Source organism: Zeus faber (genome assembly GCF_960531495.2).
Source record: "Zeus faber genome assembly, chromosome: 17".
Classification (NCBI taxonomy): domain Eukaryota; kingdom Metazoa; phylum Chordata; class Actinopteri; order Zeiformes; family Zeidae; genus Zeus; species Zeus faber.
The window spans coordinates 14,347,420-14,586,816 of NC_137204.1; the positions used below are offsets into that span (position 1 = coordinate 14,347,420).

General features: G+C 43.6%; 17 protein-coding genes and 1 long non-coding RNA gene across 19 annotated transcripts in view; 9 read left to right on the plus strand and 9 right to left on the minus strand.

Moving 5' to 3' along the window:
- Positions 1-4,642: 4,642 nt before the first annotated feature.
- On the minus strand, positions 4,643-6,464 carry nxnl2 (nucleoredoxin like 2). Its single transcript, XM_080018445.1, has 2 exons — positions 5,966-6,464; positions 4,643-5,374 (listed from the first exon to the last, which is right to left on the minus strand). The coding sequence occupies exons 1-2, from the start codon at positions 6,265-6,267 to the stop codon at positions 5,206-5,208; spliced, it is 471 nt and encodes a 156-aa protein (XP_079874571.1). The 5' UTR covers positions 6,268-6,464; the 3' UTR covers positions 4,643-5,205.
- Positions 6,465-11,331: 4,867 nt separating this feature from the next.
- Positions 11,332-13,967, plus strand: mlana (melan-A). Its single transcript, XM_080018418.1, has 5 exons — positions 11,332-11,476; positions 12,008-12,100; positions 12,228-12,324; positions 12,549-12,656; positions 12,902-13,967. The coding sequence occupies exons 2-5, from the start codon at positions 12,012-12,014 to the stop codon at positions 12,968-12,970; spliced, it is 363 nt and encodes a 120-aa protein (XP_079874544.1). The 5' UTR covers positions 11,332-11,476; positions 12,008-12,011; the 3' UTR covers positions 12,971-13,967.
- A 1,275-nt stretch (positions 13,968-15,242) lies between these two features.
- On the minus strand, positions 15,243-17,587 carry LOC307242967 (putative bromodomain-containing protein 10; the record flags this gene model as incomplete). The annotated part of the gene is made up of 4 exons (XM_080017615.1): positions 16,731-17,587; positions 15,970-15,995; positions 15,471-15,535; positions 15,243-15,372 (listed from the first exon to the last, which is right to left on the minus strand). The coding sequence occupies exons 1-4, from the start codon at positions 17,575-17,577 to the stop codon at positions 15,243-15,245; spliced, it is 1,068 nt and encodes a 355-aa protein (XP_079873741.1). The 5' UTR covers positions 17,578-17,587.
- Positions 17,588-17,716: 129 nt separating this feature from the next.
- Positions 17,717-22,942, minus strand: LOC307242968 (putative bromodomain-containing protein 10; the record flags this gene model as incomplete). Its single annotated transcript, XM_080017616.1, has 9 exons — positions 22,338-22,942; positions 21,490-21,690; positions 19,725-21,349; positions 19,535-19,596; positions 19,306-19,395; positions 19,045-19,160; positions 18,539-18,738; positions 17,783-18,191; positions 17,717-17,735 (listed from the first exon to the last, which is right to left on the minus strand). Exons 1-9 carry the CDS (start codon positions 22,922-22,924, stop codon positions 17,717-17,719), a joined length of 3,309 nt encoding a protein of 1,102 aa, XP_079873742.1. The 5' UTR covers positions 22,925-22,942.
- A 3,752-nt stretch (positions 22,943-26,694) lies between these two features.
- uhrf2 (ubiquitin like with PHD and ring finger domains 2) lies at positions 26,695-59,614 on the plus strand (the record flags this gene model as incomplete). The annotated part of the gene is made up of 16 exons (XM_080018107.1): positions 26,695-26,847; positions 34,192-34,608; positions 36,297-36,658; positions 44,274-44,492; positions 50,604-50,713; positions 53,698-53,884; positions 54,920-55,043; positions 56,310-56,417; positions 56,539-56,643; positions 56,993-57,099; positions 57,331-57,493; positions 57,848-57,985; positions 58,101-58,341; positions 58,806-58,954; positions 59,275-59,373; positions 59,468-59,614. The coding sequence occupies 16 exons, from the start codon at positions 26,695-26,697 to the stop codon at positions 59,612-59,614; spliced, it is 2,829 nt and encodes a 942-aa protein (XP_079874233.1).
- Positions 59,615-64,906: 5,292 nt separating this feature from the next.
- On the minus strand, positions 64,907-72,442 carry oaz1b (ornithine decarboxylase antizyme 1b). The gene is given in 6 exon segments (XM_080018506.1): positions 64,907-65,865; positions 67,120-67,205; positions 67,885-68,057; positions 70,011-70,097; positions 70,099-70,150; positions 72,273-72,442. Coding segments are annotated over 6 exon segments (654 nt in total). The 5' UTR covers positions 72,398-72,442; the 3' UTR covers positions 64,907-65,734.
- Positions 72,443-75,933: 3,491 nt separating this feature from the next.
- On the plus strand, positions 75,934-100,880 carry ermp1 (endoplasmic reticulum metallopeptidase 1; the record flags this gene model as incomplete). The annotated part of the gene is made up of 16 exons (XM_080017618.1): positions 75,934-76,208; positions 80,331-80,635; positions 83,774-83,901; positions 84,257-84,362; positions 85,404-85,550; positions 85,656-85,748; positions 88,498-88,710; positions 89,306-89,526; positions 92,336-92,510; positions 93,455-93,645; positions 94,195-94,347; positions 94,455-94,657; positions 94,826-94,941; positions 95,492-95,655; positions 95,746-95,892; positions 100,809-100,880. 16 exons carry the CDS (start codon positions 75,934-75,936, stop codon positions 100,878-100,880), a joined length of 2,709 nt encoding a protein of 902 aa, XP_079873744.1.
- Positions 100,881-103,526: 2,646 nt separating this feature from the next.
- Positions 103,527-152,834, minus strand: ric1 (RIC1 homolog, RAB6A GEF complex partner 1; the record flags this gene model as incomplete). The annotated part of the gene is made up of 27 exons (XM_080017793.1): positions 103,527-103,879; positions 104,357-104,545; positions 104,641-104,818; positions 104,973-105,185; positions 105,484-105,764; positions 106,012-106,148; positions 106,328-106,486; positions 106,614-106,925; positions 107,230-107,637; positions 107,776-107,892; positions 107,977-108,115; positions 108,816-108,976; positions 109,076-109,165; positions 109,461-109,571; positions 110,166-110,204; positions 110,782-111,003; positions 111,170-111,346; positions 112,083-112,131; positions 112,237-112,381; positions 113,131-113,219; positions 113,746-113,837; positions 115,179-115,315; positions 117,025-117,170; positions 118,576-118,683; positions 119,860-119,939; positions 136,246-136,353; positions 152,694-152,834. 27 exons carry the CDS (start codon positions 152,832-152,834, stop codon positions 103,567-103,569), a joined length of 4,341 nt encoding a protein of 1,446 aa, XP_079873919.1. The 3' UTR covers positions 103,527-103,566.
- Positions 152,835-153,844: 1,010 nt separating this feature from the next.
- On the minus strand, positions 153,845-155,388 carry LOC307242843. Its single transcript, XR_013844603.1, has 3 exons — positions 155,299-155,388; positions 154,439-154,525; positions 153,845-154,347 (listed from the first exon to the last, which is right to left on the minus strand). It is a non-coding gene; the product is annotated as an uncharacterized lncRNA (long non-coding RNA).
- A 513-nt stretch (positions 155,389-155,901) lies between these two features.
- Positions 155,902-163,476, plus strand: fbxw5 (F-box and WD repeat domain containing 5; the record flags this gene model as incomplete). Its single annotated transcript, XM_080017307.1, has 10 exons — positions 155,902-155,959; positions 158,523-158,718; positions 158,933-159,090; positions 159,319-159,502; positions 160,190-160,338; positions 160,887-161,234; positions 161,338-161,521; positions 161,957-162,104; positions 162,405-162,617; positions 163,194-163,476. The coding sequence occupies exons 2-10, from the start codon at positions 158,532-158,534 to the stop codon at positions 163,474-163,476; spliced, it is 1,854 nt and encodes a 617-aa protein (XP_079873433.1). The 5' UTR covers positions 155,902-155,959; positions 158,523-158,531.
- A 3,327-nt stretch (positions 163,477-166,803) lies between these two features.
- Positions 166,804-179,213, minus strand: traf2b (Tnf receptor-associated factor 2b). Its single transcript, XM_080017936.1, has 11 exons — positions 179,058-179,213; positions 175,619-175,823; positions 174,129-174,207; positions 173,716-173,814; positions 171,824-171,985; positions 171,657-171,731; positions 171,464-171,538; positions 170,861-171,085; positions 170,440-170,743; positions 169,165-169,313; positions 166,804-169,027 (listed from the first exon to the last, which is right to left on the minus strand). Exons 2-11 carry the CDS (start codon positions 175,792-175,794, stop codon positions 168,809-168,811), a joined length of 1,563 nt encoding a protein of 520 aa, XP_079874062.1. The 5' UTR covers positions 175,795-175,823; positions 179,058-179,213; the 3' UTR covers positions 166,804-168,808.
- Positions 179,214-179,292: 79 nt separating this feature from the next.
- coq4 (coenzyme Q4 homolog) lies at positions 179,293-184,409 on the plus strand. The gene is made up of 7 exons (XM_080018137.1): positions 179,293-179,606; positions 180,340-180,501; positions 181,470-181,566; positions 181,711-181,813; positions 181,962-182,091; positions 183,108-183,201; positions 184,057-184,409. Exons 1-7 carry the CDS (start codon positions 179,549-179,551, stop codon positions 184,238-184,240), a joined length of 828 nt encoding a protein of 275 aa, XP_079874263.1. The 5' UTR covers positions 179,293-179,548; the 3' UTR covers positions 184,241-184,409.
- Positions 184,410-185,210: 801 nt separating this feature from the next.
- bspry (B-box and SPRY domain containing) lies at positions 185,211-189,074 on the minus strand (the record flags this gene model as incomplete). Its single annotated transcript, XM_080017619.1, has 6 exons — positions 185,211-185,746; positions 186,152-186,276; positions 186,445-186,470; positions 186,607-186,837; positions 187,200-187,298; positions 188,649-189,074. The coding sequence occupies 6 exons, from the start codon at positions 189,072-189,074 to the stop codon at positions 185,211-185,213; spliced, it is 1,443 nt and encodes a 480-aa protein (XP_079873745.1).
- A 5,636-nt stretch (positions 189,075-194,710) lies between these two features.
- On the plus strand, positions 194,711-205,006 carry zmynd19 (zinc finger, MYND-type containing 19; the record flags this gene model as incomplete). Its single annotated transcript, XM_080017449.1, has 6 exons — positions 194,711-194,850; positions 202,663-202,722; positions 202,883-202,989; positions 203,392-203,532; positions 204,271-204,451; positions 204,863-205,006. The coding sequence occupies exons 1-6, from the start codon at positions 194,800-194,802 to the stop codon at positions 205,004-205,006; spliced, it is 684 nt and encodes a 227-aa protein (XP_079873575.1). The 5' UTR covers positions 194,711-194,799.
- A 2,919-nt stretch (positions 205,007-207,925) lies between these two features.
- On the plus strand, positions 207,926-210,641 carry tmem141 (transmembrane protein 141). Of its 2 annotated transcripts, XM_080017446.1 has the most exons (5): positions 207,926-208,105; positions 208,181-208,247; positions 208,455-208,538; positions 209,178-209,288; positions 209,984-210,641. In XM_080017446.1, the coding sequence occupies exons 1-5, from the start codon at positions 208,052-208,054 to the stop codon at positions 210,037-210,039; spliced, it is 372 nt and encodes a 123-aa protein (XP_079873572.1). In that variant the 5' UTR covers positions 207,926-208,051; the 3' UTR covers positions 210,040-210,641. The 2 variants fall into 2 exon arrangements, with proteins under 2 accessions (XP_079873572.1, XP_079873571.1); XM_080017445.1 differs by having other exon boundaries at positions 207,926-208,247.
- A 2,673-nt stretch (positions 210,642-213,314) lies between these two features.
- On the plus strand, positions 213,315-231,198 carry sapcd2 (suppressor APC domain containing 2). Its single transcript, XM_080018017.1, has 6 exons — positions 213,315-214,187; positions 218,443-218,576; positions 227,995-228,141; positions 228,264-228,365; positions 229,094-229,210; positions 229,377-231,198. Exons 1-6 carry the CDS (start codon positions 213,383-213,385, stop codon positions 229,503-229,505), a joined length of 1,434 nt encoding a protein of 477 aa, XP_079874143.1. The 5' UTR covers positions 213,315-213,382; the 3' UTR covers positions 229,506-231,198.
- A 2,747-nt stretch (positions 231,199-233,945) lies between these two features.
- On the plus strand, positions 233,946-234,830 carry hcar2 (hydroxycarboxylic acid receptor 2; the record flags this gene model as incomplete). The annotated part of the gene is made up of 1 exon (XM_080017620.1): positions 233,946-234,830. The coding sequence occupies one exon, from the start codon at positions 233,946-233,948 to the stop codon at positions 234,828-234,830; it is 885 nt and encodes a 294-aa protein (XP_079873746.1).
- Positions 234,831-238,925: 4,095 nt separating this feature from the next.
- LOC307243412 (uncharacterized protein) overlaps positions 238,926-239,397 on the minus strand; it is a 3,095-nt gene continuing 2,623 nt past the window's right edge. The window contains exon 2 of the mRNA XM_080018217.1: positions 238,926-239,397. This exon is cut by the window's right edge and continues 1,830 nt beyond it. The gene's annotated coding sequence lies outside the window, so the exon portion shown is untranslated.

Here is a 239,397-nt window from a genome sequence, read left to right on the forward strand (position 1 = left end):
TCGGGCATGTAATTACGTCACGTTTAAGTTGGGCGCTGACGTCCTGCAAGCCTTTACCCGTACACCCCCCGGAAAACCCCCAACACGAGCCCCGCGGTGCAGCGGACGTCACGTCACATCTGTGAGTGTTTGAAGTTTTACTTTTAAATGTGTCCGATTAAATTATGAGATGCTCACGACATTGCATCCTCTCCAAAATACATATAAAACCTTTTTTTTTTTGCCAAGCACTAAAGTAGACAACGCCTGGCGCTTTTTTTCCCGTCACAATTAATAATAGATTCATGCAGATGAATGGAATCGACAGGTTGGTCGATTTTTATCAACTTGAGCGTTTGGAAATAGAGCAAAGCGTTTCGGAAAATCTGGAATGATCAAACGCGTGTACTGAACGGTCCCTTGTGCATGCGTGAGTTTTCAAAATTATTTTATTTTTATTTTGTGGAGCCTGAAGGCGAGCTAAATAAACGGGGCCCCTGTGACTCCGAGTCCGATTATTGAGGGAAGTGATGGAAACGTCGTCTAACAAATGGCAGTATAGCGCCCCCGCATGGCGTACAATCGCACATGCAATGCAATGTTAACGAAGGGCACGCGAGGAAGTCAGCGGCGGAAGTAAGAAATGACAAGCACTTGCTAAAGTAAAAACTTTCAAAAATTCCGTACCGACCGTATTTGAATATATTTAATTCGGTTAAAGTGGGAAACAAGAAAAAAATCCCACTGCTACATTCCTAACAAAGCTTTAGTTTTAAAAATAAATCAAGATATGCAAGTGTTGTACACGGATCAGCCTCAACATTAAAACCACCGACAGGTGAAGTGAATAACATTGCTCATCTCGTTCCAGTGGCACCTGTCAAGGGGAGGGATGTATTAGACAGCTAGTGAACAGTCAGTTCTTGAAGTTGATGTGTTGGAAGCAGGAAGAATGGTCAAGCGTAAGGATCTGAGCGACTTTGACACAGACCAAATTGTGCTTAATTGCTATTATTTTGTTGTAATGCAAGAGCTCTGTAGTAGGCCTGCCCTGTTCTTAAAATGTTGATCTGAACGTGAAGCGTGACATGCAGACCAAGGCAAGGAGGCGGCTCGGTCTGATGAATGACGTTTTCTTCTACATCATGTGGATGGTCGGGGTTGGGTTCCGATCCGAGCATCAGTGGGGTGTGCTGGAACAACAAGCCTGATCCATCCACCTCACAACTTCCAGGACTTGAAGGATCTGCTGCTAACGTCTTGGTGCCAGATACCACAGGACACCTTCAGAGGTCTGGTGGAGTCCATGCCTCCACGGGTCAGAGCTGTTTTGGTGGCATGAGGGGGAGCTACACAATGTTAGTGGTTATTAGTGGTGGCTTTAATGTTGTTGCTGATCGGTGTATCTATCAAAAGCATGTCCTGTGTGTGTGTGTGTGTGTGTGTGTGTGTGTGTGTGTGTGTGTGTGTGTGTGTGTGTGTGTGTGTGTGTGTGTGTGTGTGTTTGTGTGTGTGTGTGTGTGTGTGTGTGTGCGCATGCGTAGCTGTGTGTGTTATATACCGTATTTCCTCAAATATAAACCGGTAGTCAAATAAAAACTGTGGCTCTAATGAATGGCGGGTTTGTGGTCTACACCTGTGGTTCTCAAACTTTTTTTAGTAGTGTACCCCATCTAAGATCTTTTCAACTGAGTACCCTTTCCCTGGCATTGGGAGAGGGAAAAACATATCATAAATGTTTATATATATATATATATATATATATATATATATATACAGTGGGGCAAAAAAGTATTTAGTCAGCCACCAATTGTGCAAGTTCTCCCACTTAAAAAGATGAGAGAGGCCTGTAATTTTCATCATAGGTACACTTTGACTTTGAGAGACAGAATGGGGGGAAAGAATCCAGGAAATCACATTGCAGGATTTTTAATGAATTAATTGGTAAATTCCTTGGTAAAATAAGTATTTGGTCACCTACAAACAAGCAAGATTTCTGGCTTTCACAGGCCTTTAACTTTTCCTTTAAGAGGCTCCTCTGTCCTCCACTCGTTACCTGTATTAATGGCACCTGTTTGAACTCGTTATCAGTATAAAACACACCTGTCCACAACCTCAAACAGTCACACTCCAAACTCCACTATGGCCAAGACCAAAGAGCTGTCAAAGGACACCAGAAACAAAATTGTAGACCTGCACCAGGCTGGGAAGACTGAATCTGCAATAGGTAAGCAGCTTGTTGTGAAGAAATCAACTGTGGGAGCAATTATTAGAAAATGGAAGACATACAAGACCACTGATAATCTCCCTCGATCTGGGGCTCCATGCAAGATCTCACCCCGTGGGGTCAAAATGATCACAAGAACGGTGAGCAAACAACCCAGAACCACACGGGGGGACCTAGTGAATGACCTGCAAAGAGCTGGGACCAAAGTAACAAAGGCTATCATCAGTAACACACTACGCCGCCAGGGACTCAAATCCTGCAGTGCCAGACGTGTCCCCCTGCTTAAGCCAGTACATGTCCAGGCCCATCTGAAGTTTGCTAGAGAGCATTTGGATGATCCAGAATAGGATTGGGAGAATGTCATATGGTCAGATAAAACCAAAATATAACTTTTTGGTAAAAACTCAACTTGTCGTGTTTGGAGGAGAAAGAAAGCTGAGTTGCATCCAAAGAACACCATACCTGCTGTGAAGCATGGGGGTGGAAACATCATGCTTTGGGGCTGTTTTTCTGCAAAGGGACCAGGACGACTGATCCGTGTAAAGGAAAGAATGAATGGGGCCATGTATCGTGAGATTTTGAGTGAAAACCTCCTTCCATCAGCAAGGGCATTGAAGATGAAACATGGCTGGGTCTTTCAGCATGACAATGATCCTAAACACACCGCCCGGGCAACGAAGGAGTGGCTTCCTAAGAAGCATTTCAAGGTCCTGGAGTGGCCTAGCCAGTCTCCAGATATCAACCCCATAGAAAATCTTTGGAGGGAGTTGAAAGTCCGTGTTGCCCAGCGACAGCCCCAAAACATCACTGCTCCAGAGGAGATCTGCAAGGAGGAATGGACCAAACTACCAGCAACAGTGGGTGAAAATCTTGTGAAGACTTACAGAAAACGTTTGACCTCTGTCATTGCAAACAAAGGGTATATAACAAAGTATTGAGATGAACTTTTGTTATTGACCAAATACTTATTTTCCACCATAATTTGCAAATAAATTCTTTAAAAATCAGACAATGTGATTTTCTGGATTTTTTTTTCTCATTTTGTCTCTCATAGTTGAGGTATACCTCTGGTGAAAATAACAGGCCTCTCTCATCTTTTTAAGTGGGAGAACTTGCACAATTGGTGGCTGACTAAATACTTTTTTTCCCCACTGTATATATATATATATATATATATATATATGTGTGTGTGTGTGTGTGTGTGTGTGTGTGTGTGTGTGTGTGTGTGTGTGTGTGTGTGTGTGTGTGTGTATATGACCAATATTTTTAACTTTTTTTTTTTTTATCCGAGTACTCCCTGTAGTACCCCTAGGGAAACAGAAACACTGATCTACACAACAAATACAAGCCTGCCTCAAATTCAGACCAGGGGGAAAAGTGATCGGATCTACGGCGCTGTTCCGGTGCGGAGCTCTGCTCCCAAATAAAGCAAATACAAAGTGTGTTTTCATTGTAGACTCATTTAATTTACTCCGTTTCCTACTGCTGCGTGACAGATCGCTTCGCTCTGAGTGCCGCCGCCGAGCGCTCCAAGCAGGCAGCGGTGCGTTCAAGGCGAACTCGGAAAACAGTAATTCCCCCGTCGGCTACTTCCACTTTTTGTGTAGCTACGAGCTATCTTTTTTCATCATACATGCGTTTGCACGGCACGGCTCCCAGACGGAAATTGTATTTACAATTAAATCTAAAATATGATCAAATATACTTCTTAAACAGAGTTAATTAGATATTATAGCCTGCCTCTAATATAAGCCTGCTTCCAATAAACGCCTGGTATCCTCTGCAGTTGAGGTAAATAAAAGCCCCAGTTACCAGTTGAGGAAATACTTTATGTATAAAACTTTGAGTACATTAAATAACAAGTAGTTATATACTTTAATCACTTTATTTCATTTTATATCGTTTAACTTTTATTTATATTTTGTGTAATGAAATATTTATGCTTTAGCCAATCTAGAATACCCGGCATGCCTGATCAAACTTAGATTTTAAGAGAACACAGATTTTAAAAAGAAAAAAAAATCATAAAACATACTATTTACAACTTCATAAAGCCTTTGGGCATTCATGGTCTTATAATAAGTCTTGTGCACTTTTTCCATGGTGGCATAAGTGCAAAACATAACCTTACAAAGCAAAAAAAAAATAGAGAGGGTGCACTCTTTGAAATCATAATTGGATGAAGTCTTTCCGGCTTCACTTGTTCAGAAAGTGATTACCCTATAGCATTGTCTTGTAGGAGGCGGGGCAATTAAAAACCTGCTGGAGTGGTGGAAACAACCCTGTGGGGGTTCAACCTCTTAATGAGACAGAAGGGACTTGGTGTGTTTGTATGAAGACTGCGTGAAGTGTATAGTTCCTTGATACCATAACAACAACACAGCACAGTGAGACCAACTGGAAATTTCCACTGAAGCTTAATGAAGGAGCCAAATCGTCAGTTAAGATGTTTAATCTGCCAAATAACAGTTTACGATGTCTTTAATGACATATTTGAAATACTATAAAATTAAATATAAAAAATAGAAGCAGCTCAAAATACATATTTTATGCAACCTTTGAAAACATACCTGTCCAGGTCCTTTGTAAAGTGTACATATAGGTATACACTTGATAGAGGCACAATTAAAAGTTATGTTCAATCAGTGCCAAAAATTATAAAGCATTTCACATTATGGTAGCAGACTAGTAAGAGAACTAAGTATTGCAATGCTATTGACAGGTGTTACTAAAACAAAATTACAAAAAGCTTTTATTTGCACTGAAAAGGTCTGAACCACTGAACTGACCTGAGATCTGTATTTATGCATAGACATGTTTGTAGTAGGGATTAAATATGATGTTAGCATTGAAATGTGACATTAGTATTGCCAATCAAACCAAGGATCACACACACACACAAAAAACCACTAATGCTGTTACAATAGCAATGTAACCCCTGTATAAAAGAGGAGACGAGATCTGCCCTTCCTTCACCGACCATCGCCGATGGCTCCCTCCTAGCCCTTGAAGTTTTGAAAGACCTCAGCAGCCTCCAGCCAGGTCCTGAAACAAGCCAGTCCTCTGTCTCGGATCTGCTTTCTGCCCTTGTCTGTGATTACTTCACCGCTCTCCTTCACTATCACCAGTTTGGGCACTGCAGTGATCTTGTAGCGCTGCTTCAGTTCACTGGGGGAGAGAGATAGAGAGAGAGAGAGAGAGTTTCACATTTATACTGTCTAACCTGAATTCAATCAGAATTTGTTTATTTGACATAAATGATGAATTTGTCTCGGTGAGGATTTTTTTTAAAAGCGTTAAAAATGACCAAAAGATATTCAGTGATTGCTAGCACTGGCTGTGGGTATAAATATGAATGAATATCAATGGGTTATTCTGAACAGGATGAATAAACATGCATACAAGAACAGTGGCATGGATAACAATGTAGGTCTGAATGACTACATGTTGTTACTGAATTCAAGTCAAAGCTTTTATATTTAAAGGCAAGTCAAATGGAATTACAACACACCCAATTTGATTTGGGTGCCCTGGGTCTAAGCACATTGTCTGCGTTAAATCTTGCAGCTAATCCCTGTCAGGGTGACCGGTCTAAGCATATTACATAACCAGCGGCGCGGTGGATCCATGGCAGTCTGTGTTTCTTTTGTATTACAAGACGCGTGGGGCATGTTCCGTGTTATGTGAGCGTCCCTCGGGCCCATAGCAACCCCTGGCAGGTCGCCGGGTCTCATAGCAGTGGTCCTGGAGATCACTCACTGTTTGTAATCGTCCGTCCAGGGCAGCGCCAGCCAGTCTCCGTGCATGTCGTGGTAGTACTCCACCATGTCGTCCGCGGACTTATCGGACGAGACGAAAACTATTTCCAACTGGGCGGGGGGCTCGCCCTCCTCCACGAGCTCCGTGTAGAAGTCGCACAGGACGGGCGTGAAGTCCCGGCACGGCGGGCACCAGCCGGCGGAGAAGTAGATGCCGACCACCTTGTTCTTCAGCGCCTCCTCCGGGTCGACGAGGTCCCCGTCCTTGTTCAGCAGCGTCCGCCCGCAGAACACCTCCACCATGGCGGCCGCCGCGCGGCAGAGTCACCCGGGAGTGTGAACGGAGGCGACTGGGTTTACATTTTATTCGCGTCGCGTACGACGGACCCTCCTCCTCCTCCTGCTGCTGCTGCTGCTCCACCTGCTCCACCACCGCCTCCTCCGCGTTGCCTGGATCAAGCTGCTGACGTCATATTGTTTACCTCTCTGGAAGGGAGATTTTAGGCCGCTCTGGCAGTCACAGGCCGACCAATGGGAAAGCACACGTCAAATGACGTCACATATTAGCCACGTGGGTTCCGACCAGCACGTACACGCTTTAAAAAATATATATTACTATACGATACAGTACTCCAATTTTATATATATATATATATATATATATATATATATATATATATATATATAGTCAAGACTTAATAAATTGGAAATTTAAATAATAAATTATATTGTTATTATTATTATTATTATTATTATTATTATTAGTAGTAGTAGTAGTAGTAGTAGTAGTAGTAGTATTGTAATTGTTGTTATTATTATTATAATTATAATTATTATTCACTTTTCAATTATTATAAGTCTTTATTTTCGTTCGTTATACTTCCTGTATCTCGCCGTATTATGCTGCATTCTAGGTCGACTCGGAAATCTTTTCATTCCGAGGCCGTATCTTCCACTTTCGAGCTTAAAAAAAACGTTGTCCCATTGCCTCTGTTCGGGGAGGCGCCCGCCGCAGATGTGCGTTTGTTCGACAAGCCCGTAACAGCTACACAACGCGTGTTAACATAACATGATAATTACATAATAATGACATGGGTCGCTATGTCTGAGCTGTTGTTCTCTCGGCCAGAGAAATCTTCCCCGAAACTACAGAAATGGTCGTTCATTTGCACTTTCCCAAGTAAGAGGTTGTGTTTTTCCGAGTTTAAGTCCGTTGGAAGGCATCATTACCGGGCGAGCGATATAAAGTATGGAAAGCCAACGGGGACAAACCCCGTTGAACGAAAAAAGCATTTTTTTGGAAATAATTGTTTTATTTTCTTCATATTCGAATTTAAATCCGTGGAACAGCGCATTGATCCTTTTTGTTTTTATTCTTTGGGTTTTTTTTGTCATTGTTTTTTTTAACTTTTATATACGCCATATGTTTTGCTGAATCGTAGGTGGTGGAGTACTGGTTGAACGCTCGCTGTTTGTTAACTATGAAATACACATTATTAGACAAAGAAGATCTGTAAAAGTCGCTTTTTAGCCACTTTAATTTGCGAAACGTTTTAATGTTTGTTTTCTTTAAGGACCGTGTAGTTATAGAGCGACCCCCTGTTGGTATTTTATTGGCAATCACCAAAGTTTAATTGACAGTCACCGTATCAAGGTTTTTTAAATTTTATTTTTAATGACCATGAATAGAGCTGAAGTGTTTCAGCGTTCATTTAAGGTGTTATCCATGATTGTGACCCATCTATATTCCCGATTAATGACTTCCCACAAATGAGACGGTAGCTTTTCAAAGTAAAGTTGGGGGGGGGGGGGACCGTATCCGTTTTACTCAAGCTTTTCCCTGGCCACCGCTGCCTCCATCAAAAAAAAAAAGTGTCTGTTTTTAAATGGTGACCATGGAGGGAGACGGGACAGTGAGTCTGAGGCAAGGTGGCTGCGGGGCTGGCCGGCCATGAGGGAAACCGGCTCGAAGCCGTAGGTTTGGCTTTAGCCTTGGTCTCGTGCAGGCTCCTGTCAGTCACCTGACCTCTGCCCTGCTTTAAATCGTCTGTGGTTCAGTTAAATCCATGCAGACATTTACATGTACTTTGGTGGTCAGCAGTGCACTTTGGCTCGGGATTACGCAAAGACAGTGTTTCTAACTGGATTTTTCAATTTATGTATATTGTCTCTATCCATAATTAAATAATTAGTAATTCCTAATTGTGGCTATTAATAACAAATTTTCAGCTGACTCCTGACTCCTGATGGAAAATTATGCAACTTTAATGTATTTATGTAGGTTTTGTGAATAAAGTGAAGCACACAATATTTTTTTCAGGATTTTGTAGGATTATAATAATAATAATAATAATAATAATAATAATTATTATTATTATTATTATTATTATTACTGTATAATTAGGGGTCCATCCCGTAGAGATGAAACCCTATTGTTATTGTTCGGATTTCTATTATTTTCCTTCACCTTGGCACTTTTCTGTCTAAAAGTGTCCGGAACGGGACAACCGCTGCAGCTACGGACACGGCTGAGGTGTCGTTAGAATGCAGACATCTTGTGGTTCAGGTTTCATCCAAATCCATCCACATACGGAGAAGGTATTGGTGAATAACCGACTAAATTTGACTGGAAGTAGCCAAAGGTTCGTGCTTGGCCGGCAAGCCAACATTCCAAAACCTCTGGTTCGCAAGTAGAGCAAGATGAGTTTGTGGAGTTAGACGCTTTGTGACATCATCATCATCTAATTCCTTATGAATGTGCAGGTCGTGGTTTTGAACATCCGTTCCTGTTGTGCTCGGCGAATCAACTGGTCGAACCTCCATCACTACGTCATTGTTGCCCCACACGACACCAAATGTCAACTTTCCGTCACTGGCTGCAGCTCTCTTTCCAAAGATGACATGTTGAGTTATAATAATGACAAGGTTTGGTTTAGATGCAAAGGTTGCTTTAAAGAAATGTCATGTACATGCAGCTTCCTACAGATAAACGTAGCCCACCAAAAATGAAAAGGGAGATGGCGTTGGGTAGTGACAAGTCCTTCCATAATAAGTCAAAATGAATTTTAATGTCTGATAAATCTCGTCTGTATTACATTACAGGCGATGAATCTATTTAACTGAGTTCTTCAATTGTAGATTGTTAGCACAAGAAGTGCAATAAAGTACAAATTGAAAGTAACGTTTATTTATTACGTTTGCGAAATAACATGTATTTTTTGTGTATGTTATATAAAATAATTACAAAGTTTGTGTTTATTCTTGTTCCAGATGCCGAAAAATAGCCGAAAGTCTAAGGCAATAAAGAGGCAATTGTCCAAACATCCAGCCTGAGAGGTCAGTCACACTCAAAATACTACAACAAACTGAAGACCAAGCCCGTGCAGAAAAACGAAGAGGGGCAGGTGCTAAAAAAAATAAAATAAAAAAAGGCACATGGACCCCCAGCTCCGGTGTTAGGTCTTTTGATTACAAAATGTAGAGGTAATTCTACGATTAAAAAACCTCACAACATGAATGAAAATATGAATGTAAAGCATTGGAGATGGAGACAGGGTGAAGCACGGGAGATGGAGACAGGATGAAGCAGATAAATACACCAAGGACATAATGTGAACTTTGGCAACATCATTTCCAATGTAAGTAAATAACATAAGGACTAACTTGTAGTTGAAAACAAGAACATGAGTTATGTTTTAACAAATACAACTTTTTGGAAAACAGTAAATTCAAATTTATATCAATAACACCTTTCACACTTATAATACCAATACATGTTTAATTAAACACATTAAAAAAGGATTACTGTATTCAATTTGAACTACATCACCGATAGTTGAATCTACTGAAAAAAAACAACATTTCCCTTTGTGATGTCACATTGAGGTAACTTCCATGACGTCATGTTTTGGGAATTTCCAAAAACAAAAAAACCCATTGTCATTAGCTGTACCACGAAAGTGCTTATTACGACTGAACGGCAGACAACATGGCAACACCAGCAAGGAGGTTCTGCATCAGCGGTGATGTCGCAGGCTATTTACACAGCGTCACTGACATCATATATTGCAGGACGAACAACAAACCTTCCTTCAACTTCTGCATCCAGACTTGAATTTCACAACGGCGCCGCCGTCTCAGCAGAGATGCATTGCAGGTTCACCAAAGTTGTGAAAGATAAAGCGGCCAGTACATTTGCGAGAAGTCAACAAGAGCTCTCACGGTACGTACGTCTATATATTACTTGTAATTGCATAAAAAGGTGAGTTTATTACTGTTAATGTTGTATACTGCAATTCATCTTAGCTTAGTTTTTGTAATACATACATCACAAATGTCAAGCTGTCTTTATAAAAAAAAGCTTCCCCCAACATTGTCTTTTTTTGTTAAACAACTACATATAACACAATGTTTATAGACACTGTTTTACTTGACAATTTAATACAAGTTGTAAATTGCTTTTTTCTGTTTTTTTTTTTTCCTCTTTTTGGATTCATAGAAGATTGCCAATTTAGGTAATACACACTTAAATACTGTGATATTTTGTTTATGTTTTGGACTATTTAATAAAACAATTATCTGACTTGTCATCTCCTGCCCCAATTTCCCAATGCACTTGACATGACAAATACTAAGGGTTTTGACTTAGACATCTTCAACTGGTCTCACATTTACAATTGAAGAATTGGAAATTCACTAATTAGTGTCAATATAAAAAGATTTTACAGGTTTTACAGAACCTCGATAACTTTTAAAAGCTGTGACGTCAAAATGATTGTACGCCGATAATGTCACAATACACAGGATAAAGACTATTATTATACCAGGATAATCCAACATGCGTCGGATGCGACAGATTTGGGTGAGAATCTGGCAGAATTCGTGTAGTTTGATGCCCGACTACGGAAAATCTGTAAAATGTAATAGCTACCACAACTAAAATGGCCCCCTTGCATTGCTGCCTGCAGCTATTATTATTATTATTATTATTATTATTATTATTATTATTATTATTATTATTATTATTATTGTTATTATTGTTATTACTTTTGGATTCTCTGGCAAGCCGTTTGAGCATTTTATTCAGCACCTCTATTAATGCATGTTGAGTTGCATGTTGTGGATGAAAGGTGCTTTACAAATGAGGGAAATCCTTTTTTCAAAACAAACCGAAAAAAAAATATCACGAATAACCAACGCGACCAAAATGACATTACAGTCAACAAACCATAATTACTTTCCATAAGTCCATCGCAGCTGTTCGAATATAAGAGCGACTGAGCAGTCAGCAGACCCGGGGTGGATGACGGTTTTCCTTCCAGGGCCGCGGGGCTTCACGCTCATTACTCCGCTTCAATGGATTTAACCATGAGCCCCGAACCCGTGACGATCATGGGAGCACAGGCCCGGCCGCCCCCGCGCTGCGCGGCTATTTGAGCGGACGGAGAGCAGCACAGGAGACGCAGCGGAGACGGACCGGGAACTTTTTCCGCAATCACATTATCCAATTTGGGTAAGATACAGACGCTTTTCACACTTAATGACATTAACCAGCACTTTGCCTGCATTTATCTGATGTGTCAAACGTGTCATATAGGCCTATGTGAACGTTGTTGTAAGCCAAACTGGTTGCAAAGTGGTGTTAATATACTAATATATTTAATGTATACACATATATATATATATATAAAATGGAAAGTTGGAAACTATGTGAAAGTATAAACAAGCATAGTACAGGATACATACATAAATAAAGTATTAAAAAACAAATAATAGGTAAATAAAAATAATTTGAATCATCATATCATATCTCCAGAACATTGACAAAGGTCATTTAGAGCTCAGGGCCAGTTGGAAAACCATAAACATCTGTACTTACTCAACTTTTTGTCTGCATTATTAGAACAGATATTCCGGGGGGCCCCCACAGTGTGGATTATGAGCTTGAATAGTATTTGACTGAGGCTGTGAATGTGTTTGTACGCATGTTTGTGTAAGTTAGTATTGTGGAAGTAATGATGCTTTCATGCTTTCCCGTGTTTAGGTGGATGCTGTGTAATCACACTGGAGGGATGCCTCGCGGGGATTTCAACATTTACTTTGCCAGTAAAAGAGGGGGATATGTCAGAGCAGAGGAGTAAGAGGAGTTCTCACATTTCATCACATGACGGCACCTCTTTCCAAACACACCGTCGCCCGAGTGAGATGAGGTTGTCCGAGCCATCGTTAACGCCGGTTGTTTTTGTTTGAATGCTGTCCCACAGGGCAGTGGGGATATCTCTGCTGGTGATCATCATTGCAGCTCTGCTCATCCTTGGATGCTGGTATTTCAGAAGGAGGGGCGGCTACAAGATAATCAGGGTAAGAGCAAAATGTCCACAAGGCAGCTACATCTACATGAGGCAACCCAAGATTACACAATGGATATATGCATAAATATATGCATACATTGGAGAATGCATCGGTTTTTTTTTTAACTATTCATCCCATATGAAGCTGTTTGCAATCTGCTGTTTTCTTGTTTTGTTTTGTTTCAAACTAACTTGTACTTTTTTCCCTTTCTTCCCCTGCCTCTCTGCGTGCAGAACCCCAGGCCAGGGTCTCCAGGCTTCACAGGAGGTCAATACAGTGATGCAGGACCCGCAGCCGAAAACAAGATGGCTCTTACTGACTTTGGCAGCCTCCGATCTGCGGTGAGGGAAAGATAGGCACCCAACCCAACCCAACCCAAACTTTTATTTGAAAGGTCTATTATATATGCATTTACATGTAAGAGGCACAAATGCTGCTGCAAAAATGCTAATGTCACACAAAGCATGAAAAACCTGGCAATTCTCATAAATTAAAATGTGCCCATAATGTAAAATCACATTAGTTCCAAGAGAAAATCGGTTTTAAATATTCAACGGTTCATTTTCCATTCCCATATGTGTTTCAGGTTCCAAACGCTCCTCCTGCCTATGAAAAGATTTCATCAGGACCACTACCTCCTCCCTACTCTCCCTGAAGGATCCAGGCCTTTCAAAAAAAAATTAATGAAAACAAGCAACATACGGCATATCAAACTAAAATTTAAATGTCGTCTGTAATCAAATGTCATTATCCACCTTTTCTTCCTTGTATAATTAAACATTGACATGGTTGATGAAATTGCTGTTACAAATGATCTATGTCCTAATATATATTAGTCGTGCACAGTGATTAATACGTAGTTCAAGTGCTAATTTATATTGAAATGTTGGTAGAGAAGGTTTCAAGTTTTTGCCGACGTTAGGGTTGTTTATGTCGACAGAACAAGAATATGAAATGAACCGGTCTGAAATGAATGACTCCAAATCCACTTATGAGGACAGTTGCATCGTTTATTTCCATGCAGAAATGTCCACATGTATTCAATGAAAATTTAACCACTAAATATTTATGAAAAATCTATATGGTAAAAATAAATAAATGTAACTCCAAAACATTTTATACTGTATGGGCTTCAACGTGTATAAGAAAGTCATCTATTTGTTTATTTAGAACCATAAAATGCAAAACGCATTTTACAAGCAGTCATTGTTTGAAAAACGAACATTAAAAGAATTTGGACACAGACTTGTGACTGACGGGTAAACTTGTAAATTGTTGTACCAATCAATTCTAATAAATATAAATTCATCAATTCAAGTTTCAGTTGTTTCAATGAAAAGTCTTACACCCAATTTAAACCTTTTGGTTCTACAGTGCCAATCTTTTTTTTTTTCAACAGCCCTTTAATCTGGCCATTGCGAACATAAAACATTGGCAACATTCATCTGAAGGGCAACCTCGAGATTTTAAACTTCAGAAATCGGAAAACAATCACAGTACAGATTTCCAGTCGGTTCTTCTTGCTTGGGCAAATAGCTTATTTACAGTGTCTCCTAACAATATGGTTTAGTTGACAATAATTTATACAGCTGAAGTTTTATTTTTTTTAACATGGACTCCAAGAACAGAGGCAATGAGAACTGTGATCAGGAAGCAGCTGGAAAAGTAGCAGGTACAAGGCTGTCCACACATCAGCTGACTCATGTGGTCAACTCATGGTTTACCCGTGTCTGCCTTGGTAAGCTGTGCCGATGAATTCATCGGATGGTGGGTTGACAGTGCACCGCTAGGCAAAATCACCAGCCTAGACAGCTGTTTGGAGCAAGTCGGCAGACTGGCCTGGTGCACCGGGCCTTGAATTGTGTTCAGTACAGCGCCATCTGGACTTACTAGCAGCTTGGATGCAATGTTCGTATGCCCTGCTGTCGACACGGTTTGAAGGTTGGCCTTTCCCCACTCTGGATTGGTCGGAACAGGTGGGTGGACTGTCTCACTAATTTTCAGTGATATAATTTGTTTCACAGTGCTACTGGATGGGAAATGATTTGCCAGAGGAGATACTTGAAAGCTGCTGATTGCACCTCCAGCGGGTTGAACGGTAGCAACAGGTAGAGATTGCATCCTGGGCAATGTGTTCACAATCCGTGGGGCAGCCACCGCTTGTAGTACTTGCGACTGGGTGCTTCTCTGCTGTGGCTGCATGGCTGTTAGCTGTTGTTTGATTGATGGGTTGATAATGCCCGTCTGTGGTGTTGCCTGTGGTATAGTGCTGGCAAGAGTGCAAGGCGCTGGGTTTCCAAGTGCTATTTGTTGAGGAGGCGAGCCTGGTCCTGATTCACCGGGCTGGGCAAGAGGAGCTGAAGACAAACAGGGTGTGCCAGAAAACACAGCCGTTGACTGGGCTACGACTGAGGTGAGAGGGGATTGAGTGCCTATAATAGAATCAGTCAGGGAAACAGCGGAAGGACTTGCATTTACACGTGAGGATAGAGGTATTGGGAATCTAGGCAAATTAGGAGATGGGGAGAGTGTGGATAGATGAGGTGGGCACCGGGATAGTGTGCCAGGAGATAACCCTGTATTGTGAAGTGCTGAGCTGCAGGTAGACGCTTTGGTTATCACTGCTGAAACCAAGGCTTGTGTGCCACCTAACCGAATTGGTGATGAGGCAAGGCTCTGTCCACCTACAACAGACGATCCTCGATCTTGTGCCCCTTGTAATCTTGGCAGAGATGAGGACATTTTTGTTGTACTAGATGGAAACGATGATTCCATAACATGTGCCCCTGCTAATCTGACTTGTCCTACATTGGGCATAGTTGCTAGCAGGGATGACCCACCCACAGGTTTGTGCACTGCAATAGGTGAGCTTAGGGTGGGCAAGCTATGTAACTTTAGTGGGGACAATCCTGGCAATGCTGTTGGTTTTAGCATTGCAGAGACCTGGCTTGGCCCTGGGGCTTGAGCTGCTGCTGAATAAGGGGGGTTGTTGGCGCTAGGCACTTGTTGTGGTCCATGACTTGAGATGATGAGCACATGGCTCCCTGGGCCCAAACCCTGCGGTGGAACCACAAAGCGTGTGTTGTTGAGAAGTATTTGTGTGCCGGCAGCGAGGCGGCTGGAGGTGTTAATGACTATCCTCTGCTGGATTGTACCAGCAGTAGCCGTGGTAGTTAGGGTCGGGGTTGTTGTTATTAAAGAGTTGGTACTCCTCGCAATACTGTTAGGATTTGCAACAGAGGTAGATGTGTGGGGGGACATGACCACAGGAGACAAAGTGGTAACTGCTGTTAACACATTTTGAGACTGATGAGCCAGGGTGACGGGGGTGGTGTTGGATTGGCTATGCTGTCCCATTGCAGGGATGTGAGCAACACTCTTGTTGGTGGGTAAGCCTTTAGCTAGATCCATGCCTTTTGTAAAGATGCATCTTGATGATGGAGTAACAACAGTAGATGTGCACCTGGGAGTCTCCGTGGAAATGGAAGAGAGGCCCTTATGCTGAGAGCTAGTGGTCAATGTAGAGGCAAGGTGGGCAGGGCTACTAGTAAGCATATCAGAACTTTTGAGGAAGACAAGTCCTGTGGATATTGCTGCTGATGTACTTTTAGAAGAGTGTAGCACAGAGTCAATACTCTGTCCAAGGTTTGTCACCTGCCCTGGAAGGTGGATTTGAACACCTGTGGACAAACAAGAAGAATATATTAATTTGTCTCAATCCTATAGAAAGGCAAACATTACAATTATGGGAATAAAAAAATGTATTTCCTTAAAAAATGAACACACAACAAAACATACACTATTTTTTATCAGAAATAATAATTGGCATAATTGGCCACCAAAAGGACAGATAGTCAGTCATACTAGTAAATGTAAATTCAGAAACAACCCACCTGATGGTGGGGCAAAATTCTTGATCTTCGACAATGCCTCAGATTTGATACTGTCCAGGGGTTGTCCTAGACTGAGGCTCATCTTTAGCACTTCACTTGATAAGGCTGTAGTCAGTGGGGGTTGATTAATCCCTGTCACTGGCACCTGCTTTGGGAGGCTTCCTATGGAAGTGGTTGTTGATGATGCTGCAGCGGACTCATCAATGAACAATACTCTTGAAAGAGGCGTTGGTGCATTTAATGAAGAGGTAACTTTTGGTGCAGCCGCATTGGACAAAGATGACGGAGAGGAGGGTGTGACCAAGATATATTTGGTAAATTGCGACCCCTCATCAGAATTGGCCCGTTTGACACCGCAATTGTTGATTAACTGTGCCTGTGAGGGAATGTGGGTAACACTGCAGGTCAGTGGTGGGACAATCATGCTGCTTTTCAGCGGCGAAGTCTGTGTTTGAGTGGCATCTATAGTCTGTGCGTTTGGGCCGCTCTTAGCTGGGAGAGAAGACACTGGTGAGACATCACCTTTGCTTAATGTAACAGCGGTGCCCGTGGTGTAGCTTGCAGGAACTGAAGTGAGTAGTGGTGCTGTAGCAGCGGAAGGGCACTGCTTCTGAAGCTGGGCTGTTAAGATGCTCGTGGTTGTTGAGGCCGGGCAAGACGTGGTCTGCGTGGAAGTAGACTGAGAAACCAGAAACGCCTTAAACTGAGGCGAGATAGTTATTACCGGGCTGGCAGGTAACGACCCACGTACACTCTGTTCCGAGGAGGTCTGAATTTTGACAATTCCCGTGTTCCCTCCTCTTGTGGTGACGAGAATAGACTGCGAGTCCCGGACACACACAGTCTTCAGCTCCTGTTTGGGGTCTGTAAGTTTAGTAGAATCTGTAAGAACTGCGGTGGTAGAAGGTATGGGCAACTGGTTTTGTATGACACTCTTGGGTGTGATAGCTTGGGAACTGCAGGCTTGTGCCAACTTGAGGTCTTTCATGGAGACAGTGCTTTGCTGAAGACAAGGAGAAAGAGCTGGAGATGGGGTCATTACTGTCCTGGCATCATTTAGAGATGCAACCTGCTGGACCGGGATACTGCCATCTGGAATGGTAAAACCAGGCACGCTGGAAGACATACATAAGGGGCTGGCTACATCAGACTGATGCGGTTGATGTTGGAAACAAATCTCGTTATTCTTTTGAAGGAGAAGGTTTGGGGGAAGAATCACAACTTGCTTCATGATCTTCTCCCCAGTGTTTTGGTCCACAAGGGGCTGAACAGTGATCTTTACCGGGTTGGTGGCATCTTTCTTCAGAAGGTGGTCCAGCCCTACAGGTACCTTATAAACTACTTTGACAGTACTCTTTGGTACAGCCATTGGTGGTGTGAGTTTGGTTTGCAAAGGCTTAGGAGGAGCTGCTGTTGTTGCTGTTGTTGTTATACTTGCTACTGACTTAAGATCTTCTTTTGGCTGATCGGATCCTTCTGTACATGTCTCTTGCAAAGTTTGCTGGGGCTCAGATGGAGTTCTTTGTGCTTGTGAACGTTTTGTGGAAACCACAGCAGACAGAGGGGTGGAGCACATCTGCCCCTTAATCTGCCCATCAAGATGGCTGAGCCCCTGGTAGTCATCAGGCCGTTTCATTAAGGTCACTTTATTTCCCACGCTCTTAGCTAACAAGGTGGGGATGGGTGTATAACCCTTGGGCAGTCCAGTGGTTGGGGAGAGAATAGGAGGTCTGCCTCTCGAAGAGGCATGTGCTGGAGTTACTGCTTCAAATGCCAAGTTTAAATCCCTGGATTGTGCTGTTATAACTGGGTTAGAGCTGGACTCCAGTTCGCAGACAGGAGAGGAAGTCAGACTGCCGCTTACCATCTGTTCTCTCTGAAGAATAACATCCACATTTGTGCTTAACAGGTGTTTTAGATGATAAGAGTTTTTATAGGTAACGTTGCATCCAATAGACTCAGCTACTAACTGCCTGGAACTTCCTGTGAACAAAACATTACAAAAACATTGTCACACATTGATTCTGTGACATAATCTTTAACCTCTGATGAGATAAGATAGTACTGTATCCACCCCAAGGGGAAACACAGTTGTTAAAGTGTAGAGCAATAAATAGAGTGAATGTTAAAAACAACTCGACAATTTGATTCAGCCACCTGAAAACCGCCCTCAATCAACAAAACGATTGCTCGATCACTTCATCCAAACACAGGTTATCTTTAAAAAAACAACACATGAATGATGGGCAAACACTCAAATCAAATTAAAAAAACGTATAAAACGTTATCAGTCATGCATCCCAATAATGACAGTTGGTAAATTACATTACCTCCAGTCCAAAGACCTCTCGGAACGGCATGCTCCAAGTCTTCCTCTTCACACGCTCTGTAGTGATCTGGGGGTGAACACACCCCCCTCCCTAAAAGCCTTCCTTCGTCCTCTGATGATGTTGAAACACACTCGTCCGACACAAAATTATTGCCGTCTGGATGCTTCTTGGAGTCATCAAATTCCTTCTTTAAACGGAGTCTAATGTGTGGAGAACAGAAGAGCACAGAAGAAGGAAGTCATTAGACGATTTTGTTCTTCTCCAATAACAATAAACCCGTTCATACCATTTAGAAAACATTTTTAATTTAATTAAAAAGGTCTGATATTGGTGTAACAAACTATTTATCCGGCATTAATGTGTGAGAAATTTGCTGAGAAATGTGCTGCATCAATTGCTCAGTCGAACCCAACTGAACTTGCCCCTACAAATATACTGATACTATCTATGTTTTAGAAACCAGCTATTTTGATAATTTTGCTTCGTATGCATAGGGTGAGTTGTACCTGTTCCTTTGATAAGCCTTAACTAGTTTGGGCTCCCAGGGTGAGAGCTCATTCAGTAGTCTGATTAGAGTGATGTGGAGATCCTTCACTGCCTCTTTCTTGAAATACCACCGACCCTTTGAATTATATACACAAACAGATGCTCAGTCATGTCACTGATGTAAAAATGGGAAATATATATAAATAATGTCTTAGTTTCTTAGCAGAAAAGATGAGTGAGATAGTGGATTCACGAATTGACAGAGCTGTGATAAATCTAACCGATCTCTTTTTGGTGCTCTCAAGTTCATCAAGCTCATCCTCTGTCTTACTGATTAGCTCCCGCAACTCTTGAAGACTTATACACACCAACTGCAGGAGACATAAATAAAGAAACAGACATGGAAAAAATAGATAAGAAATGTGTGTTTAAGTGCAAAAAAAAAAAAAAAAAAAAGAAGAAAGAGGAAAATGAAGGAAGAATAAATCTGACCGCAAATCGTAGATCTACCTTAAATGCTGGTTTGACTTTGGGCTCTTCTTTAATTTTCTTTGACGAATCAAGTCTCTTTTCTATCGAAAACAAAACAAGAACCATGATTTTTGACGTTATCACAAAACAAAATTGCTTATTTCGAAATTCAAGGTTTAAGGAACACATAAAGAAATAAGAATGGAGAAGGAAGGATAGAACTTCATACCTTTCTCACCCGGCTTAATTTTTTTCCTCTTATTCGTCTTGACTGGAAAGGCAGCTTGCTCTGCGGCAGTCTTGGCTGCTTGGGCTTGGCACTTCCTTGTCCTCTCTAAACGCCTCAGCTGGCTTGGCTCAACCTTCACCCCCAGCAGCTGCTCGGACTCACAGCTCTTCTTCCGTTTTTTCCTTTTAGCCCGAATCCTATTTTTCATCCTCTCTTTACCCAAGTTTTGCATCCTCTCAGGTGAAGACGTGGCTGCGATCCCCGAGGGGTGACAGTGACAGTTGCGCGGCTCAGATTTGACATCGCCCGTGTTGCTCCTAGAACATTCTAAACAGGACGCCCGGCGTACCTCAGTGGGAGCTCCTCCCTCCACTTTGACCTCTGGTACTCCGGCTGGGGAGACCAGGCTCATGGTACAAACCGGGGACCGGCCTGTGTAGCTGTGCTCTCCTACACTAAGACAGGGGTCTTGGGTCTCTGCCTTGATGGTGCGTTCCAGCCCCAATGAGGAGTCCAGCTCCTGTGCAGTCGTCAGTCTGTGAGAGCAGGTCGGCCGGAGCTCTAACTCAAATGGGGTTTTCTTTGAGGTTTTCTCCGCAGTTCTCCCCGCAGCGCTTCCAAGGTTCAATGACGAGGAGTCGGCGTGTACTTTCACATCAGGTTTAGAGTCTTCACTCGTGTCATCTGCATCAGAGGACACAGAATCAGACGACTCCTCTTTTAGAAACATTGAGTTAAATCGTTCACTCTTTGCCTCCTTACCCCAATTTTCCATTTTGAAATGTGTATGTTTTTCCTCCTTTTCATTTCCAGAGTCTTCAGAGTCTCCGGTTACAGAACACCCTTTCTCATTTGTGTCTTTCACATTCTCCGTCGCATCCGATTCGTCATTCCCTGGCTGGATTTCCACCTTTTTTACCCAAACCGGGGGGAAGGGAAAGGCAGGGGGCATGCTGGGACTCTGGCAGTAGATCCTCAAATCTGCCCCGCAGAAATGTGGGAAATGAATATAAGCATTCTCTACACCGTCATAGCCCAAAATGGACTCCCTACATTCATGAATGGGCTGGGCCAACACCGCATCCTGCACATGCTTCTGCGTCTCATACACATTGTCACATAGCCCCTTCAGCAGCCATACTCGCTGGTAGAAGGACAGCAAGTGGAAGGGCGTCTCCTCCAAGGGACTCACTTCACCCACGACAGTGAAGAACTGATGGCAGAGACCGAGCTGTTCAGCCCGACTTGGTTGATCTCGACAGGCCCCAACGGCCTGATACCAGCCCAGGACCCGCCGCCTGAGGTCTTTCTCCCAACAGCGGTAAGGCAGAGCGGGTCGGCGTTGCAAGGTGGTCCTCTTCTGGGACGAACACAGCAGAGAGGACATAATCTTAGAGAGGAAGATGCTGCTGCACGGCATCAACAGACAGCGCTCAAGCTCATAGAAGACTATCTCTGGCAGATTGAGAGCAGTCTGGGCCAGGCAGAGGAAGTGTCCGATGGCAGGAAGCTCCCAGAGTGTGTCCACGGGGTGAGGGGAGGCCTGCAATAACAAGCTCTGCTCCCACTCTTCCACCTCCTTGGCTGACGTCTCCTCTGCCTCTTTCTTTTCTAGCTCACGTTGCCTGGGAAGAGAATAAAGGTCAGTACATATATTCGCTGATTACTTATTTTAATACATTTTCATCAGACTTTATTTCTTGCAATAGGTGAGCATAAAACACACGTTTGCTATTTGAATCTTCTCCCTCACCAACTCACTCACCTCTTCTCCTCTTTGATTCTCTGCTGCTCCTCTAGACGCAGGGCCTGAACCATGATGGACTCATGGCCACCGACAGTGAGTGTAGCTAGGCTGCGAGGTGCCGACCTCCTTCTGGTGGAGGAGCCCCCAGATCCCCGCTCCTCCTCAGCACTAAAACGTCCTTTAGATGTTACCGCCAATGTCGTCTTCTCTCGCAAGGTCCTGGTTGGGAAGATAAAGCAAAAGGAACACAATTATGTTATGACTGACCTGGAACAGCTTTGAAAGATATGAATAAATGTGAGTGTTTGAACGTTGATTTTACAATGAATTGTTTCCCCGTCGATTTTTTACATAAATTGTTTTACAGATCTATCTTAAGCTTTGTGGCACCTATTGGCGTTATTAAATGATGAGGTGTAAGAATTGGAGCAAACCTTAAGGGCCGGGAAGGAGAATTCTCTATTCTCGAGCCCCTCCACTATTTGTAGAAAAGTTAGCTGACCCACAGGTTGAGAATTATATTTACATCACCTCTCTACATGGTGCTTGTTGAGATAACTCTAAAGTTCTGTGTGTGTTCTTGGCTTCCTGCTCTTCTACAGAATACTACTGAAGGAAGGGTGTTAATAAATTGATTACTACACAAGTTGGCTAGCAAGATGACCAGCCCGGTGAAGGTACTCTTATCTGGACAAGGGCATTTCTTATTTAGATTCTTTATAGAGAAGGAATTACACCATTATGCTTTCATCTGCTAACGAACATTAATGTTTCTCTGTAGTGGAATTCTGCTCCAAATTATTTTCGAAGGATGACTTGTTATAGGAGTCAGCTCTATGCTCTGTGGAGACAAAACCATTGTTTACCTTGACAACAGCATAAGTTTTTGCTCTAGCATAATTTCCAGCTTTTGGGCTTGTTTAGAGATCCAGTGGTCCACGCCATGGTAGCGGTAGCAGTTCTCCAACATCAGCCTGAAATCTGCTACAAACTCTGCGATGGTCTCATACTCCTGGTTGGCAAACTTCTCTTCCATCCTCTGCAGGCACATGGACTGCCTCAGTTGAGCTTGGCCTCGACCCCTGACCCCTCCAATGCCATGCTGGGCCTCCAAGTGACCAATGGGCTGGAGAAAGGGACTGGTGATCCCCTTGTGCTTGTCCAGGAGGAACCCAGTGAAGATCCTATAAGCTTGTTGGAGCTCATAGTTCATATCCTCGTCAAAGCTGTTGCTGTTGGTGGAGATACAAATCTCAGGCAGCGACAGGTCACTATTGGATATCTCCGACATGCCGTCACTGCCTAGTGCAAGGTGGTCCCCGCCACCACCGACAGAGTGGTCCTCCATCGCAGTTTCGAGCTCACTGGCGCCATTGCTGAGCGCTTCTTCAGTCATGACAAGACCCCTGCATCCAGCACTGCTGTTGTGCCACTTGGGATCCGATGAGGACATGCTGCGAACGGCGGGGGGCTGCTGGGACCCGGATCCCTGTTCGGCTGTTTAAAGCTCCTGGTTATGGAACAGACGGCGGCTACGGGGTGCAGTGGCGGAGCCCCTCGCATCCCTGCGCTCCATGACGCTGAGGTGGGCAACTGGAGCGGGAAACAGGTGTCATTGATTTTCTACTTCAAGTCTTTCAATCAGCATTCCAACAGACCTTTGTTAGGGGAGGAGGGCTAGTGTAAGGTAAATGGAAAACAACTTTTGTGTGCATAAAAAAAAAAAAAAAAAAGAAACAAAAATCCATATCAAAGCCATTCCGTTTAGCAAGGAAATTTGACCCGCCACTTAATAGGTAAACACAATGACATGCAAGAGCCAACAGGGAAAGTAGAGCTTCGCTGCTAGCAGACCGTTATTCCTCACGTTCCGACAAGATAAAGTCGGATGACAAAGCAGTATAAAGTACATTATGGGTTTAAAACCAATATGTCAAACTTTGTTCCACCATCATATGTGGACCAACTTCTCTCCCGGTAGGTCGCTGGCTGCCTTGATGTACTTCACGTAGCCGGGGGTAGCGAACTGGAGAACAGTCGTTTATTTACACGAAGGACTTAATAAGTTGAAGCATGTTTAAGGGGACATGACGGGCCGGCGTAGCCGTCTACTTCGTGCCAAGACTTGCCCCACTTGGGCTTCTCTGGCGGGGGGGGGGTGGTGGTGGGGGCAATTCGACAGCACAGCGGGACCCAGACGTTATCACGCCGCCACAGAGCGGATAGCCCCGAGTTAGCATGCTAGCCGGGCTTACCTGCCATTGTTTCCAGTCTGCGGCCTGCAGCTGCTTCGTTCCTTGTGCATTTGCGGGTGTTTTTTTTTGTTGTTTTTTTTTCCCCTCAATGTAAGAATTCAAGGGAAACTACGCGCACGTCCCGGCGCGGCGAGCGCCCGGAGCGACGCCGAACGGAGGGCTTTATTATTCAGTTTGCGCTCATCGGCGCTGGCGGTTCCAAACCACAGGCTCCCCTCCCCCCCGAGCGGCTTTGACAGCTACTTTGCGGCTCTGTTTCCCCCACTTTCGGGTTGGAGCGTGTGCGTGTGACGGTGGGTTTCCCGACGCGGCGCTCGGCACCAGGTCCCACTTCCACCCGCGGGGACGACGCTCGGACCGCGGCCAGCCTCCGCTCTCTCGCGTGCCCGACGCAGATCGGCGACGCGAGCCGCGCGGACGAGCCGTTCGCGGCGAGCGGGTGGGTTCCGAAGGGACTCGGGCGTCCGGGGTCGCTCCGGAGAGAACGAGGCGCTCCGCGATTCTTGAGTTTGGATTCGGTGCGTGGGGCGAGCAACCGAGAGAAGCGTCCGGTCGCAAAAAAAAACAACGAAAATAATTGATGTCGGCGGGGGGAGAAGTCATTTAGCGTCATCCATGTTGAGCGCCACTGCTGTACACTTTGTATTCCACCACAATAAACGTCTTTTGTGATTCACACACGAATCATTTTGAGAGAATGGGGATACAATGTGTTTGAGACACACGCTTCGAATGCATCCGCCTAAATCAACAACCTTGGCAGGATTCAAGGGGGTTAAAAAATAATAATAATAATAATAATAAATTTAAAAAAGACCCGCCTACCGACCGAATCAAACGAAGAAGAGAGTCGGAAAAGTCACTCGTCAAGAACCGAATCTGTAAAAAGGAGTCGAACCTCCCGCCGCTGTGGCCCGACTGACGCGCAAATATTTTACTTGGGTTTCGTAACACACACCTCGGGTAATTAATACGATTAGCACCCGACTACGCTGCGTAGTCACTGTGCCCCCGAGTGAAAATAGCAGCCGGATAAGATATTGTTATTTAGAAAGACTGCCCCCCCCCCCCCCCCCCATGTTTAACACTAAGTGATGTGGACGGTTTCAAACGTATTTAACTTGTTGTTGCCTGTAAGGGCACATCCCTTGTTTCGCCACTAGGTGTCGCTGAACAACAACAACGCAGCCAGATCCAGGCTCTGCACTGGCGCACATAGGATCATCATTATATGACGCTTCGGGTCGCGTTGCGCGCGTGGTTGAGTTTGCGTGGCTGTACAATATCGACCGTGTTACATCCATTGTTCTTATTATATTTCATCTATTACTACTATATATCTACTGCTAGCGTTCAACTGGCCCATGCTCGGAAGAGAACAGGAAGAAAGTCGAGTGTGCCGTTATGTCGGTTTGTATCAGTGGCCGATGAAGGCCTACGGAGTGATGGTATCACAATAAACTAGTACAAACATTTGTTGTGTTGTCTCGTTTTATTTTATTTTATTTTTTTTTAATTTGATTGAACTTTTGTTGGACATTGTAGGACGAAATCTTTCAAATGACAAAAAGAAAACACGTGTATTTAAAAAAAAAAAAAAAAAAAAAAAGGTCAGTATGCCTACATGGCAGTGATTGTCATCCCTTTTTAATCAAGGACACCCAATTGGTGTAAGACAACGTCTCACACGATTTGATGAAACAATTAGTATTGTTAAGATATGATTTAGTCCAAACTCCCATCGATATAGATGCATACATACATATCTATCTATCTATCTATCTATCTATCTATATACACACACATATATATATATATATATATATATATATATATATATATATATATATATATATATATATATATATTGAGAGAGAGAGATTCAAGATTCAAGATTTGTATTCGTCACTTACATGTACACACTTTCATACATATATGCAGTGAAATGTAATGCAACGCACCCCGGTGATAACACACAATACGTCCTAGGAAAAATGTCTAATGGCCCAACTAACTGACTCCTAAGACGTAATACGGCGAGTCGAATACTTACAGAGTAAAATAAAAAAATATATAGAATAAAATAAAATAAAGAGAGAGAGAGAGACCACAGTGTCACAGATAACAGTTAAACTACGACAAAAAACACGTTGTCCGATGCAGCTACGGATGAAATAACGGTGAACTCGAACCGCCGATCGTTTTTCTCAGGCTTCTCAGGCGGCTCCCCCTGGAACCTGTTGAAGGCCCCCCCCCCCCCCCCTCGGGGTCCGCGGACCCCAGGTTGAGAAACCCTTGCACTTTTTTTTTTTTTTTTTTGTTTCCCCCTCCTCTCCCCCCCCCCCCCCTTCTCCTCTCCTCCCCAGCTAAGCCCCGCGGGTGTAAATAAAGGCGGGCGTCGGCGCGAAAACGACTCAAAACTATTAAACGCCGCGACGCGCGATCTCGGAGCGAGCGAGCGGAAACCGTAACCGACGGGGCCCGGGGCCGCCGCCGCCGCCGCCGCCGCCCGCCCCGGAAAAAAAAAAGAAAAAAAAGAAAAAGAAAAAAAAGCGGACTGCGCCTTTAACTGCGGCTCGGACGCTTCAATGTTGTTTCGCGAGATTTGCTTGGCGCCGCGAGCCCCATGTGAGACACCTCCCGCACGAGCCCTCGTTCCCCTGCAGAGGAACACGCAATGGAGCTCTGAGTATTTCCCGGAGCCATCTACACCTTCTCCGCCCCCCTCTCCCCGGGCCCCTCCGCTCCTGTGTTTCTCCCCCCCCCCTGTTGTTGTTGTTGTTGTTGTTTTTGTTGTTGTTGTTGGAGGGGGGGTTGTTGTGGGTTTTTTTTTTTTTTTTTTTTTTTTTTGTTTTTGTCCCCCCCCCCCCCCCCCTTCTTCTTCTTCTTCTTCTTCCCCCCCTCTTCCTTCCCAAACAACGTCCCCGTCCCCCGTTATTTACCGGAGTCGCGTTCGGGCGGTGCAGCGATGTGGATCCAGATTCGCACCATTGACGGCAAGGAGACGCGCACCGTGGAGGATCTCTCTCGGCTGACCAAGATCGAGTCGCTGCGCTTGAAAATACAGGAGATCTTCCGCGTGAGCCCCGAGCAGCAGCGACTCTTCTACCGGGGGAAGCAGGTAACCGCGGGTTCGATCCCCGTCCGGAGGGGTGGGGGGGGAAGGGGGGGGCCCGTGTGTGTGTGTGTGTGTGTGTGTGTGTGTGTGTGCGGGGGTAGAAGCGCCCGTCTCGCTGCTCCGCGCGGAGCTTCCTGTTTTCACAGGAATTCAACAATAGTTGTTGCGCAAGAGCTGGGGAGGGAGGGAGGGAGGGAGGGGGGGGAGGCATGTAGGTCTCTCTCTCTCTCTCTCTCTACCCCGAAAAAAAACCCCCTAAACCCCCCCCCCCCCAGCAAGGATTTCCACACGAATGCTCCGCGGTGCGTCGTGGTTCCGGCCGGCTCGCCGTGCAACAATGCCCCAAAAGTCGGAGACATGTTTGTTTACATTGCGGAGGGAAGGGAACGTCGCCCTCTGTGTCACAACGAGTCTGCGCCGCGTTCGACCGTGTTTGAAATAAAATTCAGCCTGAATACACGCGGCGAGTGGGTCACATGTGCGTCGCCCACGGCCTCTATTATTATTATTAATAATTATTATTATGATTATGATTATGGCGACGACTATTGTTTTTTTGGGGGGGTTTTTTTCGGAGCCGCGCGGCTCCCCGGCCCGGGGCGAGCACGCATCCTATTTGTTGTGACGATGTCTGGTGCTGAATTAAGGGAAGGAGGAAGACGCGTGGCTCCACGTGCCTCTCCGTCCACGCAAGTGGAGCTGTGTTTACACCCCGAGCCGCCGCGTTCAGCCCCGGACAACGAACGCACCGGACACTGTCGTCGTTATTATTGTGGGTCCAGATAGAAGGGTGCAATGTCAAATGATGTACTTGACCTACGCCATCATGGGATTATATATATTTTTTTTTTAATTTTTTTTTTAAGATAGGTGGGGTGGAACACAATTCGTTTGACATCCTCCTTGGAACTCTGGACTTTCTGTATTTATTCTTTATTTATTAGTAGATATTCATAAGGGTATGCATTGTTTCCGCTTATATTGTCCACACTCAATGGTCCATGATCTCTACAGTTAAGAGACTTGTGTTCCTTTGCCTCAATGGAACTGCTCCGTTTGAATTGTTGTTCTTACCCATTCACACATTTGGCTTCTGTGAAAGCAAGAGAAAGCCTTGATCATGCCTTGTTGTTTATCTCGCTGTGAGGCAGAAGGTAGTACTTCGAGTCAAGAGGTGTCTCTGTCGTATTGTTTATGTTTCACAATGTCCCCTTTGACATTTGTACTGTTTCTGCTATTTATAACTAAAATGAAGGAGAGTGCCAAAGCAGAAGAAGTCATTGCATGTACCAATTAATTAACAACCCTTTACAGTCCATGCTGTAATAAAGTCGTATACATGTATTATAGACCTAGAGGCTAATCTAGAGCTAATGGACGTGTACAGTATATAATCATAATGAAAGTGATACACATTATACATCCATATACGTGGGTATTAGAATGTATTGCTAATATGTTGATGTCCGTTTGGTTATTGTCACTTTGGGTTTGAATCGTCACGGATAGTATAATGTGGTACATATTTGAAACCGAGCTGGTTAACCACTGACCTGAGCAAAAATGTAACAAGCTCAAAGAAAGGGAATTGAAGCTCATTTTTGCAATTTATCCAGGGATAGTAATTCTTTAAAGAAATGTAAACCAATTATGTTCTTTTAAAAATGAATGGATAGCAACGGCACAATATCTAGACAAGCCACGAGGTGTAATGTATGTTCCTCACACAGTGAAGCCATGGAAACAAATGATATAGTAAATAGAATGAGATACGCCTTTGCATTGATTTTGAAGATAACATCTTGATTCATAACATGAATTCATGCATTGATAAAAAAAAACCAGTACGAATAAAATAGCTAACCCACCACTTTATAAATGAATGTAAATGACCATTTATTCCAAAATTGGACAGCTTCATCGTAACTTAATCACTTAAACAAACCGAGAAATGCACACCATCGTAAGGAATGTTATTTCCTCAGAATGAAAATTGAGAACTCTTCCTCTGGGAACTACGAAATGCCGCCTTTTATCTGTGCCTCTGAGAAAGGTTCTTTCTGCCACGGCTGCATGACCAGCATATAACAGCTACGGTTTTAATATTTTAATATGAGGTGTTATTGTCAGGATGTACGGACACATCCGCGTGCACCGAGGTGACTTGTATCTAACTGGTCTTTGAGCTGCATGGCCGAGGAAACACGTTCTGCTGCCATGCATGTTGCGGCTGCTGGCATTTTCAATTCCATTAGTGGATATTGCTTCCCTGGCAAATGACAAATTATTTCTTTATAATGCGTGATGCTTGATCGAGTGGTGGAACAACAAATAATAATGCATTATAGTTTAACTGTGAGCATTTTCCATGTGGTATCAACTTCTTTCTGAAATAACTTTTAACTGTTGCATAAAAGCAATTTTACTAAGATTTAAAACCGACATAAGTGGACTTGTTAAAGGGGGAAAAAAAAACCTCCCGGTTAAAATTTCTCGAAAAACGAACAATTCTCAAGCTACATTTTCAGATGTTCAAGATTACCGTAGCTTTTTTGTAAATTAAAAACGACAATAAAAAGGCCTTCATAGCCTCTGAGGCTCTTCATATCTAGTATCACTGCAGTAAATCTTGGGTTTCCTCCCATAATAAAGCAATGGGTGGGATTGATTTGGGGGATTCCCATTTGTACACTCGAAACCAGCCCGCTTCCATGCAGTCAGTGATTTTCCCCAAACCTGTTGGAACGGCAGACTTTTATTAGAATAACCTCCGTTTCCTTTCAAAATGGCGTCTTGTTTTCTCCTCCGGCTCGCTCGCCGTGCGTGTAGTAGTCCTGTGTGCCCTTGAGTCCGACGGGCCCCAAGCCAACAGCCACGCAGCTCTTTATTGGGACTTTCTGGTTTTCTTTTTTTTTTTCTACTTCTCCGTGCATTTTCTCATTGTTTTATTTTTTTATTGTTTTTTGTTTTTTTTTCTGTTTTTTTCTTTTCTTTTTCTTTTTTCTCCTCAACGTTTTTTAGAACATCTCACGTTACAGTCACAAATAGGCTCCCACACGTCGCTGTCTGCTTGGGCTCTGAGCTCGGCGCCCGCTCTCCCACGTCAAGGCCTTTTTTTTATTAAATCACTGGTTGGAAGATTTGGTTTTCCTTGTATGCTCGGGCACTAGTGAAAGCGTGCCATTTGTGATTTGTAGCCGCGTTTATACTGCTGTTATTTTACGTTTTCGTCGGTCAGAAGTCTTTAAACTTTCATCGAATGCATAATGCTGTGGTTTCATATCGTGTTTTCAAGTCTTGAGAGGATACTTTTTACGAGATGTTGAACTGCGCGCAGAGATTTAGACGAGTTTGAACCATGCTTGTGCGGGGACACACCCTTCTTATATCAGGCCGGACAAAGCAAAGAGCTGAACCAGTCTGACCGAAGGGGGCCTTGATGTGGAGTCCGATTTCAAGATTTTGTCAATCCCTTACCTGGGCTATTTCCTGCCTTATGTGTGTGTGGCGCAACGTTATTTATTGGTTAGATGTACCACCTTCTTAAAGTGGCGTTTCAGATTTTTTTTATTTTTATGTTTATCCTTGTTTTCTATTTACCCAGGATTGGTTGTCGATGGACAAATAGGATCTTCTTCTAATCCAACCATCACCAGGTTTTCTAGAGTCCGTCTAAATCACACATAATGCCGCTGAAGCCCATCCTGGCAAATTAAAGCCATAATTTAAAACATGTGGTCCACGGAGGATAAGAGTGACCGCAAAATATACAATTTTAGGGACTTTTAGTAATCGTAACCTTGTCATGACTTGAAATGGCTAAGGACGACTGCCCATTGGTAGTCTGCCCATTGGTGGATAGAAAGTATTTTGGAGTCCCTCTATATATTCAAATGTAGTTTTTTTATATTACGTTAGATTTGTCAATAATCAATGTATGTTCCATGACGTAAAGTAGAAAATAACGATAAAGATGGATTTTTTTTTTTTAAACTACCTCTTTTGACGTCTGCTCTCCACCCAAGAAGTCTGCACATGTAGCTTTCCCCCTCCAACAGAAAGATAATTTTCCAGCCCCAGTTTGTTGTCACTGCCAAGACGTTATGTTTTTGCCCCAATTTGGTTGTCAGTCTGTTGGCTTACAAAATGTTCATAACAGTTTGGACATGCTCCCTGTATCATTACATCATGATAGTGGGGGGGAGTTATGGCACTAAAGGATGCTTTGACTCCCAAAACTGCCTTGATGGAAGTCTGTACTGTACTGACTGCTTTCTGGCTCTGTTTTAACCCTTTACCCTGAGTGTTTAAACCAGCTATGTGAAAGTGAAGTGTTGCCAAAATGTACGAGTGATAGGGATGCACCGGTTGTGAAATTATGGCCCAATACCGATGTTTAAAATAACAATTTCGCCGATGCCGATAGCGATGTTTTCCGAGTTCCCCTGAACACAGCATCACCAACAGTTTTCCGAGTTCCCATGAAACGCAGCGTCACTTCCTGCTTGGAGTGCCGCAGAGAGCCCCGTCTGTGTGTTCTAAAATCGATCGCGGGTGGCGTCGTTCTCTCGGCCCGATTAAAAAAATAATAATAATAATAATAATATTAAAAAAGCTCAAATGTGTCACCTAATTTACCTGGGCGGCCCCGCCCGAGTCCCTGTGTGGTGAAACTCTGGATAAACAGCGGCCACAGCCATCAATGAATATCAACTTATTTGCCTATAGTTCGATGGCAAAATCAACTCCAATCTGTTTCTCCAAAAATAACAATGGTCAACGCTAACGCAAAATCTTAATCCAAAAGGCCCCGGATTGCTCACTGCTGTCAGCTGTATGTGTGGATTTGTGGTGGCTCTGGTTTAGGTGCTGTACGTCATGTAGAATTTCTCTGCCACAAGTGGGTCATCCGTCGATGGTAGTAACGAATGTTCCTCTTTTTTTTTTTTTTTTTTCCTGGTATTGGCCAAATCTGATGAAACGCTTGGCAACAGTACTGTCACTACGAGAGGTAGTATGGCTCGTCTTCGTTAACCGATCACTAAGTATCAGCATCTGAAACAAACGTGGGTGCGGTGGTTTTTGTACTCGAGTGTGGAAAAACACCAATTTGTGGACAAGGAGGCGGGAATGCTCACGGTCCTATATCGTTTAAAAACCGCAGTATTTGAATTCTTATTGAGGAAAAATGCTGGTGAGCTACCAGCGGGAATCAGATTGTGAGAACACCCAAAATGGGAAAAACTGCGTGAGCTCCACCTGTACCGCAAAATGGAATTCATTAGAAATTGTGATGAAGGGACACACAGGGCAGACATGGGAGACGGTGGAAAGGCAGGAAAAAAAAACAAAAAAACCCAAAAAACCCATGTTATTGTTTTTTGGAAATGACCTATTTATTCCATCACACTCTCCATCGCTCTCCTCTAAAGCAGCCTGTGGGCAGGGAGGGGGACAGTGGATAATTCCACCACAGATGGAGGAGTGGTGGATGGGCGCTCGAGTTCGGATGAAGGGCCAATTTCAGCACATTCAGGCAGTTTGAGGTTGAATGGTGGTCAGTTGACGTGTATTTGTCGCCGTACCTTTCATGTATCCTGGATTCAATGGAGCCGCAGGTCTTTGAGTGTCCGCCCGGGCACAAAAGGGGACTAGGGCGGGCACAGGCCACCCGAGCGATGCTGTGCCCCCTTTCGGATAAGAGGGACGGACGGCATCATTTATCTCATTATTGAGACGTTGTGTTGATTTTTTTTCACTAAGTTACTTAACCATGAATTTTATTCATGTCCTTCGTCGCCACGTAAAGGCAATCTGCTTGTGATAATGCCAAGGCCAAATTTAAAGATAAGGCTGATATGTAATAGACTTGGATTTCTTTGTGGCATTTTGCTCAAATATTTGACTTCATTATACCAACGGGTCAGTTGCTTTTTTAGTCAAATCCTCCAAAATACCATTGTGGTGATCTACTTTGTGTTGTCGTGCCAATGGCGCGTCTGGTATATTTTCGGCCAAGTGTCTTTTCAAAAATCTCTGAATGGAACTTGAATCTATATTGCATCAGCAATTTAGGCCTATACCAAACTGTTTCTCCTTTTAAGGTCGAGGTAAAAATTATTTTATTTATCGGTTAACGGCCATAGGAAACACCAAATTTGTTCTTTGGTTCTTAGATACAGCATAAGGAATACGTGTTGTCTGCAGGCCTGATTATCTTTGTATTTACCCACTTTCTATGCCTTCTTCTATAAAACCCTGCGCTGGAGTTCCCTCAAACCGCTGTGCACGGCGGTGATATTAGTCGGTTGTCACTTTGTCTGCCGGCTGTTTTTTTTTTTTTTTTTTTTTGCGCCAATGTTCCTCTGATCTAAATTTCATGAGACCATTAAAAACGGGGAGGGATGGGGAAATTGCCCTCGCCCTCGCTCTCCACTGCTACGTATCCATCGCCGCTCCTTGCCTCCTGATAACGAGGAGGCAGAGGGAAGCCGGAGAGCGGCGGCCATGCTCGTCTCCCCGGCACAATGACCGCGTGAGGTCGAGGGAAGAGATGAATCGCTGAATGTCTACGACGGGTCCACATATACGCTTCGACTAGATCCAATAAATAAATAAATGATGTTAAGCGATGGAATCGAACGGTTCAGAATTGATTATTTTTATTTTTTTCTGTTATCCCAAGCAAAGCCATTTTATGCCACCGTGATTAAATGATGGCGCACCATATGAGAGAGAGAGAGAGAGAGAGAGAGAGAGAGAGAGAGAGAGAGAGAGAGAGAGAGAGAGAGAGAGAGAGAGAGAGAGAGAGAGAGAGAGAGAGAGAGAGAGAGAGAGAGAGAGAGAGAGAGAGAGAGAGAGAGAGAGAGAGAGAGAGAGAGAGAGAGAGAGATTCACTGCCGCCTTTCTTTGGTGTGGATGCACAGGGAATTCCATTTGGTATGAAATAAACTAAATTAAGAGGAATTTTTGGATTTACAGCTCGCAGTTAATTTGCCGGCTTCACACAACTGCTTCCCGCTGAGTCAAACACAGGTTGTTGCGGATGGCACACTTGGATATTTACAGGCGTGGAGATAGAGCTTTTCGTTTGCTCGTGGCCTCTGGACGCTTCGGTGCGGTGCGGTTTCAACACATTGGGAAGGAAAATAACCGAGCCGAGCGCGGGAACGGCGTCCCTTCCAGTGTCCTTGACAGGCGGCCGGCGTATTTGGCAGGGGATGTATTAGTCTACATTTGGGTTTGGGTTGATGCGCGCCGATAACTGGGTGAAATTGCATGACGCGCGCACGCAGGTCTTTGCATCTGTTTCCCCACGGCCAACATTGTACATGTGCTCTGTTTCAGATGGAAGATGGCCAAACACTGTTTGACTACAACGTGGGCCTCAACGACATCGTCCAGCTGCTGATCCGCTCTCAGAGCGACCCCCCTGACGGCCCCGTCCCTGACGAGCCCATGGCCGACGCTTGCGGCGCCGCCGCCTCTCCACCCAGTTCCTGCCCTACGAGCCAAAACGCCGCGGCCCCCGTCGCAACCGCAACCGCGGCTATTCCCGCCGACACAAATGACAGTACTGTAGTGAACAATAAAAGCAGCGGCATCTCTACCAGCACCTCTAACCTTTCCGAGCCGGAACCCGCCGCCACCGGTAACTCGACCGGTAAGAAAAACGGGTCCGGGTCGTCCAGCCCGGTACGGGACACGCAGCCATCCACGTCCAGCAGAAGCACACTGGCCGATCCAGGCATCGGAGTGTACAAGGTAAGAAGTGACTTTTCCACATCTCTCTACCTTAATTCCCCCTTCTGTTGTGACGACAGCGTACAAGAGGCAAAGACATATTCTGTGATAATCCTGTTTGGCTGCTGGTCCATCCAGCCTACAGGGGGCCTCCAGCAGCACAGGCCCGACTAGACGTTACAAACTGGGCTTAATCACCCGGACATATGCCAGATCACACACCACACAAACACACACACACACACACACACACACCTAGAAACACAGCCCAAAAAAACAGGACGGCCCCTCTTGAAGGGGTGTGTTGTTTTGTTTTATTGGGGATTTGTGATGCGTGTCTGTCTGTTCGCCTGTGATCCCTTCGAGATCTGGTGTTTTGCACCCGGATATATCAGACCGTGTCTGGGTGAGATTGAGATGCCTCGTGTCTTCTTACGTATAAAGTGTATTAATGCCGGCCCCCGAATTGACCAACGTGACGATTATTACTGACACGGGCATCTTTTCACTGACACCATTGAAAAGGGGCGTTTAAATTAAAGATTTGACACCTGCGTGTTAAATCTCACCTCGTCCGCTGAGCTGTCCCAGTGTCATTATGCAGGATTCTTTATCTCCTCGGTCCGCGCCGCCACTGTCCTTCACTGTTTTGCCACCGACATCCCATCCGGAGCATTTAGTCATTTTTTCGAAGGAGGATGTTCGTTTTTATCATGATGTACCGATTGCATTAGTCACTCAGAATTGCCCGGCTTAATATTTTTTATTGATGGCACTTTGGCCATTTTATGTTTTTTGTTGACCTCATTTGAGTGAATGAAAGCAGCCAAATGTAAGTGCTTGGGATGATTGTGAGATGGGAAAAAAAAAAAAGTGTAACTGAAAGTTACTCAATAAACATTTTCTAGACCTGAGAAATTAAGCAATAGGTCAGAGAATTGTGATTTTCCATTTTGTCCAGATAGTTTAACCCTTTTTAAGGATTTACAGATATGATCAAATGAAGAACCACTTTTACTGTCTGTAAATTTGTGTTTTCCATCCGACCACTCGAGTATCTGAGAAGTACCTTTGAAGATGACAGAGGCGCTTCTTGAATGTGGGTGGTTTGGATGATCGGTTTCGGTATCTGCATCTAATGCCAGGTCTGACCGGGGTCCGTGTCTGTCCTTTGTCCTCCGGAGACTTGATTAGGAAATTGTTAAAATCTCAAAATCAAATGTGTCATCATCAATTTTTTTCAAGTCCCGCTAATGTTCAGCCCTTTGCTGGGTCGAAAAAATAAATACAAGGCTGACTGATGCTGAGAGGTTTATCTGGAGAATTACAGCTACGCTCGCCTCATTTCTCGTGATTGTTCTAACACAGTAAAATCAATCCCGGTATAATGACCCGTAATAATGTGAACGTCTTATATCTTAATGGAACTTCATTCAAAATCAGTTGCGATGAGAGTGACGCTCAGACTTAAATACCCAGTCTTTTTTTAATTTCTCCGTCGGGATTTGTCTTAATGAATAAAAGGACTGAAAATAAAAAGGATTCACTATTGGATTGAGAATCCCCAGAGGCTCCACTGTAAGGAGCCTCTGCCGGTCTTGAGCCACTCGCCTTGCGTCGATTCACCGATAGTCGATTACTCCGCAGTCGTACGGGAGGATCGTACATGACCGGGGACGAAGGCAAACCGTGTGCTTGTGTCTCCCCAGATCAACGAGCTGGTGGACTGCAGGGACGTGAGCATCGGCGCCTGGTTCGAGGCCTCCATCGAGAGCGTCACACGCGCCCCAAAGGGACAGACGCCCCCGACCAAAGGCAAGGTGGGACGGCCGCCCAAAAGGACTAACGGCAAGCTGGAGGCCGAGCCCGGGCAGGCCCAGAACCAGAGCCAAACCAACACAGCCGCAGCCGCAACCGCAACCACGGACACTAATGGGAATAATGTTGTGTCGAACTCGGACAGTAGCGGAGCCTCCACCTCTCAGACGGACTCTATGGTGGCGGCCAAATGCTCGGCAGGAGAGACCAAGGAGCGGGACGAAGATGTGATTTACCATATCAAATACGAAGAGTAAGTGGTGGATCCTTGCGCTCGTGACCTAACCGCACCGGGAGGATCATCCGCGGACGTGGCGGCGTTCGTCCCGGACGAGCCTCTGAGACGACGGGGCAGGCCGCTGGAATTACTCCTGAGTTTCAGGTTGCGGGGCAAAAAAAACCAAAAAACAAAAAAAAAATTCTTACCCGACGGTAACCCCCGGGCCACACTAGAACTGCTTCAGATACGCTGCCACGTTAATCAGTATGTATGTATTATAGTATTTTTTTGCCTCAGCTCTCGGCTGTTTTTCCCGGGCGCAAAGCATGAACCGGAGCGTAGATCCCCGTAGAGGTCCATTCAAAAGATGTATTTAATGAAAATAGTGAGTTTGCAAGCCTGGTATGCATCAACCACATATATAAAAACGCTGATGTGCGTCGCTAGCGCAGATTACTTTTTCACCGCAACAAATTAAACTTCACTTACGTCCATAAAATATTACCTTTCCAGCAGGAAAACAAATCTCACAACCCAGGATTATGAGACGTCAGATTTTACTTCACATCCGGGAGGTTGTTCGGGCTTCCCCGTTCTATTTCAGTTGTGTTCGCGCTTTATCAGTCAGGCACCTGGCGGGGCAGCTCAGGTAGTCTCGGCGGACGCACGCGCGCGCGCACGCATGCACACCCACACACACACACACACACACACACACACACACACACACACACACACACACACAGACAGACTGATAGAGTTGTCGAAACGCAGCTTTGTGGATTTGTGCATTTTCCAAAAAAAAAAGAAAATTGTGACAATATATTAAATCAACAAAGGAATAATCTACAGTTTAAAGGACGCTTTCGTTATAACAAAGAGGCGGCGCCCGATCGCCAAGTTGGCGTCTTTACTCATGCGGTAGCCCGGCCACGCTCGTCAGAACAGTGCGACCAAATGAAATGACGGAAACGGCTGATTAATAATGCAGTGTATCGCTACGAGGTCGATACCTTCATTCCGCTGAGTTAATTCACCGGGGTGAAAATGGACGTCGACAATCGAGACGATATCTCCCCCCCCCCCCCCCGAAAGAAAACAAACCTAGAAATAGCGCCGAGGGGTAAAATATAACGCCGACTTTGTATTTGTGCCACCGGAGAAATGCGTTCCCTGCGACATCTACGGAGCACACATTTTATTTATTTATTTGTTTTCATGGTTTATTATAGGAAATGCTCGCGGAGAGGATTTGCAAGCTGTATTTGCATGCTCCCGCGGTGTGAGTCCGGATGATTCTTTGAGCCCTGCTGCAGAGAAAACATGTTCCAGGTGTTTCCAGAGCGCTCAGCCGTCACAGCCCCACTCGGACGCAAAGCGCCGTGGACGCTGCTCCCTCTAGCGCACGGCCAAAGGCATAATCATTTTTTATTTATTTATTTTTATCTGCAATTTCTTTTTCGCTTTTTTTTTTTTTCGACACAACGGAACGCGGGAAGAATACCCTAGTTAAGAGTAGGCCCGCGATCGTCCACATGTGGGTCTGCGAAGCCCGGGCGTCCTCATTCACGGTATCGACCCACGTCTGTAATTCCTGGCGGTGCCGCTGAAGGACGGCAGACAGCCATGTCGAATGGCTGCCCGGGCCCTCCGGCGGGCTGCGCCTTCCCCCCGCGCAGATCCTGGGATGGAGACAGGGTGTCGTGTGTACGGCGGTGCTACAATTTAGACTCATCTGTGTCACCGCCCCCCACACCCCCACCCCCACCCCCACCCCCACCCCCAACAAATTCATTCAAAAGCACCCGTTTCCATGGTAACCAGCGAGTTCTTGAGAGCGCTACTTTTTTCCTTTCCTCCTTCCTCTTTGTCTGTAATTACTGTGAATACGCCACTGGTGAGGCGGACCCTTGTGTGCGTGAGTTTGTTTGTGCACGTGCAGTAGTGTGTGTGTGTGTGTGTTTGTGTGCGCATGCGCGCGCGTGTGTGTGTGTGTGTGTGTGCGTGCGCACGCGCGCGCGTGTGTATGTACGCGTGGCGATCACAAGACGCCAAACCAGGGAAATAAATTTTAGGCGTGTCAGGCAGCAAAATGCGCCCTGAGAAGGCAGCGTACATCCCCTGTGCCGCCAGTATTATGGTTTTAATTGAAATCCCACTGTCCAGGCTGCGCTGAGGGAAAGCGTCCTGCAGGGGCAGTGGACACAGACGGAGCCTTTGTTCGCCCCAAACCCGCTGCGAAACATCCGCTGTGTTTTTAATGATGGGACAACTGCAAAAATGCCGACTAGCGGTGGCTATCAGCAGGCTCAATTTCACCGTGATATTTTCTTTTTTCGCTCGGCTCCCCTCGCCGTATAAAGCACCGTTCCAATCCACCCATCCCTAAACCCAACCCCCACAAGCGCACCTACAGTCCCAGCCGCGCCTGCATAATCTGAGACGATAAACCAGCCCCGTGAAATAGGACCCCCCCCCCAACCCCCCCACCCCCAAAATACTGGCAGCGTGGCACAGAAAGAATTTGCTTTTCATTATTTTGTCAATAGATTTCAGCTCTGTAGCATCAAAGACATTATTTTGCCTGCAGATCAGCGCTTATTTTTTATTCTTACATTTTTTTTTCCCCTCCGACTATTGGCGTTCAAACTGTCCCACTGGTGTCGGCAGCGTCGTGGAGACGACTATCTCGCTATCCAGCGCCTAATTGGATGACACAATATTTAATTCGTACATGACACTGAAAATCGTGTGATGTCACGGGGCTGTCGGGAAGCGCCGCGCCTTCCAGATTAGGACGATTTCAAAAGACGCTTTTTAAGTCCGGTGGCGCCCACCCGGGTCTCGGTTACACACCGAGGAGAGCTTCGCAGAAATGCTGCAGCCGCTTGTTAAGGCTCAGCCAGACACGGCGTTACTCACTTCCCTCCGCCCGTAAACCGTTCTCTCGGCTCTCTCCCTCATCCGCTCTTTATGGACGCCAGCCCCGCGCGCAGTGATATAAACGCTGGTTTTTAGAAAGATGTTGGAATTCATTGATGCTCTTCTGCTCGGCCGTTCAGGGTGGCAAGCCTCGTTGTTATTGGGAGCAAAGCCCAGTAGTTCTGTGTGTACTAATTGCATTCCACTTCATTTCTAAGCTTTATTCTGGATTGCATCCTATGTACAGTATTAGTATTTAACATAGTATTCGGATTATACCCACAGTCTTAGCAGAAGCTGGTTAATACAGAAATGTGGGATAATAAATACATAATTAGAAGAATAAATGCATAAATAGGACCATTAGGCCTGGATCTGGATTGACTAAAGTCTATTTACTGTGTATGAGGCTTGACAATCAGCGAGGCTTTTTTACTCAAAATATTTGGTAGTCTAATGCATATTGATTGTTTGAAAATGGGATCGCCGGGACGGGGTGCTGTGCAAATGAGAAACCTACCAGATGTTGTTTTTTTTTTGTTGGTTTTTTTCTTTCTTTTATGTGCAAATGCATATGAGGAAACAAAATTTGTGCATTGATAAAAATGATACATTGAGAAATAATGCATTTCTTTTATACCTCTTAGAATTCACCGCTGCTCTCGACACGCCTGTGAAGCATTACCGTGGCATCTATTTCCTGAGCCTCGGTGAATTCGTATTAAAAGGGATATGCTGGTTTTTAAAGGGGCATTACCGAAATACGTAATTACAAATAAATGGCACCCAGGTCAGCAGGCAGTGCCGCAGCTATTTAGAGGCACCGGTACCGTATAAACAAGTTTACCCAGGGCACCATTTCCATTTGCTGACATTTTTTTATGTCGTTTTTTTATGGCTTTTATAGGCAGGTTTAGATGCACTGGATGAAATACCAAGATTTACTGCAGTACATGGGATATTTGATTACCACATGTATACAACTGTGATCACAAAGATCATGTCATATTTGACATTGACAAGTCCTATTTTTGAATGAAAATGGCATTAAAACATACTCTGCCATGTGATGGAACTACATGGGGGGGATGGGAGTGCACCTTTTTCACTAGCAATGGACACTAAATCCATTCAAACAAAACAGCTTTCAGATACTCTGGACAAAAATATTCAACCATGTCCACGTCCGAATCCAGTTCTATGGTCATAAAATATCATTACCTTTCTGGAACCACAACTTTCTTGTCAATGCACATGGTTCGGATGATTTTTTTTTCTGGACCAGCTGTAAATGTTGAGTCTCGGGGCCAAAGCATGTCCAGTTTACAGTAGCACAGTGAGTGAGAGATGTTGGGTGGTCTTATTCCGGGACACTTCCCTTATTCTTATGTTGTTCTCATGGTTTCTTTCTGTTCCCGCTGGGTCCCATTGTTGTGTGTGTGTGTGTGTGTGTGTGTGTGTGTGTGTGTGTGTGTGTGTGTGTGTGTGTGTGTGTGTGTGTGTGTGTGTGTGTGTGTGTGTGTGTGTGTGTGTGTGTGTGTGTGTGTGTGTGTGTGTTGCCATTTTTCCCCTTCAGAGCCCCAGTAATCCCTTGGACCTAAAAAGGAAATCCCTGCCCTGTGGTATGGCCCCTTTTCTTGCGAATACACTGCTTGTGTCGCACAAGTCATACTGCGGCTCCATAGACTCTCCAAATGAGAGTTCATTGACAGTAGCCTGGACTATAGGTTACTCCTCCATATTTGAGCACAGGGTAACTTTGCAGCAATCCACCACGAGGAGAAATCAACCTGAAAATGGGTTCGGCCAATTCATTTGATCCTGTTTCTTTTGATTTGATTTGATTTCAACCAGGGAATTGTTAGGGACGATAAATACACAATAGCTAATGTTAAGTACTGTCTTCTTCTGCCGGAGTTGAACAGCTTGGCCAAGTTCAGAACCAGAGCTCAAATTCAGGGGAAGGACTTGGATTGCACTCAGTAAACAACAAATGCACATACACTGTTGCTCTCTAGTGCTCTCTGAACATCATTATTTTCTCTTGTCTCTTGTGAGTGTGCGGGTTAGGCTTGGGCCGTTATTTTTCGATAATATAGAATATCACAATATATCCCCAATAGAATACCCCCCATCCCCTGTCCGTCCGTGGGACCACAGGGAGCGACCGACGGAGCTCATTCACTTGCACAGGGAGGATGTACAGTATGTGGATGTACGCGTGCAGCTGTGCAACAGCGAGGAAGCAGATAGAGGATTTGGACGTGGTGCGCGTGGCGCGGATGGTGAATAAGTTGCAGCTCCGACGGCACGCCAGCGATGGGCTGCCGATCGGGGTGACGAGACAGTGTTTTTTTTAATCTAAGATTATGTTACGCCTCCTCATCGAAACAAGTGCGGTATGGCGCGGAACCGTGCGTAATGGGGACGCTTCCTCCCTGACTCTCTTCCCGATCACCCCCTCTCCATGCGTCATGCGCAGAAAATAATCGTATCGAGTCTACAAGTCGTGCCCTGGGGAACGGGAGATCCTTTCCGCACGCACGTTACGTGAACGCCCACGCGCAACTTGCGATCTGTTCTCCCCACGATCCGGCATTAGAGGTTCACTGTCTCCAAGGAAAACAAAAACAGTGTTGTTATTGTAGATGTACTTATTATAATTGAATGAAACCAAAGAAAATATAGAGCTTATTGTGCGTAATCACCGGGTGTCATGACATTTCACTGCATATATGTATGACCGTATGTACCATCCCCACGTAGCTCAGGAGGTAGAGCTGGTCGTCTAGTAATCCAAAGGTCGCTGGTTCGATCCCAGGCTCCTCCTGATAGCATGCTGTAGTGTCCTTGAGCAAGACACTTAACCCCCAATTGCTCCTGATGGCTGCGTCCGTCGGTGTTTGAATAATTGTAAGTCGCTTTGGATAAAAGCGTCTGCTAAATGACTAAATGTAAATGTAAATGTAAATGTATGTTTATGTATGTGACAAATAATCTCTTGAACTTGAACTTGAACTTGAACTTGAAAAGGCTGTGCGCAACCGTGCATAATGGGAACACTTTCTCAGTCACTGCCCCCCAAAGAAAATGCTAAAGCCATAATCAACATTAGACTAGGTAAAAACCAGATGAAGAGCTCAGTGGGAAGCAAAGTACTTAAAAATGTATTCTGACTAGTTGTTTTGATTAAGCTATTATGGACTGGTGCGCCCTCTAGTGGTTGAAATTGGCTCATTGTATCTTTAAGTACAGGTAGTGCTCGGCAATATGATAAACCTAAAACCAAATATGGCAATATTTTCTGATAAATGATCATTTAATTTAGTACATTATAAAGGTTAAGGGATGGAGATCATGCAAGTATCACGTCATTATTACTGAAAACTCAGGGTTGGCGATCCAGGCCTTTGGCTATGACAGACTGCTCATTAACAAATAAAACAAACACACACACGCTGAAAAATAACATTGTTAAAGATGGAATGGGAAACACTCGCCTAAGATACATCACATATTTTTTTATTGCGTAAAATTAACATCACTAGTGCATGCCCGTTCAAAGCAGGCCTGTTCAAAATACAGAGACTCCTTCCTTTATGACTGCGGAGCGCGGAGGTAAGTGCCTCAGCCGCTCGAGCCTGAAGCCCCGCCCCGCTGCTGAGCAGAGCCGAGCTGAGCAGCTCGATGTTCGCTTGTTTATCAATATTACACGTGTCACATTTTCAAATCACACCAAATTCGACACGTCCTTGAGATCAGACGAAAGGTCGTCGAGATAATCGAAGGACATACAGACAGACAGACAGAGATTCCTTCCTTTATAGTTGGACAAGTGCATGCCCGTTCAAAATGGAAGACCTTCTAAGACTTGTTAACTAAACGTCAGTAATTCAGTCCTGTGTTCCACAATGGGAGATGCAGCTGCCGGTTAAAGTCATACACCGGGGAAGGACAGTGTTTTTGACTCAGTCGCAGAGCCCCGAAGCCCTGCTGGCTCGCTGTTCATTGTTTATTGAAAGTTTATTAATATTACACGTGTCGCGTGTCCAAATCGCACCAAAGTTGACACTGCACGTCCCTGTGTCCCCAGCAATACACCCACTAAGTGTGAAGTGCATCAGACAGCTGTCAAGATAATTAAAGGACATACAGACGGGCAGGCAGAGATTCATTTATGGTTAGATTAGATTCGATTTAGATACATTATATTATTATACGACGAATGAGACACATTTTGAAATAACCAATTTCCGGTTTAAATTGCCTGCTCCACCATTGCGTCATTGTAAGATGCCTAGGTTGGTGTGTCCCCCCCATTAAAGTAGTGCAAATAGTGCAACTTATTTCACCTCAAAAATGAATATTCTCAGAAAAATACTCCCAAAAAGGCCCAACGTCATTATGGAAACTCCTGGAGTTTTCAAAGGGGAAAACACCAGTCACACCCATTGACTCTGTAATGTTGTAGTAATCTCAGTGCATTTAAAAAAACTCCTTAAAAGTTATTGACATGAATTTAAACTCTTTTAAAAACTTTTTTGTGTGTGTGCTCAACAGTTTTTAGTTTTAGTTTTTTTTCCAAAAATAAAAAAATTTTCATAGTTTTTTAAACAGCCTCAAACTAGACTTTACATCACTGTTTTTTGTGACGTATTTTGACCTTTTTGAAAAATGTGAGACTGAACATGATTCCAGTATTGACACTGAGTTTCCCTCCGTCCAGCTACCCAGAAAATGGCGTGGTGGAGATGCGGCCCGTGGACGTGCGTCCCCGGGCCCGGACGCTGCTGCGGTGGGACCAGCTCAGCGTGGGCCTGCGCGTGATGATCAACTACAACCTGGAGACCCCCGAGGAGAGGGGCTTCTGGTTCGATGCTGAGATCCAGACCCTCAACCAGCCCTCCAGGACCAGCAAGGAGCTGCGTGTGAAGATCCTGCTGGGGTGAGAGATCGCACTTCAGTGTCCCTCAGGGGGAATTTCAGATTTCTGCAGTAGGAATGATGCGGTGGCCAAGAGATGGTGTGTTAAAATGAATAAACAAATATATTAAATAAATAAAAATAAAAATAAAACAATAATAATAACAAAATGAATAAATGTTGCTGCCGGCAGCAATACACTGGGTCCAGATTAGTCATGTTAGGTAAGTATTACAGGTTTTGGAGGTTCCGAGGTTCCTGAATCTGCTCTCTGTGATTATATGAGGGGGTGTTTGGAGCGGACCGAGGGATTCTCTCCTACCACAGATTCTTTCTTTAATCGCTCTCCTTTTGCGGGGATGGGGGCTGTGCCCGGCTCGGGTTGGGAGGAGACTGAGTTCCAGGTTAAATTGGCATTTTAGGAAGACCCGCCGCGTCAGCTCCGGGGGGGCCTCATCCCCGTTGCGTGCTGCCGAGCGAAGGAAGCACCGCCGCTCCTGCTGTACGATTGGCTGTTTGTGTCACATGGTTGTTTCTCTGCCCTGTAGGATTGGCTGTTCATGTCACATGTTTGAGGTGATGCTTACGTAATTTTAGTGGTGACTTTTTTCCTTGAATAACATTTTCAATAAGTAACATTTCCATGAAATACGAAAAAAACAATGTGGTATTTTTGTGAGTAATTACCATATCACGGCTTCTATTTTTCTGATGCCTCGCTAGATCATGAACGCATCACTCAGTCGTACATTCGAGTGGATTCGACTGGACCTGGTCACAAGTTTTTGTGGACTACTTTTTTCATATTTTTCATGAATCCGGCAAAGTAAAGGGGACCAAAGAGATAAAATATCAATCGAACACATCCACAGACAACTACCAGGTAAGAAAGTGCATAAATATATATGTAAACACATAGTTTGTAATGTGAAACCACTACAGAGTGATGGAGTCTACACCACACACTGGACACGGTCCTAATTGACATTCTGAATCAGAACCTGCACATTTATAGTAAATGGTATGATGATGTCATAAAGCATCTTACTGTAAATCTCATTTTCTTTATTTTGCTTACGAATAGTGACATGTCAGACAAGCACGACCAGCTGAATATTTGGGGTCAAAGTTTTTCAGTTTTTCATGAGTGACATACCGGTTCAAACAAGACACAAACCGTTTTTGTAGCTTCTGCCGTTCTTCTGTTTCAAATATTTTTTGATTTAAAAATTCTGCGAATTTTCCCAGAACAATATCAATAGTTAATAGTTAGTTAACTAATAATAACTGATTAAAAACAACAATACTAAAAGTAATAATAAAGACATAAAATAGATAAGAACAATAAGAAAATATAGGTCAAGGCAGCAATATGCGGGGTCCAAGAAAGTCAGCCCTTTATTAAAGTTCAATGGATAAGTGTGCTTTGGCTCTTTGTTCCGGTGTGTTTTGTGACTGCAGAAGTTTGTTTGTTCCGTCCTGGTTACCGTGTAAATCCATGCTCGGGGGTGTTAGCGGCTGTTTGTTGGGTTTCCTATGCCGCCATTATTATTTATCACTATTGTTAATCCATTTGCTTTCCCAATTGGCATGGCTATATTCCGTAATGCAAAATCATAATTTTCAACACCAATACAGCCAGTAACCGATTAAGCAAACATTAATGCAAATGTTGTCTTACAGAGCTTATGCTGCCTAGGCAATTCTGATATCGCAATATAATCTCTTCCTAAAATATTGTTTCTTATTCTACCAGATGTTTTCATGTCCTGATAAAGGTTGGTTCCTTCGATCAAACCATTTAGGTATATTGCTGACCATGTCAAAACATTTTAGAGCTTGCTCTTGAGCACTGCTGTCAAACTGATAGCTGCACACTGCTTGTTCCTGGAGTCTCCAAATCGTGCATCACCCTGATGAAATGAGCCTCTTAACACCGTTCTGAGTTTTTTGCAGGTCTTACTCTATAGTTGTGTCCAGAGTTTTCAAAGATCTGTTTCGAGGTTTCAGAAAGTTTTTGGCTTTCTATCTTCCTGTCTCTCTTTTTTTTTTACCAGGAGAGTGGAAGGCCTCTAAAGCAGTACGTACTGCCCATCGTTTCTTTGCTGCCTTGGAATTTGGGCTTCTTTGAGGCATTTGGAAGGGAACCCAAAAATACAAAAAGAATGAAAATATTTCAAAACAGTTACACAATAAATACATTCCTTGTATTATGTAATTGCTTATGGTTATTGTTACCACTAATTATTATTCAGGAAGTCTGTGTACATTGGTATGTCTATAAATTCTGACAGTGATGCTATTTGGTTTTTATTTTGTAGAACTTACTCCGGCGCGTGTCAGTTGTCCTCAGAAGTATATATTTATGCTGCTTAATACGCTGCGCTTTGTTTAATCTTAATTGTCTTCTGGTAACACTTCAACTTTTTTCAAACATAATAAAGGTCAATAGTAATAAAACAGTACCTGTCACTTTGTATGGTTTAGAGCAGGGGGTATTGCAAGTGGGCCACCAAATCATCGGCAAAACACCTAGATTTTATTGGAAAAAAAAAAATTTAATAATTACAAAAACGGTTGTAAATTTAAAAAAATATATAGAATTTCATGGAGTTGTTTATTTAAAACCTTCAAAAAGGCATCATCACTGATTGATAGGAACTTATATTAGGGCGTACCACGTCCAAGCCGGACCACGATCGACGTGCACCTGTACAGTTTTGAACTTGCGGTGATTATCAGAATGGATCGGACAGGCGGGACAGTCCCGCCTGTCAAACAAAAAAGAAAGGTTCGGAGAAAGTAATGCGCTGAATATTTATCATTGGGATTTTTTGGACAGGCACGGAAGACGAACCGTTACCGCTGTGCGTGGTGTGTTCCGAGATTTTATCAAACAAAGCTCTGAAGCCATGTAAACTGCACCGTCACCTCAAGGCAAAACACCAACAGTACATGTCCAAGCCGCTTGACTGTTTCAATAATAAACTCAAGGAGTATCAGGGCGAGAAGTCATTGAGACGTCATGTATGGGCATTGAGAACGCAGAGGCGGTGGAAGCGTCCCATCGGGTCGCCCGGCTCATAGCCAAGGCTGGTAAGCCGCATACAATCGGGGAGAATTTAATTCTTCCTGCCACAAAAGAGATAGTTGGGGGTGATGTTGGGAGAGAAGGCGTGCCAGCCAATCAACCTCATCTCATTGTCTGATCACTCAGTCAGACGCAGGATTGACGAATTGGCAGAGAATGTGTCAGAACAGCTGATAACGAGTGTACGAGAGAGACGTTTCTATGGAAAATGGAGGCCAGGCGAGTTGACCTTCGACTCGTTTGAGAATCTTTCGGATTTTTTGACAAAGGAAGAAATGCGGCTTCCAGTCACCGTGATCAGTCATGTCAAAGAGCACTTGCATGGTTTGAGGACCAGTCTGCGCGAATACTTCCCCATCCCAGATGTGCAGTGCAGCTGGATCGAAGGCCCCTTCGCCGGCCACGGTGACGAGACCCTCGCGGGCCTGAGCGCAAAAGAGAAGGACAATCTTGTGGATCTCTCCTGCGACAGCGCATTGAAACTGGCTTTCTCACCGAAGTACCTGACAAACCTTTTAGCTTCATGTTGCGTCTGAGTATCCCGATCGGTCCAACAGAGCTGCGCGATTTCTGATGCCTTTCCCCACGACGTAGCTCTGCGAGACTGTCTTTTTTGAAGATGAAATACAGGAATAAACTAAATGTTGAGCCAGATCTGCACCTGAGACTGTCGCCCCTTAAGCCAGACATCAAGCATTTGGTGTCTGCCATGCAACATCCGCCTTCTCATGAGGTGAGTTAATATAATTGTGCTCCTGTTATTGTTAGTTTTATGTAACAAACGTTATGCGAAAGTTCCATAGATATAAGGTTATTTTTAACCCACCTCCTTTTTTGGTTTTACCACGGCTGCAATGTACGTATGAGAATGCATATCATTTTTAAAATATACGTCCTCTGCGAAGGCACTGTTTGGCTCCCATATTACCTCTGGTCGGATGTGGGCCGCGAACACTTTTGAGATTTTCAAGTGGGCCGCGAGTCCGAAAAGGTTGGGAACCGCTGGTTTAGGGTATATTTGTGCGTGGCGTTATCTTGGTGAGGTTTCGATTGTTGACTACTAGACTGCAGTGCTATCATGTGATCTGTGTACTCCGTCAACTTGCGCATGCGTGCAAGGATTTCTTCATTGCAGCATACATCTGTGCATCTTGGTGAGGTTGCGATTGTTGATCACAAACCTTCCAAAATAACGAACCGATTTGGACAAACTTGGACGGCGCCATGTTGGAACTACCTCCATTACACATCTTATAAATTTTGTCTGTGGGTTTGTCAGATCCATGACATACATAAAGTTCTGATGTCAGTTACGGTAGCTTGGTGAAGTCACGATTGTTGACCAATCACTAGACTGCAGCGCTATCATGTGACCTGTGCACGGCCTCATTGGTGCATGCGCGCATGTGGCAGCGATGCTATAAAATAGTTTTTTACTTTGTTATTCCACAATATATGACCGATCTGGATCAAACTCTGATCACGGCATGTCGAAACTGCCCCGAATACACGTTTTATTCATCGTGTCTGTGAGTGCGTTGGATCCATGACATCCATAGACTACTGATGTCAGTTTTTCATTAACAAAAACAATAGGGGCTGGACCACTCGATTGTTATAAGTAAAATCAAATAATATGAAAAATCAAAAATACCAATTTCTCAATTTGACTGTCAGTAAGAAGGGATCCACATTGGTATTTATTTATTTAGTCCTTTTCAAAACGACTGCCACCGTCTGTCATTATTACTGTCCTCGAATCACAGCATTCAACCGCTCACAGGAACGGATCACACTTCAGGTTCCAAATATTAACACTGCATTTTGAAAGTCTGCCCCACATACTTGGAACACATTACTAACAGCCAACTCTTAACTAACACACTAACAAACACACTATGCAATCTTAAAATGAACTCTTTGCTGCCGTTAAAGCAACACTATGTAACTTTTTTACCTTAAAATAACAGCTTCAAAATCATTGTGATGGTACACTGACTTGTAATATGGAGAATGGAAACTCTTTCATTCCCACCCTTCCCCCCGAATTCCTGTTCTCGCGCTATGTAACTTCTGAGTACGGCTACGAAACCGCAGGAAAATTGTGTCACGCTTTACAGCAGTACATCACTTCCTCTACAAAAAAATGATAAACTAGCCGGTCAAAATGTGGGCTAATAATGGTCATATAAAACACAGCCGCTCCACCTCCTGGACGGTGCGGATGAGACGGGCAAGTGGTGACGGGCCCGGCACCCGCACCTCAGGCGGCGTGCGCTGGCCCTCACTTTCATTGCGCCACAGGGTTTGTTTCACCCTCTGACTTGTGCGTGTGTGCGAGCCCATCTGGCAGGCCGAGCCCATCTGGCAGGCCGAGCCCATCTGGCAGGCCGAGCCCATCTGGCAGGCCGAGCCCATCTGGTTACTACATCGGCAGCAGGGGGCCGATCCCCGCACCCTCTCTCCCCGCCACTCTGTGGAGAGGCTCCAGGGGAGACGTGGACTGAGTGCTCGCATTATATCTGCGTTTGTAACGTAGACTGTTATTGAAACGTGACTGATAAGGTTCAAATTTGTCTGGTAAAAAGAAATTGTTTTCAGACACCGGACCCAGTTTAACGACAGTGGCGTAAAAGTACAATTGCACTCAGAAACTGAAGAGGCGCCAAATACCATAAGTTACATAGTGCTGCTTGAAGTCAATTTTAAGGTCAAATTTTTAACCTTGTTGAATTCCAGTGTAATTGTTTGTGTCTCGCTTCCCCCTTTATTCATCATTGCAAATGAGGGATTTTGCCCTCTGTATTTTCTGACGATTTAAATGAAGCTTGAGTGTGTGAATAAATGAAAATTCATGGGAATTTCTAGTTGGAAACTCTTTTCTCTCTGTGTCCCACATAAATAAAGCATTACGTGAATGCTCTTGTCAAACACATCGTGTTCCTCATTTCAACAGCCCCCATTCTCCCCCATACTCTCCTCCTCTATCTACCTCTTCCTTGAACTCTCCCTCTCCGTATCCCCCTTGTTCCATTCATCCAGGGGCCCGGGAGACGGGATCGGAGACTGCAAGGTTCAGTTTCTGGACGAAATCTTCCAACTGGAGAAGCCAGGAGCCCGCCCCCTCTCTGCTTCGGACGGACAGTTCAAAAGTGAGCCTGCACTCGCACACATTATATCCTTTCATGTTAAACAAAATGCTCTTTGGTTTTGGTACAAAGTAGTCTTTGACGTGCACTGAATGTCTGACAGGTGATCAGGTAACTGGCTATCTGAAAAAGAGAACTGCTCAGCTAAGTGGAGGAATACAGCTCGGTGTATTCAAGCTGTATTTTGATTATGTGTCTACAATATTGAATACAATCCACATCCTATACACCTGTGTTTCCTACCAGTTTGTTGTGTCCCTGTAGAACTGGAACCTTCCTCAAGCTGACGGTTAGACTGCATTTCTGCTTTTTTTTGTTTTTTCTAATAACAATGTTTTATAAAAAAACAAGAAACTGGATTTTTGATGGAGTTTTCAGTATTCAAAGATTAAAACGTTTTATTTGTCACACACACATTGCACGGTGTACAGCATGTAGTGTAATGCTAGTTTCCGCCACTTCTCGTCCACTTTCACAATTTTTTCCCCGCGTTCAGCGTCAGTGAACCACTCGCAGACTATTTGTTTGTTGTGAATGAATCAAAATGAACGCTTCATGAATCGGGTCACTCTGTCAGACTGTACAGTGGGCTCAAGGTTTGGTATGTATATCACAGTTTTGGGGTAACGGTATATTTTGGTATCTTTATATTTAAGAAAAAAATTATAATAAATGTAAATGTTAAAAGGTGTAAAAAATGTTTTTATAGTAGTCTGCCACAAATAACTGGTTTAATACTCTGTGGGTATGACTGGGGGGGAGACAGGGGTTAAAGTTCATTGGTGGGTTGTTATAATTTCATAAAAAATAAATAAAACCAGTACTATAGTCAGTTATTTTTGGGAAGAACAGGGTGTAAACGGTATTTTCACACAGAAATAATAATGGAAAAAGAACTCCTTGAACTAAAACCACACCAGGTCCGAACTTGTGAGCCTGACGTGTCAGAGGGTGCGCTCCTTTTTCGGCCGGGGCACCTCCCGGCGAGGGGAGGAGCGGAGGCTATCACTAACATGGAGAGAGAAACATTTGCCGTTGGCAGGAGACGGCAACTTAATAAACACAACATAAGACTCTTAAACTCGACAAAAAAAGAACGGCTCGTCACCCAGCGAGACTCGGTTCCCTTCGATCAAAAGAGCCGTTCGAAAGAATCGTTGAAGTGAAGTTTGTAATAAAGAGGGACGCGGCCGTCCCTGGGGGTTATTTTCCCACTGGACTCCTTGATTGATTGGACTCTTTCCGAAAACATTTCTATGTAGTTTAATCTTCTGTTTCTATGGAGAAGGCTACGTGCAGTTAATAAATATAAAAACCTCAAAGCATTATAAGGGATGCAACGTGTGTGTGTGTGTGTGTGTGTGTGTGTGTGTGTGTGTGTGTGTGTGTGTGTGTGTGTGTGTGTGTGTGTGTGTGTGTGTGTGTGTGTGTGTGTGTGTGTGTGTGTGTGTGTGTGTGTGTAATCTTCGATTCTGTGCCGGTCAAATTTGGACTCCAGGTACTCTGGTCATATACTATACTCGTAAAAAAGCTCCGATACTCAAACCTGATACCAAGGTAAAGTTGCGTAGTTGTGCACCAGCTCAGCTTGTGATGAAAACTTCAACTCTTTTTTTGAGACCCTGTAAAACGAGTGGTTCGATTTGATTCACTTGGTTTGACGCACGGTGAGCGAAGGAGGACTTCCAGTGAACCAGAGTGAGAGGAGTCGGCCATTTATTATTATTATTATTACTTTTTTTTTGCACTGATTGCATTTAATCTTGGAATGGCAAGTACCATATAAATATAATATAAATGTATATTTGCACTTAAAGTTAAAAGGGACTTTGATTTGAAGTTTGAACTGGACATCTCCAGTTAGTTGTATGTTGAGTCCTACTAAAACTCAGTGAGAGTCACAGGTTGAGTTATACTGTAACTAAGTGACAGTCCCATATCCTGTTTTATTGGAACTCAGTGACAGTTCCGTGTTCTATTGTTGTTCCATTAGTGAATAATAAACCGGGTCAAAATCAGCAATCTCACTATTGTGGTCACTAAAAATTGCAGTGTAGTCTGTATGTGCAGCTGTCCTGTCACGTGAGCGTCATCAGATCACATGATGTGTTTGTCGTTGACGCGCAGCAGATATATATACCCAGTGAGACCAAAATGATGAGATGTCATTTCTCCGATCACCGATATCAACTCAAAATGATGGCGCGGCAATTTGAAAAGATATTTAATAGTCAATGTTTTACTATGAACATACAGCTGAACGAAAATCGGCATCGGCCAAAATCGGAATCAGCAGCTCAGAAAAAAATCAGGAATCCGAATCGACCAAGAAAATTGCAGTGGGTGCATCTCTAGTTGGTAAACATGTTCGGTAATTTTACGACATGATGCATTTCAAGGCGTATATCCTAATGAGATAAATTACTATATATATATATATATATATATATATATATAGTTAGCCATCGTAGCTTGCATACGCTGTGATGAGCCTCATTACGAGACGCTACGGTGTGAATAACTGATGGAGGCATTTAGCTGCAGTAACTCAAACGCAACGGAGGCTCTGTTACACTGTTGTGGTGCTAAAAGTATTTTCCCAAGGCGTGTGTGTGTGTGTGTGTGTGGTATACAGTATACACACACACACACACACACACACACACACACACACACACACACACACACACACACACACACACTCTCCATATGTATGGGTACTACCAAAAGTTGATCTGCAATGATGATTTTTAATCTCTCCCTGTAATACTAGAAGTCGTTGCTGAGTCATCTGGCATTGAAATGCGTGGAACCCAGATGTGACGCTGTTTATAATGACATTTCTCCATTTACCAATAACAGTCCCTCAGCCTTTAGTCTTTTTTTTTTTTTTTTTTTGTCAGCAATTTATGCGCCTTTTATTTATTTATTTATGTGTTTATTTATGTATTTATTTATTTTTAACCTTGGTGTGTTTTGGGCTTCAGGGAAAAGCGGCCCCGAGTGCAAGCACTGCAAGGCGGACCCGGACACGGAGTGCCGCTTCTGCTCGTGCTGCGTGTGCGGCGGGAAGCAGGACGCGCACATGCAGCTGCTGTGCGACGAGTGCAACATGGCCTTCCACATCTACTGCCTCAACCCGCCGCTCGCCACCATCCCCGACGACGAGGACTGGTGAGGGGCCGCGTTCCGGCGACGTTGCCGCCGGCTAGCGTCGGCATTAGCGAGTAGGCGGAGAAGCGGTTGCCCGTGACGACGGTCGTCAGTCGGAAATGACTGACCCCTGGCTGTTCATGACCCTGCTTATTACACGGCCACTTGCTAAATGAAAGAATGCGTTCACTCATGAGGCGTTATATGTGCTTTGAAATTATTTTACTTAGCCGTATGCCTTGCGCAGCGGTGCGTTCGCCAATGGCTAAGTCGAAAACTATTCACCTAACCAAAAAAAAAAACCTCACCCTATGCGTGACTAACCTATTTACTGTGATTGATAGGAAGTTGGATGTATCCGCCTTCATCTCCTCAAGCCTTCCATTGTAGTGGCTTGGTAGCATGTAGGCGTGGTGAAACAGAGGACGTGACAGGGTGAGGCGGTTTCCCTCGAGAGCGGTCATTATTAACTGACCGACGTTCATTACTCAGGAATAACTGCCCGCTGATTTGCCACTGATCGACCAATCGGAATTGGGTATTCCACAGAGCCGCGTAATAATAGAATTGAAACACAAAGGTCCAACGTCTAGACTAGCGGAATTCCCATAAACTCGGAATTCCGCCCCCGACCCCGGGGAACTTTGACCCGTTGGGGGGCGCTAGAGGCACGGTCCGATGGTCCGCAATTTCAGATTTCGATGATTGATTTCACTATGAATGTGCCAAACGGCGTAAAAAGCGTCTGGTGGGAACATGGTGAACCAGAAAAAAGTGGCAGAACAATCATAATAACAATAATAACAATAATAATAATAACAGTAATAATAATAATAATAACACGTAGAATAACAATAGGGTGTTTGCACATTTGATGTTTGATACCCTAAAAAAAAAAAACACAGTTTACTTGCTTGTTTTTCGATTTGAGATCGCTCTGGGGGGGAAAAAAGGCACAAGCTGAGGGGGTTTGTTTTGAAATCTTAAAAGGACAAATGAGTTTTGGACGCAGCGGTGGTGACACGCCCGCTCCCCCTCTGGTGTGCTCCCCGGCAGGTACTGTCCCACCTGCAAGAACGACACCAGCGAGGTGATCAAGGCCGGGGAGAAGCTCAAAGCCAGCAAGAAGAAATCCAAGATGCCGTCCGCCACCACCGAGAGCCAGAGGGACTGGGGCAAGGTCAGACGCTCAGACCCCAAATTTATTAGGATTGCAACTGAAGCAGCGAGGACGCCGCTCGGTGCTTCGTTTACTCGGGGAGTTTTTTTCTCGTCCTCGTTTTCTCCCTACTTTTTTTTTTTTTTTTTAATCCGCCCGCGCCAAATTGTATCGATTCCTTTATTTATTTTATTTTGGGTCGAAACATTTGTCGTTTTTCCTGTTTCGCCTCACGTGAAGGTGTAATCGATTTTTTTATTTATTTTGAGAATTCAAGCTCTGCCTTCACCTCACGCTCAAGTTCCTGCAAATATCAATAATGGCGTATATATATTTTTATCCCAGTGCCTGCTGATTAGTATCTGCCGCTCCTTGGGTGTGTTCAGGCGGATTACGTTCACGTTTCGATGGATTCCCCGTCATTGATAATCCGTCGCGTATTCCCATAATATTGATCGATCGATCACCTTCAGTGATAGAAGCTCTCCCTCCGTCCTCCAGGGCGAGAGCCGCAAAAAAAGGGGGGAAATGCAAACGATGATATTAATTCTTTCATGCCTCTGCACGGCGAAAAAAAAAAATAATAATAAGGTGTCTTACGATTTTTTCGAGCCGCCATGGCAACGGGTGGAATAACCAAGAGACGGCGCTTCGGGGGAAGAGCACTTATGTATAGTTCAATCTGACAAGGAGAAATTGTCGGAGAGAGCTCGGGGAAGGTTTTTGCCTCGAAAAAAAAAAAAACAAGGACGAGAGGCGCCTCCTTTTTTCACGGGCCCAGAAAGCTGGAAGACGTTTTGTCTCCGTGTGGTACGACACGGCAGAACGTTGGTGAGGAGGCTGCTTCGCGTGACTTCAGCGTTTTTCCCTGGAACCGCCGACGGAAAAGAACTCCTCCTTTTTACAAGAACGCTCCATTTTTTTTCTTTCTTTTTTTTTTTTGCACTGTGTACTAATTGAAAACAGCCGTGTGTGTGTGTGTGTGTGTGTGTGTGTGTGTTAGTGTATGCGTGCGTGCGTGCGCGCGCGCGCGTGGAAGCGCCATGACTCATACAGCAATTATTCGAGCTTCACATCATCGCGGTCTCATGTCAATTAACCGGCTAAATGTGTTTGTGAGGAACTATCATCGCGTTTTTCGTGAGGAGGATACACCGATCCGGAATCAGTTTAAGTAAAATAAGGGCGATAATGATGGTGACGACAGCGTGTAACCCGGTGAGCTTGAGAGAAAAATCTGACGCCGGCGTCGCGCCGCGGGTTCTCACGGCCGGCTGTGTTTCGCAGGGCATGGCCTGCGTGGGGCGCACCAAGGAATGCACCATCGTCCCCTCGAACCACTACGGGCCCATTCCCGGCGTTCCCGTCGGAACAACGTGGAAATTCCGGGTTCAAGTGAGGCGTTGTATCTAATGCCGTTACATTTCACCGCCACTTAACGATGCCGAATGATGACTCAAATCCCCCCCCCCCCCCTCTCTCCCGCTTTTCCTCGTAACCCTAACCCGCCCTCCAGGTGAGCGAGGCGGGCGTGCACAGGCCGCACGTGGGCGGCATCCACGGGCGCAGCAACGACGGCTCCTACTCGCTGGTGCTGGCCGGCGGCTTCGAGGATGAAGTGGTGGGTTGTTCATACCGTGGTACACCGTTTTTTGTTTTTTTGTTTGGTTGTTTTTCTTCACATCAATAACACTTCATCATTCTTTCACAATTTCCAGTGTAATTACATTGCTGAGTGATCGTTGGCGCGATTGAGTTAAGGATTTGGGACGATCTTCTTTTGATTGGGTTTTCCGCCTCCGAGTTATTCGTGGCGTGTGAACGATTGCTCCGAGGTTTGACGGGCGGCGCATATTGTCAACCCCGAGACCCGTTTTGAAGTAGCGTTTGCGATGCGGTGTGGGAAAACACTCTGCGCGAATCACGGTGAATGACTGTCTGATGTTTTGGCCGCGGACACCCCCCTGAAGGACAGGGGAGATGAGTTCACCTACACGGGGAGCGGGGGTCGTGACCTCTCAGGAAACAAGCGGATCGGAGAGCACTCCTTCGACCAGACCCTCACCCACATGAACAGGTTGGACACAATGTTTTGACGCGCAATATTTTGTGGCTTCACACGAAGCCCTATGGAATCAAGCATGGTTCTTTCGGTCAATATGACTGAAGATACTTATAACAAAGTCATTTTTTTATACAGGGGAGTAAGCATCCCAGGCTACCGAATAACCCAAATAGCCCTGTATATCAATGTCTTGCGCTCCCATAGTCTTATACTTTTTGTCCCTTGCCCTCGTGCCTCTCGCAGAGCGTTGGCCCTGAACTGCGACGCGCCGTTGAACGACAAGGACGGAGCAGAGTCCAAGAACTGGCGAGAGGGGAAGCCGGTGAGGGTCGTACGCAGCTCCAAGGGCCGACGCATCAGCAAGTACGCTCCTGAGGAGGGAAACCGCTATGACGGGATTTACAAGGTACAAACAAATACAGATATATCTATTAATATCTATGTCTATGGCCGTACATGTATGTTATACCATCATGCGACTATACTATACACTATTTATTATGTACCACTACTTATGCAACATACTTCTACTCTTGTGATCTTAACTTATATATCTTAAATACACAAACACTTGTTAAATACTACTACATACAATGTACTTATTACTTATACTTATGGGGGATTTGTTTATTTTCCCAAGTATTTGTTTATTTTCCCATTTCAAGTTGTATCATTATAATTTAGTTAAGTGTTAAAAGTACCTCTTGGCATGATGTCAGATCTGACGCTTTTGTGTGGCGTTTTTTTTTTTGTGACGCAGGTGGTGAAGTACTGGCCGGAGATTGGGAAGTGTGGCTTCCTGGTGTGGAGGTATCTGCTGAGACGGGACGAACAGGAACCAGCGCCGTGGACGCCCGAGGGACTGGAGAGAATCAAGAAACTAGGTCTTTCTGTACAGGTGTGTGTGTGTGTGTGTGTGTGTGTGTCTCAGGCTTTCCTCCAGTTTCCTGATGTTTTGAAAAACAAAGATTCCACCACCTTTTTCCATTTTTCTCCCCGCTGTGTCTCCTCAGTACCCCCCGGGCTACATAGAGGCCATGGCCAATAAGACCAAGAAGGAGGCCTGCGTCAAAAGCGGGAGCTCCACCAGGGGGAAGCGTCACAGTGGGCGGGGCCGGCCGCGGCTGCACCCGAAGGTCAAAGAGGAGGAGGAGGAGGAGGAGGAGGTGGTAGAGGACGAGGAGCAGCTGATGCCCACCGAGGAGGAGGAGGAGCCGCAGAGTAATGGGGGCCAGAAAACACCCAGAGAGACGGGTGGGTGCTTCAACAGCTTTAAAGTTCACGGTGGAATTCTGGAATTTTGGTATGTGTTGAGATGAAGATGAACAGATAAATTAAAGTGGTAATTCGTACGACTACTTATTTAAAAAAAACCTCTTATACATCATGCATTTTTTTGCGTGTTTGTGTTCGGTTTCTATTGTTTGTGTTCGGTTTCTATTGCATTCGCGCCTTTCCTGGCGCGAATGCAAAGTAATGAAAGGCAGTAAACCAATGTAGTCCGTTCTTGTCAGTAAACTGTCGAAATGATTTAAAGGTATTTTTGTCTGTCTGGGTGGAGCTACTCAAGAGTTGGTGTATTGTGTGTGTGTGTGTGTGTGTGTGTGTGTGTGTGTGTGTGTGTGTGTGTGTGTGTGTGTGTGTGTGTGTGTGTGTGTGTGTGTGTGTGTGTGTGTGTGTGTGTGTGTGTGTGTGTGTGTGTGTGTGTGCGTGCGCAGAAGAGCCTGCTGTGGATGAGCCTCCCTCCAAACGGGTCAAAGTGGAGGAATCCTTCCAGCTCTCGGAGCAGCAGCAGCAGCTCATCCAGGAGGACGGGGCCAACAGGAAGCTGTGGGACGAGGCTATGGGACACCTCAAGGAGGGCCCCGTACGTTTGTCCATTTGTCTTCGGAGCTTCTAAGCCCCGAAGTTTTCCCCGCCGGTGTCACTCTGGGCTGCTCGGCTGAGGCCTAAGAAATCCAACCAATCTGACTTTTAGACCAGTTCCGGTTACTGGTGTTGTTCACTGAAACTATAGAAATGGCTACTCGCATGTTTTTGTTTGTTGTTATGTTGCTAAAATAGGATCATGAGTGAGTCCCTCTTAAAACTAAAAAGTGTGAAGTTGTCGCTTATTGTTTGGGATTTTCTTTTCATGGTGTGTGTGTGCGTGTGCGTGTGTCCGTGTGTCCGTGTGCATGCGCGCAGAACTTCCTGTGCAAGGTGGAGCAGCTCTTCATGTGTGTGTGCTGCCAGGAGCTGGCCTTCCAGCCCGTCACCACCGTCTGCTCTCACAACGTTTGCAAGGTAGGAACCCGGACGCGCGGAAACACATGTTCCCTCGACTCCCCTCCCCCTTTCCCCCGTGTTTGACCCGTGGCGTCTCTGCCCCGTCCGCCAGACGTGTCTCCAGCGATCATTCCGCGCAGAGGTCTACACGTGTCCCGCCTGCCGCCACGACCTGGGCAAGGACTACGCCATGGCCCTCAACAAGACGCTGCAGCTGCTGCTCGACCAGTTCTTCCCCGGCTACAGCAAGGGCCGATGAAGCCGCACGACGCGCCTGAATTTAGCGGATCGCGCGCGCACGGCGCGCGCCGCTTTTATTTTCAAGTACCTAAAGCTCCACGTTAAGACCCGTAGCGCGCACACAGAAATCTACCTACAGTCGAATACAAACTGCATATGAAGTCATTTTATGTGTACGATTTACTCAGAAACACAAACGGTTGCGGCAGGAACTGGCCTCACCTGTTGAGCTTGGACCATCACCGGTGGATTCTCCCCCTCCCCCGCCCCCCACGGACTCTCTGTGCGACCCGGCGCAGCCTCTCTACGGGGGTCTCTCTAAACCGCCTGCTCCATCCCTCCGATTATGGACTTCATCTCGGCCCTACAAGACCGCGGCCGCCATCAAAACAGCCGTATTTATATTGCATACTTGCCAACCTAGACGCTTTTTTTTTTTTTGTACCATCTAAGTAATTTGACTTTAAAAAACGCCGCTGAGTCGTTGCACAAAAAAATTTATATTGTACGTTCCGCCGCCAAAAACCTGAGGCAGGGCCAATTTGGAAGTTGAGGCACGTGAAGTGTCGTTAAAACGGCTTTGGACTCTCACTATACACGTCGGCCTCTGCAAATCCAAAAAGCCCTTCAGTTAATTTTTGAATGAACTCCCGACAGAAATGACTTTCCCCCCTGAAATCCATGCCCGGCATATCATCCAAATTTTGGATAACGCACCGACATTTCAGAAATGTGGTGCCCATTCACAAAAGTGTGTGTGTGTTCGTTCCTTTTCCAGAGAGTAGAATAAGCCAGCGCCATTATCCAGAATGCACCGGGCCATGGTTGGCACGTGCTTTGCAGAGGCGGGTGGAGAAGCTGCGATCCGTTGTGATTTAACGGCACCGAAGCAGCCCGTCTGTCTCGCCTCCGAGCGGCTCATTTCCGACTTCCTGTTTTTGTTGAGGGAGTAGCCGTCTCCGTAACCCCGCGTTTTTTTTGAGACTCTCCCAAAGTTTCCGCGGAAGATCGCACTCTTTTCAGCCCACGCCCAAGTCAAAATCGGTGAAAGTTGAATACAAAAAAAACCCAACCTATTTTAAAAACAACGTAAACCGTCTTTTGTCTCCATCGAAGCACTTTATGAACCGCATTTGACTAGACGTGTTCTCCAGCACTTAATGGATACATCCATTCAGCAGTAAATGGGGAGGCCATCTGTTTACAGCGGCGGCATATTTGGTTTTGTATTTTGGATGTTCATGTTCAGGGCGAGTTATCCTCTGATCTTCAGAGCCTCGGCTCAACCCCTCAAAGGGGTTTAGGGCGGCTTAGTAATAACAGCGGAATAGCTAATTATGGCTCACTTTCAAGTCACAAAAGTCCAAAATCCGTATTGATTCTCCGCTACGTCAAGGCTCGTGCGTTGTCTTTGAATGGAGATCCAGGCTCGCTCCAGGCGGCCCGTAGAATCCGCTCCGAGGTCACCGCGCTCGGGGCCCCAAAATTCATCAAACATCCGACAATCTCTCCTAAGAATCTGAAAAAGTTGATCTGTACTCCCGAGGATTAAAGATGTTCCCGCCGCCGGTGTGGGACGTCGAAGGCGGTAGGGAAGCCTCCTCCGGAGCAGGACTCCTGTTTGCGAGAGCGAACGACGTCGCGACTCAAAATGACAGATTGGCGTGTCATTTCTCCGTTAAGGACGTCGATCGAACGCTTTTGCTCTCCCCGATATATGTTTTTGTTATATTCTTGTTTCCCTCCCTGGGACGCTCGATAGATCCAGGCCCGGATGTGGGCGTTTGTCTCCAAAACTAATAATACCAAAGGAAAAATCCCTCCGATTTAAACAAACTTATCCTGGCTGGAGTGGAAGTGCCTTTTCGTTTTGTTTTTTTTCCGATTCATAATTAATTTTCGTTAAAAGTGTATAGTTGGAGGTGGATCACACTCTAGAGGGGTGATATTACATTTTGCGGAAATTGTGTTATATAATTCAGGTCAACATGTTATATCGGCAAAATGTTTCAGTTCGACACTCCAAATGTCCTCAAATTTTATTATTAACGTTGAACAAATTATAAACTTATTATCACATGAGGAAAAAGTGGAAAACCGTTTTCAGTTGTGCTAAAGGAGAGATTATTATTTATTTTTTTTTTGACGTGTTACATTGGTTATTAATTAGCCAAAGAATTAGTCAGACCGCTGAGACGTCATCGGTAGTTTACCGTTCTATTTCACGTTCAGATCTGATTTAAATTGATACTTGGCGTATGGATGACGATAATAATAGATTGTATTTTTTCCTCATTTTATTTTGTGCGCACAAGATTCCCCCCTGATATAGTTTACATTTAGACCGTGAGGTAACTAAATTTAAATGTTATTTTGCATTTTACCAAAAATTTAAAAAGAAATTTGATACTTTTCAATGACTTTGATCCAATGCACAACAATTTGTTGTATCCAGTCGGTTCTCCCTTAACTCAAATAGTCGGACACTGTATATTGTCAAATTTATTTGCAAGATTCAACAGGATAAAACTCCCAACACTCCAAATATGCCCGTGGAAATGTCCATTCTCAGCGTTCGGTCTTAACAAGGAAACATGATGTACTTTTTCCACAGACGTGTGCTTATCTTTTATTTGAATGCTGAAGGACTTTTTTTCTTTCCTTTTTTTTTTTTTTTTGTCGGTCCTCAAGTATTAAGACGGTACTCAAAAAAACGTCTACGGTTGGCAGGTCTACATATATCTACCCCAGAAGTGTCGTCCAGGTTGTGTGCATTTTCCCCTCCGACGACAGCGCACAAACGGAGTTCTTCGGCTGCTGTGGCGGGGTCCATCCAGCACTAGGGCCCCCCCCCCAAAAAAAACAAAAACAAAAAAAACAACATTTTCTCATTTATTTTTATGTGTGCCCCCCCCCCCCCCCCCCCCCCCCCCCCCATAGCCCGACACAAAGATTTACATTTTGTATCGGCTTGAAAATTTAGGGGGATGTTTTTACTGTACCCCACTCTCCGTTGACCCTTGTTGGCCGGCCGTTTGTTCGTGTGTGGTGATGTCCTTGTTCCATCGCTGAGGGCTCAGGATTTTTTATTTTATTTTATTTTATTTTATTGTTTTTTTTTGTTTTTTTTTCCTTTTTTTCGTTTTACTCTTTTCATCGAACGACCCCCGCGAGTGCAAAGCCCGATCTCCAAAGCTTTACTGTGACGTGCGTTACTTTCCGGCCCCGCCGCTACGGGGCGGATTCGAGCGTCCGGCTTCCCTCCCCCCCCCCCCCCCCCGCTGCGAGCTGACGGGCGGCCTCCCTCTCCCTCTCCCTCTCCCTCTCCCTCCCTCCCCCGCTCCCTCCCTCTCCCTCCCTCTCCCTCTCCCTCCCTCCCCCGCTCCCTCCCTCTCGTCCTGACGCCCTCCGTGACCCTCCCTTCAGTACTAACGTTTTTTAGACCGTCTCGTGGACGCGCTTGGCTTTAGTGTTGTGTTCTATGTTTTGTTTTTTTTGGTTTTGGTTTTTTTTTTTTAATTATTGCACTTCTCGGAGAAAAGGAAAACAAAAAAAAAAAAAGCGAAAAAAAAAAACAAACGAAAGCAAAACAAAACAAAACAAAAAAAGATCGAAAAGACGAGTCGCGTTTGATTTCCTCCCCCCCCCCCCCCCCCTCGCAGCGCTTAACGCTTTACTATTATGTACGTACGTATGCACATTTCCCAATCGGTTTAGTTTGCCTCTCTTCTATTTTTAATCATTAGTCATTTATTTTTATTTTTTTTATTTTTTATTTTTTATTTTTTATTTTTTATTTTAATGTGGCGACTTCAGACCATTGCAGTGGCTTGCCAGCCCCAGGACGTTCATCGCTTCATATTGTGGATCTGACATTTTATACATGTGATGATAATAATACTTGATATGTAACTATTAAATATTTTGATTCCAGAAACGACTTCGCCCTTCCTTTAACGCGGCCTGGCGTTGCCGAACGGCCGCGAGGAGCTGATCGCAGTGCGATAACAACGGTGGGGGGGGGGGGGAATATCAGGCTTCACGGGATATAAAATACATTCATGGGGGTGGGTGGGGGGGGGGGGGTAAATACAACGATATGTACAAAATAGAGGTGATCAAATGACCAAGCTTTTTTGATCCGAGGAGGGTTTTTTGGTTTTGTGCTTTTTCCATTAACAAATTTGAATCAGGGAATTTGAACATTGTTTAATATCCATCCAAAACAATTCAACATTGTGATTGTTTTTCCACTGGATTCGTGAATGTAATACTTCTCTAGGCTCTATAGTTTCAGTATATTGTCAACGGCAACTTATTTATTATACTTACGGCTACTAACCCAGTGTAATGAGTAAACAAAAGATAAGATAACTAGTGTTGGAAACCAAACAAAAAACGGAATCGATGCAAAGTGATCCGCGGAGACGACAGGGGCGCAGGTGCGGGCGCGATTCAGCTTCGGCATTTGAAAAGGGGACTTTCAAACAGGAGAAATCTACTTTAGAGCTTGTTTTACAGGGGCCGCAGTTGGGAGCGAAGCCATCCCCTGGGTGTCTGGCGCTCTCTGGCCTCCCCTTGTGGTACGAACGCACGCCCGCCATGCGCGGCTGCAGTCGGCCACACTTGGCTCACGCACACAAGCGACCGAACCATGAGCTTGACACCTTAACGCACTTACATTCGTCCACCCCAATTCATTCGTTTGGGCCTTCTCCCATTTCCCCCCATTTTCAGCCGTGTTTCATCCCTAGTTGAAAATCATTCATACGTTTGTTTTTGTAACCCATTATCATACAATATCGCGTGACGGACATTTTGGAATAGTAGGCAAGTTTATTACGATAAGGCCAGGACTATTCCGTTTTTCCCCCCCGTACCTGTTTTGGAGTTTCCAAAATCGCTCTTAAATATCACGCCCCTTTCACCTGGGATGTGGAGTGTTCATTTTAATAGATCTCATGCTAATGAATGAAGAAAGTATAATCTGTATCCTGGACTCAAGATGTTTTGTCAATAAAGAAGACTTTTTTTTTTTTTTTTTTATTATCACAGAAGCACAACAGGTACCACTATGCAGGTGAACACCAAACTTATAACTATAATGAAAGAAAATAAAAGTTAAAAGGAATGCTAGTCCAAAAGATTCCTACCGGAACATCACAGCAATATTTCGTCCTCCAAAACAAAATGCTACAATAACATCAGTTAAACATGACAAAGCCAAAGCACTTTGGATCGCTCACTTTTCTTCCACTTTGTACCAATACACTCGTCTCGGCTTCTCCCACTTGTAACCCGAAGCAACAAAATCTGTTGCATGCAACAGCATTCAGCTTCACACTCCAACCCATTTTGCTAATCTAAAGGGATTATTATCCAGCTATCAAGTACCAATTATTGGGGTTGCTGCTCAAAAGGCATAACAATTAAAACGAGCCTAAACCGTTTGAAAAGGGTCCTACGTCCCGTAAAAAACGTTCTGCAATCGAAATGGGATGGAAATAAAAAAAAATTAAAAAAAGAGATTGAAGAATTTCGCGTCAAACAAGCCAATTCGATAAAAGCTGAAGCATCCGAGAGTAAACCTGATGACCTTTTTGTTGTTGTTGTTGTTGTTGTTGTTGTTGTACATTCAAGAAATGAACAGTCCTCCTTCTCAGTCTTTTCAAAGCAAAAGCCAACAAAAATAACTACAAATCATGAAAAAGGAATAAAACACTGGAACTAAAAGCTATCTAAATTGCAATGCGCTCGTCCTACGTCAAAAACAAAAACAATGTTTCCCTCTCATTTTAAGCGACGAAGAAGATACCAATTAACCATAAATGATAACAATATAATAAAGATACATAGCAATATGACGGGTGAAAGAGAAGATGCACATTTTAACTATTCCCTGGAACACAAAACGTGGGGGGAAAGTGAGGTTGTGAGCATTTCGGTTACATGAAGAATAAGAGGTTACAAGAATGTTTTTTTTTTTTTTTTTACTGAAATGGCAGTATATACGTAAATTGTTAAGTGAATCGGGAAGGGTGGGGGGGTTGGAAAGGCAACAGATGGAACGACGGGGGTAGGGGTGGAGGATACGGTAAACGCAAGGGGGGGGGGGGGGGCTTCGGGGTTGTCCGGGGAGCTACTCCTCGTCCGAGGAGTCCCTGTCGAAGTTGTAGGCCATGAAGAAAACGTCGGGGCGCGGCGGGACGAGGGCGTGGCCCGGTTTCACCACCTCAAAGCCCAGGAAACTGAACGTACGCACCAGCTTGGCTGCAGGGACAAAATATGGCATTTACATTCTGAGCGGTGCAATGGGTTCAGTCAAAACTGTATTGTCGTGCAAAGGGAAATGCACCCATCAGCCACAACATTAAAACCACCACTAATATTGTGTAGCTCCCCCCGGTGCCACCAAAACAGCTCTGACCCGTCGAGGCATGGACTCCACAGGACCTCTGAAGGTGTCCTGCGTAGTGGCCGACTGGGAGCGGGGCGGCCAATGGCTGATATATAATGCCAGTATCATGGTATGGTTTATTATTTTTTACCATCTGATAAAATACAACAATTTAATAATAATAAACAACACACAAAATTGCTGAACTAAAATGAACATTTATTTAGCACTAACGTTATTGTCCCTGCAGTTAACTTATTAAAAAAATAAAAATAAAAATCATCAAGTAAATAAAAATGTCCACAGGTTATCAAAAAGACATAACTTTGTAAAAAAAATAAAAATACATATATAAAATATGAATGAGCGAGTGAGTGACAGGAGGCGGGGCTGTGTGGGCGCTGCAGCGGTTTGTTTGTCACACACACACACACACGCACGCACGCACGCACGCACGCACGCACGCACGCACGCACGCACGCACGCACGCACGCACGCACGCGCGCGAGCGAGGAAGTGCTGCTGGAACCGGCAATATCCGTAGTGCAGAAAACGAGTATTGAAACCGTTTCAAATATTCAGAATAGATATGTATAGAAAAGTCTATATTTAGTCTGCAGATTTTTTTTGTTTGTCGACCTCATGATCTCAAAATACACAAATATCGGCTGACCAATCAATTGGTCGACTACTAGTTCTGTGGTATCTAGCACCAAGACGTTAGCAGCAGATCCTATAAGTCCTGGAAGTTGCGAGGTGGGGAGATTAGGCTTGTTGTTCCAGCACATCCCACAGATGCTCGACTGGATTGAGATCTGGGGAATTTTGGAGGCCAAGTCAACACCTTGAACTCCTTATCATGTTCAAACTATCCCTGAACCATTGTTGCAGTGTGGTAGGACGCATTATCCTGGTGAAAGAGGCCACTGCCATCAGGGAATACTGTTGCCATGAAGGGGTGCACTTGGTCTGCAACAATGTTTACGTTGGAAGTCAAAGTAACGTCCACATGAATGCCAGGAGCCAAGGTCCTGGCATTGGTGAATGTTATTCACTTCACATGTCAGTGGTTTTAATGTTGTGGCTGTGGTGTACATCTATGTATATTTCCAGTGTTGAGTACATACCACGATCTTCTCTGTTCTTGTAAAAGCAGACAAATACGCTGACAACTTTCAGGTGTTCTTCAGCATACTCCAAGAGAGACGCAAAACTGGAGAGAGAACACAGGTTTTCTTAATTAAAAAAACATTTAAAATGGGGAAGCAGACATTGGACATGAATATGGAAAAGTCGTGCATTTGATCCAGTTTATTATTGTTGATTAGTCTATAAAATATGTTGGTTAAGGTTCTCTTTTCAGGGTTCATTCTGGCATTACAAAATGAAATTCAAGCACGGTGTGTTCATTTTCAAGGACTTCAAGCAAAACAAATCTCAACGTGACATTTATTTAACACACACACACACACACACACACACACACACACACACACACACACACACACACACACACACACACACACACACACACACACACACACACACACACACACACACACACACACACACACACTTTCCCTAGCATCATCTCTGTCATAATAGCATTTCTGGAATTCTTTCCATTAACGCTGCAATGTGAATAACAAAACCAGCAGGAATATCACAGGTTCTCAATGATCGTGTTTTTCCCCCCCCCAAGGACTTCAGCAGAAAAGGAGCTATTTTCAAGGTATTCCAGTAATTAAATTTCTGAGGATGAAATTCAAGCACCTCAAGGAGCTGGTAAGTACCCTGACTTTTACAACAAAAGCCCTATTTTGTGTGTAAAGCCCTTTCTGAAAATGGCTCAAAACACTCCCAGTAAAGAAACTTTATTATTACAGCCTCACCTCTCCTTGCTGCCTTCGGGGAGCGACTCGAGGGGAATCTCCACATAAAGAGCGTTGCTGGCCAGCACAGCATCCCACTGGATCACCTTGGTAACCGTGGGGCGGCTTTGGAAGTGGAGGATCCCGGGGCGACCATTCCCCGCTGGCTCCTCTATCACCGTCAGCTTCCTGTCCTGAGGGGTAGAACACAGGAAGCTTTTTAATATGTACACATGGTATGAGTTATGTCTTTTCTTGTCAAATAAGTAGTGTAATGTATATAATGGGCTTGTGAGACTGAGACGTTATGAAGCCAAACCTCCCCCTTCGTCTGGAGCTCCCCTAGAACCGCCAAAGTTTTTTAAGTCAGGGCTCGACAGCAACGGTTGCCCACGGCAACCAGATTGAGTCAACTGGCAACCATTTTGTGGCCTCTCGTTGCCACCTTTGGCAACCACTTTTTAACATAATAAAAAGGGACAGCAAATAGCAAGACGAGCACCCCAAAATAAAATACATTTGATGCATGCATGAACCAGACCACGGCACGGACGTTGACTCACATTCCAAATTGTGCATGCGCCAGTGTGCACAGGCACCTGTTTTAGACACAACGGCGAAACAAATTAAGTTGTTTGACTGTGGGGTGAAAGGTTCGACAAACCCGTCAACATCACAGTTGAATGTGCAAATTGATTCAACTGACAAAGAACCAGATGAACCTGAAACCATTTTAGCATATTATATTTTTTATCTGTCCGAGAGAATAATGATATCGAGATCGATTCACTATTGGAACTGAATTAGTGAACTTGTTCTGATATTACGTTAGAACTAAAGGCGCGGACATGGTTTTAGTCTCCGGTTGAAAGCACTCCAAGCAGGAAGCGACGCTGCGTTCACAGGGTTGTAAAAATGTAACGCATGTCAGAAGTGATGTGTTCATTGTAACTTGGAAAACCGTCGGCTACCCCCATAAGTATATTTCAGACCTTTTTTCTCTCCAAACATGTGTTTGCAACCCTGCACAGTTAACTAAAACCAAAATAAAACTAGCTGTGAAAAAAACATTTTAGTTGAAATTACACCGAAAAAAAAAGAACTAACTGAAAGGATATTGTGTACTTACAAAACTAACTAAAATAAAAAATATACAAGAAACGTCCTAAGTTTCGGTCTTTTTTCTAGTCAATTTGCTCAAATTTGTCAACATAATAGCAGTTACAATACAATAACGAGTTCTTATCTTATAATAATGAGCATGGCTCAGACCTCATCTGGTGGAGAGCTACTTAAATGGAAAGATGCAAATTAAAATTTACAATTGTTAACAATGAGGGGACAATGAGATTGAGATTGAGATTATTATTGTCTGTGTGGCGAGCACATACATGTGGGTGTAAGAGAGAGACAGAGACACAGGCTAAGTGTGATCAGGCCAAGTGTGACCAGAAGAGTGAGTGTGATCGCAGCTCTTGTCTGTCTTGGAATGTGTTTCTTCCCCTCTGAAAATTCTAATTCTGTAAAGTATCATATTAAACACAAACTACAAAGAATTTTGTTTGGTTACTATAATGAAGCTTTTAAACATTCTTTTATGGCACATTTTCATTATTAGGTTGACTTATAACTGCATAGTATCTTAATTACTGAAAATTTAAGGTGACTAAAATGTCGACCATATTTTCAGTTTCGGCAAACAAAAGCTGATACTCATTGCAATGACATTAGTTGTCCACTAGATGTAAAAGCCCATAAAGAACATTCCCAGAGCACCTGTAGGCACTTTGCTTTCCCTCAAAGCACATTTGTATTTCACAACTGGAAATATTCAAGTAAAGCCACAAAAGGTTTACGCTGGTTTTATGTGTTCTTCGCAGAGTGAACTTTTTCTCGAGGCACAAATCCATTTTTTTTGACGTTTGCGATATAAATACTGTGGTCAGATTGAGTCAAGATGTTTTGCATTAGCTAATATATAATTACTCTTAATCGATTATGGATTTGTTGATCAAAGATCTTCTATCGATATTTTAAATTAAACTGTTCAATCCTTAAAAATGTTGTATAACATGTTAATGACCAAATTATTATTATTAGATATCTATCATTATGCGTTACATATTGGTGGACTGTGTCATACTCACTGAGTAGAGTGACCGAGCAGAAGAAGTGTGATCCCGTGTACCATTCCCTCGCCCACCTGGGATCTTCAGGGGTGGGAGAGGGGCATCAGGAGCACCACAGAGGCCCCGGACCGCGGGTACTACTACAGTGCAGGGACAGGCTGGGGAGAGGGAGAGAGAGTTTAACAGTACTTTTTTACATTCATTCAGTGATAGCACTAACATAAACGGCTAGTTCACAAAAAAATGCACTTCATATTTTGGTTCTTTTATGGTGAACAAATACATTGTGAACAAAGCGGTTCTTCCTTTGGCAAAGCCTTTAGTGTCACAACTACAGATTTTGATCCAAAGTGGCCAGCTGTACTTGACAACAGGCCAATAATAACAGCAGCAGGGCTGGTCATCGAAGTGGGGGAAGGAAGGCAGATAAAAGGAGATCACATTATGGCCAGATTGCTCATGAGATTGGCCCAGTCTTTCCATCGCATAAAAGGGAATTACTTTTACAGTGGTTTCTGCTTTAATAAATTTTTTTTAATAAGTGAATACATTCTGTGTTGTCTGGTCTACGCAAAAACACATTTTACCGTAAATGACTATTAAAATGTACTTCCACATGAAACGCCGTAAAAAAAAAAGGAACCACAAGGGTTAAAAGTGTAACAGCCAAATGTCCCAATCGTTATTAGATTGGCGCGTTGCGCATTTGAACTACATCGCCATCCCTGGAAAATCTGAGTTGACAGACTTTTGTTATTGTTATGTTACTGCTGTGTTACACAATAACGTGCGACACCACCGCCAATGGTGGTTTAGTTTCAAGCTTTAAACAGAAACGTATACAAGATTGTTGATAGATACTGTTTTCACTATGTTCTGGTTTTTAACTCCTTCCAGATTCCTCCTGCCTGCCTGGTGGGGGGAGAGAGAAAAAAAAAGCAGGGGACTCTGCTAGGGTCAGATTTCAATGCATGGCGTGCCAGGCTTAATGCACTGGGAAAAAAGCCGTTGCCATACTCAGGAGGTATGTGTTTGTTTTGTTATTGTCATGAAGTGACAATGATTTACTGCAGTACGAGCAAGAGTTGTATAAGAACCCCGGGAGTGGGAGGACACAAATCCAAGAACGGGAGGGGATGCAGTGAATTTTCTTCAACGGCTATAGCTATATAATATATATATATATACACACACACATTTTTTTCCTATATATACACCCTCATTGAAATTGTTTAACAACAGATAATCCCTTATATGAGCGACTGCCAGAGAAATGATGACAGAGCACATTCTCTCACTCCGACAACCCCTGGCGCTTCCTTGTTATAGTGTCACCATATGTTGCGTCTCTCCATTTGCAGTTCATCTTCACTTCTATTGTGCATGTGTCAAATTGGGCTCGGGTTTCACCGCTTTTCTCGGTGGGCCTCGATACAAACCCGGAAATGACGGTCATCGAATGAAGGACGACTTGGGACTAGAATGACAAAAACCCGAAAAACCAGTAAAAAGGTGGGAATACAACGTGTATTCTCGAGGGAAGGTGCAGAAAAGTCCCCGGAGTTTAAATTTAAACATCCAAAATAATCGACCGGCTTCATCACGTCACTATTCTCTACCGTCCGTGTTTAGAACGACTGTCATGACTTTTGATCGTCAGTTTAGATCTTTTTTTTTTTTTTTTTCCTCTTTGTTATGAATATTTTTGTCCTCAATAATTGTGACCCACTGCCATATTTCAACCAGGGAATCGGCTCGAGATCTTGGGTGGCCTCGGGATAGGCTGCACCAAACAAAACGTACCAAATAATCAAGACGAAAAATATTTGAGATTTTTTTTTTTTTTTTTTTTTAGATTTATCGCTCACCTGAGTTCAGACGGCGACAAAACGTTTAAGCCACACGTCAAGCCGTTGAAAGTGACACGAAAAACATTTTCAAAATCGTCACCACAGCACAATACCCCGGCGGACGACGCGTCCGCTGCGTTTGATGTAAACGTTATGTCACAAGGCAAAAGTTGCCAGGTCGGCGGTGTTTTGTCAGCATAGTCGCAAGAGGAAAAACGCAGACGATAAATGAACCCGCTTTGCCGAAGTTGTCCTTTAAACGGGGCGGACGAAGGGGCCCGACAACTAAAGTGCGAAGTTACGGCGGCTGTTGCGCGGCCGCTAGCCAGTGTTGTCTTAGCCTAGCACACCCATCCCCCACACCGCAGCGACGAGCCGCTAGCCGCGACGCGCTAGCTAGCTTATGTAATTCCCCCATCGTTTCACTTACTTGCCAATCATGTCACATATACTACTACTTAGATCCGCCATGGTAGCAAGGGTCTGCTGTTTTCCTTCCTTTTCGCGAGCAAAGCAATGACTGTTTAGGATCCGCTGGAGGTTGGATTTTACCATCCGGCCTCGGGTAGAGACACGACGGGCTGACTGCTCTCCGCTATGGTCGGCTGGGGAATGACGCTCAGTCGATAAGTCAGCGGCAGCTGGGTAAAACCCGGAAGTGTCAAATTACATGCGCGCACACGCTTCCCGGTTATACATTTTTTTTTTTTCTTCCGTTATTTCCAAAATAAAAGTCCGTCGGCTGACGTTAACAAACCGTGTAAAACACAAACGATTCGGGATCCCAACATTACTATCGCATCATCTGATCACAACGTTATTATCTTTGCAGTGTGAACGGCTGCATCCAACAGAACTATGCTATGTCAAGCATACAACATCGTTGAGCTTTAAAATGCCTGTGGCGGTGTGGGATTGTAGCGCTGCTAAATTATATTATTATTGTATTAATATTATTCTAACCATCAGATTTTTTTTAGAAGCAGATTCACCACAAGTGATATCATTATTATATATATTTTCTGCACAGCATCAGTGTCACCGCCAACACCTTCAACGAATCACGTTCATCCGTTTGTATAAAATGTAATTTGTCATTAGTGTGTTTTATTATTATCATTATCAGCATCAGCATCGTTGCTGGCCTACAATTTTAAAAGGAAAATAAGGAAATTACCATTGAAAACAAATACTGAATTACTATTGTAGCTCCCTTCATGTATATGCCAGCAATTTCTCCTCCAACTTCCTGGAATCACTGACAGTTATCATTTCACAAGTTCAAGAGATTGTCACATACATATACATACAGTCATACATGGCACCATAATAATAATAATAATAATAAATAGCAACAGCCCACAGATCACCGAGTATATCATGCGTAAACAATTTGTTACATGATAAAAGAGCGATCGCTTACGTTAAACAATTGAATTTCATTTTAGTTCTGCAATACTTGCATCCAGTGAGCTGAGAAACCCACTGAGGCTGTTTTGGGCGGCAGCAATAATAACTCCAGGGAATGATCCAGTGGAAAACATGAACGACAGCGTTGAAACTAAGAAACGGAGCTCTGTCTTTATGTGTGTATGTGTCTGTCACTATGCGAATGGATAAAGCAATACGCTTTTATTTGCCAAAGATAGTCATTTTAGAATAGTTTAAAAGGGGGCTATGATGTCAGCCCATAATAAATATCTATGGTCATGCATAAATATAAAAATTAAAGGAATGAGTGTGCAAAATGCTTTTGATGATCAGACTTGAAAGGAACGCTTCCCATATTTACAACAGTACCTCCAGGGATGGCACATCTATACTATATTTAACATTAGTGGGTGGCGAAGAATAACAGGAAGCTTCCAGGGAGGGCAGGGCACGTCTGCTCTGGCCCACAGCGACCGGTTGTGTTTGAATTGTTTGAGCTCTCTCATGCCACTCACAATAGAAACTTCGGACGAGGTCATCCGGTTGATAAGGAAATGTGCATTTGAAGAAACATTTTATTAATCTCATAGGTGCAATGCACTTAACACAGACACACACGCACGGAGGGAGTGGTAGTGACCCAAACACAGGGAGTGGTGACTTGGGAATTTTATCCACCGCTTTTCTCCCACTCCCTCACTTCCACGGCGCCCGGGGACCAATTGCAGAAGTGGATCCATGTTGTGGTCAGGGGCGGGGCAGGGAAGCATACTGCATGTTTTTCAGTTGTGCTCCTTTTCTGTGTGTTGGAGTAAACCCATATGAGCACATGCAAACAAACAGGAAGGCCCCTAATGGGGAGATAAACCGTGAGCACGGTGCCAAGAGCGCCGCGGGCAGGAAACGAACGGCAGCAGTGCAAAGCACCGTTTTGTCTGATTACAAAAAAACTGATACGGCCGATGCTTTTAATGACCAGCATTGAGAGAATAGCTTCCGCCACACCGAGCTGCAAAGTAGTATTATGGGCTGGTCATGCTGGTCCCTAAACTGGTTATGCTAGACCCCCCTGGCAGAACCTGGTGAACACAACAGTGTTTGTTTGAGATGCATATTACTGTAACAACCTGTGCTCCAAAATGCCCCTGCAAAATGAACATGGAAGGTTCTTGTCCCTGCTCCCAAGATATGAACGTCTCACATCATTCCCAATCCATTAGAGCACAAACGAGTCATTAGATTGCATTGGTATTTTTTTATTTCCAGAGGATTGTTTTTAATGTGAGGGCATTACCAGGGATACACATATATGTAGGAGGTGGGCTTAGCCTGTTACAGGGGGCATGATCCTCCTGAAGAAGTAAAAAAATAATAATTGGAATAATTTATTAAAATGTATTATATTATTATTCTCTCATGAGGCAAAGCTTATGAGATCAAACTTAAATTTCGATGAGTCCACTGTATGCACACAAGACAAGAGAAATATCTGCCTTACTATTGTGAAGACAGGTATGGTGTGTGTATAAATACATAAATTGAACACAGTAGGCAAACTGTGATAATAATCTGCAGCGCTATTCTGAGTTTTTATTTTATTCTTCCACCTTACTTTTATTTTTTTATTTTTTATTCTATTTCTGGGGGTCGTAGCCAAGTAAGAATTTAACTGAACGGTGGACATGACGATACATTCAAACGAAACAACACAAATCCGTCCAAACTCCCATCAAGCCCCTCAAGTGCTGAATGAAATGAAAACCAGTTTGCACAACCCGATCACGCCAGATCAGGCACTAACACTGCAATTTATTTTCCATTTTTCATCGTTTTGTTTTTGTCCTTGTCCGTTGCCGCTGTTGCTGTGCGTACCACCTGTCTTTGCTGAGCCTCAGACTAGAAGTAAGGCGTGCATGTGTGACCCCCCGACCCCCGGGACCAGGTCACCATTGGCGATCACCGGTTCCCCGTTCGGGATTCTCGCGCTTCCGCGCCCATCGCGACTGGGCTCCCCGTGGAGTTTGACCGTCGGGATCGCCGTCTGCAGTGCCTCGCCTCGGTCCGCAGGGTGCGGACGCGATATCTTTCCACCACAGGCAGCGACTAGTGACGCGAGACCGGACGATTCGGCCGCAGCGAACGAAGGTTTTTTTTTTTTTGTTTTTTTTTTGAAAGTCGACTCGGCGGTCAGGGGCCACCACGGCAACCGGCGGGCGAGCGAGTTCATCTCCGACTCACCGGCCGAAAAGAATCACTGGGGACTCGATTAAAGTCCGTGGAAGAGACGCCAACGCGTTCGGCATGATTCGTGTCGACCGTGACTACTTTGCTCATTTTTGACGGGACGGAATCATTCCCGTAGGAATTCGACTTTGCAACTCACAGGAAAACCGACTCGTTTGACGTTCGTTGGACGTCTTCCTAGCCCCCCCGCCACCCCACCCCACCCCACCAGCTGAATCACGCGAACAAAAGAGTCGGAAAATCGACCGACTCCTTTGTACCGCGTGACTCGCGAAAAACCGAATCTGCAGCAAACAGTCGAACCTTTCATCCGAGAAAACGAGATTGCCTTTTTCCCCCCGTCGCCGCCCAGAGAGGTTTGTCCCTCGGCGCGCTCCGTCTGCTACGCGCAGCTGATGTAGGCTACCACAGCAAAGATGGAGAGCGACACCACCATCCGGAGAGTGAAAGTGCTGGGGACGCGAAACAGCGTGTCGCAAGCACACGGCGACCCCGCGGCCCCGTGCGGGGGCAACGGCTACAGCGACGGGCAGAAGCGGAAGCCCGAGGTGAACCTCTACCTGCTCCGGGAAGGAGCCGCCGCCTCGCTGGTGTGTGTGTTTATCTTCGTGCTGTGGGGACTCGTTCATCTGTCGCTACAGCAGCTCGTCGTGGGGGAGTCCACCGGGGAGTTCAACGCCGTACGGGCCAGGTGAGTGTGCGGGGCGGGGGTGGGTCCGCGGCACCGCGCTTTGGGTCACGCCGGCAGCTGTAACCTTTCCTCCAGATTGGAAAGCCCAACCGACACATCCGCCTGGAAGCCGTTGGCTTTTCCCCGCCCTCCCCTCCGGCTCAGCCAGGTGTGCACAGGTGTTCACGTAGCGCCGCCATGATTACGACACATAACTGTTTACATCCAACTTCATGTGGGGTTTTGAGGGGACTGGCTGTAACCCCGACTTTCTATGTCAGTACATGTCTCTTCTTCGTAAGGTCGATGTGTATTATTACAGTGTTATGTATTTGTGTTCTTACATTTTAAACATTATAACTGGAATGTCATGAGCGTGACAGCCCGAATCATAAATACATCAACTACACCAAATCAGTCTCCCAAGTTTTCATTCCTTTTAGGGGCCTGCGATAGGGCTGGGCGATATTAACAAAAATGGAATATCACAATATTTTTCGACCAATACCTTGATCGTGATGATTTCTCAATATATTTGCTATGATGACTATTTGTGCTTTCATAAGGTACACACAAGGTGACCCGCCATACTTATTTGAGAAACACCATTAGCAATGTGGGGTCAACATGGGGTCCGGAGAACCCCAGGAGTCCTTCAAGAGGTCCCACGGGTCCCCAGCAAAACTATTAATGGTTACCCTTCAGCCTTAGTTCATCGACAAGATGTTTGCAACATTAGAAAATGTACAATAAGGACTACATAACTGCTGTTAACAACTTGGAGCTTCACAAACACATGAATAGTAATGGCGATCCATGCATTAATTAGTATTTGTTTTGAGGTTTTCTAGGTCACAACACCCATCTTTTTAAATATACACTAAGACGCTCACCTTTACCTTCGCTTCCAATGCACTTCTGGGCCCATGGTATAACTTATGAGATAACATTACACAATAATAACTAAAATAAATATTGCTGCAGGCAGCAATACACAGGGTCCAGGTAGTCGGCCCTTCGTTAAAGTTCAATGGACGAGTGTGCTTTGGCCCTCTGTTCCGGTGTGGTTTGGGACTGCTGAAGTTTGTTTGTTCCAGCCTGGTTACAGTGTAATTCTAGGATCAGGCTGTGTTTCAGCTGTGCGTGGGTTTCCTACGCCGCAGCTAACGCTGGTTATCATTCTGAGATAGGGCTGCACGATTAAGGCTGAAATGATAATCACGATTATTGTTGTCAATATTGTGAGCACGGTTATTTATCACGATTATTAATTGATTTTGGGGAACAGAATTATTTTATGGCACTTTGTAAATCAACAGAAGGATGTACAGGATATATAATGAAAGAAATTATGTGTAGTGGGCTACACATCTTTGTTGTAATTGTAACAAATCTTTAAGGCATCTGGAAGGAAACACAAAAAGAAGGAAAATATCTAAAAATGCATACACAAAAAATACATGTTCCTTGAATTATGTAATTGCTTATGGTTATTGTAACCAGTAATTATAATTCAGGAAGATTGTATACATTGATATCTCTGGAATCTCAAATTCTGACAGTATTGTTATTTAGGTTTTTATTTTGTATAACTTACGTGCTCGTCAGTTGTCCTCAAAAGTATATATGATGTGTAATATGCTGTGCTTTCCAGTTGTCTTCTGGATATACCTTGACTTCATTTGTTTAAACATAACAAGGGTTAATAGTAATAAAATAATACATGTCACTTTGTAAGATCATATTGTTAACAGTTTGTATCTTTATTTTCCTTTAGTTAAAGTCCAATGGTCGCGTGAAAGTCGCGTGATCTGTGTTCTCCATAAAGTTCTGACATCAGTTACATCTGCACATCTATCCGCTATCTTGGTGAGGTTGTAATTATTGACCAATCACTAGACTGCAATGCTATTATGTGACCTGTGCACGCCATCATTTGCGCATGTGCACACATTACGCCGATGATTTAAAAAAACCAAAACGTTTTTTATTAAATTATTCCACGATAATGGATCGAACGCAGGACGGCATGTCAGAACTGCCCAGAATACACATTTTATTTTTCTTGTCTGTGAGTGCGGCGGATCCATGACATCCACACACCACTGATGTTGGTTTTTCATCAACAAAAACAATAGGGCTCCTGCCCTGTCGGGGCCGGACCCCAAATAATATAATCTTATTTTACCGCCAAAAAATATATTAAGTGTAATTTGTAGGAGTGCAGTAGCAACCAAAGGTCTTGTGTGATGTTTCCCGGTTTATATTGCTGCATTAGCGTTGTTGTTAAATGTCCTTAAGCTAAAATCAAATGCGTGAACATTTTATTAAACAAAAAAAAAACGTGTGAAAATAAAGGTAATGGGACATTGTTCCCAAATTTTGACACAATTTATTTTAAAAAGAACATTGGGAAAGAACATTTTCAAGTGTGAATCTGAAACAGAGTGGGCACAGTGTGTGGTTGACTTAATTATACATTCAAATAACTTTCGAGCTATGGCAAACGGCCCATTTCACTTCATGTAAAGCACCAAAAAAAACATGTTAAAGACTAACACAAGCTGGATCTATTTAGACCATGCCATTTAATTAACTTTATATATTAAAGGGGGCCTATTATGCGCCTTTTCAACTAGTTAATATAGGTCTCCGAGGCCCCCAAAACATGTTTTTGATTTTCTTTGCTGAAAATACCACATAGATTATGCCTTCTAGGGATTCTAACATGCCTCTAAACCATCCTGTTCCAGTACTCTCAGTTTCAGTGGGTGGTGCCACCCTCCTGAGGCCCCTAGTTCTGTGAGCCAATGGTGTTTGAGCAGAAGTTCGGGGTTCTGTGAGCCAGTGGGGTTTGAGTTTTATTTCCGGCTTCCGTTGTGTTAAGTCCGTTAACTTTCACTGATTTCACCTCATTAGCCCACCAAAAACTGGTTCTGGACAAATTTGAGGCAAGCAATCCAGTTGCCGAATCGTCACTCTTATTAGATCTACAAGGCATACTTTAAAAGTTTGTTCTGACTTTCATTGCCGACACTACACTGGGACACCGCACGCAGGGATTTTTTTTTTTTTCATGTAAATGTTGGAAAATAAAATAAATGAATAAAACACAATTTTTATTGATTTTGTTTGGGGAAATGCACAGCGGATCCTGCGCCGCAGCCTACAGTCTATCGACCACATACTTTTTTAAACACAGCAGAATAATTTCTTAGATAGTTACATTCACATCATCTGCAGTTTCTCCATGGACAGTTGGTTTGAATGTCTCTTTCTTTTAAAAGAATTGTGCTTGTCTGTAAAACGAACAGAGCATGTTATTCTCCAGCCGTGGATGGAGTTACTCAGATGGAGGGTGGTTCTAATTCTACTGAAGGCCCACTTCAAGTAGGAATGGGCTGCAAATTTGAACGGCTTGTTTCATGAAATGTTTGATGAAATAGACAGCTCGCCAAAAAGACTGAGTTTTCTTATTTCACAGTTTGTGTGTTAGTAGGCTCATCAGAGACCGAAATGCATGTGCACAAGCACTGAAAAAGAGTTTTTCATATCTATATTTCATATCTATCCTTTTAATCTATGAGTACTATCTGACTAAAATATTTTGAGTGATGGCTTAAACCAATTTATGGAGAAAATATTTCCTTATTTAATCATTATAGTTAAATGCCTAATCTGGAAGTAACAACAGAGATATACATTAGGCACAGGGTCTAGTCAATGGCCCATAAATACCATAACCTGTTCTTATACAGTCTAGCACAATGGACTCACGCCTTAGAATGTTGTGTGTACGGTAAGCAGTGGCGTGTCAGCTTACATTTATAGTCTCACTTTACGCGGAGACACCTTTGTTTTAACCTAGCAGAAACAATTCAAGACAAGGCAGAATCATTTTTTTCTATTCTGTGATTAGATGGCTGCCAGTTCTGTGAAAGGTGTACGTGACCGTTGCACCTCATCAGCTGTAGTGCATGAGGAAAATCACAGTGGTTCTGGGAATGTAATCTTTTATTTCCTTCTCTGAACCCTTGAAATGCTAGGAGAAAGATGCTTTTTCACATTGATTATAATGATATTTTTTGTCTCCAATTGTCTGTCCCACTCTCACTTGCATCTCAAACCCGACCCCCGAACAAGGCGGCATCTAGAGCGCATCACTAGTGTGGGTTCACGACCAGTCGGCAGCCGGGAAAACGAAGTGCTAACCGTAGGCTACCTGCTGGAGCAGATTGAACACATCAAGAGAGAGACTACAACGGGACCTCACCAGCTGACAGTGGATGTACAACGACCCACTGGCTCCTTCTCCATTGATTTTCTTGGCGGCTTCACCAGTTTCTATGACGGTATCACCAACATTGCTGTGAAGCTGGAGCCCAAGGCCGGGGCACATCATCTTATGCTGGCCAACTGCCACTTTGACACCGTGGCCAACAGTCCAGGTAGGACTTAACACCGGTTCAGATAGTCTACAAGGTTCATGTAGACTGGAGAGGAATGAAATACCTTTTAGAGAGATTGCACATTCACTTACAGCCTTCATTGGGAAACATCACTAGTATTTGTGCATGACTGCTTTAGCTTAACCAATATGAAATGGCACCGTTTCATTCTTAAATACAGCACGTGCCAATGTGGCGTCTACAACCATATAAATTGTGAGAACTTTTTATTTGGGTTCAAACTGATAAAGGCTGTAATGTTCAAACATGTTGTTAGTCTCAAACTAGATATTATCCCTGAGAACTTTTATTTCCTTCTTTCATTGTATTGTTCATTGAGTTGTGCTCACATGCACCATGAACATGCTGCTTGATGCTTTTGGTTGACAGTATTGCAAATGGATATCTGGAGCTTTTTGTACCACTCTTTTCTACTAGAATAAGAACAGATTTTAATTTGCAATTTAGAGTGAGGCATTTATCCAATCAAAAAGCAAATTTACCACATAGTTTATTGATTGTTGCAAGCACATTGAAAACATTGTGTATAATGAGTGAACACAACAAATGAGGTCTTTTTTTGCTTACATACAACCTTCCATTGACACGCAAGGGGTCCCACCAGCTTTCTGTTCTGAGATGAAAGTGTATTTTAAGAATCACTTAATGAAGTCCACATGGTTTTGTTTAAATGTTGTGGGTTACTACATTAAATTGGTATTTGGAAAGACAGTGATCAGAGACCATTTGGAATTGTTGATTTATAATTTGTTTTCTTGCGCATTGAGTGGTGGTATCAAAGGAAACCAACATTTTTTCTAAAGAGACAACACAGATAGTGGGACGTCAACAGTTCTTGCCACAGAGCACAATGATGAGGGAATTTTAAATCGTAGAAAAGTACATTGAAAGGTTTATTAATCCAAACGACAATGATTCAAGATTACTTTCACCTACGCGATAAGGTGACATTGGTCATTTGACCAGGTTGGCACTTTACAGTAGCCATGACAGTGGTCATTGTAAACATGGAACATATATATTACATTTCCACCTTAAAGACATGTTATACACAGGTCAGCTATTAAGGGTTAAGTTCAAAAGTCAAGCATTTTGGGGAGGGGGAGACCGCTGTCTAATGGTGCGTTCCATTTACCTCGGAAATTGGAGCTGGGAATGAGTTGACAGCGTTCCAGTAGAAAAAGTCGGAAAAACCAAGACAGACGCATCCTTTGTTGTGCTTGCGCTTTTGGAATAGACAACTACCGAACAAATCTGGTTCCTGGAAAGGGAGTTCTCCTCTGGGGGTCAATGATCATGTACATGTTCACGTCCAAATTGACGTAATAAAAAAAAAACATTCTTAACATCACAGCTGTTACTACAATTTTCACTTGTTTATGCGCGGAGCAGCCATCTTGGATTTGGAGGTCGGGTTTGGTGAGGGTCTTCCGATTTTCCGAGCCGGAAATCGAACCTGAACGTTTTTCCAGTTCCATTTGAAATTTCTGACTGGGAACTCGGAAATTCCGAAATCCCATTTCAAACGGAACGCGCCATTAAACCCGAGTGGTTGTGACAGCGTCGCGCATGGTACAGAGGCCTTCACTTGAACAAGCCTCGGTCCCAAACCCCAGCGGTTCCAATCCAAAAAGCCGGAGCACATGATTTTCTCCCTGTCTCTGTGTTTCTCATGACTCCATGTTCTCTTTCTTTGTGTTTCCTTCCCCCGTGCACTGGGTTCCTGACCACTAATCTCACGCTATCACATGCCCTCTCCCTGTTCCTTCATTGGCTTTCATTTCTTTTTTTTTTCTTTATTTCCTTTTTTTTTTTTTTTTTTTAAAGGTTTCTTCAGTCTTTTTCTCTAATCTGTTTCTCCTTCACCCAGCCGGTTATACATAATCAGGGTTTGGTCTCTGTTGCGCTCTGTTGTGGAAAGTCCACTGCGTTGTCGGTGAGATAAACCTTTGATATCGGGAATGAACTCGTTGAGAGACCCTCGTTAAGTTTGCGAGAACGTACTTTATTTTGATAAACAGGAGAGTAATACAGTGATGCACTTTGTAACAGCCATACAGTCGTCTCTCTCCGTGCATGTCCGGAGGGATTTCTTATAGATAGACAGAGTTGTGTGTCGCCCAAGCCCCTACTTTCATGATTTGTCCTTCACATAATAATACGTAATGTGTGTTTATTAGAAATAAGCACTTATAGTTTGGGCGCGTGCACAATCTTTCCATGCACGTGCAAGATAACTATAGCAGAGAAGACACGCACAGCTGCCAGTTGTTTTCCAGTACCATGACTCAGAGGTGTAGATTTCGGGTGGGAAGCAGGGGATACGTTCCCCTCAATTTTTAGAGCATGTGCATTTGTTGCCCCCAATAAAAACATGACATTTCTACCATAAATGAATGCATAAAAGGCGCAAATTGGTGCAAAACAATTCACCAGAATGCAGGAAATGAAGTCTTTGATGCTCATCATTTTCAGGGGGAGGACCCCCTGACCCCCCACTTGATGTGGCCCCCCCAATGTTCAAACAAAACCTACGCCACTCTAATGACTGTCTCTTTGTTACAGAGGGACAGAGAAGCAGTGTCTGGGGGTAGATAAACAGTATCTGGGAACTGAAGGGAGTGAAAAAATGACATTCCAAAACCCTTTTCCTCTTGTCTGCTGGTTGGTGCTGTACTGAGTTACCTCCGTAGCGATGTTGGAGCAAAAACTGGTCAACTCATGGGTTATCAACATGTACTTGAAAGGTAGCAGTGCCCGTACCTGTTTCCTCATTCTTCTCGGCTTCCACGCGCCTCACTGGCAGTTAAGCCAGGGGAATGCTGCGTTCGGTCATCTGTGGACATCATGCTTTACTTTAGTTGGCTATTTGAATGAGGTCTTGCTTAATTCCTAGGCCCATTATCTGCATTTTATTTAGGTGTCCATGTTTGTAAACACCTCTATGCCGATTCACCTCAAAGTGACTGCATGCAGAGAGATTGAGTTTCCTATTTCCTGTTGGTAGTTGTGAGGCATGGTCAAGTGGTCATTCTACAACTGTGATAGGTGGACTGTAACTTCCAGAACAACACATCTTAAGATTCAGTGACACAAGTGCATGTGTTGTGTTCCTAGGTGCCAGTGATGATGCAGTGAGTTGTGCAGTAATGCTGGAGGTTCTCCATTCTCTGGCCAATCTGTCTGCTCCACTGCGCCACGGAGTAGTCTTCCTCTTCAATGGGGCGGAGGAGAATGTACTGCAGGTGAATTAAACAGTGTAAAAGCAGATATACAGTATGCATATACTATATATATTCTATACATTGTTGGTATACATGTAACTTAGGCATCGTTACTGCATTAATACCACATTCCTTGTCTTCTTCCCTTGCCCTTTAACTTTGTTTTGTGAAGTTTTAACAGCAGAGGCACCATCTGTTTCACCTTAGTTTCCCAAGTCGGTTCTTTATTTTACCTTATATGTACTGTACATTTGTATCAATCTCTATTTTTCTCTGTTCATTTTTCTTTGTTCATTTTGTACCACTGAAATTTATTCTTGGGGATCCAGAACGTGTTGCCTTCTATCCCCTCAAACCCCTCACTTCCTCCTTCCAGGCTAGCCATGGTTTCATCACGCAGCATCCCTGGGTCAAACAAGTGCGAGCCTTTATCAACCTAGAGGCTGCTGGTGTCGGGGGCAAGGAAGTTGTCTTCCAGACAGGTACCACTTTGATCGCCTAATTAGTCTAGTTTGTAGGCTTAGTGTTGGGGTAGTTGAGCTAGGGCATGAGCTAGGGTATCTGTTCCGTAAATCAATGTCTATGTTTTATTAGGGCTGTCGCGGTGAACAAATTTCCCCAGCGGTAATATAGGGTGGTTAAACCTGTCGGGCGCATTTCAGGCTCTGGGTCGGCTTGGAAGGGCTCTGTGTGGCCGCCAGCTTTACAGCGCCCCTTCCACCCGGCTTCCCGAGGCGGCGGACTCGGTTACTCGCTGCACCTTCCCCGTCCACCTCGACCCCTCGTTCTCTGCCTTCCTTTACCATATTTGTACATTTTGTATAGTTTAGCTATTTCTCTCCAGAGGTTCCCAGTCACCCGCCCCGTGAGAAGGCGGGGCGGGTATTTTTTTTCATTTTTATTTTTCTATTTTTATTTGCTCTGTTAGGGTAAAAGACAGCTCTGATCAGAGCTACGGAGCTCTGCAATATCTGCAGCCCTACTGACAACATATTTATTATTATAATTTTATTTTACATGAAATACACACAGATTACAATTAGTTGGGGAAAATCCCTATGAAACATTAAAACAAAACAAAAAAGTTAGTGGTTGCAGTTGAGGCGGTTGTCTGCAGAGCCCCGCGGTTGGCTTCACAATACTGTGGAACATTGCGGTAACCGCGACAGCCTTATGTTTTATATACGAATAACAGTAGTTGGATGCAAGTGAAACCACACTGGACTTAGCACCTGGCACTTGGCTTCCGGTAGCGTATGCTGTAAAGTGTAGTGATGGCTGATGTTCCATGATAATGATAATAATGACAATGAACATCAAATATGGCTGTATGGGATGCTAGAAATGTCTGTTCTTCGATCTGTTTAAGTAATATCTATCTTCCCTTGTTCGAACCATTTAGCTTGTGGTTCACTTTTGTTTTACATATTAATAGGTCATAGCCTTATGCCCTGTGCTTTTTCTTGTATTCTTTTGAAAACTGCCCGAGCATCTTATAAGATTTGATAATGTCAACCATCCAGGTCCAGAGAACCCATGGTTGGTTCAGGCCTACGTCCACGCAGCCAAGCACCCGTTTGCCTCTGTAGTAGGCCAAGAGGTCTTCCAGAGTGGGATCATCCCCTCTGACACAGACTTCCGCATCTACAGGGACTTTGGCAACATCCCAGGTACAGACCAATCATTTAAATGGGAGTGTGGTGATACTGCATATTTCTTCTTATTTACTCTCTCTGTGTCCCCTGCCTGGTCTCTGTGTATTTGTATGTGTACAGGTATTGACCTGGCTTTCATTGAGAATGGATTTATCTACCATACCAAGTATGACACAGCTGACAGGATCCTGACAGACTCTATACAGAGAGCTGGTATGTACATAACCTGCTACTCTTTACATTCTAATGGTCACCTCCAGTATTGTTTTGCATTTTTAATCCATTAAATATGTTTGAATGGCGCTTCCTGCTGCAATACATTGATTGCACCGTCACAATCAGATTTTAGTTAGCTAACCGATGTTACCAATATTTCTTTAACTTGAGCTCTTGTTTAGATGCTACTTGGCAAGGAGTTGCATTTCATTAACTGCTGTGAAATTAAAACAAGTGTGAAGGTCTTCGCACTCTTGTTGGGCCTGAGGATCTACCTCCTTTGGACGACACCAGCAACAACCTATTGACAGATTCAACCATGTCAGTTGAAGGCTCTACCACGAAACATTTGCTTAGTGGTTTCTACATTTGCTCTCACCCTCCTTTTTTTGACGCTAGCTAATAGTGTTGGTGAGAATCGGCTTTGTTTATCACTGGCTGCTATGGTGATGGTAATGTGTGACGTTCAATTATCAACCACACTCCCATTTCCCCTTGGAGAAGAATTGAGGGGTCAACACGAAAGGAAAGCTGGCTCCATTACATGTTAATACACATTAATGTGATGTGCTTTACTGCTGACGATGGCAACAGTAAGTTCTGGTTAAGCAGGCGTTTGCTTGGTGGGTGTATATATCCGTCAAGGTGAAAATGGTCGCTGCAACACCATGTTTGTGTGTCAGGGCCATCTGCCAAGTAGTGTAGGGAAGGGCAGCGTTGTCCTGTCATAAAAATCCATGTGAATACACAAACGCTGTAATCACACACCTCCCTACTTCCCTGATTTCAGACTAGTCTGTCAGCATTCGGCTGATACTGTTTTTCTTAGAGCTCAGTGATAAAAACACTCGCAGAAACTCAGACTGCTGCACTTATCTTTATTTACCTTTTTATAGATGCTGATTTGTTTTCTTTCACTTATCCTGCGACCATAGCCTTTTTTTTTTTTATTTGTCCCTCAACAGCTTCCTCATTCCTGACCTGTCCCTACGCTCCCAGCGGAGAAGTAACAAACTAGGAAAGACATGAAATAAGAGGGATGGACAGACAGACAATGTTACTCCATGAAGGGGCTAACAGATGCTTTTGTAAAATGGGGCTTTGGCTACAGCTAAGCTGGCTACATTAGAGTAGTAAACCATTTTTGAGAAGCGTTGAAGCATGATCATTTGCTAGCGTTGGACTGTGTTCATGGGTCAAAATATATTTTTACGCAATATATGACTTTTAAATGAATGTTATTTAGCTATTATCACTATGGCATTACAAAACCCTTGTATTGATTAAGCTATCGTTAACACTTGTCCACATTTACACAGGCTAATCTTCAAATGATAACACAATAGGTGGTTCGGCACTGCAGACTGAAGATGTTCTACGTTGTCAATCAAAATGAAAATAGATTGCTGTGATTTCGCATTTATATACTTTTTTTTAATGTCATTGTGAAACCTAGAAAATAAGGAAATACGGACATCCCCAAAAGTGGGTCCATGTAGCGAAACACTAACCGTTAAATCTCCAAGGCTGGATGTAGTACAATGGCATGTGTCTACGCTCGGGCCGGGGTCAGCCAAACAGACAGAGGAACAATGGATCTCTGTCTTGTTGTGTGTGTGTGCATGTGATTGTGTGGTTGCCGTGCAGTTATGCGGCCCTGTAGAGCCCTGCTGACAACATGCATCTCGGAGGAATGACACAGTGATGAATTGATAGATCTGTAGCCTTGAGCTACACATTCATTCACGGACCCTTTTGACGTGACCTACCTGTCAGCAGCCGGCCTACGTGGTTTTAAAGTGCAACCATGTTATTGTAAAGGCCGTGCTCTGGTTTATTTTCTCTGTTATTAATTTATATCTTTGTGAAGCACTTTGATGTCTTTGTTTTGAAAAGTACTGTATATGTTTATTATTGCGGCAACTTAGAATAACTTGGAAATAGACTGTACAAGTTACAAACATTACAAATTTGATTTAATGCTTCAAGGTTTATTTGCAGCTTCTACAGTAGTTAATCAGTTATTTTCCCTCAAGAAATTCCTGTCTAAATTTAATCTTAAAAGAAAACCCCCAAATTTTGATCATTGGGAGTCATTGGCATCAGAATCTTTTCAACCGATCCAGCATTAAACCAAATGCTGCCCGATTAAAGTTGTCATGTAATGATCAACAGAGGAGGAAGTCTCGTGAGATTGTGTGGTGTAAAGGTGACAAAGGACACTGTCAGATGTAGCTTTTCCTGGTTAATCATGACTATATCCAGTCACGGGTAAAAAATGACTCCCATATTCAAAACGCCATCAGAGGTGAGGGAACAGTTTCCTTGCTGGGTTGCTCAGGAGACAATTCAGTGGGTGAATCATCCACCTGTGGAATCCCACGCCCTACACCGGCATGGGGTTGAATGCTGTTTTGCACCTTAAAAACGTACCAGACGTACAGTCAATGGAGCAAAAACTCCCAGAGATAACCACTTTTCCCCTGGTATGTTATTGTGTAATGCGCTTTGTACATGTGAGCCTTCACCTCTCTTCCTTTCTGTTTTAGTTCCTCAGTCCTAATATGTTTCAAGCCGAACATCCCGTTTCCCCTTTTGCCGTTGCTTCCAAATCAGAGCTGTGACCTTGGAACTATCGGTCTATTTGTAGTTTCTTATTTGCAAAGGTTAATGCGAGCTATGTTATTCTGCACGTCAGTGTTTGCCTTTGATCTTGTAACCCCTGACTTTGCTTTCAACTTTCCAGGTGATAACATTTTGGCAGTGCTAAAGCACCTGGTCATGTCCGAAAAGTTGGCCGATTCCTCTGCGTATCGTCATGGCAACATGGTGTTTTTCGATCTGTTGGGGGTCGTGGTGGTGGCTTATCCAGCCCGCGTTGGCACCATCCTCAACTATGTGGTTGCTACGGCGACCTTCCTCTACCTGGCCAAAAAAGCTTCACGTCCAGGAAACGGGGGTAGGCCACCGTTTTTTTAAACGCTGCTTTTTGAAGGTCTATCTTTTGGCCTCACATCAGTTTCATATTCTAGACGGATAATCATGAAGTTAATTGGATCGTTCTCATGAGATCACCAGGAAACATGTCTGAAATTGAATTGATACACATATTCACAGAGAATGTGTATACTCATCACTACATTCCCTCTCTACTCTTTCTATTGTCATGTATAAAATTAATATTTCTTTGAAAAATATGAGGTACTACGTTGTTACAGTAATGTTGGGGTACATTATTGTAACAATGTATTTTTGCCCGGACGCACTACGGTAATGAATCTTTTGATAAGAAAAGCACTGAAAAAACACTTAACTTTATATCATAGTTAAAAACAACTAAGTAGGCCATATTGTAGGTGTTGTGTACTTTAATATTTTAATGAATTATTTTGCATACTCTGTGAATATGTGTATCAATTTGGGTTTTAACAGTGGCTTCATGGGAATGACCCAGATGTATTTCAGATGTCTATATCCAATATTCTCCTATCTTGAATTCATGTGGTCGTTCCGTCTCGCACATCTCCCTCCATCTCTGCCGTCAACTCCTCCAGGCGGACGCTACGTCCGTGACCTGGCCTTCGCCACTGGAGTGTCGCTTCTCAGCTGGTTTGTGACGCTGCTGTCAGTGCTGATCGTGGCGCTGCTGGTGACTTTGCTGGGGCGCTCCATGTTCTGGTACACCCACTTCTACACCTCCATCTGTCTGTACGGAGCGGCCGCCACCGGCAAGATGGTGCTCATCCACACGCTGGCCAAGAACCTCTACTACGGAGTGAGTGGTGGGGAAAATCCCACACACACATTCAACTTAATTGGGGTCTGTGAAACATATAGATGGTTTATTAACAGTGGGGTGTCGATATGATGTGATTCAGGCTCTGCTTGAAGATTTAAAGGGGGCCTATTATGCTCCTTTTTACACAAGTTAATATAGGTCTTTGAGGTCCCCAAAACACGTCTTTGAAGCATTTTGCTGAAAATACCACTTAGATGATGCATTCTATACCATTTTGCCTCTATACCAATTTTTGTTCCAAAACTGGCTGTTTTTTTTTTTTGTTTTTTTTGTGGGAGGAGCCACCCTCTCACCCACAACTTTCACTGATTTCCCCTTTGCAGTCCACCAAAATCTGTTCCTGAACAAATTCGAGGTGAGAAATAAGCAATCCAGTTGCTGAACTTTCACTCATATTAGATCTACAAGGCCTCATTTTAAAGTTTGTTACAACTTTCGTTGCCGTTCTGAAAGTTTGTGGGAGACGAGGATACCACACCGTGACGCACCGGGATAAAATAATAAAATAAATACATTCACAATAAAAACACTGTTTTTATTATTTAAAAAAAATATATATATATACTACACTACTAAACGCACAACGGATCACGCGCCACAGCCTACCATCTACCTACCACATGCTTTTATTTATTTATTTTTACTTAAGGAGCAAATACGCAGCATAATTATTTTTGAAATATTTACATTTCCATTGTCTGCAGTTTCTTCACAGACAGTTGGTGTTCATTCCTCTTTCTATTAAGAGATTTGTTTGTTAAGTTACTCGGATAGAGGGCGGATCAAATAAGAATGGACTCCCTCAATGATCAGGGCTGCAAAGTTGAACCGCTTGTTTCAGGACAAGTTTTCTGAAACAGACAGCTCACAATAAACCGTCTGCGTTGTCTTATTTCACAGTTTGCGCGTTAGTAGGCCCATCAGCGACCCAGATGTACTGTATGTGCACAAGCACTAAAAAAGCGAATTTTGCATAATAGGTCCCCATCAATGACGCTAAAATACATAAATGATTATTGCACAACAGCGGCTCTTTGTGTGTATATGTGAGATGTTATTGAAGACAATTCAAAGGAAATATTTAGCAGCAAATCATCTGACATGCACACGATGGTACGCTCAGATCAGTGCACATTCAGCATTCATTTGTGTGATTGTTTATTTAATAAGATTTTTTTTTAAAGTGGGCTTCATTAACATTCTCAGAGTTCAGAGATTTAGCTCAGAATCTTGAGGAAAAACTCTCAAAAGTCTAGAAATCTGACATGCCAATCTTATTTATTTTGGGCCTAATCCTCTTCCATAGGAGAGCTCAGGGGTCAGGTGGTAATTATTTAAGCCAATACTGTTGCTTTTCAGCATAAGGGACATTTCACCTGAATGGTAATAGCCGAAAAAGGGATGTTGTAATGAAACCGGTACTTGGATGCGGTAAGGCTTTGTTCAGAACCGGTCTTGGGAGAATTGTTTTATGTTTAAAGTGGAAGTCCATGAGATCATCTGAGAATTCTTTTCAAAACTGCAGGGTTTTATTTTGTTATTTATTATTTTAGTTAATATTATTTAGTTTTTGGTTTTTTTTGTTTGTTTTTTGGCTCAATTTCTCTTCTCAAAAATATGCCAACATCATCAGAACATTGGAAGCAAATGCGACCACAAAATTCCTAATATAATATACAAAGATGATGAGATTCATTCATAAGATTTCATGATAGGCCATAGACTAAAGAGACTAGACATTTGGTTGGGATGGCGTCCAGGCTCTGCTCACATGACGTTGGATCCTATGCCTGCTCCACAGCTGTTACATCATGTACTGTAGTTAGTACTTCTGTTCATTTTCAGTTCTTCTTATACGGCTAATTCTGCAACACACCATGTGATGAGCGTGCATAAACTACATGGTTCAGTGTAACTTCTTTATTTATTTATCTGTCTATCTATCTGTCTTTTTGTTTGTACAATGGGGGGGGGGGGGGGGGGATTTTTTTTTATCGTAGAGAGCAGTGGAGAGAAACAGGAAATGGGGGTTGCAGAGAGGGAGCGCATGCAACAAATGACCGCAGGCTGGATTCAAACCCAGGCTAAAGGCGCTTTGCCTGCGCGCGCTAATCCTGCTGAATGAATCAATTTATTCATTTATTCATTCACTCCAAGTCAGAATTTGGACAAAAATGCTCCAGTGCAACTTCAATTACTTATAATTCCCATTTTATTCTGACTTTTTTTCCCACTCAAGTTAAATATATTTTTTCTCATGGACCATTTCTTCAAATTGCGGGTGGTGAGAGTAATCTCAGAATTCAGAAAAGTTTTTATTTATTATTTTAATTTTATTTTATAATTTTGAGTATGAAGTCTGGATTGTGAGGGGGGAAAAAGGTGTTTGCGTGGTTACAAAGTTATTGTAATTATGCGCTTATAATTTACTAGCTCTGTTATAATTGTTGCATCTCAATGTATATGTGAAAATATCACAAATCTGAAATTTCCATTTTTTTTTTTTTTTGTTTGTTTTTTCAGTTATCAGTTTTACACAATGAGAATCATCTTAATCATAATGCTTAACCATATTTTTGCTTCAATCATCTTTATAATCTAATTTTCACAAGAGAGAAGGGCTATCACTTTGTGTATATATGACCCATATTCGATCACGTCTTCAAATTTACATTCCATGGCTATAACATGAAAAGCTGATATAATAACATTTTGAATCGGGTGTCCCACAATGGCATCCAACAGCCTTTTGTCTGCGACTCAGTCTGGTGGTGCCTTGTTTTAGGGTGTGCGTCTGGTGGAGCTGGGTGAGCTCTACTTTGATGTGAGCCTGTTGCTCTGGTGCTGCAGCTTGGTGTGGCTCACCCAGCAGGGCCTGTGTTCAGCCTACGTGCCCATGCTGATGGTGGCCTTCCCCCTAGCGGCCAAGCTTCTCCTCACCAAGGAATTCAAACACAAAGGTAAACACTTTTTATTTTTATTTTTATTTTATTTATTTTTAGCTTCTCCTAACCCTTCTTTCTAATGTTTAAGTAAAATGCACATGTATTTCATGATAGCATTCAAATATATTAACCCCATGTGAACTTTATTTGCATTATTGTAATGGTTTTGAGGGAGACGGGGAGCACGAGGCTCATTGGGATTGAGTTGCAATGTAATTAATACCAATACAATACTGTAGAGTCTGAATATTTTGCTAACAGTGCGTGGAGGGAAGCCGTCTCAGCTTTCTGACTGGACTTAAAACAAGCAGAATTTAGAAAGGAAAAAGTTTCAATCTCATGAGATTCTATATACCAAACTTCCAAATGACCCACCATTATCCAATTAGAGTCCTTTGCTTTTCCGAGAGCTTCCCGTCTTGCGAAAAGTAGTCCGAAGTGGATTCCAGTTTTAGCTCCTTTGTCTGGCAAAGAGAGCATGGCTTCTCTATTCCTCATGCTCCAGGCGCTTTCTTCCGCTTGTTTTGCAACTTTCACAGGGAAGAGTCGATGGCCAGAGAGAGACACAGAGCCAACAGAGACACAGGAAATATGTTGCATTTCCAACAGACTGACCAATATATGCTGCTGATATTTGAGATTATAAAGTTTAGAGAGATTTCTTATTCAAGACAACCACCACAAGTATAGAATAATATAGCTTTTGATACTTGAAATAGTGATATAATGATCTGCATTCTACAGCAAGTAATAAAATGGAAAAGTATCTTGATATCCAAGATTTATGTGGATTGCTGCATAGAGTGCAAACCAATCTTCTACCTGGGGAAAAAATGCTCCTTTTTAATGATTAAAACATAACCTCCTTGGCAGAGAAAATGATACAATGCGTTGTTTAAGTGTTGGATTTGAAGTGTCTGTAATATAATATTCAAAACTCTATGTTCTTTCCTCTTCAGGCGCTTCGTTGATATACTGTGTGCTGTACCTACTCGGCCTGGCACTGCCCTATGTGCACTTCATGTTCCTGATCTGGGTGGTGTTTGAAATCTTCACTCCCATCCTGGGGCGCAGCGGCACAGAGATCCCACCCGACGTTGTGCTGGCCACCCTGGTCACGCTAGCAACCATCTTCCTCTCCTCTTTCTTTGTGAGTGTCCAGCTCCTGGCGGTGGATTCTGAATGACCTTCTCAACCGCCAAGCTCACAGAGCTTTTTACTGTTTATGACTGTGGCAGTTTCGCCTGCCACACTCCACCCGAGTGGCGTCTTCGGGGCACAGAGACACAGACGATGGGGTTGCCAACACACAGGTTTATTGTAGAGAGGGGGCAAGGTGGAACAAGCCCGAGAGCAGATGGACAACATGTCATGACAAGGGCTCCTCTCGTGTGTGTGTGTGTGTGTGTGTGTGTGTGTGTGTGTGTGTGTGTGTGTGTGTGTGTGTGTGTGTGTGTGTGTGTGTGTGTGTGTGTGTGTGTGTGTGTGTGTGTGTGTGTGTGTGTGTGTGTGTGTGTGTTGCTCATTAGACCAACGAAGCAACAGGTATGCAACTACTCTTATCCTGGCTCCACAATTACCTAGACCCAGGACAGGTGTGGCTGCTCAAACCACACCATCCCCGCATCACAATTACCTTTTTTTTATTCTGATTTCCAAAGCAGGAGATGACATTCCCTTCCTTTTTTCTGTTCACCAGCTCCATTTCATGTACTTGGTGCGCAGCAGCAAGTGGATCCTGGCCGGCCTGGGCTCGGTCTTCGCCGTCACGTTGCTCTTGGTGTCCTGTGGCTTCATCTTCCCCTACTCAGCTAGCCCAGACAGTCCACGGCCCAAACGAGTCTTCCTGCAGGTGGGTGAGGGAGATATGGTGGGTTACACATTTTGAGTATTTACTCAAGTATTGAGTATTTGATTCTCCCTAAAAAAAAACCCCCGTGCCTCACCTGTCTCCTGCAGCACACCACGCGGACCTTCCACAACATCCACGGCCAGGTGGAGAGCCGGGACTCCGGTCTGTGGGTCAACAGCTTCGACTACACCTGCATGCAGTACATCACTCCCCACATCCCCGAGATCAACGACACCATCCGCACCCGTTGCCGCGACGACCGGCCCTTCTGCGGCTACCCCTGGTTTTTGCCGGTCAAGTTCCTCAGCAAGTCAGTGAGACCGTTGACATTGGTCCTTGGGTGTTTAATCTCTTGTCGTGGGATCACTTGTCTTCACCTTATCTCCTCAACGATAATGAATGAGTTTCTGCATCTAGGGATGTCCCTGCTGTCTGGTCATTAATATTATTATTTTTTTTTACTGAATTGTCTTCGCAGGAAGAATTGGTACCTTCCCGCTCCCGAGGTCGCTCCCAGCTTACCAGTGGAGTTCATCTTGTTGTCCAGAGAAGAAACCAGTTGGGGAACAGTCAAGATGACCTTTAGTGTCAAAGGTCAGATCCATCACATGCACCCCGAAATATAGAGATCCAAAATGCGTAATAAGCCGTCTTCCTGGACATTGTACAGGATATCACAGAGAAAGAAAGTGTTTACTTTGCCAGGTTTATTTACATGTACTGTAGGAATCTCTCATGGCGAGGATTGGTGCGTTTTTACAGACGATAAGCATAAAAAAAAAAAAAAGTCTGAAGTTAAGGGGAAAAAAAGGTCAAAATGAAATAAAAATGTCCAAATATACACAAAATAACTGAAAAATACAAAACAGAAATAGCTAAATATATAAAAATGTACATAATATACAACTGTGATTCTATGCACAGGATAAGTATTGGTATGGGTATATATACCCACACCAATAACTTATCCTGTGCATGGAATCACATAACTGTTATTTATACCTATATAATAAAGGTATAAATTATAGTTATAAAAGTTATTACAGTTTGTAATCTGTTAGTAATGTGTAATTGGATTTGAATTGTTTACACGTGGTCGTGCAGAGAGCCTGCGTAGACTTTCATGAACTCCTTGGTCTCGCAGGTCCCAGCCACATGTCTCTGTATCTGATGCCTCACCGGGGGGCCAGTCTCTCCACCTGGTCCTTCGGGGACGGGACCCCCCAGTTCGACCTGAGTGGAGAATATTTTGTCTTCTACTCCCGCGGACTTGACGCTCCTCCTTGGACCTTCTGGTTTGAAATCCAGGTACCATCTGCCACTCTACAGCGTCTTAAAATGTCTTCAATTTGGTCGTTCGCATACAGCAGAGGGCTTTTAAAACTTCTCGTCCCCCAGCCTCCCAGAGACCCGGACCCGTCGGGCCCCGAGGGGATGATCTCCGTGGCCATCTCATCTCACTACTTCTTTGGGGAGAACCAGAGGACTGCTCAGCTGGAGGAGATCCTCCGCAGGTTCCCGCCGTGGGCTTTCCCCTCCTCCTGGGTCAGCACCTACACCATGTACAGATACTAAGGACCACACCTCCGGGAAAGGGGGATATAGGATCCGAGATCGGCTGACGGACCGGCCATCAAGACACACACACACACACACACACACACACACACACACACACACACACACACACACACACACAAAGCGCGCGCACACACACGCTTCAAGCCTGCCTGAGAGACCCTCCCCCCCCCATCACTGTGTCAATAAGACTTAGTAGCTAACCAAGGAGGCGGACGCACCAACACGCAAGAAGTAAGTTTACCTGCGGTGCGCAGACGTGACTTTTTGACTAACGCACACCTCACTCCCGTCCGAGCTCGCTCTCGGGGCGGAGAAAACCACAGGGTTCAGTCGCGCTCTCTCCGGTCCTCGTTTTCTCCTCCTTTCTTCCTCACCTTTCTTCCTGTTTTTTTTTCCTCGTCTACCTCCCTTTATTTTCACCTCATCAGCGGGAGACGTCCGCGGAACCCGTAGGGACGGAGTGCGTCATGCCCATTTGAACCCCGGTAGCGCAACGCCATTTTCTTCAAAAGGCACTTATTCTTTGTTGTTTTTGTTGTTATGATTCATCAATTCACCCTAAGATAGCTAGTTATCTTTCCTCTTTTGAACATTTCTGCAGCAAGCGGTAACCATGGATGTTTGTGAGGAATCGTAGCACATCACTCCCAGGTTAATATCAGGGTGCATTGATGCAAAATACAGGAAAAAGATTCTGAAAATGTAGTACGTGCCTATTGAATAAAAAAGATGCCTGAACTGACTTAGGTATATATAAATACAAATATATATTTTAAGAACATTCAAGAACAGAATATTTAGATTTGAAACTAATTTAAACATTAGGTTTTGGAATAATTATAAACATTCACTCTTACCATTTCTGATTTGAGTGTTTGTTTTTAAGATGTCCAGCACGGGACTTAGAAGGCAACGCAGTCTTGGTTGCACCGGGTTGTAGTTGAACTAAAAAGGCCTGTGATTTAAAAAAAAAATTGCCGGGACGTTCCCCCCTAGCTCTACCTGTCCCAAAACGTTTCGTGTAATGATGTGTCAAGAAGCAAAGCAATGTAAAACAGAAAACTTCCTGTCCAACATCTGTGATCACAGATTAGAGCCCGACGTAACGTTCCCTCTGGCTGCACCAATGGATACATTTTTATTGCAAAATCATTAAAGTAATTCATATCATTTTATATCATTAAAGTAAATTATTTTTCTTTCCCTTTTTTAAAATGATATTATTAGTATTAGGTAGGCTAATGGTGATGGTATACAATTGTATGAATAACATAAGAATACATTATACAAGAAACATTTCCCTATATGTAAGTTTGAGATCTACTGATCTTCTTCAATTTAACTTATGAAAGTTAAATTCATAAAGTTTACTTCTGCGTATTAGTAAATGGCAATTATTTCAAAAAGGACAGTAGAAATATTGAGCATGTTGAACTGAATGCTAGGTAAATAAAACTAGCCATTTTATTTAACTTCAAACCTCACGATGATGCTGTGCATATAGTGCATATAATAATATAAATGTAGGTATTGGTGCTGTCAGATTCTAACAATAGATTTCACTTTTGCTAAACATGTTCTGTTTCCGTTTTTAGGTTTTCAACCACTTTTCTTTTTCGATTTTTTCCGTTTGTGAAAGCAGGGTTAGTTATTTTCTTATTCAGAGGCGATCAAGTCGGAAATGGTCTATTTAAATTTGACCCACTTTAGTTATCCATTTAGAAGGGGGTCGGACGTACACCGTACATCACCGTGTTCCACACCCTGTGACTGCCACTCCTTCATTCACTGGAAAGACTGGCTTTAAAGGTTTGGACCGAAATTAATTCTGGTCGGCATTTCACCAAAGTCATTTTAGATCCGGGTGGAAACAGGACGCATTTAAACTCTTCCTCCAGCAAAGCAATAATGTAAGTGTTGGATCTTTTCAATATTTTTAAGCGTTCGGATTTACTTCCCCGCCATTCGAATGTGACATCTGTTTCTGGAAATGGCGTCCCCCGCCATTTATAGGATTCGGAAGCATGGCGGATCGTCTCTGCTGCGATCTCCGTTTGTTTTTGTCGATCGTAGCTAATCCTCCACATCCTGTCCCATATCTGTATCTACATACCATAATTCATAACCCAAGTTTGAGTATTCATATTGCCTCGCCGGGAATTGGCATTGATCCAAAAAACTACAATGCTGCACGTAATGGAACCATCCGCAAAATGGCGCCCTCCCTGTTTTGGCCCCTGGCTTTCAGGTGGCTGGGATGAATGAAATCTATGCAAAAACAATCGAAACAAGGTGTCCGTCCCGTCGAGTCCTCGTCCTACTCCCGTATTTACTACGAAAAACTCTAAAAAGCAAACAGGTTGTAAAAACATGCAACTGAACAGGAATGTGGGTTTTTAGTGTTGTATTTTGGAACAAGCAGTGACCTAACCTAGCCTTAAATTCTGGACAATGCTCCGGACTAAAGGCCTCATAATCTTAACGAAAGCAGCTTTAAAAAAAAAAAAAAAAAAAAAAAGTCTTTGTGTACGTTATGTTGAATGGTTGAACTTGACTCCAAAGTGTCCGACTTCTCAATATTATAGATGCATTCTGTCTAAGCCCCTAACAAGCAAAAAAAGCAAACAACAACAATGTTCTGTCTGACTCCACCTGTAAATCTACAACTTGCAGCACGATCTAACAGTCAGCCGTTAAGCAAAAAAAAAAGAAAAAAATCATCTTTGCAATCTATATGGGCAAGACATTTCAATTTTTAAAGGGGACCTATTATGAAAAATCCCACTTGTTCAGTGCTTGCGCACGTACGTCTGGGTCTCTGATCGCCTACTAACACACAAACTGTGAAATAAGACGACGCAGTCTGTGTTTTTGTGAGCTGCGTATCAAGAAAAGATGTTTCAACAAGCCGCTCAGATTTGTGTCTCGGCCCTACGTCACATTGAGACTCGATGGAATCAGAGCCGCCGCCCCGCCCCCGTCTGAGTGACTCCACCCACGGCCGGAGCGCCACCGGACCCACTAGCAATCCAAGCAAAGGGCTGAGCACGGCAACTGTTCTGTTGTTGGCTGCAGAGACCAGCACAAATCATTTAATAGAAAGCGGAATCAATACCAACTGTCCGTGACAAAAATGCAGATGACGCAAATGTAAATATTTAAAAAATAATAGTGTATTATTCTTAACCTTTAAATTAGGCCTTGTGGATCTCACATGAGTGAAGATTCAGCAACGGGATTGCTTATTTATCACCTCAAATTTGTTCAGAAATGCATTCAGGTGGACTGCTAAGGTGAAATAAGTGAACGTTTACATACTTCATACAATGGAACAGTACCACTCTAGCTCAAGCCCCATTGGCTCACGGAACTAGGGGACTCCGGAGGGATGTGACACTGAAAGTGTCACGAACAGGAGGGGTTTAGAGGTATGTTACAAGGGCTAGAATGCTCATCTGAGAGGCATTTTCAGGAAAAAAAACAAAAAAAAAACTTAAGACCTGTTTTGGGGATCTCAGAGACCCACATTAACTTGTTGAAAAGGAGCATAATAGGTCTCCTTTAAACGGCCGGCATTTCACCCGAAGGAGATAATGTGCAATGTTCATCTTTTGTCCTTCGATGCCTTTTTTTCTAATTCTTTGCTGCTTCCTCTGTAGCAAATACTGATGCTGTGTTTTCACATCTGAAACGGGGCGCTTTGAACTTTTAATCGGTTCTGATCGACGGCGGATATTCGACGCCGCTGCTCCGGTTCTCCGGCCGCACATTCAACCGGGCGGTCAAATGGAGAGTACGGTCGTCGGGCGTCTCATCCGTTCATTTCGTTCTTCATCTGTCTCGTCCGCGCACACCCTTTTTGAAAGGAGTCCCCTCCATGTTGTTGAGATTCAGTGGAGCCTGTCTGGGATGGTTGGACGGCCTACTCAAAAGAAAACGGAGCGAAAGATCGTCTCGCGGCGACGTTCGTGGGAGACTTAACGGTGCCTCGCGTCGCGTGAACCGGAAGGCACAGTTTACTGAGCTGGAAGGAGCGCCGCCTCACCCCAGACTCATTCACTCTTTAAAAAAAAAAAAAAATAACACCTGAACTTCTCAATGACCAGTTAGCGTCATTCCAAGGAGAGTGTGTGTTTGTGTGTGTGTGTGTGTGTGTGTGTGGTTGTGTGGGGACGCAAGATTAAATTATTTGGCTTCTGTGTCAGGTGTTTAATTTATTTAACGTTTTGTGACTATTTGGGAAAGGTTTCCACCAGACAAACTGCTGTAAAATGGGATGGAACCTGCAGCGGCACGGAGGATGGTAAACGCTCGGTGTTAATACTGTGAAGTAGCTGATCAGACATGCGCTCATTTGTATGAGCCTTCCTTTTTTTTTTAACATGCCGTTAACAGGAAGGTTGCTCGGCGGCGGAAACGGTCCTGGATATCGAATACTCTGATCCTAAAGCGGTCGAGCTTCCACGTGAGCTCAAGCTTGTTTTTATTTTCGTTGTTCCGCACACAACCGGATGGTTTCCCAAAATACGAGCAAGTCAAGTTCTCGCACATCAACTTGACAGTTGAACGCTGGTTCTTCATATTCTGATAAACGTCTTCATCGTTAATGTTGAACAATGTCTCATGTTTCTGTTCTCACTGAACCTTAAGTGTGTCTTTGTCTAATAACGTTCACCTATGCCTTTCTACATCACTTGGATGTTATGGTTTGTCCTTGATGTTAAATTTTCTGTTGATGACAAAGGATCAGTCTATATTACTAAATATTTTTGTTTGATCTGACACTTAAAATGATTAAACTTTAATTTCATAACAAGACTGCTTTTCCTTAATTCATATTTGAATGAGGCTATTTTACATGTGTCTCTTTGCTCCAACAGGGTTTCCATCGACTGCACGGAGGAGATGTTTGCACTTTGACGCTAAATCATTTAATTCCAGTAGCGATGTAAGGTGCGCATCACTCTGTGTTGTATGACCTCTGCAGCACATCGAGGACTTTAATAAAAATATTTCTGTAAATGCATATTCTCGACAAAAAGTAGCGATGTTTTAGCAGCTGTGGGGACAATCTGCATCAGTGCATATACACAGAATTATTAACATTGACATTGTTTTTAAAAATAATTTATTGGTCTATGTACAAGAGAGGAAAAAAAAAAAAAAGTAGAAAACCAAACATGAGTAGAAAAGGCAATTGTACAAGGGAGCATCTTTACACTGCATTGACTTTGCCTTTACTTTAACCGACCCAGAAATGTTTAGTTTGAGTCACAAAATAGGCTGATTTAAAACTGTACAAGGAGGAAAAGAGCTTCCTTAACCTCTGAGACTGGAGACCGTTGTAGTGTGAGTACCACTCATAGCGAGTCAAACCCTCACCTACACAGGAGGGAACAGCTTCTGTAATAGTCATTTCCGTAGGAAATTGTCTTGTATGATGTCAATACTGGGTTTGAGCATCTATGTTTCGGGCGAAGGGAGAATGAGGTTTTATTGTTTGCCCCTGTGACACAAGCGATCCATCTATGCAAGCAGCTGGAACAAGGCCTCTGAACATCTGAAAAGTCTTTGGTTCACCATTTTGTCGGTTCGATTCGCGAAAGCCCCACGGCGATGCCGCGGCGCTTCTGTGACTTGTTTGAGTGGAGAGCAAAGAGCCGCGGCCCAACGAGGCCGGAGAGCGACGGGATCAAATAGTGGAGAACAGTATGAGGAAAACAGCAACATATTCACTTTACCCTCTTAGTATCGGGTGAGGAATTCATAGGAGTCAAACAGGATTTATAGGAGGCGACCGAACCCTTCTTGAACACATCCAAAAGAAAGCCACTCACTGGAGGGGAAAACTTAATTTGGTCTATTGTGTAAAAAAAAAAAAAAAGTGACGGATAAAGAGTTTAGAAATACAAGCAAAGATGCGAATCAAAGATTTAAAAAATCGAACAAAAAATAAAGCTTGAGAGTAACATTTCAAACAATTGCACGATATAATACTGATGTATTTACGACGAGACTTTCACTTCTCGGAAAGCTAGTATAGGGGGAGCGTTACTTTGATTACTCCAAAAATCGACAAACCGAGCATACGTCAAGGATATCAACTCCATATTTATCACTCAGTTATAATACCAATAAATAATACAAATAATGATGCCTTATACGTTAAAATATAGATTTCATGTGAGCCGCGTCACCAAAAAAAAAAAAAAGTTTTCATCCCGTACAATAAACACACACCGAACCGTAAGAACCCTCAGTCATCAGGAGCAATTCAATATATTGATATGTGGAGTAAAGGGAGCTGAACAGGTTTAGAGTCCTTGTTGGAAAAAACAAAGGACGCATTCATGGTCACAAAACGCTGGAACCTAGTTAACACCAGGCGAGTGTGCATGAGGGAGTAATAATGATAATTACACGTTACCAATTGTCTAGGATGGCTTTAGGAATACAATATTAATGCTGGAACGCGTTGAATGCCCGTGATCGTAGATGGAAATGTCAGTGGTGTATGAGCACGACGGCGGGTGAGCTCGATAAAGCGTTGTTTTAGGATTTGGTAATATATATTTTGGGAGGACATTTTCAAAAATGAACAAAAAAAATAAACACCATAAGGCAATCGTGCTTTCATGGGCAAACAAACTTGCCTTGTGTCCATGGGATCCGGGACACACACACACACACACACACACACACACACACACACACACACACACACACACACACACACACACACACACACACACACACACACACACACACACACACACACACACACACACACACACCTGCTGTTTAGATAAACACCAGATCTTTGAAACCTGTTCAGTCTTTGATCTGACATTTTGTGAAATTCCCGGCCTTTTTTTTTTTTTTTTTTTTTTTACATCAGAATTAAGGTTCATAATTTCTCAAAAATAACACGTAACTCGTATGGTCGTCCGTTTTTTCCAATGAGGGCTAAATATATAAAAAGGGGAATAATTGATTAAAAAAAAAAAAGAAAACAAAAAAAAATCAAAACTGCATTATTCTTTACGCGATTGACCAAATGATTCTCGGCATAGTTTCAAATCACAATGAGGTATGCAGCTGTGAAATGCTTGTACACACAAACACAAAGGGTCGGACACACTTCAGTGCATCTTAATAATTGCATTTATATATCGCGTTAACTCGCGCCGCCAGCATCCAACACGGCCGAGGCTCGCTGGGAAATTGATCATGAGCGCCGATGAAAAAGAACTCTGAACGCTCCGAACGCTCCAAGCGGACAGAGCGTTTTTCCCAGCGTTCTGACGTGGGATCCAACCCGACATGCGCGGCGCCGTGTCGGCCGAATCTTGGTCGTGGGAGGACGATAACCGCTACAAACTGAGCCGTCACTGCTGGCGCTCTGAATTCACCATCTAGGTTTGCCGGAGCTGCCGCGGGCGGCCGCTTAAGCCTCTGGTGGGGACTCGAAGAACGGATAATACTGATTAAATGAAGAACCTGCAGGACGCACAAGCACACACACACACACACACACGTCTTATTTCCAGTCAGACCCGATTCATTCAACTACTTCCTTCCTTTCAACTTTTCCTCCGGGGGGGGGGGTCAAAGGTCAGGAGCACAGGGCTCCAGGGTTCATGACAAGGTGCAGTCGTAGGCCCCCTCCTCCTCGCCCTGCTCCTCGGCCTCCTCCTGGGGGCCGTCCTCGGGCGGGGGTCTGGGGAAGCCTCCGGGGGGCTCCGACGAGGGCAGGGCCAGGCCCAGTGGGGCGGCCGCTCTGCTGTCCTCGGCCCGGGGCGAGGCCGAGCCCCCCGGGCCCTCGGGGCCACCCAGCTTGGAGCTCTGGCCGGCGGGCTGGAAGGCCTCGGGCTGGACCTGCTCCGGGGCCGTCTCCATCAGCTGCTGCAGCTGGGGCCTGATGAGGCTGAGGAAGGGCTTGTAGCCCAGGCTGAGAGGAGACACGGCAGGAGGAAGGAACATTAGTTAGATATCAGCTCATGAGTAATAACAACAGCTGTGCATAGTGTGCATTAAACGCAGGTTGAACATGAAGGAGGTGTGAATTCTTTTAATTCACTCTGGATTTATTTGTTGATTCCCCGGTGCAGTGACTTCTCAACCTTTTCCACATCAGGCACCCTCAACCTGATACACATTAGACCTCGGACACGACTTCATAACATTTGGTCTGTGGGACCCCAATCGGAGATTTTGTAATCTTGGATAAGATTTAGTACAAACTTCCATACCTGCCTGAGTGATATTTACAGTGATAACAGTGAAATGAAACAATGGTGACGTTAAAATATGAATTATTTTTATGGGGACCTCCCGGAACCTCTTGAAGGACCTCTGGGGTGTGTCCCCTGGACCCCACGCTGAGAACCGCCACTCTAGCGCATTAAAACCCGACAGTGTCACGCACCAGTCAGAGGAGGCCCAGGCGTCCACGGCCAACAAGCCGCTGCAGACGCTCTGCACCGTCTCGGCGGGGACCTCGGGGCTGTCCAGGCAGCCGATCACCTGCTCGATCACGCTGGCCTCGCGCAGGATCAGGCCGATCACCACGCACCACTCCAGGCAGCCGGCCTCCATGAAGATGTGGAGCAGGTACCTGCGGGAGGGAGGGAGGTGCTGCGTGGAGCGATCCAAACTCAAACACGCTGAGGGAGGGGGGGGGTTTCGGAAAAGTTTGCTGCGGCCCCTCACCTGAGCTGCACCTGCGACTTGTGCGGGCCCTTGTTGGCAAGCTCCATGGAGATGTGCTCCAGCTCGGCCTGGCTCAGGCTCAGGGTGGAGGAGCTTTCGTCCACCATCATCCAGTCGCCGTCCACCACCGAGCTGGTCTCCGTCAGGTCCGTGGCCGAGCCGATGCTGTACTCGTCGACTGAAGGTGTGGAGGGGGGGAAAGACAAACAATTGAAATAATTTTTAAAATATTTTATTAATAATTACATTTCGGTAAATGATAATATTCAAATAATTGAACTGAATGGCATCCTCAATTCTGTCGACATTTTCAACTCCTGAAGTCTCAGCACCTTTGCCGACGAGGGGCGAGAGGAAAGCGTCCTGCGTCTCGAGAGTGTTGTGCTGGGAATGGGCGGAGGAGGCGGAGTCCATGTCCTTGGCCCCGGCTCCCAGGCCGTCCATCCAGGCGTGGTTCCTGGGAGCGGCGGGAAGCGGCGCCGTGTCCATGTCGCTGTTCAACAGGCTGTCGGCCGACTGCGACTTGAGGAGCCGCGTGCTCAGCACTGGGGGGGGGGGGGGGACGACCAGGAGGATGTGACAAGTGAACAAAAAAAAACAAAACAAAACAAAACTTACCACTCTGCTGCAACTCCTCACTGCTTAAACACAGTCTGTGAGATAGTCCATTTACTTGATTTATTTATGTTGAAGATTCAACATTTAGATTCGGATTCAACATTTTTAAGCGCAGTGAGAAGCTGCAGCAGAGTGGTAAGTACCTCCATCGCAAAGCCTTGAGTGAGCTGTGCCACAGTTATTAATTATGGGATCTAACGTTTCAAGTGCGATTCATTATCTCACCCGTGCGACAGCGGCCGTTCTTCAGCGGCGAGTTGAGGCTGCCCACGGGGATCACGGGGAAGGGCCACAGGAAGTCCTTGTGGAGCTTTTTCAGCGCCGTGACAAAGTCCTCCACGCGCGCCACGCGGTTCCGCTCGCGGCACAGCCAGCCGATGAGCTCGAAGCCCAGCTGGGCGGAGAAGCAGCCCAGGTCCCGCAGCCGGACCTGCTCCAGGAGGTGGCGCGCGTGGCGCCACAGCATCATGTCGATGTACATGTTCTCAGCGCAGTCCACGTCCCGACTGGAGGGAGGGAGGGAGGGGGTCACTAGCGAGCTCAGGTAGGCGGCGGAGGAGTCGTAAATTTAAAGACCGAGGCAAGTCTTTAGAGCTGGGTTATTGTTTACGTTTTTTTTTTTCCCCCAATCGAAAAATAGTAGTCACATAAATTTGTTATAAATGAATTGAAATATTAGGACTGATCGTGAAAAATTGGCAGCGATTGTCATTATGTGCAGAGCGTCAACAGTGTGCGTCTGTACATCCGTACCCTTTAGCGGAGGGTCCGCTGGGCATGCTGAAGGTCTTCTGCAGGTTGAACTTGCCGGTGGCGATGCAGTCCGCCGACTGCGACAGGCTGATGCTGCGGTTCCTGAAAAACTCAAAGCCTCCCGTCGAGCTGGGTTCCTGAACAAAAAAAATTAAATGAAAAAAAAAAAAAAAAAAGGGGGGGAGTTTGTGTTAGTTTACGATAATCTTGACTCTAGCTTTCGTGTTGAGTTCACGACATTTTAATCAGGCAAACGAATGAAGTTAAAAAAAAAACAAAAAAAAAACGACATGAAGACGAAGGTGAACGACTTTACCTGAGTGGTTGGGGTCGGGGGCGGAGTCTCCATCTCCCCCGAGCCGATGGCCTTGAGGAATCGAATCATGTGCCTGCAGAGGTCCCACTTCCCCTGCTCCAGCGCCGTGTTGAACAGCAGCGTGGCGTGCTGCCGGCTCACGGCCGGAACCTCCATGTTCTAGATCGGAACAGAGGCGTGGGTGGGTGGAGACGGAGGCGGGACGCCGTCTTTGACCGTTCGCGGCGCGGCGAGTCACGCCGGCCCCGAGTTTAAAAAAAAAAAGTGAAGCCTGCTGCTAAGGTACCTGTAGGATGATGAGATAAGAGGCCGCCGTGTCCAGGTCCTGGGCCATGAGGCACTCCTCAAACAGGTCCTTGGGGTTCCCCACGGCGGCGAACAGGTAGTTCCACAGGGCGTACTCCGTCTTCCTCGCGCAGTGCACGATGGTCTGGAGGAAGAGGGGGAACTCCGTGATGAACTTGGCCACGGTCGGCAGCAGCGGGTCGGGGATCGGCTCCCGCGACGTGGCCTCCTCCTCGAGGACCACGTGCACCATCAGCTCCATCACGTGGGGGAAGTAGGGGAGGGAGGCGCACGACTGGGCCAGCAGCAAGGCCTGCGGGGGGAAAAGGGTGAGGGGAGGGGGGAAAATCGACACTTGAAAAAGAGAAAAACAGGTGGTTTCACGCGCGTTCACCAGAGTTGTTTGGCCTTTGTGTAATTGATCAGCTTCTCATCTATTTCACTCTTGCTGCCGCCCTTTTTTTCCTGCAGCAATAATCTAACTATGAGTCAACGTTTGGTGAGTCTGCCCTCGGTGTTTTTGTTGCGTAAATGAATAATTTACAATTTTTGTCGCACTAAATTCCGAGCCGCAATGCAGGGCGACACGCCGACCGATGAGGTAAGACTCGTCCTACCTGCTCCCCCAGGTTACGGACCAGCAGCTGCCTCAGGATGTGGTGGAGGTAGATCTGTGAGGTTCGCTCCACGGTGCAGTAGGGAAACAGCGCCTCCAGTGGCTCGGAGGGTCCCTGCAGCCCGTCGTACAGCACCGTCTCGTTGGTGGCCCCCAGCACCAGGGCGTCCTCAAACAGCACGGCGAGCGGGTAGATGTTGATGTGGAAGGGCAGCATGATGCGCCGCGAGAGGAAGGAGTGGGGCTTGCGGTGGTCCCGGGGGAACAGCGGCAGCCAGACTTTCATGCCGGCTTCGCCGCAGGACAGCCACAGGGCCTCCAGCAGGTGGCGCTTCTTCCTGTTGGAGCGACAGGTGGTCCACACGTTCTCCACACACTGGGCGAGTACTACCGGAGGGCAAAATGGTAGCTAGGGGAGAGGGTAACATTAATACCGGATTAAAAAAAAAAAAAAAGGCATAAAAACACAACTTTTGTACATTTCACCACAATTTGTTGAAAAAAGTTGCATAAAAGTTGTGGAAATAGCGTAAGTGTTTGGACTTACCAGCTTCTTGTGGTTAGAGGGGGTCTCCTTATCTCGTACCTGGGGTCCCGATCGGTCCCTCTGTAACATGATCAACTGGCCGGCGAGGTTCAACATGATGCTCTCCGCCATGCAGGCCTGGGGAGGGACGAACAAGCAAACGTCGAGATCTGCGCCTCCTCGTAACGTAGCTCTGTACTGCGTGTGTTTGCTGTGCGCTACCTGCTGCGGGGCTTTGAGGGTGATGCCAGTCTCAGTGCGCACAGAAGTGAGAGTGACGGAGACCACGAGGGCCGGGTGAGGGATGTAGCGGGACATGGACACCTCCTGAAGCAGCTCCACGCTGGCCGAGGGGCTTGGACTAGAGAGTCAGGTGCACGCGCACACACACACACACACACACACACACACACACACACACACACACACACACACACACACACACACACACACACACACACACACACACACACACACACACACACACACACACACACAAAAAGACGGCCTTGTAGGGTTTGGAGAAGTATATATTAGGGCTGGGTTAATAAAAATAAATAAATAAATAAACAAATATACAAATAATAATAACAAATAAATACATCTATACACTGATTAAAGATTAAAGATATCAGATTAAATTTCTGAACCATCGTGCCAGACCCCTAATAACAAATACATGCATAATTTTAGAATTGGCGCTAATATAAGACTGACATCTTATATTAGCAAGTGCCAGACATTAAATGACGGTCATGTGATGAGTAATTCTAACGACTGCTTTCCATACAGACCTGCTGTATTTGCCCAATGGAGAAAAAAAAAAAGGGGGTTTATAATAATACTATTGACAGTGTGATACTGGAGATATGGGTTATATATGACATTTGGAGACATGTTTCTAGCCATACAGACCAAAATCCAGTGTAGAACAAATATTAGCTATTATCATTACCAGGATATGGTCATACAATCGTATTATGTCTTTCCTATATTTACTATTACATGTATGAGATCTTAAATGTTGGCCACTAGTGATGGCATAATAACTTATTTCCCACCCGTCGTTCCTTTTCTCTATGCTGTAGAGGCAGATGGAGCAGTCGGCTCTGAACAAGATGACCATGTCTCTGAAGACGTTGAGCAGCAGGGTGTCTGAGTGCAGCTTGGTGACCGAGGCGAAGGCGTTGTCCAGGTTGGACGACCGCAGGTACAACCTCAGCTGCGACCGACAGGGAGGACCAGGGGGGGTTCAGACACAACCGGAAAGGAGTCAAATGTCACCAAAGTGACGCAAAATGATATTCGCTCGACTGAATACCTCCTCTTGCTGGTCGATGAAATTGTAACAAGCCACCACGAGGAAGTCGTTCCACCAAGCCAGACCCCCTGTCACGGTCATGTTCTGCTCCTGGAGGCACACAGGCACAGACACACACAGGCGCACACACACACACACAGGCGCACACGCACACACACACTCTTATCTACTGTCCAAAAAGCAGTGTTGCATAAAACGCTGCGGTATAGAGAGCATGACAGAGAGATCCAAAACAAGACTTATTTCCGTTTAAAAGATCACACTAGAATGTATAATTTATCACAACTATGTGGCTGGTCTATAACGATATCAGAAGAATATGAATAGTATCAATACAGTTTGCATCGTATGAAATATACGAAGGCTCCGCCGCAGCAGTCCACACCTGAGTGATGTTTCCAAACAGCTTCCATTTTCTGGTGTATAAGGAGTAGTGTGCGAAGCCCCTCCGCCCGGCAACAGCCATGCACTGGCCTGCGGTGTCTATGGCTGCAAACTGGCCACGCACACAAGATAAGAGTTCAGTCAAAAGGGAGATACAACAATTCAAACAGAAATAAAATATATCCACACATGTAAACAGAAGGAAATTAGAGAGTAGCACAATCTGCATCGCAGGCGCTAAAGTGAAGTAGTAATAACAGTAGAAGTAATAATGGTAATGCTACTACTGCTTTTATGTATATGTAACTGCGAATAGAGAGGGGGAAAAAAAAAAACCCTCACAGATTAACAACAACAATATCAAATACAGTAGTTTGTAACGGTATAGTTGTGTGACTGAGTTTGCCGCTGAATATTAACACAGTTTCTTTTTATTTTCTGCCGACAAAACAATGCTTTCCCAGAAAACTGGTCACAATTTATAAGACTACTTTGTAAACATGATAGTCCACAGTGTTCAGACACAATTCTGCAGTCAAACAACATTGGCACATCACCCGGACGGTGATTTTAAACTGTTTTTAAAAGCAAAGGCACAGGTTTTCAGAAAGAGGACAAGACACAAACTGCCTCAGATTTGGAGAGCTACACGGTGAAGTGAAGAATTTCCCAATTTCTCATATTTGACAGTTATATCCATACTTACACGGATAGGCCAGTTGCTCTCTAGGTATGTGCTGTGGATCTAGGGAAAGAACGGAACAACAAGCATAAACAAGATTGAGCGTCTGTGGCCGTTAACACAAAGGGCACTTGTGGATAAAACAACCTGATGGATTGTAATTATGGATTCTATGGCATCTAAATAACATTAAAGGGCAAATCTTTAGCCTATTGTTTATTGTGGGAATGGTGAATTATTTATCTATTTATTATTGTGTTCAGCCTTGTAACACCAAAATCCAAATTAAGACACCAATTAAATAGAGATAACAAAGCTAAACCAAGACGTGAAGTGTATCGTTTATATAGTATATACTGGAGTCCAGGAACACTCGCAAGTTCAGCAAATTATAATGTCGAGGCCATATTATACAATTAATAACATAAATCTAATGATGACGCCCACTCGGCACCAAAATTTTCTTGCTCCGGTGGAGATAAAACAGATTTCCATGTCTAAGGTGAAGCTCCCGAAGCCGGCTGAGACTGTACTGCTATGAAGGGCTATAGAAAACACAGTTGACCAATTTGCAGCTCAAATACAACACAAATATGTTAAACATATCCAAAAACTCTTGTGTGTGTGTGTGCGCGCCTACCTGGACGACATGCCAGTGCTTGTGTCCCAGTAAAGTGCTGAGTCCCTGAGAGAGAGAGGCGTTGTAGCTGGGCGGATGGTGCAGCGGGCTGCTGTCCCGCGGGTGGATGTGTGCGTTGGGGTGGGGGCTGTGCGTCTCGGGGGTGTTGTGGGCCTGCGTGGGATCGCCGCACGTCAGGTAGAGGCGGTCCTCGCCGTGCAGCAGCACATGCTCCTGGTTACTCTGCGCAGCGGAGAGAGAGAGAGAGAGAGAGAGAGAGAGAGAGAGAGAGAGAGAGAGAGAGAGAGAGAGAGAGAGAGAGAAGTATGTGTGAGCCTTTGCTGCAAGAGAGAGGGTGAAACAGGCGAAGCAGGTCCTCCCCGCGAGGAGATCCAGCGCTCCGGCTCACCGTGCAGGGGTTCACGGTGAGGGCGCTCTTGATGAAGTGGAACTGGAGGATACCGGCTTGCAGCGTGGGGGCGCGAGGAGGAGCCGTCACCCCGTCTTCCTCCTGCCGCTCCTCCGCCCTCCTCCTCTCCTGTTTGCTCGGAACCACCCACAGGTGGTAGCCCTCCGCTCCCCAGCTCTGCAGAGGAGGGCACAGTTAATAATGACCGATAGTAAGGAGAAAAAACACACACTGCCATCTTTTTTTTTTGTGTATGTACGTTGCTGTCAAGGTTGAATAGCTCAGTGCGATTAATAGTTTGGTTTTGGAAAAATACACTTCTGGTCCGTGTAAGAGTCAAACTGTAACGATGCAAACTAACAAAACATACACGCAACCAAAAGGTGGCAGCATATAAAAAAAAAATAAAAAATTTGTTAAAAAATTTGAATAGGTGGATTACAGTTATACTTGCCCTTACATGCAGTTATAATGGTACAGCAGTATTAAATGCTTCATATAGTTTAAATTAAACATAATACACAATGGCCAGACAGATCGGGCCGACACCAGAACAGAATACTGGATCGAAGGTGAAAAAAGGGAAACAGTCGCCTGCAATATCTGTAAGTGTAAAAATAATACATTTTTTTCCAGACTATAGTTTCGAACATGAAAAATGAAAAGAGTTAAGGAGAGTTAAGAGTTTCTTAACAGAGGGTGGGACTGGTATCGGAAGATACGGGAGAAGATTTTCCAATATGTGTATCGGCGAAGACAAAATGGTGTCGCCCCGTCTCGAAAGGGAAAAATCATTTCTTGGAACGATGGATTCAAAACAAATTCAAACCGGAAACTCCTTGACTGTGGGGTTGTTTTTTTTTAATACATTGTGTTCTTAGATCCCACAAGGACGTAGGGAACACTCACTCACCATAGAGCTGATTTTAGTGGGTTCCTTTTTGGTACCATCAGAACGATACCTAGAAAGACGACAAATGAAAATAAATCAAAATTAAGTTCATTTTTTTGTAATTTATATATGTGTTCATTTAGGCGTGTGTGTGTGTGTGTGTGTGTTCACTCACGCAAAATCCTCTCCCAATGTGCATATAAGGTGAGCGCCGAAGACGCTCCACAGTGACAGGCCTCCACACTCCCAGGTCACCATGGCAACGCTGTAGTCCGGTGACCAGCAGATGAGCTTGACCGGGCCCGTCTTGTTGTAGATGTCTGAACACGAGCAGAATTTAGCGCAGTGGTTATGAGAGTTCTAAACTGCCTTATTTAGTCTTTGTGCCGGGGTGTGTATGTGTGTGTGAGAGAGATATCTGTAACTTTCTGACGATAAGATGCCACTGAAAGTCCATAAACAATATTCCACATCAATCCATCCTTGGAAACAACATCGATACTGGATAATAGCAACATATTTTATCTTTGCATTCTACAGGAATTCTTCATTAGGGAACTAGAACAAGGGTGGTCATAGATAGAAACTGACAACCAATACATATGGATTTAATAGTCTTTTGCATGGAACTTCATTTAGCCTCATGATAGAGCACCAGCGCTGAGCATCCTTTCCACTGTAGTGTATCAGTATTTTTTCGTTCAGAACCGTTTTATGATACACTGCTGTTTGTTTGTTGTTCACAGCATCACCATCATCTCCAATGTTTAACACAATTGTTATGAACGGGAGCACAATGGGAATTTCCACCACAAGGCCACATTAACCCGTTTAACAGATTGAGACTGAATAAATCGCAGGGATATCCACAAAGAACCAATGGTTGGGGCGGGAGAATATTCGATTAGGGTAATAACCTCTATCTATAATCTCAATTAGGGTTGTTAGCGCACCACCCCGGACTACAGAACATAAATGATGTATCCGCTTCAGGACGGCCTCCGATATTTAGTCCGTTCCAGACACAGACACTAGGGGGCGATGAAGCAGTAGCGCTTACAGGACATACCTGGGTAATGTTTTGGGGTGAGCTCCAGCTTGTGGGAAAGCTGCATTGACCCTGTTGTGGTGTCGATCATGTAGACCAGCACAGTGCCACTGAAACGCACGCACACGCAATTCAGTTAAGTCTTTAATAGTGTAGAGCTGTTCATATGGATCATAACACAACACACAAACACATTTCACACACAACTATTACTGATATTGCATATATTTGCATTGCTCTTTATCTTACATCACCGCTGAACAAAACATGATATGACATACAACGCAAACATGTATCAAAAAGTATTTTCAGAAAAAGATGACCGACATTGTTGACTCATCGGTTTTACCGCCTTTTATTGCCTGCGAACGTCACATATTCAACAGCAGAGGGATAAAGAAACTGAAAATCAAAACAAAGATGAAGACGTGGGGCACGTAGCAGGAAACAATTTGGCAAATTGCACAATTAACATTTTTTTGGACAATAACACAAAGGTTTTTTTGTGCATAGATGAAGACGGACAAATCATCACACTAAACGCCAGCTTTAATGTTGGTTTTAACATTAAAGCTGGTTTACGCTGAGATACTGTAAATACCGCTCAGAGACACAGACGGTAATGTATAAACATACCTGCCACAGCCAAAGGCCATCAGTCTGTACTTGTTGTTGACGGCTACACAGGTGCCATCGGATACATCTGCTGCCCAGACTCCTTGGAGCTGCTGGAGAAGAGACAACACACACATAATGTGCACATATTCTGTCATGCGAGGACACGGACACACTTTTTTATTTTTTTTATTTACATTGCACGAGTGAATTGCAAAAATATCGAATATAAACTCTATAAGTGCATCTGAATGAACTCTGACCCATTGTGTTATAATGTTTTGGTAATATATGAGCAGATAATAATATATTGATTGGAATGTGCTTCGGTGCAGCTTTAAAATCAAACCAAAAAACAGGATCAGTAACATTTGACGCAAATATAAACAACCATTCAATCAAAAACACACGTTAATACATTAAAATACTCTGACTAAGGTGCCTGCATTGTACTATTATAGTTTAAAAAGTGCAAGTGCTTCTGCGTCACAGTTTAAAATCCAGACCCCTTCAGAGCAGAGAATGCTGTTCCTTAGGCTGGTCTCCCTGCACTTTAAACTCTATAGTGTGGTGCCCGAGGGGAGGAATTAAAAAAAAAAAAAAAAGGAGCTAGCGGGGTGACATGGATCCACATTATATGGAGGAAATAGAGGTGAGCTTAGTGTGGGGGATACTGACAAAATGAAATATGGTAATATTCTTTGACGAAGACTGTTAGAGGAGTACGCTGCATCACAATAGGCAAGTGTGTGTGTGCGCGCGCACACACACACACACACACACACACACACACACACACACACACACACACACACACACACACACACACACACACACACACACACACACACACACACACACACACACACACACACACACACACACACACACACACACACAAATATTTAATTTTGTCAATATCCCCCACACTAAGCTCACCTCTAATTCCTCCATATAAGGTGGATCCATGTCACCCCGCTAGCTCCTTTTTTAAATTCCTCCCCTCGGGCACCACACTATAGAGTTTAAAGTGCAGGGAGACCAGCCTAAGGAACAGCATTCTCCGCTCTGAAGGGGTCTGGATTTTAAACTGTGACGCAGAAGCACTTGCACTTTTTACTATAATAGTACAATGCAAGCACCTTAGTCAGAGTATTTTGATGTATTAACGTGTGTTTTTGATTGAATGGTTGTTTATATTTGCGTCGAATGTTACTGTTCCTGTTTTTTGGTTTGATTTTAAAGCTGCACCGAAGCACATTCCAATCAATATATTATTATCTGCACATATATTACACAAAACATTATAACATAGTGAGTCACATTATTGCAACATTGTATTGACATTCTAGTATTCCTAGAGGATTTTGAAGTGTGTGTGTGTGTGTGTGTGTGTGTGTGTGTGTGTGTGTGTGTGTGTGTGTGTGTGTGTGTGTGTGTGTGTGTGCCCTTACATCTGCAGTAATAGTGTTGCTGAGCGGTGTAATAAAGCCCAGCCGCCCATCACTGAGCACCACCGCAAAGCCATCCAGGGTCAAGCAGTACTCCATGCACCTGATATACACTCCCTCCAGATCTAGGGAAGGACCACCTACACAAAATACACTCGGAATTACACCTTTTGCGTTGGAGCTGGCAATTAAGAGGATGGAATATTTGGACCAAAATGACAACTATAATTACAGTATAATAGCAACTGAAGAGTAACAAAGCCTAAAGGTGATTCTCCTCCATTGGGGTGGAAGTGTTTGGAATGGGTGGCTGCTTGTGTAATTATACACAAAGATCTGTGCTCTGTGTACACTGGTGCAAGTGTGCTTCTGCGTATCAGCGAGCTGTCGGACTGAAGACTCGAGTAGAGCCGTCGCAATTATCAGATAATTGCCCGATCGCAATTATTTGAGTGATGCTTGGCTCGTTAAAAAGGAAAAAAAAACAAAAAGAAAGAGCTCCACAGCACGGTTCAACCTCTAACGTCACTGGAGTGCACAAACATATATTGAACTCTGTGACTCGACACAATACTCTTTGGGGATGTGAGGTGATTCATCTCCTACATTTCATATGTGCACAGCATTATACCTCAGACTTTCTTTAATGGGGTTCATTCTGGTGTTACTAAATGAAATTCAAGTACTTTCTTGAGTACTTATTAATTTTCAAGTACTCCATGCAAAACAAATTAATACATTTTTAATATTATCTTTCATAATTCAAATATGATATAATCTTTGTTTCATTGTCTATTAGTTATATAAGTATATCTATTATATTCTAATACTATAAATTGTTCATCTCATCGTCATTCTCTATTATAAGTGTCTATCTCCAATTCTGCTGGATTTAATTTACATTTTCCTGACATCCTTTATTTTTTAAAAGCATTTCTGGAAAATGATTATTATGTTATGATTGGAATAACAAAACCAGGGAGAACATCACACCTTTTCAATGATTGTGTTTTGTTAAGGTTTAAGACTCAAGATTCAAGATTTTTCTTGTCCTGCGGCATGTGACCGTTTATTTGTCACATACATATACATACGTTCATACATATATGCGGTGAAATGTCGTTGCAACGCACCCAGTCATTATGGACAATATGTTCTAGACTGAACACAATAGCTACCTAATTTCTACCTGACTAACTAAATGAAACGAACTGATACCTGAAATGTAATGCAGTAACTTAATAGAATATAGAATCAAATAAAATAACTCAAGAAAGTAATACAGAGTGGGGGTACAAAATAGAAATAAAGGGAATAGACTTATGTATATGGGACAGGCTATTATGTATATACAATATGTGCAGTAAAGTGGCATGTGAATAAAGTGAAGTAGTGTGTGTGGAGATATACAGTACGGCACAGCAATACAGTAACACCCAGCAGAACAGCAATACAGCGCAGTATGCTGTAACCCAGAACAGTGATACAGTATGCAGTACAGTATGCAGTAACCCAGAACAGTGATGCAGTATGCAGTACAGTATGCTACATACAGTGCAGTGAGGCCTGTGTGGGTGTCTTAGTGAGGACCCCTGGTGAGTTCAGCATTGACAGTCCTTATGGCTTGGGGGAAGAAACTCCCTAAGATATTCCTGTACTTACTGTAAATGCCAAGTGAATGGAGTTTTTATATCCGGATCCCAGATCCGCTGAAGCATCTATCTAGAGTCCAGGCTCACTTTCTGCTTTGCTGTCATGTGTGTGTGTGTGTGTGTGTGTGTGTGTGTGTGTGTGTGTGTGTGTGTGTGTGTGTGTGTGTGTGTGTGTGTGTGTGTGTGCGTGCGCTGACCTCTCGCAGACTGTAGATCCAGTGAGAAGGGGATGGTTGTGAGGCTAATGGCCTTGCGTCCGTTGTTGCCCAGACCGTCCCAGTGCAGCACGTGGAGGTAGCCATCCGCTGTACACACCAGTAGGTCTTCCTGGAGGGACTGGAGGCTGGATGGAAGAAACAGACAGGGGGAATAGGGCAGGAAAAAATGAATAAATAAATACAAAAAAAAAAAAAAAAATACAGTGGTTGAGACAGCAGGTGGAGGAGTGGCAGGTTAGGACGGGGGTCAGGACAACAACAACTGAGCGTAAAATAAAAAATAATCAACCAGGAGGACCAAGTCATCGTCCAGTTGTGTTTACTGTGCGAGGCTTGAGCCTTTTTGCCCTCCAGCTGTGAGGAGGCTACAGAGCTGTCCACATCCAGCCTTGCTGCCTTCACATGTACGAGAGAACAAACAACACAGAGAGAGAGAGAGAGAGAGAGAGAGAGAGAGAGAGAGAGAGAGAGAGAGAGAGAGAGAGAGAGAGAGAGAGAGAGAGAGAGAGAGAGCGAGGGAGAGAGGGAGAGAGGGAGAAAGAGAGAAAGCAAGACAGAGAACAAGAAAGAAAGAAAGAGAGCCAGAGAGAAAGAGAGAGAGAAAGAGAAAGAGAAAGAGAGAAAGAGAGAAAGAGAGTGAGCGAGAGAGAGAAAGAGAAAGAGCGAGAGAGAGAGAGAGAAAGAGAAAGAGAGACAAAGCAAAGGATTGTCTTCCACAGAGTAAGGGGCATGGGACATCTGGGACCTCAGTTGGCAATGTGAGATAATGGGAGGAACAAACTACGGGAGAATAAAGAGAACACTCCTCATCAAACTGTTAAAAGAATAGACAATTTAAACTCCTCGTGCTCAATTTCACCGTCGGTGAAGCATTCCTATTCAAATACTGGAGACGGAGTGTGGGCGACGTGACGGATTGATTATAGGGAACAAATGGCGGCAAACAACGGGACTAACAGGAATAAGCGAGAGATAAAAAGGTTGAAAGTTAAATTGGAGAGCCCGCACGCTTGTATTTCGGGCGAACAAAGAAGTCGAGTAGGACGACTGAGGAAAAAAGCAATGGTTGAGTCAGACCGCAGAGATGACGGCGAGGAGCGAGAGAAGCCAACATTTATATATAACAATGGGTGAAGCGCTGTCATGTGTGGGAGTTTGATGTTGAAGCAAACTATATAGAGGGAACACAGACAAAATGATTCATAGGACATTCGTTTCCAACAAATAAATAAATAAATAAACAAACATTTAGTTCAAATGCACAGTGAGCGTGATTATGCAATGTGAGAGTGACACACTCGTAAAAGGAATTCCCTCACTCCGTCTTCAGGTATGACACGGTAAGCCAGGATTTTACAACAGAGATGTTGCATCGATGAATTTGCAGGGCACGAAGAAACGGAGGGAATTTCCGCTCTGTAGACCAGCACGACTTTTTGGGGTTTTGCGACGCTCCTATCCAAAGTGAGGAGGTGTGCGGGGGCTTTTGGTGGAGACGCACAAAGAGACCATAAAGCCATAAAGGGGTACCTGGTGATGGGCGCCTCCAGGTCCACAGGTTTCTTCATCTCCAGAGAGAGAGCCTGGGCGCATTGCTCCTCTCTGTAGCCGGGCGTCACCTTAACACGCGGACTCCCTCTGTGTATTCACACACATTTTATTAAGAAGATAGGACAAAAAATATATATATAAAAAATACTGAGTGTGAGTCCTGCCTACCGGCTGCAATGTGTGACAAGTGGAAGACCTCTTTAAATAATCCCAAAAAAGGCTGAAAAGAGCAAACGCCTCAAGTTTAGGCTTGCCTGACCCCTGCTGCCGTGCTGTCTAGGAACATGCAAGCAGGCGTTTACGCACACACACACACACACACACACACACACACACACACACACACACACGAGCGCGGCATCAAGTAGATGTGCACAGACAAGTCTTGAGACCACAACATCAACTGCGCGCCACAACACCGATCTGAAAGCAGATAACTCAGCACCTATTTCACAGCATCTGAAGGACAATGACCCTGGCTGCGAGCCAAGTTAGGAGAACAGAAGAACTAAATGTCAAATAAATCTTTCATTGCTCAGTTTCTTTTTTTTTTTCTTCTTTTTTTTTCCCCATTTCGATTTTGCTGCATGGCCTAAAACGGGTTGGCATTGTTCTATTTAATCTTTAATCGTAAAGGCCATTACAAAAAAAATTCAAAATAAAATATGAATAAATATATAATATATAATATTGTATATAATATTTACTACCAATAATAATCTGACACCTATTAAATTTTCTTCATTGCTCATTCGTGATCTAAATTTTATGTTTTCAATCGTCCATCAGTTAACGCTGTTGTATATCGGTACAACGGTCCGTTAAATATACACACACGCGGGCTATAAAGGATTGACATTAATGGAGGTGTGACAACGTTCATCTTCATTAGAGGATATAAATGGATCAGCCTTAGGGAGAGGGTGCCTCTTTAGCGACTGCCAGGATCTGCTCACTGAGCTGGCACGAGCATCCCTTCGCTGTTTATCATTCTCTTATTAAATTCCACAGTATAAAAGGTATACCTGACAACAACTCAGTAACCAGACCCACCAATGTCAACTTTGCAAATCCTCCTTTTTTATTTTTATTTTATTTTTTGCTTGGAAAGTATGAACATTTCTTCGCACATGTAAGTGAATGAGGCTGCTGCCCCCACATTGTCAACGATAAAAAAACCTAATGAATACGTTTGTGTATTGGTCACTGTGTCTGTGTGTGTGTGTGTGTGTGTGTGTGTGTGTGTGTGTGTGTCTCTCTCACTTTGGGTAGACAGGCTCATACAGGTATTTGTCCTCTCCTCCTCCCAGAACATCAAACAAGAGGATGTAGCCGTTGGCAGCCTGTAAAAACCAAGGAGGAGACAATCATCATTTCAAAGAGCTCACCTACAAGTCAGTTTGGCGAATAAAACAAAGGGAATATGCAGCGACGGAGTTAAACAAAGCTCAATTGTTCAATAACAATGCCCTTTTCAGAAAATAATTGAGAGAGAATGAATGCGGAAGACATTTGCCTCAATAAATGTAAAGTAGCGGTAATTTTCCATATTTACAACAAATACATTATAGATCCAGATACGTATATAGGTCTAGCTACAGTATCACAACAGCTAGATAAGGGAATATTTAGTGATATACCAAGTGGGGAAAACCCGAACATGAGATATACTGTATAATGTGGGATTTATGCGATAACATAACCAAAGTAAAACCAAACATTTAAAGAATGTTTTTCCAACGGTGAAGCAATTTCAAACGTGCGTCCATTTGCCGTGACTAACGCTTCACCAAAAATTTGTTGTGATGACGTTTTGTGAAGGCGACCCACTGATAGTATTTAAGGGGCATTTCATTTACCAAGCACCGATAAATCCCACACAGAGCTAGACAGTATCCTGAGCAGACTTCATTTAAGTAACGTGGTTTATCAATTCAGGTGGCACGAGTCTTACTACTATTAGGCTACAGTCTACTTGTTAAAGATGACGTAAAAAACAGTACTTTCTTATATCTTAGATCAATGGTTCTCAAATGGGGTTACTCGTACCCCTAGGGGTTCTGCAGGGTTACTGCAGGGGGTACTTTGGGAAAAAAGAAAATTTAAAATATTGGTTATATTAAATGTTTAAAAAAAGACAAACAACACACAAATGGTACATCATTTATGTTCATTTTCTTTTTTTGAAAAACACTGAGAAACAGTGTTCTCGTGAACGCTGTTGTTCCCAAAGAACAGCGCGTGCCGACACAAACAAAGCTAAACAAGCAAAACAAACAAGCCTACACCTAGAAGGAACTGTCAAACCTGGGGTAGCATTCATAGAGTCCACTAAGGGTGTCACGATTCCGATTTGATCTGGGCCGCAGCTGGAGTTACGGGGGCCGGAGCTCGCAGCTTGTGTGTTCTAATCATTTAAAGAAAAATTGCACTCTGATTCAATAAAATATGACATATTGTACAATGTGTCCACTGGATTTGTCCAGTTGAGAGGGCAGAACAGAGACCGACAGCTTGTGAGAAGTGCCGGTAGGCACCGCTTCACGCTCCACCAGAGTAGTTAAGGTTATGGATCTGATTTGGATGTGATATCGAAGATAAGATAAAAATGTTCAGTGGAGCACGGTGCTGTGATCTGAGTAGAATTAGGAAAAAAGTCAGATTAGAGAAGAATGCACAGACTCAGTGGGAGGAGGAGAAGAGACGCACCTGCAGCCTGTTCAAAAAAAGAGATGGCTCTTATTGTATTAATAATTATCTTTTTTAATCTTATCTTAATATTTTGTTTATTTTTTGTAAAAAAAATAAAATAAAATTGAAAGTCAAATCAAATCATGCCCTCGTTTCATGAGCCCATCATAACCCCCCTAATACTCAAATAGACCTCAAAGACTTACATATGTTTGATCAGAGTAAACATGATTAAGTCTTGTGTGTGATGCCCATTTGGGCTGCACTGTATTGGAATGCGGTGGCAGTGGCCTGGAATAACCCATGACATTTCTACCACAGCAGTGCCTTCAGTGGCTTCCACCACACAGCCACAGCGTTGGCAAAACATGAACCAGAGAGAAGAGAGCCAATAAGAGCCGAGCTTGGATTGGCTCACTGGATGGAGCAACAGGCGGCTCGGACAGAAATGACCAGCCTCGCTCAGCCAGAGAGGAAATAGAGCCAAACGCCTATAAAGTCTGTGGAATCCATCAAGAGCTGCGAGGGGGGGGGGGGGGGGGGGGGAGGCCCCATCAGCGAGAGTCAGAGGAGGATGTTTTGTTCATGAGGTTTTACACAGAATGACTTACATATTATTGAATGACTTCAACACTGAAGCATCACTCTGGAAGAAGACAGTGACCTTTGGGAAATGTTTAACGAGAAAATGACCGGATTTGTTTTCCACGGTTTGCTACACTTTTCACACGTGCAAAGAGGCATTACTGAGCATTTATTATCAGTGCTAACAGATTGTGCTGACCGTGCAATTCACGGACTCCCCCATAGTCGATCTACATAACAAGTGTTCCCCCCCCCCCCCCCCCCCGTATGGCTCCGATGCGTAAATACCAGGGGCCTATTCCTCCATGTTTAGTCTACGATGCAATCTACACAAGCTGTGCGAGACAGACACAATGACGCTTTGTCTACTATTGTTATGATTGTCTATGTTTTTGTTTATTGTTTTGCATGGAATTGGATGGAGAGTTCTTGTTATGAGCTATAAGTTAAAAAAAAAAAAAATACACACACACACACACACACACACACACTCACACTCACATATATATCTCTGCATTATGAGTCGTATGGCAGAGAGAAGCACTTCAAATGTCAACGGGATTATTACTTTTACAGCCCCACTTCAGTTTATATATCCACGTGTGTTTGCCATGCAAGCTCACTGTGTACTCAAGCTGCAAGCTGTTTCCCCATAAAAGGGTCATATGCACACACAAGCCTTGTCATTTTGTGAAGATGATCACAGTGACACAGATGGTACAATGACTTGTCAAAGTATGAGGCCTACTTGCAGTACTATTCATGGTTTATCTGGACTGGATATAAATGAAACAGATCACAAAGACCCTTTCCCTGTTCGCGTTAGTAGTGTGTTTCTTGGTGTGTGAGGCATCACCGAGTCATTTGCGATTGCATTTTCTCACTCCATGTAAAAGCGTTTAAGAATATCATAACTTTTCGTTGCGCTCGACCGAGAAATATAGTGGCATCTGTTCAAACTAGGTCTGTAATCTAGAGGTTTTACTTGACGTGGTTCCCGGTTCCTCTACTCAAATTACGACACATAACATTTCAAAAATATTTATGGGTGAAGCTTTACTAGTGAAATGGACCAGAAAGAAGCCCAGTAAATCAAATGTGCCAACATTAGCTTGCTAGAAATTACCATTTTTTCATTGCAGTCATTCAATGCTGCAACAGGCACTCAGAGGTCAAGTGGCTGAAGCCCCTTGCACATATAGTTCCCGGGAAATTACTTCGATAACCTTTCCAACACCGCTGATGATTTTCACCATTCACACATGCAGCTACATTCTGGAACATCCCCAGACCAAAAGCCCTAATTCCCATGACTAACTCACACCAGGTTCTCGCATTCCCTCTTTCCTCTCATCTGCATCTCCCCGGAGACCCGCAATCCTAGACACCTGGGCCAATTATCCACTATCCGGGACACCTCCCTTCGAATCAGATGAACTTATGCAAATTATAACAACCTACCAATGAACTTGAACACCGTCTGGCGCCACAGTCATACACTAGTTATTTATGGCAGACTACCATGATTACTGTACTGTGGGCCCAACAACCGAGATACATACTGAACCGCTGGCCCACTGTACCGTTGTATCCCTCATTTCTTCATTGTTCTTTATTAAAATGCGAGTAAGGCTATAGCGGCTTTTGGAAAAATGCAACAATGCACTTAGTATTTTTGTCGTTTTGTCATGTTTAAAATTCCACGCAGTGGAATGCAATATTACTGAGTGGATTATATTTCTTTCCTATGATTGTCTTTTTTTATAGTGCATCAACGAACAATGTTTGAATGTGTGTGATTTATGAACACAAAATGGACAAACAGTACAATGGCAACAGTATTGGAATACTTAAAAGGTAGTTTTTCTGAGAATGAGATAAGGCATTGAATAAACAAACTTGTGCATCAGTAGTTATCACTGCTGCCTACAGTACAAATCAAATAATTACCATCAAGATGGCGGTTGGCTCCGAGAAGGCAATTAGGATAATAAAGAGTTGTTACATATGTCAAATGGGTGTATGAAGGCATTTTGCTAATAATCTTTTGGCAGGTAACACATTGGAAATAAACATCAGCAGTATATAAGTAAAACAGTTAAATTATATTAAATGTTTTCAGCCACTTCTGGAGTACTCGCCATTTTTATTTCACTTGGTTTCATACACTAAAGACTGGATTATGCTTCTCCGTCTGCACATAAGCAAACGTGCACGGGCGGGACGCTCGTGTGGCTGTTTTCTTTTATACCGGTACTTGTATGATTTTGTGTATAACATAACGTGCCTACTGGGGGGGCAGTGTCACATTCAGTATACCATAATGTACAAAAAACAGAGATGACATACGCTTTATTTTTTTGTTCTTTCAAGCTGTATTTGAAAACCCCAAAATATGGATAAGCAAATAGATCTCCGCCTTTGAACCCCATCTGCAAGGCGCATTTCTACCTGCTACATTCTGTTTTTCATTTCAAACCCGCCTCCCAACACAAAGTTGGACAATTAAACCAATAATCTTTTTTGATGCACGTTGTTGAGATTTGGGGCGTGTGCGTGTCGGCTCCTCTTCTCTGCGAGTTACCCACAGAGTCCACGGAGACGTTTACGTGTATCTTCGCAGAAGCATAATTCAAGGTTTAAATATAATTATATATTATTATTATATCTTACCCCTAAATATCTATAAAATGTGGTGTGAAATTGAGTCTGCATGTATGATTGAGTATGCAGGAGGGTGGTGATCAGGTGTAATTCCTGATAGTGTGTTATCCTGAAAACACATGGGTCTGCAGGTCGTTTGTATATTTTGCTCAGTGGAAATGATCACAGGGTAGAAAATGCCACATAACTAAGGCCAGGGCTCCAGACTGCTACCATTTAGTCGTATTTTGCGACCATTTTTGGAGACAGTGCTATCAAATTTTATAACTAGGAGCATCAGCGATATGCCCACCTTTTTATTTTTTATATATATTCATATATCAGTAGGAGTCAGAGAGAAAGTGTCCCCATTACACACAGGGCTTGTTTCTTTCCATAAGGAGACGTCATTTAAAATAAAAACAGGCAGCCCATCCCTGGCACACACACATCGTCGGTACCATCTGAGAGGAAGACAGATGCGCATATGTAAGTGAACGAATGCCTGCCACACGTTTCCAAAAAAAATAATACATTCCCTCTGAAAAACCTCCTGCATCAATTTTTTTGCATGTTCATTTTCAGATTCAAATGTCATTTGTTTTTTAAAATTCAAATAGCATTCGAGTATCCAACCCTGGTTTGACAGCCTGTGCGTGTGGGAGAGAAAGCTGCAGAGGGATGGAGAGCTGAGGCTCTCATCATGGTTGTTAATGACAGTTATGTACTGACCTTATGTTTACATCTGTTCATTTTTAATGTTAATTTGGTGTCTATGTTAAAAAAAAAGCACAATTTAACTTAACCATTTTTTTCTTGTTTAAAATAAAACAGTACATTGTTTTCTGTAAATTGTGTATGTATAACCAAAGCATTTATCAGTAATACAGTTAAGATGGAAAAAATATTAATGTGTTGCGTTGCATGTTGATTTCAGTGGGGCTCCTAAATTTTGTGCTGGTGCTCCTAAAATATTCAATAGGCAGCACCAGTGCTACGAGTGGAAAAAGTCAGCCTGGAGCCCTGACTCAGGCTTGCTTCTTTGCACTGATCTCAGGGCGGCTGACAGCAATCAATCACAAACTGCACAGTGAATGGCGAACAAAACGACCATATTGTAAAACAATAATCGCCGAGGAGATTCTTCACGCAAACAAAACTGGAGCTTTCGAAACCTCTTCAAAAAATAGCAATGATTTTCAATAACAAACGTGTATTGTTATTTTTGTTTTGCGCGGCAGAGGCAACGGCGTCATTGTTGGAACTCCGACTGAGAAAGGAGGTCATGGTATGCAAGCAATTCCTGTTATTGTGTTATTTGCTTGGTGCAGACAGGTCATACTGGACTAGCCCTACAACTGATTCCCTCACGACAAGGAGCCTTATCATGATGAAACTTACAAGGGGGTTTCCCTTGATTTAAAAAAAAATATATATATTTTAAGAAAGGTCTGGAAAGGTTGTTAAATGGTGCCAGCAACTAAGAGGTGATCTGAACAATGGACGACGGAGATAGCGGGCGTAAACCACTCCGGTACAACCAAGAATCTACTGTATACACTTGTAACCATGAAAACAACGCCCGAAAACGCACTGCTCAGATTCGCTGCTCAACTGACAGTCATCACAACACGATGAGACAGTTATGTGATTCATATCAGGTACAAGCTCTCCAGGCCGGGCTGATTCTTCCACAGAGCCCACCCCCAAATGGCTTCATTCCCAGAAGATGGAAAAAAGAAAGGAAATGTTAGTGTGACTTGGCAGCTACTGTATCTTCAAAGGCATGCCGTTTACGGTGCGTGAGTAAGCTCATTAAAGCATGAAAGAGACGAGGGGGGGGGGCGAGCATTTTTTGGCTACCAAGGCTGAACTTCCATTGGTCTTTAGTAGACCCTTTCCCTTTCATGTGCGGTTCGATATCTCCCGATAGAGCGGCGACCGGATATCTTAAAAGGGCCGACGATTCACCTCGTCTTGTCAGATCGGGGGGAGAATCCGGGGGAGGAGAAAGGAACTGGAAGATAAAGGGAGGAAGCCACGATTGAGATGCGCTTCACGCCTAAGGGCACTGGCTCCGTGTCAGCAGGGTGCGGAGCTCCTTTCAATTCCAATCCTGTTGTAGAGGACAGGCACCTAGTCGTCTATTACTTCCCTAAATGCGTCTCACTCTCGTGAATGTAACCCTCGCAGACTACTTTTGGCATCCTCTTCACAATATTTTAAGTACCATTAAGAATGTGAAGTATGTACAAAATAAGTAAGATTATATACATAACAAAATATGTAAATACACAATACAAAGGCGATATACAGCTCAAAAAATATATACAGTGTAGTATTTGTGTTGTATTAGCAAATAATGTATCCTTTCAGCAAGGTAAGTAAACAGCCCAGCTAAACCTTGTGGTGTCCTTTAAACTTGCATGGAGAATCAAAAATGGTGGGTTTTGGAAGGACAATGCCTGGTCAGCAGAAAGGCAAGGGATGTCTATTTTTAATCCTTGAAGTTCTATATGTCCACACACGCCTGCATAGGGCTGGCCACCAGCGTCTGCAGATTCTAATGCCTCTACGCAGTCGTTTCTATGCGCGTTTTCTTATATTTCTTATGTCATTCACGCTTCATTCCTACAGTGTGTGATATGGATATAAGGAAAACAAGCACTTTGCGCCCAAGTTACTATTTTTACAGGCAACTCTAACAGCAGCCCAAACTCTGTACTCTACAGTATATCCACTTGGCTTTTTTCCCCCCAACATCAACATTACAGAACAGTGTTGTTAGCTGTGTAAACATATGGTCAGTAAAATTCCTGACACACGTACAATTGCTATGTCGTTTTGAAGCAAAGGTAGATCATGCAGAGAATAAGGTTCTCATTCCTTATTTCTCTGAGCGGTTCTGAGGTCACAGAAGAAGAGTCTAAAAACAGAGAGGGAACACTCTGGCCTCGGACAGAAACCAAGACACACAGGAAAGGCACTAAACGGTTAGAAATATTCTCTGTCTGAAGGACTCAGTTCTTCCTTAACTCTGCGCAGACACACTGCCGTACAAATAACTTTCTCCCTTACTCCACCATCTCTTGCCTCTCGAGCGTGCACACACACACACACACACACACACACACACACACACACACACACACACACACACACACACACACACACACACACACACACACACACACACACACACACACACACACACACACACACACACACACACACTATAGTGTATATACCCACACTCTCTAAAGAAAGAGCTGGCTGCGGTTTAAGTTAGTTATTACGTTGGCCCCTAGGTTTAGAGGGCGGGTGTAAGCATCAAAACATCTGGTTAACAGCTGGTAGTCAGAGCAAGGCCTAATGCCAGGGCAAATCAAATTTTTGTTGCGTTGTAGCCCTCTTCCCCTCCGCTCCGCGGAAAACCGGCCTTCCACAATACTAGCCAGGGTGAGAGCGAGAAAAGCACACAACCATAGCAGTCCACTGGAAGTTCACAGTGAGGCCTGAATATTTACACTGACTCCGACCAGGGATATAAGTCATGTCAATATAACAAGAGTTATATGACCATAAACCACACCTTCTAAGTCTCTGATAGAACCGTAAAGGGCGTAGCTTATGGTATCTTATATAGCTATAACTTTTACAGTTTAAAAAAAATTAAAAAATAAAAATTGCACCCAAAAAAAATGTATTTATGTTTTTGTAAAAATGCATCCAATTGCACACACACACACACACACACAAAAAGTACATTCAAAATTGTAGAGCCGTTATTCCGAAAGCATGGGCTATACTTGCAGATATCACCAAACTGTCTTGAGTAGAATTTTATGGGCAGAAAAAAAATTTGGAAAAAAAAGCTCATGGTACATGGCATGATGCCTTTAGAGTTCCTTGTCCACACTTCCTCAAAGAAGATAGACTGTAGGCCTGGCAACATACATGCAGCGTGTGTTCAAACAAGATTAGAGCTTTGAAGACTGTCATGAAGGTATTTGTAGCTGCAGAATTCTGCATTGAGTCTCTTCAAAATGTTCAACTTCGGCATTTACCGCTGACCCCGTCTTGTTCAGCCAATAAGCTTTCATCTGAAAGGCAGGGCCTCAGATACGTCTTGACGTGCTGTTACATTCCTTTACAGATGTGCAGACCAGGCAGTCAGGTATGTTTACGCACGTTTATGGAGAACTATGTTTTAGCTGGGAATGCTTAGTCTGGAATGTTAATTCCATTGGCATTAATATTAATATCTCCTACATTTATATGTTATAGCAGATTTATAGACTAAACAGTTCCAACGTTGTGTGTGTTTGTATTCATCTGCCAGTTAATCAGTCAGGAAGTGGATCTGTGAAGATGCATGTGCACAAAATAAGAACCCACTAAATGAATGGGTTTCACCATCACGCAAATAAATATACATCACTATTTAAGCTTATCCCTTGATATGACCTCATCTCAACAGTTAGATTGCTGTGTTCAAGCAGCATATAATACAAGAGAAAATATGCAAGCACTGCACTGTATATACAAATAGCTAGGATTGTACACTCAAGGAAATGAGAAGCAGAATATGGAAGAGAGATATATATATATATATATATATATATATATATATATATATATATATATATATATATATATATATATATATATATACAGACGTGTGTGTGTGTGTGTGTGTGTGGAGATAAATAAATATTATATATATTTATATGAATCTGTTGCCAAGAAATGTATATATTGAAAACATATGAATGACGTTTTTTTTTTATTGACGTACATAGAGTTCATTAGTCTAGGCATCTGTAAACCAATGTACAGCATGGTTCATATATACAAAGAAAGATTACAGTGGGGCCTAATTTGAAGGTCTTGCCGTACTTACTCTGCACATGCACAACTCGGAAAAGAACAGGAAGTGAAAAGCATCCTATTGGACTGTTGGATGTCGAATGACATGCCACAGGTAAATCCATGTCTGTCCTATTATTTTCACATGATAATCAATCTAGTTACCTTGAAGTTTTCACTATCTAATCGCGACCCAGAAATATGAATTGCACACACTGCCTGCTACGGCATCTGAAAGAAGCTGACCATGCCAATATGCCATCCTGCATGTGATTTGCCATCAAAAGCAAGGGAAAATACTTAAGGAGATGTAATCTGTTTGAAAAATTATCTCTGGGGATGTGGGCTTTCTCAGCGATAAACAACAGCCCCTGGCATGGAGGCCAGGAAGAACAAAAACAACAAAACCAAAATAAACTACAGACACAGTAACTAAAGCCTCCCTGTGTGGAGATTCAAGGAGAGTAAACTTGACAAAGTAAGAACTACACAAGGGTCATTTGTTTTATTTGTTGCCGTGAACGCTGCAGTCGACACTATATGTTGGCCACAATTAATGCAATGTTTGAACTGAACAGGTTTTTCTAGTGTGGATGAACAATAATGCGTACTGTGTCGCATGTGTGCAGTGACTGTGTTAAGAAATACACAGTGCACAAAGTGCCTGCATCGTGCCAAGTCACACTAACACACAAATAATCTAATAATACAATAAACTAATAAACTAATTAACTAATAAACACAGAGAATATGTTTGGGATCTCCTCATAGTTTGGGAATCCCAACAAAACCATAGATGGAAATAGATTCCAGGGAATGAGAGAGGACAGCTAGTATCCCAACTCCTGCACCTGCTAACTGTTTTGTTTGGCTCGTCTGGACTGGGTCTGAGTTATGACTTTCCCAGACACATTCATAGCATTCATTCATGTGTATTTTGGCCTAATTGCAACAGCTAGACATGGAAGGCGGGAAGCAGCGAGAGAGTGAGGGACACAAAGATAAAAGGGGGGGCGAAATACAATCATGATATAGTGATGTTTCTACTGTTTAACACACTTTTTTAAAAACAAATAAACTAAACATACATACTGTTCTATATGATGAGATAAAACCCATATTAAAGTAAAACTCGGTCATACATGTCTTTATTCTCTATTTTTATAATAACTTAATAACTATTTCTCACTGCTACAATGCTTTATGCTGTTGTGTGGAATTGTCATGGTTACTTTGTGAGTGAATAGCTGCTACTTCTTTGTTATCCATTTGAATTAAAGACAATCTGTGATCTGAAAGGGGACAAATCTTCTGGGGCAAGAAATGTGTTTTCTCATTTATGTGTATTTTAAGGCTGCCCCTGACTAAAGATTTTCCTAGTCGACTATTAGTCGCCAGTTCAAGTCATTAGTTGACTTATCGTCGCAGGTTAATGATATTGATTTTATTATTTAAATATGTTTTTGGGGAATCAGAAAATAGTTTGAGTTCCAGGGCTGAGAAAGAATGTTATAACTAACATTTTTTTACCACTGTGCTGCATTACAGATAAATACAAAACCTATTAAACAGCCTTTAAAACATTAATTAAATTTATAAGCACTGTGCTCACAAAGCGAGCCATCTGTTAATTACACATGTTAAACATTATTTCGGTTAAACTTATGAGGCCCTATTATTAATTTGCATTGAAATGTGCTAACGGAAGATTGTTTTCCGCGGACTCGTCTACCAGATGCACCTCCCCCGTCCTGGATCCCAGGCAGCCGCTGGCTTTACACTGTCCCTCCACCCAACCCTGGGCGCTTCCCAAGGAGGCAGACTCGCCTTTCCCGTCCGGGGAGGCCGGGATCCCCCGGACACGGACACACGCACACGGACACACACACGGACACACGGACACACGGACACACGCACACGCACACGGACACACACACACGGACACACACACACGGACACAGACAGAGTATATATATATATATAATATAACGCAACATTCCTTCAGACTTTTAGACTAATCTGAGTTTAAACTCCTATTTAAATGTGAGGGAAATTAGGGGAAATATTAATATATTAACATTCCTATTCTAAATGTGTCAACCAGCAAGGGGGCTGAACATTTTGTTAATTTATCAGTAACACCAAAACAATAACCTATAACGAGCCCCATAAATTAATTTACAAGCACTGCACGGTGCGCACACATGATGGGAGCTGCCTGTTAATTACCGGCAAAAGCCGCTTATCAAAAGCTGAAACTATTCTTCTGAATGTATTGGAACAGCCAGCAAGGAAACTGAGCATATATCTTTGTTAAAATAGCGTTGCATACGCTAGAGGTTTTTATTTATTTTTTCTTTTTCCTGCGACCAACGAACCAATGAAAAACTAAAGCTGAATTCACACACGCACTTCAGACAGTGTCCGGATAATCAGGTCCGGACTTTGACCGAAGTTAGCCTTTCACACGTGCAGCTCACAACCGGAGATTGTCCGTGTCAGATGCGTTTACACTACCTGGAAATACTCTGGTTGGTTGAGGCGAGGGGCGGAGCCTGGGTAGAGCATGCAGGATGCAAGACGTGACGCAATGATGCTGCAGAGTTTTAGCACACCCAAGATGGCGGATGAGGCTACCGACTTATCTTTTCTGGTGTTGTACTCATGTATTTTGACGTAATATAAACAAGAGAGGGGAAAGGAATATAAAGAAGTAAGAAACAGCTACACTCTATGCACGAAGACCCGCACACAGGTTAATAACTGGCCCACGATAGTGCTATCATCAACATATAACACACCCGCTGTGAATGCTCCGGAAAATTACCTGCTCCGTTCACACATGCCGCTCAATCAGACATTACACAGTTTTTGTACTAGGGTGCTGGCTGGGTCAAGTCCAGGTAATGTCCAGTCCAAATGATTGGGACATTTGCGTTCACACATACAGCTCCTCCGGGTAATGTCCGGTTAATTTCAGGGTTGCAGTGCATGTGTGAAAGCAGCTCAAGACTCTTCTCATCAACTAACGTTTGGTCAACTATTTGAGGGCAGTCCTCGTGTATTTGTTCAAGTGAATAGAATTTGGGGGCAGACTTCGACTGTCATTGGACAATTTCAACAAAACAATTAACATGAAAATTGGGACGACATCCTCCATGGTTGTACTTTTCCAGTTCCTGTCCCATATATTTCCAAAAGGATAGTATGTAGTATGAGTTTATGGGAAAAGAGTTTCAGGTAATCAACTACACCCCACCGCACTGTTCTGACCGTATCACAGGATTAGCCGTCTTCTCGAGAACACTGATAATCGTAGTCGGTGCCTTATTTGTATGCATAGCAACCTCAAGGCCAAACAGTGATGTTTAGGGGGAAAAAAAAAACCCCACTTAATTCCTCTTCGCACAGCTACTTCAATTGAGTATCTCTTGTTTCAAATAACAATCCAGAAATAATGCTTACACTTAAATGGACTGGGTGATGCATATGGAAAAAATTAAGACTTGGGCATTAAGCTGCATTATTCTACTAAACTGTTTCGATTTAGCCCATTTCACCGCATCAATGCACATACACGATCCACAGCAATTGTATCCTATCCACCCAGATACAAGTGAACTGCTTCTCTTTGTGCAGTTTGTTTTGATTCTGTCTGCCTCTGATCTGGGTCTTGGCAGTTGTCCTGGGATATGTTGATCACATGGTCTTCAGATGCCAAATCGTGTCATCTGCTGACTCGGCCACTTGCCGTGTGTCAGAATACTTAGAATGAGAATCAGAATTAAGATGCAGAATAAACGCAACTTCCTTCTCATGGTTAAGATAGAATTCAAGCTCAGCGGGTTAATAATCTATTGGATAACTGGGGTTCAGGGCTTCTGATGCTGGTGCTTTGTTTTCCCTCTGGACATCACTTCCTGTTACTTTGTCAAAATGGTTGTCATTAACAGAAGATGCTTATAATATGTCAAATGCAATTGATTTTCCTTGCAGTGCGTTTGAGTCAACAATAAACCAAGATAATAAATACAATCATTAAAGTCCCTGTAAAGCAAAAATAAATTGTGCTCTGAGTTTGTCACAACACCGTAAAATGTGTTATTAACCACCCAGTCAAATTTAAATGATTAAAATAATCGGTGAGGATATAAAATTAAGTTGAAAAATCTTGAAAAAATAAAATAAAAATTAAAAATTAAAAAAAAAAGGCAGTTCCGTCTGCTCTGAGATGCTGGGGGCATGTCCGTTGAAAGCACTGAAACCATGGAGTAATTTCCATATTTAAATGTTGTGCTAAACCCAGTCCTGCGTGTCTCGTTGCTCACCTCAAAGTGCCGCTGTCTGACTGCTGGACTCCCTGCTGCTGGCTCCGCGGCCTGCAAGCATGCAGCTAATGCTAAGCCACCAAGCCCTGCGCGGTCACACCAACGGGGCGGTTCTTTTTATTCTCAGGCGTCCGTGGCATGTGTTGACGGTCTCCCTGAAGACGCCTTTAACTCCAGGGGTTTATTCTCAAAACAGCATTTTATCCCAAACTCCAGGCTGTTAGCAGGCGGGGTCACATTTCACTTATCACAAGGGAAGGGAAAGGGGGGAAAGAAGGCTATAGAAAACCTTAGATCAGGTCTAGACCGGGACCTGTCGCCCTCTCCATGCGTAATCTCCATACATAATTTGCGGGCGTGATCTCCATCCGCTGCTCTTCCCCGTCCGTCTCAATAACAACATTGAGAACATTGTGTATTATATTTCAGATGTATTTTATTTTGCTCCATTTTATTTTACCTTTTATTTTACTCCGAAACAAAAAAAGCAGAAATGTGCAAAACGGGCCCCCCACGTAGTAAACCGTCCAGTTTACTGGTAGCACCAGTGATGTCATAAGTTCCTTAACCAATGGGGAAAATTCCCCATTGGGGAAAATTCCCTGTGGCATCCATAAAGTCCACAATTCAAAACTACATTGTTCAGCCTTTTCACATGTTTTTAGCGATTACTTTCTAACATGTATAATGTGTTTAAAAACCCTAATTACTAATCACTAATTTCACTTCACAGGGACTTTAACAGTTTAACCTTCAAACACTTAACCAGGTGAATATGCTTTACTTAAAAAGCATATTCTAATAACCTTTACATAAAGCGAGGCTAAAATCAATTGATGTAAAAAACAAAATCCGATATCCTCAACATAAAATATTGAGCCAAACTCGGCATTTGTTGGTACTCCACATTCAGAGTACATTCCAAGACCTTAGTTCAACAACAACAGGAATTACTGGTTTGAGTTGAAGGTTTTCCACCACAAGTATTAACAGATGACTGTATGACGATGTAACTTCCCCTCTTGCCCCGAGAAGGAAGAGGGATCGAATTAACAGGCCAGGTACAGAGGTCGTTGTTTTCCTGATGCCATCTTCCTTCAGCCCGTTTCAGTCTTGTTTTGTATACTGTTCCTCAGAATTTAATTGAGTCCCACCAAATCAGACAAAACACACAATCACAAGACACAAACAGAGAAGCGTGGGCCGCAACATATTAAAAGCTACCGACTGTTGTCATGGCGATGGCAGATGGAAACAAGCGGTTCATATTTCTCTGTACGGTGATTGAGGGTCAGTGAACCCAGAACAGCTAGAGCTTAATGCTGCAGTGTCTGCTGTCTTTAGCCGTCTCTTTTACCAAGATCTTAATTTGGTCTCATGTTCTGCCTACAAACAGCATGTGTCTGACTAAGTTGACCTTATCCTAAGGCTTGGCATAATTCAGTGGTATTAAACATCATACATTATAGTGTTATTTACAGTATGTATGTTTTCAAAGTGTATTAAATTATGTACTTGAAGAATAGCGTATTTTACTTTTCAGACATGGACGTGAAAACAATATCAGAAGGCAAAGATTGGTAGAAGGGAAAGATTTGTGGGGTGTAGGAGTGGGCAATATTTACAAAACAACGACACCCCAATATCGATTATTTGGCGATATTGAGGGGATTTTCATAAGATAAATGTGAAGATAAGAAATAATGATCAAAATGTATAGTTGTCGTACACGTTACAGTTCTAATATGTTATGTTGAGAAATCAAATGTCCGATTGACTACAAAGTTGATGCCTCAAATAGCACGGCTGAGATAACATGTCAAAACATAACTTGGCAGCTATGCTTATTTAAATAGCAAGAACAGACTTTGGGTTATGCCAAAAAAGGCCCTCCCCTGTCTACCCAGAATTGCTGAGGTAGGACTTTTATATTAGATCCTCTTATCTCTTCCACGTCTAGAACAGAGGTGCTCAGGGCCTCACCTATGAGAATGAGGTCATGGTTCAAGGACAGTAATCATAGCCTCCAAATCTATGCGACTATGTGATACCCTCATGAAGGCTCATCCTGCTCCACTTCTGCAGTCTCCTATGTTCCATGTCAACATGGCAACACTGCAATGCAGGTTAATTCCTTTACAGTTTCAATATTTAAAATATACTATTGACGCAACGCGAAAAATTAAGACCAGCTTTGAGGGCACTGAAAAAATAAATAAATAAAAAATCTACATGTAATACAGAATCAGCTCTAGCTTTGTTCAGAAGACAGAGCGAAAGCCAAATACACCAAATGACCTGGATGAACCCACTCAACCCTGACTCAAGGCTTTACACCACACACACACACACACACACACACACACACACACACACACACACACACACACACACACACACACACACACACACACACACACACACACACACACACACACACACACACACACACACACCCTATTAGAACTTGAGGGAAGAAAAAGGAGAAAGCAGTAAAGAGATGAGGAAGTGCGAGTGTGTCTGGTGTACTCACCGCCACAGCAATCATGGTATCATCTGGTTTCCATTCCGCCTTTTGGTAGAAGCCAAACTGGGCTGCTGCTTTGGCCGACTCGATGTAGCTGACGATCAACACACTAGGCTGGGGAAGGGTAAGGAAAAAGAAGACGCACATTAAATATATTACAGTACCCCCTGTGGTTTTTTTTGTGATTGTTCCCTTGCCAGTCGACGGGTTCAGGGATGGAGGTACTGTCAAACAGTAGTGTGAATGTGGGCCTAATTTATAGCCCTCACCAACATCTCCAAATATAATTTCTCATATTGAGGTCATAACTAGAGCTGGCACAATTATTACATAAGGGCGATCATCTTGAAAAACCTAGAAGAATCTGATTCCACAATCATGTATCCATACGAATGTTTGTCATGTTTCCATTTGAGCAAATGTTAGAGATGTCTCTGCAAATAGATTAGATTTTAGCTGCATTTCCATTAACTGCTTACCAAACATATTGCTCTTCTTCATAAGGTAGACTTATAAATAATTAAATTGTTACTCATAATTACTGATATGTAATCAACGTCAACCAGTTTCATAATCGTGACACCCCTAGTCATAACCGTTAATTAAAGAAAACATGTAATTTATATACAGATAGAAAAGTACCTGTTCACATACAGGGGAGAAAATGCCATGAAGCATTAGCAAAGAATGTTTAAGTCTGTATGATAAATAATATGTGAATAAAAAAAATATGTGTTCTGAGTTTGTCACACCACAGAAAAACGTGTTATTAACCACACAGCCAAATTTGAATGATAAAAGATAATAATAATAAAAATTAGGCAAGTGAATAAAATTTGGTTTCAAAATCATGAAAAAATAAGCAGTATTCTCTCTTCTGAAACGCTGAACGCTTTTGTGTCCGCTGAGGGAGCTGAGCAGACGGGGCTCCCTCGCTGGGCTCCTCTCTCGCCGCTACTGAGGGAATCCTGGTTTCATTTTCCTCTCCTTACTGATATGCTTAAGTTCAGCGGGTTGTCTTGTCTGATCTGAGGTCATATTGGAAATAGCGAGTCGCCAAGGCCTGCCGGAGAGGCTCACAACACTGGAGGCACCCCCCTCCACTTTAACCCCTTTCTATAGGTTGATGGTCACCTTGCAGCCGCCTTTTCTCTTTAGCCAAAGCCAGTTGCTGCAATACTCATCAGCCTCCGACAATGACCTGGTGGCTTGCTGTACGCCCCCCCCCCCTTATCTCTTTCAGGAGCCCGGTGGTTGATTTGTCCACAAAACCTCTGAAACCCACCTCCACTGGGAGCACACATGCTCTCCAGCACCGCTGCAGCTGCTATGTATGCATATTTAAACTTTTTCCGTTCATAAGCTTCATCCACTGCAACATCCCAAGGCCCAGTTAGCTCCACAATGCATAGGGATCTCTGTGAGGTAGAAGACAAGACCAGGTCGGGCCGGAGATTTGTTGTGATGATCTCTGGCGGAAAGATGAGCTTCTGGACTAGATCCACCTGCATCTTCTAGTCATGCAGCCCCACTGCACAATATATCGTACTTTTTTGCTGCTTGATACAAAAGGAAAACTCGCACGGTTCTAATCCTCCATGACTAATTTACAAGAGTCTGTCAGATATATCATAATTTACTTGGATTTAAGGAGCATGTAAACTCAGTGTTTGAGGAAATGAAATGCCTCGCGCAGTTCTCCAATAGGGCAAGTGAAAAAACAAATTAGATCTCTAATGTAATGTTATCTGAAAATAAACTGCATAGTGTATGACTGAAGTGGACAACTTTTTTTTTTTTTTTGAAGAGTGCGTCTGCAGCCTCGACAAACGATTCATGAACAACTTTGCCATCCTTGAAAGATTTCTTGTGTTCAGCAAGAACATGACTGACACCATGAGATGCTATTGTTGCAATGTTACCCTTGGTGTTGGGCCTGGTAAAAAAAGGCTGCTGTGCTGCTAACTCACCCTTAATCTGCCGCAGATTCTGTGTGCGTAGACCTGTTTTAGCAGGGAAAGCCCTCATACCTTTTGTGCATTGTTTTGTAATGCTGCTCCAAATTGCCCTTCTTAGGTAAGGCCACGCTCCATTGCAGATAAGACAGATGGACTTTGAGTAGAGAAAAAAAATAATCCTTCTTCCGGACTGAATGAAAATTATACGTTTCCTATTTTTTGGCTTCTAGCATATTTGTGTTTTTTAGTCGATCGCGGACAATGGACAGCTCTCTCTGCTCAGTCCACAACTCACGCAGGAATAAACTTGGCACCCGGAAGCGTGCGTCACCCCAACTCCTCCCCCTCTCACCTGGGGCATGCTGGACAGTACACTACTTTGCCGGGACGCATTATATTATACTGTACATTGACTACACTTCTCACAATCAGCTAGGAATCAGTCCATGGTCGACCAGGGTTGGGCACAAGAGACCTGTTGTTTAATCAGTTGCAAAAACATCGTTTTAAGAGCTGTTTATTTTTCAAAATATAAATTTGTATAATATTGAATGTGTAATTTGTTTTGTTTCTGTTTTTTCCTCCAGAAAATGCAGTGAAAAATGAAGGAGGCTGCAGGTCTCTGCAAGAAGCTGGTGGGTCACTTCTCTCACTGCTGGAATGCCAGAGGTGCTCTTGAAAAAGCCCAGAAGGAACTTTATCTACCATTACATTCCCTCGTATTAATGCCAAACAGGAGGGGAATCCGGACAGATGATTATCAGCAGAATACTAGAGCAGCAGAAGGCTTTAACTCAGGTCTGGTCTGCAGACAAGAAGGCACAGCATCTAATTCCAACCTGGCAAGACATAGATGCCCTGGAATCTGTCAGCAACAGGGGAAGACTACGTTAGTGTCTTCTATGTGAAGCCAGTTCTTTACCTCTTCAACACTTCAATGCTGCTCGTCAAGAGGAAGACACAGACCTGGCCAAGAAGTTGAAGAAAGAGATGTTGGACTACATCAATGAGAAATACCCAGGAGCTGCTAGATATGGCATCTTGTTTGGACTCCCAGTTCAACACGGACTTCATCAGCGCAGACAACAAGCCCCAACTCAAAGCCAGCGTGACATCACAGATCATGAAATGTCAGGAGACATCAAGCTGCAGCACTGAAGTGGAGCCCAAGGTTGCTGACATATCCCAAGTCAAGAAGGAGGAGGTTTTTTTTCAACAGAGCGGAGCTGCAGCAAAGGGTGATTCCCCTCTGACCCTTAAGGATGCTGTGGACGCAGAGTTAAACAACTACCTGCTAAAATTATTTTGTTTAAAATGTTTACTGCTTGCAAATTACGAAAAAAAAAAAAAAAAAGATTTAATTGTGGAAGAAAATGTTAAATGACCTATTTTGTCACTCATGTTAATTCCCTAATGTGATAATGAAGCTTCCATAGTTTAATGCTGTTTAACATGGAGTACAGAGATATAGCCACCTGTAATAGCCTACAGTATATCCCTTCTAGACACCACCCTTCTATTCACGAATGAGCCCCTTTATTTTAGGGTAAGCAACACACATTATTAATATCATGATATGTTAGATCATTGAGTTTAGCCTGGATTGATAGAAGAGTATTTCCTATATACACACACACACACACACACACCCACACCCCTTGATTTACGAGTGCACTAAGATACAACTTTTTCGAGTTACGAGCCGTCGTTCCGTCGATTTTTTTGTATTGATTTGCGAGCAAAAATGTGAGTTACGAGGAGCGACCTTCAGGTACGCCGCCGCTAGTTGGTGTGGCGAGCGAATCCAGCCAGCATCCCGCGTCTCACTCCTTCACTTCACGTGGTTACCTGACCGTGGAAGCCTCTCTTTTGTGTTTTGTGCTCGTGTTGTGCTTTTTGTGCAGTTATTTTGCCAATAAAAAATTCTAACCAAGGGTCCGAAGAAAGTAAGTGCTGAGAAGAAAAAGCGGATGATGTCGCTTGAATTAAAGCATGAAATCATAGAAAAACATGAGCGATTGTCTTCGACATTGTTTTATTATGTTTTTATACAATATTTGCTATTTATAAATACATGTTTCTTATTTAAAAAACACGCAACAAAAAAATTGGGGTGTTTTTTTGGGGCTGGAACGGATTAATGGCATTTCAAATAATTTCAATGGAGAAAATTGATTTGCTATACGAGCAGATTGAATTACGAGCTCTGTCACGGAACAAATTCAACTCGTAAGTCAAAGTACCACCGTGTGTGTGTGTGTGTGTGTGTGTGTGTGTGTGTGTGTGTGTGTGTGTGTGTGTGTGTGTGTGTGTGTGTGTGTATATATATATATATATATATTAATACAATGGTGTCATGGTGTGTCAACCAGTGAAATAAACTTCCTAATTCCCCCTCCAAAATCATTTCAGAAGAGTAGGCACAGCGCTGACCTGCTTTTGTGTTTGACGCATTGATACCAATTGTATAGCATTAAAGTTCAAGAGAGGATGGTTTGCACTCAAAAAAGGTCTTGCACTCCCCTACGAAATCATCCCAGTCATTCGAGAATGATTAATTACTTCCAAATAGAGCTATTTAAGTCATCTGGTGAAAATTCCTGCATTTTTTCATATTGTGAGATATATATATATATATATATATATATATATATATATATATATATATATTTCAATGTCAGTTTTTTTAGTATCGCGCAGCCCTACTTCCAGCAGGCTTGATTCCCTTTTGTAGTTGGAAGCTTTGGGAGTTGTCCTGCTGGTACGAAGGCGGTGGTGTTAGAGAAGCCAGTTGTTTTGGGAGATAGGGCGTTGGCAACAGTTCTCCTTTGCTCCAGGACACAGTACGTGCCAGTTGCCGGAGAACCTGATTGTGTCTCCAGGTATAGCAGCCTTGGGAAAGACCTGCCTACAGCAGGAGGTACACTTAAAAAGATGTGAGAACAAAAGATGTAAGAACCCCCGGAGAACATGTCCCGGAACACCGTCAATACTCAAGAACTCTGTCTACTTCTCTACATGTCATTCCACGCCACTGTGGGGCAAGGGGAGGGGGCAAAAACACCGGAGAGCCGTGTTCCTTGACAAGACAATGTTTCGGCGACCTGTCTATTTTGAACATTTTACCCAAGCAGCTGTTGAATTTATTTCAGTTTAAATTCTAGTTATTGCTTTTCTTATTGGGGTTATTTTAAACCGAGTGTCTTCACCTTTTGTTGATGTAGTCAATAAAAATATTGTGATTGGGTATGCTTGTTTTGTCTGGCATCGTTACAGCTTTATTTTCATATGGTGTATAGCCTTTTCTCTAGATGACATCTTTCTCGGTTCGTTGACAGTTACAGACAGTCAGTTAAAAGCACAGTGGTAGGTGTGAAAAGATCAATACTCCTATTCTTCATGTTCCCCAGGAAAATATGTTGAAAGGGCGGTTGACCCGAAAAAGGGGGAGACTGAAGTACGTCCCCTGCAATGACGCACTAGCATTTGGACCGATCATGAAAAGGGGAGCTCTCAGAGCAAGAGAAAGACAAACAACAGAGTTCAGCTCAGGGGCTTGCGCTGAGAACACCGCCAGAACCTAGATCACCGTGTCAATTTGTTCTCATCTTGTTCTGAAGACGGCTTTTTGGTCAAAAACTTCTACTTCTTTTTAAGTGTACCTTGGCCTTTAGATTTGGCTGTGTTTTGCAGAGCGGACATAATGGATCTTCTCCAAACCACTGTTTTAAGTTCCTGGGAGTGGGAAGCACATCGTAGAGGCCTCGGATGATGAAGCTAAATTTGCCTCCTTCCATCTCCCACAGATCATTCCAGGTGAGTTAACGGTGCTCCAGGTGTTCCGATGTTGTCCGTTGGCCCTGTTTGGCCTGTGAGACTGCTCTTGCACCTCTCATTGCCTCCTCTTGCTTGCGGACCTCTGCAACTACCAGCTTTCGCCGCTGGGCGGTGTTGCTTTGTGCCAAGTGGGACCACTTGTCATAATACAAAAACCTCCTCTTCCATGCTGCACCTGACCTACAATGTCTCTGTGCCCGAGAGCAGATTTTGCTTGCTCTACAGTCTCAGAAGGCGTCCACTTCCTCCCAGTTATCAGCCTGGGAGCGGTTTCTCGTATCCCAACATCTTGAGACTCAGCCAGGGTCATGTCTAGCCTCACCTTCGTGCACTTGTATTTTTCAGTGAGACTTGTGATAGGCAGTTCCAGTGCACCAATCCCATACAAGCCAATACTGCTGAGGCAATGCGGAGGTCCAAGCAATTTCTTTATGTACGAGCTGATTGTTCCCTCCAGCTTCTCGACTTTGGTGATGGGAATCTCGTAGACTGTCAGAGGTTACATCAGACATGGAAGCCGTCCAAACTACAGGCACCACAGTTTCAGCTTGCCAGGGAGTATGGTCTTGTCTATGCCGACCAGTCTTTTGATGGTTTCTTTCCTAAGTTGGACACTCTGCTCTGTGTCTTTGAGGCTTGCATTGTACCACTGCCCCAAGCTCGACAGCCAATCCTGATACCGTTGGAATGGGTGTGTCGTCGATGTGGAATCTGTGGTCTGTAAGTTTCCCTTTTACAATGGATATGCTCCTGGATTTGCTGGGTTTAAACCTCATTCATGCCAACTTTGTTTGACTGAAGCTTTGTACATGTGACAGTTGAGGTCAGGGTGGTCATGTTGTCCATTTCTTTTAAGATTAAGATTTCAAAGTGTTTATTTGTCACATACATATACATACGAGCATACATATATGTAGTGAAATGACATTGCAAAGCACCTGGAGATTATGCACAATAAGTACTCACTGCCACAATAGCTAACTAATGAACTAACTAACTTATTCCTAAAATATAATTCAGTTAGTAAATAGAATAAAATAGGAGTAAAAAAGGTAATACACTAAGTGGGAATACAAAATACAAATAAAAGGAATAGACAATTATGTATATACAGATATGTGCAGTAAAGTAGCATGTGAATAAAGTGAGGTAGTGTGTGTTGAGATATACAGTACAATATACAACAGTACGGCACAGCAAAACAGTAACACAGAACAGCAATACAGCACAATATGCTATAATCCAGTACAGTGATACAGAATGCGGTATAGCATGCAACATATGGTACAGTAAGGCAGTAGGGCCTATGTATGTGTCTCAGTGAGGGCCCCTGGTGCGTTCAGCGTTGACAGTCCTTCTGACTTGCGGGAAGAAACCCCGTCTCAGTCCCTCTGTTCTCACCGTGTGACTGTAGAGGCGCTTGCCCGACCGCAGCAGCTGGAACAGTCCGTTGTTGGGGTGGTGAGGATCCTTCATAGGCACTGCTACTACACGTCCTGGTGTATAAGTCCTGCAGGGAGGGGAGGGCCGTTCCAGTGGTAAGTTCGGCCGAACGTACCACCCTCTGCGGGGCCCGCGTGTCCTGAGCAGTACAGCTCCCAAACCAGCAGTGATGTTGCCTGTCAGGATGCTCTCCACTGCTCCAGAGTAGAAGGACTTGAGGATCCTTACAGAGACCCTGAATTTCTTCAGCTGCCTGAGGTGGTAAAGACACTGCCTTGCCTTTCTCACCAGAGTGACTGTATGTGTAGTCCATGTTAAGTCCCCCGTGATGTGGCCACCCAGGTAATTGAAGCTGCTCACCCTGTCGACAAGAAGTCCCATTAATCATGAACGGCGCATGTTTCCTCTGTTGTAATCCTATCCTAAAGTCCACAATCAGCTCCTTAGTTTTGCCGACTTTCACGAGGAAGCTGTTGTCCAAGCACCAGAGTGACAGATCAGCCACCTCCTCACGGAAGGCCTTCTTGTCATCATCGGTGATCAGTGTAAGCACAAATAGGAAGAATTATTTCTCCAGAAGTACTCCTCCTACAAGCCATCTGGATACTCGGATGTTTAGTTCCATTGCCACGGTGAAGGCTGGAGGGGAGATGGTGCAGCCTGCCATTATTCCTACTTCCAAAGACTGCCATGCTATAGTGTACTCTTGTTGTCTTGAGAAACAGCTACAGATCTTGGAAGTAGTTTCTGACCAGGTCAAGTGGTCATGGTCATTGGCATGTGCAAGAAATCAAACGCTGTCCAGAGTAGGGAGTGCATCCAAAAGGATTAGCTAGGTCGAGGAATAAGACATGGAGATCTCTTCCTTCCATTTTTGCGGCTTCTGATCCGTGCACTCCTCCCCTCCCCCTCATCCCATGTCTGCTCTCACTGGCTGTAGCTCAATGCCTCATTCCCAACAGAGCCAGATATTTAACATGCTTGCTATCTCGCTGGTTTTAACGATTGCTCGGATGGCGTCGTGAGCAGTTCACACCACACACTAGTCGCTCTGATCTGGTGCTTTGCTCGGCGATCTCCAAAAACCTGCTGGCAAGTGGGGAAAAATTCAGCCAAGAATCAGGTAGTCTGAACTCGGCATAAGTCGTCATCCTTTGACCAATGATGCGCAAGAAAGCCCCTTTCCCACTTGCACTGAAAGCCGTGAATCTACTGGCAATGTTCTGTATTGGCGTCATGTAGGAAAAGGAGTCGGTGTCAATGTTCGACAAAAGTTGTCCGTAACTTTCCCCACTCTTGACCTAGTATAATTTACAGGAAAATGCGGAAGCTGTCAATTTAAGTGTGTGGTAATGGAAACATTAAATTTCCGTAAAAAAGGGGTGGAGCTGAATCCAAATATTGTACAAATAGTTTTATGAATTTTTTTTTTGTATGAATTTTTTTTTAATTATATGTTTTCGGGTTACGGTTAGAAAGAAAAAAATAACCATTTGGATAAATGGCAATTCAGATACGAACCGTGGCGCTCAGCTGCAAAGAGGAGAAACTGAAACACGTCCAGTATCTAGTGAGTCAGGTTTTTACATTCTTCAATTTTATTATTTTCCTTCTTAAAAATGCAACTCAGACCCTAGACGTGACATCGGGCACAAGCGATTCAGCTGCACCAGAAGGTGGAGTTGCAGAGGGAATGAGTGGACAGGGAGGGGTAGAACGGGTGGAGAATGTTCCTTCTCCGGGGGCAGAGTGTTGAACAGGCTGAAAATTATCACACTGATTTAATAACACTGGGTTAGGGGGTGGAGAAACGGGGAGAAAAGTGCTGGTCTAAAAATGAAACAGATTCTGTTGCCTGGTCTCGCGTGACATTAGACACCTGTCGCGTGAGCATTACATAACGTATCTGTAACAGTCATCTATGTGGGAACAGACCCCAAAAAGCCTCAGTATGTTGGTTTGTATACATCTTCCCTGTATGAGAAATATAAATGGCTATTCATTTTTTTTGACTGCAAAGAAACACTGTTGAAAGCTCAAGGAATAAAAGGTTATTAATACAGTAGCCAAAAATGTGTGTCACAATTTGTAATGTACTTATTCATATTTTCAGAATGGGACAGAGAAAGAGTTACATTTTAAAAGAATCAAAATCAATCTAAATGAGCATACTAAAATGTGTTTATTCAACTATCTACTATCAGCATTCATATTTAAAAGGGTATTACAAGAATGTTCATCTATATTTCAGTGGAAAAAGCTGTCTATTATCTGATGCAACCCAAGCTAAGATACATTAGACCTCCTACCCTATCAGACCAAGACCAAGTACACAGTAATTCTACCCTTCGGTGTTCCTCCCACAAATTTAAACCTTGTAGTGCCCAGGGAAACTGTGCACTCCTGAGCCTTCAGAAGGAAAGCTTCTTGCCTTGATAGGAATTGTGATGAAATCTGGTTAAAATTATACACAAGCAGTTTAACTATTAAGTGTGACAAAAACAACAATGGTGGGATGTCAACCTTGTGAATATCATCTCGCAAATCATCTATTTCGAACTGGGCAATGCTGCAGAAAGTTACTTCTTGCACCCTGGTAAAAGGCTGTACTGATCTTAAAAATGCTGTTTAGTCAGAGAGAAAGTACATAATATTGAGAATAAAATGGGGGCATGTGTGTATATTGGTGGTAGTTGATGACCTACATAAGCCTACTTGTCACACACAAGGGACATTTATTAAAATTATTTTCAGATGCCAATTATAACACTGCTTCAGGTTTTCCACTCATAATTAGTGGTCGACCGATTCATCTGTTGATATCTGCGCATTTTGAGATAATCGGCAGAGGCCAATGCCTGTGCTCACAAAGCCTATAAAAAATGGCTGCAGTCAAAATATAGATTTTTTCGATAAATATCGATTCTGAACATTTGAAATGGTACTATTCTTGATACTAATTTTTCACACTATCGAAATACCAGTACCAGATGCACTTTCTCGCCTTTTCGTCTCTCCAATAGCTAGTTGACAGACACACCGCTGCAGTGCCCACATAGTCCCGCCTGCTCTCACTCACAGTGCAGTCTTCTTCTGATCGCTTGTCTCATTCGGTGCGGTGCGCCGTGTGGGTTCCAGTTCCGGTTTTCCTGTGTTTTTATTTTATATCTGTTTATTTTTGTGTGTTTCCTACTTGTATGAAACAACATTTTTTAAACAACTGAATTTAGGGACTGTCCTGCTCCATTACAAAAAAAATTTAAAAAACCTGTGCCGTGTCACGCACGTCCCCCCCATGGCTATCCATTGCTATGGGGCTTAATTTAGTCAAAACTAGATGTTGATGTGTAAATATTTAACTTGTAATAAGAAATTCTGCACTTCTGTAATGGGGAGAATCTCAATTTCCCAATCCGGACCAGACTTTAATATGATGCAGTTTATTTATTTTATTGTTTATAATTATTTAATATTTATTTTTCATTCATACAGGTTTTTTTGGGGGTTTTTTTTCTCCAAAGTTTCGTTTTTGATTACCTGTGGACCTTTATTTAGTTAATACATTTTTTTTGTGCACTGCAGTCAGAGTGCAGATCTACTTAAGCAAATAGAGAGTTCAGACAATAACATCGGCCACCCTGCTCTCTAAATGTAGGCATCGGCCATTGAAAAACCCATACCACTACTTCTCATACTACTCTACTGGAACAAACGATTAATATTAGAGTAACTTTTGAAGCCTTTTGTCAAAAGGTAGCAGTGTAAAAAAAAGTGCTTTTATTTCCTAGTGGGGGGAGTGCTCGCATTGATGGCGATACAATAGTTTTTACTTTTCTTTTAGTACTATTTTTACAAGAGCATAAAAGGTATTTAGCCCATTACGCAATACCTTTCAAATAACCGCCCACCTCACTGCAAATAAACCACTTACACATCCACAAAACCCATTTGCACGATAATGTTTGGAACATGATCTGACCTTTTTTTTTTGTTTTTTTGGGTAATGCATTGTCTTTGATGGAACAGGCACCTCATAGGACAGATACACAGACAAGGTATAAGGTTGTTGTTTTTTTTTTTTTTGCTTAGTCAGACTGGGCTTGGAAGAAGATAAAACAAAAACATCCCTAAGCGTGACATTAACAATAGGGAATTGACAGGGACCTTCTAATTCAGAAGGACAATAATACCTAGTTGCCAATTTGAGGGCTATTGAGATTTATTGAAATCCAAAAGAATAAACTTGAACTTCTGATATCAGATATCGTGAGCAACGTTCTCTATGGGGGTGGCGTTGGTTTTATCTGAAGCAGTCGTTTTTCTGACTGGATATACACTCACTGAGCACTTTATTAGGAACACATGTACACCTACTTATTCATGCAGTTATCTAATCAGCCAATTGTATGGTAGCAGTGCAATGCATTAAATCATAAAGATAAGGGTCAGCAACTTCAGGCAATATTCACATCAACCATCAGAATGGGGAAAAAATGTGAACTCAGTGTTTTCGACCGTGGCATGATTTTTGGTGCCGGGCATGCTGGTTTGAGTATTCTGTAATTGCTGTAATCTCCTGGGATTTTCACACACACAACCGCCTCTCAGCGGTTCTGCGGATGGAAATGCCTTGTTGATGAGAGAGATCAACGGAGAATGGCCAGGCTGGTTAGAGCTGACAGAAAGGCTACAGTAACTAAGATAACCACACATCTCAGGATGCACAAAACGTCGAACCTTGAGGCGGATGGACTACAACAGCGGAAGACCACGCCGGGTTCCACTTCTATCAGCCAAGAACAGAAATCTGAGGCTGCAGTGGGCAGAGGCTCACCAAAACTGGATAGTTGAAAAGAAAAACTTAGCCTGGTCTGATGAATCTCGATTTTTGCCCTGATGAATCTCGATTTCTGCTGAGGCACACAGATGGTAAGGTCAGAATTTGGCGCCAACAGCATGAATCCATGGACCCAACCTGTTGTGTCAACAGTCCAGGCTGGTGGTGTAATGGTGGAGGAATTTTTTCTTGGCAGACTTGTTAATAGTTGCCTGTAAATACCAATCAATCATTGCTTAAACGCCACAGCCTATTTGAGTATTGTGGCTGACCATGTGCATCCCTTCATGGCCACACTTGACCATCTTCTAATGGCTACTTCCAGCATGATAATGCACCGTGTCACAAAGAAAAAGCTGTCTCAAGCTGGTTTCATGAACATAACAATGAGTTCAATGTTCTTCAGCGGCCTTCCCAGTCACCGGATCTGAATCCAATAGAACACCTTTGGGATGTGATAGAACGGGAGATTCCATGCATGAATGTGCAGCTGAAAAATCTGCAGGAATTGTGTGATGCAATCATGTCAACATGGACCAGAATCTCAAAGGAATTTTTCCAACATCTTGTGGAATCCATGCCAAGAAGAATTGAGGCTGTGGAACAAGTGTGTATGAAACAAAACCGTGCGTAACGGGGACACTTTCTGTGACTCTCTACCCGATCAACCCCTCTCTATGTGCTATGCGCAGAAAATAATCTTAACAAGTCTACGAGTCGTGCCCCGTTTCTCCATGCCCAGTCCCCACACTGTTTTTAGTTATTTTATTTGGAGGCACGGGGCACAGCAATCAGGCCTCAGAGCCATGTTTCCGTCCGTGTCTGGACAATTCACTCAAACATATTTTCATGATTCCCCTTATTTATAATTCCCCATTGAAATATTATCTCTGTGCATTTTGTAAGCATATATCTCTTTTATCCTGTTATTGTAATGCACACTGACAAAAAACAAACAAAAAACAACTCCCCCTATAGCAGCCTTATACCCTGCATTAGTATGTCCAGCTACACAAGTCAATCGAAAAGATTCTGTACTCATTTGGGAGTCATGGTGGTGATTAGAAATTTGTCAAAACTGAAAATCGCAATATCGGGATTTTGTATTTTAACCTAGCGTTCCTAATCAACAGGCAGTACACAAAACAGGATTTGAGCTGAGCCGAGCTCGAGCATAGATCATTTGCCAGAGCAAAGAGGACTTCCACCAGTGAATGCACCCACTACTTCCCACGCTCCGTCACAAGTACAGCCACAGTCAGTGTAACCGAAGAAATCCACTGGGAATTGCAAGGATTACACAAATCGGTGCACACACAAACATAGAAACACACACGCTAACAACACTTTGCTTCTGTTCCTAGATATCCCCGATAAACTACAAGCCCTCCCACAAATCTGTGTGAGGGTGGCAGGGTGACAGAACAGTATGAATACAATGCTAAGCTGTTGTGTTACAGGGATCAGTGATACTGCCCTGACTGGACTAGTTTGGTCAGGGCTGAGCTGTCTGAAGAGAGATGGGATTATAAAGCAGAGACCTGGGGGGACGACATGATGGCTGATAAGAAGTAAGGAGCAAAAGGGATAAGGCACCAGGATAAGAAAGTGGCAGAATTACACACATCGTCACTTAGATTGTGCTTGGTACTTAAGGAATTTGTCAATGGTCTCATGAGGGGAAAGCAGAATGGTAAATGCAAAAACAGTGGCAAGCATCAGGAGATACAACATACACACATATACTGGACCCTACTTGCCCTGATCTGTCTACCTCATGAGGATCTCTTCATCCCTAACTTTCTAACTTACATTCTTATTTAAACCCCAAAAAATGATCCAACTCTACTAATGCTGCTTATTCCTAGAGAATATTAAAGCTGGTCGTGTCTGCGATATACAGTTGGTTTGATACTGTGACAAAATGTACTTCTTGTACGTTTGTCATTTAGCAGGAGCTTTTGACAAAAGCTCCTGCTAAATGATGTAATGTTATGATATAAAGGTATCACTCAGTGGGTTTACATGTAAAAGTCATATTATATTCCGAATACTGCACCTGTCAAGTAAACTCTGTATTCCTCATATCTGATGCAAATAAAGCCCAGTTTCAGGTTAACAAAGTTTGATTATTTGATCATATGCTTCTTAACTGTTGCATGTATACATATCGATTGCATGCTTCTGGTGTGTTCATTCTGAACATGCTGCAAATGGTCAGAGATTCACACCATATGGATTTTACCCAATTGAACCAGAGTATGTTTACATCTACATTAATGAACATGCTGGAAAAAACAGAAATGGGGACATTTTCAGAAAAGTCTCAACAAAATGCAAAATACAAAGAATGTAAACATCACTTCCCAGTATTGAGTGTGATGAATGAGCCACCTGTACTTGATTGGTAGAAGGAATTCAAATAATGCAAAAACATGAAAACACAAACATACAATAGTATGTTATTCTGGTTATTAGTCTTATTCTGATTAATGTGTGTATATAAACCTACCAACTGGTTAAACTATAACTTGTTGGTGATGCAATAGGACTAGTGACAAAGTCATAAAGCGTAAATTCACTAGAACCAATACATTAATATGGTTTTAATTACGAAAGAAAAACATTTTTGTCTCAACTATTTAAACAAACCCCCTACATTAATGGCTATACTTACAATTGGTAAAACATTTGACCCTTTATAGTTAATCATATTACTAAAGAAGGGAAAAATAGTAAAGTGGGGAATTTAGATACTATGTTTTCAGTGTTAAAGAGAGATTAGATAACGTCTCATGTTTCAGCAGTCCTAATTCTGAGTGACTCCAGTAAGAGACCGGGTCCAGGCACATTTCGTGGCAGCAACAGGACTTGCACTGTGCCATTAGGGGTAAGTAATTCAAAAGTAATGGTAAAATTCCAAACCAAACCTTCGGTAAAAGCCCAAGCTTATACTGATGCAGTCTTAAAATCTGTCATTATGAACTGCGTCGAATTCAGAGACGGCTAGAAGTTGAACTGGGCTGAGATCATGGATATACCAGATGTAGAGAGTGCATGTCCAGGAGAAGGACGTTTTCCAGCACATACATTATTCCCGTCGACAGGCTAGACTATCAAAGAGGAAGAACGGGGGTTTAGCAAAGTCCGGTCATTTCCTGGGGGGGGGGGGGGGGGGTTTAGAAAAATAAACAACTGTTGCATTGTTGTTCAAATACAATCATGTAATTCTGTGGGAAACGTGGCGTCATACACAATGCAGCAGAAATGGCAGTGCTCTCAACAGTTCGAAAACCCCACATTCCGGAACATTTTGGGAAAAATAATTTCATGTTATATGCCTACAGACCAAAACTATTCTCTGGAATCCTATAATTTGAACACACACGCACACACACACACACACACAGTGTGTTAATGAAGAGCCCATCCCCTACGCATAACATTTTCAAGTAGCCCTTTCACCCCAGGCCATGATCTCACTATATAACTCGACAAGTGAAGGAGAGTTGGAGATGATCTCAGCCCTGATCTTGATCGTGTCAGAGCGTCAGAGCACTTTCTCTGGCTAGAATGTTCTTTTTTTTCCAGATGCCTGTGACATGCTCCAACAAGTTTGGGTACATGATACTATAATTACATTATATGGGGGGGGGGGGGGGGGCTCATCCTATTGATTGAGAATGTATGATAAAACTGTTCAAAGCGACTTGTTAGAGATATGTACGACAGCACCTCAGGATACGTTTGACTACTTGAGAAAAACGATTTGAGCCAACTTGATTCAACGATCAAAGTCCTGTTTTTATTTAAATCTGTTTGTCGCTAATTCGATCATCCAGCGGAGCAGGGTACACGTCTCTATTAGGGGTCCAGTAGAGTCATTTAAACACATCTACCAAATTGGAACGGTGAAGTGTCTGCGGAGGCGCCATAATTACTAGTAAATTAAACTTTATACGCAGGGCTCGAGGCAATTGCTAAATACACAAATGTGACACGACACATCTTCGGCGGAACCACGATTAAGATCAACGCTTGGTCTTCATCTCGGCACATTAGTTGCTCGTTTACGGCCTCCTTTCTCCATATATCCACCGAATAGACGTAGGAGTGACAGGATTGTGTTTATAAGATATTAATGGAGATGGAGCTTGGAGTGCACCGGTCTGCACGACAACGCACTTTACACTACGTGTTGCTAGTGCACATGTATGTTTACTGCTGCGTCGTTCAGCGCCATCTTTTACATGTTTTCAACTTTTTAAACGGTTGGATCGGAATGACTTCGCTGCGATCGCCTACCTGTTGTGATCTAGCGCCTATCTAACCGAATCGAATGGAATCTACTGCCCTCCGTTGTACAGCCACCAGCTTACCCTGCTGGACCAGACGCTGAGCTGGGTCTCCGACAGCACGGCGAAGTAGAACCTGTGGGAGCTGGGCTGGACGTGGAAGGGTTCCTCGGCGCTTCTCAGCGGACAAAGCAGCCTCCGGGGCCAGCCGGTTAGAAAATACATGACGGCCGGTGTCGACACCGAAGACAGTGTCGCAATGACGGCTCGGTGGCCCTCGCTGCCCGACGGTGACTTTTAATCCGTGCGGTTCATCCACGGCTTGGGAGCTGTAGCCGGAGGTATGCGGTCCGATGTTGGCCGTGCTCCGGCTACCATTCCACGGGCGCCGACAGAGATCCGAGCGGCCAGGGGAGCGAGGAGGCTAGCCGGGCCAACTTGGGAGCTGACGCGCTGTCCGAAGCGACAAACAGAACAAAAACAACAACAACAAAAAAAAAAAAGGCTCCGCAGGCCTGAAACACAGTTCGCCCACGGATGCTGCGGGGGAATCGGGGTTTTCACCAATAAACGAGCCCTTGGGAGATCGGGAAGAGTTTGTTTCCGATGACGGCCGAGAAGCGCCCCGTCCTCTCCTCCGTGTCGCTCGCCGACGCCATCTTCACCCGCTGTGTCAGGAGCGCGACGTGATTGGCTGCCGCGGAGGAGCCTGCGTGGGACGTGACGCGGGCGTCTGACGTCGCCGCCCCCGCGCTCGCCGACGAAGCGGCCCGAGACTGCCCCCGCGCGGCGGCGAAGCGCCGTCGCGTTGTATAGCTCGCTTACAATTTCCTTTTTTTGTTACTTATTCTTACATTTTCATTTTACATTTATGTGTTGTACAAACTAGGCGTCACTGAAAACGGAATGTTAAATGTGTAACAGGCTTAAGGTCCAATATAGCCCGATCGTGATGCTGATAATCATGCAGCTGACCATCTCTAGAAGTCCAGGGTTACTATGATGTGCACTGTCAGACATGTATCCATATACTCCGTGACATCACACACAATTGCACAGGGGTTGTCAACCTTTTTTGGCCCATGAACCATCTTTGTCCAACTTGAGACACTCTCTTATATGCAAGACAACAGCAATTAAAATGTGGGAAATGTTTTTTTTTTTTCCCTTTTATTATTATTTTGGAGGCAGCACCCTTCATTTTATGTGTTACGCTTCACATTTAGGCAAAACAGGTCCCATCGTCATGGCCCATGACTCGGTGCCACTAACATATTTCCATAACAAATCAATTATTCCAGACTCTTTATAACTATTAACTTACTTTAGCAATTGACTGTAAACGACGGTATAGCCTTTTACCAACGAAACAGACTGGCCTTTGTACAGGAGGAGGCGAAGCAAAGATCCATTATTCATGATTTGTTGGAAATTCCTGAGAATTTTGTGGGACGATCCAACATTAGCACCCTATTCAATGACATTCACTGCTGTTCATGTTGTGCCTGTAAGTTGTCAGACCATGTCCACATCCCCGTGAGGAGTTTTCAGACAAGTCATCATTAATACATTAACAAATGAACAGCAAGATTCTGCGAACAATATCCAACATGGCGAAGAGAGTTGGGTGCAATAAACTCTTCCATCCATCCTGGTCGGGATGATTAGGGATTGGTCACATTAGGGAGACGTTGACCAGTTGTGATTGCATCATTCTGGACCGTCCACACCTTTTCACCTAGAAGAAAAATCAAGAAAGTTCGAAAAAAAAATGCCCTGTGGGGGAAACCACACGCCATAATTGACCCATGCAAAACAATAAGGCTCACATTTAGGCTGGTATTGTCATCCTTTCGCTGGCCTGTCGGTTGACGAGCCACAGCAGGATAGTATCCAGTTAGAGACAGTGCTCATTGCTGAGGAAAGTTCATAAAAGTTTTCTCAGCCTTTTTCATATCAAGGACCCCCAATTCGATTATGCATAATTACCAAAACCTAATTTGATATGATTAAGTCTCTGGGACCCCAATCTGAGAAGTTCTTTATTGTTAGATATGATTAAGCCCAAACATCCTTACCCGTCTATGATCAAGTTACCGATAAAAGAGTGAGACTATGATCCAAACAGTCATTAATGTACATACCGTAACAGGGCTAATGTCTTGTAAACTGAAGAACGGTGAAGTTGGACTATTAATCAATTTGCTGGAACTTCTTGAAGGACCTCATGTGGTCCTCGGACCCCCCATTGAGAACTACTGGTTTAGAACGTAATTAGCGGCATTGCATTATTTTATATTTTTCCTATTCGTCTTGTGGTCTCTCGTCTTTTTTCTTTCATACTTTATGGGGCAGGGTCGTGGCCTCGAGCAGGACAATGCAACGGCCGGTAACATGATACGACCCCTATCAGGTTTAAACAAAGCATTCCTCTTCATGGGATGCAAATAATTCCTTCAGAGTGTTCAAGTCTTTCCCATTTTGAAGACATAACGGTTGACTAGAGTAGAGTCCGCCATTATATTTATATACATAAGCCCTGTACATCTAAGTCAGTGAGTCCATGGAAGAAAAATATGCACTTGTTTGCAATACAATCCAATACAATACAATACAATACAATACAAATGGAATGTAAAGTATACTTGCAAAAAATATTTACATCTATTATAAAATATTTTATATTTACCACTGAATAGCAGTCACAGCATAATTCAGGTTTTGTGTTCTCTCTCAGTGGCTTAAGGTCTCCTCCAGCCGCGTCCCCAGGTCTGGTCAGTTGTCACAGAGATCTTCAGTTACAGACACATGACCGTCCTGCCGGTTTTTATTTATTTATTTATATGTTTCAATATTTCTATATATGGTTATTTGTTTATTTGTTTGTTTTACTTTTAATTGTAAATCGCTCCCTGTGGAAGCGTCTCATTACGATGAAAACGCGCGAACAATAATCATTATTATTATTATTATTATTATTATTATTATTATTATTATCGTCACGTTAACAATGCTGCGTCTATCTATTAATTAAATGGCCATCGCTGACGCCAGCATTCGCTTTGGTCAACGCAGAGATTTAAAGCACATTTCTGGCGAGCAACGCCACCTGATTATTACTTAAAAGACATATTTATCTCTCCACCTCTGATCCGTTTTGGCGGAACGGTACGTCAGCGACTTCCAAATAGCAGGACTCGATTGAGTAGGCCTGAGCCGCGGCTCCGCGATCGGCTGGTCGAGCCTGGCCGCCGAGCCGCTGCTGGGGAGGGCTTGTTGTCATTTTTGGTGGCTAGCCGTAACGCTAGCGGTCCGTTCGAATTCCTCGGTGACACACTTGGGACAAGCAGGTCGGTCGCCGTTTATGCCGAGACGGTCTGTCAAGTTTCAGTTGATTAACTGGTTGATATGAAAGTATATTAACTAAAGGTTGTCGTTTAAAAAAAAAAAAAAAAAGGTGGCATCGAAGTTTGGAGGCGGACGCGAATGTTGGCGATATAAGCTAACCTGCATTTAGCGAGATAGCCGTTTCGAGCTAACGTCAGGGTGGCAGTCGAGATGCAGGCGTCTCTGGGTCAGGTTTCGGGTTGGTTGTGGTATTATTGTGACGCCAACCGCATTTATAAGGCCACGCACAAAAAAAAACAGTATGTACATTATTAGGTCATGAAGAGAGGTTGTTATTTGGCAGTCGGATGGAAATAAAAGCCCCGACTGCCGAGCAGGGCGTGAATGTGCTTTCAAGCTGAGATGGGCAATGCTTGAGAAACAGCCGCTCGTTGATTGAGTTTGTTGAACACAAATTGTCACCAAGCGGTGGAGCATTTGTTTACCTTCCAGTGAGTTGCTCGGGAAGCGCTTACCAACAGTTGGGATGATGTGCTTTGTGTGTAAAAGTTCTGTGTAAATCATCCATTAATCACTCAGCAGACATGACTAGAACCATAAGCAGTCAAATGTTTTGGCGTGTTAGGGAGATACTTTATCTTTCTTTCATGACCTTTTTTCCCCCCCTCATAGGTGGTGTATTTCTTTGGTTCGAGTATATCTCTACCATGTAAAGTTATGTACTCTCTTTTTTTTTAATCTGTTATGCCAACCACATTCCCGTAAACAAATTTTAGTTTTCATTTGACTTACAGACTACTTAACAGTCACACGGTCATGCTCTGCTCTTCAGCCATCCCACGGTCTGTCTGTAAATGGCTAAAAACAGATAAATTGTGCTCCAATTTATATGTATATCTATATGTGTATGCATCTCTTTCACTCCTGCTGTACAGCACTTTGGTACAAACCTGGTTCGCGCTATTGTCTCCCGGTAAGCCCCCCGTACAGGGCTCGAGATCAGCCCCCCTGCCTAATTGGTTAGTCCCTCCGGCCTAGAGATTACCAAAGGCTCTTAGGCTGATGGCGAGAAGCCTCGTCTAGTTCCTGATCACCATCTTCCCGACGCATTCCCGGCTTCCCCCCCTAACTGCACCCCACTGTGACCTGAGAGTACAATACAGTTCAGGGACACGTCAGTTAATGGTGGCTCCCCTCTCATTGAGATTGAGGGTTGGTGTGATTGCTAGAATTATGCTTTAGGAGCAAGTATACTTTTGGTACAGGGAACTGTTATTTAACCAGGCTCGGGAAAACCTACGAGAATCTGAGCACTTATACAAACTAACTTTTTACAATTCTACCAGTAGAGGCCTAATTATATCTCTTCGCCAGGCCAAACCCCGGAGGGAGAAAGAGTGACAAGTACACAATATTCAATTTGTTTATTGAGGAGTGGCAAGCAATGGCAAACAAGGAAAAATGTGCTCTGATTTAAAATCAAATCATAGAATTAAATATAAATTGTAATAGAAAATATGAACATAACATTAATTAAAAGTTGGTTGGAGAGAGTTAACTGGCTGGCCTAAGCGGTCTACCCTATCCTATCAGCATGGCCAACCTCGCCTGCTTAGAGTTATCCGAGGCTGGTTTCAAGTCGAGAGGCGAGTGTGGCCAGGTCCTCTGTGGATGCGGCTCGGCTGGGGGGGACTGGGTCTGATCTTTGCCAAGGGCGGATAGTTGATCCTTCCTAAAGCTGTGCTGTGGCTTTGGCATCCAGCTGGCGAGAGACCACCTTACTTCCCCAAATACCTGCCTTTTTATACTTTTCCGGCTATCTCTTTTCTCCCAATATGCATATGATGTTATGTTTTAGCCATATAAAATCTTCCAGCGCATCTTTGAATTCACGATACATACATTTATCATTATGGTCATGTGGCTTCACCCCACTTAATACATTTTTAAAATAATGTTACACAATAAATCAAACTTTTCTACATTTCAAATCTTGCTCTCCCAGACTTTTATAGGTGCTTTCAGTCTGTAAAAGCATGTGAGTTTCTTTTCCGCTGCCTGCTGTTTTTCAGCCTCTTTTCTCTTCCAAAACCGCTGTCTCAGCAGGGCGTAGTTCTGAAGGACTTTCCACGCAAGTAGGCCTTTCCCTATCTTGTGATTAGAGTTACATTTCTTATTTATTTATGATTAGATTAGACTATCCTTATTTAATATTTCTGTAAGCCATTTTATGTGTATATTTTTCTCTGCCGCGTTATAATCATCACTGTCTGGAAACAGAGATACCGCATCTCCCGGGTTTTAGTTATCTTTGTGTTTCTTCACATCCTTCTGTTCTGAGAAAGGGGTGAGGATGGTCTACGATTTCTTCCTGGTGTAGGGTTGATTTCATGCCCCACTTTTGTTGTCTTTGGGCCCAGGCACTTCATTCTCCTCTTAACAATATTTGTTCTGGGTTTCCGAGCTTTGGTCTTGAGGGGACCTCATTCTTTTGACACTATACTTGAACTTCTTGAATCCAGTATCCATCTTGTATTCAGCTAACCTCTGGCTTGTGTTCCTCAGGATGTCAGAATGGAGTGTGGCCCAGCCCTGCCAGACAGCCTGGTGTTAGAGATCTTCCTGCGTCTACCCCACGATGCTGTGCTGAACGCTGGTCTGACCTGCAGACAGTGGCTGGCTGTCTCCAGAGATGAGTTCCTGTGGAGGGAGCTGTTCTACAGCTACTATCGCATCCCCAGATCTGTACCTCGGCACCCAGGTAATAATAATAACAAATTGACAATTCAGAGATAACCTCAATGTATCTGTACTCGTAAGCCCGGCTCTCTGTATTCTAGACGTAGTAATTATTTTTGTCAAGAGCTCCGTTTTGGTATACCCATAGTTGCGTTTTAAAATGTATGGCGTTGGTTCAATTTGTTACATCGCTCAGTAGCTGTGTGTTCATGTAAACCCCTTGTCTGTCTGCACAGCGGCTGTGTCATGGTGCCGGGAGTTCAAGCGTCTCTTTGACTGTATCCCATGTGTGGAGGTTCAGACCCTAAGAGAGCACCATGATCAGGTCCTTCATCTGGCTTTCTCCCACAGGGGCCATCGTTTCTCCTCTTGCTCCAAAGACTGTACTGTCAAGGTAGGAACAGACCAACAAACAACCTTAATGGTCACGGACATGTCATACAGTTCGGACCATTTGTCTTTGTCCATCTGAGCAGTAACAATGAAAATGCCATATGGTGGAATGCAAAAGTTTGGGAACCCCAGGTCAAAATACCACTGTAAAGTTGTGAAATGGATTTTAAATTGTTGTTTGTCTACTCCTCCGTATGTCTAATAGATGACAACTGTCTTCCTCCTGCAGCTTTGGGACACAGAGCGGTCAGATGGTACCATTGCACTGGTGCATAGCTCTAGTATGCGGCAGTTCAAATGGGGATACACCCAGTTCTCCCAGTTTAATGCTGATGATAGCCTGTTGCTGGTGTCTGGGGTCTACCTCGGCCCACACCAGTCCTCGTCTGGAGAAATCGCTGTTATCAGTCTAGGTAGGACATAGACACTCCCGCACTTTCACATTGATTTAGTTCTGATTGATCCAACCTAAAATAGATATGACAATATGTGCTTAAGATTTGAATTGTGACGAATGATGCGAAAGCCGGAGCAGGACAACAGTCAGCAGAATAAGGGCATAAGGCTGTAGCTTAATTTTTTTGTTCTCAGCATCTTCTTGCTCTTTTATAGACTACTATTTATTTTTATTTTTTTACAGCAAATGCAAATGCATGTTGACATTCAACATGTGATCAACATTTGTCTGTCCCTTATGCACTCTCATTGGGCTGGTGTAATCCAGTATCTCACTGTTGTGTTTTCCTCGTTTTTATCTTGTATTTGCCAAATCACATTGAAAGTTTTAATGAGACCCGCAGTACAGCATCATTAGGCAATCTCACAGAAGAGTCGAGACAACATTTGTACCTACCATTTATGTGTGATACGAGTGTTATAATAGTGTTAAAAGAGGGATTAAGGTAATTCCGTAAATAATTTATGTGATTGATTAATAATTATATCTTTGCCTTGGCGCGCGCGCGCGCGCACACACACACACACACACACACACACCTTATTAAGAAGACATTGACAAGAAGTTACCACACAAGCAAATAGTTGTTTGAAGTTGTATCTATGTTTGTTTCCATCCCACCTCATTTTAAACCAAATTACAGACGACTACAGCCTGCTGTCCCGGGTAAGAAACAAGCCCTACGATGTGTTTGGCTGCTGGCTGAATGAGACCCACCTGATCTCTGGGAACCTGCATTGGATCAGCAACATGACCTCCTGCTCTGTGCTCTGGCTCAATAAAGCCTTCCAGGTGAGAGCCTCAGCAGAGTTGCCCTCCAATACTCTTGAGTATGAGCAGCCGTTGGGGTTAGACCCCGCCAACAACCCGCTAAATGGAAATCACGGGGGTTCTGTGTTCAAGATGTAAAGATTTCAATCATTTCAAATAGACAATTCTTTGTTAACGACATAAATAACGGATTGAAAAATTAACTATTCATCCCTCAGTTTGTTTTTCATGTGTGGGTCATGAGTTGATCCTCCATACTGCACATCTCTTAAATTATCCTGCAATCACTATTTAAAACAAGTTCCGTAGTTTAATTGGCAACCTCTCAGCAACAAAGTTTGGCCGACTATGCAGACTACATTTGCACATCTGTCCCTTAATTACAAATTGCCCTTTAAATGAAGGGGGATTAAGATTTGAGGGTTCAGTTTTGGGGGGGATTGTAATTGGTTGATGTTTTGATTTCTGTGATTCCTCGAGCAGGAGGTTAAAAGAAGTACAACAAACACCACAAATGCCTTGACTCAACCCCCGATTATGTTCCCCTCCCCGACCCTTTCGCCGAGCAGGATGTTGAATCGGAGAATGTCAACGTGGTGAAGCGGCTTTTCAAGATCCAGAACATCAATGCCAGCACCATCCGCACTGTGATGGTGGCTCACTGCCGGCGGCACGACAACCCCGACCTCCTGCTGGACTACGAGGCTCAGTCCCAGGCCCAAAACAACAAGCGGCAGCAGCATCAGCCCCTGCTCTTTGACCTGGGCGCCACAGATAGTGAGGATAGCGACGACGACGACGATGATGATGATGATGAGGAGGAGGATGAGGAGCATCAGAGAGAGACGAGGTTTAAGGGCCTTCCCGCCACTCGACGCACACAGCCCTCCGCCTTGGGTGCAGGGCACGGCGTGCAGGTGAGCGTCGTGTCGGTCGGCGGGACCAAAATGAATGAAGCGGCGTCTGATCGTTCCGTCCGATTCCCCCCGCGACTGTTCCTTTACCCTCCTCCGTGTTCAGGGTCGTCAGCGGGTGGGAGCCACGGAACTGGCGATCGAATCCACGGTCGCTCGGATGATGGGGCGAGCCCACACGAAAGCCCCCGACCCCAACCTGATAAATCCTTCCGAACCTGCGGAGGGAGAGGACAAGACCTACCTGCTGTTCACCACCGGAAGCCTTACCTACTCCCCCCACCAGATAGGTACAGGCGCTGAAACGCAGTCCCGTGCACACACACAAAGGAGGATGGCTAGTCACTTACAAATGATGGTAGTGGCCATTTTTTTGGCAACAATGTTTCTGAAAAAATATGTTAAAAACATTATAATATAATATAATCTTGCAATGATTTAAATGTGAATTATAGATGCATTCAGGTTCAGGCCAATTAACTGTCTGCCCACATTTATATGGTTGAATTCTCAAGGCCAATAGATGAGTCTTCCGCAATAATAAGACAAGAATTATTCAATGATGATCGGTTTATACTATGATGGTGGCATAAAAATGGCCAAAAAAAAAAATTAACGTGTAATCGCAGATATTTGTGTGACAACCACGCCCCAATTGACGATATGTGAAATCTGTGCTTTACCCCAATAAATCTCTATTCATGTAACTGTCCGTCTCCCAACAGGTATTAAGCGAATCATGCCGGACCAGATGACCACCTGCGGGCCCGTCCTCGGGGAGGAGCGGAGCTCAGACGAGTTTTTTGACTCGCTGGACCATGTCATCGACATCCACGGCCACATCATCGGCATGGGTCTCTCTCCAGACCACAGGTAAACAGAGAAGGTGGATACAAGACGTAGCAAGTGTTGAGTCACAACCTCGTCGTCGTCGTCAGCAGCTCAAGCACAGTTTTAGACTCACGATGCAGCTGTGTCTTCAGACACAACATCCCAGGAGAAGTTAAAAGACTCCGCCTGTTTTTAGCTCTGAGCCACCTTTACCATCTGTGATGCCGATTTGCTTACGTTTCATTAGAGTTGAAAGCCCAAAAAGCATGTTCCGGCCAAAAAGCATGTTCCGGCGTGTGTTCCTTGTGTGCGCTAAAGAGCCCGTCTCCCTCCGCCGGGCAGGTACCTCTACGTCAACAGCCGGGCGTGGCCGGCGGGGTGTGTCATTTCGGACCCCATGTCTCCGCCCCCCATCGCCGAGGAGATCGACCTTCACGTCATCGACTTGAAGAGTCTGAGGGAGGAGAGGAGAAGCCTCCGCGCCCACAGAGCGTTTACGCCCAACGACGAGTGCTTCTTCATATTTCTGGATGTTAGTAGAGACTTTGTTGCCAGGTAAGTAACTGATCATCAAAAGGCTTAAATAAGTCTCTTCTTTACTTTCTACAGGGAATTATTTATAATATACTTAATTGTTATTTACGGGAATTCCCTTGATCCCTATAATGCGCTTAAATATATATTTATATTCAGAATGCATATTTATATGATGACATCGTCAAAAAAAATAAGTGGACAGTGTTTTTAATATGAATACATCTGGCTGTCATGGAAAAAATGTCCTGGAAAATGATTTCTTCAAGAGAGTGGCTGGCTACGCCACTTAACTTTACGATTAATGTCCGGATCTGCCGCTCGAGACACGTATTCACCACAAACCATTTCAGGCCGGCTAGTGGTTCAATGACACCTTTTTGCCGGGAGGAGTCTCAGAGTGGAACAGGCAACCTTTCAATCGCCAAACGACCTCCCCCAAGCTCCCGTGGCCTCCATTTAACTCTGTAGACCCATTACGTACGCAAGAACCGGCTCACCAAAAATCCTTTCCTGTCGGGGTTCAATGCTTAAATCACAAGCTCATATCAGGTCAAAGCTCCATCCCCCTCTGACTTGTGCTTCTCTCCCCCCTAGCGGTGCCGAGGACAAGCACGGCTACATCTGGGACCGGCATTACAACATCTGCCTCGCGCGACTGGCCCATGACGACGTAGTGAACTCGGTGGCCTTCAGCCCGGCCGACCAGGAGCTGCTGCTGTCGGCCAGCGACGACTCCACCATAAAGGTGTGGCGCTCGCCGCGAATGGTGCGTCTGGCGCAGGCCCCCGCCCGACCCCGGAGACCCCGCAGCCTGTCCTCCTGGCTCTACCGCAACAAGAACGCCGCCGCCGCCTGCAGCGGGAACGGAAAACCCTGAGTCAGGTGGGCGAAAAAAAGAGGAGGGAGGGAGGGAGGGAGGGAAGGAGGGAAGGAGGGAAGGAGGGAGGGTGGCGAGAGGAGTTTTACTTTGCTTCTCTCGGAGGGGAACATGAGTACACTCCAGGTTTATGTACGATGTGGTTCCTTCCTGGAGCTTTAATGGCTGCGGCCCGCAGCAGTGCGCGGCGGTCCCGGCCCCGGCAGGACGCCGCATGCGCTGTGACACCAGGATCAGACACCAGGGGGCACTGCTGCCACGGCAGGTTGGCAGAACTCGCCACAGGCTTCTCCTCCGTCGATCCTCCGTCGGCGGATGTAGTCGTCGTAGTTAGAAGACGCGAGGAGTAGACACCCAGATGTACTTAAGAGACATTTAGACCTATTTTCTACAAATGCGCCCATTCTGTGTTTCATCCCATGTTGCTCCCGAACTGCTACACAGCCAGCCGTGTTTTCCCAAAGCCCCATGCTGTGTTTTGAAGCCGTCCCCAGACGCCCTTAACTACACACCTAATGTATCGAAGATGACCCTGTATGTTTGTGGTTTTCATATCCTGCCAAACAAAGGCAAAGTGCAGTAACTAATTAAAAACAATACAAAATCTTAAATCTTAAATCGATGGAAGTCTGTTTTGTGTATAAACCGCTTTGGCTCGTCCGTTTTTAATCCCTAACTTTAAACTTTTATATCGATGAATAAGAAAATGTTAAATAAAAGCATTTCAATTTCAGTGTCAACAATGTCGAGGGAAACATTTTGATAATTGGGTCGACAACAATTCTTTGAAGATGAAATCATCTTTTGAGACATTTGAAGTCTCAACATTTTTGAAATTGTTCATTTTGAGATGTTGAACACAGATACAGTTCTATCAAAACATGAAGCGCGCCTGAGCAGCAGCAACAGGCTGAAGGGCTTTTTTTTTTAATTTTTTTGCCATGAATTCTCTAGACAATGTCAAATTTGACTTAAATTCTATCTAAATCATATGACTCTCACAAAGGAAATTCAGTCTATTCCAGTTATCAGTGTTTGGGTGTGATGTGATGTCAAAATGAAGACGTTTTATGCCTTTTTCCGGCACATTCTTTCATGATGCAAAACACCGAAAATGTTCATGGACTTTGGGATGAAATGTTTCCCTTATAAGTAATTTTCTCCTAGTTTCAGGCCTGGTGTAACAACTCCTAGCCTCTGTTTGCCCTGTTGCTGTTGCAACCACAAGTCAATGTAGAACAGAAAACCGTTCTGTTGTGTTCACCACATCATGTTTAGTCTTGATGTCTTCTTGACAAAAATGTTTTCAATTATATTGTGTGGTTTTAAAAAAAATATATATATATTTTTTTTCACTAAACCCGTTAAAATGGGGATTCAAAAAAGAGAGAAAGCAAACTGGGAAGAAAATTGATTTATTGTCTTATATCATCACGAAATGAAGCAGGGTCGAACGCTCACGTTTGGAGTCCGTTCTTGAGTTCACACTTTGGACGACTCTCGATATTATTCCTTTTTTGAGCCCAAAGCTGCAATTTATTGTTTAGTTTATTTTTAGAAATCAAGATTGAGCAACGCAAGGGGATAAAGAGCAATGTAATTACTATTTAAAAAAAAAAAAAAAAACAGTCCCAGAAGTCTCATTTTTTCACCTTTACTTTAATGGTCGATCACAATTCCAATCATTGTATACAATCTGAGTTCTGTCTTTCTCCCACTTGGACTTCCTAAACACCCCCCCCCCCCCCCCCCCCCCCAAAAAAATACTGACATGTACTTATTGCGGAAATTCCCTGTGCCGACGATTACAGTAATTTCCTCCATATTATTGTTCTCATTCATCTTCTCGGTATTCATAGTTTTGCAAGAGAATGCAATTGGGGCGGATGAGGTTTCAAGATGTTTGAATTCCCAGAGAAAATGTCTCAAATGACGAACAATTTACACGAGTTGACTTCAGATCATTTATTTGTATGGAAAAGGTTTATGTCCAATGATGGCAATCACCCCGAAGTATATGCTAAAACACAGCAGTGTCCCTCAAAGTACTCACCCCAGGCATAATATACAAGGAAACCCACCAGGTTAACGGCCTGTCACAATTTGAATTAGCCGTGAGTAGATGGTAGACGCTGCACCCTGTTGGGGGTAATGGTCAGATTTTGGGCGGGTGCTAAGTGTCTGGAAATGCGGGCGTTCTATCGGAAGACAGAACGTTCATTTAAAAAAAAACATTTTTTTTTTTACGGGTTCACTAAAGTGTCAGCAGTATTCTGTTATTCTTTGATGGAATTATACAAGATGGAGCCGAGTGGCTTCACCTGCCCGACTGAAGTGATGAACATCTTCAGTTTTTATTTTAATTCCAGTTACTGCACTTTGGTTTTGTGGGGAACAAAACAAGTTTTATCAATGAAAGGAGGAAAGTGCCGGTTATTATTACATGAGCGTCCAATATAGTTATTTTGTTATCATTTTTTTTTTTTGTGTTTCGTGTTTTTCCAATTTTCTTGTGCATGAGTTATGGAGTAAATGCTTTTCACTATTTATCAACTTTTTTTTTTTTTTTTTAACATCCTTATGTATAGCGTGTGCCAGGCAGATTTCGGCATGTCGGGTATTTCTCCATTTGGAATGATTCCTGGCAAAAGAGATCGTGTGTCATTCACTAAAAGACAGCGGTTGCTTTGATTCTGGGTTGATTTTCGTTATCCCCACTGATGGAATACACACCATTTAAAAAATGTTGGTAAAACCTCTTGTGTCCTTGTAATATCCGTGGCTCCAAATAAACAAAATTGGGCAAGAGTAAATCATCCTGAAGGTGTTGAGGTGCTACTACTGTCTTTTGTGTTGAGGTACAAACTTAATTTATTTAGATTTGGGAAAGAAGTTTTAATCACGGTTATATAACTTTAAGTTGCATTTATGATATATTTTATACTGCATTTTTATCACCCGTCTGCACCAGTTTTGAGTCATTTCACTCCATTTCTTTTTAGAACTTCACATTGTTTGCATTGTGTGATAATGTAATTTATGTGCTTTAGTTCTTCACTAAATAAACTGCTTCAGTTTGCTATGTATCATCTTAATGTATACATGGGATTTTATCTTTCCTTTTTTTTTTTTGTACTTTGCACGATGACACACAAAGTATCTTGACAGCACCCGTCCCATCTGGTGGGCTGGTGCTGATCGGCGGGTGACGGAGACAAATCTCGTTTGGTTCAATTGGGACTGGAGGTGTTTTACAAGGAGTGAATAAAATAAACACATACTGTATGTTATATATACGTTGTAATGACCTTGTCTGAATATAATATGTAACCTTCAGCCTTACCCACCCTGCTCTCATCAGGATTGTCACTGATATATTTCAGTGGATGCTATAGAAGATGGTTCGTACACACAGGATATTTGTGACAAAGCTTTCTCTTATACCCCTTTTCCCACTGCGCCAAATAACCCGGTAACACCCGCTAACATCTGGAATTTGTCCTTAGTGGGACCCTGCAAGTCACCGGTATTAACTGGCTCTGGCTCTGATGGCGCCATGACACCCACACGCTAATTTTCGCCCCTTCACCGACGCAGCGGGACGTGAAGTTCCGGAGGATGGCACGTAAATAGATAGGAATATCCGTGTATCACTCGATCATCTCGATATCTCATTTAGAATCCAAAATCAGATGTTATTGACTTTTTTCCCCCCTGCATGCGGGACCCTTAAACATCTCAAAATCTCTCCCCAATCACACTAGAAACATGATTGGCCCCTTTTCCGGCGTGTTCGACGCTGATCGTGACACACCACACCCGAACAGAAAAAAAGAAAGGAAAAAAAAAAAAGGGGGAATAGACCTCTCCTGGCAACGGTGTACCCGCTAATTTTGGTGTAAAAAATGTATTAGTTGATGAAACCGTCAGATCCCCATCCTACAGTAATAATAGGGAAAAATATTTTAAACAACACAGGAGTCTATAATAAATACCAAAATATCTCATGCGATTAAGAAAAAAAACAACAGTTTATTGGCTGCTTTGTTAGAATGTCAGTTAAAAAAAACCAGTCGGAAAATGCAGTGATAAACCAATCACCCAATACACATTAGTAATATCAAAAAGGTCTTAGTTGCAGTGAAGTTGTCAACAATTCAATATTTATTTTGAGATTTGCTTATAACCATCTCAAGATTAGTTAAATTACAATATCTACTAAATATAATTCTGCACCATTCCCAAAATCATTAATAAATTAGTTATAAGATAGAACGGTATGCTCTATCCTTCACAGGCAATTAGCTTGTTGCAACAGCAGAAAGTATCAGTAAAAACAGTCACTAAGTATATCATACAGGAAGTGTTAAATTATAAGATTCCTGATAAAGTATACTTACAAATCCAACTCAAGACAACTGCACACACCCTTATGATATTACACAAAAAAACAATCCTATCATAGCAGAGATTTTATATATATATATATATGTGTGTGTGAACACTGCATGTGACATTTCAAACGGCTGTAGAGCTACACAACAAAACTGGACAAGAAATCAGATTTTTTTTTTTTTTACATAAAATCTTTTTCTATAAATTCTATAAATTCAGAAAATATTTTGGAATATTGCCAGATATCTTGAACATATGTTTATTAACAGATGCCCCCCCCCCAAACCACCGGTATAGGCAAATAAACACCAACAATGCATGAGTAATTTAAGTTCCAATTGAAAAGATAAGCTTGTCTAGGTTTTGTATTTTCACATTATTCAGGAATGAAATGACAGGAGGGGCAGGTGGGAAGGTGTTGGACAGTGCAGCTCCGCTTGAGGAACTTTCACTTTGCATCAAAGCATGAAGCTCTGGAAAGGGCTAAGGCAAGAAGTTCAATCATAAATATGAGTTTCTTCACACAAGTGAGCCAAGCTCATCAAGGTGTTATTCCAAGACACCCTCATCTAAATGGAACTATAAATAATACGATAATATTGACCATTTATATGAATTATACCTTATGTAATAGCTTTTTAGAAAAGCTTTTTTATTATACTAGTATAGTAATATTTACACTTCGAATCGTGCCAAAGGTGTACACATATCTTCCATTTAGTGTGAATATTAGTATATATTTATTTATGTTGATGTTAATAATATATATTTGAGTTTAGTGTATATATGATATATAGAAGATATAGTAAATATGAAAATGTATAGATTAGAGGGATATATATATAAGAATATTCTTATTCTACAATATATTCTAAATAAATGTTATACTTGTTTTTCATCATACAATATCGGTGTATTGGCTTCCACAGTCTACACTCTATAGGCCTGTCAGGTCTACGATGGCCTTGATGAAAATGGTGTCGTCTCTTAAATAGGAGCTCTTTCCGGCCAGCTTGGCCAGAGGACAGAAGAGCGGACACCCGCTGGCAATGTTCATCTCACTGACCGGCCGCTGGAAGGACGTGGAGCTGACATCGGGGCGAAAGGCGTCGATGATGTGCTCCCGGTTGTTCTGATCCAGAAGCATCAAAGTGACCTGGAGGGGAGACGCAAACAGGGCCGTGAGCCACCCGGGGGGGGGGGGGCGACGACGACAGAGCGGCCCAAATTCATCGCCACTACGCTCGTGCACCGCCAAGACGGAGCGGGCGCAGTGAGGAGAGTGAAACTGACCTTCTGACTGAACGGCCATTTTAGCAGAGCGTCACACCTGCCCCTCATCACCACGAAGAAGAGAGAGAGGTGCGTCCCCCGCCCCGTCCCGTCTCCGTTCAAGTACAGTCTCAGGCACATCTTGTAACCGTACTTGCTGGAGTAGAAGGCTGAGGGGAGAAACACACACACACACACACGTTGTATTAAACATTCAAAAATAAAATTTTAATGTTTTCCCTTCCTTTTTGGTAGCTATAAATAACCAAAAGACAATACAATTGTGGTGTGGGGGTGGTGTGATTTAAGCAGCCACACCTGCCTTGGGTCTAGTTAATTTCGGCCCGGGATCATGGGTGGCCGTGCACCTGATGCTCATCAGAGCAATCGATGCAACGTTCGTCATGACACCATTCCATCTGCTCCTGGCGTGACATCTTGCCAATAAGCCGGTTTGTACTTAACCATCATTGCCTGTCTCTCTGTGTCGGCGAGCCCTGGAAAAGCTACCTAGCTACCTAGCTGTGGCAGGGGAGCTGCTACGCTGGCGCCTGAACAGGGACCCGACACAGGGAAGGGACACAGGCGGGCCGGCGGAAGACATTGGGAGAAGCATCTGCAGCAGCCACCACGGGTAACCGCCTGCAGCTACTGTAGCTACTCCTCCAAGCAGCCACTGCCGACACCATCAACAGCCCAGCTGCCTGGCCACCCCTCTATGCAGCCCCCACAACGGCCTAACTGGGCTACACTTCCACCAGCCAGCACAGCCCCCAACACCTCTGGGTCTAATTAATTGGCATCAGGGGTGGCTGTACACCTGTTGTTAGAGCAATCGATGGGCATGGGTTAAAATCACCCATCCCTCTCACACACGGGGAGGGGCTATTCTTGTCTTGACACCATTCCATCTGCTCCTGGTGTATTACATCCTGCCAATAAACCGGTTTGTCCTTCACATCATTCCCTCTCTGAGCCCTTGAAAAGCCACTCGAGTGGCGTGTGGCAAGGGAACTGCTCCAGCAATTAACCACATTTTGACACAATTAGACTGACAGTCACTACTCATGTTGTATGAACACCAACATAAGCCACACAGACTTCACAGGAATTCTTCTTCCTTCATCAATTAAAGCGTGATAATGCCTTGAGAGTTTGGATATGCAACATTGACGGAAGAGCTGTGTACGAGGCGTTAGTCAAAAACAAGGCATATCTCATTTTTGTAAATACCAGCACTAGCAAAGCCCTGGCAAACTCCGCACACTTAAGCTCTTCTGAAAGGTCACGTCTTGCCTGGTGAGAGCATGGCGGGCGTCCGTCCGACTACGGCGTCGTGTCTGCGACGAGAGAAGTCGGTGATCTTCCACACAAATACTCCGTCGTAGGTGCACGACTGCAGCTCTCGCAGCTGCAGCTCGGTGTCGGACAGCTGCAGGTCCCTGGTGGTCAGCGTCCTCTCCAGCTGACGCACCTTGTTGCTGAGGTTTTCGATCTTGTCCTGGTCCAGGCGGTGCTGGTGGGAGAAGGCCTCCAGCGTCACAGAACTCCGCTCCACCTCCCGGTTCAGGACGCACACGATGTTCTCCAACGCGCTCACCTGTCACGGCGAATGAAGAGACCGTTATCTCCCACGTGCTCCGATGCTTATTTAAACCACTTTGCCTTTCGGCCCTGCTGTGAAGTAGCGACGATGAGCACTCGCGACAATATCCACCTTTTTTTCCAGGTCAGCAGGCTGTGCACAAGTCGCAGCTCCGGCCCCCACTGAGACTCCCTCCTCAGGAGCCCTGTAGAGGCCAAGGCCAGAGTCCTCCTGCCACTCCCCGGGCCCCGGGGCCTCTGTATGCATCCGGGACATAGACAAGACTATGGGCAGCAGCAAACGCAAGTGCTCCATGGTGCTACTTTGCTCATGGTCGCTATGCTTCCCGTTCTCTATCTAGGAGGGCATAGAAGAGAAGAGTTGGAGCTGATGATCAAATCAGATCTCAATGGTCTATTTATTGTACTTTATTAGTGTGCACCCTGTTGCTACTGTTAGTCATTTGTCCTCAATAAAAACATAGCTCACACAAAACCAAACCCTTTTGACTATAAAGCACATGCACTGTTAAAGGAACAACAAGCAAAGAGTGGAGCACGACAAGAAGTCATAGGAACCACAGTGTGCAAATAGCCAATGAACAAGTCTTTTTTCCAGATAACTAGTTCAGAAGCATGGGAGATCTAAGAGAGTTTTGCATCCCGACTTTATGACTGGAATAAAATAACTACAGAATAGCGAGACGGCATAAACGAAGAACACAAGTGCACCTACCACAGCCTTGCAGCCCACTTCGCTAAAATGACATGCGCTTTTTGACTTGGCACAGGACCTGCTGTGGTCGACGAACTGCAGAGAGGAGTCAAGTCAAAAAACAAATTTAGTTCATTGTGGGGACTTCAGTATTGCGCTTAGCATAGTCCAAAAACAGTTTAACAGGATTTGGTGACTCGGTAGGACCACAAACCTTTTCTCTTGGGATTTTCTTCTTACCACAGTCCTTGCATGGCAAAGGGAACTTTGGGCAGACCTCATCGTGGGCCTACGACACACCAAGTCACTGGATAAAATATTCCACCCGTAGTAATTCCACATTATTCCACACGTGGTAGATGTCGTTGGCCACGCCTTTACCTTGATTTCTTTGTAGTTGAAGCTTGCTTTGCAGTATTTGCAGTTCAACATTCTCGCTTCACATTCTCTCTCATCGTGCCTCTCCTTTTCCGTACAAAGGATGAAGTTTTTGCAGGCTTCACACTGAACCTGCTCGTACCCGCAGCGACCCTCGTGCTGAGTCTGAAAACAAACAGACGACTGAATAAAGAGGTCGCTCAACTCATTTTTGTTTTGTTGTTGACGCTTGCAATTCTACAACGTGGCTTTGACAAGGAGATGACCAACACATTTTTGTTATTACATACTTTAGGAAGCTTGTTTTTCATTTTAGCAGACGCTTTTGTCCAAGCGACTTACATGGGAGGCTGGAAACAATCAAACATTATGTCGATCATTGGAGCATCCTCAAGTGCATGAGCACCTGTTTCTAAACTCAACCAAATACAAGTGCGAAATAGCTGTCAGGCATCAAAATAAAAATACGGTTATTATTCTTTTTTTGTACATTGGTGCAATATTGGTGCTCGAATGTTGTTGGTGCATTATGTGAACACATCAACTTAAAACTAGTCAACATCAACAAAAACAAGAAAGGTTAGTCGTAGATAGGGTATCAGGTATTGAGGCATTTCTTGAATGTTCTGAGCATCTGTAGAGAACGTAACAAGCTGGGTAGCCTCGCTAAAAGCTTTGTACAAGAACAAACTGCACATTCAGTTTGCATTCCCTGCATTCAGGGACGCTGCCTCTCTAGATTCAATATCGGCATATATAATGTGCTTACAACTGTACCCAAGGAAAAAAAAAAAAAGGCTAGGATTTGATAGAGTTAAATTATCAGTTATCTAGCATAAAACAGAATGCTTTAATTCCACAAAGCTACATTGAAACTAAGAGTAGTCACTTGGATACGTTGTGTAAAACTTCACATTTGATCTACGTTGTGCTTTCAAGCCAGTCTATACCATGAAACATTGCACTGGACACCATTCGATTACATTAGCTACAGAAAAAAAAAGGGGACTAGAAGAGAAATAGCTCAGTAACATGGCTTTATCTGCTCCGCAACTACTTCATTTTACCTCCCCCACAACACATGTAAGACACATTGATCTCAAGACAGCAATAAACAGACTTTTTTATGCATCCACTTTCAAGTCGAGTAAAAATTAAAAGGAACCTTCCCTTCGATTAAATCAACTACCGGATGCAAATAAAAAAAAATTTAAAAACCAAACGGTTTGTATTTTACTCTAGCTTCTTGATGGGGAAAACACTTCTGTGGTGTATATGACAAAGAGTCACTTCTCCACTTAGAACTGGCCCTCCCCCCTTCCAGTTCATTTTCAACCTTTACTGGTGAGTCAGTAATGTGATATTCAATTAAAGTAGTTTTGTTATCACTGCTTCACTTGTTCCCCAGCCCTTCACCAGTAATCTAGTTAACATGAATAACATCTGACGACGTGTTCTCTGTACTTTTCCACTGTGGTTCAGCAAGCTGATAAATGAGCTGCTGGTCTGAGGGCTGGGTATGGAAGGGACTTTCCGCGCTGTGTTGGGTTTCACTTCCTTTTTTGCAATGTCAGTGGCTGTTTGCTCAGTAAACGTAAGAGATATTGTAAGCTCGGCAATTACACTAAGAAGAACTAAAACACGCGTGGAAAGTGAGAGTGAACATAAATAAATAAATAAACAAATAAATAAATAAACAAAAATGCAATAAATAAAAAAAAAACAATTAAAAAAAAAAAAAAACATTTTATTTATGATGGATTATTTATGATGGAGGTTTGGAATTTGGGAAAACAATGTAAAACACCTCATATCTCTTCCCCAAATTGGTAAAACAGTGTAACACACATGTTACAACAGAAATACCACAGCCCAAAATGCCCTTTCTACCTCACCTCATACTCTTTAATGGAGCCTGTCCAGCTGCAGCCCTGGTTCAGACACCTTGCAGGCAGGCTGGCTATCTCCCGGCCAGCAGCTTTGTCTGGAAAAGCCTGATGAGGAACAGGAGGTGTGATTGCTCAAAGACACAGACAGAAGTTTGCATTGTGCAGATCATGATGGGGAAACACCAGATGGTTTCTAAGACGCCTCTCTTCTGAGGCATGGGGATTCCCTGAATTGTTAATCCAATTTTCTTTACCAAACACAGCAGTTGCTCTTCCTGGCCAATGGAAGAGCTTGCTTTTTTTCGGAAAAGGCATTATTTTGCAAAGGAAGTGTGGGGTTATTCTTTTAGCCAGATGATGATGATGAAGATTCACAACAGAACATTGTTGGCGGATAAACTAAATATCTCCCCACTTACCTCATTGCTGTTTAGGATAGATATAGGCTCCTCATATATCTCCTCCTGGCGACAGGCTTCACAAGGTTTGGGGCCACAACTGACAAATGAAACAAGTTTGTAATTTTACAGTAAGATCTCCACCCGGAGGCCAGCTGGAGGGCACTGATAGTCGAAAACAATTATTATTGAATGGAATTAGAAGCTGGCCGACTAACCGCCATGACTCGACCCTGAGCTACATAGATGAAGGCTGAAGCAGTGTGCTCATACTGAATCTATACCCCATTGTTTAACGGTAAGAGCCGACTAGTCAGAGGAAGGGCAGGGTTTACAAAAGGAAGACGATACCAATAGCTTCACACACTAATTACTGAGAAGCAATGGCACGCAGAAAAAACCCACAAGGTCTTAATCACAATCGGGTGTGCATTACAACAGCAATCAAGAAAAACTCAGGTTTTTAGTTTGCAGGCTGGTTGTGAGCGGGTTGAATAGAACAGTCAACATATGACGATTAGCTCAGCGTTTAGGACTTTTTAGGTTAGGGAACAGCAAAATGCCAGACAAAAAAGTAGGCGTGAAAGGAAAAAAAATTGTACAATCAAAATTCTGTGTCTCTAGAAGGGTTTCTGTATCTAGGAGGCTCACAGCAGTGCTTATACTTCAATTGGTTGTAATAAAATCATTTTTCTGCTCATCCCCAACTTAAACACATTAAAGAATTGCACAATCTAAACCGGGGAAGTTCTATTGCTGCTGTTTGACTGAGATAAATATTATGATTCAGCGCTGAGGGACGAATGCCGTGTCAAACATATTTAAATAATTATCAAAATCCTGTTTGGAATGTCATATCTTCTGACTTATGTGTACATTAAGTCAAAAGAAGTTGTTTTAACACGTGTTGACATGTTAATTCGTAAACAACACATGTCACACCACAGCATGTCTTGATAGAGATGTTCTGCTTTCTAGATGCTATCTTAACTGAATCTCTTCTCTCAAAGCTTATTTTTCTATTTCAAGCTGTTGCCAAAACATTTTGTATTAAAAAAATATATATAATATTTGATTCCACTTTTCCTGCGGAGTCAAAAACAAGAACGAAATAAGTGTTCCATTTGAAAGATCCCCTATGTGGCTGTAACACCAACATATTAACCAATACACCAATGTATTAGTAATAAATTCACAATACATTCATGTATTAATAAATAACCAATATGTCAGTGATTTTAAATAAAGAGGCTGAAGGTGAAATGAAAATAGAGGCCGGGGGACAAATAAGGACGTCTTTAGATTGAATATGCACGGGCAAATTCTGTCTGTTACGTTATGTGACCAATTCCTACATTGACTCATCAGGGGCAGGTGGATGAGCGGAGATGACGAGTCAAGCGAGTTACGCCATCATCACAGACTGACTGATGGAGGAAGTTTTTGGGGGGCGGGGGTAGAAAAAGCCAGGTCCAAACTGCACACTACACTAGGTGTCTCCAAACATCTACCTGGTGAGCTGCTTGAAGCAGTGGACACAGAAGCGGTGTCCACACTGCGCCTGAACAGGCTTCCTCAGGACCTGGTGACACTGCTGGCATTTGTATTTATTCTCCATCGGCACCGACAGCACACTGAGGGGGATCCCCGGCAGAGGGTCCATGCACTCTAGGGAGATGCAGGCCATTCTTCTCCATCAAACTCTCTTGTTGAGCCCTGTGAACACAGACCAAAAAAAACGAAACATAACGTGAGCCGCTACAGTTTAATCACCGACAGAGGCATTGCAATGAATTGATTGATGGGAGTTGCCAGTGCTACCACACACATTTACTCCCGTTACATTTAAGATTTAAGATAAGATAACTTTATTGATCTCCGGGCGGAAATTCAGTTGTTGCAGCAGCAAAAACCGTGCGAGTTAAGAAAGAGATAAGAGGTCGGGGGAGTACAGCTAAAAAAAAAACCCTGCAAACAAATACAGTTTGTTCACTGGCAATGTTTATTTAGAGGAGTCACTATTTTTCTAAGCAGAGTCTACTCCTCCTCCGCAATATTTAAATATCAAGCCTGCCGACATTTTGTCAACATTTCCCCCGTTGGTTTTACCTGGAGGAGGACTGTAGTGGCGAAGAGTTGAACATAAACACTTGACACCGTTTCCACTTCTCACTTAATTTGTGGGTAAACCGTTACATCTTATAAGAGGTTCCAAATGCCACACAGGTGCAGACCGGTGAATGTTCCATCTTGTGAAAGACAAGGCCACCTCAGTACAGCTGCTCAAAGAAAGTTTTTACACCTTCTTACAAAGAAAATGCAATTAAGGGAATATTTTAAGTCAACCCAGGGATTTTCACAGTTTAGACTCCAATACATACAAATCTGTGCTTGTGAAAATTAAAAAACTGAAAATGTCATCTACCCATATATTGTCTGGTTCATGTACTCTGAATGCATCAGAGTTTTGGAATGTTTTAAATGGAGCGATTTGCTTGCTGGCAGTCATCATAGTGAAACACAATGCTTTCAATGGAAATGACCAGTAATTACCATTACCATATCCTGCTCCGTGCCAACATTTGTGAGGTCTGCACAATTACAACAGCAGATAAGAAAACAAATTGGCTGCAACAGTGGAAACTTTGGTGAAGTTAAGTTATTCTAATACATTCTAATCCACGTTATATTAAATTGACATGATGCCGTTGAACATGAATAGCCAGGTGCTTTCATACATTTCATCACATGGAGCACTTTATATTTGAGCATAACCTACTGTGGTCAAAACTTCTCTCAATTTCTTAAATCAAATGTTTTAATTTCTAATGATTTCAATTAGGGGCGGTGTACTTCCTTTATTTTTGAAAGTCAGTCAAAAATAAGTCCAACTGACTTTAAATCGTCCACCAGACTTGTGTCGAATTCTCAATGGAGATACCGAGTTGTACAGTTCCAAGTATTTGCCGATACTCAGTACCAGTACCTATCCAATCCATTTAGTTCTACTGGACAGTATACTGTAGATGTAGAGCATTCGGGTTGTAGAACATGATTGGCTTACAGTACCAAACCAGGATAATTTATTGCCTCCATTAGAGACATCAAACAGGCTTCTAAAAGAAAGCAAAATTGGCTCTTGGTATATGATTCCTGTATAAGGGATATAATTTGAGAGAGATATATTTATTTTAGACTGGTATCAAGCTGTAACCAGTACTGATACCAGTACGCCCACGTTGATATGTACTGGATAGTAAAATGAATATCTAATAAATAACAATACTAATAACAGGATTAAAAACGAAATAATAGGTATATATATATATATATATATATATATATATATATATATATATATTAAAGTAATCAATATGCAATGATGGGGGGTGTGAAAGAAACACTTGCTGACTGTAGACAAAATATAAATTTGTCAAACGATTACAAAATAGGAGTGAATAACCAACACAATGTACCATTATATTCTGAAATATGCCATGAAAACATTCCAATCATTATTTTTGATATTTCACACTCGCCATTTCCACAACTAAAGTGGTACATTTAATAATTTAATTGTATGTTATAATAAAACTCTGTACTTCCAAAAGCCCTTTTTCAGAATAAATTCCAGGGGACACTTTTCTGAGAGACGTCTACGTGGGAGGATGGTTGGAAGTGGAGGGCAGTCAAAACACTACTACACAAATGGGGAGCGGATTCAGAAACCATGTGGGAGGGGGAGCGAAAGGAGCCGCATACAATCATTTATTATAATTTTCAATCCGATTTCTACTGACAATGTTCCATCAGGAGGCCAGGGCTGCTTTGTTGCCAGGTCAAACAAACAACAACGGTTTGGTTCAGTTAGGCAGTGCCTGTTATTCGCAAGAAAACATAGTTGGAATAAATCAAATAACCAATGTGTTTCGAGACACTTGCCCAAGACGCCATTGCGTGAACAAATAATCAGCATAAACCCATCTACTCACAAAAAGAACCCCAATTATATGTATGGCTTTTATACAATTGAAACAATAAATACAATTTGGGGGGATTTTCACCGTTAAATCAGGACTACTCAACTGCATCCTGTTGGGGTCCAAAGCAATCGACACTGAGAGCGTAACTGCACTTAAAAACAATCAGAACCCCCATTTATTTTCCTCCGCTAAGCTTTTGATTCGCAAAAGAATCTCGACACGAACCAAGACATTTTCAGATAATATTCCCTCGGGTTTCATGTTCTTAAAGTACACAGCTTCCGCAGAGTGATACGGAGCTCGGTGCTTTAAAAACAACGTTTCTCAACTTTTTTTTTTTTTTTCCCCCCCTCGACACTTTTTTTTTGTTGTTTACACCATAATAAGCCCACGTCACGGCACCGTCCCGTTAACCACTTCCAACGTCACAAGCAGGTAGAACTGTGATTATTATTATTATTATTATTATTATTATTATTATTATTACGGTCTGGCGATAGTTCCGACTCCCAGAGTGAAACTTGAGCCTCGTTCTGCTGCGTGGAGCTGCTACTCTGGCTGGCGATCGATGGATCTGTACGAGCCCCGCGATCCTGACCTCGCAGCAACGAGAGCGAATTTCCACGATCTACATTTCGAATCGAATGATGAAAACAAAAACAAAAACAAAAACAAAAACAAAACAAAAAAAAATCGCGGAACGCCAGTGCTCGAAAACACCGATCTCAGCCCCGTACGTGTGTTCCTAAAATGAATGTAACCGCGGCTCGTTGCTAACCTTTTCAACGTATTCAAAGGGGCCGGTCTGCTTAAATACGCGGTCAACGTTTGGCCCGCGGGCCGCCAGTTGAATAGGCCCGTATTAAAAAATAAATAAATTAATTAAAAAAAGTACAACTTCGGTCCAGGTCGGTTGCGGCTCATTAGCTGGTTAGCTTCATGAGTAAGCACCCGCCGCTACGCTCACCGTTGTCGTCCGGCGGCGAGTGGAGTCGTCACGGGAGAGAAAAGGGACACACACTTTATATTCCAACCGCCGGCAGCTCCTCTCGCCGCCCTCCCACCGCTCCGACGCAGCGCCGAAAAGAAGCGACTTCGCCCGCTCCCGAACACCGCCGTGCGCCCGCCGAGCCCCGAGCGCGCAGACGCCCGACCGCACCACGGCGCATGGCCCCGCCCCCCCCACACAGGATGCCGACGTCACCCGGCGTCCCGTCCCGTCCCGTCCCGTCCCGCCCGCCTCCTCCTCCCGGCGGGTCCCCGCGGAAGGACGGGCGCTCGTCAGCTGCGGTCGAACGGGGGGGCGACGCGAAGGCGATATCAAACCGCGCAACCCACAGCGGTGCGGACGGGGACGAGGACGAGCGCCACGTTATTTTCTGGGCGTCGTGTTGAGGGAAGGGTGGTGGTGGGTGCTCCGCCGGGCATTTTGCGCACGCGCAGAGCGGACCCACAGCAATGCTGCGGACGTGCGCGGTTCAACCTCGACGCCGCGCGGCGGCGGCGGCTTTGACAGGTACGCCGTGGTCAGACGTCAGCAACGCCCTAAAACGGTCCGATGGGACGCCACACTCCTATCTTGTACCGTCGTTTCGTCGGAGACAGCGCTTTTGTCAACAAAGAGCGATTCGACGGGTGTGTGCAGGCGGCGGGCGGCGTTGCCCGACGCCGGGTTGGCTGGCGTTCCCGAGTGACGGAGCCGTCGAGCGTTGCGCTTTTATGCCTCTTTCCGATCGGCGCCCGGGAAGTTTATTTCGAGTTATGAGCATCCGATCGAATACTCACACTCCTCGAATACTTCATTCGACTTTACTAATTAGGATTCAGTGTGATGTAATAGCAGACGCAGTATCGATCAGGTATACATATTATTGTTGTGACAAAGTTGGCTGTGTGATATTGCCAAATGTTCCTATTTTTCATTTGTATTACTCTATTTTAGCGCCTATTGTTTTGATGTGAAGATCTGGCGTACATCTAAAATATGGATTTATTTTTCATAAATGCTGTTGTATTGTTATTGAGTCGCTTTTTGATATTTTTGTCCTCCGAATCATCGCAGAAGTAACAATGACTTCTGCGACCTTACGGCCCCCCTTTACGGAAAAAGAGCGAAACGTGCGGAATCTCAAGACTGTTCTCTCTCATGGAACCACGTGTGTGTTTGGCGTTGTCCCCGCAACTGGACAAGAGCACCGCCACCAGCAGCGGTTGTACGGACGCTTCCAATGCCTCTTCCTTTCTTTCAGCGCTCGTCGCACGTCAGCAGCGCAGCGGCTACGGCAGCAGCGACCCTGCAGACGGCTGCTATGGCGGACTCTACCCGGACCATATCCCCACCAACCACCTCCAGAAAGCTCTGCTGGCCGTCGGCTCCGGGTTCGCTGCGCTGAACAACCCCTACAGGCACGGTGGGAAACCAGCACAGCAGAACCCACTTCAGTCAATGCACAGCAATAAATGATAGTGTAACGTTGCTGCTTTGCCTCACCCATCATCTGAGTTTGATTTTGGTATTTCTTTAAATAAAGTCCCACAGTGCGATCCAAGTCACAACGCTTTCTCGCCTGTGGGCGTGTGTTTTCGGAAGTTATTCAATAACCATACTGATTTAGACCTCAAAGTAGCTTTTATTTTCCTTTCTGAAAAAGTGAAACTAAGGGCTCCAGTTTCTCTTGCCAAACTGATATTGTTTCGAGAGCATTCTGAGAATCCTGACAAACTTCCTCTCCAGAGAATGAACTGTATGTATTGTTTAGTCATAATGGCTTTTTGATATGCAAAGGTGATTTAACCGATGCAGTGATCACCAGATGTATTGTGACCATGAGGTGCACTGGGGAAGTACGCCCTTATAATTATGCTTTTCATTATACAAAGCTGCTCTTTGGAAATTCTCGTTCTCTTATGTATTGATATTTCATACGAAACAAGACGTTTAAAGAACATTCTTTAAACTTTGGGCTCAATACACTTGGTCCACCCCTGCCGGTTCCTACAAGCTATCATTGTGACAAAAGCACAGTGAGGATGACAGTAGTATAATGAATTAACTGGCAAAGCAGTGTTTACTACCAAAATAAAAATAAAATGAACCTGGTTCTGAATGATTTAATGAAGCAAAATAAATCATTAATTTGTCATACATCTCATATGTAATACATTGAAATTGACATATCAAGGTTGCCTGACCCAGAAAAATCCAGGAAAAGAGAAACACAATTATTTAAATTAGATTAAATTCAATTCAATTAAATTAAATGAACAATTTCAGATGTTCAGTTCAGTTTCAAAATGGGATTAAATATCACAGGGAAAATTTACTTTTTAGTCAGATAATCTTTCATTCATTTGAAAAATAAAATATTCTATTACACAGACATGGTGGCCGTTCTCGGAGAGACCACAGGACACGTAGCTCTGATCAATCTCAGAGACAGGATGAGGAATGACCCTGAGGGTTACACCATCCTCACGTAAGTCATCTATCCACAGTACTGTGGATCTTTCAATCTATGTTTACATTCATTACATTGTTTCATTCTCTTTTGAGAATGTATAAAATGCATATGACCTCATTATATGACCCTAGTCTACTTTCATATTTTGGTTTGTGATAGGGAGAGGCCAAGAATCCGTCTGTCTACACTGGATCTGCGAAAGATGGCTTCACTGCCTAATGGTTCTTTTGGCAGAGAATATCTCCGTTTCCTAGAAGACAATGTGGGTCAAGCATTGTGGGGGTTGCAAAAATTCATATAATGCCAATTCAATACAAACAGCATCAGCATTTAAAAAAAAAAAAAAAAAAGTTGTATTTCCAATTTTAATACCTTGTCTTCTATCTGATTTTGTTGCTTTTTCGCCAAAGCATGTGACCCCTGACTCCAGGGCAGATGTGAGGTTTGTGGACAACGAGGAGCTGGCCTTTGTCATGCAGCGATACAGAGAGGTCCATGATCTGCTGCACACTTTACTGGGCATGCCCACTAACATGTTGGGTGAGTCCCGCTGCATGTGTTCTCTCTTTCTATCGAGGTGGTATTATATACCATGTATACAGGCATGCATGTAAACACCTATCCATGTACCGTGGAAAGCTCAATTGCCTCGTGGATGTGAGACTTACACATGAACATTTTGTGGAGTATTTCTTCCATTTTTTTTTTTTTTTTTTTTCAAATGTATTTTTATTGAAACATTCTTAGTTACATTTCCAGCAATAATTATATTGTCCTTTACCTTTTTTTTCTCCACTAAATAAAAATAATAGAGGCCAATCTAAATAAAAATAATAGAGGCCAATCTCAATATATATTTGTATATATACACATACCTACATATATATTTACCTATCCATACTTCTCTCCATACGTAACTATATATACATCACTCTTTTCTAAGTCAGAAAAGAAAAGAAAACATTCTCGATTCTCCTTCTCCAGGTTTTATCTGTATCCACATTGTACCATGGTGTACCATTGTACCATGGTGTATTTTCCTTCAGGTGAATAAGAGAATCACAAGATTATATCAGTATAGAAATGAATAGCAACACATTGTAGTGTAATCGGGGAGTCTTGATTTACACCTTCAATATCAACTCTGTCGTGCAAAGTCTGATCTAATTGGCGAAACATTCTCAATCCAGTTTTCCCAAATTCTATTAAATGTATCAATTTCTCCATTTCATATCAAGCATTATCTCAATCCAATCTTCAACCTCAGGTGCCCCTATTTTCAACCAATTTCTGGTTAAGAGCTTTTTTACTTGCAATAAACGTTACCTTAAACATATATTTATCTCCAAATCTTGCAAATTCCTTTAAGCGGAAATTTGACTTTGTCCGCACATTTCTTTCGCTCTGACCAGTGAGGATTAACGGGAAGGCAGCCCCAAATGTACCTTCCTTTTTCACTATGAGTAATTCCTCCCCGTCCGTGTCTCCGACGCGGGCGCACGCTCCGTTGCTCACTCGCGTCTCTTCTCTTTCTCTCCCTCGTGCTTTCGCCCCAGGTGAAGTGGCGGTGAAGTGGTTTGAAGCCGCTCAGACCGGGCTGCCGATGTGTATTCTTGGAGCGGCGCTTGGACCGTTACGTCTTAATTCAAGGTGGAGTGGCTTCCTGGCCGTCTCCCTGGCCATCAATCTCGGATAACGTTTTTTGTCCAGGGTGGCCGATTTTATATGATCTTTTTGAGTTAATTGTGTAACTGGTATGACATTGTTATACATGTTATGATAGCAGTACCCTATTCATACAGTCAGATAGTGTACAAATTGACTTGAATAGTGTTTCTATAGTATTAATAATTACGATACTGTATGTTTTTCCTTACTAGAGAATATCAATAAGCCGGTAAAGAGAAAAAACAAAATCATAGCCATCACAGAGGGAGGCCCGGAATCTCGGGTTAGCTGAGATATGACCGATCTTTGGTCAAAGTTTTAAAAACAGGGAGTTACGAGGCAGAGAATGAAGTCCACCGCCCGCAAAATAAAGACGTCACGTGTGAACATAAAACACTCAAACGAGGAAACTCAAGGGTGACAGGGGTGGTAGGAGCAGGAAATCTAGAAAAAAAAAAAAAAAAAAAAAAAAAAAACCTGACCACATGGCAGTAAAAGCAGTACCTTGCAGTTTTGTCGACGTTTCGTTTTCGTGTTATTTCCGAAACCCTTATAATCCAAAAGAATATGGGATGAATAATTAGCTAAGTGACAAAATCTGGCAAGTCATTTTTCAAGCGATAATAAATCTTAAACAGCTTTCGACAGATTTCATTGACCGACTCTAGAGTTCATGAGATGACCGTTTCGTGAGATTGAGAATAAATCGACCCACAATGACCACATCAGCGTGACTAACAAACCCATCAAACCCGATCATTCGGGTCTCTTCTTTAGAGTTCTGCTCACTTTGTTACACCATTTCACCTTTTTATTTTTATTTTTATTTTTTTTTAGTCGTCTGCAGTCCCTGCTCACGTCCCTGGGTCCGTGGGCAGTGCGGAATGGACGCCGAGCGCGCTGTGTTCTCAGTATCTTCTACGAGAGACGCTGGGACCAAAGCCTGGAAGACCTCAGACGAGAGCTCAACATCGAGCCGCCCCCCATCGCTCTCAGTGCCCCGAGCCAGGTCAATGTCTAAGAAGGAGTCCAGAGCAGATTATTGACCCAAGGGACAACAGCAATGGACTTTTCTGTTTCTCTTTCTATTTCTATTTCTAAGAAGATCGACACGTGACCTAAGTGCAATTTTTAAGTACAGCTTCCTTCTCTGCGTTTGTGTCTAGCGTTCTGTATAAAGGAATTCATCAAAAAAATATTTGTCGCAAATTTTTGTACGAATTGGGGTTTACGTTTGTGAAAGGGGCAATGACAAGTCGCTGTATGTTGTGAGTGCTTTCGCCAGGTGAGATTGCTGTTGAGCATGGTAAACCCAATGGCTCATGCTATCAATAATGGCATTAAGAGTCTATTCCCATGGTTATTATATACTCTCATAAGCCGCTTTTTGATTCTGATTTAGATTCTCTCAAAGTGCTATTTTCGTCCATAGCTGTTAACAGTTTAAACCAGCAACCCTCTAATTATGGACTTATTACATTTTGACCAATGTGTATTCCACACACACACACACACACACACATAATGAAAAACGACTGAATCAACGGGTGTACTTAACATTCCCTTTTATAAGGTTATATCATAAAATATACTTAAGAAATTTAAACGAGGTTGATCAAACAACCAACATAAACTCATTCTAATAAAAGAGAATAATAAATCCAACAACACAAACCACCAGCGATTAATAATAATAATAATAATATAATGTCAAGACTACTGTACAATTTGATCAACAGATTGATACAGATAATCAAATACTTACGACGGAGTAAAAAAAAAAAAAAAAAATCTAGCTCTGAAGTGAAAAGGCTGAACAGTGAATCGGACAACGGACATAAAACGGTTCCCTTGTGAACACCGGTCTCCTCAATATTGCGGAATCCCTTTTTTTTGATTGCGGCTAATACGTTCAAGAATTTTGTCGCTACTTGGAAGAACATCACGTCATTTGAATGGCATCCTTGAAAAACAGGCCGCGTAAGTGCGTGTCAGTGCAGGATGGAGATGCTGCGGTCGGCTATGGCGAACGCCGGCAGCAGCGGGGCGCTGAAGGGATGCGTGAAGGAGTGGAGCACGGCCCTGGAGTCGGGCTCGTAAAATATCAGCGTGCGACTGGGCCAGTCGAGGAGCAGGCCGATGCTCCGGGGCCTCTTCACCACCTGGATGGGGCTGTTCTTCCCGCCGTGGCAGAAGGAGAAGTCCCCGTCGTAGTGGGACAGCACCCAGGAGTGGCCGTTGTAGCCCAGGCGCGGCCCGTTCCCGGAGCCCTTGCGCTCCATGCTTTGGTAGCACACCCCGACTTTGAAGGCCCCGCTTTGACCGATGTCCACCACCCAGCTGTGCGTGCCGGAGGACATGGACTCGGAGCCCAGCGCGTTGGGCCAGTAGTCGAAGCGCGCGGGGTGATACGGCGGAGAGTGGCGGGCTTTCTTCGGGAGGAAGGTCAGGGTGCAAAGGTCATCGGAGACGGACAGCAGGGGGCTTACTGTGTGCTCATCTAACTTTAAATCGGCCGAACCGTATGCTGCGGGAAGCAGGAGAGAAGAAGGATATAGATATGCCTATGACACAAGTCAAGATTCTACTGGAATACACGGATACACACATAATAAGTGCTAAGGACGTTTATAAATACCAATACACTGACTGTAAATGCTGGAAATGTATTTAGTCATTTTCTTTTCACATACACATAATGGGATGCATATAGCCCATTATGTAATATAAAAGTATTATTAATTATCGTATTATTATTATTACATAAAACATTAAAAAAAAAGTTTGAATAAAATAAGATAATGGGATAAATACTAATCATATCATGCCCATGATATACCTCACCATCATCTAATTGAACACAAATACGTGTATACATGCTATCTTTGAGTGTTTGGATGAGGAAAAATATTAAAAATAAAGCTCCGCTGACCCTTCGGCCCCAGCAGGATGGCACTGGCCCAGAGGCCTCTCAGCAACTTGCTGTCACTGCAGCTGGAGTTCAAGTTGAGCTGCTCGGTGTCACAGGGCTCCCCCACACCTTCTGCCTCCTCCACTCTGTGACGCACACACACACACACACACACACACACACACACACACACACACACACACACACACACACACACGTGCACGCAGGAGGAAAGGCAGATGAGTCCTACTGTATAGGATGTCATAAACATGTAACTGTCCACTGGCCGACGGTATCATGTGATTAATAATTACCTTTCAGCTACTTCCTGGACGCAGGTCTGAAAGACAGAAAGGCACCTCTATAAACATTACCCCGGACATCGATAGAGTATATCAGAGTAATTCTCATTCGGATTATAATTCTATTTTTCCACCCCCTGCCCGGCGCCACTACTGTATTTCTCTGCTTCTCACCACCAGCTGCACGTCTGCCGTGTGTGTGAGGGTGTGCACCAGACCCGAGCGCGTCTGCGCCAGATTGGCCAAGGCCTGGTTCCAGTGGGCCTTCTGGGTCAGGAGGCACTCCTCCACCCTCTCCTCCTCCCGCTGCACCCCCTCGAGGAGACGCTGCTCCTCTTCGTCCAGGGCCTCCCGCACCATGCTGACCTGCGCCAGCACCTGCTCTCGGGCCTTGCTCGCCTCCGCCTGCATGGAGGGAGGCAGAAGGCAAACACAGCATTTATTTTTCTTAAATAGCGTACATTTCCTCTAGGTTTCGAGGTATTCCTAGTGAGGTATTCCTAGTTATTAGTAGTTAATTGTTATACGTTAGAATAAAAATGCTTGGTTTCAGTGTTCTCACAATTGGGATGAACTTTGTTGCCTCAGTTCATACGATTACTCAACACGTCTGATGAACAACAATGAATTATTACGATGATCTAATACAATAAGCATTTGTAATAACAAGTAGGTTCCGATTACACACGATGACAACCGAAAACGTGAGCAACTTTTTCCGTCCTGCTTTATCCCTTCGAGCGCCGGTGGGATGAGAAAGTTGTCACCTGCAGCGCTCGGTCTTTGGCCGTCAGGGTCTGGCTGATGAAACGTTCGATCCTCGACGCCTGCAGCTGGATCTTTTCGCACACGTCGACCAGCTCGTTCTGTGAAGGAGAGAGGAAACACGATCTGTTGTTCGGCGCCCGATGCGATCACATGATATTTGAAGGTGTTTTAGTGTTAGTTGCCGTCACTTGCAGTGCTACTCAGAATTCCTCACCCTGCCTTTGTAATAAGTAGTAACACATTGATGAACCACCGTGAATGATTCCTGTAGAGAGCCGGGCGGACTTTTTGGGGGGGGCAGCTCAGTTTGTGTTGTACCTGGAGCAGAGCAGTCAGGCAGCCCGTAAATAAAGGAATCACCCGAAATTCGGAGTTGTCCCTCCACCCTGAATGTTCCATCTCAACATGTCGGCTCAAGAGTGTCCCTTACGCACGGTGTTTCTTTTTTTTCTTTTCCTTCAATAAGGAGCAGAGTAAAGTAAAATAGCCTACAACTTGTATTTAAAAAAAACCCACGTTTTTATTTGGAGGAACGGGACGAGGGGACGCACCGCGGAGCGCAGTTTGCCGGCCACTGGGCCCCGGTGCAGCTGCACCGGTTGCACTGTTGGTAGTTACGCCACTGGCGTACATACTATCGTCCAGTGTACCTTAGTTTGTGAGTCAACAGTACAATGGACATACTACATTGGCACTTCCTGGCAGCATGTTCACTGCAAACCTTTACAAACCTCTTTCCCTCACAATGTATTATGCCATATGCTTGTTTGCATAAGACAACATTTAACCAAATGTCATCCTGGTACTTTTGGCACACAAAACATTCACATACTAATTTGCCATATTAAATAGTACGCTATGCCATTTCATTTCCATTTGAAGGACACAAACCACCGAGGAGTTCAACTGATAGCCAACTAGAGCTATAACCCACCTGGTCGAATTTTCCATCTAGTTGAATTAGAGTGCCCCTGGTGCCGTTGATTTACTCTGTCACCAATAATGAACCAAGTGATTTTTTTTTTGAAATGTAGAATTAAAATGCAATACAATTAATTTTTTTTATTATTCTCTTTCATTTGTGTTTGAATGAGAGAATTTTTTTTTAAATGGGACAAATCAGACTGTATAGTCCGATTTGTCAGACTGAGACTATGTAGATTATACTATATATCATTAGACTATATCGTCTGATTTGTCAGGTGATCCCATTTAAAATAGTCAGACTATCCCATTTAAAATAGCCTGCAGTGTTTTGGTACAGCAGTCATGGTCCCACGCAACTTGAAATTCCCGTTTCTCCACCTGCCACGGGGACTGACTGCGAGGAACTGGAAAGGCGTTTGGAGTGATGGCTACCACCCAACGGACCCACTGTGAACAAAGTGGATGAAATACGATGTTATATAATCAGATGTTATCAAATCAACCCACTGCGGAGCACTCACCCTGACTGCGGTGACCCTGGCGGCCAGCGGCGTCGCGGTGTGGCCGGCGCAGGAGCCCACGGCGGCGCAGTGGGCGCAGACGAGTTTCTGTTCGGAGCAGCAGAACCAGTCCAGCTCCGACTCGTGTTCCGGGCACAGTTCCGCTTCGCCGGAGAATATCCCCGACTCCGCGTCCGAGGTGGATGTGGGAGAGGAGGCGGCGGAGGTGGAGGTGGAGGCGGAGGCGGAGGTGGGGGATGCGGCGTCCACGCCCGCCGGTGCCGGGACCGAGTCCCTCGGCCGGGCTGCGTCTCGCCTCCCGAGGGTTTCACTCAAAACGGTCGAAAGCGGCCGTTCAACCTCCAGACGCCCGCCTCCCGGCGCGTCGCCGTGCCCCCGCGGGCGTCCCGGGGCCGGAGCGCGGCTTGCTGGCGGCGTCGTGTCCATGGCGCGGAGTGGGGGAAGCCGCGCCGGCGCGCTGCTCACAACAGGTGTATAAGGACACGCACCCACTACTACCTCGTCCCGCAGGTGTAACAGGTGAGCCGTGGACACGGAAGTAGCCCCAGAGGTCAGTGCCGGGAAGCAGGTGGTGCAGGTGGTGCCGGCGGTGTGTTTAGCGTGGGCGGAGGCCGATAGACCTTAAGGTACTTTATTTATTTAAATGTACTTTTAAGGTTTTTAAAGATGAGAATATTTCTCTCAAAGTTAAAAAAAATAAATAAGAGTGCTGGTTCAAATGCCAAATACAATTATAGATACATTATAAATAATAACTTTAAATAAATGATGAAAAATAATAATGAATAAATTATAAATAATACAGTAATTATAAATAAATTTGAAATTAAAAAAAAATATGATTATTATTATTATTATAAACTACCTAATTGTCCGTTTCATAACATAACATAACAAATTAAGTCTTTCAACTTAATAGACATACATGAATAAACAAGATACTTTTTTAATTGTATTTATTTTTTACAATATAAATTACTGTCAATAAATGGTTCTCAATATTTATGTGTTACTTCCCTTTTAAACCCTTTTTCGTGATTGACCCTAAAATATAATGAAAATGTCCTCTCAAGCAATCTATTGTGACAAATTTGTTCAAAACGGAATCAATAACACAGAATTAACTCTTAATTGCAGAAAACTTACACCATGGAATTAAAATAATGGCATATTGACAGTTATGAATATAAGTGTGTAAATACAGCTGCCATTGTTTCTAATCCAGGCAGTACACCTGTGTAAAATGTTGTAAAATATACTAAAATCAAGCATGTAAAATCACAAATGTATGACATCTTCAGAATCAATTGTAACAGTGCTTCCCAGTCTTTTTCCCAGTACAGGGCAATTCATTTTAAATTTATGATCCATTGTTGCAGGGCAAGATTTTCAAATTTTTTTCCATAGGCAGTCTCATATTTTTTCTACTAGACATTTGATGCCGCCTGCCAGTCAGCTCCTTTAAGCCGATGTCCAGCTCTGGTCTCATCAAGTGGTGATTGGCAGCTTCTGGGCAGGGGTCCCCAACATGTGACCAAGATGGATGCGCAGCAACCACCCACCACTGCCCATTAGCAGCTGATCCCTCCTGATCCTCTGCCTCCTCAGTCTGTCCCCAGTGCCCACTCTGTCTGGAGTGGCCAAAAACCCAGCGAGAGATTAGATATTAAGATGACTTTGACCATCTATTGACCCTCATGATGAACTCTTTGCGCAATTTATGAACATAATCATTCCAGGACCCATCTTGAGATGAGATAAGGGCTGGCACAACAAAAAAAAATGATAAGCACCTCAGAACCCAACTGGTACTTGTTTGCGTCAGTGCTACTTAACAGCATTTCCCGTGTCTGCCTTTGTAGTGAGATGCTCTTAAAATTCCAGTGATGGCTTAAAATCTGCCATGTATGATCATTAAAAAGACGCTCAGTAACTACACATTACTACTCAATTACTACTCATTTGCACTCATTTGCGCAGGAGGTAGAGCGGGTCGTCCAGTAATCAGAGGGTTCCTAGTTCGATCCCCCGTTCCTCCCGACAGCACGTCGAAGTGTCCTTGAGCAAGACACTGAACCCTGAAGTGCTCTCGATGAGCTGGTGTGCACCTTGCATGGTTGTCACTGCCATCCATGTGTGAATGGGTGAATGTGAGGCGTATATTGTAAAGTGCTTTGAGTGCTTTGCAAGACTGGAAAAGCGCTGTATAAAATGCAGTCCATTTACCATTTACCATTGGTGGTGGAGCTCCACATGATTGTTCTTCAATACAGTGAGGAGTGGACATGTTTAGACAAGGACTGATGCAACAATACACAGACACACACACCAAGGATTGGTGCTGCCAGACATACACCCTTAGTGCAAATAGATTTACCAATTTGGGCATTGAGTTTTGTAATGATTTTGAGCCTACATAATCCCCTGGTGTAAATAAAGTGGGAACTGAATGAATTGAGGCTGAGTGTAAAGAGCAATAGCTTACAGCTATTACCTCTGCCGTAAATTGATAAATGAGTCAACCGCTTTACAAGAAGAAGTAAAAGAATCTTGAGTTATCACACGGCACACACACCATAACATATGCATGCACTCGTGCGGCGATGACAACAAACACACACACACACACACATGCTTCAAATGGTGGCCGGTGAAATGAGTTCTCTGCTTTTAACCCATCCTAGCTTGTCCTTCCTCCAGGGGGGGGCAGCCAGGAGCTGTGGGCAGCGTACAGCGACACCCGGGGACCAGCTACAAATGTCCATGGTGGTCAGACGAGGATGTTCTGCATGTTTTTGTTGGGGGTCCTTACTGATGTTACATGAAGGAAATCCCATGTGAGCACGGGGAGAACATGCAAACTCCACACAGAAAGGCCCCTAATCGGGAGGTAACCTGGCGGTAATCCAGGGGTTTCCCAACAAAGTCCCTGTAAAGCAAAAATGAACGTGTTCTGAGTTTTTCACACCACATGAAAATGCGTTATTAATCACCCAGCCAAATTTGAATGAATCAAAAAATTGACACGTATTTAAAATGAGATTTCAAAACCGTGGAAAAAAAAGGCAGTTCCCTCTGTTCTGAGACGCTGGGGGCGTGTCCACTGAAGGTGCTGAAACCTGGCACACTGAGAGCCGCTGCAGCGACAGACTCTCCTTCAGCGAGCACCAGTGTTGCCAACTTGCCGACTTTGTCGCTAGATTTAGCGACTTTTCAGACCCTCTTAGCGACCTGATTTCTAAAAAGCGACTGGCGACAAATTCAGGGACTTATTCAGACCATCAGGGAAATGGCGAGACATATATTCAAATATGTTATATTGTAATGCATTCCTATGCACCGTGCTGCTCAGAGTAATCGCAGTCCACACCTCCTCTGCCAACAGCGCTGGGGTCTCTCCGTCTCCTCTGGGCAGTCAGTAGGTGTGGGTGTGGCCAGAGGGCTGCAAGACAGCGTGCCCAACTACCAATCACTGATCACCATTTCTTTAAATAATTGTAAATAGATATTGATTTATAAATAGTTTCACATAAATAGATAAATAAATAAATAAATACCTAGTTTTAGATAATAAATAGTTGACTCTCTATAATAAATACACAGTATAGAATAATATTTTCTGTAGATTTTTTTTTTCTACTTCAAATATAAGATGTCCCTGCAGTGAATTTGTGATTATTTGGCCAAAGATTTCTCTATCTACCTTTTATATGGTGATCTCTCTTGAGACAACCACTGAGCTTTATGCAAACGATTACGCGGTGACGTAATCAATACGCAAACTAGCGCACGACATCCTCTGGCGACTTTTGGCGACTGTCGGAGCTAGTGTTAGCCGCATTCATTGGAAAGCAGTCGGCAACACTGGTGAGCACAAAGCGCCCACCCGCTGAGCCGGAGAACGAGTCGCTCGCACACATCTCCCAGCTGGAGCTACCAGGGCCGGGCTCATAAAACAGGGGTTGCGAAAAGATCGCTCTGATCGAGCTGCGGCGCTCCACAGCGGCTTTATACACTGTTAGGGGAGGGGCCATGTAAAGTAGGACTGCAGTGCGTCATCGAGTCTGATTAAGCCCCGCCCCCCCCCCCAAAAATCCAGATAACAAAAATGGTAAAAAACTGTTTGAACGGTCTAACTTCGCAATTGAGTACTACATCGTTCTCAGGCTTTTCATGTGTCTTCAAGTAATGGTTTTCTACGTTTAATGTGTTCGGAAACAAATCACTGAATTCTCTTTATGGGGACAGAATACACGTGGCGTGTTTAAGGGTGGCCATCATCACCGGCCATCACGGGGGACTGGGGGAGGCAGGTTCTAGTCCCAGTAAAGCAATGCTTCAGGTGTTGTGGCAGGATGAGGCGGATGAAGGGAGGTAAGTTCATGGGTGCATGTAGTTCCACCTGCACGCAGAACCTGAAGAACAGGGGCCCCTCAAAGCGGCTTGGCCACCACCGTGTCCTGCATCTCCGCTGTGTCCTCCTAGAACTGATAAGCAAAGGACAGTTTGCTGATCACATAAAGACTACAGAGCACGTGGTGCATGGAAATTCAACTTTTCAACGCTTACCAGTTAATGGAATCCAAGGACCCGTGGGTTTTATACGCTACTATTGTTCCGTCTAATTGGAGCTTTTGTTGGTCAACTGTTTAAATGGGGAATCATTTCTTATTGGGCAAGGCTATTTGTAAGACAAATTGTGATTGGTTGAGGGTATTTAGGCTATTTGTCCCATCCACTTATATCTCGTTACGACAGAATTAATATGGTGGAAAATACTGATGGACCTGATAGCGAATAGACAGGTGGTGGCTGGACGAAACATTATGGAGATTTGGGGTTTTTCTTCCATCCTTGTGCCGAAAAAAAAGTAGCCGCAGCTTTCGGGCCATTGGACACGGAGAACACAGCGACACCTGGGGGCCCCTATGAGTCACAGCAGTCACATGTGGAGACGGAGGGCGTCGATCTCACGGTTTCCATCTCATAATACTGAGATGGAAACTGTGAAATCAACGCCCGAGTGGTTTTCATCTTGCACATGATAGACAAAAACCTGTGGGGCTGCATATTTCATGTCGATCTTCTGATGTTCGTATTCAGTTTAAGTTCTGCAATAAAAAAACAGATATTGTGGTTTCCGTCGATATGCTCCAATAAAAGGTTGAAATTCCCTGTCTTGACTTTACTTTAGACTTAAAGACTTAAGAATTTAGAATATTTTAGAAATATTTAGAATAAGTATTTGGAGAGGGTGCTGATAAAATGCCTTGTTGTGTGGGGCGAGCCAGTTCTCCATTGTCTATTTGTCTAGTTCTACACTCTCTATTCCACTCTTTCCACTTGTGGAATAAGTGTCCTCTCAAACAGCTGGTATTAATGATCTATCCTATTAATATCTGTCTATTCTATATCACTTTGTTATATAGGCAATGCACGTTTATTTGTTTATTTTTTTGCACAGCACATTTCATACACATAGCGCTTTACATAAGCTATAAAATACATTTTATAAAAGCAAAGAAGAATCAGTGCATCAACTCATAGAAATGAATGAAAACGATAAAACGGGAAAACAGGTCTACAGAGAGCGATGTGTATTCGAATAGAGAGCGATAGATATATTCGAATATAAGACCAATAAATGAAGAGTAGACAGATAAAGCTGTCTATTTTTCCTCTCGTACTAATATGTGTCGATTACTCTGTCGATATCTCCCGTTTTCACGCTTCGAGGAGTGCTGGAGTCATTATGAACTTATGAACTTACTGATAACTAAATAAAATGCAATTGGATGGAATACATTAAACACATTTATTATTATTAAAATAATAATAAAAAAAACAAATAAATAAATAATCATGATAAATGAAAAACCTACAAACGATTCCCGCTGGCTCGGTGATGTCAGACGCCTGTGACGTCACAATCACGTGTCAACCGTAATTCGACACAAGCTCTGACACGCCGCGCTGGGAACCGTGCGCTTCGAGGCTGGAGCAAGCGGCGGTACCGAGCCTCGTCCCATCCCAAGCCGACGGAGCTGAACCGGCGTTCCTTCGGGGCTGAGGGGTCGCCCTGACGAGTTTAAAACCGCGGAGCCGTCGAGGCTGACCATACTGTTCCGTTCGCCGACCGCCCGCTCTCCCGATGTCGGACTTCAAGCTGGGGATCGTTCGCCTTGGCCGTGTGGCCGGGAAGGTGAGTCGGATCCCAGGTCTGCCATGTGCGACCAGGGGAGGGCCCGCGGTGGTCACGGAGCTCTGAGAAACGGTCGGGCGGCCGGAGCCGCCGGTGGACATGTAATAACGGCCGGGGTGCGGAGGCTGCTCAACCGGGAGGGAATGGGGTTTGTCAGCGGGTTGACGGCGTCTCGAAACGCGGCTCCCCCGCTTTCTCAGCCGCGGCGCTGTGGAGCTAGCGTTAGCTGGCTAGGTAGCGAGCTAGCAGCTAATGCTAACCCCGGTAGAACAAGAACTCCACGCAAGTAGAGAAACACGCACCGGTGGCACGTCCAGGTTGATAGGTGCGGGCTTTAAACTCGGTCGTTTTTTTGGTCGATATGAATCACGCAGCGTGCGTTTATGCCACTATCCCTAAAGTTGCCGTTTGCGGGGTCTACCCGCGCCGCTGTAAGTGGTGTCCTGGGGGTAGGCTGACGAGAAAACCGCCGCCAAAGACATTTTGTGCGGTGCCCGGCGGTCCCTCCGTGGCCGTCCAACGGACACGATGTTGCATAATGCCGGCTGGAGCGACGCGGTCCTGGTCGTGGGTCAGAGCGCCGGTGGAGCGGTCGGTGCCGGTGTGGTTTACCCGGGGGGCTCCCGCCCAGCTCCCGGTGCGTGGCTGGACATGTGTGTTAAACCCGCCTGGATTAAGTCGCATTGTTTATGTTCAAAGCGTTGCGTGTCTCCCGAAGGGGGGCGAGGGGGGGGGGTCGGTTCTGTAGGTTTTAACGGAATTGTTTGTGTCCAAACGGTACCGGGACGTTGCGGATCAACTTGCGGGTCCGGCAAGAAATGGAGTCGGGATCACACGCGACCGCGATGCGGCGGTGGGGACAGGATGTTGACAACGTTGTGCACAGTAACAAGTTGTTTCTCAAAGCCTGTCAGCTTGGTTTTTCTTGGCGACGTGATGATTAGGAAAACACTGACGCGATAACACCTGAGTACATGCCATATAACGTCATCTCTGGGCATAATGCGGCGACATCTCATTCACCGATTTATACATTTGTTTGAATATGTTGGGTATTTTAAAACACTGATCGTAGCCCATTTTTGACTGCGCTGAATTGGCCATATAATGAATGGACTGATCAATGATCTTAGACTATTCATGTTGCATTCAGTGCAAAAAAAACCGCCCCCGAACTGGATTCAGGTCCAGAGTCATGTCCTTTGCCCATGAAGTGGTGTGACGTCGCATCAGTGAGTTTACAGCAGATTTGTCAGAAATGCTCGCTAGACACAGTGCAAGTCATATTTAAGTTTAAATGCACATTAGTAGCCTGATTTTCAATAGTCAGCTTATGGCAATTGTTTATGGGTGTTTACGTGCACAGCGTTATCAAAGCCAAACCTCTCGATGGGTTTCCTTCATCGGGGACATGGTGAGTTCAAGGGGCCACAGCTCTCTTTGCTGTTTTTGCTCTAACGCACCTTCTGCACTTGCTAAACACAAGTTCTCTCTTTTGACTTGTTTGAGCAGACAGCGGGAAACACAAATGTGCTGAGATTCATGCCCTGGCCAATTCCTCTGGTCGTGTGTGTGTGTGACAAGTACTGCCCCTGTCTTGTGAATTTGTTACACTTACAGTCATGAATGTGCACATACTTATAAACACAAAGTATTGTGTATAATATAGGGGAGGGTGTTAGGTTTGGCAAAGCAACAGCCTACTCTTCTTGGGGACTGACTTTTGCTCCTAATCGTGGAACACCATAAACATAATATATCTTTTCATTGAATAATAAATACCATTAATCAGTCAACAGTGTTATAGCAAGATTTGGATTTTTTTCTCCGGGTTATTTAATATTGTTTTATCATTGCTTCAACATTTTACATAATACAGTTGACATTGTAACCTAAATGCTTCACAAACCACTTGTCTCGTCGGGGGGAAAAAATATAGAGGAATCGTAGGCGGTGAAATGTGATGAGTAGGAGGTGGTGTTGCTCCAAATGCTCCATGAGATGGTGATGCCTCCATCCTCGAATAGAGGGCTGGTCATCCACTGTTTTTCTTTTTTTTTTTTTTGCCTCTTTCCAGTAGTTATTGGCTTTCTAACGTCAACAAGATGCCCAGGTGGCTAATGTTGTGGTGTCATAAGTACCTGTTACATTTTTAACGCATCAGGTCTCGTTTAACTACATACCAAAAAAAACACTCCTGTAATGCGTCTTTTTACAGGCTCTAGATCCTTGCAGAAGACGGTGTATGTTTATTTTATTTCTTTATCGCGCCACTGTTCCGACAACAGCTCTGATTGGCGGTAGTAAATATGTTTTTCCAAGTCAGTGGATAATGATGGTGGTACGCATCAAACGTGATCAGACGCTGGGTGGAGTTTTGGTGCGGTGGGCTTCGGTGCGATGGCTTATCATTTGTATTTGTTCTTAATCTTACAGCTCGCTTTAAGAAGATGTGGCATTCGAAAAGTTTTGTACAATTACTTAAAGCTAACTGCCATCACTCGACACCAATGCAGCGCGGAATATGGCGTCTAGGAAAGTGATGTGATGGAATGTCAGGGTCACGTCGATTGTGCTGTGCGGTCGGTGAGATAAAGCCCCGCTATCAAGAACAAACTGAGACCCTCGTTAAGGTTTCTGGAACAAAATACATTTTGCAAAATAGGAGATCAAGTCATAACCTTTGCAAACAGTAACACAACAGGTTCTCCCCATACCTTTTTGTCCTGAAAAAATATTAGGCTGTATCTATTGTTACAGAGACCTGGAAGAGAGGGCACTGCAGTGAGGGACAAGAAGAGGAGGCATTTGAAATGGTGAAAACCACTTTTTCAGTACATCTGGTCACTGATGGATCCACTAACACACAAACTGTGAAACAATACAACGCAGTCAGTTTTTGGTGAGCCGTGTATTAACCAAACATGTGTTAAAGTTGTGTCTAAGTCCTACGGGTCGGCATCGGGCGCCTTGAGACTTAAAAGAATTAGAACCCGCCCGTCCCCTCCTCGTCTGAGTAACTCCACCCACCACTGCAGCACCACCAGACCCGCTAGCATCGAAGCTAAGAGCCAAGCATGGGAAGTGCCCTGTTGTTGGCTGCAGAGACCAGCACAAATCTTTCAAAAGAAAGTAGTCAATACCAACTGTCTTTGACAAAACCGACTGTCCGTAAGTATTTAAAAAAAACAATTGTGTATTGTCAGTAGGGCTGCGCGATTCTTGCTTAAATGTGAATCGCAAGTTTTCTCCCTAAGAATTGAGATCATGATTCTCTTGTGATTCTTATTTTTTCAGTAAAAACATTGATTGCACTCTTTCTCAAACAACATATCATACACAGAGCTTGACTTAAATATCAACATAAAAGTGTTTGACTTAAAGTTAAAAGTCTCTTCTAACATAAAAAAATAAAGTCTCCTTTCTCTTATTTTAGAACACTTAATGAAGGTGATGAACTTAATTATTGGCTTGGCAATATGACCTGAAATTGATATCACGGTTTTGAAGCGTAGCGTAACGGTATATATCACACTATATTTGTTTTTTTCTTAAAATTTGAATATGAATGCTTCTGAAGGGGTTAAGAACCGGTATGGAAACTGCATGGCAGCTATTACTGTACTCTTAACCATGTCACTAGGACATATGTCACATAGTACAGAGGTATTTTAACAACATTTATTGTGCAAAACTGCAATAATAAATAGGAAAAAAAAGAAACATTTCTCAAGTAACTGCCATCTCTGAGAAACTATTTATTACCCCCATTTTGCCAGTTCAAATATATTTTTTTTAATAAATATAATTCTAGGGCTGTACCTGACTCAGAATTTTGTCAGTCTTATCGGATTCGGCTGTTCAATGCGAATATTCGGCGGCAGCGCGGGGCAGCTTGGCTCTTCCTACTGCGCGACTGGGTCGCATTTTGCGCACCTGTCTCAGTCTCCAACGGTACAGACGATGCACGCGCCAGCGATGGGTTGGCCGTGACCGGTGAGCCAAAATGGTGTGTTTTTTTATTTTATTTTTAGTGTCATTATGGAACAAAACATGTGGGTATGGAGCGAAACCGTGTGTCATGGGGAATCTTGCTCCATGACATTCTTCGACCACCCCCTCTCCATGCATTATGCGCAGAACATAATCGTAATGAGTCTACAAGTTGTGCCCCGTTCCTCCGTGCCCCACACTCGTTTTAGTTGTTTTGCGCTCCGCCATCGGGGTGCATGGAGAGCAGTGTCTGGATGAAAACATATATTCATGATTCTCCTTATTTTGAATTCCTCATTGAAATGTTTTCCTTGATCATTTTGTGAGCTTCTATTTTATCCTGTTATCGTAATGGCCACGGAGTTACTGGGGGGAAAAAAATGACTGCGCTGCTTGAATCTCAGTCAACTGACAGGTTTCCGACTGATGATTAGACTCGTCAACTTTCACGGGGAAGCCCTATATAATACATTTATATTAATTCTAAATAAACTTTTTTTTTTGCCGTCCTCTGCAACGGACATTAGTCGGATGTTACGTAGCACATGGGGGGAGCAACTTCTGTGCATATCTGCCAGAGCCAGTGTAGATGCCGTTTTTCTCTGGAACATCGCACTTAAATATCTTAAATATAAACCATGCATTGATATAGAAGTTTTTTCTATTTATTAATTTCATGGAGGACGTTTTTTGTGCAGCTTGTAGCATGGAAGCAGATGGTGGATTTGGACATGGTTGTATCGCGTCCGTCGGCACAGTTAGGTTGGTGATTATTTTAGTTGTGGCTCCAGTTTATCACTTGTATAAAATCATATAACAGACAAAAGATATATTTATATTTTTGTATATTTGATATCGCACTGGGATTGTTCCGAAGCAAAGAATCCAACACGTGAATGCAGGTGAATTCATAGGGGAGTGGGAACGAGTGTTGTGCAACTGAATCTCCATTTGACGCTTCAGAATCGTCGTAATTTAGAAATTAGATCACATAGATGTATGAATCGAGATTGTGATATTTTTACGATTAATCCTGCACCCCTAATTGTCAGTAACGTTAACAGTCGGCTGCGCCACGCAGATCGTGCAAAGTCGGAACAAACTTTAGGCCTTGTAGGTCTAATACAAGTGAAGATTCAGCAACTGGGTTTGCTTATTTCTCGCCTCAAATTTGTTCAGAAGTGGATTTAGCTGGACTGCTCAGGTGTAATAAGTCAGTGTTTTTGCTCTTCATACAACGGAACACTACTGCTAATGCTCAAACCCCATTGGCTCACAGGAGTTGGGGCCTCAGGAAGGCAACAGACTCTGAAACCGAGCGTCAGGCACAGGAGGGGTTTAGAGACATGTTAGAATGCATAATCTGAGTGGTATTTTCAACAAAAAACTTGAGACATGTTTTTGAGACCTCAGAGACCAACTGTTCGTTGGAAAGTGTCGGTCCCTTTTGAGCATAATAGGCCCCCTTTAAGCGCATATGTTAACCTGGTAATTTTCAATCTTAGTCAGCTTATAAATGCTCACATGCTTAACATATAAAAATGTTTTACTGTGTAGCCATATTAGTAATGATCTTTATTTTGAATTCAGTATTTATCTTACAAGTATCTTTCAACTCTCTTTCTCTTGCAGTCTGTGTAATCGCTTTTCCCATGGAATGTATTGTCATCTATTGTTGTTTGTGTGCATATTATATTTATTCAGAGTTGCTCATGGTGTCTGGTATTATAACCTATAAACTTGATGAGATGCACACTGGTTAGCAAACTAACCCTCACAGAACAAACTGAAAAATGACTTGTGTCAGTTCTGGTCAGCTAGTTGACTATCTGATTATGTCATTTTCATGCTTTGTATCATTCCATTCCAATGTCATGCTTTGTATCATTCCATTCCAATGTCATGCTTTGTATCATTCCATTCCAATGTTAACACGGACCCGGTCTGCTCGGCTTGGATCTGGCAGAGAGACAGGGCGGTATAAACGGTACACGTGTAGCAGTGTGTGCCATGATGTGGATTTGGCTTCATCATTTATATTTATAGAGTATTTTTGATGCTTGCACATTGGTTCACTGTGCGCAGCTCTTAACTTGGACGACACCAATTAAAACCCACGGAACCGTATGTTAAAACAAACAAACAAAGGTGTTAACATGTAATTAAAGATGAGTGAAGAAATGGAGACAGGCAAAATATAATCTTGCTTGAAACTGTGCCTCGTTTACAGTTTCGACATGAATGCAATTTATGAGTAGGGCCTCGGCTGGAAAATAACTTGGCTTGGCAGCTGCACAATAACAGCGGAAACTCAGGTAGTGGGCATTGTTTACCAATGTGGTAGTCGTTTCTATTATATATATTAGCTGACTAACAATATACCTACATTTTTACATAAGGTTGTAAATGACTAAAAAGCCTTGTTCATACCATCACTGACACTAAAAAAAGATAAGTGCTCATAGTCCTTCAGCCTTGACAATGCTCGGCAGAAACCCGCCCAATGTGCACGCACAGATGATGTATGGGAAGTTAACATGGGTCCGTGCAACGCCCCACTGCGTATGGTGTGATAAAGTCAGTTTGGCTGCCTTGAAATAAGCATGTGAGTCATACACTTAATGAATTGGCTGTTTTGTGTAGTTACGGTGAGCGTCTGCCTTGCTACTACAGCGACGTTCAGCACCTGTCCTGTCAAATGAACTGATGAAGTACCGTGAACCATTGTTTTTAACAACAGGTTGCACCGACTGCTTCACTCGCAGTGCTGCTTTGCTGATGTGGTTGGAGTGACTGCACGTGTGTACGTGTTGCGATAAAGGCAAAACCATTATAATGATTTAAATGTAATGTTCATTTATTATTCAATCAATGTGCTGATCGACTGTGATTGGAATTTAGCTTTGCCAATATTGTTGGCAAATGGTCGCACCACTCAACAGGGTTTCAAACAAAATCTTTTGGTACACCTCCACCTCTGATGTACCAAATTAATACATTTCTACCTCAAATTATTATAATATAATAATAATAATAATAATAATAATAATAGCTTATTTATATAGAGCCTTTAAAATCAGCGTTTACAAAGTTTTGTTTGTTCAGATCATGAAATTAAAAGGCGAAGGAACATTATTAAACAGTAATTAAATTCATTCATTAAATTGTAAAAGCCGATAGAGACAAAAAAAAACAAATAAATACATACAATATGATAATGAGAAATAGAAATAAAACTAAATAAGTCGAAAATGAAAAAGATAAAGAAGGGTGCGACATCACATAAAAGCGGATCTACAAAAACGGGTTTTGAGAAGTGACTCTGCCGCCCAAGCTCCTCAGGCAGGTTGTGCCGAAGTCGAAGGAGCCCTGAAAAGAAAACCTTTATTTAACCTTTAGTTAAATTCTGGATTTTATTTTTGATGCTGCCGTCACACTTAAGTGAAGGCCGCTTATTCTGTAACACGGCGGGCAGGTTTTGTTTTAATGTGTGTACATGGGAAATGTGCTCGTGTCATGTCATATCAAGGATTATTGATCATATTACTTGAGTGAGCTGCAAAGAGGCTTGACGTCAGTCTCCTGTTTTTAAGGTTGTCATTTAAACTAGTTTTTAATTCTCGAACACGACACGTATACTGTGTGTGATGTTTTGACAACTAGCATTTACTTTCATCTTGTCCTCTTGCCTGTGGAGACAAACTCCACGTATTAAAGGAGTCGCTGGGTAATGAGTAAGAAGCTCTCCTGCTGTTAAAGAACTTGATTGATGTTTGGTTTTGTTTTAAAGACTATTAATCTGTTTCTTTTGTTTTTCAGACAAAATACACACTGATCGATGAACAGGACATACCTCTTGTGGAAAATTATGCCTTTGAGGTAAATACTAAGATTAACCTTATTATTATTATGCCATTTTGGAGGCTTTCGTCTTAACATGCGTGGCTATGACAAATGGTTATCCTGTTGATCACATGACCCGCTGTGAATAACTGAAGTCGTTGTTTTCACAAACTTTTATTCTGTATTTGGTTTCCAGGCGCGCATGGAGGTGGACGCGGATGGCAATGGAGCAAAGATCTTTGCTTACGCTTTCGACATCGGCAAAGGGCGCTGGGCGGGCAGGCCGCTCCACGAGCTTCTTTGGTGAGTCGGCGGCGGCGGTTCCGATAGCTCGTCTAGTTAGCGGGGAGACATCTTTATCTGTTTTCTTGGCCCTGCACACGACCGCCCCGTCGTCATAGAGCAGGGCGCTGATAAGCCCTGCCAAAACCTTGAGTTCCATTGAACTGCCCCCCGCTTCAGCCTCCCTGAAGAGGAGCCACTTCAAGGGTTTTTGTTTGAGGATTCAAATGGTCAGATTGCAAGTTTTAAACGTGTCTTCCACCGTTATCACGGTGAGTTGTGACGTACGTAGAAAGGCTTCATAAGCAGCCCAATTTGGGGATTCTATGACTCCAAATAGGGTTTTCATTATGAGCCACTGTTTTGTCATTTTTCCTCGCTGTATCTTTCCGGTTCGCTTATTTGCAAACGTGTTCCCCGCAGGGAGAAACACAGGGGAGGAATTGCTCCCAGTTTTCAAGTCGTCCACATCAACTCTGTAACTGTAGACAACCGACTTGACAACCTACGCCTGGTACCGGTGGGGTGGAGCCCCAAACCCGAGGAGATATCGAGCAAGCAGAGGTACGTGTGCATCTGCCTTGAGCCACTTAGATCATCGGACCACCCCCCAACAACGCCTGAAGTGGAGTCTGTTGCTGGGTTCTATATGGGAACATCGTCCAGTGTCTCATGACTGGTCGTCCGTGGCCTGCAGTTCATTTTTGTAATGTGAACAAAACAAGGCCACGCCCCCTATAGCATGTTGAAGGGTGGAAAGGAGCCGTGTGTGCATGCTGCATTCTGATTGGCTGGTTTAATATTGCACCCTGATTGGCTAGTCAAATAATCGAATACAGTGTAATTGATATCCAAGTATGATTAAATAATAGAACTGATGTAGTGGAATGTAGTGGAGTAAAAAAGTCTGAAAGTGAACGCACTTGCGTCATCCTTTCCATTCGCCACGTGACGACTGAAATTGCTTTTAGTCGGAAGCCTTTTGCTAAATGAAGGCTGCGGAATGAAATCCAAAAACGCCCCCGAAGACTTCCTTTATCTTACCGGAGTGGGCAGCGGGCCATGTCATCGTGAACTGAACATTCTATACCAGACCTTTCCCGTAACCTGTTGTCGATGAAGCAGGTTATCCGTGTTGAGTTTGGCTCCACTTGTTTACCTTTTGGATATTTAGACGGCGACGCTTTGTCCTTCTCGATGACGCAAATGAATGCTCCGCTATGGAGGCGTCTGAACTGCTTCCGGCCACGTGTTGTCGTTTTGTCTCCTCCTCATGCTCCTCCCGTATTTGCTTTTGTTCAGGGAGCAGTCTTTGTACTGGCTGGCTATCCAGCAAGTACCGGCTGATCCGGTGGAAGAGCAGTACCTCGAGCTGAGCCGCACACGCTACTACAACGCTAACGGGGAGCTGGTGGAGGAGGAGGAGTGCTCCTGTACCTACTACGAGTGTCATTACCCGCCCTGCTCACTCATCGAGAGGAGGGTACGTCTCTCTCCCATTACATACCGGACAGTAAAAAAAAAAAAAAACGCCTTATTGTAGAAACTGGGCCCATTTTTATTGTTTATTTGTTTTTTTTATTATGTTTATCGAGGGTTTCGAGAGATCCCACAACATAATGATACAAAACATACTCAAACCCAAAAGAACCTGCAAAAAGCAAAATCACAATTGGTATAAGAGTAATGAAAAAAAATAAATAAAATAACCGCCGCATAAAAAAATGTTATGCGGCGGTCATATGGATTCGGAACACAATTGGGTTTTTTTTTTCCCCCGCGAGCTCCACTCGCGAAGTCGATTGCGAGCATTGATATTCTCCCGACACGCTGCCCGAAACCGCGGACGTCGACGCGGCGGCATAATGACCACCTTTGTCTCCTGCGTCCACAGCTGCGGGAGTTCAACATCTGCGGACGCTGCCAGGTGGCGCGCTACTGCGGCTCGCAGTGCCAGCAGAGGGACTGGCCGGCCCACAAGAAGCAATGCCGCGAGCGCAAGCGCGTGCTGGCGCTGGAGTCGGAGCCCGAACGGTGATTCCCCCCCCCGCCCGCTCCGTCCTCTACCGGGACACGGGGGAGGGGGGAGGGGGGTTGGGGGCGCCGGGTGAAGCGCGGAGCGGGGTGGGGGGGGACAAAGTGCAAAACGGAAGAGAAATATCTGCTGAGAAGAGACTCGACAATGGAGGACAATGTGTGGGGGTCGCTTGATCGGACGATGGAACGATAAAAGAGGGGAGAAGCAAAAAGAGACAACTACCACTTCCCAGAACTGATCGACCTCCACAGCCTGTTTTTCCACGTGAACGGGGACGACGGGGGAAACAGTATTATGTGTTTTTGCTGTTGAGGACAGACCCTTGAGCTCCACCTGCTGCTATTTTTGTTTTTATTTTTATTATTATTATTATTATTATTTTTTTTTTTTTGTATATATAAATACACGGCGGTATAAGTCCCACAGATCAAACAAAGCTTCCTTGGACCACGGTTTGAATGCAAGACGGTTGTCGTTTAAAAAAAACAAACAAACAAACAAACAAAGAAAAAACAAGGTGGGGGGGAAAGGGGGCGGGGGGGGGGGGGGGGTTGTTCTTTCCGCCGCCGCCGCCGCATCTTCCAACACTTGGGACCCGACGTCTGCGCCGACGGAGCCGCCGCAGCCGATCCCGGGACGCGAACCTCTTCACTGTAGTGCTCCCCCGTCCGACCTCTCGTTGCACGCGGCTCCTCCTCGAACCCCGCAAAAAAAAAAAAAAACCTCGGACTCGACTCGTTTAGATCACACTACCGGTGTCGAGTACGCGTGTTCCTGTGCGTATGCTTGTGCTGCCATTATCGACTGAAGGAAATTGATGAAGTGTGTGGGGGTTAATGTATTTTATCAGCGGGGCCATATTATACATTTTTGACTTAAACAAATTGTTAAATATTTGATCCTGACCTATTAGAGTGGGTGGGGGTGGGTGGGGTGGGCGGGGGAGGTTTCTTACTTGTTCTGTAATAAACGAGCCAGCAAATAAATAAAGGCTTTCCAGTTTATTTCAAGAGGAGCTGCCTTTGGGTTTGTTTTTGAGCTTCGTATTTATCAAAATTCATTTTTGTGACTTTCCTCCCTCTCCCCCCCGCCCCCCGCCGCCACACTGTAGGAGGAGTTGGTTTAAACTGAGCCCCTTCTGGAATAGTTAGGACAGTGTTACACGTCTCGGCTGGCCCTGGACTCGTCAGCGTCGCTCTCACGGCAAGGGTTTTGCGTTTATTCCAGCCAGGTTTAGCAGACTCCAATTGACCCTTGCCTGGAAGTTGCCCCATGTAACAGGTTTCTGCCATCTGGGCGGGATTGGGGCGGTTGGACACGGGCTAAAGGTGTACAGGGTCTATTTGGACTGTTCTGACATTTATCTGTAAGAATTTTACTCTTGGTGGTTTTGAGGCCCCATTACTTCGCCTTTCCTGTGGAGAGCGAGATTAAAAAAAACAAACAAACAAAAAAAAAAAAATAAACCATTTTGTAATTATTTTGTTTCCCTCTTATAAGACTTCCTATTCCCTCCCTGCTTATAGCACAGTAAAAAAATATATACATGTCATTTATTACTGTGGGATGGCCTTCAAGGGACGCAAATCTTGAAATTGCCGCATGGACCCCAAGGTTTGATTTATGTTGTATACACATTAAATGTGTTGGAAATTCCCCTTCTGTTGAACATCATTTTCAATCTTCTGCATTCTCACTGTATTGCCCACAATGCACCTGCTCATCTGTCGTGTTGTGTTAGTAATGAGTCCCCCCACTAACATAAAATGCATGTAATACAGACATACATGCAACTTTTTCATTGTTTTTAATGTATGTATGTGAACGGGTTTTACTTTAAACACTGTGCACTCAAATGTCCCCGTGTGAGTATTTTGTCATGGGCTGGGGGCGGAGGCGATGTGTGGTGGGGGTTTTTGAATATGAGGTACAGATTGTGTCTGACATCTTTATTGTTTTGTAAGAATATGAGCATTAATCACCTAGAAATAATGAGCTACAGTATGTGACCGAGAGTGCAGGTGGGGGATAAAATGACCATTTCTTCACTGTAAACTGCTAAAATAAAACATAAATTATAACGTTTGTTTTGTGGGTTGATAAAGAGTCTTTGTCGCCGAACGATTACGTCGGATCTCCTCCATGGGCTAATTGAGGGGGGAAAAATGGGTTCTGTCAAATTTCTTAAGAAGTTTTAGAATCTCCAAAATTGATTTGATCACCTCAACGTCGCAAACAAATCACACGAGCTTATCTTGGATCGTTGTGCCGACTCCAGTGCTGCCGCCTGCCTGCTGTGCTCTCCTTCGCCGCTCTCCTGTATGTGTGCGCTTGGTAAGCCGCCGTTTTTTGTTGTTTTTTTTCCCCCGGCTTCTGATAAAACTTTACTCTCGCTGCGGCGTTTACAGCACATGCAAACACATGTTTTTGCTGCATGGCGGGTCGGCCGCGCTTTATTACATCGCCGAGATGTAATTAAGCGCGGGAGCTTAACTACATGTTCTGTGAAGATCGGCTCAAGTACCGCGCGGCGGGAGGGTCGTCTCATATTCTCTGGGGATCCTCGAGGGACGGGTTTCGGGTTGCACTCCGACGGACGCGCCGACGGGGTCAAATCGGGCCTGGCAGCCCGCTTGAAACGCGCAGCGAGGCGACCGCCGTCGGCGCCGAGAACTGCCGGCGTTTTACGGTTCATCCACATGCTCGGCTGGAGGAATATCCACCACCGGTCAAGTGACAAAAAGTGAAAGGGCAAAAAGGAATTTATGTGAAAGTCTAGGTGGTGGGAAACAAAACATGAAACTCTGGGATTTGTGGTCTTAACCCGCCCAACGCAGACAATCCGATGGATTGCCACTTTAAACCAGCCCCGGTCCTGAGTGGGTGTAACGTTTACCCCACGCCACTCGGTGACGCTCTTATCGGCTTGGAGGTGCGGAAGCTCCGCTTTAGTGGTGGAGGGTTGACGCTTTTCTTTCAGAGTCGATTCCTAAGGATTCGCTCAGTTAACGTGGGTTCGGTGGAGGAAGCTGTTGCTTCGACGAGATGGTTCACATCGGCCTGAGGGAGGTGGACGACGAGCTGGCAGCCAAGCATCCGGTGGGTATCGAACCGCGGCGCGACCGCCCACCAAAGCCGATGTCCTCTGTTCACGTGGGCTGTGTTTGGATGCAGGGTCTGGGGAGGTACGCGGCCTGCCAGTCCCGCGCCTTCATGAAGGGGACGGCGGCCTTCCTGCTCGGTAGGTGTCGTGCAGCCCGCCCCTGTGGGCTCCATGTCAGTAACCGTGCCTGTGAAGAATCAAGGTTATTGTTATTATTGTTGTTGTTGTTGTTACTAATAACCCAAAGTGATTGATACCAATGTGTTTTTATCTACAGGATGTTGTTGTTGTTGTTGTTGTTGTTGTTGTTGTTGTTGTCGTTGATCATCTGCTCCCCCCCCCAAGGCGCTGTGGGGTTGTCTGCCCTCCAAAAGGCTCTACACAAGAAGCTTCCTTATGCCCTCCAGTGGAACCTGCTCATTTCATTTGGTGAGATGTGCATTTTTGATGTACTCTATACAACAACAAAAAATAAATAAATAAAAACGTGTTGAATGCATAGGCCCAGTTTCCCTGCAAGGATCGACACATTTATTCTTCGATACATGCGTGGCTACAGTTTCAAAAGCATAGTTACTGTTTATGGCATTACTCATGACACGACGATATGTTTGCATGTCTTATACACAGGGCTAAAATGTATGTGTTAATTAATGTTTCATGAGACAAGGTCATATAGTCAGAAAAAAAAAAAAAAAACAATGAAAACACACTGATCCTTTTGTGTGGCATGGGAATGCTTACCCTTTGTATGCATATACCGCATATAAATAAGAGAGTAGGTAAACGCACACCACAGTCTATATGAGGTGCTGGTACTGGCACTAAGATTCAAATAAGAAAAAATATAATACCACACACTCGATGTAGCTCCATTTGGTTCTTTATTCACCAATGTTTCCGCAGGTTTTGTCTTCATCAGGCTATTATATACTACATACCCATCTTTATCTTTATTGCAATCCAATATTCAGCACAGACTAAACACCGCCAATAATTCTTACAAATAGGTTATGTGATATTAATACATGCATGCATGATAATGACTTGTCCCCTATCCATTCTCAGTGGCCTCGTCTTTGGGGAGCTACACAGTAACACGCTGGGAGACCCAGAAATGCACAGACCTGTGGTTATTATTAGAAAAGGGCGAAGTCCCAGACAGATCACCGCCACAGGGTGAGTACAGGGCCACGGAGCTGTTAACCTGCCTACAAACTCAGCGAGTTATCTTCGCAAGCATTTTTCACTTTTTTTTTTTTTTTTTTTTTTTTAACCTGAGATCTCACCTGAGACCTTGGGAGATTCTGCAGTTTGCGCTCCTCGAGCAATCTGAAATACACGTCAAAACGGGTCTTAAATCCATTGTGATGGGATGTTGAGTCAGCTGTAAGTGGTTCCAGCTTGTCAGGACGCACACCATAACTCCAAACTGACAGAGCTATGGCAGGTGAAGGGCAAAGGGTCATAAATGCCTTGTCAAAAAATCCACTTTCCTTGGCTTAGAACACAGATATGAACATGAACGTACTTTGTTCCTGTAAATGGGGAAGTTGGTGTTTGTCAAAGCGGTTCTCAAACTTTTTGTCCCTCCAAAATTGTTTTTGTAAGAATGACAGCTTTGCAAAGGTGCAAATTAACATTTTTGTCCGGGGATAATCAACCACACTGCCCAAGGGATATCTTTAGTTTAAATGCAGTGTGGTTAAACTTCTCCATATACTATCTGGATATGAGTCTTATAACAGTGCCGGGTGTACACAGAACCCATACACTCCTGAAGTTGGTGGGAATTTAGCAATCGAGTCATTTTACTGATCACAATGTCCAGAATTTTTATTCTTCTCTAATATCTCACCTTTTCGTTATTTCAGTTTCGGAGGAACCAACGGGCACGAAGAAAACTGCATATGGAGATGAGATGGATTGACTTTACCTTTAAAGATCGAACACACACACACACACAGATTATTTTATACATAGTCATTTATTTACAATTAAAATATGTTTTCATGAAAATCAGCACTTTGGAAAAATTATTTTCGTAATTTCAGAGTCCAGGTGTAGATAACAGCCCTTGAGCAATACATTTCAAATGTCAGGATCTCCGAATTGTTGAACACAGCACATCGATGGGAATGAACAACAAATCAGAGGTCAGGAATTTGTTTAGCTTTTTAGGGGCAATCAAATTTAAGCCTGTAATCCAGTATTATTTTTGTTATGTGCTTGTTGGGATGGCTGCAATGGTTTTTCCCTTCCGCATTGCCAAGATTCTCCACTAGGGGCCATGCGACGTCTGACATGATTTGGATAACTGTGTGACTCCATCCCCACTTTATGGTGCCCGGCAGACATTTGTGGACTCCTACATTAAATTGCATTGCATAAGAATTATAAACACAGTCGGTATGCTTTTGAATGCATATACTGTATATATAAGGCGGTATTGGCCATGCCGCCAAATGAATCACCCTATCTCTGCTCATTGGACCGGGCGTCGCTAATTAATAAAGTTCTGGGGGCACTACTGGCCTGACCTCTTGTTATTATTTGCCCCTTTTCTCACCCGAACATATGTCGACCCTGTATTTATGCTCTAATTATCTCTGCGCTTTTCAAAGCCAAGTGAGCAACATTCCTGTCTGGATTTGTACACAGTTTGCATGTGTGGGTTCAATAGTATTAGATACTAATGCCACTTTAGAAGATTCCAATGCTCCATGCAAAATGCTGTGGGCAAGAAGTTCAAACACAGGGAAGTTAAAAAGAAACACACATCCAAACGATATCTCAACCAGCTCCAGACATAAGTTAATGAATTCCACACTGGGGTATTAAAACCACATTCTAAGAACATGATTTATCAACAATACATGCCACATAGAGATCATATGTGGGTTATTTTTGTTGACTGGAATGGAATTCAAAGTTCAGGTCCTCCCTGTGAGTTCTTCTTATTCCATTCTACGAAATGTGACTCTGCTTCACCAAATATCAAGAGAAATACGTCGCCTTTGCATTGTTGTTCAAATACGAGACCCATGTCTCCTTTGAGTTCTATTCATATAGTGGGATAAAAGAACCAAAGTACTTCCAAGAATCATCTACATATGCAGATTGACACCCTGTCCTTGAAATGTCGCCAGAGGCAGGTTCTGGGAGCTCGGCATTTATTATAATAAATAAATATATTTCTTATGATAAGATGCCTGGCGGATGAATGGTGCGATGGAGAGCCTAAAGAAAGATTTAAATGATCCACCTGGTCATAATGTGTTGAACATGTGAGTATAGAGGCTGAACTAATACAAATGAGTACATGCCGAACCAACGCCCCTGAATGTGCCAAATGCTGTTGCTTTTCATTATGTGGGGTTCACTTGTATACCACTGACAAACTTAATAGCTGAGCTTTAATAGTTATAAAATCTCTCACGCTGCAGAGCCTTGAAACAATAGCCTTTTTTTCAAGGAAAGTATAACAGCTTGGCGGAACAAAATGACCAAAGTCCAGGCCATAGACTCTGCAAATGAGCCAAAGAAAGGCTTTACACACAAAGTGACAGGGTCACCGTGCTCTGTGCGTAAAGTGAAACGGTTGAACTACAGATGCTCATCGTGAAGGCCTAGTAAACCACTGGGAATACTGGGTTTATTCTGTCTTCTGGCTCCATTGATTCTTTCCCCCAAATTACTCTCCATGCAGGAATCCACCCCCACTGCACTGTGGCTCAGTCGTGTCTCAGCGTCCTGTGGTTTGAAGGCTCTCCTCTTTCCCAGAGAGAACAATCATACCAGATATCCAATCCATTTCTCATGAGCAAGTCGCAGAAATGTGTGTGCGTGTGTGTGTGTGTGTGTGTGTGCGCGCGCGTGCTTGTTCATGTGCACGGTATTTGTGCAGTGTGCATGTTTAATGGAGTGGGAAATTGATTAGCTTGTTGGGTTCAGATAATGATATGGGGTCCTGATAGCTTGGACAAACACTGCAGAAGAGCCTCTTCAAACACGCACAGTGGAACCTCTGCACAACCTGCTGTATGTGTTTGTGTGTGTGTGTGTGTTTGTGTGTGTATGTGTGTGAGAGAGAGCGTGTGCTTTTACTTGTATGTGCGTGACAGTGGGATACAGTGAGAGAAGCGCAGGATTGTCTGACCCTGTTAAGTCATCAGAATGAACCGAGGTCTCTCTCTCTGTATAACACACACTCTCTCTCTCTCTCCCTCTCTCTCTCTATCGTTACTGTAATATCTAATTTTCCACTTTTCCACATTTAATGTGGGATATCAACTATGATGGACAGTGGGCATTACATTTAATATCTAACTGCATCAAACGTTATTTATTGGATAGTGTTCATTGGATTTTGCCCCCGGGGAGGCAGCTGTTAGTTAACACTCGCTGGTGTTATTGATTATAGCGTGTTTGTTGGGTAGTGAGATATTGCTTTTTTCTACTGCCATTGCATTTGCAACTAAAACAAGGTATGATGAATATAGCCTCTTTAGCTTGGGCCTTTTTATATCACCATAGTGAGGGTTCATTGTGACAATGATGCTACATACATGTCGCCATTAGGCACGGATACATTTGCTGTGGATGGCAATAGGATGAGATTTCAAGTCTGGACACATAAGTGATTTCATGTGATGATCTGGACCCGGGAAGACCTTCTCCCCTGGTTGTGACTCATTGTAAGAAAAGACAGCAGAAAAGACGTTCTTCATTTGGCAGGACGTTGTCCGAGCAGTTTGCCCCGATCACCGTGAGAATCCCTGATTTTCCTAGAAGCGCGGCCCAGGGTGCAGTGCTACTTAACATAATGCTTTCAAGGGCATTTAATTTGCTTTCCCTTGCAATGAGGTACTTTCACAACTCCCACCACAGTAATCTTGCGGCGTGGTATTTGTACTCCAACTGAAGTTAAAAAGCTCCGACTACTTCCTCCACCGCTGCGTCCAGCACGGAGGGAGGCTTTATGAATCACAGATTGAATAACGTCTCCGCATTATCAATAACAAAAGCGCAACTCAAACTTTCTGCTGCCACAAGTTTCCGCCAATAGGCGGCCAGCTCGCGCTGCCGCCGACCAATGGCCGCGGCGCTTGCAGAAGTGGGCGCGGCCAGAACAAAAGTACCGGATCGCGGGGCAGCAGTTGCGAGAGTGGAAATAGACCCGTGGAGCGGACGATTTGGGGGGGAAAAAAGACCCGAGGAGAAGTGCAGCCCGCCCGGGTTTTAATGTCACCCAGCCACCGTGACGGAGCTCCATGGCTTCGATGGCGACTGGCGGCTGCAAGCTGAACGGCCAGTCCGCGGCGTACGGCAGGATCGGCGCAGACAAGCAGGCGAACGGCTTTAAAAGTGTGAGAATGCAGCCCACGGACGCGGAGTACTCCACGGACGGTCTCCCCAAGGCGTTCCTCCACAGCCTGAGGACCCTGTTCGACATCCTGGACGACGGCGGGAGAGGCTACGTCCACATCTCCGAGATCGAGAGCCGCTGGCAGGGCGCGGACACCCGGGAGCTGCCCGGCGGGGTCCTGGGCTGTCTGAGGCGGGTGGCCCCGCCGCACGGCTGCCTGACCTTCGAGCGGTTCGTGGCCGGGCTGCGGTACTCCATGCTCAACCCGGAGAACAACCAGCAGCACCACCTCCTCCACCAGCAGCAGCAGCAGCACCACCACCACCACCTGCACCAGCAGCAGCAGCACGCCAAGGCTCAGGCTGCCGTGCACCCGCAGCAGGCGAAGGCGGCCTCCAAGCCCGCCCCGCTGTCCACATGCAGCGTGGGGACCCGGACTGAGAATAAGGTCCGGCCCCTGGGCCCCAGCAACGGGGCCAACACGCAGCACCGCGCTCCCTCCGGCCAGAGCCGGACCAGGCACGAGGAAGGCGGGTACCCTTCCTGCGGACCCCCGGCGCGGTACAACGCGGGGTTCGAGAGGAGCGGGAGGAGTCTGGAAAGGATCCCCGTCGCACCGGTGCATGCTGGGAAGCAACTTGGCCCCCAGCAAAGCCGGGTCAGGACCATTGAGTCACTAGCGCTGGAGTCTCCCCAGCTCCAAAGACAGAGTAAGTATAATAATCAATAGGTAATAAACTGTGAGAATAATAATACGGAATTAGGAACACAAGGAGTCCAAAGAACAGCCAATCCTCACGTAAATCTACTTAAATATCCACTTTGATTAAAACATGAGTTGACTAATTATCACCTTTTAAAACACACACACACACACACACACACACACACACACACACAAATGCATACACGTACACACACACACACACACACAAATGCATACACATACACACACATGCACACATAAATACAGACACACACAAATGCACAGATGTACACACATGCACACAATTGCACAGATGCATACACACATAAATGCATACACATCACACACACACACACACACACCCAAATACAATTGCACATACAAATCCTAAAACTCACACCTACACATAATATTATGCACACATGTTTAAGATGGGGAAAGTGTATTTAAAAGCTACAATTTAAAAAGCTATAATGACAACCAGATTGAAAGAAAGCGCGATCATGATGGCTGGCAGGGTGGAAAAAAAATAGAATAAAAGACCCTTGGCTGTACCTTTTTAGGTTTGTTTCTGAAGGAGATAGCAGTTAGTTCTGAGTGGCACTGCTTCCTAATTGGATAAAAGCCAGTTAATGTTTGGAATTCCTGGAGAGATTCTGTGGGGAGTTCATTTTTGCCGTCTCGTGGAGGGATTAAAAGACCTGCAGGTCTTACACCTCCCAGAGGATGCCCAGGGCGAGCTGTGGAGAAGCATCCATTTTGACGCTGACTCCGTTCCCCTGCACTTACCCCCACATCGTCGCAGACTCACCGTCCCTTCTCGTTTCCTCTCACAACTCTGGGCCAAACGGCGGGGAATAGCCTTTCATTTGCTTTTTCTTTCACCCCCCCCCTCAAACGCATAGAGCTCTGTAAGTCTGTTTGAATTTGTCTGATTTCTACACAGCCAAGCTTGTCGAAAGCTATGAGTGTTACATCTCTCTCTCTTTCTGTGCTCTCTCACTCTGACTTTCACTCGCTCTTTCTCTCACATGCCCTGGGGGCCGTACTTCATCACTTGGACCAAGGACAAAGTTTCCAGTTATATATATATACAGACAGACAGACAGACAGACAGACAGACAGACAGACAGATAGATAGATAGATAGATAGATAGATAGATAGATAGATAGGCAGGCAGGCAGGCAGGCAGACAGACAGACAGACAGACAGACAGAAAAATTCTGTTTGTGGTGTAATCTTCCGCATGCAGCCAAAACCCGTTGGATTAGACCAGATTACAGAGTGCAGGGCCAGGCTCATTGAAGCACGACAGTGGGGAACCCCCCCCCCCCGCTATTTTACTTGAATTTGGTCTTATTCCAAAATATGTGGTTAGAGGTTATTCCACAGATGGAAATGATCGTGGTTCGTGCTAAAGAAACATTAACTAGATTACGTCCCTTTACAGGATGCACAATAAAGTACGGGATTTGCAACTAATGATTATTTTCATAATCTGTTGATTGTTTTTTTGGATTATTTCACTTAAGATCTGAATTTAATGTAGACCCCGAAATTACCCTTTAATAGCGTCATAATGTAAATAATATCTTAATGTCTTAATATATTAAATATAGCAGTCAGAAACATGACACTTTATTTTATCATATGGAACAAACAGTCATTCTCATTTTGGTGCAGTTAAATCAATAAACACATTATTTAATTGCTACAATTTCCCTAAGAATAATCCATTCTTTCACTCCATTATAATGTTGTTTCGTTACCATAATAATTAAATAATTTAATTTAATAAAAATAATTTAATTTCATCCCAAGATGCAACTAAATACCAATACCATGTAAATCCCTATCGATCTATCTATCTATCTATCTATCTATCTATCTATCTATCTATCTATCTATCTATCTATCTATCTATCTATCTATCTATCTATCTATCTATCTATCTGTCTATCTATTATTAATAAGCAAGTTAAATATCAACATTGGCTAATAGGTTTATTCACTTTCTTCCACGTAAAATAACCCACAAACACTATTTGACATAATTTCACATAAAAAAAATTGTTACACTATAATTACATATTATAGACCTCGGCCAATCGAGAGCCCTCATCTTTCCCACTTGACAGCCTCGCGCTCCCAAAAGGTGTGCACCCCGGTAGATGTGGCATGGTCTCAATGCCCCCGGACAGCATTCCTTTAGTATTGAGTCATCTCAACACGGAGAAGAATTTCAGTCAGATGGTGGCACCCAACCTGAATGCAGTCTGACAGCCCTCTACAGCAGCATGCACACAGAACATCCCAGGTAACATCGACACACGAGCCATCGCGTCTGTGTGGAATATCCTCTAAACATACAAAAGTGATTACGACACGGATCACAGACTGATGCGGGGGGCGGGGCCCAAGAAACTCATCTTGTGAGTGAAATACAAAAAGCGAGAACCACGTCAACTATCATAGCGCGATCATGTTTAATCGAGGATTGCAAGTCGGGCATTACTCTGCACTGACCCCAAACTGACTTGCTCTTAATGGTTCTGCAGAGATAATTGGATTGGAGTGGTATTCTGTGTATCAGGCTTAGGACACTTAATTGGTAGCGGCAGTGAAAAGCTATGGGTAGATATTGCCTTATTTCCTTTTCTGCCATGCTCATGATAATTTTCTTTATCTTGCTCTTCCTTCCTCTGAAGATTTTCTGTTTTGTTCGCCTATCATCTTCATTTTATTGGGTAATGGCACTGAATCAATTGATGCTATGAGTATTTAATTGGTAGTGGTACCAGTAACAGATGAGTGGCTTATTTATTTATGCCTTGGGCTGAGCATCCATTATGTTAATGTTAATATTTTAGGACTTGGTTATTACTCTGTAATGTTATTTAATCGAATTTAGTTTAACCTTTTTAATTTTACAAAGGGGACCTATTATAAAAAACCCACTTTTTCAGTGCTTGTGCACATACATTTGGGTCTCTGATGGACCTACTAACACACAAACTGTGACATCTGACAACCCAGTCACTTTTTTGTGGGCGGCCTTTGTCGGAAAACATGTCCTGAAACGTACGTTCAGATTTTTGATCCCTTCATACGTGACTTGGTGCCTCAGTAGAATTAAAACCTACCCCCATCTGATTAACTCCGCCCACGGCTGGAGAAATAATACGGAACAGCCAGCACAAATCTTTCAAAGGAAAGAAGAATTGATACCAACTGTCTTAAGAAACTGCAGACGATGGAAATTTAAGTTTTTCAAAAAAATAATTTTGGTGTGTGTTTCTTTCTTTAAAAAAAAAAAGTGCTGTAGACACTGTTGTTTCTCCAAACAAAACCAATAAAAATAGTGTGTTTTCATTGTAGATGTATTTATTTTTTATTTTCTGACATTTACATGAAAAAAAAAAAAATCCCCACGTGCAGTGTCCCGGTGTGGTGTCCTTGTCTCCCACAAGCTTGCAGAACATCAACGAGATTCGGAACAAGCTTTTAAATGAGGCCTTGTAGATCTAATATGATTGAAGATTCAGCGACTGGATCGCTTATTTCTCACCTCAAATTTATTCCGAATCAAATTTTAAGTACAACGGAACCCGGATGTAAAGCTCAAACCCCATTGGCTCACAGAACTCGGGGCCTCAGGAGGCAGGCTCCTCCTACTTAAACAGAGCGCCAGGAACACAATGGAATCAGCGGCATGTTAGAATGCCTAGAATGCACAATCTAATGCACACAAACATGTCCCCAAAACATGTTTTGGGGACCTTAGAGACCTATATTGACTTGTGTAAAAAGGAGCATAATAGGCCCAATTTAAATTTTTAAAACCGCTTCCATTATACCAATAACTTATTGGAAAAAAACAGCTACTATTCATAATATATTACTAGATAATTACGAGTTAGATCCTATCTATACTATTACTTTTAACAATAATTGAACTCTAATGTTATATCTATATTCTATGTATATAACTCAATGAAATGTGTGTAAATAAAAAAAAAAATTAAACAAAAAACAATTTTTTGTATTTCACAATTATTTTTTCTAAGGGTCCCCTTTTACACAAAGTGTACAGTCATATTTTTGATCCTTTGCCTGCATTACAAATGGCGCTGCAGGACTTATGAGTGTGATTTCAAGTCAGCACGCACGGAAGATGGAACAAGTTATTAGTGGCAGCAATCCAAACTACTCCGTTGAAAAATATGTTACAGTTAGAGTTCCTGTCTCTCCCGCTCAGGCATTGCGGAGCCGTGTTTACCGAGGTCTCAGAGCGAATCGGCGACTGGATTCACCGCCGCCTCCAGGCGACACGGGCGGCACCGCGAGGAGCAGAGGAGGCACACCATCTCCAATGGAGTGGATTACGGAATGGTGGGTACACACACATACACACACACGCACATTAATATTCTGGTAATCAAGATATTCAGGTATTTTGATAATGAATGTTTGCGTGAACACAGCATATCCCCCTAAGTCGGATAAGCTTTTTTCAATACACTTATTATACCACATGGAATCTGTGACATTTCGGGATAAAACATATCCGGCAAAGGCAGTAAGTAGTGATTCCCACATTGGACTCCTCTACGGAAAAGTTCTGTATGGAGTCTGTTTCCGCATGATGACTGTTACGGATACAGTACTTCATGTTCGCGAGGGGTGTCTCATAAACACGCGGCACTAGGCAACAGAATCGTTTTTTTAGACCAGCGATTCGCTCCCTGTCTCCCCGCTCCCCGTCTCCCATCCCCAGACACAATTACCCTTGCCCAATGTTATTAAATCAATTTGTCTTGCACTCCCTTCCTCCGGAGAATGAACGTTCTCCACCAGTTCTCCCTCTCCCTGTCCACTGGCTTGCTCCAGCTCCTCGCTGCGGTGCAGCCGGCGGGACAAGATAAACGCTTGTGCCCAAATGACACTGCACACCCACACCCAACTGTAAAAGACACGTGTAGGGTCTGAGTTGCATTTTTTCAGAAGAAAAATACTAACATCTAAGAATATAAAGATCTGTCTGCTGGACGTGTTTCAGATTGTCGTCTTTGCAGCCAGGCTCCACATTTTCTTTTTTTTTCCTTCCCGAAAACAAATACATGTAATACATGTTTGTGAAAACCGGCTATTTGAGCTTTGTTTGGATTGGGCTCCACCCCTTCTTCATGGAAATATTATCGCTTCCATTCCCACACTTCCATTCACAGCCATTCTGGCAATTTTCCGGAAATGATACCACTTCGAAAGTGGGGAAATTTACGGAACGACTTTACGGAACATCAAGACCTTTTCCCACATGATTCCAATACGGAACAATGCCATTAGATTTACGGCTTTCTTTGCAATGGGAAAGGGGCTAAAGTCTTATTTCAATGTCACAGTGTTTGTTACCATGTGATATACACAGTCTTCATGACCCATAAACCTATAAGAAAACAAGTTCGTCATTATTTGGATACTTTTGACTATTTGTTTATTTATTTTTGAAAATTTAACTGAAAAGTTGAATGTCATGGATGGTGTTGTGTCTCAGGGCTCCTTGGATCACTGAAATCAATCTCAGACAACTGTGATAATTAGTTTGCCGGGTGAGCCCAATTAAAGGAAAACGACTTAAGAAGGACGTTCCACATTATTAAGCCGGCCACAGGGTTCAAGCAACATGGGAAAGAAAAAGAATCTCTCTGCTGCCAAAAAGCCTCAAAAAGTTCAATGCCTTGGACAAGGTATGAAAACATTAGATATTTCACGAAAACTTAAGCGTGATCATTGTACTGTGAAGAGATTTGATTTGTGATTCAGAGCACAGACGGGTTGGTGCAGATAAAGGCATGATGAGGAAAGTTTCTGCCAGACAAATTAATCGAATCAAGAGAGCAGCTGCTAAAATGCCGTTACAAAGCAGCAAACAGGTATTTGAAGCTGCTGGTGCCTCTGGAGTCCTGCGAACCTCAAGGTGTAGGATCCTCCAGAGGTTTGCAGTTGTGCATAAACCTACTATTGGGCCACCCCTGAGCAATGCTGACGAGCAGAAACGATGGCAGGGCCCAGAAATACATGAAGACTCATTTTCAAGCAGTCTTGTTTACTGATGAGTGCCGTGCAACCCTGGATGGTCCAGATGGATGGAGTAGTGGATGGTTGGTGGGTGGCCACCATGTCCCAACAAGGCTGCCTCGTCAGCGAGGAGGTGGCGGAGTCATGTTTTGGGCTGGAATCATGGGGAGATAGCCGCTTGGCCCCTTTAGGGTCCCTGAAGGTGTGAAAATGACCTCGGCAAAGTATATAGAGTTCCGGACTTTCTTCCATGGTACAAAAAGAAGAACCCTGCCTTCCGTAGCAAAATCATCTCCCTGCATGACAATGCACCATCTCATGCTGCAAAGAATACCTCTGTGTCATTGGCTGCTATGGGCATAAAAGGAGAGAAACTCACGATGTGGCCCCCATCCTCCCCTGACCTCAACCCTATTGAGAACCTTTGGAGCATCCTCAAGCAAAAGATCTATGAGGGTGGGAGGCAGTTGGCATCAAAACAGCAGCTCTGGGAGGCTGTTCTGACGTCCTGCAAAGAAATTCAACATAAACTCTCCAAAAACTCACAAGTTCAATGGATGCAACAATTGTGAAGGTGATATCAAAGAAGGGGTCCTATGTCAACATGTAACTTGGTCTGTTAAGTTGTTTTTGATTGAAATAGCTTTTGATTTCAGTAAATATGACCTCGTAATGCTGCAAATTCAACAAATGACCATTTTCAGTTCTTTAGAACCTATAAAATGTTTTGAAACTCTGTTGTGCATAATAATTTGGAACAGTGCATTTTGAGTTTTTAATTTTTGAAAAAACTACTGTTATCATTGGGAGGTTTGTTCAATAACATTTGAATTATACCCTAACGGTTGATGACTTGGAAATTATACTGACTGTCATTTGCATCGACTATTTAGGAAAATCAGAGAAAAATATGATTGGCATAATAATTTGGAACGCCGTGTATAAGTAACAGTTGGTTGTAGGGGATGGTAGCTCAGGAGGTAGAGCTGGTGGTCTAGTGATCCAAAGGTTGCTGGTTCGATCCCAGGCTCCTCCTGCTACCATGCTGTAGTGTCCTTGAGCAAGACACTTAACCCCTAATTGCTCCTGATGGCTGCGTCCGTCGGTGTTTGAACAATTGTAAGTCGCTTTGGATAAAAGCGTCTGCTAAATGACTAAATGTAATGTAATGTAATGTAGATAGAAAACAAACCAAAAGGACACATTATATCTTGGAAAAGGCAGTAGAAAACAAAATAATAATGATTAAGAAAACTATACACCAATCAGCCACAACATTAAAACCACCACTAATGTTGTGTAGCTCCCCCTTGTGCCACCACAACAGCTCTGACCCGTTGAGGCATGGACTCCACAAGACCTCTGTGCTATCTGGCACCAAGGCGCTAGCAGCAGATCCTTTAAGTCCTGTAATGTCTATTATATCACTGTAAAAAGTGGAATAAAAGCATAATTTAAACAAGAAATATATTAAAAACCTAGAGAAGAAAAATAAATATGTATGTTGTTTGTTTCTGGCTGCTGCTCGTTGCGTCATTTGCGACACGACCAGATGTTAAACATGCTTGATATCTCGCCGGTGTAGGTGAACGCTTAGATCGCGTTGTGAGCAGTTCACACCACACGCTCGTCACTCACGGGAGCTCAGTTTGATTTTCCTCTGATCTGGGGTTTTGCTCGGCGACCTTCAAAAACATGTCGGCGAGCGGAAAGTCAGCCCCAGACTCACGTAGTCTGAACTTGGCAAAAGTTGTGAGGTGGGGCCCCCATAGATCGGACTTGTTTTTTCCAGCACATCCCACAGATGCTCCATCGGATCGGACCCTAACCCCGCCCATCCACATCATGCAGAGGAAAACGTGATTCATCAGACCAGGCCACCTTCTTCCGTTGCAATATGGTCCAGTTCTTACGCTCACCTGTCCATTGTAGACACTTTTGGCAGTGGACAGGGTGGCAGCATGGGCACTCTGACTGGTCTGCAGCAATTCAGCCCCAAACGCAGCAAGCTGTGATGCACTGTGTGTTCTGACACCTTTCTATCATAGCAGCATAAACTCTTTCGCCATTTTGTGCTGCAGTAGCTCTTCTGTGGGATCGGACCAGACTCTCCATGCACATCAATGAGCCCATGACCCTGTTGCCGGTTCACCGGTTGTCCTTCCTTGGACCACTTTTGGTAGCTACTAACCCCTGCATACCAGGAACAACCCACAAGACCTGCCATTTTGGAGATGCTTTGACTCAGCCATCACAATTTGGCCCTTGTCAAAGTGGCTCAGATCCTTACGCTTGCTCATTTTTCCTGCTTCCAACACATCAACTTCAACAACTGACTGTTCACTTGCTGCCTAATATATCCCACCCCTTGACAGGTGCCATTGGAACAAGATGATCAATGTTATTTAGTTCAGTGTCAGTGGTTTAAATGTTGTGGCTGATCGGTGTTTCAAAAAAAAAAAAATCATAAAAAAAAAAATAATAATAATTATAACGAAAATAAATTATTAAATGCATAAATAAAGCCACCCAAAAAATGCCACAGGACAAACTTAGATCCGCAAAACACCAATATGATGTCTTGATATATTGATAATAGCTGGAAAACTGCGACTGTAAAACATGTTGATAATAAACAGACAAATTTGTTGGTACCCTTACAGCTCGTTAAAACAATGCTTAATTCCTCATGAAAAGTGATGAAATTAAAAGTAATTTTCTCATGTATACCTGCACGCCTTTAGTATGTCATAGAGTAAAGCAAAGGAACTGTGAAAAGAGATAAATTATTGCTAAAGAGATCAATTATATTCTAAAATGGCCTGGACAGATTTGTTAGTACCCTTAGAAAAGATTATAAACAATTGGATTTGTTAGAAATAATAATAGTGATATTTCAAACAAACTGTTTTCTTTAATTGGTATCACACATGTCTTCAATGTAATAATCAGTCATTCAGCCTATTTAAATGGACAAAGAAGTCACTTTGCTGTTTGGTATCATCGTGTGCACCACAGTGAACATGGACTAGAGAAAGCAAAGGAGAGAGTTGTCGGAGGCGATCAGAAAGAAAATTATAGACAAGCATGTTAAAGGAAAAGGCTGTAGGACCATCTCCAAGCAGCTTGATGTTCCTGTGACTAGAGTTGCAAATATTTTTAAGAAGTTTAAGGTCCATGGGACTGTAGCCAACCTCCCTGGACGCGGCCACAAGAGGAAAATCGACCCCAAATTAAACAGAGGGATAGTGCCAATGGTAGAAAAAGAGCCAAGAACAACTTCCAAAGAGGAACAAGCTGAACTCCAAGGTCAAGGTACATCTGATTGCACCATCTGTTGCTTTTTGAATGACAGTGGACTCCATGGAAGAAGACCCAGGAGGACTCCACTTTTGAAAGAAAAACATAAAAAAGCCAGATTGGAATTTGCTAAAATGCATATTGACAAGCCACAATGCTTCTGGGAGAATGTCCTTTGGACAGATGAGTAAAATCTGGAGCTTTTTGGCAAGTCACATCAGCTCTATGTTCACAGATGAAAAAATGAAGCATTCAAAGAAAACAACACCATACCTATTGTGAAACATGGAGGAGGCTTTGTTATGTTTTGGGGCTGCCTTGCTGCGTCTGGCACGGGGTGCCTTGAATCTGTAATGAAATCTCAAGACTATCAAGGCCTTCTGGAGCGAAACGTACTGCCCAGTGTCAGAAAGCTCTGTCTCGGTTCGCAGGTCATGGATCCTCTAACAGGATAAGGACCCAGAACACATAGCACCCAAGAATGGATAAGAGCATAGGACTATTCTGAAGGGGCCTTCTATGAGCCCTGATCTGAATCCTATCGAACAACAACTACCTGTTGACAGGTGCAGAAGTCTAATTGAGAGCTACCGAAATCGCTTGATTGCAGTGATTGCCTCTAAAGGTTGTGCAACAAAATATAAGGTTCAGGGTCCCATCATTCTTGTCCATGCCATTTTCATTTGTTTTATTACGTAAAATATTCTGTTGGATCAAAAATCAAAAGCAAAGTCTGATTTCTATTAAATATGGAATAAACAATGATGGATGCCAATTTTTTTTGTGAGTTTCAAGTTATTTCAGAGAAAATTGTGGGTTCTTGTTCTTTTTGTCGAAGGGTACCAACAAATTTGTCCATGCCATTTTAGAATTGAATTGATCTCTCGAGCAATAATTGATCTCTTTTCACTGTGTCTTTGCTTTACTCTATGACATCCCAAAGGCATGCCGGTATACATGAGAAAATTGCTCTTGATTTCATCACTTTTCATGAAGAATGAAGCATTGTTTCAATGAGATGTAAGGGTACCAACAAATTTGTCCACGTCTGTATCAGGTTTTCACAGGTTTTGGGTTCCTGTGTGAAACGGACAAGGCTTATTTATATTTTTGTCAGGCCAATTCATCCAACACACCCACAATTCGCAACACTCGTGTCCTAGTTTGCACTTGAATCGTCTCGGTTCCCAGGAAGGAAGAATTGGAGGGCGGACCGACCAGCCACGCATAGCCCGGTATCAGGACAGGACTTGTTGTGATGGCAGTTCAAGTGAAAATTGGGAGTTGGGTGTGGAGGGATAGTGCTTAGGGGCATGGTTTGGTATGCAGAGACTAGGTCTCCCACCGAAAAGACGAGATGTGGGCCTATGCATGGATTTTTTTCAACTTCCACATCTGTGTGCATATTCCCACATTAGTTATTGACGGAAATATCTATTCTGTGTGAGTATTGTTGGCTTGTCGGGTTTGTATTTAAAGTTAAAGTCAAAAGTTTGGACACACCTACTCATTCAAGGATTTTTTTTCCCCCTCACTTTCCACATTGTAGAATAATAGTGAAGACATCAAAACTACAGGATAACACATGGAATTATGTGGGAACCAAAAAAACTGTTAAACAAATCAAAATATATATATAAGATTTGAGATTCTTCTTTGCATAGTCTTGGCATTCTCTCAACCAGCTTCAGGAGGTTTTCATCTGGAATGCTGATCAATTAACAGGCGTGCCTTGTTAAAAGTTCATTTGTGGGGTGGAGCACGCGGAGTGTCCCCGTTATGCACGGGCGCTAATATACGGATGGCGGCAGACAGGTCCCGATCTAGACCCGATCTAAGGTCTCCTACGGCCTCCTCTCCTCCCGTGATAAGCAGACTGCGCGCACAAGCAGCGACTTTCACTTTTGTAGCGTCAGACCAACTACTGATAACACGCATAATATTTTACAAATTACATTTTTTTTTTTTATTATTCATTTGACGAAAGTCTGTGCCGATACACGCATAACTCAACGTTTTTATTTAGGTTTCATGAAAAACAAAAACAAAAAAAATGCAAAATTATGGTGGGGGCAAGTCATGTAATCCGTGTACGCCCAAACACCGCGTAACACCAAGAATAATAACATAATAGAATAAGCAAAATCTCAAGAACTCTGAAAGTTCCTTCAAGTGCAGTCGCAAAAACCATCAAGGGCTGTGATGGAACTGGCTCTCATGGGGACCCGTAGAGGAAAGGATTTACACACATACGTGGCTAAACGACCAAAATATGACGTTAAGGTGATTGGAATCAAAGTTGTATTCCGTTAAGCAGAGCAGCCTGGGCCTTTGGAGCATTGCTACAGGGTCCCCATACGTTACCTTCCATTGGCTGTCACACGCCCCTCCCCTTCCTTTCCACTCGTCGCCCCCCCCCATGTCGCCCCTCCCACTGTCCTGTCCCCATGCTCATGCCTCCTTTCACGCCCTCTCTTTCTCTCTCTCTCCCTCCCTCTCACTCTCTTTCTCTTTCTCCCCTGCCTCACTGTTTCCCATTCCCCTCCCAGCTCCTTTCACCTCTTCTGCTCTCCCGTCCCCATTTCTGTCCCTCGCTCTCCTCTTCCGAGAGTTCCCTTTCCTTTCCTCTCTGTCCGTCTGGAGAGACGGAGTGATCGATCCCACTCCTTCTCTCCCTCTCCCACCCTTCCCTCCCCCCGACCCTCCCACCCTGGCCGGCTTGGCCTGCTGCTGCCCTGATGGTAGTGAGCCGGGCTGGGCCCAGGGGCCTGGTGGAACCAGGGGACTCGCTCGGCCAGCCTGGCCCGACCTGGACGGCCGTGTGGGCCGCCTACACCACCGTGTTCATCCCTCTCAGCAGCAGCCTCTACAGCAGCAAGGCCCTGCACTTTTTCCTCTGGGTGAGTAGGAGAAACGTTCGACGGAAGGGCTCCGGATGAGGCCGAGACGGCAGGATGGTTTTTGCGCGAAGACATCGGTGGCAAAATCGCTGTCTTTGAGAAGGTTGGGAAATGTGTGTGTGTGTGTGTGTGTGTGTGTGTGTGTGTGTGTGTGTGTGTGTGTGTGTGTGTGTGTGTGTGTGTGTGTGTGTGTGTGTGTGTGTGTGTGTGTGTGTGTGTGTGTGTGTGTGTGTGTTTCGACACTTACAGATGTGTATGTTGGCTCTTTTAATATTTATTCGTGAGATTGGGCGATACAAGGGGAGATAAGGGAGAGTATCAGGTGTCATTAAGCTCAACTACTGGGCGATCCAGTGTTTGTGTTGGACGGAACTGTATCGGCTGCGCCTTTCTCATTCTGTTTGCCGGGAGATTAGAGAAGTGACCGAGTGGGAAGTTCACTTGTTGCGAACCCGAGTTCTCATTGGATTTCGGCCCCTGCTCGTCGGAGCGGCTTTGTTTACGCTTCAATAGGACATAGTTGTGTGTACTTTTTTGGCGAAGCCATGTTTACAGATTCTCTCATGACACTGTTTGTGTTGCTAGTGGGGTTTTTTCTAACTGCTTATGGAGATGTCCCAGCCACCGGTGGCCCCCCACTCACTCACACACACACACACACACACACACACACACACACACACACACACACACACACACACACACACACACGGCCTGACACTGTAGGTCATGCTTCATTCCAGTCACAAAACCCCGCTCTAACCCCTCCCTGCTTTCCTCTATGTGCACTCTCTCTCTCTCTCTCTCTCTCTCTCTCTTTCTCTCTCACCCACACTGTATTCACCCATTCATCCATTTACCCCCGTAAAAAGGGGTACATCTCCCCGTCCAAATGGACCCGTCTGAATTGGCCGAATATGGCCGCGTTTCTCTGCGTCGGGGGGCACGGAATGGAGCCACGGGCTTTATTTAAAGAGCCGTGGAGAATGGAAGAAGGGATGGATGAGTGGATAGAAAGATGACATACACAGGTGGCTGCATGCCAGCAGTGGGGCCTGGGCTGTGGCAGTGTGCTGCATGGATACTGGCCTGGTCAGCACAACTGAATGCAGCCTTACTGGGGAGCGGACACACGCACGCGCACACACACAGACTCACGCTTGCACAACACATACTAGGGTCGCCATAGTTGAAGTGGGTCCGCTGTTTACCCCATTCTTGGGTTGCTGTGCAGTTGCCATGACGCTGGTCTGATTGCTTCTCCCGACATTGTCTCCGTTCAGGATAGGGTGAGAGGCAGCCACAGTCAGTTCGCCGCCATTGTCTCCGGCAGCACAAAAGAGGCTGCTGCAGATGTCCACATGGGAGTTTGTCAGACACTTCATCCAACGATTCGCAACAAAATCCAACTGATTCAAATCTTTTCTTTCTCTGCAGGTGCAATTGCCGATCTCACCAAGCTTTTCCGTCAAATCTCGAGCCCTTCCGTGTCTTGTAACCTCGCTCCGTCGTCTCTCTTCCGCCTCCCGCAGCTGAAGCAAATGAAGGAGCTGGAGCAGGAGAAGGACACGCTCCTGGCGGGCATGGAGGTGGTGGAGCGGGCCAGGGACTGGTACCAGGGGCAGATTCACAACGTCACGGAGAGACAGCGGCAGGTCGGACAAAGCAACCACTGCACGGTCGGTACCGCGGGGGAAGCCTCAACCGGTTTTCTGCCGAAATGGACCGCGTTGCATGTATGACATCGTACACGGACAGCTTCGCTTGATTGACGATGTTGTGTTTGTATCTTATCGACCAGGATTTCTTCACTGAAGCCAGTCAAAGTCGCATGAATGTTCTACTTCCCAAGCTGCAGGAAGTCAATCGCTGCCTTAATGACCTCATCTCTTGCACTGGGATGGTGGGTATTAGAATTAAGAATTAAGAATTAAGAATCTTTATTTGTCACATGACCGCACTACAACACATGCATATATATATATATATATACACACACACGCACATGCTTTTTTGGGTGGTGGGCAGTGAAATGTGGCCTCTGCATTTTTCCCATCCTGGCTTGTCCTTCCTCCGGGGGGGCAGCCAGGAGCAGGGGGCAGCGTTCGTCAACGCGCCCGGCGACCTGGTACCAGGTGTTCATCGCTGGTCAGACGATTAAGACCTTCTACGAACGTTTATTTTTATGTTTTAAGCCTGTTTTTGTGTTTGTCTTAATTATTTAACTTTGTTAAATCTCTTTCGATTATTGTAGTGGTGTTCTAGTGTGTACGTGTGTGTATAAGAATTTTATTAATTGGTTTCTATTTGATATGTAGTATGTTTCAGTGGGTTTTTTTCTGTTTTTGATGAAAGCACGAGTTACATCGACATATAATATATTCTTTGATCTCAATAAGGCAAAGAAGACGTATTCTAAAAGTCAATTGAAAATATATAGATTTAAGTAAAAAAAATAAAAATCCCTTTTTCCTGAATCACGTCACCTGGGCCAGATCTGTCTCTCGAGCGCTTACCTCAAACCGCTTTGACAGGACGACGTGTAGAAAGACTAAGAATCTTCTAGGCTCACGTCAACAGAGTTCACGCAGTAATTAATGGTAATTCCTCCGGTTTCCCCCCCTAACGCAGTCATTTCCTTCCGCCGGAGCTCCGACTGCGGCTCTCTCCTCCAGCTCCCTGCCTCCAGCTCCGGCCCCTCCACAAGCCATCCAGCGCCTGAAGGAGCAGAACCGTCTCCTCACGCAAGTAAGTCACGTTCATTATAATGCGCGTGTAACAGGTATTTCTCACCGTACTCTCTACAGACATACTACTCTGTACCTTCCTATAACCCCTGGTTCCAGGCTCTGGTATTGCTGACACTAGGCCTTGGACTCACTCTCGTTCGTCCCACGTTCTTCACTTTCTCCAGGAGGTGACTGAGAGGAGCGAGCGGATCACTCAGCTGGAGCAGGAGAAGTCGGCGTTGATAAAGCAGCTCTTCGAGGCTCGCGCTCGCAGCGCGCAGGAAACCAGCGCCATGGATTCGACCTTCATCTAGACACACTTTCACCTTATTGTAGACCGTCACACGACCATGACACCACCGTTATCCGATCAATACGTGAGGACCGGATTATGATCCGGTCCCTCCGCCCGCCCTGGTCTCTAGACTGAAGCAGCCCTCCCGGGGGGGTGGGGCATAGCCGGACCCCCCTAGCCCACTACAGACTGCATGCCCAGACCTTAGACTGCAACTTACCCCACGTACTACTCCAGCCCGAAACCACAGAAATGCACTACGGACTAAGTGGAGGCGAACACTTTGAGGAACACTATTTGGACTCCAGAGTATCCATCTCCCGTGGGGATCAAAGATCCTACCACTGCCACTGCCACTCCCACCAAGCTGGAAGCTCTTTCACAGGACCCCTACTTGGGGGCGGGGATCTGCCGAGATCCCTCCGCTCAAACACTCCGGGATCTAAATGTACTTTACCCCCACGAAGGATCCAGGACTCGCCGGCTCCCGGCGCACCCCCCCGAACACTTATGTTTACGCCTTCTGCGCGACTGCACTATCCGCATTAAGGAAGACACAAACCTCAGAACTTCGCAGAGGATCTAATGAAGTCCGATACTGTTGCTGTACAGTTATACACGCTGGAGTGATTTTCATTGGGCATCGCCGAACAGGAAAACCAATCATCCGCTTCACCTGCTTGCTGTGAAATAATAATAATAATAATAACAACGTTTTTTGTTTTTTTGTGAGTCTTGAATCCAAAATTGTTTGCCCGTGTCTCAATATTCATTCCCTTTGCATATTTTAGAAAGTAATGTAAATGACTGACTGCTTTATTGAGTGCTTTACATTCAGGCCTGAGAGACGACGGCTCTATCCTATATCGTCACTTGTATGCATACACAAAGCTGTTCTATTAGCATTGCAGCGCGTCGTTTGTTAGTTTGCCTCGCTTATAAGAACATTATCGGGAGATAATAATAAAGGTACTGGGGGAACACCTGTACAAGCCAAGGAGATGTAGTTGTGAAGGTGACGGGAGAGGAGTTTGCACGTAGAAGAGACTTGAAGAGGATACTGCCATCGCGGTATTCATTGAATGTGTGGGAGACCCCGCCTTGTCCCCCCGTGGACCGGTTTTGGGGAGCTCGGATTTAAGCGCCGAAGGGTGGAACTGGGGTTGCTAATGACTCCTTGGTTGGTAGGCTTTTAATGACATGTTAAAAAAAAAAACAAAAAAAAAAAACTGGCTCTTTAGTGCCACATACCCTCTTTCTCTTGTCAAATAATTTTTTTTTTTTTTTTTTTTTTTTTACTATATCAGAAGAATTTGTCAAATAGCATCTATTTCAAAATATTTGACATTCTGAAGAGATTTCTGCTTATACTACCTGGAGATTATACTTTATAAAAACTTTCCCTCGCAACCAGCGACGTGCTGGAATGGAACGGTACCATGCCCAGTTTTGAGGAAAAAAAACTATTTGCTCAAATGTTTACAAGAGGTTTTAGATAGTGGGCAGGCGTAGGGAACATACAGTATATTTAGTTTTTTATGGAACGATATGGTACTGTTGGGACTGCACGTAAACTAGTTAATGTGTACTGAAGTAGATTTTCCCGCGTGTTTGACTGTACGTCTGTGATTCTGTTACAACACGCAACCCTATCCTCTGCTTTGTTTGATTCCAGCTTCCAAATGAACTGTAACATAATAAAAAAAAAACGAACGGTGCAAAAGAGCTCATGTGCGTCCTTTTTCTGTTTGGTCATTTGGAGTGGTATTGGAAAAACTGCAGAATCTGGCAAACATCTGGTAAATGCCCCCCATATGTGAGGACTACACCTCTCTGAACCAGACCCCAGCGTCAGTGACGGAGAGGTAAATAAAACCAGATCGAGTTTCGGCAGGTGTTGAGCAAAGCAGCTCAAATGCCATCCCAAAAAAATACAGCAGAGACAATTAAATACTTAAACAGACACAAATTAATGAAATTAAAAAATATGACGGAGGATTTAAATCTGGATGAAATATCGAGATGTTCTACTGTTCTATCTAAACAATACAATACAATTCTTAAGAGTACATGCATGCATGCATAGATATAGTATTCTATGAATAAAAATAAAAAATTAACTTAAGTCCTGAAACAAGAAATAGAAAAACAGTTCTGGTCATTTCCTGGAAGTTAATAGAGAACAAAGGGTGTATGGAAAGGTCATCTTAATCTTCCATCTTCAAATAAATGCAACAACACAGTCGAACATTTTCAAAATAGTATTTCACTAAATATTTTAACAATGAAATGTATTGTAGTCCATCCTAACAATGACCAGGGACCCATCAGGCTGGCCGAGGAGACCACGGTCCCCGCTCTGCACCCAGAACCGACAGCCATCACGCCTCAGAGCCCTGACAGGCTGGTGTAACAGATTACACCTTGTTGCACCAAACTTCACAAGTGATCTTCTGGACTGTTGCATCACTTGTTTACCACCAAATTTCCGTAAGGCACCAATGGTTGGTTGCATCATTGCCAATCGCGGTGAATGGATATGGCTTGCCATGACTTGCTGCATCTTCGGAAACACACCATGGAAACTGGTTATTTTCACTCTTCGTGTATTGATATATTTCACAAATAACTTGGATCACAATAAGATACGATAAACCCAACATTGGCATATATTTATATATATTCAGTGCCTGCAGCGTATTTTAAAGGAGGCAGAGAAACGGATATCATGACTAGGCTAGTGGGAGATCATCCAAGTTCCCCGCCCCCGTCCTAGAGTCGTCATTGGCTGCAGCTTCATCCCTGAAGTGTTGGGTCATCACAGGCAGGTCCTCGGCGCCTCTCCTCGGAGGCTCCAGATCCAAATTCACTCAAAGGAGCCCGAGGAAGACAGGAGTCCGACGGAGGAGGTCGCATTGCTCACCGTCATCAGCACCACACACTTCAACTTCAGGTATGATCTGAACGACGATTGACATCGATAATCTTTATTCGTAGTTTTTCTATGGGTTGTAGAGGGTGTTGATTCATTCATATTTTCATATTGTGTATGGAGGAAATATTACACTTTGTGTAATTGGATTTTGAATATTAGGAGGACAGTGGGACTTATGGTGAGACTGTGCATACGTTGCCCTTGGAGACAAAGATAAAAGTTGTGTTTGCATGGAAATTAACAGCCATTCTTATAGCCTTTCACGGACGCATGAGTATATACAGTATACTGTGTATATATATATACATACACAGTTGAAACCGCTTATAATGATCATGGTTACAGTGATCATATATGGATATAAAAGCTTGGGGCTGAATCATTCCTCATTTCCATTTTTAATCTTTGCCTCGCGATAACCCATCAGCAGACTTTTTGCATAGCACCGGTGCAGCATCCCCCCTCCCCCCAATAATTTCCTTAAAATCTTCTTCATTAATCATTTGTGCGCCAATTATTTGAAGTTTAAAATTGACTTAAGACTGATAATTTGTGAAACACATAAGTGTGGGGCAGTGTAAATGGAGAACAGAATGGGAGCGAGCTCCACACTGTTTCCCCCTTTCTCAAGAAAAACAAAACAAATACAAACAGTGTTTTTATTTTAGATGTATTTATTTTCCTCCGTTTCCTAACTGAACGAAACATAAAGCCCCTTGCGTCCCGTGTCAGGCTCCGCAGAGCCATTGGTGCCATTAGATGGTAATCGGCATGAAAAATAAAGAAAAAGAAAAATATTCAGGTATAACCATCATCTGCTTATAGTGATCAATTTAACCGGACAGACGTGATCACTATAAGAGGTTTACTGAGTATAAATGTGAGTTGATTGCTGAGCGGGAGGGAGAGAGAGAGAGAGAGGGAGAGGGAGAGGGAGAGGGAGAGAAAGAGAGCATGTATATATACAGCCTTTCAATGTGAATTTTGTCTGGAACTCAAATTAGATAGATGTACTCTACCTTTTAATTTGGATTTAGTACATTGGAATAAAGGAAGTTTACGTTCATATATTAGAAATGAATCACTAAATGTCCTCAAGGGCAAGAGGTTCATTTTTAATTGGCTTTCTGGCTTTTTTATGTATTTAATTGGAAAGTGATTTTCCAAATGATGAAGGCTTTTTTTGCCATTTAGGGAAGCACCTATGTAGCTACAGGACAAGAGTCAACAATTTTCAGGTGCAAATCTGTAGATGAAACGTGTTTCAATTCATACAGCTCTGTGGATGTAATACAGGTGGATGATTGCACTAACACAGCATTGTTGTGTTAGTGCTGATAGAGTATATTTCAATTGTGGCATTTTAACCCCGGAGGTTTAATCCCATATTTCAATCTGAGCCACTTCACGTCAAATGCACGTTCATACTATGTCTCGCACCGATTTACATATCATTGTGTCACCCTCCCAACCCCTGGACAGATCTTATTGTTCAGCTGATGAGCCGTAATCCTTCCAGACTCCATGGAGGTATTCTTCATCAACGCCTCCCTTCTCCTCATATCCCAAAGACCCTCCAACTACAGCTATGGAGACAAGACGGTTTATGAGGGTTGCAAAGACATGCCTGCAGTTCTCATCTGGTACCTCGGTCTGCAGATCATCAACATGTTCCTGGGCATCCCGGCTAACATCATGGTTCTTTGGCTGATCCATAAGAATAAGGGCGACTCGTCAACCTCTGACATCTTCATCCTCCACCTGGCGGTTCTCGACGTGTTATTCTGCCTCATCCCTCCTCTGGAACTGGCCAATATTATCTACCTGACTACCAGCAGCACCTGGTACGTCTTGCGCTTTTTCTACGGCATTAAAGATACCTCCCCCCTCTTCCTGTCGTGCATCTGCCTGGACCGCTACATGGCCGTGCTCCACCCCATCACCTTCACCAAACTCAAGGACCGCCGGCATCGAGCCGTCCTCACCACCGGGGTGTGGCTGGTCACGCTAGCCTACGCCGCCGCCAAGTGCGTGGGCGACATCGTCAACTTCGAGAAGGTGTTCACCGTCATGATCCTGGCCGCCTTCGCCTTCATGGTGTTCTGCAACATCGCCATCCTCTGGGCGCTCAGACAGTCAGGCCCCGCCCGAGACGAGATGCACCCCGTCAAAAAGAGAGCCTTCAAATTGGTCCTCATCATATTAGCGATCATAGTATTCAACTATTTCCCCCCCGTAGCACTATTCCCATTTAAGCACTATTTTTACCCAGATGTGTTCCGGTGCTATATCCACTATCTTGCCTTTGGCCTGATGGACTTCAGTAGCAGCATTCAACCCGTGCTTTACTTGTCCAAGGAGAAGCTCCCACGGCACCCAGGTCTCTGCTGCAAGAAGAGCCCAGAGTAGCTCAGTGTCCTTGCTGTTACTGTCTGCAACTTGTGATGTCTGTATCGTTTATGTGTAAGGCCTTTCTCCCTTTCTTTATCCTAATACATATACACACAGTCATGGCCAAACAAATTGGCAGTGGTACCCTTGCATTAAAAAAAACCCTCATTATTTTCTCGATAAGTAGAAATTGACAAAAGTATTTGATTGCCACAATTCTTTATTTGATTGTATTTCACAGACTTTTTGATAGGAATAGGAAAAAGAAACAGAAATGTCACTACCAAAACGAACACCTTAGGTTTTTTTTTTTTTTTTGTGTAGCAAGTACAACCCTGTCTTGTTTCCTGAATTCATAAAATTAGAGTTTCACAAACAACAAACAAACCTCTGCTGAGAGCCCGGATCTGTTTACTCTTCTCTTCATCCTCAAATAATAAAGGTTTCCATCCTAAGAAAACCAAACAAAAGCAAGATATGAAGAAAACAAAATTACTCTTTTTATTATTTTAGCTGGAGACCCGAGCCAATGGGGTTTGAAGTTCTAGGTTCTGTGAGCCAAAGGCGTTTGAGCATGGCATCCTGGTTTTGTTTTATTTACACTGTAACCTACACCGATATTACCCTATTAGTCCACTCAAATCTGTTTCTGAACAAATTTGAGGTGAGAAATAAGCAATCCAGTTGCTGAATCTTCACTCATTAGATCTACAAAGCCTGATCTAAAAGTTAGTTCCGACTTTCCTTGCCGTGCTTCAAGCTTTTGGGAGACATGGACACTGTACTAGGACTCACCGGGACTCTCACATGCAGGGATTTTTTGTTTTGTGTACACGTTGGAAAATTAAATTAAATTAAATTAAATTAAATTAAATTAAATTAAATTAAATTAATACATCTACAATAAAAAAATACATTTTTTTCATTGGTTTTGTTTGGAGAAACGCACAGCGGATTAGATGGAGCAGATGAAATCTGTAACGAGCTGATGTCAACTTGTGCAGACCTTTGGAAAACCAAGTGTTCAGAGCGTTTTGTTCACAGCGACTACGCTTTCATTAGTTTCCTCATTTGACAGTTTGACCACATTCAATATGAACATCCGACATTGTAACATTATATATATATGACAGAAAATAAGGAAAAGCATAATGGGTTACCTTTAAGCTAAATATGAATGAATGTGAAGCAATGTTAAATCAGTCATAATTGAAGTCATTATTTTTGCTGATGTTTTTATGACAATGATCCAACTTTCATTGCTGTACAATCCAAAATGACTGAGTTATAAGACGTAGTTTAAATGTTTATTTTTCATGTGGCCCTACTGCCATCGAGTAACCAATGGACAGAAATCTCTGTACCAACTTGGATTGCAATTTTAATTTGTATTGTGTAATCAGACTAAGGATGATAACTTTATGCCAATTATTAGTAGTGTTAGAAATTTGTTGAATAGTTAGTAATTAGAAATCACCTTAACAGTAAATTAGTCATGAATCTTATATTACTGATCGAATGGTTTTGGAAGGTGATGTCTGAATCATGTGTTTTTTTAATATGTTTGTCTGTGAAACATTTTCACAAGAGTTTATGTTTAAAACCACTAATTAGTTTGAGCATAGTGATTTATGAAGTTATGTGACTTTGCCTGTATGGTTAAATTCAGTTCACTAGTCAAGAAAATATTAGCAGCCAGTGAGAGAGAAGACGGCCAGCACTCTCGCCTCATCTGGCGAGCATTCAAAATAAGCACGCCGACCATTTTGCGTCAGGCTGCTCCTCAACCCTTGAGCTCAAGAGAACAGCGTTGTTTTCTTTTTGAGTTTTTCAACGTCTTTTCTTTAAGGAGTTAAGTCTACGCGCAATATCATTTTTACTGAAAAAGTCTGCTTCAGTTTCCCAATTGAATGACTGGGTTTTCTCATTTTCCTTTTCTTTTTATTATTGCATCACTAAACCTTGCGGTGTTTGCAACGGTACATTATTCCCTTTTGAAGTTTTTCCACCAACACCGACTGTGAAGACCGACGGCACCCTGAAGTGAAGTCACCTCGCAGCAGGCCGCGGTCATAACCTCATTGGTTCGGGGGACCATCCCACTACGCCTGGGAAGCAGCGGACAGCTGGACTCCTGCATGGCATAGCCCGAAACCACCGACAGACGAACCAGCAGTTCAGTGAGTGGACCCAACCACCTCTGACTCTGCAACAAGTAAGGCAAAGGCTTCCCCTCTGCTTCATGATACAAGTGTGATGTCAAAATAAATGAATGTCCCTTTTAGAGAAGTTAACTGCTCCATGGCGTGCGTCTCACCATTATTGTTTCAATGAAGTCACGTAACTTTCGACCTCACTATTGTCCCAGAGTTAACGTTTTAGCACCATTTTAAATCCTGTATTAATTTGGTTATTTTCTTTATCATATTTTTTGCTGTTATTTAATTTATCAAATATTTTGCTATCATTTCATTTATTTTGCATGATAAAACAAATCCCATTTATTAGAAAGAAGTTTGTCTGCTTGTGCTCTTTAAAAAGAACTCCAATCCTTATGATACTGATAAATTATAATTAATTTAGTTTATCTTATTTTCCTAAGTTGGAGGTTTTGCCCCGTTTTTATAAATGTCTGTTGTTGATAGCCAGGAGTGAGTGTAAGTCCATTTCCTCTTTATTTATTAAAACAAAAGACATTTGTTATGATAATTTAATAGTTTACTAAACTATATAACACTACATTATTTGTGCTTAGCCTCGAGAGGGGCGCAATTTTAATTTGTATAGTAGCTACTGACGCTACATTTGTGAGAAACTAACTGCATTAAATGCTTCCCATAATCATGAATTATATGCCAACACCTCTCTAATAACAGTTTGGCCCATTCTTCTCTTGCGAACTGCTCCAGTTTTCAGATTCAAAGGGTGCCTTCTCCCAGCTGCTGCTCTCTCCAATGGGATTTAGATCTGAATTCCTTCTTTTGAAGTGTGTTTCGGGTCATTGTCCTGGTAGAAAACCCATGACCTTTAATAGAGACACAGCTTTCTGACACCGGATTCAACATACTTTGATAACCTCCTGATTTTATAATGCCAGGCACAGATTCAAGGCACCCAGTACGAGAGGCAGTGAAACGAATCCAAAATATTGCTGAAGCTCCTCCATGTTTGAGTGTTGGAACACTGTTCTCTTCCTTCATATCACATCATCTGTCCACAGGGACTCCCAGAAGGACTTTGCCTTGTTCAGGTGTTTTGGGTCCTCCTGGGTCTCCTACCACTGAGTAAGTGCTGGATGGGTTGTGTGCGAAGTTTGGCTTGAATCTGTTTTGCCGCTGTCCGAGGTTCTTTCTCCATTCGAACAATCCTTCACTCTAATCTTTGATGAACCTCTCTTGTGGCCACGTTCAGAGAGGTTGGCGACAGTGCCATTGACCTTACGCTTCTTGAAAACGCTGCCAGTATTGGCAGGCCATTTTAAGATTTCTGTGTGGAATAAGTTAAGATCCAGTATTTTTTCAGCTTTTTGGTTCCACTTCAAATGAAGGAATTTACACACAAAAATGTGTTATTTAAATCATGTTCAAGAATAAACGGTGAATTATAAAAAAAAGGCAAGGGTGCCGTGACTGAGAGTGAATATATATATATATATATATATATATATATATATATACACTTTATATGTGTGTGTGTATATATGACGTTTTCACAATATCATGCTGACAAGATGTTTATCCATGTACGGTGGTAGCAGCATTTCAAGGGATCTCATGTGCAAAATGTAGTACCTGTGTTTGTAAAATAAATGTGCTTGTACTTGTACATTAAAAAGATTCAAGAAAATCCTGTGGCATTCCCTTTCTTTATCAGATATATGTAGGTATAAAAAGGTTAGAAAAAAAGTTTTGAAAAGCTTTCATTTGATTTCTTTCTTTAATTTAGACATGAAACAGACAAAAGTAAATTTCAACAATAAATTGCTAGTAACAAATTACTTTTAAATACATTATTTAGGCATATTAATCAGTTGCTAAACCAGCAGCTCTAACATCATGAACATGACCTTATACTCCTTGTCAACTCAGATTTGAAGAGACATTATTCCTGGGAGAACACTGCACAGTATAAAACACAACATTCTTGAATAGGAGTACGGCTCTCAAAACAATTACAGAATATCTGTACCAAACAACTCTGTCCCTACTCTAGTATTACTATGGGAATACATTCTTGTCAGTTTAAGGGAGTACACTGCTGTCTGTACACCTAAAGCTATGTACAGCATAACAACGATCGCATTAACAATCAGATGGCGGCACTATCAAAGCATCTTCATGTCACTTGTAATTCTTTGAAATTTTTAATGCATTTTGAGCTGATCTTTACAGGGAAAATCTATTTTACTGCTAAGGTCGGGGTAAAAAGTTGGCCGCCATAACTAAAATGTATTTTTGTTTTTTCGAGACGTTGATAATGCATTTGTCGGTTTTAACAGTTACATCAAAGCGCCCCACTATTTGTATTTCACATTTACATTATGTAGAGACATGTACTGTCAAATAATCTATAATCAAGGTAGGAA

Coding starts and splice junctions, on each gene's coding strand:
- traf2b (XM_080017936.1), bottom strand. CDS start 175,794: ATGGCCTGCATCTCCCTAGAGTGCATGGACCCTCTGCCGGGGATCCCC. Junction 174,208..175,618: donor TGCTTCAAGCAGCTCACCAG/GTAGATGTTTGG, acceptor TTCATTTGTCAG/TTGTGGCCCCAAACCTTGTG. Junction 171,986..173,715: donor GCTCCATTAAAGAGTATGAG/GTGAGGTAGAAA, acceptor GTTTGTTTTCAG/ACTCAGCACGAGGGTCGCTG.
- sapcd2 (XM_080018017.1), top strand. CDS start 213,383: ATGGCTTCGATGGCGACTGGCGGCTGCAAGCTGAACGGCCAGTCCGCG. Junction 218,577..227,994: donor ATGGAGTGGATTACGGAATG/GTGGGTACACAC, acceptor CGCCTCCCGCAG/CTGAAGCAAATGAAGGAGCT. Junction 228,142..228,263: donor GACAAAGCAACCACTGCACG/GTCGGTACCGCG, acceptor CTTATCGACCAG/GATTTCTTCACTGAAGCCAG.
- coq4 (XM_080018137.1), top strand. CDS start 179,549: ATGCTGCGGACGTGCGCGGTTCAACCTCGACGCCGCGCGGCGGCGGCG. Junction 181,814..181,961: donor TCCGTTTCCTAGAAGACAAT/GTGGGTCAAGCA, acceptor TTTTCGCCAAAG/CATGTGACCCCTGACTCCAG. Junction 182,092..183,107: donor CATGCCCACTAACATGTTGG/GTGAGTCCCGCT, acceptor CTTTCGCCCCAG/GTGAAGTGGCGGTGAAGTGG.
- tmem141 (XM_080017445.1), top strand. CDS start 208,052: ATGGTTCACATCGGCCTGAGGGAGGTGGACGACGAGCTGGCAGCCAAG. Junction 208,248..208,454: donor GACGGCGGCCTTCCTGCTCG/GTAGGTGTCGTG, acceptor CCCCCCCCCAAG/GCGCTGTGGGGTTGTCTGCC. Junction 209,289..209,983: donor AGACAGATCACCGCCACAGG/GTGAGTACAGGG, acceptor TCGTTATTTCAG/TTTCGGAGGAACCAACGGGC.
- nxnl2 (XM_080018445.1), bottom strand. CDS start 6,267: ATGGTGGAGGTGTTCTGCGGGCGGACGCTGCTGAACAAGGACGGGGAC. Junction 5,375..5,965: donor TGGACGGACGATTACAAACA/GTGAGTGATCTC, acceptor TCTCTCCCCCAG/TGAACTGAAGCAGCGCTACA.
- mlana (XM_080018418.1), top strand. CDS start 12,012: ATGCTGTGTAATCACACTGGAGGGATGCCTCGCGGGGATTTCAACATT. Junction 12,101..12,227: donor GGATATGTCAGAGCAGAGGA/GTAAGAGGAGTT, acceptor GCTGTCCCACAG/GGCAGTGGGGATATCTCTGC. Junction 12,657..12,901: donor TTGGCAGCCTCCGATCTGCG/GTGAGGGAAAGA, acceptor TATGTGTTTCAG/GTTCCAAACGCTCCTCCTGC.